Raw genomic sequence first — 256538 nt, 5'->3', positions numbered from 1 at the left:
GTAGCTTCAGAAATTCTCTCATACATATTTAGGTAGTCCTGTGAGGAGCAGGGACTTGAGGATGCTTTTGGGTCACTTCAAGTTGAGATGGTTTATGATTCTGTGATTCCATCCTCACCTGAGACCCTGACCCATTCTGGTCAGTATCAAAAAAGGTAACAGATACATCAAGGGGTTCATCAGTGACAGGGTCAGCACAGAGATAAAAGAAGAAATAAGCAGATGATTTGGGAATTATCTTCAAAAGGAAAGAAATACAAGCTAACAAGACAAAGATTTTAAATAACATGAATTGTAACTCAGGCACTGTTTTTTACCTCTTTATTTAAACAAAAAACATTGTCTCACCCAATAAGATGAAAAGCAATATACCTAAATCTTCCAAAGGCCATATTATTTCCAGGCATTTCTTCCACAATAATGAATTGGTCAGTACTTACCTCTGACAGTGAGAAAACCGAAACTTGGAACCAAAGACAGTAACATTACTTCATAGAAGTAAATGTCATTATTTTCAGTACCACTGTAGCAACCACATATTATGATTTCAGTTATCAAAGAGCTTTAATTTTTTGTACCTTTTTTAACTGTCCCCAAAACCTTACACCCTTTAGACACATTCCTAATACAATCTCTGCAATCATGCCCAACACTGCTCTAAATTGGTTAGTTTGGGAGCAGATAATCTACTAGCACAAAGCACAGTACAAGTTAATCCTGAAAATATTTACCTAAAACCTCAGCAAGTTCTACAGCTTCCCGAAAGTTCTGTGAGGGAATTGATGTCCCAAGACAGTCAATTTGGACATACCCACAATGCACTAAAGTCCCTGCATATAAATCATTATAAAAGTAAATGACAACTGTATATCACTGCCTCATGCCTAATAATACTTTTGTCATTATTAGAAAAGAGCTGTTGCCATAATTTTAAAGATTTGAATGAATAAAATTTTTAGAAGTTTACAGGGCATAAATATCTCCTAATCAAAAGTAGCTTGGAAGAAAACATAAAGATTACCTGATATTTACTTAGTCTCCTTTTTAATGAAAACTTGGTTGATGAAGGTGGGAGGCACAGACAAAGCACTTCAATTGCTGTAGATTTTTGATGAATAACTGTCCTTAATTCCAATTAACAATTAGAACTAAACAGACAAACAAAAGCAAATTTAAAACTGAGTCATTATTAAGATGAGATGAGATGAATCTTTGGTCAGTGGTTTTTCATGTTTTCAACACTGACAAAGAAGAAAATACATAAATACTGATAAAGTTTGCAGGTAGCAATACATGGAGAACTGAATCATAACAAGAGCCAGTCATTTATAATAAAAGAACAGATATAAAGAAAGCCAAAACACAGATCTTGAGCACCTCCTTTTTGACAGGATTAAATACTGTCTTGTGTCACACTTGTCTCTCTTCCTCCAGAGGATATCTGAATGTCCTTCTTTTGAAGCAAAAAAGTGGAAACTCAATAGAAAAGAAAAACACTTCATAAAAGAGAAATACATGTGTTTACACTCCCAAAAGGATTGTGGAATTCTGTCTTTTTGACAGTTTCTTAAAAACAGAGAAACAAACATGCTTCTACAAGTAAAATTAGTAAAGTAGAATGTGGGATACGCTTTCCTTAAATAACAGCAAAACAATTGAACCAGCTTATTTTTCACATCTTCAGTGCAGAACAAAGAAGTGTGACAGTTTGCTGGAGGTCACAGAACACCTGATATACTCATCTATATAGGATACTGTTGGGCAGAGTGATTACTACTATATACAGATCTAGAGGGCTCCCTGTTGTCAGGCAGATTGCTGTTGAGAATTTTAGGATGCTTAGAGTAGTTAATTAAAGAGAAGCACTGGGAGCATTGCGAGGCCATAAATTCCTCCCTCATAGCTTATGGGGCTCAGTGCTGGAACTTTCCATATGGCTGTTTTTAACTGGCATAAACTTGTTTTGACCTTAACCAGCATTTTAGACTAACACTACACAGGGCAAAGAGAGAAAAGGCAGGGAGAAGTTACTAGTCAAAGAGCAATTATATATGTATATATATATATATATATATATATGGGAAAATCAGCACTCCTGATTTATCCACTGGTATGTTAAAAAATTCAAAGCAAAGACAACATGGCATTTTATAATCTAACTGTTCCACAAGAACATAAATTAACACACATTTTGCAATCAAACCAGCAAGCACTTGAAGAACAGGTTTGTTGTATCTGTAGGTATCAAATATCATAAAACATAAATTAACGAGTCTGTAGATTATTAAATGACAGTTGAGATGCCAGCCTTCCTTTTTTTATCATGGAAGATATTCCCAGGATCTGTGACATCTGTGGTGGCTAATCCCCCATAGAGAAACTGACATTAAAAGGAATTCACACTGTGGTAAAGCCATACACCATTACAATGTTAGCTGTGGGTTTCCAAAGCTCTCCTGGATTCTACGCTGCAGAGCAGAACTGGAGTGAAAACTGACAAGGTTGGTTTGCACATTTGCATTGCAAACAATAGCTTTATAAACCGGGACTTTGAACTACCCCACTGTGGTGAAGATTTCCAACATCTTTCACAGGAAAAAAGAAAGATTGCTGCACACCACTGTTCTCATCTGGTGTCCTGAATGTCTTGCATCTTTCAAGAAATATTTCTTTTCAATTGCTACTTGCTTCATTTTTAGCATTAAATGTGATTTTTTAGAAGTTTGATAAAAATAGGGAGATATCACTATGAAATATCACTGTAATCTCTCCAAACAAATTCTGTAATTGACAAATGTATAGTTATTCACAACTGTTTCTCAGAGAAAAAAAAAAAAAGCACTAAGAATAAGGAATGATCAAGTCAATTTTCTGTACCACCTCATCTCAGGTAGTTAAGCTTTGTCTTGCTTCCAGTCCGAAGTCACACTCCACTGATCTTCTATTCCTAACTTCATTCCTGTTCTTGCTTTCTCTCATAAAACCCTCCAATTCAACTACTTCTTTAATTTCATTTCTGCTAATGACATTGTCATTATCTTTTGTTTTCTATCTTGTGCTTTTGGATTGCAAATTTTTTATCTCTGCATCACTCCATTACGATTTCACCAGAACCTTGCTGCACTAAAAGCCTTCCAGTACAAACTAGCCCCAAGTGTGACCCTATCCTTTTGGATAGAAGGTTAATCTTCAATGATTTTATCATTTTTCCCAGGAGGAAGAAACCCAGAAACCAGCAGATCACTTCAGAAAATGCCACTGTTTAAACCGAAACTTCATTTGTCATTTCTCCACATCATCTGTACACTTACAAGCCACCTGCTTGTAAGTAGTTGGGCAGGAGTTGTAAACCAGCAACTAAACAAGGCAGGAATCAGGAAGAAAACAGGCAAGTCCCCCAGAGCAAACTGTGTCAGTGAAAACAGAACTGCCATGGAACCCAGCTGCATCTGCATCCAGCATTTGCCTCTGCTAGAAAGATTTGAAATAGAAAGCTATTTCTGCTTCATTACTTTTAGAAACAAAACTTCTAAAAGGGACATGACCTTTAAGGATTTCATACAAGGAACTGTAGAGCTCAAGCTCATTTACAACCCAGGACTAAGTCTTTATAGTGGTATGGCAGTAACTCCACACATAAAAACATCAAAATACTTCATTTCTACAGCATTAATCATACTTTCCGCTAGCCTTGAAACACAGCATTCTTTCATCCAAAACAGCATCCCCAAAGTAATACTACATATTTTAACTTTGCTGCTATGATGAGAATAGCAATTACTGACTATGCACATACTTTCCACTTATTTAGTTAAAAATTACCCACTCTTTTTAAAGCTAGTATTTTTTACTGGCTTATATGACAGCAAATATATAAATGAGATCATATTCACTTCTCATGTACATTAAATCACCCATTATGTTTATCTGAATTGCAACACTCTCCCTTCATTAAATATTCATATCTCACTAGAGCTTCATTCTCTTCTTCATTACATGAAATAGTTTTTCAATGACTACTTCACCGGGCAGTGTATAATAGCTAGGAATAAAGCATCAATAATTAGCACTGGGGAGAGAGAAGAAATTGCCACACAAACTCTGAAATAATTAAATAAATAAAATAAAGGTTCAAATTACCTCAGAGGAATCACATCCAAAAAAAGGCTGATATATGATATTCTAAAAGAATATAAACAATGTAAATAAAACACTGACACAATTTTGCTCTCCCAGAAGCATCTAAGAAAGGAGACTCCAAGTAATTGGCTGGTAAACTCTGTAACAGGACCAGAATTACAGCTCGATCCTAGTCCACCTCATGAAGGTTCTGCCTCATCACTCTAAACCCTTTAATCTGTGTAAGCACAAAATGAACACATTAATTGCTCCTCAGAAATACTGGATCTGCTGGGCAGTGAGAGTCTCAGGATACTGGTGGTCCCTGAAAACACCTGTCTCACTGCACATAAACACAACAGTAAACCCATGCAGGGCTGAACTTTCTATTTGCTCTGTATTTCATTTATTTTTAACCCAGGCACATGACAGATCACACAAGCACAAATCTATGGAAAAACAAAGCCATCTAAGTGTTAAAAGCTTTAGATGTCTACTGGGAGCTGATGTAAATCACATTTTGAATAACTGAAAATAAAATTAGGTAAAGGTACAGGAAAATATTCTGAGCAATAATGATTCAAAATATAACAAGTTGTAGCTGCACACTGATTTGCATTTAGATGACAGGATATTTTGGATAAGGACCATCTTTCTGTGGGTAATTATAACACCTAGCACAATGAGCCTTTGACTTATATAGCAACAAAGCAGCTACCAGAACACACATCAAACAGACAACTTTTTAATTGTTATATTCTAATGTTAACTGAAGCAAAACAATAGAACTAAGGATCTCAAAATCCATTAAAAATATCTGAGAGTTGTCACATGAAGATGAGATCCAACACACTGCCCATTTGACATGATAATCACAAAGAATAAGAAACTGAGTTCTAGATGTTAGTGTGTGAATACAGATCCACAAAGTATATTCTCCCAATTACTATGAAAATGTGCATCTGACTGTGAATGAAGAAAATGAAATATGGAACTTCAGTTCCACTAAGAAGTAGTTGTTCTTATCAAATTTGAAATCATATCAGATATCCTTGAATTTACATCCAAATCTCAGCATTGCTGGAGAACCAATGCTGACCTAAATTCTGAATATTATTTTCAAACAAAATGAGTCAAAAAGGGGATAGCACAGCCCTGACATTCCCTGTACACAAAACCCTCCCAGTCATCTTCCCAAGGTCCTTAGGTGCATGAACAGGCCTTTGAGCCCTTCAATGGTCTCATGGATAAACTGATGTTATACTGAAGATCAGGCAGCTCTCTAGGAGAGGGAATTGACCTAGTGATGGTCTTCTAAACTGTCTGCAGGCTGGCAGGTAGTGAAGACAAATGACATTTTTAGAGCAGCTCAATGGCCTTTATTAAAGGCAACAGCCAAGAGTGGCAGCGACCTTTCCCAACAGCCCTAAAGTTCTAGGAGTTGGGCCAGGTGGGCTGAGGTTTTCCTTCACGTTTCAATGCTACAATCAGCCTGAAGATTTTTGGCAGTCACATCCAACTATATAAAGGCAATTTGAAGCAGCCAGAGGCAAGAAAAAGTAGGCGGCTGGAAAGTCAAGGGCACAGGAAGAAAGGCATGGTAATACATCCCTGCGAGAAAGTAGGAGAGCAAGTGCACTCTCTGAAACAAAGGACTAGGAAGTACAAGCCAAGAAATTATTTGCTGTAGTTTGATCCCAGCCATGTTTAGATAAGCAGTACTATAGATATTTTCCATGAATAAGGAACAGCTTTTATGTATCTTCCCACATGAAAATTTCTTCTCTTAGTAGAAACAGTCCGTAAAACTCTGAACAAGTAATAAAGCTCATTGGCTATTAATAGCCTACATTTATAAAGTACCAGTTGTCATCAAGAATACTCAGTGTGCCAGTCACTCCCAGAGCCACAGACCCATCGTTAAATATCCAGCAAGTGGTGGTGTGAATAGTAAAGGACAGTGAAACATTTGGCTAAAAATAAATAAGGAAGAAGGAATATGATCAAATTCATTGTGGATACAAGAAATCTCTACATCTCTGGTTTAGAATATGTTCTTCCTAAGTACACATGTAAATTGTCAACAATGTCTAAATGTTCTAATACATTTAGGCTATTTATTTTAAAAGAGTAATGTGATTTGCCATAGCAACTGCAGTAGATGTGACGCAAAATTCACACTGAGAGGTCACTTTCGCATTTTCCTTCAGGAAAACTCTTTTATCCAAAAGATATAAATCATTCATTCTTAGTCATGTATTTCAGGTCCTACTCACTGGCAGCCGAACTAACCAGAATTTCCCTTTTCTCCAAACACTGCCCGATCTTCCTGCCTGTGGCTTCACAGCACATTGAGCTCTAACGCAAGGGCCTCCTGACAAAAATCCTTGTTTGGAGAATATTCTTATAGCCTCTGCATCCTGAAACATTGGGAGCACCCAAACTTTTAAACTGAAGTGTTGCATTTAGATAAATTGTGAGTCTTTTCTATTCTTAGGGAACCACATTCCCCTGGTCAAACAAACAAGATCCATCACTTCCAGTTACATTAACCAGCAGAGTTCTTCATAACCAGTCTCCACTAATAAATATCCTTCTACTCAAAAGGATCATCAGTGATGATCCTAACCTGAGAAGGAAAGCTGATGTTATTCAAAAGTATTAACTAGAATCTGTGCTAAAATGAAAAGGAACACAATCCAGAAGTCCAATATAGCTGCCAACATTTTTCTCTTTTGTGTGTCCTCTAGAGAACGACCCAAAACTGAACCAGGAAACCAATGTAATAGCATGAGCTGAAGTTTCTTTCATCTAAAACGACCCAAAATGCCCTCCTGGAAAAAAGAAAAAGGAAAAAAAAAAAAAAAAGGTGGGGGGAGGAACTTGTCTTCCCACACTACTGCTAAATCTCTGGGTTAAAAATCCATGCAAATCTAATGCAATGAAGAAATGTGATGAAAATGAAATTAATGTACTTTTGTACATTTGAGGATTTGGAAGAATCCCCCTTTCTTTTGAACATATAAAATGAAAAGATCCACAACACCCAGAAGGCTGTGAATAATTATTTTTACTAACAGGACTGCCAGAAATTTTTAAACACTTACTAAGCACAAGATTTCAAGATTAAAAAAAATTAACTTTTAAGTTTTTTCCCCAGATTCCTTTCCTCAACAGACTTCACATAAAGAACTTATTTCAATTTTCCCCTCTATTAAAAATAAATGACATTAATAAAGCCAAAGAGGAGGCATTTCTATTCATCTAAATTCTGCAAGGAAGCATATTTATGTAGATGGATTTGGAAGTGAAGAGTACAAATCATTTATAAGTGTGGCTGCAGTGCCTCAGGTTTGGCCTTCCTTGTGACATAAACACTAAACTCTATTCTGCTGTTAACTTACTGATTTCACAGGTGCCATTCTAACAGCATATTCTCACAGCTGATACAAAATACATCTTCATCTTTTTTCTTGTGAACTTTCAGCAGCTGAAGCTCTGCATCAGTGGCAAATGAAGGGTACAGCACAGAACTCAGAATTATTTATAATGAAAGCCAACAGAGAGCTCAAATTCTTCTGTTGTTTGCACATAAGTAATCCTAAAGTAACTTGATTTCTAGCACAAAATTGAGTTTTGATTGAATTTTGTCTAAAATACTCCAGGAGTTGTGTTAACAATTAACTGTAAAAGAGTGAAATAGTCTTTTTCCCCTTGTGGGCTAAGCTTCCAATGAGGAACTATTTAACTGCTTATGAAGTATAGCATTCCCGAGGAGAAGCAATCTATCCTGCCTTGCTCTTCTCACTTGCTTATCAGCAAGTATTTCAATCAACTTGTGATCTCTAGAACATGTTGGTGTGAGCTAGAAAATCCCCAACCACCAAGACTGAAAAGGATTCAAGTAAATTTACCCTTTGTAAAACCTGATCTCAGTTCTCTTATATGGTAGCCAAGATGGTGAGGTAACAAAAACAGAAGCTCATCCTGGCTGCAAAGTGCCTGGAATCTCATATTCACAGAAGAAGCTTCCTCAGTATAAGGAAAATAAGAGAAAGGCTATGGTCAATGGTGTTTATAAAACAAAGAGGTTTGTAATCTATTAGCAGAGTCTTTCTGACTCTAACTGAACAGGTTTAATCAGCTCTCTGTTGGAAAAGAAGTTATCACACTTACACCTTTGGACCCTAATTTAGCCAAAATAAGTCAGGTGCTTTTTTCTTTGGTTATAATTGTAAAAACAGTGGGTATGTAACAGGCAGATGGGATAACAGGCAGAACTCTGTCAGTGAATAGCTGCCAAGGAATTTAAGAAATAAATGTTTTCAATATTTAAGAACAGCCCATACAACTTCGTTACTAAAAAATTAAATGTACTTGAAGCATATTCAAGGCAATTATTCACCTCTGTAAACCAGGTGAAAATACTGGGACTGCCATCTGGATTTTAATTCCAAATTTACTCTAGAAAAACAACTACTCTGGTTTATTAAATCAGTTTGTGAGGTGTATAAATAAGCATCCTTGATAGAATGATAAAGTTCTGACAGTCTGCAATAGCCTGGGGAGACTATTCGATTGATTGTGCTAAGGAAGTGCTGTACTTTTGTGAAATGCTTTAATGCAGTGATATTGACAGGACCAAGAGAGCCTAAGGTAAATAAATGTTGTTTCCCTTTTGAGAAAGCTGTTTACTTCATGGTATCTTCATCCTTAATAAATGCTTAGACTCACTTTATGAATTACAGTTTTTTCACAGAATAAGGATTATTTTAATCACTTCAGTGAAATACACCATGACACCTCCAGGCAGGTAAAAAGGTGCTCAGGCATTGTTGAGTCAGGCATCAACAAGCAGCTATAGAACATCTGCATGTTAGTTTTGAAGACCAGAGCCTTACATAATCTTTATATATCCAAAGAACAGGATAAACCGAGAAATGGTGATTTATCTACCTAGCAGGTTTTTCTGTATTATTTCTGTATTTGCCTACATGGGAAACTGTAGTAGAAGAAAATAATTTCAAATCAAGTAGAATAAGCTGTTCTACTTCACATCTTTCAGTTTTCAGCAGATATTATCATTTCACAGAACAGGCTGTTACTTTTTTGTTTATATTTAGTGTTATACGTCTTTCAAGATCATGTACTGAGCAACAATCTAAAATAAATTAATACACTCAGCAAGAGATGAAAGAAAACAAAAATAATGAAGAGGCAACATGGTGTAATACTTCTTATAAAATAAAGAGTTTGTGAGATCAGAGGGAGGAAAAAAAGCAGTGTAACTAAAGGTTTAGGTGAGATTTGGGGTCAGATTCTACCTCTCCTTTGATTGTTTTTTCCCAACAGACCTGTAGCCCCAGCATACAATGTGTGCTTTAGTGTGCTTTAGACAAGGCACCTGTATAATTGGAGATGTTCTACTCTGCCCTGGCTCCCTGTCCACAGTGAGCCTCTGTGCCTTAGCTCTAACAGTAACTCCTCATTCCACCACTCCTTGGCAAAACTGATCAAATATGGAGCATCTTAATGGACTTAATGGACTACTGCATATATTAACTTCATCTTTATTGCACGACATATAAAAATACAAATTAAAATAGCTAAACCATATGTAGGAAGTACCATTGAATATTCTAGTATATTAAAACCATTAAGAATTTCATGGAAGAAATCTCAAAAATTGCACAACAAAATTGCACATACTCCTTTCCCTTCCTACCCCAGCAAAGTAAGAGCAAATATCACAGCCAAGATTGCATATACAATTCTGCATTTGAATTCTGAACTGTGACTCTTAAAGTCAGGCTTAACTGCTATCTTGAGCTGAGAGTAGAGTTTCTAAATTAACTATTATTACTTTTGTCTGTACTCCTCTCACTGTTTACCCCAAGGCACTATGGCAGTTTGTAGTTGACCACCAGGGGACAAGGCAGAAAGCTGCTAAAACAAAAGCTTCGGTAAATCTTATGTTGAGTGGCTCCCACTGCTGCTGTGGTAATAGAGCAAACCAAAACTGTGACTGCAACACAGACCAAAAAGTTCTGCAGAGACTGTAGGTTAATAGTGCCCACATCATTTCTGTCTCCATTGCTGCTCTGTTAGATGGACCAATACAGAACCAAAACATCACTTTGGTACAGATATTTACAGATACTGAATACCCTTCAACTTGTCTCATCTATGTGTACTCACATCAAGCACAAAGCTCCTGATTTCTGCTCCTTCTTGGCCATGAGGTTGGGTTAGCAATACACCTCAGGAAAATGTTCTAGTTTTCACCATATTACCTGCTGCTGTACCAGCATTATTACCTTCCCATGTTTTACATCACAAATTATGTCAGAATAATAATGAATCAAACCAAAACACAGAATGACAGTGTTTACCTGATGTGAACATGCTCTGAGAGCAAAATTAGACTTGCTAAAATGCACATGCATAAAACTCTCATCTTTTATATACATCATCTAGTGCTCTTAAAAATATATAAATACATATTATGAACACAGTGTAGTTCAGCACAAAATGAAACCAACCTGCTACAAGTTCAGTGTCCAACAAAAATTAGCTTTTACCTGTTGTGGGAACACCTTTTGCATCATAGTTTAAGCCTTACGGATATTTTTTTCTATTTTGTCATATTGTACCTCATCAAGCTTTTCTCAACGGTTTTCTCACAACAGTTAACAGCACTCCAAAATTTTCCAATTATCTGTGAGTTTTGTCCCTATTTGCTCCATGTACCAGGACATGCTTAGTTATGGCCTTCTTCCTAAGCAATGTTTTCTTAAAACCTTTCTATTATCATCCATTTCTTGCCAGAATAAAGTAAGTTTGTGAAAGAAGGTCATTTTAAGCATATATAAGTCAAGTTTCAGTCATTACTATGTAAACATGTATTTGTCTTCTTATAGTTGCTCAAATGAGTGGTAAATTGAGTCAGCTAGAGCTGAGATCCTAGCACTTTCTAAAAACTACAATTAGACTGATAAGAATTTAATGATCTTGCAACCCACTGGTGAAAACTCTCATTTAAATTACAGTTTTGTCAACCTTTCTGCCTTCACTCTGGTAAAAGCCAAACATAAAAATGCAAGGAAGGAAATTAAGTGATACAAATTATACAGAAATATGTTTAAATGGTATTCACCAGTACTTCACTTAAATATCCCCAAACATTCATTCAGAGTGTTTTTTATTTTAACATCTTTAATCATTTTGCACATCCAGAATAGATTCTATGACATTTTGACTTCAGTATTTTGTTAAAAACAAACCATAAAAAGCAACAAGCCATAAAAAAAAGTTTCAGTAAATATATGAAATAGTGATTTGAATTAAACAAAGAATAAGCAACCTGACTGGCAATCAAAACATTAAGAAAAACACTGTAAAGCTTATCTTATTTCATCCTGCAATTCTTCTCAATAATATTTGTTTAGAGCAATAAAAATAAGTATTACAATGTGCTAGATAAGAACATTTTAGGATGATTAAATAAACCTCGTGCTATTTTATCTTTAAAAGGAGATCAGACTTGCAAAGAAATACTCATTAGTAATTTGAAAACCATGTTATGCTACACTTGCATTTAATAAGGTAACGATTTACATTTATGCAGTACCTTTTATCCCAAAGCAATTTACAATTTACAGCCAGAGATTATCACTTCATCTCCAGTGGAACTCAGCAACTGTGAAGTGTTGCTCTGTACAAATTCTGGTAGGTAACAATAAATATAAGGTTTCAGTTGAATAACTGTGACTCTTATATTTATGCCTCCAATTGAATCAAACAAAAAATATTAAATTATTTTTCTGAAGTTGCATAGCCCTGTTTACCTACCATCCACTTACAAAATGAGAAACAGGTTCTATAAGAAGCTGAGAAACATTCACCCGTTACAGATTATCTAAAATACAGCAACATTGCTCATCCAGCAAGGATTCTGAAAGTGCCATCTAAGATACGAGAACTTCTTCCTGAACTGCTTCCTATGAACAACAGTATTTAGGAGTAGCTTGGGATCAGAAATCACATTTAGAAATACCTCTGATGTTCATACAGGTCAATATAGACAATGTTTAAGAGAAAAAAAAGATAAATATACAAAGCATTCAAAATGTAGAATAATCACATTACCTTGAAACAAGTTGTATACTTCCATTTTCTGTGAATTTATTCTCTGGAATGCACATTTCACCCTATAGCCTGTATCATGGATGAAAAAATTCTCCATTAAAAAACAAAGAAACAAAACAAAAAGCATTGAAAGCAAGAAGTTATATGACTAAAAATACTCTGGTTTTAGGGTAAAAACACTGTGTAGTTGCTCTGAGGTTAAACAAAATCAGTTTTGGTTTCCCAAGAAAAGTTGGCATGGGCATAACTATGACTGAAATTCAGGCTTTCCTGTATAGAAAAATAAGGATGTGAATGAAAGTGAGAGAAAGTATAAAACACGGATAAATGTGAAACACCTTCTTGTCCAAATCAGCTTGTGAAAGCACGTGACATGGGATATGGTGAAAAACAAAACATGAGCTTAAAATTTCAGACATAAATGGATCATTCCATCCTCAGCACGCAAGGCAAAGTCCTTCAAGAAATAACTGCCCGACATTGGGATGTAACATCCAGACCTTACCACACCACCACACATTTAAACTGTCTAACGCAATTCTACATAAGCTTTCATAAAATGTTAAGCAATTTTTAGAATTTGTAATCTCCTTTGGAGACACAATGACCACAGAAGGGAAAGAAGCATTTACAAAAACCTACATAAGTCTATTCCAGTCCCAGGACAATTCTGACTATTGCCCTGGGGCCTCCAGAGGGCTATGGTTCAGCTGACCTTCCACCAGAGTGAGGAGAAGGAAGACACTGCAAGAAGAGGCAGCTCTCTAAGAACCTATTGGTGACAGAACCAGGCAGATCACTGACCTGATTGATTTCATTTCACGGTATACACAAAAGTCCTACAAGAAGTGGCCATATTGTCATTTCCATGTTTTAAATTAATAGAAAGAACAAGTAAAGCACTAATTGATCATCTGCTGTGAAAAGATCTGGAGAAATACTTAAAGCAGCAACGTGAATACCCTGTCAGAATAAATTATAAAACATGCATTTCCATATATATCTCAGAGTGAATACTTCATGCAGTCTGACAAGGCCATTTTGAATTGATCACACCCAGTTCTTCTCAGACACTCATGCATAAATACTTGCTACAACAATATTAATGAACAATGACATAAGGAATTTTGGTCTAACCAAACAGACTCCATCTGAACAGTTCCCTGCTTAAACCCTTAAACTCCTTCCCCATCTCCCTTAGGCAAATGATGGGTTTTTTCTTTAAAAGTGAAAAAAATTGATCATATAGCTGTCATTTCATACACTCTTTTCAGCAAACCCTCTCAGTAGAAGAGCAGTATAATAAACAGAAACATAACTAGGCTACAGCGGAACCATGTTCTTCCTCACAGATTGTATCCACCTCCCCTCTTGTTCCACATCAGGCTAGTTATTTGCAAAGACTCTGAAAGAACTAAAATTGCTTCAGAGTTTTAGTAAATCAACCCAGCCAGAAAAATCTCTCACGGTTTTAATTTAATTTCATTTTCTCCACAACTGTCACTTTCTGACCTCGGCCAATCTTTTCTGAAGACCGTATTCTACCACGGTCTAGAATACGGTCTTTAGAATGAAAAACAACATTGTTTAGAATGAAAAACAACAACAAAAAAAGCAGATGCTTAAACCAGAAGTTTTTAGTAATTTCTAAGAGATTTATGGTTTACACCAGGTCCTAAACATCTGAATATTGAAATAAGATTATTTTGGTTACATATAATCAGTAATCTAAAGGGTTAAGTGACCATACAGTACATTCTTTTTATGCTGCTCTCCTCCAAGCTTTCACTCAGAGAACAAAATTGAGGAGCATATCACAGGAGGTACAGGAGCATTTTGTAAATTGTGAGTTCCCATCCTCACTACATCTTTGGGTGTCAGTACCACTATGAAGTTTCAGGAGACAGTATGTGTAGCATAAGAAGATCAATTATCTGCCACCTGGCTTGTGGTCGGAAAGTTAAAAATATTCCAGCTCTAATTTATGCAAAAATTTGTGGAGTGCAGAAGGTATTCCAGGAGAATGTAATCCAGGATGTCATTACCCTTAAGAACAAGCACTATAAGAAGTAGATAACCATCACTGGTGTTGTCTGTCTTCTGAAGCACCAGAGTACACCCTCTACCAATTTTAAGTCAGCCCCTCCTTACAGACAACATGTGAAGGTCTCACTTCTACTACACATTCTGGGTTGCCAGGGAAATGGAGCAAAACTTAAGACAAGGTCCCAAGTATGTTAGAACCTACTAGGATATGACGCTGGTTGCTTGTCCTTGACATGAGCAAATACTACTACTTAACATGAAAACTGCTACTTCTTTTAGTACTTAAATATGGTACAGCCATCAAGGAGAAAGTTACATCAAACCTTCAGTTTATTCAGCCCAAGCTGAAGTTGTTCTTAATTTTTATTTCTTTCTAGGCTGTAGACTAAAAAGCCAAACCAAACTCAAGCCAAGTACGAGTCAAAACATCTTTATTTTTTCCTTCCTCAATCTGAAAATAACACTTAACTATTAGTTTGAAGTTTCTGTCAAACAGGAATGGAAACTTCTTCCTTTTTCCCTCTTTTTACTTTTTTCTCCAGAAAAGAAAATTTTGATAACCACTTCAGAACAATAGTTTCACTAACACTGATATTCCTTGGTGGACCACATTTAGGACACTGTTTACTTCTGCTAGAATTTGCAGAGCAGACATGAATATCAGTGCATACAATATAAAATTTAGTCTCTGCACACTGTGTTCTGCAGACCCTGTGGCATCCTGCTGAGCTCAAACACCTTATTTAAAGAAGTTTGAACCAAAGGTGACAGAAGGCTGGACCTTTAATTCTTCTTCTTGCATGAAGAAATAGAAAGAGCCCCACCAATGTCCCCTTGCACACGTCACCCTCCACTTTGGTGCTCTCTGCACAAGTGTCCATATGTTTCACCTGCATTTGCACGAGGCTCTTGGTGGCCATTCCCTCTGCTCTCTGGTCACAGCCTGTGCAGCTCAAGCCACCTCCAAAGCACTGCAATGCCATGACTCCTCCCAGCTCCTCAGTCAGTGAATAAAATACAAATACCTGGAGAGAAGCCACTGTACCTGTTGGGAATGTGAAGGACACCAGACTCCAGCAGATGAAAACCAAAGCTGTTACACAGTGGAGGGACACTGCAGATCCCACTGGCCCTCTCCATTTTTAAATTATACATTTCCCATAGGGAACTGTATCAGGATTTCTGAACCAACTAACAGACCATTAATAGCTTGAATGCAAACACCTTCAGAAAGAGCTGAGCTAAACACAGAATTTATCCTACAAAATCTGCTTTACTACTTGCATGAAATTAAAGGTCTTTAAAAAGTAACCATTCATGTAATGTCTTGTACTATGCTTAATCAGATAATAAGCAAACAAAAATGGTCTATTATGTAAATTTCCTTCTCTTGAACGTGACAAGTTCCTTTTCCTTTGCATATTACACCACCAAGTGGCCTAATGCTCTTATTTTTGATCAATGTGTTTCCTCTAGAGATACCACTACACAAAACAAAATTTAATTTAAAAAGATGAATTGCTACCTAAACAAAAAAACAAAAAAAAAACCAAAAAAAACAAACAAACAAAAAAAAAAAATTAACTGGAGTATCATCTAAGAGATTCAGTTAAACACTTGTTTTAAACTTTCTTCTATTATAGCTTACAAGTGCAAACTTAATATAAGTACAAATTTCATCTTCTTTTTTCCTCTTACAGCAACTTAAAACTTCCTAGGAAAAGGTTTCTGTCCACTTTATTTGGGTAATACACATATCTAAGGGAGCATTGTGTTGTGCCTGCTATGAGCACAGGCATTTTCAGATATTTTATTCAATTTAAAACACAATAAAAGTAATTAAAATACATACTCAGGGAAAACAAATGTTTAGAACTTTAGCTAAAGTCTAGACAAGTATGTGAATCAAGGAAGTTCAGAACTGGCTGGTAATATCTTAATTGAACAAGCAATCATGAGTAAATATATTTTGGTTACATCTCAAAAATTATTAGATTGGACCCATCAGTTCAACCTGGAGTTCAAACTTTTCATCCTCAATTCCAATGCTCAGTCTTATGCTGCTACAAGATGGTGTGGTTTTATCTGGAAATCCACTCCATATTTTGACCAAAAAAAAAAAAAAATTATACATATAATCTACTGGTCTCTGCTAGTAACATCTTTCCTCCCCAAGGTAATTACCTGCTGCAATTGCTAAGACAGGCTTCAGTTCCAACTTGCTTGCTGTTCAGGTTTCTCCCTTCTTTTGCCCCAAATCCTCCATTTGACTAGGGAAAAGCAGAGATGATGGATAAATCCCATTTGTCCATCAATCTCCTCTCATGAGGATCCAGCTGAATCCTGTTTAATTTTCCCAACCAGTGCAGCAATAGCAGCCAAGAACCAAGGTCATAAATGTTTAAATTTCATGCAATTTCATGCATGTCTAGCAAAAATTTGCTATTTTAGTTCAGAGGTGTGCAACAAGGTATTTCTTCAGGTGCACAAAATCACTTTGAAAGAGAGTTATTAAAAGAGTTGCCAGCAGGATTTGGACAAGGTCACAGGAAAGATATTTACAAAGCACAGACTTGTACAAATATACACACACACACAGATCTTAGAGCATGATCCATATGAGTGCACTATGGACAGTTAGATGATCATCCCTATAACTGAATTACAACCTTATTATAAAGTTTATTACAATCATAAGGATCTTGGGGTAGAAACAGATAATTGTCTATTTTCATGAGTAAATAAATTAGACACTTCAGTGCTAAACTGAAAAAAGAGAAAATACATCATAATGATGAGACTGTCCATTCAAATTAAGGGAAAAAAATCAATCTGTCACAGTGGATTTTGTGAGGACATGGAAAATGACAATGTCCCCTTGATATTCACAGAATCAAGAAAATAGTCATATTGATCACATTTTCAGCTAATGAGTAACTGATTTAAAAGTCATATTAATAACTCAACAATCAATAAAATATTGACTACATTCTTTACTTCAATCATATGTGTTCAGGTATTTTTAGAAAGATGTGTTGGGATAAAATACCGGTTTAAAATTAATGCCTATCACAAAAACTTTATTCCAATGTTTCCATGTGTCACAGACTACAAACCGAACTCACTTACAAAAAGCTCCCGTCGACTGTAGCATCCTAGGTTTCTATATGCTTATGCATTTACAGAAAACTGATTCCAAAGACTTTGGCACATTCTCCTCCTGTGCCTTGCAGCAGCCTCTGAACCTTTCTCTGTTACCAGGATCTTCCTTCTGAAGCAGTGATTAAAGCAACAAGTTTTCACCAAGTTTTTTATATCTCTGTTAACACAGTAAATTATAATGCTTATGCTATTTACTCAGTGAGCGAACTGAAACCCACAAATGACTCTGCTTATTGCATCTTTCTTTTTTCTTTTTGGGGAAAAATTACCAATTTAAATAATTATGGTATTTGCTGTCTAGCTAAATGAGTATCCACTAATATGATCTTATGCTATGCATGGGTGTCAATTAAAGTTCATTATGAGATGGAAAAGGTATATGTGAAAACACTTGAACATCTTGGAAGTGTTGAAGGCTAGACTGCATCCAGCTCCAGCTCTGAATAACCTGGTCTACTGAAAGGTGTCCCTGTCCATGGCAGAGGGGTTGGAACTAAGGTGGTCTTTAAGGTCCTTTCCAACCCAAGCCAATCATGACTCAATGATCTATTTTCAAACATCTTCTCTGTTAGTGAGAACATCTTCTCACAGTGATAACACCACACATTATTGTCTCTTACTCTTAAATGCTAGTTGCTTTAGAAACTTGACACAGATTAAGAACATGACCCTCAAGAAAATATGCAGTGAATTGAAACCATTAATTCTGCACATTCAACCAACAAGAATGATACCTTGCCTTTATAACATCAAACAGTGATAACTCTTCATAGGCTTACAAATGGTGTTTCAGGCACTATGCCCAGCTAGGGTATGAGGGGTTTGGAGGGGGAAGGAATACTGATCTTCTAATGGGAAAGCAGAGCTAGAGACAAGGATGGCAAAGTCAGTGTGCATTCTAAGTGTGTAGATCCTTCTAACTGCTCAGAAGGATCCTTCTCTGACACAGAGGAGGCTATTGAAGGACAAACCTAGCAGCTCTCAATATTGGCCAGATCTCACATTACTTGCCTGTGTGTTATTTGCTGAGATTTTATTAAATTCAGGACAGATTAGTCAGGAAATTTCAGAATAACAATTGAACAAATGATCTTACCATATGACATCTGAAAGAAAAAACTTTAGAAAGTCTGCCAATCTTCTTGTGGGAACAGAGGATATAGCAACATTTTTTTCATTCTATAAAACATGTCCTTTAAATATTTACTAGTCTTGTATTTTCTGCATGTGGCCACATCCCAAGCAAAAGCCCTCTACCTCTCACTAAAGTATGCTTAAGAACATTCACTGCATATGTAATAAGAGTTTTAAAGGATCCAGATGTGAATTAGAAAAACAACTGCGTCCATTATAACTGAATTTCAAACTACTGGAGTAAGATCAAGCAGGAAAGCTGTGGTTTATTCCAGAGCACCACCCACACAATTCTCTGAGTAGGACACCAAATGACAGTAATGTAACCAGCAAAATGCAAAACAAAGCTGTCACGTCTGATTACACTCCCAGTGACTGAATGGACAACAGACAAGAGATTTTCTCGATCTTCACAAGCTCTCAAAATAAACCTTGTATCGCTGTACAGCCATACATATCATAAATTTCTAATTAACAATTTTTTTTTTCTTTTTGGCTATAAAGCATCACATATGATTCAACAAACTTGAGGAATGTTTATAGGACTATTGTGTGGGAATAAATTAAACCTTCTCTTTTGAAATAGAAACAGTTTATTTTTGCACTTCAAACTTCAGAGAAGTGAAATTTTGAGATGCACTATTGAAGAGGTCTTGGCAGAAAACAACAGCTACACAGTGCTGTTGAACCATCAATGACTGCAGCTTAAGTAATAGCAACAAATACACTATTAACTTTGAAAGAGTATACAAACAGTGTTGCATTTATTTTAAAAAATGTTGCTTGCTTTGGGAGAACTCCCAGGCAAGGCAAATGGGCAACTTGCAACATTTCTAGGAGGTCAGAATTTCTAAGTTTTTTTTGACCTATAATTGGCAATATATATACTTTCTTTAGAGTTTTAACCTGATAATAAAGTATGTGCTTTCAAAACTAGTGAGCAGGTTTAGGCACTCAGTCAGCAAGGCTGAGCCTGCCCTGAGCTGTGCAGGACAGGCACAACCATCGCTGCCGTTTGCCAGGGCACAGGAGAGACACGTCCTTTGGATGGGTACAGACTCAACCCTTCCTCGGGCAGACACATCCTCTGCTCGTCTCACTGGTACAGGTTCAGGCACAGGTTCTCAGGCTGGAAGAACAGCGAGCCTTTGTCCCGGGCTGAGGGTCTGTGGTGATCCGGAGCTCTTCCCCGACAGCAGCGGCCAGGCCGCGGCCACATCCCGGCCGAGGAGCCGCAAACCCCGCAGGGCCCCGGCACCCAAACTCTGCTGTGGGAAGGACAGGCTGCCACAGCATCCCTCCTGGGCTGTCACCCTCGGGCCCTGGCACACACAGTCACGGCAGGGATCACCGTGTGCTGCGAACAGAGCAGGACTCAGGCTGAGCACTCGGCTGCTGGGGTCACCGTCCCTGGGGCTGTTTAAGGACAGGCTGGACGTGGCGCTCAGTGCCAGGCTCTGGTTGACACGGTGCTGATCGGTGACAGCTGTGACTCGATGGCTGCACAGGTCTTTTCCAGCCTCAATGACTCCGTGAATCCTGGCGAAATCTCTGTAAGGCTGCACTGCCCCGGGTTCCCAGGGCGGGTAAGAGGAGGCACAGCCCGCCTCAGGCCGGGAGCCAGCGGCACCGCCGGGGGGGCAGCAGGAGCTGCGGGCGGTGCCTGAGGGGAGAGGGCGCGGGAGGCTGCGGGCAGGAGCAAGGACAGGCGAGATTCAGATTAGATATTTTTAAAAAAGAAAATCACTATTCGGGTGGTGGAACAGGCCCAGGGAGGTGGTGGAATCACAATCACCACCCCTAGAAGAGTTTAAGAGGTGCGTGGATCTTGCTGAGGGTGATGTGGTTTAAGAGGTTACAGTGGTAGTGCTGACTCGACAGCGGGACTTGGTGATTTTAAAGGTCTCTTCCAGCCTTGAACACTCTGATTCTGCAGGAAGCCGTGACGGTTCTGGAGAGGTGCGGTGCCCGGGGAGCGGAGCGGGCTGCTCACAGGGGGAAATGCCCATAGCTCGCCTCTTAGAGGTGCGGGGCGGCTCCCGGCCCGGGGGTCGCGGGGCGGATCGCAGCTCGGGGATCGCGGCCCGGGGATCGCAGCCCGAGGGTCGCAGCCCGGGGACCGCAGACCCCGCTCCAGCCGCTGCCCGGCCAGGCCGCCGCTCACCCGCCCCCACTGCGCCTGCGCGGGACCTCCAGCACGCCAGGGGGCGCTGCCGGCCGCCACCGCCTGCTGCCGGGCCGCGCAGGGCCGGGCCGGGTCCGCCTCAACAGCGCGGCCTCTCCCGGGCGGGCCGGGCCGGGCCGGGGCCATGGGGAAGAAGCACAAGAAACACAAGTCGGACAAACATCCCTACGAGGGTGGGTCCCGACGGGGGTGAGCGGGCAGAGGCCGACGGGCAGCGGAGGCGGGCCCTGGAGCCCCCGGCGGCGCCCGCCCCGCTCGGCCGGGCCCAGCGCCGGGACGGTTGGAACGCTCCGGGCTGGGGCTGCGGGAGCGGGGCCCGCGCTGTGCCCGCCGGCCCGGGGTCGGGACATGGGCGGCGGGCTCGGCTCGGCGCGGGGGAGAAGCGGCTGCAGGGACTGGAAAATGAGGAAATGGTGCGGTGAAGACGAGGTGTGATCGCGCGGGGTTGTTGAGGACCGGAGTGTGTTTTATTGGGTACTCACACAGCTTGTTTCTCTGCTGGTTTAAGAATACGTAGAAAAGCCGCTGAAGCTGGTGCTGAAAGTTGGAGGAAATGAAGTTGCTGAGCTCTCCACTGGAAATGCAGGACTTGATTCCAGCCACTACGAAGACAAATCTGAGCATGAAAAACACAAGGACAGAAAAAGGAAAAAGAGAAAGAAAGGAGAAAAACAAGTCCCTGGAGAAGAAAAGGAGAAAAGAAAGAGAAAAGTTAAGGTATGTTCGTGTTACTGCATTTTAGCAAAAAAAATGTTTTGACTTTCTCTAGGTTTCACATCAAAAGGTGATACAGATATGACTGTAACTTGTATCCTTAAACGGGAATATATTCAGACTCGGTGTGTGAGACGTTCCTGTCTCATTTTTAAAGGATACACACCAGATAGCTGTCACATTTTCTAAGAAACTGATTCAGTAATACATTGCATTATGTGGCTGAATTATTTCAGTGTCCAGCAGATGGAGACAGTACATAAAGAATACAGAATTTTTAAACACTAACTACTCTTATTTTTTAAACTTTGTGAATTTGTTTTGAAAAATCTAGAGAGTATTATGTACAGTAATAATGCAGGGTTTGCAGGTGCTCTTACATTTCCATGAACAATCTTTCCAGGAGGATAAAAGGAGACGAGATCGAGACCATGGAGACAGTGAGGGAGAACAGGAAATGAAATGTCAGACCCCCATCAGAATGGAACTGTCACCAGAGAAACCACTGACGAGCACTTTATCAAAGCAGGAGGGTAGGGGGAAAAAAGAAATTTCTTTTGCTAATTCACGCTTTCTGTAATTGACTTAGGTTTTGTTGTTCTTTGTTTCTGTAGCACGTGACTTGACATTCTGTGCCATCTCAGTGTTTTTCTCCATCTCGTAGAAAAGTTTGGAATTAGGTTGCTGTACACTTCTTTTGCAGAGTGGTATCAGGTACTGCTGTCAGAGTGAGCAGAATGTCAAGTAAGGGCAATAACAAAAGCAAATCCCCTGTGGGTCTTGTGGGGTTTGCAGTCGTATTCGTTTCCTGATACTGCAGTCGTATTCTTTTCCTGATACTGAATTCTCAAGGTTGATTAGTTGATTTCTAGTATCTTGAAAGTTTCATACCGTGTGCAGTCAGTTCTGCCTCACACCCTGTTCCCCCCCTTTGTTTTTGGTCTAGAGGTGGAGCAGACACCCCTTCAGGAGGCTCTGAATCAACTCATGAGACAGCTGCAGAGGTAATGTCTGTGCTACAGGCTGGCAGAGCTGTGCAGTGAAAATAACATCCAGAGAGGGAAGGGGCACACACAAAGCTGAGTGAAAATATTATTGCTAAGAGGACTATTTTAGGAATTTAAATGCTAGTGTAAGAAAATGTTCTTAGAACTTCAGCTTAGATTTCTTGTGAACACCTACAGTTTCAGGTTCATAGTAATTTTTAAAAGCTTTCAAAACCAGGAAAATTTTCCAATGATGTGATGCTTTCTTTTGGGGAACCTTTTGAAAGGAAGGCACAAGAGATTATAATTAACTTGCCAAAGTTTCTTTAACCTTAATTTTAGCATTATTTACTATAAAAAGGAAGTATGCACTTGAAGAGTTCAACCATGTTCTCTTACTGTTTTACTAACCAAAAGTCTTTTGGTTAAAACAATCAAGTCTGCAGTTTTTTCAAGTAGTCTCTTATTTAAGATAGTCTTTCTTGACTTTAAGAGTATCTGCATCTTGTGCAAGAGTGGTTGAAAGATCTTTCCCTTCAGCTGTCTCACCAGACTGAGCTGGAAACTTTATTTGCAAGTTTTCTCTTATCCATAAATTTTCAAGACCTAGGTGTGGTGTCAGTTTCAAGAAACTTAAACTCTTGAAAAATGCCTGTGTTAGTTTTGGCTCCCTTTCTGTGCATACAGAAAGCAGCACTTTTGATTTTGAACCCTGTGTTTTCCCTTCTGATAATTTCTGAGTAAGCAGAGAATGACAAGAATATTCTTGTGATACATATTTCTTTCTTTTTTAAAATTAATTCTAATATGGTATAAAATGCCTTTGTTAAAATCTAAAACCTTCAAGAAAAAATTGGGCTTTTTTTCATCTTGAGAACACAGGTAGTTACCAAAATATAGAAATAACTTCTAAAATACATTAGTGTAGTTTTTGGTATATGGGTTTGCATATGAGATCTTTTCCAACTTGAAAGGGAAAGATTATGCTGAGACAAGCTGTTTCTCTCTTTATAGTTCTGACTTCTTTTTAGCTTAGTTATTTCCTTTCTATTTAATTCCAAACTCAGTGTGTTCTTTGTTATAAGTTCAAACATAAAAAAAAATGTCTTTCGTTTCTTAACAGAAAGGATCCAAGTTCTTTCTTTTCATTTCCTGTGACTGACTTTATTGCCCCTGGCTATTCCATGATCATTAAAAACCCAATGGATTTTAGTACCATGAAAGAGAAGATCAAGAACAATGGGTACCAGTCCATAGAAGAATTAAAGGTAGTGCTTTGAATTTTGTTTTGACTACGAAGATGTATTATGCTGAATTGACTTGAAGGCTAGTATTTTGTGGGAATAGAAAGATGCCAAAAAAACCCAGTACTTCTGCCTCAAGAAATGTTTCTTCTTGAATTTTTGTAAGCAAGTAAGTTCTGACAGTAAAAGAGAAAACACTTCTGGTTTGTAAATGTGCATCTCAGAAAGATGCAGATAGTTCCAGGTTTTGTGCAGGATTGCATGGAATCTGTCAGTTTGTCCTTCAGCTTGTTTTAGGTCTGTTACTTTTTCCAGGCTAGTCTGGTCATGGTGATCAACCACCGAAGGCACCATGTGCTTGTTCCTCTTCGCAGCAACCCTTGTCCTGGTGCTGTAGTGTGCCTTATGGATTCAAGGCCTGTTTTGAAAGCCTCATAAAGCTTTTAAAAGATGTGGGGCCTCGTTTTGTTTCACTTTCTTTGTCAGAAATACTCTAGTTCTTTACTGAACTAGATGAGGACCTTACAGGTGTAATTTGTGTGCAATTAACAATTAGGTAGATGTTAGTTAATAGTATTGGTTGTATTTTCTTGCACATTCTTCTTTATATCTCCAAAACTTAAGAAGGACATTCCCTGTTGCAACAGCTGTTTCTGGTTAGTTTTAATTTTAACTTTGTAAATAGATGAGAATGTGATAAAACATATTCACCTGTAGAGACTGCAGTGAGTATAGGAGTGCAGTTTCTGTGAAATTCAGTTTCACTTGAATTTCAAACAAGCATACATTTATTCATTGTAACTAAAACTTTGGGATAGTCTTTGTAATAATTTAACTTTGAACTGCAGCTTTTCATTATCTTTGTTATGTTGCTTCACTTTGTTTTAATGACTGCTGAATGCCCAGGAGGTGGGTAGTTGTAGCTAAGAGGGCTTCCCTTAAAACTTTAAAAACTACAAACAATACTGAATATTTTAGAATACTTTAAAGATGTTTGTTGGATTGATAGATTCAAGTCTTAAAACCAAGTTACATACTTTGTAACTTTGTTACCCTGTTTACTTTTTTAATAGATTTCTTAAATTCATTCATTAAAAGTATTCTTCTAAGTCTTTTCCCCTAAAGCTCAAGACACTACATTTGCAACAAGAATATCAGTATAGTACACTGTAAAATTAACTTTCATTTCAAAATTATTAATGTTTGAACAGGATAACTTCAAACTGATGTGTAATAATGCCATGATTTACAACAAACCAGACACCGTTTACTACAAAGCTGCAAAAAAACTGCTGCACTCAGGGATGAAGATACTTAGCCAGGTAAAAAAAAAAACTCCAACCAAAATATTAAAAAGTATACTGCTTCTTTATTTGATCTCTGTTTATTCCCTTTTACAGGGATCTCTTGAAAATTAATAAAACCTTGCTTGGTATTGGTCAAATGCTTGTATAATTGAATATAAATAGAACATTGTTTTAGTACTGTTGCCAGATCAGTCATTGTAGAAATAATTGTATTTAGTATTTCACCTTCTAGAATCTGTTTATGCTTGCTAGTGTAAGAAAGAAAGAGCTGAAATAAGTCTGTATGGGTAGGTTACAAAAAGATTCATTGAAGCAGCAAATAAAAGTATTTTGATGTTATTTAGGAGAGAATTCAGAGCCTGAAACAAAGTATAGAATTCATGGCTGACCTGCAGAAGACAAGGAAGCAGAAGGACAAGACAGAACTGCAACAAACTGGGGAAGAGGAAAATGGTCCTGGGAAAGACAGAGGAGAGCCTATGGATGGGGACACCAAAGCATTCAAAACACCTAGCAAAGAGCACAAAAAGTGAAGTATTATCTGAGTCATTATAGGCCACACCTTTTAAATGCTACAGAAAAAAGATGACTTAGGGTTCAGTGGATGTGGATTTCTCTCTTTCTGGTACTGCTTAGACATTTTTATCTCTAGGGATCAACACTTACATAAAGCATCCTCATCTAGTAAAAGCAAATAAGTTTAGAATCATTTATGATACAGTCATTTTTGCATGTAGGTAACCTTGTGCTGCTCATCAGCTCCATTCCTTCAGTTTTTTTCTCTTTTAGTGTCCATTTCACAAACTTGTGTAGTTTTGGAGAAAGCTTGCAAACACATGCTTTGAAACATTTTGGTACAAAAAGCTACATAGGCCATTTTGATTACTTTTTGTTTGTTTGTTTACATAGTAGTTGTATTTGAAACATGCAGCTGCCTAGCTACTGAAAGTCTACTTTCTGAAATAGCTTTTCATATCTAGAAATACCAGATGGAAGATGGTAAATATTTAAGTAGATAAATACTTGGTACTAAAATTAAGAGTATCTAATACACCAAGAGTATCTTAGTTTTGTGGGAGACCTTTACAGAGATCTTTACAGTTCCTGACACAGCATTTGCTGATGTAAACCTTTGTCGTGGGTCTTCCCCAGCTGTATTAAATACAGTCATAGTTAATAGCACTTTGTTGTTAGTTGTTTTGTCTACAAAACCAGGTGCAGAGTTGGCTAAAACAATATTGTCACAGTGTCCTGTTGTGTTAATTAGCCAGTTGGTGTTCCAGCTAGTCCCTAAGTTGTGTGGGTTTATTCACAGGAAGGATAAAGACCTGCTTGAAGACAAATTACGGAGCAATAGCTTGGAAAGGGAACAAGAGCAGATTGATCGGATTGTCAGGGAGTCAGGAGGAAAGTTAACCAGGCGCCTTGCAAACAGCCAGGTAAGCACTGGAGGATTTGGTAGCTCCTTTCACTTTTCCGCAAACCAGGTTTCCTTGGCCTCTTTTACCACTTGAGACCTCGCATCTGCTTTTACTGCATCTTAGACCGTTTTACACCCTTGATCATCTGTGTAACATCATAAGGTTAAAAAAATGTACTGTTTGAATGCATGCTGAATTTCATCAGCAGAGCAAGCTGAGCTAAAATTTTCAATAAAGTAATAGAAGAGGATGAATAGTAGAAAGCTCAAGAAAATCAATCTGACCTGCAAAAATCTCATAGTTCTGAAAAAGACACATACCTGATCAAAGATTATTAATGTTACAGGAAAAGTAACTCAGTTTGGTAATACTATGCCTGTTTCATTTTCTACAATTTTTGTCCCTTGGCCTCTGCAGAAACAATATTTATCATAATGTCTTAATTCTTTGTACCTGTGCCAATAATAAAATTATCTAGTGAAAGTAAAAATTTAGACCAGCACTCACTTATGAGTGACTGAGTTCTGTTCTTGCTCCTGCAGATAGGGGAGTTTCATTAAATGTTTTCATTAGTTTAAGGACCAGGAATTTCAAGTACTAGGTAAATTAAAATAGTCTAATCTTATTTCAGTGTGAATTTGAAAGAAGAAAACCAGATGGTACAACAACTCTGGGCCTTCTTAATCCAGTTGACCTTGCTGCAGGAGGTAAGTTGGCACAGTTCAGGTAGCAAGCCACTGCCACATACCTGACCCTCTGCATCTTTGCAGGGGCAGATGAGCAAATCCTGGCCAAGAACTGAATGTCTCTTTCCAGTCTGATAAAGATCTGGATTGGAAAAGCTGCAGCTGAAGGATCACGTAGATCAGCTGTGGCTGAGGAGCAGCTGGTGCAGGAGCAGCTGGTGGGAGCTCTAAGTACTGTTGCTTCACTGGTTTGTGCCAGCTGTTTGTGGAAGTTGCAAAGGAACACTTTTGCTGCTGGAGAATTTCCCAGGATCCTCTTATTTCTAGTCTGTGTACAGAGTGCAATGGCTGCTGACCCAGAAGGTCACAGATGTTTTAAAATTGGGAACTGTCTGGGTCCCAGATCATTAGTATGAAGCATTTGGATAGGAAAGCCCACTTTGAGAGCCATGTCCTGTTTACTTTGAGTTTTTAGCTGTGGGTATTAGATGAGCTTATTCATCTTCCTATGCCTTCTCTGTATTTTGATATGTCCTATTGCAGAACCAGGTTACTGCCCTGTAAAGCTGGGAATGACAGCAGGAAGGCTTCAGTCAGGAGTTAATACCTTACAGGGATTCAAAGAAGATAAAAGAAACAAGGTTACTCCAGGTAAGTGCTGATTTTTTTCAAAAAAAGCAGATCCTTCTTCTTAAATAAACAAAGCATGTTGATCTTGTTACTAGCACACAAATTTGGAACTAAGGATTTCTAAAGATAAGACACATTATAATGTGTCCCTGCCCACAGCAGGGGCGTTGGAATTAGATGATCTTTAAGGTCCCTTCCAACCTAAAACATTCTATGATTCTTTGTGTCTATTACGCAGCTAAACAGCACATCACAGTGTCCAGTTTAAGTTACACGTACAGAAGGGGCAAGATACTTACTTTTTATCTACACTGAGAAGAGAAACTACTAGATAGAGAAAGGCTTTTGGTAGCTTTAAAAGAGCAGGGAGGAGCCTGAAAACCTCTTTCCACCATCAGACTGTTGATGTTGTGCTAAGGCACACAGTGGTGGTAATGACATATTTGCAAGTACTAATGCATTTGATTTAGATCTTAGTAAAAGTTGTTACATTCTGAACAGATGGTGTTCTGTAAAGGCTTGTTTTCACCTTTAAGAAATACATTCCTTTGAAGTTTTTTCTTGGGGGTTGTTTTACATCCCCTTGTCATTTCTATCTGATGCAAAGCAGAGTAATAATTAATACAATTGTTATTCATTAGTGACATACTTGAATTACGGACCCTTCAGTTCCTATGCACCAACATATGATTCGACGTTTGCCAACATAAGCAAAGAAGATTCTGATTTAATCTACTCAACATATGGGGAAGACTCTAATCAAGGCTCTTCCAGGTAATCCAGCAAGAAGGATGCACAGTACAGCTCCCATGGATAGGAGCAGTTATGTGCAGCTCTCTGCAGGATGGGCTAGCTTTGCTGTGGAGTGGTGGCCCCACTGTATTCATAGCTCACAGGGGTTTGTTTGTGTAAGAAATAAATACTTCAGTAGAACCTGCTTCTAAAGTGAAATGAGTCAAGATGGAAGAATTTTGATGCTGCTGATTCCTAGGAGTACATTATCTAAACTTAGATGTATTTATAACTGAAGGACTCATGATTATGGCAGAAAAATACTGAGTTGTACAAATGTTTATACAAACTGGGTTTTTTCACATTAATTAGTGCCTTGAATGAGATACAGCTTTGTAAAAACAATTCTATTGGTTTATTATTCTTGATTATAAAAATTTCAAAGCTCTTTTGTTTTATGAGAATTTCACAAGGAGCAGGCACAGTGATACAAATTTTTAGGAAAGGGAGGAATACTTTAGTACAGTGTAAATGTGAAGAGCCTGTGGAAGTTTGCTTTCGTGTCAATGCAGCTGCCCGAGGCACTACACGTTTCCAGTGTCCCATTCAGAATGGATTCCTCAGCTACAGAAGACAGGCATGATTAAACTCAAGCAATCCATTTTGATCAGATCCTGTGCTACTTTTTGTGTTTTCTGTGCCGTACATATTGGTTTGACCTTACATAACTTTTTTACGTTAAATGTTGGATATGAAAGTAGTTACCTTAACTATCTTTATTCTTTCAGCATTCAAGATTTTTTTATGAAATCCCAGGATTATCCTCTCTTAATGGCTGATAGTTTGCTTGATGTTCTGACTAAAGGAGGACATTCTAGAGCTCTCAGAGAACTAGAAATGGTAAGAGTGGATTTGTGTACTATCTGGTCTTTGTTTTAACACACGAGAGAAAGTTGATGCTGGTCCTATTCATGGGCTTGTTTTTAACTGATAGAACTGGAAAGGAAAGGCTAATCTTTGCCTCCACTGGCAGGATTTTCTGGAAAGGAATTATTTTATTGTTAATTTGCGAATATTAATATATTGTACATAGAAATATAATTACTTATTCTTTGTCCATTATCTCATTCCCATTATCACTATCTCCTGTTTCAAGAACAATAAGCAGTTGTTTAAAAATGAGGTGATCATTGACAGGCTTTTTTTTCTGTGAAAATTTTATCACATTCCTAGCTGCCACTGTTTAGTTCAGGTGAATTAATATGTTGTTTACTTGATACTGTGCTTTTAAACTCAAACGTGTGCTGTGTAAAAATACTGAACAGCTACTCTTCAAATTCTTAGGAGATTCCAGTCTTGTCCATGCTGAACATAACTGGAATCAAAGGGACTCATTCAATAACTTAATTGACAATCCAATAATTATTTGAGAATCTCCTCAGAACAGTTCCTGTTAACTAAAAAGTCTTGCTCCAAGTTTCAAATCAATGCCAACTATTGAAATAAGCAGACTGTAGCCTATTACTAATGGGTCACATATTACCTAAATTAATGCCAGAAATAGTTTGTGGACCTTTTTGCCTCAGTTCACACCTTTTTTTAGCATTACACATTTAGCTCTTTTCTTGTATCCAGTAGTGGCACTGACTGTCAGGGTTTGGCCGCTTCCTCTTGGCAGTATTAAGAGAAATACAATTACATATGTAAAGAGACAACATTTCAGCCTCTAATAACCACCCTTCCTCTTCTTCCTGCACCCCAGTAAATAGTCTCTGATGTGACATCACTGTGAACTTTGCAAAGAGAAATCAAACCTGAGCTGAAAAAATATATTTTAGTAAACATTAAAAGCCCAAGAAAAGCCCTAAAAAGTAGCTGCATTATAACTTGCTTTACAGTGAAAGCACATTATGACATTGCATACTTACCTTCCTTTAAAAATACTGCATCTTGTAATATTTTACTTTGAATTTAAAAAATGAATTTTAATGCCTTCTTTAAAAATCCTTTCTTTATTCAGCCATTGGAGGAAGCTGAGGGCCCACAGGAAAGAAGTGATGCAATGAAAGATGTAAAGGTAAAATTTTTCTATATTAATTAACCTCTCCAACCAGCCTATCCAAGCTCACAGGTATAAAACAGCCTAAAACTTTCAGGCCTGTAGAACAACAGTGAGACTGTGACAAGTTGTAAGTCTTGTAAAATCGGTGTGTCCCTTTGTAGGCATGAGGAGAGTAAGGTTCTCCAAAACATTAAGTCTTAACTATATGTTAAGAGGACTGGGAGAAAGTGCTTACGTGTTTTTATTTGTGATTGTTCAGAGCTATAGTTTTGTTTCTGTCTTAATCTGGTTTCATTTAGAGTGAATTTGTAATGTAAATATAAGGTGCTGCATGATACGTAGCAGTCTTTGAGAAGTTCTCACTTGTGCCCAGGCAATACATTATAGATCTCAAATCATTCCACCCAAACTTTGCTCAATTAGAGAATGCAGTTCTAGGGCCAGGGCTGCTCTCTTGAAGCATCTCTTCATCTGCAGCCAGTGCCCAGATTCTTTCTGAATTTTGGCCTCAGATCTTTGATAAAATCTCCTTTAGGTGAGCAGAAGGAATTTTTAAACTGTTTTTTTAATGGGCATGCTGGTCTTGAGTTACAACATCATTTGTGCATATCCCCAGTGGTTTTGGCAGATGCCATTTTCTATTTGCATATGAAATAGAATAGTAAACAGTAACTGTGGAACAGTAAGTTTTACAGGGTGTCTTTTCAGCTTTCCCCCCTGTATGTTCACTTATTTTTGTAGAGCAGACTAACCTTACCTTTGTGTTCTGATCTTCCCTGGGCAGTTTTGTTGCTTCAAGGCTGAGCTAAGTATTATCTAAATTATTACTTGCTGATTTATTTATTTTTTTTCAGATTATGGAAATGGATATTGCTGCCAGGTTGGATGCTGCTAATAGTGACAGACTTACAGCTCTAAAAGCAGTTACCAACTTTGGCATGCCTATAGAAGAGTTTGATTCTGAGGGTGAGTCTTGGTAGTCATAGTTCTGGTATGTCTGTAACTCCTTTAGTTTCTCAGTCCCTTACAATATTTTATATCATAAAGTAAGTAAACAGACTTTACTTAGATCTTACTAGTCAGGACTTCCTTTTTCTCTTTTAACAGAGGCTGAAATCTTCCAGAGGAAACTTGATGAAACAACAAAGCTGCTCAGAGAACTCCAGGATGCTCAAAATGAACGTCTGAGTACAAAACCACCCCCTAATATGATTTGTCTTCTGGGTCCATCCTACAGAGAAATGCACTTGGGTAAATACACTTTTTCTGATTATTTTTGCAGAATTGATGAAGTCCCAGCTAGTCTCAACTCCAAGAAAAGAAAAATCTCAAGGGCTGTAGTGTAGATTATGTGCCCTGTTAGGCCTAGAGGATTAAACTTTTTCGGATGCAAAGTCTGATGAAAATTTTGAAAAGTAATTCCAAGTATTTCCTCTTTATTCCTGAATGTCTCTCGAGTTGACTGGAGCTTCTGTATGCCATGGGGCAGCCAATAGCCAAATACCAGTAACTCCATGAGTTTTGCAGCGTCTTTGAATAGGGGTTGCTGAAGTATTACCAAGTTCTTATTGCAAGGCCAGCTTTGGTCCAGGATGGATCTGGTTATCAGTCTATTGAGTTACACTAATAAATACCAGTCATACATTCTTCAGTTATTTGAGCTGCTTGTCTCAGATCAACTACAAACCTTGTGTTCATGGCAGCCCTCTAAGATAGGACTGTGTGCAGAGTGCCTGTTTGGCAAGTAAAACTGACTTGTGCTACACTATTCATGGTCTGAACTAAACCACATTGATGTGATTAGATAAATTCCCCATTACTGAAGAAATATGACCAAGTTGGTACCACACCAAATCTAAACCAGATCAATTACTATATTTTTTTAAGTTTCACTGCTTACAGCTTCCTTCTGGAGGGAAAACCACATTTGTAGCAACAAGAACAGTCTCTCTTTATATCCAAAGCTTTGTGCTGAATCCCAAAATCCAGCTATTACTAACACCAGTGCTGTATGGTGTCACAGCACCAGCTGCTGTGAGTGTGGCCCAAGTTTCATTAACTTGCTCTTCAACTTCTGGTGTTTCCTGATGGCAGCAAGCCTTGGGCAGCAGCTGTTTCATTCCTCCAGTTCTTCTTAACCATCTCTTGGTTCCCAGGATGTCTTGCATGGCTGCACGCAGCACAACACAGCTCTTCTGGTCAAGAAACATTATTTAACATAGTTCCCTTTGTACCAAATAATTAAACTGTTTGCAGGGTGATTCAGCAATTTGGTGTATATATATAGCATATAAACACATCCTCTTATCTTTTCCAGCGGAGAGAGTAACCAATAACCTGAAAGAACTTGCCCAGCAAGTGACTCCAGGTGACATTGTCAGTACCTACGGAATCCGGAAAGCAATGGGAATCTCGCTTCCTCTACCTGAGACAGAAGACAGCTGGGTGGATTTGACAGAGGGTGAGTATACAACAACATCTTGTAGCATCTGTTCAGCTGGAACCAAACCACATCTGCAAATCCTTACACTGGCTTATGGTAGAACTTGCAGTAGTGTGGTTCCAATTTTCAGTTCTTTTCTCCTTTTTAAATTCTGTTGCAAAGGGAAAGTTGCTGCCTTTGGTCTCAGTCCAAAATGAATCTTTTGTGTGTATGGAACTTTGGTTGAGCTCAATGGTTACTTTACAATCCATCTTACAGCACTGCCAGATTTTAAAGCTCAGTAATTCATTCAATTTTAGTTTTTCCATTTTGTGTAAAGTTGCAAGAGAGGAGCTAAAATTCCTCACTTGCTAAAATGAGAACGTTGTGATTCCTTCTTCTTCAGGCTTTTGGCTGTGCACTCCTTTTGCTTAGTTTGGCCAGCTGTACTGCTTTGGAAGTTGACAGCATGAGTTCAGCTCACCTCATCCAGCCAAAAGTAGTGACTGTTTTTGCTGGATTAGAGAGTCTGGTCAGTGGAATCTCAGTGCCAGACCCTGTCCTCCCCAATTTAGAACATGCACAGCATAAGAGTACCCAGAACAAACAGCTAACACAGGGCTGTCTGCATAAATATCAAATGACCTGAGGCATGCTCTGCTGTATATGCATGTCTTCACTTGAGCATTCTGTCATCAGTGACCTACCTGTTGTAAACTTTCAGACTTTGAACAGCCTAAAAAGACCATCATTGTCCCTGAAAACGAGTGTGGTGCAGTTACAGGCTGAAGATTCTGCTCAGCTTACAGCTGTTTGTTTGATTCTGTTTAAGAACCAGGTAAACGTCCTTCAGGTGCATTCACCATAAGTGTATATTGTGTGTTAAACTACTTTTGTTTATTAAATTTGGAACTGATGGCTTTTGAAGGGTTTGTATTAGTTACTTCTGCTACATAAATGCACTAAATTATTCTTTTTGCATTCTTTATTATTTTTAAGCTCCTCTGCTGCATTTGTTTTCCTAAATTACCAAGTGTCTGGAAAAGTCAAAGCATAATGAAAATGTGCCTAGATACGGTGCAGGGACTCAACCAAAACTTTCTAGAAGCAATGTAAAGACTTGTCTCTGAGTCTGGTTAGTGCAAACATCATTAGTGTCTGAACTTGCAACTTCCCCTTTTTAAAATTACTGTGCAACTCTCATGGACATGAGGAAGAGAAATAAACTTTTTATATAAAACTGATGCAGTGTGATGAATCAACAAAAGCTCAGCTTTGTGAGACTTTGAACGTAGATGAAACTCCTCTTAGAGAAACCTTGCTGTGTACTTACACTACCCTAGAAAGGGAGGGCAAGCTCAGGCCCATGACCAGAAGTTAAGACTAACAAACCCACCTACTGTCAGCAAGAAAAAGTATCCACTGGATGTGGTAGAATCATCCCTGAAACACTCAAGCAGACAGTTGTTCATATTATGCAGGGGTCTTAGCAGACACTGTCTGGATAATGATTCCAGGCTTGTTTATCAGAAAGGAACATACATTTCAAAGCCTTCTCAGATGAAAAGACAGTTCCCTGTTCACCAGAGGTGCAGACCAACAACACAGCTGTAAGGCACAGAGACCTCAGGCAGTGCAGGGGTGCAGGTGCAGCCAGTGGCACTCCCAAGGAGGCTTTTCCCTGTGCTCCCCACTTACTCTCACACCATCACACAGTACTGTGTATGGCTCCTACCACAGGCATCCCTAATTGTTCTCAAATGTTGCTTTTCTTTAATCTGTGATTCCAGTATAACCCTGGGGTCAAGAGGAATGGGCTGTAAGGTTCCAGCAATCCCTGATGTGTGCAGTGGCAGGGAACTGAACCAAGAGGTAACTTACAGACCAGACAGCATTGTGAATTCCACCCTCAGTCTTATGGCCAACAGCATCCTTGCTTCCTTCCTCTCTTCCTTCCTTTTTAAAAATGCTGCAGAAAGATTTGTTTTTTAAACTTTCACAATTATACGTTGCAAAATCTTTAACTGTCAGCCTGAGTTCTCTCCAGTAGTTTCAATTGTCCCAGAAGAGTTGACACCACTGGAATTTTTTCATTCTAGATAATAGCAACTGAATTACTACTGCAGGGAATGAATTTTTCCATGAATATATAAATCATGTATTTTCATGCTACAAGAAGAAGACAAAATTCAGGGCAAATGTGCCAGCCAAATCCTTACTGGCTCCTTCCATTGCATCTCATTGCCCATCACTCACCTGTTAGATGGTGGCTGCCAGTGACACAAGCATTGACATTTCTCATCAGCTCTTGAACACATGGATGTCACTAAGCTTTTTCTACTAGCAGCATTTTTTAAAAATATAAACACCAAGTTTAGTTTACAAGTAAAAACAGTCCCATTAAGTCTGCAGCACTAGAAAAAATATGCCTCCTTTTCATGGGTATCTCCATCAGAATAACTGCAAAACCAGACATGTTTCAAGAAGTTTTTTATTCCATAGTAAAAACAAAAGTTTGTTCTTTAAAACAGATTCCTAGTTCCAGATGTTATTAGCTCTTCAAATTAGATACAGTGCCATTTTTTCCATTTAAGAAATGAAAAATAATCCTGCAAGGAAGATTTTTCCACCAAGATTGTTTCCTCAATGTCAAGTTTCACAGTTCACTCAGAAGGATTGCTGAAAACAATTATTTCAATACAGATGCTTGTTAAATTGAATTCTTTCTGTGGTTGAATATAGCTCTCATACAGTTCCAGTTCTGGTGAGAAATTAGTCATCCTCTTTTTCATTACACACAGTTTCTAACTTCCTCAAGAAGGCTGTGCACAGCACACCAAGAGAGCATTCTTTTTAAACCTGCAACCAAACCCAACTCCTTCCCCTTTGGAAGCTGCAGCTATTCTGCCACTTCTGCAAATGAGGTTGAGTTGAAGTTACACCCAAAGAAGTTACCAGCCTGACAGGCAACATCATGTAAACAAAAGCATTTCAAAATGCTGTTACAGACAGCAAATGTTCTTTCATAGATAACTTACATCTACAGTCTACTAGTTCTGTGAACAGGAGCACTTCAGAGCCAGCTCTATTTATAGGCATAATGCACTTTTCAAAATAGATTCATGAGACAAATGGTCACTTTACCTAGCATGACATCAAAGACTGCTGAAAGGAGCCTTTGACACATGACATGGTCCTGTAAAACAATAAATATCTCAAAACAAATGCTTGCTGAGCACCTGTGACTACAAATATACAACATACAAGAGTAGCAAAAGCTGTTTGAAGGTTTATTCAACTACAACACTGACTTGCACTAACACGACAGAGAGTATGACACTTCCTTCTTCAGCAGAGCCCATGTGTGAACTAGACAACCTCAAATTCAGGTTTCCTTACATGCTGTTTTCTGTTGGAGACCTACTGCACACAGAGATTTGATCTACAGAATTGACAAAAAATACAAGCATGATTTTTAATCCACAGTTGGACAATATTTAGGTTTGTTCCTGTCTTGAAACATAGTCACTTCCTCTTCTAAAGAAATTACACAGTAATTAGAAAGCAGCAGTGAGGCACAGACTGCTTAAACACTTGTCCAGGATGGGTTGGTACTAAACCCAGAAACATTAGGAGAAGTACAGCTCAGCCAAACAGGTGTTGTACTCGCTAATCACTGCGCTGTCCAGCCTAACATGGTCTATGGGGAAAGGGGAAATCTGTCCTTAGTTACAGACATAATTGGGCACAAGATGTTAGCCTTACAAACTACTGTCATCTCCACCAACAGCAAACAGATTAAGAGACTGCAATGAGTAAAAATGCCAGTGTAGAAATTAGCAAAGGCTATTAACAATTTGAAAACACTTACAGACTGAACTAATTTACACCACATCCACAATGATCTTATGAATGCTCTACTCATACTTCCAGTATTGGGGCTCTGCTGAAACATTTCCATTATGAATACTTTTTTCCATACATCCTTTTGTAACCTTCAAAACCAGTTTATGAAAAAAACTGTGTTGCCTTTGAAAGGCACAGAAACCAGCCAGTGGCTAGACAAATTGTAGAAATAAGAACAGAAAAAAAAAATCAAAACAGAAACAACCAAACCCCACCGCAGACACAGTTCTGTTTATACAGTATCTGCTACTGTTTCTAACACTATCTTAGTAATTCTGTTCTTCAGCTTCCCAGCAATTCAGAACAGATAATTCTTCCCTAAGTGCCCTCAAGAATGCAGCACAGAATCAGAATTCCTGCTGGGATCAGCAACAGCAGCTGCTGTCAGAGTCTGTCCCCCATGCACCTCACCATTACTTGTACTTTCTGAAATTTAAAGTTAAATATTTAAGACTTACCATGACAGAACAAAATGCACATGCAGATACTAATTACAGAGAAATACAAAGGATAACATGTAATATAATGTAAACATGCTGAACTAGATGGAAGTTACTTCTGAACAGCTCTTGGTCATGAAAACATCTGCACAGCACAAGGTACTGCTGTGGAGGAGGCGAGGATGGTGAAGTGACCCCATACTGTGCAATTCAGGGTTTTTTCCCAAAAGAGCTCAGCACAGTTATCATGTGATACACTTGAGTTTCCTTGCATTCCTCTTCCCATTATTCAGCTGTCTTCTGCTGTGCAGTCTGTTCAGCATTAAAAGCAGGATATGCAGTGCCCTCAGTGTCACTGCACATGTCAGGACAAACACAATACTGTAAGCAGGTGTGTGTCAAGCAGGCAATGGAATGTTATAACATGGGAATGAGTTCTACAGTGCATCCACACTGTTGTCACTGGAGCTGTTAACACTCCCAGTGTGGGTAAGGAAAGCAACTAACTGAAAGTGCTTCATGGCAATTCCAGGTAAATCTTCAAATTACTTCAGGAAAAAGTAGTCTTTTTCTGACTGACGGTTGTGTATCTTCTAGAAACTTCTCAGAATTCTTCTTTATTAAAAAAAAAAATCTCTTATCTTGAGATGTAGAAGAGATAGGAACAGTATATACACGTTTTTAGAATAAAGTCCTTCACATAAGGAGGGAAATTCTACGTCTTCACAGAAGGGAGGCAGATCTAAGTCTATCTTGATTAACTTCATTGTAGCCTCAGTTCAGTCCCATGCCTTGGAATTTGGCTGTCTCAGTGCAAACAAAGTAAGTCCTCAGTTCTCCCTTGCCTTTGACATTAATGAGTCCCCTACATTCACATGAGTATCCCAGCTCTTGTAGTATTTTGCTTGTTTCTTCTGTGACCTTTGTGTGAAAAGAATTAGAAACTCTTGTGAAATTCTTCTGGTTATTCACATTAAAGCAAAATTCCCCAACCAATTAGAAATAATGCCGTCGACATTGCAAGGCTCACAGGTTTACCTGGATCTTGCCAAGTTCCCCGGTGCTCTCCATTCTGCTGGCAACATTAACAGTGTTGCCCCAAATGTCATACTGAGGCTTCCGGGCACCAATGACACCGGCAATCACTGGGCCATGATTGATCCCTGCAGAAACACAAGCAGGTGTCATCACAAAGGGATGGGACTTCCAGCTTCAGTGGTAGCTGTAGCTTCAGGGGAAAAAAGGATCCCAAAACTTAACTCTGCAACACCTTTCTAGCAATCAGTATGAGTACTGTTCTATAAATATTCATACTGAGGCTCAGGAGATGTGAAGTGACTCACTCTTTGCAAAATGGGAAGTCTAGGGCACAAAGCAAAATTCTTCCTCTCCTACTTTTAATATACAGAAATGAGCATTGTACTGTACTACTGTCTTCAGTCAACAGTCACTAACAGGGTACTTCACTCCTCATCTGTATTTTTCATTTCCTCCAAAGTCATCCAGCTGCACTCTTCCTGCTGCTCCCTCCAGTGATGAGAAACAGCCCATCCACGGAGGAGCTTGGCCTGTCTGAAAAACTTACCAGACAATACTGCCTTTGGCTATTCAGCACTTGACCTACATCATCCTACCTCATTTCTCACTTGTCTGAGCTCTGGAGTTCCCCACAAACAACACTTACCGACACGTAGGCGGAAATTGTTAAAGGAATGTCGGTTGATGCCATCCAGTTTACTCATCAGGGCAATCCCATACTCCACCATAATCCCAATGTGAGCATTCTGCCTTTCCCTATCCTGTGCAAGTCATAACATGAATTAATGATCAAATTGCAACATGAAATGAAAGGCTTTATCAGCTGCTACCCCAAAGCAGTACTAGAAGTGACTGGAGTGTTTATGAGACCACTCATCCTTGTAACTGCAGAACTGCAGAATTTCAAAACTCCATTAAATTCAGCTGGGATGGCTATGAGGCAACAAGCGTGATGTGATTAAATTTTATAACAAATTAATGTCTGTCCTTTAGGGTTTCAGCTTTAATTTTACATAGTTTAGGTATATTATTACATGCATCTTAATGTTATACACAAACCTGCTATACTGAAAATGAGCTAGAGAAATTGGTGTTAATTCTGGGTGACACTTTCAGACCTAATCTGGCACTTGAGGATTCTCTTTCTGTGCCAGTTCTCAGGTATCACAAAAAGCCTCCTGTGCAGTTCTGAGATGGCCTTTACTTTGGCTCCCATTCTTTGACTCCCCTATTATTAGAGCCCTTCTATTATGCATCTAGGAATGTTAAACTACTGGAATCAAAGATGAAAGATGTAAAAAGTGTGCTGGGATTACAGACTGAACACCTTAATTCAGAAACAAAATGGAACTAGGAGATAAATAATGAATTCAACAGGAGACAATACAATTTTGTAATCTTTTTCCACATTACCCTTCCTGATTTACTTTTTTGTATCACATTACATTTTTTACTTTGAACACACCTATGCACCCACAGAATACTAAAGGCAGATTCAGAGCCAACATACCTGGTTATTCTCCTGGCCTGGTGTAACACTGAGACCAGCTGCTGCCATGTAAGTGCTTCCAATTGTTTTTATTTTTTCAACACCACTAAATTTAGGTTTTAACAAGAGCTGTTTGAGTGGAAAGAAAACAAAAACTTTAGACTTTAATACCATATTTCAGTGTAGTATTTAACCAGAAATCTTATACTGCCTACCATAAGTGTTAAACTTAGCAATACTAGCAATACTATCACTCATATGAAGATTAGATAAAATCCTGAGGATTAGTTTCACAGTTTTGCTCTACCCACTCACATGGGTAAATAAAATAAAATGAAAGCACTGAAGTACTGAAATAAAGTCCTTAAATTCAGGACTTTCAAACCATACTTCTAATAGATTAGATGATTTACTTGAAAATCCCAACCAGATGGGAAAGTATCTTTCAAAATTGCAAGGCTGAAGTCAGAATACTAGTGCAGCATAAAAATGGTTTTTCCCCCTCTAATGCTCACAGGTCTAGTGAAACATTTATATTGCAGTAAATATGTAATCCAGTGTATTTTTGACAGAAGCTTAATTACCTCATCAAAATCAGCAATGATTTCATTTAATAGCCTCAAGCATTCCAAGCCTTCTTTATTGACATCACATTCAGTGTAAAACACCTTAAAATCTGGTACTGATGCAAACATGACACAGACACAGTCGTAGGATTGATGGTACCAGTCCTAAAGGAAAGCAATAAACCCACATTGTCAGCAGCCACATTCCCCCACAGGTACTCAGACTCATGATAATTGTTTCTAACCAGTAATCAAATTACAGCTTTCCTATGAAGTCAACCACATCTGTTATTCTATCAGAAACATTAACAAAGTGGATTTGCCTAAGGAAAAACTGAGATTCCTTAAAGATATCTTAAACATTTTCATCTACTTGGACATTGTCACTCTTCTGAGACAGCATTTGTTCTCTCTGATGACATGCTGGCAGAATGAGATTTCTTTTTAAAAAAAAATCATTATAAATGAACTTCTCTCTGGGAGAAACTCTCTGCTCTTCAACTCATTTCCCTAAAAACTATGACCTATCCTCCCTGGTAAAATACAGTCTTTGGAAAGCAGTAAAACTCATTCAAATACTTGTCAAACTTTAACTGCGTCCTGACTAATTCTGAGAACAGATTTCAGGGACTGACACAAAAAGTTTTCCTTTTTTTTTTTGATGCCATCTGGTTAACAGGTTCTTGGGTTTACAAAGGAATACAAACAAGTGGCAAAGATTGCAAAAGTTTACAGTTCATTCTTTTTCACATCATGTGTAATATATATCACAGAAATCCAATTTGCTGTCCTTCACACAGGAGAGACTCAACACACCTCATTTCGTTTTTCTCCAATGAAATATGCAGCAACGTGTGCTGGAAGTACATTTTCCAGCAAAAGCCTGTTAACATTCTCCATAGTTTCAAATTGTTCATGTTCTTTTTTAAACTTATTCTTCCACAGACAATCCAGTCGACAGTAATAGTCAATCTGCAAAGAGATCAAATATGATAAATTAAATCCATAAAATAACTCACTGAAAAACATTAGGCAATTTTCTCAAGATGCGTAGTAGCAATAGTTTTTTCAAGGCCTTTTGAATCTATATAGTTATGAAAAATGTGCTTTGAGAGCAAAGGTCAGAAAAACATGAAGCAGCCACTAAGACCAAATGTCATTTGGTACCATCAGGTGTATCTACCAAAATGACACTGTAGTGACATGATTATTTTTATCTTGAATTGCTATGTTGATTTAGAATGAATACTGATATATAAATACAGATAAATCAAAACTGGAAGAACCAGGAAGTTCTCACATCTGTGATGCAAACACAGTTGAAAACTAGAAAAATGTTCCCATCCTTTTACAGTAAAAATTTTTTCATTACCAAAAACTATTTATGAGTATGTTATCCACAAGACCAGGATATTTAAAAAGGATAAAATTATAGACTAATTTAGAGCACAATTTCAAGAAACAACACTTCTGCATTTTATTTAAATCAACTTGCTGCAAGTAATGGAACTACACAATTGCATTTTAAATACATACCTGTTTTGCAAGTAAAACTAGGGTTATGTAAAACAGAACCAGATATAAATTAGTCATTATCCTTGGCTCTTTGATGAAAAACCTGAAAGTAAGAAAGCAATAAAAAGTCACCTGTTTGCTTTAAGAAAATCTGCATAACGGGGGGTTGGGGTGGGAGGTGAGGGGAAGAGGGTATCTGTCCAGACTTGCACCACAGTGTCATCATTCATTGGTGCCAGTGGCTGGCTGGGGACAGGTCCTGTCCTAACAGTGAGAAAGGATTATCAGCCAGCCCACCACATGGAATGGTGCATTTCACATCAGGACACACTGGGTGTTGAAACCGTGTTCAGTAGCTGTTGTAGTGAGATGCCCAAGTAAACATGGCTTTATCTTAATGAAGCCATCTTAATTTCCACCAGACTGAGTTCCAGCTCTCATCCCACACCACCCTACAAAAACACAGCCAACAAAACCTTGAGGTAGGATAAGAAAATTTCTTATTTGTGGAAGGAAAGACAATAACAAATTAAAAACCTGAATTCCTAAGACAAAGACAGCAGTTAAATCATACCTGTATCTTAATCATCACTCATATTTCATAGTAAGATAAGTCTTACCACATCTATTAGTTTTTACAAATGCAAATTAAATTCTCATCATATGAATGAGTAAGTTCACTCAAGCTTTTTTAAGGTGTGCTGACAGGTTACAGCCCCTGCAAAATAAATTTATTCTAATCTTCAGCTATGAGACTATGCTGAGGAATCTTACGACTTAAAAACCAACAGTAAAGCCTTTGCATGTGATTTCTCTTCAGTATTTTCAATTTCTGCAATTAGATCAGGTACACTGATCAAGTAAATAGTTAGTTTTCAAAATATCTGCACTTAGGTTAGTACATGAAGAGTTCACCATCCTATTGACCACCAAGGTCTCACAAGCACAGCTTGAGCCTCAGACTTTTAGCAAGGCTTTTCTTCATAACCTAACAGAAGATCAACCTTCCTATGACATTAATATTCTACTCTTTAGTCCTTAATGTAATCCAAGGCTTCTAGTGATCTCAGAAGCCACATTACAGAATTTTTTCAGAGAACATACATTTTGTTCAAAAAGAAAAAGAAAAACAAAAAAAGGTGACATGGTCTAATAGGATTTCCATGTTGTTAACTTTACAGAAAGGTTTGCAGTGTCTGGCTTACGTGATTTTGATATTTCAATATTCCAGTAAGTGCACAAAAATCTAACACCTCCTTAAATTAAACATTAAAGGATGAAAAATATTTACAGTGCACCTGGTACTGTTGCCATAGTTGTCTTTGTGCTGAAGGGTATTAAAAATGATGAGGTAGACAGTCACAGCAATGGACAGGAGGAGAACTTTGAGTTCGAAGCTCATTTGAAGAAATACCGAGCAGGCAATGAACCCCAATATACAGCAGTAAGCATAATACTGTAAAAGAGGAATGTAAAGAGCTTTTGCATTATTCAGAACTTATGTCTAAGAGATGGTCAAACCACAGCAAATGCCCTGAGTTCATGGTCACTGCAATTTAAAACAAAGAAATTACAATCACTTAAACTTTATTTTTAATGGCACTAAAAGGGCAAACTTAATATTGATTTCAGTTTACTTTTTTAATTTGTTATGGGTAAACAAAAATATTTAAACAAATAAATCAACGTAAGTAAGCAATGCCAGATAAAAACTGCATTCAAAGATCAAGCTTAAGATGCATTCACTACTTACAGTTTCCTCTGCACAGGAATGGGTTGTGTTTTCAAAATTCTGATTTACAAACATGCAAGAACAAAAAATTACTAGGTGAGTACAGAGTGTATTTCTTATGTGTAACTTTTCATTTGTCATAAGGCACCTAAATGAAACGCTCCTCACATAACCTGCTCCCCATAATATGTCCATCATGTAAAGGGGTGGCCAGGTGACAAAAGAGCATCCAAAACCTTTGGATGAACTCAAAATAGAACACTACTTTGGCATTAAAGACATAAAAAGTTAAATCCCCAGAAATAATACTTTTATGTCACTAGTAAGTGTTGAATTTGCCCTTACAGAAATGCTAGAGAACACCTTTCAAATATGCTGAAAGGCCAAAATAAACTAAAACTTCAGTTTTATACATGAATACTCCAGACTTCTGAAAATCACTAAAGGATGCACAAGAAAGCTATATGTGAAAATACAGAATAGCCCTTAAAACTGCCTTGTGTCATGAGCAAGTCTGCATGCTCAACAATTAAGAAAAAAAAAAAAAAACAAAAAAAACACCTATCATTATAAATAAATTTTAAAAAATTAAAACGCTACCATCCATCTACACTATAGGAGTCGGACTTGGACTTCTATGATCCTTGTGGTCCATTCCAATTCAGTTCTATGTTCTATGATTCTATATCCACCATCCAAGACTCATTTCATTTAATCCTAGAAATTAAGATGGTACTCTACTCACATAGGTGGTTGCACCCAGGTCATTTGATCCAGTGAAGTTGGCAGGTTTGTTCCTTTCAGTAGTCTCGATTTATTGGAGGGGAGGAAAAAAAATCACAAAACAAAACACATTGATAAAACCACCATACAAACTTATTAGCAGGTAATCACTGATTTTTCTTCTCCATGTATTTTACACAGAGTGCTGATCTGGTTGTCTTTTCAGTGCTACTGAATAACTGTTGAAATACAATGGCATCCCATGTAGTTGTATTAAACATACACGCACACACAAGCTGCAAGAAGGTTAAAATTTAGTTATTTTCTAATTGCGGGTAAAGTCTTACATTATGGCTGTGTTAATTTAGCAGCTATCTGGCACAAACATGTGGTTTTGTCTCACCACTCAGTTTCACAGCTGCTGTTCCTGTTTTCTTTCACTCTGTCTCTGGTGGTGTTCACATGACACCACTGTGAGTCAATTCAAGGACCTAAGCCAGCAAAAAAAACACCCTACGAAAGAAAATTAGGCATTTTCTGCAGTATTTCTTTCAGAATGAGCTCCCCATGGAATCAGAAGAATGGCAAGGCAAACAAACACATGGGATCAGGAGGACATCAGTTCTAGTAGTTAACTATCAGTTAGGTGGAACTATTAATGCACAGAGCTTGTTTAAATAAAAAACACAGCACAGTTATTCAAATGCACATACCCCAGGTGCAATATAATATTCAAACTAAATTTAAAAGTCAGATGCCATTTCCATCTTACTCCAGCAGTACCTATCCTCAATGCCTTTGCTTTTAAAAGAGAGCCAATTCTTCCCTCCCTCATTCACATGACTACCAGTGAGTGCAAATACCACAGTGAACTGCTTAAAGTGCTGCCTGCCACTGCCAAACATTTAAAGCCACATTAAAAAACAGAAATCATGTTAGTGATGAGAGTTACAACCTGGAGTTGTTGTAAGTGCCATCTTGAAAACAAGAAAAGGTGGTGTAAACTAGAACTGAAGTCCATCACGTGTACTTTCAGTTCCACAAACCAGAAGCTTTTATTTTTAATGTTTTTAATTGCCATCATGCACTATCCCTGTGCAGTTCAACTCATGTTGCAAATCAGGCATTAGAACAAGCAGCAAAAACTGTTACTTGATGAAAAGAATACAGGAAGTTACTTGGATTTTACAATAAGTTCATCAATTAATATGATTACTTACCAAATTAAAAATGGCTATAATCAGCAAGGCAGCTATAGTGACGACTGCTAAAGGCAGCCTAAGTAAAGGCATTGTTTCCACCTTTTCTGAGACAGCACACAGATGGCGCAGGAGAGGCCACTGATCTGAGCAGCACTTCTGTAAACACAATTAATTAGTTTCAGTAACAGGGATAACACTTTGATACAGGGGAAGAAATATTTCTAAATATAAAGTTGACCTTTTTTCTGAACGAGAGTGTCAAGAGCCTTCACTGGAATTCTAATTTAGAACTTTCAATCTCGTCATTCAGAGTCAACGTCTAACACCTTTCCCCAACTGAAAATAGAGACAATGCTTCCTTTCTTCAAAAGGGCTGGGTGCTAAAATTTTCTGAATTTATGCTTTAAAAATACAGAATTATGATCTGTTTGAAAGTTCTAGAGAAAAGTTAATAAAAATGTAGTAAAAAAATTGTATTTTTTTTAGTTATGAGCTATAATATTATATTCGGAACTACATTTTCAGATTAATAAATCAAATCCTAGACAGTCCCCATTCCTGCCTCCCTATATGCTCCAATTGTTTCTATAGGCAAAATCATCCAGTAAAGCATATAATTTTAATGACTGCAATCATTATTCCATGATGGTACAGCAAAACACTCCCAGCATCAGACTCAAGTCTGATGCAACTGCATTGGAATTTTCTGGTTTCTACGTGTATTTCTACACACATAGAAAAAACACATGAATGCATATACACACACCCCTCTCTCTCTACAGACATATATGCAAAAATCCATCTATGTACATATATAAATACCATGCATACATAAAATCCATAAATCTAACCATACAATTCAATGAGTTAAATCTTTATCCCAGAGTGCAATTTTCTCTTTTTCTTTTCTTTCCCCTTTACACAGCTTGACCACCACTCTGTAAGAGACTCTTTCTTTCCCTGGAGAGCTCCATCCCTCAGGATTCCTTCTCTGCCACAGTGCAGGTTTGATAAGTGCAAGGAACATTCTAAAATCCCTTCTCTAAAATCCCTTCCCTCTCCCCACCCTGTCCCCAGGCTGTTCTTGAACTGAGAAGGATTTTTTTTTTTACTCTGTATCATTGATCTCACCGTCACTATGGGCTCTCTCTGTCACTATATATTTTTAAACAGTAATTGCATGTGTTTAATAATGCAAAGAAAAAGGAACTACAAGTGCAAAGTGTCCTAATGGATGTAATGGTGAATTTGGAATTCTAGCTGCCATGAAATTGTTGCCAATAAATTATTCATGTGTTTGTAATTTTCATTACACTTCATACATTATTATGAAAACTGATCTAATGTTCCAACTTATTTCAATATTGTTTCCTGCACAGAGAATAACAGTATTTACAACCAAAATTACTATTAATGACAAACATAAAAATAGAAATACATTTTAAAAAAACAACCCCAAGTCCTCCCTCCTATCCATGTATTCTTGCACCCAAATAATTCTCAATTACTGTGAGAATTTTCAGACATGAAAATCTATTTCAGGAAATGGAATCTTCAAGTAACCTGAGGTTCAAGGCTTCTGTAACTCCTGTTGAGATTACTATAATTTCATCAGGCTAATAGACAGACCAAGCTGCTGAAATATATCCATCCACTTTTGAAAACAGGCAGTGTTTTTTAGAAGTAAACTTACCAGACATTTCTCAGCAAAGCATACAAACAAAACAAGCACAATGATGACTGCAACAACTCCAAAGGAAATTCCCAGATTTGCAGTTCTAAAAAGAAGAAGAAAGCACTAAAACCACCAAGTTTAAATATGATTTTTCTTCAAATAGCAGTGAATGACCATAACATCACACAGGTTATGGTTGCTCTGTTGTACAATCACCGCTTTGATTCTGCTCCTGATGGCCTGAGCCATAAACCACGTGGAAACTGCAGTGCAACAGCCACGAGAAACAAACGTGCCATAAACTTCTGAATTATCCATCATCTGCTTTATCAGAGGTGGGACAAGCAGCTCAAGGTTGCCTCCTTGTAGCTCTACAGAAAAGGATCACTGAGCACAGTTTAACCAGCTAAATCCCATTTTCCTACTGCTCAATGTCCTTACAACCAACTCTTCTTATAAAATCAAATTTCTTACTTAACTGACCACCTCCCTGTGTGTACTAAGCAAACAAAATATTAAAGAAATATTTCTATTTTATTGTCATACTGATATCTTGGCTCTTATGCCAACAACGGGAACGCACTCCTTGATCATGGGGTAAATTAATATATGCTTCTTACATTTAACCCCTCAGGAACTCCAGAAAGTTCCATACACACGAGGTTCACTTTAGGTGTTGGTTAATTTGAATTATAAATAATGAAAATACCAGCACTTACTTGGGCATGATAAACATCTGGATCACAAATATACAGAGGAACACAAAACTGGCACACGCGAAGTAACTCTTGAGTTTTAGAATAGGAATGTTGCGATACTGAAACACAGAGAGAATAAACCATCAGGGTAATTTCAGGACTGTTTTCTCTTAATTTTATTACATTCTTGTGATTACATATAGATACAAGTTTATACTGTATTATTAAAAATATACCCAGGAGTAAAACAGAACAAAAGAAGACCACCACAAAAACAAACAAACAAACAAAATAATAATAAAAAAATCACTTGAACATGTTTCAAGAAAAACAGCCCAGTCACAATATGTAAATCAGCGCCCATGGTCAAAATCCTTATCAAGAAAGGACATACACAGAAATAAACCTGAAGTGTATGTACAGACCCAGGCCAGGAACATCCACAGCACAGTAAATTTAACAGCAGTTATTCAAACAGAAAAACTATACTGCACCTAACAAATACCAGCACTATATCTGCAATGAAACAGCCACAGAAAACAAAGTGTTTTCATTATGGATGCAGAAATCTCTTTTTTTTTTTTCTTTCCTTCTTTAAATCTCATTACCTTTGAGGAAAGTCATTTCTATAGAAAAAATATCAAACTCACTAACACCCTTATGGCATGAATTTGACCACAGATTAGAGACAATCTCGTTTAAGTCAGAATTTGCATTCTCAAGGAAGAATGATTAGTTCAAACAACTCCTGAAATATGCTTTCCATTAGTTACCAGAAACCTCTTAGGATGTGCAATCACCTCCAGAATCCAGTTTCAGAATGAAAAGTTTCAAACATTCTTACGCTGCTCCGAAGGGCAAATCAAAGACCAAAAAGCATTATTTTGCTCTTACCAACCTCTTTTTCAAGACCAGGTTCTGCAAAGATCAGTGAGAGTCCACAGAAGTCGTCTGATTTCCCACACCAGGGACTGCAGGCAGAGAGAGACAAGGGTTATCAGGAGCACACAGAGGCCAAGGACAGGACACAAAATCACCACTGCACCTGAGATCCCACAGCCACTCTCAACACACATCTGATGCTTCTGCAAGGTCTTTATGTTTCACAGCAGATCAAACCAGTGGTTATGTTTTTACTCATCTGACAGGCAGATCCACAACACTCAGACAGAAACATCTGCTAGCTACATGAAAAATGTAGCTCCAAACCTTCCTGAAGGCTTATGAATAGAAAAGTATAATAGCAGATGTTAGAGAGGGCTCACAGCCTCCAAAAACTTCCCCTAAATAATATCAGACTCCTATCAGAAATACCTGAGGTACAGCCTTCTGAGAATTTAGATGAAAGAGTTTTGCTTCTTGAATTCATTCTTTTAGGAATTTGTTAGGAATTTAAATATTGTATTTTAAATTAAAACAAAACAAAACCAAAGAAAACACAAACTACCACCACTGCCTGTGTTTGTCTGCTTTTAAATGCAGATGTACTGCCAAAGGAATTACCTGCCCCTGACAGACTGTCTGCCTTCAGTAGACATACACTAAAGCAACTTTATTACCTACAAAACTGTTTTGATTTTATACGTAGTTTTTTGTTCAGGATGGCATCCTATTTCATGAAACTTCTTGTTTTAATAAAGAAAACATTGAACAGCAAGACTGATCACTGGGTTCTTGATAAATAATGCAGTAACACTCTCATAGTCAAATTAAATCCACAAAGAAACTAAATAAAAAACAAAGATCAAAAAAAGGGCAAGGCAAAAATCCTGATAACTTTATACATAAATTTTATATCTAGGTTTAAATTGAGAATGCAGGTTAATCTCAAAGAAAAGATGAAGAACAAATTAAAGGACTGCATACGTAGTTGAACTGAGGCCTTCAATGGTTGACATCATTTCATCATAAATATCTTCCTCCATCCTTCCCTTCTGAGATGAATTTCTGAGGATGAAATGAAGTCTGTGTGACAAATGCTACTCAGAAACAAGTAATGTGTACAGAGCACTTTCTCAGCACACAGTGGGGCAAGCTTCCAGGGAAAAGGTAAACCAGAATGCTCCAAACTGATTAATAAAATACACCCGTAAGCACTCTACTAAGCATTTCTCTAGTTACACAAATCATGCATTTTTCAAGACAGCGTTTTGACAAACTGAGGGAAGTGAAACACAAGTGAAAATCAGCTCCTCATTTAACTGAGTGCTACAGGTGCCATTGTACTCGGCAATTCTTTACCACATTGTAACGGCAAACATTAACAACAATAACCAAACCCAAACTTTCCGCTGCGCTTTAGGCTCTCCCTCCCCAATTCCCTCCCATCCTGCTGCAGCCCAGCAAGCAAAATGGAATCTGAATGACTGCAGGGCCGGTAAGACAAGCAGCTCCTTTTAGAGTCTGCTGACAATAACAAACAGGAGTTGAGAAATCTTCTAAAGGCCAAAGATTTAGCTTAACCTTTCTAAGGCAGGACTACAATACACACAGTGATTAATCAACCAAATGATCACATCCTTACAGCACACTGAACTGCAAGAGGAGCACAGGAGCACCAAAAAAAAAAAAAAAAAAAAAAAGAAGGTATTTGACAAACCTATCAGAAGTTCTCTGGCGCCCAGTAATACTCAATGGTATTTCCTAAATAAAATAGGAATTAAGAATAAGTTAAACACTCTTTGAATAGCAAACAACTATGGGAAACAAACATCAAGAAACTGCCAAAATCATTTTTATTCAGAAATTTAAAAAAATCAAGAACCATTCTCAAACAGAAACGTTTCTAAAAATCAAGCCTTTCCAGCAATGTTTTCTACTTTAACAAGTGAGAAGTGAATATTTTCTGACAAAAAAAATGTTAGAAAATAATTAAACAGACCTTCCTTCTCATCTTTCTCTACACACTAAAATACCTAAGCAACCACCAACAGAGGCAAGCAGACTGGAAACCATTTCCACACACCTAAATGGATGGATGGATGCTTAAATTAAAATTTACTACAGCTGTGGCTCCAGGACCATGCCTGAAAGCATGCACATCTACTTCCAGCTTTCAGGAAGGGGAGATGGAAGGGAAAATTAGTTTCCTTATATTTTAAAATCTTTTAAAAAATTAAGAATTCTTGAACCTAAAGATTCTTTATTGATAAAAATCCAATTTCAGGGAGAACATGTGGAGGGACTATTTACTTTCTACGCATTTCAATTAAGTATTGAGTGCATCTATCTTTTTTTTTTTTTTTTTTTTTTTACAAAACCAGGCAGGATCTCAAGATGGAAAACCAACAGGAAAATTAGATAGCTTTGCTTTGAAGATATATTATGTTTAAGGTGTGGTAGAGAGATTGGCAGTCTGAATATGGTTAAGTTCTGATGGAAAGAGGATCCAGGCAGGATCTCAAGATGGAAACACAACAGGAAAAATAGATAGTTCTGCTTTGAAGATATACCACGATTATAGTATGGTAGAGAGATTGGCAGTGTGAATATGGTTATGTTCTGACAGAAAGAGGTGCTGCAGAGACACCCTCCCAGCTCTGCGTGCGCACTGAACACCCAGGGCGAGAGCAGACATTCAGCCACCAAAGTAACTCCAGATTTCGAGTTTCACAGGGCAGGCACAGGAGCAGTTTGTAGGTAATCCATGGCTGCCAATCCTTGCTGGAGACCGACCTTTCTCCGGCGGCCCTGGGAGCCGGAGCAGTCGCTGCTGACGCTGTCGCGGTGGCTGAGGTGCGCAAAGGGCCGCGCCGCACCCCACGACTCCAGGTACCGCGTCATCCGCACTGAGGCGCGCATCTTCAGCCCGTCATTCACCCGCGTCTTGGGCAGGTGGCTGTTCGACAGGCACTGCTTGGACTAACAGAAAGGAAACATTGGTTTAGAAATATAGGTATAGAAATTCCGACAGATTACAAAATACTGAATTTCTGTGTATTGAGTAGTTTATACGGATCTCGCCGTTTCGTAGGGCTCTGAACACATCAGCAACATGTCAGCCAACCTCGATTCCTTTATCTCGTTTAATTAATGTGAGCAAAAGCAAATCACAGCACACACAATTAACAGCTTTGGCTGCTTTTACAAGACTTCGCTTGCAACACTGCAACAAACTCCCAGGTTTATTTACAGTGATGCAAGGGCTCAAAGGATCTTATGAACAGATACAGTTTCCTTGCAGTCAGCACTACAGCAGGGGAAAAAGGTGCCAAATTCCTGAGCTGGGGTGTATCAAAACAGTGGTTAGAACATCCCACAAATTACAGACTCCACATTAGATTCTATCTGTGTCACAGGTGCTGAGTCAGGCCATACAGACAGGGTGTACAGCAATACCCTTGCAGAACTACAGGGAAGATAAAACTACAGAATAAACAAAGACATCAATGACTGACAATTCTCTAATGTCTTGTAAGTATCTTCAAGGGAGCAGAGACCATTTTAAATAGACACAGTCCTCATTCTGAGAATATGTGCTGTGTGCAGCTGGGGAGGGTTGCAGTATTGAAAAATGTAACCAAGATAAGATTGAGTTCTTGCTAATTAAAAGCAGTTCTATACTGTTCCTTCCTGCAGAGATCAGGAAGGAAAGAAGTTTCTCATCTGCATTCTTTTTTCATTTGAAACATTTTACTCATCAACCACAAACCAATTCAAAATAGCAATGCTCCAAGTGTTTGTAGTTACTAAGCTCTGAAGGAGCAGTTCTTAACTTCACACCCTGAAAAGAAGGTGAATCTTACTTTTCAGATAGTGAGGAAGGTGTCTGATGCTATTTTACAGAGAAAATTTTAGCAGAAAGTGGCCACATAGTACAGGTATTCTTTCATTCCTTCATCCTCACCTTTTGCCGCGAGTTTTTGAGACACTTCACACAAATCCATAGTCAAATACGTGGTTTTACTCTAAGTGGGTCACATAAGAAGTTTCAGCATAACACTTATTACCTTCAGTGTAATAGGCATATAATAAAAAAGCAAGATATGCTTTCAGATCTGAACTCCCAAATCCAAGCTACTCAGGTGACTCATACCATGCTTTAATTCTGTTCCTGAATGACAGAACCTGTATGCACCAAGGAAACCTATGTACTTATAATGTGTGTATATACTTGAATAAATATATATGTTTAAAAACAAACACATACCCTTGGATCGACCACTAAGTAGGTTTTGATATTCATGGATTCAAGGTAAGGATCCCTCAGGTGTCCGTTCCCTTCTTCTACTTCATAAGCTTTGCCTAGGTGATTTAATGTTGCTTCAGTGATGTGCACACGGCTGAGAACGGGAGAAAGAACAAGAGACCCAAACACTCACAGAAAGGTCACATTAAGCATTTCATTTACATTTCAATGGCCACTGCTGACATTTCTGCTTTTCAGACATCCCCTGCTTTGGCAGCCAACTGAAAAATCCTGCCAGTACTTTAAAATATATTTGCAATCTTTTACTATAGTACATCATTCATAGCAAGCATACTAAAAAAACCACTTCCCATAACGAGACAGTATTGGTATAAAATTAAATTGAAATAAGCAGGGAAATAAACGAAACACGAAGAAATGTGATCAAAGGCGACCTGATGACTCACAAGACAGGCAGGCTCACATGCAGGTTGTGAGAGCGGCAGGGAAAACCCCCGAACAAAACACAAGCAAGGACTGCTTTGTGCTAGAAATACACGAGAGTGGGGGGAGACACACACAAACTCTGGGAAAAGAAAGCTGGGGAAGGTTTTTTGTTAACTCTGAGAATTCTGAAAGTCTGCCTTTACTGACTGAAACAGTCTGAGAAAAAGGCAACACAACAACAAGAACACACTTCTGAGGAGAGCAGCCAGGATTTTTCTGTACCTATTCACACTTTCCCTTAAATGTTATTTCACTTAGTATCCCAAATCATGTATTTCCACATAAGTTATGAGTAATATCTTTCCATATAATTTCTCAACAAGAGACTGAAGAGAGTTCATAAAATAGCATTTCTTAAGTTCTACTTTCTCATTGTTCATCTTCCCATGCTTTTCTCACTTTTCTTTGGCACGGAGGGGTTAGACACTCTCCTACAGTCCAATAGCTCAGGGCTGGGAAAAGCACAGTTCCACAATGAAACTGGGAGTGTGCAGCACTGCTGCCTAACCACAGAGAGCAAGGGAATCGCTGTCCATTCCAACCTCCTTCCTAAAGCTGGACATAGGTTTGCATGAAGGCAATGTGTCCAACACCTGAAAACTACTGGCTTTAGCTTCTAAGAAGGAAGAATAAAAACTTCCTCAGCACTTTTTAAGCCAACAGTAAGAGCTGAATTGCAGAGGGTGGGTACTTTTATTTGTTTACTGGTAATTTTCTCAAAAAAAAAAAAAAAAAAAAAAAAAAAAAAAAAAAAAAGTTACTTTGACTACACACTTGTAATTAGGGAGAACCTTCAAATCTGAAATTTTAAAGTTTGCTCTAAAACAGTATTTTCCTCCACAGAGACTGGGACATTCTGTGTGATGTCTGTGCCCTGAGCCTTAAAACACAGCCATGTACTGCAGCAACCTTGCTGTGCTCTTCCACTTACTCCAAAAAGCAGTACATTTGTTCACTACCCACCATTCTGCATTTTACCAAGCTTCCTCTCCCCTCTCCCTCAAATCACACCCTGCTGTAGGACATTTCTGATTTTACTGCAAACTTCTCTTCAAATTAGATGCCAGTGATCTCTCAGCAGTTACTAAGTGCTTACTGGATTCCAGGATAAGCACATCACCAGGAGCTGCTCTCAGAGGCAAGCTGGAGCACGCACTGCTGCCCTTGCCATGCCAGGACAGGACACTCAGCACACTGCGCCCAGTTTCCTATGCTGACAGGAGAATAACACATGCTGAGCTTTCATGCACTTACACATTAGATAGAAATAGTCATAAATGCAGGTTTTTTAGTTTTGGTTTTATGCTACTCCTTTCTGCTTTAGTAGTGCATTACGCTGTTGTGAATGGAAGTAATTTTTAAAATCACAAGGAAGATGGAAGGAAAGATCTGTCAGTGGAAGGAAAATACTTATAAAGCAAGAAGTTTTCCTGCACCCTTTCAAAAGTCTTTAGAAACTCAAAATAAGTATGCTTTCTATTTTAAACAAAACCTCTAGCTGGCTCCTAATGACAAAACTGCTTCCAAAGGAGCAGGACTAGCTAACATTGGAATGAGGAATCTCCAACAAATCATCTCCCTGAGGAGCAGGAAACAAATAGAACATAACATTTGGATAGTGAATAATACCCTTTCCACCCTGTCACGCTCAGTCTTCCACAAGTGGAAGGTGTTTCCTCTGGCCATATTTGAAACACAAGATGAGTGACTACACAGCTATAGGTAGAAGAAGTAATAAGGATGTTTCTGAATCAGCATGACAAATCAGCTTGATTTTACCAGTTTATCAACTATAAACCTGACAACCGTAAGGGAATAATCAGTTTTCAAAATTAGGCAAAGGTTCTAAACGTGACTAACAAATATTTTTGTGCCATGTTCAGAGTCATGGTGTTTGCTTTACCAACAAAAGAAACTTTACAACTCTGTATTCTTGTTTAATCACGCTGAATCAACACACTAAACCCTTCAGCCTGGCTGGAGGTACTGTTAACCAAGCTCCAAGTAGTTTTCTTTCTGTTTCAGTCACCAATGCAACAAAGTATTTTGATATTCATAACCCCTTATCATTTGATGAATCACTTTAAATTTTAAATTATAACATATACCTAAAAGCTGTCTGAGGTAAAGAAATAATAATGTCACTAGTTAGAACCACTTACTAAAAGAAACCAATTTGCACAGACTACTAGGACAAAAAATAATCAAGGTCCTATTTGGTAATGAAAAAAGGAGAAGTCTTATAATGGCCTTTTTTAGTGCAAACTACCAAAATAAGAAAGAAAAAAAGAAAGGTTTTCTTTGATGAATTCTAATCCTTAAATATAATTTAGAAAACAGGAAAAGCATATACTTCTTTCCTAAACAAGGAAAATGCAAATGCTGGTGGTTTTGAACAACATTTATATTTGTTCTGTTCAACGAGCATCTTAAAAAGGCTACAAGAGACCAACTTCAGACCCAATCCTTGTCTCACTGAGCAGCACATGGCCAATTATACTGTTCTGCCTCAATCCTCCCATTCAGCACCACTCCCTTCCCTTCCTTCTGCCCATGGCAAATGCACAACAAACCACAGCTCCACACTCTCCTTGCTGGGATACTCCCCATCAGGGTGCATTTCAATTTCTGAGTTGTCTGTGGGGTTTGAGTGGTGGGGGTGGTGAATATAGAGCTGAAATAAATCAAGTGGAACTGATCAATACATTAGCAGAAGCACTGGGTAAAGACACAGCTTGGCCTTGTTGACCTAAGGAGCACAACTGTTCCTTAGCTAAACTCACAAATGTAGAATTATCCCTGTGTACAGCACGGATTAACTAAGTCAACACAACACTCTGCTGAAGACGCACGTTTCTCCCACGAGGGGAAGGTCGAGAAGCAGTCACTCACCTAAGAATAGAATTTTATAGCTCATTGAAAAGGCAATCAGAAAGTATGAACAGTTTACAGCTCTGCTGAGCACACATCAGCCCTGTTTCCAGCCTGCCTGGTGAGGATGTGCCATGGCAGGGAGGCTCACCCCGGCACGCCGGCGGACTCCATGCGGTTGGCCAGGGACACGTCGTGCGACCACACGTCGTACTGCCACTTCCTGAGGCCGATCACCCCGCACAGCACGTTCCCAGAGTGGATCCCGACCCTCATGTTGATGTCCACGCCCGTGGCTTCTCTCACCTGCCTGGGGAGGCAGCAGGGGATTAGAGCAGGGCACTTGGCATTTTCCCTCCTCCTTTCGTTACGGTTTAGTCTCATCACGCACTTGGTGCAAAGACGAGACAAACTTATGATCAAAACTGTGCAATGACAGCTAATAAATACACTTGGAATGTTGACAAGAAAACTGATTACCTAATTCAATATCTGCATTTTAAACAGCCTTCTGTGTAACACTTACTTTATTGCTTCACACATGTCGAGCCCCATTTTAACGCAGTTCCTGGCGTGAACTGGTAAGGACACAGGCAGGCCCGAGACACAGTAGTAACAGTCTCCCAGGATTTTTATCCTCATGCATTCATTCTCCTGCAAAATTATACCAAGAAATTTTAACAGGAAAAAAATCAGCTGCAAGTAGGCTAACAGCTCCAAAGGCTCTGGTTTGAGAAAGTCAGGCTTTGTTCAATCCTTGTTGAAACAAAGCTTACTTCTTTTTCCCCACATCTGAATGCCTGGACATTGCTCACTGGAGAGAACAAAACTGACCACTTAAAGCAGTTCTGAAATAAAACCATCTTGGTAGTTTCCCACCTTTTTCTTGGAACTGTGCAATTGAAAAAACTATAAATAAAACTGTCACAGAATTTACCATCTAAAGGATGGTAATCTACTTAGCTATCTTTTAATCTTCATCTGAATTATAGGCAGTTTTCCCTCTATTTTTACATATCAGCCTCATAAATAATGGTGTGAGATGTCAGAAAACCTCCCAGCACTGAGGGAAAACTTGGAAATTCAGATGCCCAACCTGGTAGCTGTGCAGATGCAAAATGGGGTTTTTTTTTGTTATTTCAAACATGACTGAAGAGGAAACTGGCATACACTACAGTTTGCTATTGCTAATAAAAAGCCCACAATACTAAATGGCAGCAAAATAATTTTCCTAACTGTGCAACAGAGGATACTGCTGCCAATGACTGGCAGGAGGGAGAAAAAAGCCTCTGATATTGTCTTTTGTTAACACTTTACTGAATAATTTTAACTACAAAGGCTGCAAGCAAGCCAGGGCTAATTCTGCAAGGCTCTGTGGTGTTTGACTGACGAGCAGAGATGGTTTAATTTGGGCCAGCCAATACCTCCAGCTGTTCAACCCTACCTGCTGTGGGAACACAGTTCCTAAATCAACTCCAAAATCAGCCCAAATGTGTGGCAATTTCCCAAACTAAGCTGTTCTCCCTCATCAGTTAAAGCCTTTAGGGAACATCCATCACTCTCCACATCTTAATCCATCCCAGTGGGTTCTGAGCAGTTCCACAAGTGACAAGCTCAGAAGGATCAGCAGGGAAACCCAGCCCTGGATTAGAGCTGCTGCACTTCAGCATCCAGCTCAGTGTCCAGCTTAGCCATCAATTTTTATTAGGTAAATTGGAGCTTGCAACATTTGTACATTATGGAAAAGATGACAGAATACTCTCTGGCAGAACAAAAATAGCACAAAAAGCAGGAACCTCTTCTCACAGCTCAACCACAGAGTTGCAAAAGACCTTGACTCATTAAATCCAGACATTAGGGTGCAATTTGCAGACAGCAGTGAGAAATTAAAATGCATCACTCAAAATCTAGAATTTTTTCTATTTTTGTATCAGCAAAACAGTTATAAAACTTGACCAGATGTGTTTAGCCTCAGCTTCTACTTCAGCATTAAAAGAAATTTTGCCATTTGGCAACTAAGATGACATAACTTATTCTGTCTTTGTAGCTGCTTCACATCAATACAGTTGCAATAGATATAGAACAACTTTTATTTCTCAGTACTTAAACACTTAACAGCAACTGAATTCAGATCAATGAAAAGATTAGCCATGTCATTTAGCCAAAAATGTTACTAGCATCTTAGTCAGGTTTTAATCAGGTATATTTAAGAATTTATTCAATGATATCCATAAGTGTTTAATTACAGCCATTTCCCTCCTCTGCTATATTAATACTTTTAGAGTTTTCCACCTTTTTCTGACAAATTTTTAGGATTTCACTAACACGACACACAAACATGTAGGTGATACAGTCCCTGTGATGTGAGAAATAAAAACCTGAGTTAGTGATTACAGCTGCAAAAGATTAACCTCAAGCAGCACCTGGAAGTGGTAACAATTCCTGCCACGCTGAAGGGTCAGTGTAGAGGGTATGTCTTAATAGGAACCATTTTAAACTACTCCCCATTCTTACACTTTTCTGTAAGTATCCATTAGTAACAGGAAGCTTTCTTTAGCTCACTCCTGAGCTAAAGAACTCTCTGCCTGATGCTTCTGAGTTAATGAATTTAAATGTGTGCCTGAGACTTCTCCATTTGTGGAGTCAAACAAACCTTCCAGCTGAACACAGCAAAGCTCTCAGTGGAGTTTGTACACAGAATTTCCTACAGGCCTGCTGCAATCCCTTATCACCATCAGACAATTTCCTACATCACACAGATAAACCTCCACACCCAAGAACTGGAACTACAGTAGCAACTTGCTAAGTTTCCCATTTTTGTATCGCATCTTCTTTTAATGTGATTTTGCCAGTTACCTTTAAAGCAAAAGCAGTCTTGCCTTCCTGACTTCAGGACTAACACCCAGCTGCCTCCTGTTGTGCAAAAAGACTTCTTTTTCCAAAGGCCTTTATTCTGCAGCACAAACTGTAAACCTACCTTTGCAATCTGATCAAACTTTCCAAAGAGCTCATTCAGCATCACTACAAGTTCCTTAGGAGAGCAATCACTGGCAAGGCGAGTGAATCCTACGATGTCTGCATAAAGAATGCTAGACAAGAGCAAAAGGGAAAAGCAGGAAAAGGGAAAGATGAAGATACATCAATTCCACAGTCAGCATAACTATTGAAATGCATTTAACAGAAAACACCTCCAACTCCAGCAAAAAGGGTTCAAGTATCTGCCCTGATTTAAAAGACAGCACACCAGTTCAATACACATTATCTTCCCATAACAGGAAAGCAGCTCACTTCAGCCTGAAAGTCTGCCTTCAAATTTTAACTTCACTGAACTGTACGCACTGATAAGAATCAGAAGTTTACATTAATACAATTATTTCTAGGGTTTCCACTTACCTAACATTTTGGTGCCTTTTTACATATAGGCTGTGGAAGTTGTTGTCATGCATTTGCCTGTTATCATTTGTTTCCTTCAGCCGCTCAATGATTGCCAGTTTCATTTCCATAGAGATATGAGCAGGCAGGATGGATAAAAGCAAATTTTCCTAAAAAGGGGGGGAGGAATAATTATGCAAAGTTATTAACACAGCAACTTTGAAGCTGCAGAATTCTACTGACTGCAAGAAGGCATTAAAAACAAATGCTTTTATTCAAATAGAATTTGAGTAATGCATTTCTGGTTTTCCAGAAGATATTTTTACACTGCTCTTCTCCAAATTACTGCTTTCACAATTACGTTGCATATTTCTTCTTTTTTTCCTTGTGGCCCAGGTGTGACATCCCTTTGTAACCGTGAAACACGCACACACAAAAATGTCAGTATCCAGTACTACATTTTCTGGATAAATTACATTTTCTTTTGTCCACTAATGTCAGTGTTATGTTGGCATTGTCCATAAAGCTTCTGTAAAAAGTTATGTTTTGTACATAACAATCTATTCAGTATTAAAAATATTTGTGAACTCTCAAATGCTGGAAAAACAGCAACAGATACCAAAGTGTCAGCTGCATGCTGCTATAGCTAAACTGAAGCAATGCCACTGAAATAAAATCTTTTGAGCTGAACGAGAAACAAATTCCCCCAAAACGACTTCCATTGTTTGACTACTCAGGGCACCGTTTTACTCTGGCTCTCACTCAAAAGCCCATTCTTCAAAGAAGACCCTGGTCAGTTGTTGGGCAGAAGAAGATGACAAAAAGAGAATGCTTTGAGCGAGAAAGGGGCTCTCCCACTGCAGACATGGAAGAAGAAATGTGTGGAGCACCTACAAGCAGGAACTTCTTCAGACAACATCAACAGCAAGATTAACACATTGTGCAGCCAAGTAAAATGCTAAATGCTGTCCCCTGGGACCAAGTCCTTGTCCCCTTTCCCTGAATTCCCAACGCAGCCATGTGCAGGCAGCAGGGAGCTGCCCGGGTTATTTAACCAGCGCCTGCACCCGGGGAAGAAATACCCTGGGATCACAGTGGGAGAGACAGTCCTTGAGCAGCAAGTACTTGTCTACACAAGGTATAGGCAGCAGTTTAGTTTGAGGCTGATCCCAGAAATAGAAAAACCTCCTTCCCTCAGCTACTCTTTTGGTACCAGGAGAGTCAACCCTGGGAAAACCTTAAATCGACAGCCAAATCCCAGGGAATATAACAGGGCCATTGGGAGGCTGACATAGCACAGCTTTCAGGGAAGCAGTGAGGAACCCTGAACTGCAGTTCTCATCTTTTTACAGAGAAAAAGTGGGTGGCAGAGACGATACTCAGAATTGACTGACAACATGGATGAAAACAAAGCTCTCCATAGACTTAAGCACATTTACACTTCAAACAAGCAACAATTAAAAAAAAAAATCCCAAAACCAAAATCCTGAACACCCATGGAAGTGAGCACATTGCCCAGGAAATGAGAGCACCCTGCCTGCCTTAGGTGATCAGAGGCTTCCCTGGCTTCCTGCGTGGGGAAATTCTGCCAGGCTTTCGTGCAGATTTGTCATCTCATCTCACAAGATAAGCATCAGAGAACAGATCACACCAGCAGTGTGGCATTTTCTTCTTTCCAGTTTGATCAGCTCAGTCACTTTTCAGCCCTTTCTTTTTATCTAATAACTGGTGAGCAGAGAACACGATAGAGCCCTGTAGAGCTCTTCTTAACTCTATTTATACCAGGAAAGGTGCCTCAGCTTCAGCTTTGGTATCTCTCTACAATCCTTCCTCAGTAAGAAATTCATGTTCCTTGCCAATTCTTTGAATACCACTGCAGTTTATGGAAATAAACATTTAATCTATTATATGGGGTTTTTTTCTCCCTTCACATCCAATTTTTTCCTTCTAGTAAAGGAAAAATAGTTTGTGAGACAATAAAATATAAGAACAAATAACACTTTTGAATACAATGCAAAAAAAGGTGACCAAGGGAAGCATAAAACTAACTGCTAAATTTACCTTACAAGAAATTTCAGGGCATTAAGGATATGTCGTCTTAAGTTACCTTAGGCCAGTCCCAGGAACAGTTTATTCTAGGAAAAAAGGAACTAAAATGACTGGCAATTACATCGCTGTTTCAAATACTGTGATTTTCACGTAGACAAGCCCCAGAAAACAGCTTCCTCCCTTTAACTTCCTTCTTTTGTTACAAATGGCACAACTTTTATTTTTGACACTAGGTGGGTATCTCAAAGATTGGCCCAAGCTTTTCAACATGGATTAGTCACCAACCTTATGAATTTATACAGACTTTGGAAATGAAAACAGAAATTCATAACATGAACTAGCTCACTCACTTGTTGCCTCTTCTCAATCTTCAGTTTCATTCGGACCTGGATGCACTTTAAGGTGTATCTGTACAAATCCCAAGAAGCAACCTGCATCTGGCGTTTGTGAAATGCACCCATGAAGTTGCCACAAAGGAAAATTACAGCATTGGCAAGGAGCTGCACAAGAAGAAAAATATTTACCTACTGCAGGGCAGTCATTGATACTTCACTAACACACATATTAGTCCCATAAAAAACAATCAATTCCAGACCATGTCTCATTTCCTCTTACCCCATCCCATAACAAATCACTGTTGCTATTACCCAGGATGGACCTGGCAGATTTAACCTAACTTTCACAGTCACAGGCAGAAAAATGAAACAGAAAATCCTGTGACATCATTTAACATGTATTTGCAGGCAGCAGTGTTTGATTTGTGGGAAAGCAGTGCACAAACTCCTGCATCAGCAGGCTGTGTGGAGCCTGGCACACGCCTGCATGGAATGAGTTGAGGTGCTCCTTGGAACACACCCTGCTGAGGAGTGTTGGGAGCCCTGAATGCAGCAAGAGGCACTGCCAGGCCCTTTTGATCCACCCTGTGGAGGTGGGGAGACCCACCTGGAAGAGCACAGATTGGGGAGAGTGACTGTGACTAAGCTAAGCATATTTTTAACAACTTAGTTTAAAAGTTAATATAACAACCCTGCTTTTGTTTTTCCACTGAGGTCAGAAAAACAAAATGCACTACAGATCTAAAAATCTGAAATTTTACAAAAAGCCCAAGGGTTTTTGGGCCCAAGTTCCAAACCCATGAACTTGAAACATCAATGTGGAAGTCTGGAATTTTTCTAAACAGAATAGTTATGCCAAAAACAAAGGGTATCATGACTAGGGTATTTCATTGTGCAACCAAGTTATTTCCTTACCTGAAACAGAAAGGATTCCTTATTTTCTTGAGAAGTCACACTTACCACGGTGCTTAGAACAATAATATGGGAGAGAGCAGAAACAACACTGATTATGACAGCACCTCTCATCCCAAAGGGTAGCATGGTATAAACTGTGAAGATGATGAACAGGAAGAATGGCACCTTTGGAAAGAAAAAGAAAAAATAAAAAAGAATCACACAGACATTTTATTTGGTGAATCTCAAAAATCACTACAGAAACTAGAGCAAAGTAGTAGGATTCTTGCTCAGTTTCAGGCTGAACAACTAGATATTGACATTTCAAACAGTTAAAACCATAAGGAGAGTTGTGGTTCTAAGAGTTTTGAGGGATTAACAGCTACAGGTTCACAGACAAGATGGGTTAACATGACATATCGCCTATAATTTTTTCACTTGTCCTTGCCCTTTATGCTGAACTTATCCTTTACAGTTGGAGACACACTTTGGATACACTTTGTACTCACACATCAGGAACAGTGTGTTGCAAGGGTAGGAATACTGAATAGAATCAGATTTCTCACCTGCTGGAAGACATTTTTCTAATTTTAACATCACCCAGTCACACGTGTATGTTTGCTTCATGTTTGATAAAAACCAAAAATCCAACCAATACTTCCTGGTCCTCCCACAAGAGAATAGCCTTTATTACCACTAACCATGGATTTCGCTCCACAGATTTTACAAAAATGCAGAACTAAACTGCTCCAGATCAGTGGGAAGGTCTGTAAAACTTAAATCCATATTTATAGACTTGTTACAAATATTAGCTTATATATACAGATGGAAACTAACAAGCCTGATCAGAGGAACATATTGCAGCATTCCTGGCTCAGTTCCATCTCACCACAGCAACTAAACTTGTGCCATTCCAGACAAGAGCTTCCTTCGAGGAAGTCTCAAGGTCCAGTCTGCCATTAAATATTTTCCCAGAATAGATAGTTTGACTGGGACAACAACAATCAGACAAACAGGCAAATAAAAGTTTTAGTTGGATGAAAATATTTTTCTGTGTATGTCTTACTATTTTAGCTGGAGTAAAAACATTTTTTTCTGCCATATTTGCAACCCCCATCACACAATGTTCTGAATGCTGTGCGATAGTTTCATAAGCACAAGCACAGGATGGACAAGCAAAGGCCGTACCTGCATTTAAACAGTAGCTTTAATTAGTGATAAATTCATAACTTGAGATGAAGGTCTGAAATAAATCTATTCACTTTTCAGAGTAGGGCGTCCTTATATTTTAGACTTAAAATCAATATGAATGAATTATGACCACATAACGACACCACATTGGCTTGCAGCACTGAAAGCAGCAAAACCAAATCTCGCTTTGTTACATATTTGCATTTGTAGTTAGGAACAATGCATTTTGGGGGGGTTCCCAAGGTAATAGGTACTTCCTTAAGTTAAAAAATACTGAAACAGCAACTCTAAATGTACAGTGCTGGATCCAGGCCATAAGGAAAATCAGATTTTGCTTGTTTAACTGATAATTTATATGTTTCTTTTTTCAAATAAAGAAGGGAAGGGGCAGAGTTCATAAAACAAGATAAAAAGTCATTTTTATTTAATTAAAACTCTTCTACAGGCATTATTGGATCTTAGGAGGAGTTTCCTACAAATTATGATATTTCTGGCTTCATGAAATCACCCATCTTCTGGTCAGAGATAGCAAGTAATGAAGCTTAGCCACACCCAGCAATGCCAGGATGTGTCATTAATCCTTATTGTTCACTTCACCTCTACCACTGACTTAAAAACCTGCTCCCTAGGGCACACCCAGCTCTGGAGTCTTTTATACATTTCTTGAACACCACTTTGACCCAAATAAATTAACAAAGCAAGTATTATTAACAAAATGTTACTCACTGACAAATTCCTAATATTTAAGATTTAGTAAAATTCCTAAACAAAAATCCAATTTGATCACAATTTAAAGATGCAATTCCCACATAGGTTTATGCAATCATCCATTTTTTTTTCACTGAAATGTATTTTCCCTATAATACAGAATGTCAACTAAAATTTACTGCAATAAATCAGTAAAGCCAATGTTGAAAAGTTAACCCAAATCTCAGAGGAGTTATTATGTATTTATAACATCCTGAAAGACTAAAGCACACAAACACATTCATCCAAATACATCCACAGCTCTGTGTCAGTACACACAACACACATACCTGTTCCCACAGCTGATAATCACTGCCTTTTTCAAAAAGGGACATATATCCCACGGTGAGGAAGCAGATCCAGATCATGGCTCCAAACCAGGTGAGGCACCTGCGGAACAGGGACTCCATGCACAGCAGCAGGTACATGACGGCAAACACGGCCAGGGCCGCGCACACCGCGATGATGAAGGCCAGGTGGGAATGTGCCTCCTGCAAAAGCACAACTAAGGGTCACAGCTGGTACAAATGTCCCCCTTGGAAAAATGAAAAATGCGTCTATAATGCCCTGGAATCAGCTTGGATAGCTTTGAAGTAAGTTAACCTGGGTTTTTAAGTGGACTAGATGTGGCAGCATGAACACTTTCTGATATTCACATACACAGAGATAATATAATAAATACTATTATAGATACTCATTCTACTCCAGTTCCACCATTATTATTTTCCAAACTAGCTTAAAAGGCAACTCCCAAACCACCAAGTTCTAATTATAATGTATCTATAATGCACACATACTCAAAGAAATGTATTTAGAGTTCAAACTTCGCTAAAGAGGAGTGTAACAGTGCTCTAAGTTTTAAAGAAGATAAATTGTTAAAAACAGTGTTGCTATTTTTTTCACTTCCTAAGAAATAAAAGGTAAAGGGACACAAGTGCAATTGGTAAGATTTGATTTGCTGCTAAAGAGAGACTTGAAGACCCTTTATCATGAAGCACAGTGTTTAGAAAGCACTGTTAAAAGGCAATGAAGGATTATTACAGCTACTTCTTGCTTTACTACCTTAGCCACCTTTAAATCAGCTCCTCTTCTTACCAGCTGTCAGCTGGGCTTGTACAACACCAAATTTCTTTACAGAAAATCAAATTACACTGCCTAACGAAAAAAATCTTTAAGCTGCATCTTTTCTGTGCCTTTGCTAACTAGACATTGGTCCAACCAACCATCCATTGTACTGGGAGGTGCCTGCTGTGTTTTTATTACCAAAAAAAAAAAAAAATTAAAGAGAGAAAAATAAAGGAAATAAACATCTACAAATCTTTTAAGAAAAAATCACCTCAGGAATACCTTGATGAAAACCAACTAGTCACCATAATATTTTATATTTCTTAGATTACTCTTTAAAAAAATATGAGAAATGCAGGATATTTTAACTTATATTCTTGTTCCTTCCTTGGCCCCCTTAATACTTACTATCATAGCTAGCATTCAATACAGATTAGGATTTGTTCCTAATATATAGAAAGGAAAAACAATCCTTACAGTAACTGTGTATGTGCCTGACAACCGTCTCCTCTTTCCCCATCCTTTTGAAAACATCCACACTATTACATACAGAGTTACTTGGTATCTTTCAGCCCTGCAACTTTGATACCATGTGGCTCAAAAAGTTATATAGCCAAAAACATTTAATGTGCCATCAAGGCAACTCCTTATCATCTGTGAAAACACTGAACACACACACACACACAAGAGAAGTTTACTCACAGCAGTGACAAAAAAGATAATAATCAGAGTGGTCCAGAAGAGGATTGCGATGAAGAGCAGCAGCAGCAGGAGGGGATGCTGCTGGCTGGTGTAGCGGTACTTCTCATAGAGCGGGTCTGATATCCTGCAGTCATCGCTCTCATTGAAGAAGTATTTCCCTTTAGCTGGCATCTTCTCCCAGGCTGGCTGCTATTTCTCTCAATTCCCAGGGCACACAATGACACAGCTGAAGCCACCGCTTCAAAGAGAAGTTTTGTCGTTGCACCGCTGCCTCTGTGATCTTCAGGCACACCGAGTAACTCACGTCCTCTGATTTTACTTCTCATGAGCGTTAACTTCACATTTCCAATGCAATCAAAAGCAGGAATTAGCCTCCCCAAAACCACAGGCAATTCATCATCAGGTCTAAGCATGAAGCTCCAGATCAACTCGCATTGGTGCTGATAGGTGTTTTTGTCATGAGGGTTTTTTTTAATTATTACTTTGCAAGTCTCTTAACTCCTTTCTATAAGCTTAGATCTCACCCCCTGGGATGAATCCTGCAGAGAGACAGGATAAGTAAATTCATAGTTAATCATACACAATGTTCCCCAAGGGAGAGGGAATAAAAATAGTTGATTCCTTAAACTTTCCTTGAACTTTCTACCTGCATGCTCTGACCAGTGAGCAAAAGCTGCGTGTGCTGCTGGTGGGTGGGAGCCCAGGAGCCTCGTGCGTGGGCTGCTTTGCTCACCTTGCTCTGGCAACTCCAACACTTTCATGTACAAATGTACTGCATGGGCTTTTTCTCCTTTTGAGCAAATGACACAGCTCCTGTGAGCCTGTCGTGTAACTGAATGCTCACGACTCTTTGGAAGTTGTGTGCATCTGTGTGTGTGGATACATAATCTTTAATCACATTACACTTGGCATTCTTTCTCAAAATGTGAGTCTTAAAAATTAGGAAATCCTCTTTTATTCATTTCATACTTTAATTAAGGCATAGAAAAATTGAGAAAAGAATACAGCTCTCCAACCCAAAATTCATTAAACTTTATTTTAAAGATACTTAACATCCAGTTCTGTGTATTTAATTCCACTCTAAGTAATGCTGTTTCCAAGGCAATACATGTTTTCTGCTAACAATGAACATTAAGGAATAAACTGTATTGTTAATTTCTAACGACCAGTGTTTTTCAAATAGGTTCATAAATACAGTTTATTCAATGCCAAGAGCCATAAAAAAGCACAGGGATGTGATGGAGGGAAGCATGAAAAACAGGATCTTGTAAGTCTTATTAAAACTTGATAACAGGACCACTGCTTCTTTGCCACTTGACTGCCGTCACCATGGTGCCCAAGGCCACTGCTCCAGGGAGAAAGAACCCACTAAAACCCACTTTTTTCCTCAGAAAAGCCAAACCCCAGCCAGTTACTTTCAAAAACCAAATGCTTAACTGCACACACTCAGACTGCTTTCACACTAAAAGCAGGAAAAAGTTTCAGAAACCATACTGAGCAATTCCATCTCTGGTAAATAGAGCCAAACACTAACATACTATCCAATTATTAATGAGCAAGCAGGCAAAACCAGATATATCAACAGTGAGACTTGACCAAAAAAAACCAAAACAAAACCAAAACAAAACCCAAAAAAAAAAAAAAAAAAAAAAAAAAAAAAAAAAAAAAAAAAACTTTTGCAAAATAAGAAACTGGAATTTCTTTCTCAGAGTATACCACAAACCTGGATTAATCATTAAAAATACCATATGCATCACTGTTATTCAGTAATAGAATAGACTGACATACATATTAACATAATAATATGTATAGATGTATAATAAGCAAATAAAATTGAATTTTTCCCATTTAGAGTAAATGGTATACCTAATGTCTCACCTGTATAGGTTATTACTTTCAGGTTATTATTTTCAAAAAAACACTATTAATTGCTAAGCCAAAAATACATTCACAATTATGTGGAGTAAATTATCCTGTCTACTTAATATTAATACTTAATATTATCCTGGGCTACTTAATATTAAAATTCAGGAAAAATTACTTCACAGCTTGCTTTCTGTGACTTCTCCTGACTGTGTCAATGAAAAAACAGTACAAGGACAATGTCTATCCTACAGGATTATACCGTGTGGCTGTGGTTCAATGAAAAACGGGTGCAGTGTCAGCTTGGAATTATCTCTGAATATTATTGAAGAGTTTTACAGGACATGAAATTGAAGAAACACGTCTTTTCAATAGTCTAACCCATTTTAATAAAAAGAGATAGCTATCTCATTGATTTGTTTCTTCCTGGCTGATGTTCAGAGATATGCACCGCAAGTAATCATGAATGACCCCTGGGTCATACAATTTTCTCCTCAAAACTCTTCTAGGTAAAGAAACTCCCCAACAGTACTTCATTGATTTACCAAGAATCCATAATGCATTGCAGAAATGCTACTTTGAGATGAATAACTCAACTCCGAATTAGTTTCAATTTGCATCCCATGTCCCACTGCCACTACCACCTCCCATTTTAAAGGTCCCCACTTTTTGTGTCTTTCCTCCTTTGAATTTTTTCCAACAGCCTTCTGGAAATGCAGAAGGTAGATTTGAGAGAGAGAAAAAGATTCTGCCATGGATGATATCAGACACTGGAAGAAGGATCAACCCAACATGCTCCTGTTTATACGTTTAAGGATCATGTGATCACTGTGCACCACGGCAGCCCTTTTACTCTTTTTGGTCATTGCTTCTTGAAGGTTTGTTGTTATGACACACCAAGAGAGGTGTAACCCTGAAACAGCAACAGGCCACAAAAACCAAAGAACACTCCCAGAAGCAACTAGGGGCAAACACACTGAGCCAAATGGGGAAGGGATCTGAGCTGTTGCCATAAAGCCATGGAGCTCTGATCAGCAGCAGCTTATCAAGAAAAAACCTCATTTCCTCAGAAGCCTTCATTGTTTTTGGATGAAAAAGAGGAGGAATTGTCATCCGGGTCAGGATATTTAAGAAACAACCCCGGCAGTGTGGGTTAGAAACTGCACTGAGAACCTATGGGAACAGCCACCAAACACAGTAAAACATGATTTAGTCAAATCTGTGTGAGCTTCATAGCCATTTGCAAGCCAATTAACATGAAGAATTTTTGTCCAGTGAATATGGACATGTGCACATGTGGACATGTGAGAGGTATAAAAAAACCTGGACAACAGAATTACCTTCCAGAACTTGAATCCAAACACCTATTACCTTCCAAATCTACTGTGTTTCAAGCCAATCAGAACAAGGATGTGCTCAGATTCAGCACCAGAATCTCTTCTAGGTAAGTACTGGGCAAGACCTGACAAAAACACAGCCACCTTTCACCTGCAAGCAAAAAAGACTATGTTCCTATCTCCCACAAATCTGGGTATTGCTCTATGCTTTCCTTTCCATAGATGGGAGTTTTCAAGCACTGCTAAACTCTTCGGTCTCCTATTGACACATCAATAGAATTCTGTCACAAAAAATATGAAAGCAAATATTTCATTACTCTACCAGGCTTGGATTGAAGCTCTTTTGTTCTCCTAGGCTAGTTAAAACTGTCCACCATGCTTTGTGTCAATCCACCACATTTTCTTAAGACCTTGCTTGGACTCAACAGCTGCAGAATAGCTGTGGCCTGTGCAGAGCCTGTAGAGCCCAAGTGTTTTAAAGAAACTCACACCAGCCCAGGGGTGTTGATGCATGGGGTAACTTCAGCCCCTTCTTCCCCAGAAATTGTCTGCATGGAGCAGTGTGAGAGCAGATGGGGAAGGGAGAAAGGGGAAAGCATGCAAGACATGGAGAGAGCAGAGCACAAAGTCACTCAGCCCAAGGAGCCTCCTCTGGAGCTCTGGCACAAAGAGCAGTCTCCCCTCAGCAATGCAAGGTGGAACAACAGAAAGAATGATGTACTCTATGACAGAGAAGTCAGACTGATGACAACAGAACAGCTCTTGGGATGGCCTCCTTTACGCTCTGCATCTGCAGAGCATGAGCAGTTTCCAGGTGCTAGTCAGTCACAGGCAGGGGAGTGGGTCTGGAAAACCTGCACCCTCCTGGCCAGCCTCTCACTCACACACCAGCCAGTGATCACACCCTATTCTCCCTCTCTTGGGAGAATTATTCACTGCAGATCCTGACCAAGTTAAAGCCTTTCCAAAGAGAATCCAAGTGTTTTGTGGTTCTGTTTTTAATTTCAAAGCTCTGATATATTCACAAGCGAACACAGCCACAGTAACCACCTGGATAATTTATAAAGTATTTTTTCTCTTAGTTGTTCATTTGCCAAGGACTCAAGACTTGATCACTCAGAGCTGCCTGGTTACCAAAGAGCAGGGCCTGAAATATTAAAACAAACCCTAATAGCAAGAACCAAATGAATCGATATAAATTGTCTTATTCCTCTCAATAACTTCTGTTTAAAAGCAAGCAGAACCACTTTCTTCATTTTTAACTACTACAGCACCAGACAGACAGTACAGTTTTGATTTCCATTCCATCTTTTGTTTCACACAAATAACAACAGTGTTTCTGAAATTGCTTTAGCAATTTCCATGACAAGAATGATTGCTGACTGTAATTACCCATTAGCAGGTATTAAAAGGGAATCAGGAATCTATAAACATGCAATAGAATAATTGAAGGAGATTCGTGGATGAATTATGAATCTCAAGCAAAAATAATCTCCAGTCTAGTGGACTCCACAACTAATTCAGTCTAGGAAATGAACTTTAGCAATCCAAACATACACCACAGGAAATACCATTCATGTAAAAGACAACACTTCTTCCTTTTAGACTTTGCTTTCAAATGCTAGTCTGCAGCCACCTTAGCTTCTTCTACTCATACAAAAGTATTGACTGGAGAATGGGTGTGTTTTTTATGATCTGTCTGCTAGCAGTGAGTTTCTTTACAAAGACAAACTTTTTTAATCTATATTTTGAAGTTCTTCATGTGAAATTTCACCTTCCTTAATTGCATTAAATTGCTGACAGGCTCCTTCTGCAATACAGAAAAAAAAAAAATCTTACTTATATTCACCTTTATTTTCTCACAAAAAGTGAGCATACCCACTTCAACACATCAGCACTCAGAACTATACTTATATTAAAGAGCCAAATCAATAAAAAAAAGTAATCTGTCATTTGACTGTCATCAGTGACACTACATCACTTAGGGTTTGCCCTCGAACACTGAAAGCCACTGCAATGATAGTGCTAAAGAAAGCGTTGAAACTGAACTTTTCAAACACACATTCTTATTTCAGTAGGTTGCTTCTTCTCATAATGTTTGTTTTCCAATACTTTTTAAAGTCGGAATACGTAACGAGTTGTTTTATTTGGAAACAGTTTTTCAGTCTCTTGTACAAGTGGAAGATGTGAAATAACAGAGGCTGTGGTTTCATAAGCACCAACAGCTGGCTTTGACCAGCCAAAGGAGAAGGTCTCACCCACTCAGAGCCCCCATCCTGTAGCAGGTACCTGCACCAAGCTCCTGCTGGGCTCTCTGCAGGGTCCATTCACAATATGCAGCACAGAAAGCCACTTTTGGCAGGTCACTTCCCTGTCAGCCTGGGGGAAGGCAGCAGGTAGCAGAGGCACAGACCAGCTCCGGAGCTGGCCCGGGGTTTGGAAAGGAAAAGCAAACCACAAGTAGGAAAGCAAGCACAGCAGTGAGCTCTTAAACTGACTCATCACTTCTCACAGGTCCACAGCCTGAGGAAAAGAATATCAAGAATACCACTGCTAAAGCTGGGGGCAGGGGGAGGGTGTTTGTTGCTCATTTTTAAATGCTACTATTATTACAGGATGTGCTTTGAAGAAAAAGATTGCAGTCACAGAAAGAAATCTCTGCACTACTGATCCAGGTATGACAGAAAATGGTGACAGAATATGGTTCAGAAAACCAAATGGTAATTTAAGACAGGCTCAAAAAATAAGTCAGTAAAAAAGAAAGAAAAAGAGAGTCCATTTAACCAGACTGATGCAACTGAACTACACAGGAGAGTTTACTACTGTTCTAAGGTACTTTTTATTGTGAAAACACGTAATGGTTCAACCAACAAATCTATTAAGCCTTATAATTAAGTGCTGGGTCTGGCTCAGCAGGGCAGGGGAGGAAGCAGTCCTTTTATAATACTGGTTTTCATAAGCAGCAAACTCCAGGGTGTAAAAAGATACATCACACCAGAAGGGAATTGAGCTGTGCTTTGCATCTTTTAAAACCAAGGTGTGTGATTATTTCTTTACTTCCTGACCCCCTGTCATATCTTACAGATAGATTTTCTGATTTTAGCTGATTTAAAATTGAACTTACCACTGCAAAAGTCAATATTCCCCTTACACTTTCAGTTTTCAGACCTACTTAAAATTCATGTCTTTGAACACAGTGTCCTCAGAAGCCAGGATAGCTTTTCACTGAGTAATCTCAGTTTAATTATATCAAAAGCAGAGTGCTTATGCCGTTTCTGAAAGTACTAAAACCTGCAATACTGAGCTATACAAACTGCAGAAAAAAACCCTGAAACATAGAACATTAAACTTCAACACCATGGGGAAAAACATTTTCAGCTAAGACAGGAATAGGGACAAAGTCTCTGTGTGTCTAAGCCTCAACAATTTCTACAAGAATATCCCTGATCTTCACAGAAAGTAAAATTCCTGACATTTTCAGAGCATTTCTTTTTTAAGGGAAAAAAAAAAAAGTATGACACCAGGTAATACTGAGCCTTTACTGAAATCAGCAATAAAACAAAAATTCAAGTGTGTTTGAACAAATTTTTTTTCAGGCATTACCTCATTTAGGTTACAGGATTACAGCAAATAGCAAAGAAAAAGTTCAATCTGACAAGTTTTCTAAGCTCAATATAAATAATTATACCTAGAATAAATTCTCTGTCACCTGTGTTGCAATATTTTGAATATGCCTCAGATAACCTATTTCAATAAAGCAGTCAAGAAGCCCAGATGTGGCAGAGTCAAAGTATCAGGGTGTAACTGGACTCTTCTATGGCTAGATATAACAGATATGCAAAAAAGTAAAAAAAATTACAAAAAAATTAAAAATCACTGTGAATGAGAATGTAATGGGCACCACATATTGCTCTCATTTTTTCCTGTCTCATATAGTTATTTAAGGGGAATGTACAGCTCAACATGGAAATGAGTCTTGCCCACCTCTAGGGTAAATAGTGTATTTGCACAGAGCAGGTGCAACGACTACATGGCACGGGACAGGGCAGGAAAAAGATAACACCTGCTCTGAGTAAGATAAGAAATCACTTCCCATTTCAGTCAAGTCCATCTAAAACCACCAAAACAGAGGAGGAGGCTCCTCTCTCTCCTACCTACAATATCCCCATCCCGCTGAAGTGAATAGAAATACAAACTGGCAGCTGAAATTCAAACAATGCATTCATATCAAAACCAACTTCGGTTTCCTTGATTTTTTTTTATCCCGCTCTCTAATTTTTACAGACTCAAAATTATTTTTTTTTTAATGATTTTGTCAAACATAGTTGTTTCTGGCTGAATTTCTGCTAACTCAACTCTTCCCTAAGCAATCTGACTTTGGAAGTAAAACTCAGCCCAAGGCTGAGAGATGGACACAGAAAGAATGTGACTGTGCATCAGCACCTGGAGCAGTGCACTCCAGGGTGGTATTGCAGCACAAATATTTTTGTTAATGTAGAAAATGCTCTTTACGAAAGCAAAGTCTTTATACTATTTAAGGAAGAAGGGGGAAGGTAAGGAGACAGATTAATTCCAATCCTCCTTTATTTAATGACTAGTACTTCAAGACTAAGTTCTATCAAATACCTGCTTTAAAATGTTATTTCTCTATACTATTCATTACAAAGGAATTTTAAAGTTCCCCAAACGAACCATGCAACATTTGTTACACCACCACATCCGTACTTCACAGCCAAAACACTAAAACTAACACTTTCAATAAGGAAGTTCCCTCCCTTGGAGGTTCAATACTAAAAACACCACCAAAGAGACAGATATTTCTGATGGAGGCATTGTTTTCAGAGTCATACCCTACCCCAGGACACAAACCTGCCAAACACCCACAACTCTTATTTTAAAGTTTTCCAAAATTTAACACCAGGTTTCAGAAAGGTCCTTTGTGGAGTCATTCTGAAATAAAACAATGATAAAGGACTGAAAACCATAGAAATCTTCTGTTTTCAGTCTCACTTGATAGCAACACACAAAAATCATTAGCAGTTGTATACATATTTTTCATTGATGCAGACAAGGGGCCACAGGAGCCAAACATTCACAAGGGACTAGGTGAGCTGTTTTGGATCACCAAGAGGGAGCTATGCAGGAGCAGTGAGAGCTTTCCAGTGATAACCAACAAGCCTCATGGAATTTTGTTTGCACACTAAGTTTTGATTGCCTGCTAAGATACTAAAATACCTGAACACAGATCTAATCACTATCACTCTTCTTGTTTCATCTTATCTATCATCTTATCTTTTCCAAAGCTTTGTTTGACAGCCAGCCCTGTCAAACTGTTCCCAATGCCAACAGGCCACTGAAAACTTGCACCATGCAAAGCACTGACTCACCAGGGGAAACGTGGGTATCTCACCTGGCACAGCTAAAACAGAGCAGACATTTAATTTAAATTCTCCTGAAGCAGCTTTATCCTTTGGATTTGCTGATCCTAAAGCCAGTTAACAAGTATTAAAGCAGAACTAGTTAATTCCAAACCTCAAATAATACAACAGACGCAGCGAATCTTCAGGATGTGGCAAAAGTCACTTCTCAAAACAGCCTGCACTTACTGCCTCACAGCCACACGAAGTTTACAAAGAACCTCCCAAACTGAGGCATCACTAACACCCAAGTGAAGGTGACACTGCTCAGCACCCACCCAGGGCTGGGGGCTCACCCATCACAGAACACTGAGGAGGAAACACTTTCTACCTGGACTGCAGTGCTGAGCTGTGCACAGCAGATTGCTCCAGGCTTTTATTTCCTGAGACCACTGATAAGAAACATGTGCTTGTTGCTTGCTTACCATCACAGGCTGAAAGATTCATTGGCAAAATCCATATTTCTCCACTCCACCATGGTCTGTTCAGTCATTCTGATATTCCTGCAGGAGAGTGAGTGCAGCCCACTCAGGTTAAGTCCTTGACACTAAATCTTTTGATGTACCACTCACAGGAACCTGCAACAAGACAGGGAATCTTTACTCCAAGGACCACTGTAGGCATTAACAATGCTTCTTTCTTCCCCTTATAGTTCAAGGCAGAAAAATCTACTCAGTCTCCATCATACATTTGATGAACCTTTACTCAGACAATCAGTAGAAGAAAAAGTATTTAACTGTATTGTGACATGGTGCAGCATGAATCTAACCTGACTGAAACAATCACAGATGGAAATGTCTGAGAAGAAGGCTCAAGACTGATGAGAGGCATCGTCTTTATGTTAACTGACCCCAAAGTTTTCTGAGCAAGGCCTGCATGACAGCAAAGGGGACTCTGCTAAAAATAGGATAAGAAGGTTTTACTAACTTTCACAGCATTGTAGACAAAGCCCTACTTTTTCAGTAAGTTTTGTTATATGTAAGACCAAATAGCAGCAATTAAAAAAAAAAAAAAAAAAAACAAAAAAAAAAAAAAAAAAAAAAAAACCACCAAACCCACCACACTCCAAGAAGTGTAACTTAATTTTAAAAATATATCATTCAAAACAACTTAAAATATTGGAGATCTGCAAGTATGACAATATGGCTGGAAAACAGCTGAGAAAAAACCCCAAAAGCACACCAACAAAACATTCATTCCCTGGATCTTGTAACTCTGGATAAAGACTTATCTACTTCTAGTGTGGAAACGAAGAGATTCTGCCACCAAGTTTGCTTGTCTTGGAGTACAAAAGGGTACAAGTGCATGTTCCTGGGATGTTGTGAACAGAAAATAGTTTCTCCAGTTAGGCAGATGATGACAAGACATGGTTAAGTATCATCCTTGAACCCAGTGCAGTGGGTATCTACTAGGGGAATTCATATCACACATAACAGCTCCTGGCTTTGTCTCTCTCTCTTCCTGCTTTACCCTCTCCATACACATCCTGGGAAGAGCTCTTCAGATGTCAGAAGATGCCAAAGAAGTTCAACAGCTCAGCACAGTACCAGGCACTAGCAGGAGCCCTGGTTCCTCACTGCTCCTTGTCTGAATCCAGTGCACTTTCACCAGGGGCAGGAACCAAGAAGAGGAGTAAACACAGCAGTGTTGAAACAGTGACCCAGAGAGAAGCCCAGAGCAGGAAATCAGAATTAAGATGGCACTGAGGAACCTGATTGAAGTTAAAGAGCTGTGCTGGGAAGAGATCCCATCAACATCTCCTTTGGTGCTCACCCCAAAGCTCCGTCACCAGGGACCACTTTGGAAAGCAGAAGGAAAGGGAAACTGCCAAATAATCTGGCACAAAATCAGAGTGGATGTGAAGTATTTTATCACAACAAGAATTGAAGTAAATCTATTGCCATTTTCTGTTGTTTTGGTGGTTTTTTTTGTTTTTTTTTGTTTTTTGTTTTTTTTTTGCTAAAATATACAAACTACTTGAACCACCACTCAAAGTAGGCACTCCACTCTGTCACAGTGGGTAAAATGTCCAGCTCATACCTAAGGTCCTGGGACAGCTGTGGCCATTTCCATTAGATTTTGGCCAGGAGTTAACTGTACCTTGCCAAACCCTATATGCATCAGCATTCATAAAAGTTGTGTGAAAGCTGGAAAAGGTTCTTATGAAGAAGGTCAAAACTCTGACAAAGGCTTTTGGCATCCTTGGAGAGAGATGAGAGGAAAAGCCACAAGATATCTCAGAGAGTTCATCTGAAGAGGCAGATACAAATCTGCTGTGTTTGTGCATGCATAAAAGCAGATAAAAATAAGACTTTGTTAAACCTGTTACACGTGCAATTTGGAATGCCTAAATAAGCTGCTGCTTCACTTTCACTGTGTTATGTATCCAATGTTAAGGATGAGTCTCTGATGATTATGAGAGATGTCTCATGTTCCTTTGAAATGGACCAGTGTCACCTGGAGAGCAGCACACGGAGGATTCTGAATAGTTAAAGCATCCCAGAAACACCATAATGCCTTTCACAAAAATAAACTGTGACAGTTTTTTAAAATCATCCCTTGTTTATGAAGGTGCTTAGTTAGTAATTCATACGTATAACACACCTTAGAGAATTACAATGAGATTTAGAGAATTAATGTAATAACTACACCAAGCTGACAGTTTCACTGACTTTTACTTTATTATTTTTAAAAGCTATGCCTAAAAACAATTTTGTCTTCATAAAGAGTTGTAGGCAAGATTCCTTTTAATTACAGAGGGATGAAGGTGCTGCTCCCTAGAAGTGTCCTTGGGATCAGGTTGTGGGGACAGTATATTCCTGTCCCATACAGACATTATAAACAAAGATAATGCACAGGAGAAATACTTCACATCAAAATGTGAAGGGAAGAGAGTTGAAAAAGAAAAAGGTTCTCTCTGTATTTGTAACTGAAGTTCCTCAGAGGCACAGAGACCAGGCTGCTGATAAGCAGCAAGTTTCCGGCAGTAAAGTGATACACAAAGTACTTGGAGCCAATTTTTGATCTGCAAGACAGACAAGCCTCTCTGCATTCAACACTAACCACAGGCGCCTATTTCCCTAGCAACAGCTTGTGGGGCGCTTTCATTCTGACTGAAGAACATTTAACCAGTTACATTATGAGCCCTGCACCTTGCTGCTACAGCAGCAGCTGCTTTTCACACCCACCAAATTGTTATTTGCGTGGTATTGAGCTGCTGGATCAATGCTGCACCTGCAGCACAGATTTGCTTTATCGTGTTTTGGTGGTTTGGGGTTTTTTTGTTTCTTAAACTATCTGAACTTTATCAAGCTGAAACAGGTCAAAAGGGAAAAAGCCTAAAACCTTACAGTATTAAAAAAAAAGGTAACTTAGTTACTTAGTAACACCCCTATTATTTCCCAGGTGTTTCCTTTGTTTTAAGTTTGGAGTATTAGAGCACAGAGAAGTACACAACAACAGAGATATATGTAGCAAATACAGTCCTTGATTAATTTTAGGGACACTTAATTCAAATAAAAGATACAGAAAATGTAACAAATTAATAATGCAACATCAACTAGTTACCATCAGGTCATCAAATGGCACAATGAGATTTAAAAAAAAATAAAAGTGACAAAAATTGATAAATTACAGTCTAGGGAGTAACCATTCAAAACTGAGAAAAAGCAACATCCTGCAATGAAAATGTAATTGAACTATACAACTCATCCATTTCAAGTTTATCTTCAGATGTTGAGGATGAAATAACAAATTTTCATGAATACTATGTGCCAACAATATGCGAAGTACTAACGGACATAAGCCATAGCCTAAAGACCCAACCTGCTGGTAGTTTCTTAAAGATCTTAATGATTCAAAGAGCTCACATTCTGCACAGAACCCTAAGGAGAAAGCCAGCAGTTACACTCAAGGAAAGTGCTCAATCAAAATCCATGTTGTGAAGCACCTCAGGAGCAGATCTGGGAAGAGCAACCAAACTTGAGAATTCACTGGGAAATTCTTCCCTGGTAGATCAGGGAGCTCCTGCAGAAGCACAAATCACCCATTTAATTAGTGTCAGCTGTTCAAAATTCTGGTTACTTCTAACTCTCACTGAAGTTGTTCAGCACAATTTAAGAGCAGGCCCAAGAGTCAACTATTTGCAAAAGCCCAAGAACATTATTTCAATAACCACATCCTGTAGTTAAAGCACAATAAATTCCAGAGCTATTTTTCTCCCTTGTAATCCCCTATTTCCATCTTGTGAACATACAAATTCTCAAAACCTCCTGAAGCCCTTAGTCCCTGTACGAGGACAACTAATGTGTTCAGAGGAAAGAACTCAAATCCATTTCTTTCGTCCCTCCTATGGATTTTGACAGACTCCAAGTGTGTGGTATCCCCTTTCTTCTCTCCTAAAGGAGCTGACCTAATACCAATACCCACCCACAAAAGGTGCCAACAAAATAAATGAATACTCACAAGACATTTTAGGAATACAGTCGCCTCAAGCTTATAAGACACGAATAATTCTGAACTATAACAATTCATTACAGTAAACATCTTTGCTGGCACTTAAATCTTTTGCTGGACTTTATTCTCATACTCCCAGAAACATATAATTCCTGGAGGAGAATGTCTGTTCAGCTGTGGCAGGAAGCACAATGCTGGGCTTTAAATATCACATAAAATAATAATTAAGTTATTGTGTAATAGGATTATATTTTCAAAAATAAATATATAATTAGATAAGAATGCATGATGTTAAGGATAGCAGAATGCCCGTGCTTCAGCTCCCACTGACAGCCATGGTGGTTACAAAAACAACACAGCAATCAGTGCTGTAAATTCACTTATAGAAACGAGGGGGGATCTTTTAACGCCAGTTTTTCAGCAGCAAATGGAATCAGCATCTCTGAGCAATGGTGTGACAGACCAGGGGATGAAATCCCGAGGTTCCTTTTGCTCCTTTCACATGGCTGAACAGCCAGCACTGTTCCTGAGGTGCAGCTGAAGCTGGCACCATTGCCATCACTGTGAGGGACAGCTCTGTACCTGCCCAGCAGCAAACCTGGCACAACAGGGGAGGGCCCACGTGGGGAACCCATGGGAGGTGTCTGGGATGTGACCAACTGCAAACAGTTCCAGCAGCAGTGCACGCTTGTTCAGAAATCACCATCCTCCCCACACACAGAGCCTAGGTCACTTTAATGAACACAAACAGAGAGGGAGTTATGATGTTCATTTGAAAGAAATAAACCCACAGATCCTGGCTCTGCCTCCACAACAGGGGGGTCTACAGCAATATTTGCTCAACAAGTTTCTCCTCCTCTTCCTCCCCACCATTTATTCCTATCTTGTTGCCACACTGTTCTTTCAGTATGTGCATGTCACTGCTTCTAGAACTACAGACCAACTCAAAAATACCCATTTGTCTCCTCCAGGTTTTGTTTCTTTTTGCCCAAGAGGCAGACAGGATCAATGAGGTTGAGATGAAGCTTTGAAGGCAGCTCAGCCAGCACAGCTGAGAGCAGTTGGCTGCAGAACAGAGGCAGAACAACGAGGTGACAGCAGGAATGTGCTCCTTAAACTAAAAATGCTGTTGCAGCCATCACAGGGAGGAACTGTGCTCCCACATGTGCCCCACGATGAGGAACAGCCCAGAGAGATGCTCAGCAAGAGCCAGGAACAGAAGAAGAGATCAGCTTCTCAGGGGAAAATAGACTTCTCAACACCTTTAGCACCAAGCAAGTTGCCAGCGTGGTCTGAAATTCTCTATTTTAACATATGAAAAAAGCCACTAACTGTTCAGTTATGCACAGTCTGTGACCTGCAGGAAATATTCAAGATTGTACAGAAGAGGGACAGAAAAATAGATGCAAGCAGGGAAGACTCACCCCATCAGACTGGCTCACCCCACCTCTGAAAACTGAATGAGGAGATCCAAGATGCTTTCCCAGAGCGGGAGGAGAGTTGTAATTGCATCACTTTTCTAGATGAGCAGTGTCAACTGCTTCGGCTCTGAGTCAGTCCTGAGCCCGGCAGTGCCCTGTGGAGGTCCCTGGGGCACTGTGCTATTAGAAGTGATGACTTTCACAACAGGCTGCTGAGCAGGATCCAGACACAAATACGCTTATGAGAGAAAGAAGAACTGCCACTTTATTTTTCAGTAAGAGCAAGAACACACTGCCAGTACTTTGGGCAACTTCCAGCAGCCAAATTACTGTTAATGTCCAGAACACTTTCCACTTTTGTCTGGGAGCTTCCAGGATGAGTAAATAAGAGCTTATGTACTCTTACTCCTATCAACATTTCACAGAATGAAAAAGCCAGAAATAAATCAGACTTTCTAGAATCACCCTGGGAGCACCACTCACATCCTTTGACTGCCAGGTTTATGCTTCCACCAGTAAACACACTTCAAGTTTGCTTCCTAAAAATCCAGTCATTTCACACAGAGAAGAAAAAAAAGGTGCTCTTCCCTTCCAACTTAAAATTTTTGCATGGAAAGATGTACACCAAAAGGATCTGTATTCAAGAGCAGGAAACAGGGGAGGAAGAATTAAGGGACTTTGCAGATAAAAAGAATGATTTGAAAAGTTTAGCTCACTCTTTTAGACAGAGGAGAGTTAAGCACACAAACTGAAAAAATATCAATGATTTGTGACTTATTTGCAGCTTCTAATATGTTTTTATCTTGCACACCTTCCAGAGGCTAATCTCCAAACTCAGTAGTTTTTGCATTTGATTAGCAGCCTCAAAAGACATGAGCTCACAGTGAGAAAGAAAAAGCCAAACTTTTATATCTGTAAAGTGTTTCTGATGTAGCACAATCTGCAAATATTTACAAATCCAAACCCCTAACACTTCATCCATTTTGTTGGTTTTAAATTAATTTAAACATATGAAGAAGAAACCACTGAAATACAATATAATGCACAACATGACAAACCCCATATTCATATTTATCACTGTCAGCCCACATCATCCAGAAACTAACATCCAAGTGTTTCAGGGCAAGGAAAATCATAAGCCGTATGCAACCCTTCAGTGACCTTACCTGTTGCATAAAACAGGCAAATCTACATTTCTAGGTACTCTATGTATTACACATAGACATAAAAATGCTGTAACATTTATTTAAATCATGAAACACTGGTTTACACCTGAACTCCTATTTATCACCATCCTAAGCCTAAGCCTACAGACCTAGAACAAGGAAGTAAGGGTTAAAATGGAAGTGAAAAAGTCTGGTAGGTATTTTTGTTTAATTCCACTCCTTAAAATGACTCTCAGCAATTACTATATTCAGGCACATATACATTGGACTATACCAATAATTTCATCAATGTCTATTTGCTAAATATACTTATAAGCACAAAGAAATCGCAGGTAAAATAAGTTGAAATTAATTATAAGTAAACAGTCAAAACTTACGTCTCAAAACACTCAAATTGCTCCACAGCATTTTTACAAAAAGAGACTGAAAGTGTTCAGAGACAAGCATAGAAAAAGGCTTTCTATGTCTTTCACACAAGCTCCCAGCTTTAGGTGGAGTTTAAAAAAAGGTGTGTGGGGGAGACAAGAGATCTGCAAGAACTGTGCAAAAGTTCAAGTGACGTTCAAAGAAAATCAGTGGGGTAAAAGAAAAAAGTGTCCCAGTGGGAAACATGATGCACACTGACAGTTGCAGACGTCAAGCACAAATTAAGAAAGCATTAAGACAAGTTTTTATATTTAGATACTAGCTAGTGTCTAAATAGGATGAACATGGAAACCAACATTCACTGAACTCTCCACCCAAACCACTGACTTATGAAATCCTGATTTCCTAGATAGGATGACAAAAAAAAAAAAAAAAAAAAAAAAAAAAAAAAAAAAAAAAGTAAAACAAAGTAAAATCAAAGCTGCATATCAAACAATCTACATATTAGAGAGATTCTACATGTACTACAAATACTAGATGTCCACTTTATCAACATCATGGCTGGAAATAAATCCATACTGAGAACATAAAGCAAGGACTCAAATCAGCCACAATAAACAAAACTTAAGATTTTGCAGAAAAATGCATTCATGACAGCAAATATAATAAGTAATACATCAATCTTTCTAAGTTGTGTTAGATATTATCAATTTCCTTTAACATTTCCTCCTTTGGCTGAGATGGATCTGGACAGTAGCACACAACTGTGTTTCCCAGGGGATGCTGACAGGGCTGTGTGTGAGTGACTTCCCCAGAGCTGATACTGACCAGAGACAAGTGGGGCTCCCCCCTGGCAGCCAGGGAGCAGCACTCAGCTCTTCCTTGAGCCCTTGAGTGATTCTCCCAGTCTGCCCTGGTTTCATGACCCTACAGGAAGGATCGAGAGGAGGTCAGTCTGAGGAACAGGGATGATTCACTAAATGACGCATCAAGGAACTCAGACTGCAGGTCAAGAAATCCCAAAGAAGAAAAGGCAGATTCTCAGTCTGGCAGAAGTCAAACAAAAGAACAGCCAGGAAGCTCATCAATAAAGGCAGATATTTGTGTCAGTGACTTTGAGCAGGCAGTATGTCTAGTTCTGGCCAGAAATTAGTCTCTTGCAAAAACAAGGTACAGTACAAACCCAAGGCAACTGCATCAATACAAAACCCTATAGCACAGTCCAGAAACAGAGCAAATAATCTTCACCACATATTTCTTCAACTAGTATGCTTGAAATTATTGGGAAATATATGTAAAAACTAAAGGTCCTAAGAAAGCGTTTAAAAGTTTGCTGACTTCTCCATTAAGACAGGAAGGAAGTTAAAAGAATGTTTAATCCCACTGACACAGCATTAATGTTTTATTAGAATATTAATGTTAGCAGACATCTTTAGTAGACCCTAAATCACGAAATTGTATTTTAAACAGAGCTTTTAGAATTTGACTGCAGAGAAAAACTCACCTTAGGCCAGAAGGTGATAAAAATTCATAAGAGAAGTGAGAAATCAGCCTACAGTTCTGAAAGGCTTTTTTCTTTTTGTAAACAATTCATAACCAAAAGCTATATTTGGCAATACCGCAAGGAAGGTGCAGTAACCCCTCAGGTTACTATCATGTTATTAAAAAAAGGCTTTTTTAAAAAGAGAAAGGGCAGGTGAATGAAACTCACTGTTGCCCATGTTCCATGCTGTTAGCTATATAGCAACATATAAAGGAATTAACAATTAATAGTTTATAGGAATAACAAGCAATCATCCCAAGAAGGTTAGAACTAGAGAAAACTACATCTTGAGATGATGCTGACTCGGGCTTTACTTCCAATAAAAGGCACACAATATGGTTTGCGTGCTACAAATTGTCTGTCCAAACTACCAAATTATCCAGTTTTAAAGACTTTTTAAAAGGCTACCATAGCAAAGAAAACTACCTACCTAGTTACACAAACAAATTATCAGCAGATCAATTAAAACATGAGAATTAATAGTGTGTAAAATTTCCCACAGTAACTGCCAATGTACAAACTCACAGCCTCATGTAGAGAAAAGCAGAATAATTTGTCTCACATTTACCTTATGTTGGATAACAGTGTACACAGGTAACAACTAAGACATTTTAACTTGCCCCCTGACAACATTTTGTGCAGCCACCCTCTTAGGTTATTGTCCAAAAACTAGTGTGGCCATAATTACCACGTTGCTCCCCTGGTGTAAGGATCTACATTTATGTTAAAAGGTGTCTGTGCAGTCTGTGTGCACTGCTGGGGGACGTGAGGAATCTCTGCCATCATAAGCAGCTCTGCTCTGTAACCACAAATTCCTTGTGGCTGTCACAGGGGCCATCTGAAGTTTGCCTGGACATTACTAAAGCTCTTTAAGCGTAACAGTTCTTCGTGTGACAAGGGGACAGGCAGGGCTGGCTGGATGGCACTGCACTGAGGAAGGAGAAGCACCCAGCTGAACAAGACACTAACAAAGATCATCCACAATCACCTGGCTGTTCCCCAGCAGAACAGGTGGCTGCTGCATTTAAAAACCAGTTTTTCAGGTCTGAACTCAAATTGTATGGTAACCATGCAACAGACCACCCAAGGGTCTGTGGCTGGCTAGGGGGTCACCACAGCAGCACAGGGAACAGGAATCAAAGGCTGTTTGGATCCTTCTCAAAGAGCAAAGAAAAGCCCATGCTGGGGGTGACAAGCACAGGAGCAGGGATATGGGAACCCTGGGAAGCACTGACCAAATCCTAAAGAACACCTCAAAGAAGGAAGATTCGGGGAACAGCATGCTGTATAGATTGTTTTGCACTGACCAGCAATTGCTAGCATCACCTGGAAAACTTCTTTTAAAATTCCACCCACTAGCAGCTCTGTCTTTGTGACTGTCAGCTATCTCATGCCTCCAAGAGTTAAGTATTTCTAGCTCATGGAACTCCAGAAAAGTTTGTTCACTTCAAAAAGACAGAGTCAGAACTGATTTTAATGTCCAGGGCCTTTGTTCCCAAGGTCCAGGCTCAGTGAATGGGTGCAGAGAGGCTGCACCCAGAACCCTGAGGTGCTTAAAGCACTTGCATATGGGATGGACACAAATACAGCTGGCTGGTGTCTTGCAAAGAAGGCACAAATCAGGGTGATACCATCCCTAAACTGAATACAAAAAGAGAACTTATTAAAATTCAACCACGAGGCTGGAAAGAGCACTGGAATTGTTCCCCACTCAGAACTGGCACACTTCCCCTGCCCACTGCCAGGCCACTGCTCTGACAGCACAGTTCAGGTTACAGCAATTGAAAAGTAGCTCTGGACAATCTGATTTCCAATGTGTTAGGCAGCTGCCTTCAGAAGGTGTGCTGTTAAAGCACACCAGGTTTCCAGGAGATTTACACTTCCTTCTCTCTTCTGGTATCTCCAGAGTCCCCCCTCCCACCAATGGCACTAACCTAAGCCTGACTCTGGATCAGGGCAAGTTCTTCCCCAGTCCACTGCAGTATCATTATGCAATAATCATACAATATAATTAGGTCTCCTCTTGCCTGCAACCCATCCCATTTCTGTGAGGGCAGTGCACAGTTAAAGAAATCCTTCCTCCTGCCCCCTAATCTCACTTTTTTCACCTTTTGAAAACCCTTCAGTTTCTAATGAGAACATTTATACAGCATGTGAAAACTGCAACAACTGATTCGTGGCTTTCCAGTTCTCAGAGTTCCCATACTTTCTACAACCAACATTCCTCAGACTTCCCAGCAAGTAGTAAGTTTGGTTGTTCAGGGCTTTTTTTTGCCCACTGCTTCTTTAAAAATTGGCTGTTTGTAAATGCATAAGCCCAAAGAATGATGCCTGGGAGACTGATACACAGAATATGAAGCTGCCATTCAGAAAGATAAAAAGAAACAAGAACAATATTTCAGATTCTGTGGCCTCCAGAACTGATGCTTTAGTCAGTTCTCTTTATACCAATAGATGTTCATGTATCTTTACATACACACATTTTTACTGGCAGCAAAGAATCCAGGAAAAGCCTAACCATGAACCAGTTTAAAACAAGTACAGGAGAATCTATTTCCACATACAGCTGCCTGCATAAAAGTAGGACAGAAATTAATTCAACATGTAAAACAAGTGTTTAATGCTACTCTGAATAAACCAGTTTAGCTACAACTACATCCAAATTCCCTGTGTAAACACGCCTGATAAATGGCTATGGAATACAGAGTTAATATAAGAAAAGAGCAACTCTTATTTCTTGCTTAAATGTGTCCAGAATTTTGAAAAGCAAAACTTCCCTCTTTATACTCCCAATATACTATTCATGAATTGCAGTTTAATCTCCTTTATCTAACAAGATCTTTAAATAATTGGTCTGCACCTGACCAGAAGCAATTAACACCCACATGCAGCTCTGCTCAGACTGACAACCTGTGTCACTGAATCGTGTTCTACAACTCCACAAGTGAGCTCTGAACATGCAAGCAGTCAACACATCAGCTCACTGGGGAAAATAAAACAGCCTGTGTGGAATTTCACCATTCGTGGCACTGTAAAAACTGCACCAAACTGTTTTTCCCAGTAACTTCACTGGGTTTTTCCTGTTTCTTTGAGAGCTAAACATGATGTTTGTACAGTTATCAAATCAAGTTCTCACTTTTTCAGGGCAACTCCTAGCCTTGAGTACTTTCCAACGTAAATTTTGTGTTATTATCTAACATGCAACAACACTCCACAGTCTCAAGCAAACCACAATATACAACAACTCCACTGCTGTAGAGTGTGGAGTTTGCTACTACTTTGCTGTAGTGCTGCAAAGCATCTTCTGCCTTATTTTGAAAGTGCAGCATGCTGAGGGAGGAGGGAGTGGGGGGCTCGAAATTGTTACAATTAACAATCTAAAAATAAAAAGTAAAAAACTACTAAATTCAAAACAGGATACCCCTCAGGAACCTGACCAAAAAAATAGATGATTTTTTAAAAGTACTACAGTGAAATATTTTTATATTCATTTCCTGCTGTTCAAGTACAACAGAGGAACAGAAATCACTCTTAAAAAATACCAAAATTGGGATAACAATTCAACTGGCAATACCTCCAAACCAAAACAGAGTCCAGGTCACTTTTCCAGCATGTTCTAGAAGTATGACTTACTACTTGGATAACTAGGAGCCCAATTTTACACTACAGCCACCACTGCTAAGGAGGGAATTGCCCCTGCCTGTCTCTCTTCTGTCACAGAAGTTCAACAGTACATTCTGACCACTTCCTCTAGCCTGGTTGTTCTGTTCCTACAGAGGGGAAAAAAAAAAATTATACTTAAAAAATGCCTATCCTATGAAAAAAAACTGTGTTTTGTCCATTTAGCTTCATGAATCATCTCTGCAGCAGGTCAGATGAGCACCAGGGCTGACTTCAGGGCGGGGTGGAAGCACAGGGGCAGGAAGTGAACAGAGCTGCTGCCTTTTAGTGACAGCTGCTCCTTGAGCCAGCTTAGCTGCACCATAAAAATCACAGCCTTCAGTGTGCTTACTTCTGTGTTCATATTCAAAGTCATATATTTCTAGAAAAAGCCACTTTTTTTACCTAAACATCATTAGTGATTGCTAGATAACAAGTGAGCAGAAAGGGATTTAAAGCTCCCAGGATGTTCCCAAAAGAGGCTGCGCCCTCCTGTATATACACAAGACCTTGCTGGAAAAAAAAAGAAAGATGCTTATGAATTTTGAACAGACCAAAATTAGGCCCAGAAGCCCCAAAACTCAATCTGCTCACAAGAATACAAAGTGACTGGTAGTTATGTCAAATCTAGAGGAAGATAAATTTTAACCTCAAAACCGAGTTCCTGACTGAAATGTATTAGCAATGCCTACATACATCTAACAGATTTTTTTGCTGTATTACATGTTATTCCAACAAACATGTAACTCACAAATATATCTATATAAGTGTTTGTTTCCTTGGCATTGAAATGCCTGTCATCTTCATAGCTGAGCCAGCAAAGGAGCAGCAGAAGGTCAGGCAAAGGGTGTCAAGAGTGACAAAGTTCTGACAGCAGTACCCCAACTTCCTTTCAAATGAGAAAACTGAAACCAAAATACTCTTCTGCTACTGGGACTTACTTTTTTGATTTATTCCCTCATGTGCTCAGTAGCAATAACAGCGAAAAAGAGAAAGACACCCAGAAAAGCTCCAGTACAAAGTTCATCCTCTCTCAACTTGACCCAGTCTGGGTTTTTCCCCACAGTCCGAGCTTGTTTGAGCAAGCAGATCCTGCCTGAAATACCACAGCAGATGGGCTCAGGTTGACATGAGCCAGGTGCTAACAATATCTGGCATTTAAGTGATCAGGGCTTTATCACCCATTTCCACTAATTTCAGCTGAGTTTGAATAAACCTCAGTGAGCTCAGTCTGTCCCAATCCACCTCTGTGAGCTCCTTCCCAGCTGCACTCCTTGCCCAGCCCCTCCATGTGCTCTGTCATCCTGCTGGAACGTTCCCTCACCATTTTGGTTACCTGGATGGAAAACAGTATTCAAGTAAGAATTAGTCACTGCTGGGTGGTTTGGTCATCAACTAGTTCTTTCAAAGAACCTCCAGAATTAATGTATATTTTCATATAAATTAAGCAGAAAATGTCCCAAACTGGACATGAAGTAAATAAGTAAATATTGACTAAAACCCAGGCTATTTTACAAATGAAGAGCATCTTACTGCAATATTTTATTTGACTCATTGAAATGCCAAGTTATCATTATTAATCATTACGAAAATTCATGGAGTGAAAAGTAACAACATAAACCCAACATTATACAGCCACAGGTAAACTATTTCTACATTTGTCTATCTATAAAACACTCACTGTGTTGTCTCCTTCCTTGAAATAAAGCACACAGCCTCAAGACCTGACAACTTTATTAAAGCCCTTTAAAGCATTTTTGTATTGATTCTGAGACTATGCCTGTGGCTTTATAACAAGCCATTTACAAGGCAGCATTATTAAAAAAAAAAAAAAAATTACTGCTAGTCTTGCTGAACACCTAAAAAAAAAATACATTCCCTTTGTTTTGGGCTGAATAACAACTTGCATGACAAACAGGACTTTTGCATGGCGCAGAACAGAAGGGGGACAAAGCCTTGTCACTGCCCCTAAGCGATGCAGGACCCTGGAGAATGAGCCTGAAAATTGCCTGCTGCACTCCACTTTCCAGAAGGGAGCAACCTGAGCAGAGCAAACACACAGACAGTGCAGTGAACACAGCACACATGGAGCACTTGAGGGAGAAGCTGCCAGAAACAGCCAGCTCTGCTCAAAGAAACTTGTCCCCTTTCTCTGATTTACACCAGTTGCAGCCTTGGCAATCTTTGTTAGTTCTGTTTTTGACTAGGATCATCACTTATTCACTTTAGTTTCGTGCCCCGAGACAGAAGTTAAACACACCCTGTTGGTTCCTTCTCTCTAATTACAGACCAGAAGCTACTTTTAATGCTGAAAAGAGGATTACAGAAGAGCTGTTAAGAGAGGGACCATTAGATGTGAAGGAAGCTCTTAGGAAAAGCAGTGAACACAGCCCTGCTGTCACAGGAGAGCCAGCTTTGACTTTATTTCTTTTCTAAAGCACCCACAGACCTGAAGCCTCTAAACTGTAGGGTTTCTGCTGTAGAAATCAAACCAGCAGTTTGGCTGCTACAGGAGAGAAGGTTTGTTTATTTTTTATAAAAGTGCTACTGAAAAGAGACTGTACAAAACAAAGCTGTTTGAAGGGCACATTTTGACACATGTCATAATTCCAAGGTACTGAGGTAGAGCAAATGCTTTGGTTAGAAAAGGGACAGCAGCCCCAGGTTCTACTTAAATTCTGCTGTTTGTCTTTGTGTAACCTACACAAAATCATTCCACCTTTTACACCCTCATTTTATTAACTGAAGAGGTAACATCCAGCAGTAGCAACTGACACATGGTGTGCAGAAAATATCATTACAGCACAATTATGCTATCATTTAGCAAAGAAAAACACTTCTAAATGAAAGATCCGATGTATGGCTTGCCCCCCTGCCTGCACAGAGGGACTACCCTGCTGCTCAGCACCACAAGACAGAGCCTGGATCCTATTTGAGGGGCCTCAGGAAGACAGGTTGGTGTTAAGAGGTGAAAGACCAACAACAGCTATTTAAAGTGATTTCCAAGTCTCTGGAGATAACAATGATTTTTATTATGAGATAAGAGTGTTGTAAAACTCCTAATTTTTTAAGATAGCGTTTTCTTCCTGATGAAAATGTTCTGGTTTTGTAAGAGTAGGAGCTCCAAGATTGATGTCTTTACTGTTGTCAAAATGTAAAATACAAAACTCTTTTATTCTTTTTTGCAAACACAAGACAGAACCTTTGTGAAGTCCTCTGTAATGCCCTGGGGAAGAAGTTGCACTTCCTTGTTGTAACACAAGATGAACTAACTACACAGTGCTTACAAACTATTTCACACCATAACATCCTGTCAGTTTAGCAAATAATCATCTTGAAACTTTGCAGATGTTAGTTCAATAGACCATCTCCCCCTTTATGTGGTGTTCAGCCTTTGAAAGAACCAGTCACCTCCTTAAATTGCCCTTTAGAGAGACTGCACTTCACAATTCGAATATTGAGCGGGTTTTATTGGGGAAGGAAGGAGAGATCTTTGGCTCAGGCAGGTCCCGGTAGGTTTCAGGAAGGTCTGTAACTCCCTGACAGCGCCAGTCTCCGCTGCTGGGCTCAGCTGTTTGTCACAGGGAGCGCAGGAACAGGGAGGCAGCGGCTCATGGACAGCACATCCCATCCCTGCAGCTGCTCCTGCACACCTCAGCCCCCAGCCTGACTCCTGAGGACAGTAAGATACTCCTCGGTTTACACAGAAGTGTATTTCTATGCAGAAAAATCCCAAATGACACTTGCAGTGCAGAAACTTTGCAGATGCTGAGTGCATTGTATTGATCTGAAACAAATCCAGGTAGTCTGGATCCTTTTTCAGAAAGATAAAATGTAGCTTCAACACAAACTATAAGACTGAAGGAACGATAACTGGGTGAATTATTTCACCCTATATTTTACAGACTTCATAAGTTATTAAAATCAGAACAAGTAATTTTGATAAATTCTGTAGCGCTAAATCCAAGTCAAAGGTGTAACACAAGAATAAATCTAAAATTTCAATTTAGAGATTCTATTATAATTCCATGGGGAATACTGTCTTTTTCTATTTTTTTTTAATCTAAGAGCAACTGGCAATTACACAAACACCCATGTTAACAGAAAACAGTGATCATCATCCCTGGGCTTACACCTTAAACTAATTAGCTCTCGACCAGCACCTGCTCTTTCACTTAGCACAAGCCATGAGGACATAAATACCCACATACATTAGGGAATGAAGTGTCTCCCTTGTTTACCCTTAATGGTGTTGACATTAGCTTCATTAAGAAAAATTTAAGAAGTTTAATGGCTGCTTTCCAAGAACCCCCAATGACCCTAATTGTTGTTACTAATGGCTTCTGGAAGCAAAACTAACACGCCATAATGGCCATTAAAAAATCCGTATTGGCTTACTGTTTTCAGAGAGGTATTCCACTTACCCCTTCCACACTTCAGGATAGGGAGAAACTGTCAAGGTGTCGTGACTTTGGCAAATACTGTTTTTTATGTCATCCACTGCAAGGAAGGCTTTTCTCAGAAATACTTAATTCACTACAAACACAAACATACCATGAGTGCACGGTATCACAGATTGTACCATACACCTCAACACATTTTTTTTCCACCTACAGGGGATCATAAAACTCCTTCCAGATCAGGACTTAAGCATTTGAAAGATCAGAATACCCAAACAAACAAAAAAAATTTTTTTTTTAGGTGAGTTCATTTTAGAAGTTCCCAGGTCCCTCTTTTCTATTAAAAACAAACAAACAAAACAACAAAAACCCACCACACCTCGAGCCCCTTCATCATTAAATCTCAGCAGAAAGCAGTAAGGTCACTAATGCAGGAACACTTACAGCCTATTTCCCACTATGAAGAAATTTTCATATTGCAGTGCCCAGATGCTTTATTTCCTATAATAAATCTCAACCACTTCAGAATCAAATCCAAAGTTTTTAGGTACATTTGTGTGGATTTTCCCCACCCTGTATTTGCACAGCACTTGTCACAGCATGGGCTTGGGCCACAACCAAGCGTGTCAGGCTCTCAGTAATACAGATAAAATATAACACATCAGGAGAAAAGCAGACTTTTATCTGAACCAAATTCAAACATTGCACTTTGCATGTCCAAAAAGGGTTTTGAAGCGTCTCTGCCCAGTTCTCAGCACTTGTGCTGACCACATCCTCCCTGCTCATGACAGAAGTCTCAGGCTGAACAGACTCGAGTGCAGTCCTGTGTCACTGGTGATGCCCCATCCCAGTCCTGGGACATCCTCACCTGCCACTGGCAAACATCAGATCCCAGCAACAGTGATCCAACACTGTGCTATAGGTTTTAAAGGGGTTTAACCCCTTTATTAACACCTGTTATACAAATGCCATAACACATCCCATGGAGATTAGAAATAACTTACCTATTCAGCACTAAAACAAGGCATAACCCAAACTTCTGCAAAAAGACACAAACCAAACTTCTGCTGATATTTCAAGCTCACACTGGTATTTAAGTACCTCTTTCAGCACTTGAAAGCCCTACTGTGTTAAAAAAGTGCAATCCAAAAAGTATCTGAGATACCCTCTACTAAAAACAAGCCAACTTTTGGCTTTGGAGAGCCAAAACAACCCCCAACCTCTCCACTCCTGTGCCAACACTCAGGCCTCGCAGCTTCACCAAATCCTCCTTTTCTGAGCAAAATAAACTTGGAGAAAATATTTACGGGGCCTCAACATTTGTTGGCTGCTCCCAGGTGCACCAAGCGGTGTCATACGAGGTAGTAAATAACCATTATAGGGGAAACCCATCGAGCCTTCCCCTCCCGGTGCCCCGCGCCCCCCGCGCCCCGCCCTGGGGCATCTCCCATCTCCCTCCCGGGGCGCCTCACCTGCGGCCGGCGGCACAGCAGCGGCTCGGGGCTGGGGCTGGGGCTGGGACCCGGCTCTGCTCCTCCTCCTCCTCCTCCTCCTCCTCCTGCCGCCGCCGCCCGAGGTGTCTCTGGGGCCCGCGGAGCCTCCCCGGCGCGGCGGGGGCGGGACCGCGGCGGCATCGCCCCTCCTGCCTCGCTGTGCCTGAGCCTGAACCTGTGCCCGGCCTCTGCTCCGCCCGGGGACCGCACCGGGACTGCTCCTGGGGCTCCTTCCCCCCCTGAGGGGCTCCTTCCCCCCCTGAGGGGCTCCCCCTCAGCTCTGCCCCGCTCGGGCTCTGCCGCGCCCCGTCCCGCACAGTTCGGGGGGTCCGTGTGTCCCCCCTCCCCATCAGCGTTCACTCTGTGCAGCGGTGGAAATAAATTTCTGCCCGGCGCTCTGAGAAATACAAAAGTTTTCAGGCAGCTCTTTTACACCTGGCCGGTGCTGCGGTGGTTCTGGCGGGGCTCCCAGCCCGGTGACAGCCATAGCCGGGGACAGGGGAGATGACCAGGATAAACACGGGGGGCTGGAGTGTGTTTGCAGCCCCCCCAGACACTGAGATCCCTTTGGTCCCCGGGCTCGGGTGCCCCGGACTGTCCCGAGCGAGTTTCACTGGCCTGGCAGTGATTCATTCCCCAGAGCATCCAGCCTCCAACATATGGCCGCTAATTCAGACAGAGCCTGGCGCTGCCGCACGTCGAGTCCAAAGCAAAGCTCACTGAGGCAGCAGAAGGAAACGCTGATTTCCATGGATTTTTAGATTAAGCTTGTCTGGTGAGCTGTTAGTCACTGGCAACCGCACACAGCCCATGGCAGGCAGGTGTGTGCCCGGCTACCTGCAGCCACAGCCACGTGTTAGTCATCCCTGCAGGTACCATTACTGCAATAATACCTTAGTAACTAAATACAATCTGTGTCTGTGTCCTGCCAGCCAGCTGGTGCTTTCCCCTCTCCGCAGGCCCGAGTGATGTGCTTCAATTGACTCTGGGAGGGAGCAGCAGCGCAGTGCACACATCACAGGCACGACAGCTTTCTGTGACTCTCTAAGATCCTGTTCCAGTTTTGATGGGGAAATAGGCCAGGCTGTGTTGTCTGAGACTGCCGGGCCATTAGGATGGTTTCAGGTTGAAGGAACTATTAGGATAGTTTCAGGTTATGTACCTGAGACACAGGACTGTGCAGCAGGTGAGCTGAACTCTGCTCCTCTGAACAGCCTCCCTGCAGCACTTTTATGTGCTGTCTTGGGCAAGGTACCTAATCATACCTTGGTCTTCCCGTTCCTGTTTTGGACACAGTGTCCAAAAGCACTTGGAAATTATAGGAGCATTCAGATGGAAGCAGTGCACAGGCTGTTCAGACCATTTCTTAGGGGAGAGGAGAAGGATCTTCCAGTAAAATGCTTGTTAGAAAGAACTGTCTTCACTGGAAGTTGGATTAGATAACGAGACTTAAAAAACTGCAGGAAATGGAAAATACATTGTTCTGCTGAGATCATAAATGGAGTAGTTTCAGAACAGATGGACTCAATTTATCACTTCATCAAACTTTTGCGGACCTTCCGAGTACACAGATTGCTTAACATCATTTCTGTAGACCCACAAAAAGTATTTGCTATCCCAGAGTCAGATCGAGAATTCCTGCATGATTCAACACGACTGATGTTGTAGGGGTTTTTTATGGCAGCACCTCCAAAGCATTCAAAGCATTCCAAGTGCTTTATGCACACTGTTGTGCAGATTACTCTTAAACTGTCAGCAATTACTGGAACACATTTTAACCAAAAAAAAAAAAAAAAAAAAAAAAAAAAAAAAAAAAAAAAGAGAGAGAGAAAGAAAAAAACTGCCCCAAGAAATGGAAATTAATATTCAGTTAACTGCATATGTTCCATACAGACTTCCCCATTCGTTTTCCTGCTGCTGAGGTTTCTCTCAGCGCTGGCAGCCGAGGCACAGCCGGGGCTGGTTCTCACAAGGAGGTGCTACCACCCCTTACTGGAGAGCAGCCGGCACTGCTGGGAGCTGCTCATCGCCACCAGCCGAGCACAAGCTTCTGTCCTGGGTGAGGAAAGTCACAGCATCCCACCCGTGCTTTTACTGGCTTGTCTTTTTGCCCTTGTAATTTAATCCAAAATAAATTTCCTGTGCCTATGTGGTAGCTGCAAATGTTGGATACTGTGAAAATGTAGCCCTTCATTGGAGGTCCATCTGAAATGTCCAAATTTGAACACAGCAATCCCTAGGGTTGTGTTTCCTTCTGTGAAAGTTTTCTTATAAGACAAGCAACCATTACTATTTTCAAGCTCTGACATAGAAAACTATCCAACAGCTCTACAGTGATATGTACATATTGAGTGTATAAAGTCAGAGTATTAAACACAATACAAACCTAATCTTTCTCAAGATTAAACTGGATATCATGAATAGTTTTAGAGATTTTGTAAAAATGCAACATATTTACTGATAAAAATATAATAAAATAAAATTCTTAATTTTCTGTGTAAGTTATTTGTAGATAGGATGTTTAAAACAAATGTAGTTGCAAAGTGAGTTATAGAGCTTTTCAGGAGCCTGTTTTATACAATTCAGATGTGTGCTTCAATGCAAATTGCCACAGTACCCAGGACCATGAATCATTATGAGACAGAGAAAGATCACTATTTTTAAAAGAAGCAGAGATAGAAAAACATAGTAAACTTCAAGTATAGTTCCCATGTGAGGGTTTTTTTTCACTTAGTAAGTCACCGTGGGTTGAACCTGCCTCCAGTTTGTGTGTGCTTGTACTATTCATAGTAGTAAAGGGGATGACAGCATTTGGTTCTAAATAATTTTATTTGCAAAACATTTCAACACTCAGATTTTCAGTGGCTCCCATAAATGAGTCAGGACTCATAGAGTGGTTGCTGACCAAATAAATATGTGACAAAAGCAAGTCAGAAATATATTTATCACCTCAAAAATATTCTTTTAAACCTTTAGGAAAAAATTGAAAATATATATAAAGCAGACTCTTTTGTGGTTATATAAAGTATCACAATATATTAAGTTGCACTTGTAAAATTAGCAGGTAGACTTTTAATATATTCACTCCTTTTAAATATTCCTTTGACATCCTGGAACACCACAGCATGTAGGATAGGTAGCATCCCTTACCACGCTGCCTTTTTGTAGTTCCTCAAATACCCAGAAACAGTGACCAAGACAACCGTAATTTCTGCTTTTCGTCACTAGTTTCATGATTCTGATTCAGAATGACAGAAATAAGATGTTGTTTTTAATGAACTCTACAATAGGAAGTATTAATTAGAATATTGTTTGTTTGTTTGTTTTGGATGAGATTTAGCATCCATTTACCAGTGTGCATCCGCACACACTCCACTCTCTTTGGCCACTGATCAATTTAGAGAATGAGACAAACAACTCGAGTAAGTTATTTGCTATTTCCTGTAAAGATATCTAATAATAGAACAATCCCAACGTGCTAGGCACGACATGCTTAGGAAGGATGTAGTAAGACATTATTTTGAGCTGCTACATTGCTGTCACCCTCATTTACAGGGCAATATTAGAATCAATTGCTGAAGACCATTAGGTTTATGCTGCTAAATGCAGGAGCATCTCACTGCATCAGCCTGGCCAAAGAGAAGGCAGAATTTCACTGCTGTTACCTGGTTTGCATTTTTGGCTCTTGGATCAATTGAACAAACTTTGGGCAGTAATTTGCTGCCTTCTGTAAACAGAGCAATAGATGTCCTACATGTTTCTTGGGGGACATGAAAAGTTATTCAGGTCTCTTGTTCTATTTGTTATTTGTTATAAAGACGATCCTGCTTTCCATCATTCCAGACTTCATTAAAGTTAGTGGAAAAACAAAAAATTTTCCAAAGAAAACTTCAAACTCACAGCACTAGGAAATGATATTTAGGGAAGGCACTAAGAGTGCAAAAAAGTGTGTGACTGAGGAGCTTATGCAGAGTTTCCTGAAGGAACTGAAGGACTTAGGAATACAAATTCCACCCCTTGCAGCTCCAGAACCTGGGCTAGGAAGCTTTGTATGAATTCTTGGATTAACAACCAAAAAACCACCTGCATCTCCTCTCCTGTTCATGCTAAAGATTTTATCTCCAGAACAAGAAAATGCATTATTCCTTAAAAAATCACTGCTTGGTTAATTGCTTAAACCTTTTTACCTGTATTTACAGGTGTGATTTGTACTGAACCAAGGGCTATAGATCAGCCTGGGCTTTAATTCTGTATATTCAAGTTGACCTGTAAAAAAATGGAACATTTTCTTCTAGAAATAAAATTACTCTTAACAATGACAGATGATCTGGTCTTTGGCTTCCTAGAAAACTGTTAGATGGTCTTTATTGAGGAGTCACTCTTTTTATTAATTGGTAAGTTACACAAGAAAGGAAAATAAATGAAAAAAATGCCATTTTCCTATTAGGTGGCCTAACGCTGCAGGTGGAGTTTGTCATAAAATGGAAGATGTTATTGATTGAAAGAACAGAGAAAAGAACAGATCGTTTTATGTTCACAGTAAATGATGAAACTATTTAGCTAACTGTTTTCAATTTACACTTTCAGTATCTCTGCATTAGAAACCTGTATTAGTATAGCTTCTATACTAGAAATAAAACAAGAATACCTTGGAAAAATCAGTAAGGAACAAATGGACCATGCATATTATTAGGAGAAAACACTCTTTGTAAATTGGAACAAAATTGTAGAGCACAAAATTCTAAAAAAGTCCACTAGGAAACATGGATTTACTGGGAAAAAAAACCAAACAAAAAAAACCCCAACAAAACACCAAACCAAAACCCACCCATCTCTGTTACAAATCAATTTTAAAAGTGTGTGGACAAACTTCATCTGATTAAATCAATGTAGCCCTATTATAGCGAAACCAATGAAGTAAAAATTATTTCTATTACCTGAGGATGAAGCCTTTCATGTTACCTCACTGAGCTTACAGAAGTATCTTACTTCTTGAAGATCAGTTTATTTAGATCACAATGGGATTTTAAAAGAGAGAATACAAAGCAAAAGTATAACCCTCACTTGATTTTCCTTTTTGCTGAGAAATGGAGTGTGTTTTCCTCCAAGTAGCTGGTATTTTCAAACAAACCAATATAATAACTGCTCCAAACCTGAGAGGGACTAAGGTGGAAAATACTTACTTACTATCCTGAAATGGCAGAGTCCTGCTTGCTATCAGTGAAATCAGTGGAAGAATTCCCCTTAAATTCAAAAAAACCCAGGCTGTGGTAATTTTTAGAGAAAGGCAAAAGAGTAACCTCAATTTTCCAACAGCAAAGGTTTCTCTCCTCTGCAATAAAAATCTTAGAATTTATTCATGTAGTAACATGAAAATTATGTTCATACTCCATCTTCACTACATTTGTTTGCAGTACAACACATTATTAACTGAAATCAGCTGGGCAGTGATTAATTTCATGAGGTAAGGATTGTCTGGTGCTTTAGCTTGTCCGCATGACAGTTGGGTGTATTGGCATTACAATGAATTTTTTCATTATGTGGATAGACTACTGAACTGGGAAAAAACCTGGCTAGCTTCTAACAGGACTGTATCCAATATGGATACTCTCTGTTCTTTAAAATTGATCCATCCAGCTCGTAAAGTTTATTTCAAGCAAGGCCAGCAGCCAGTTTGGGATACAGGACAGCTGTGATGTGCTGTGCAGGCCAGATGAGGCACAATGGTAGGAAAAGCCTGTAAAAACTGAGACACTGATGAAGACGCTAAAGAAAAAATGGAAATAAGTAAGTTTTCAATAATGAGATCTGAGAAATAAACATCAATCCTTATTTATGTCCTTTTAGTGTTTCACCAGCTCATCACAATTGTTTATTATATTTTTCTCTCCCTAAGCAGCACCAGAACATTAAGTCTCTCACAAATGTACAAATACCATTATTATAGTTCACAACCACTGGGTTTTTGTGGACAGATTTTTATGTCTAAGTGTGATAATTATAAAAATAACTATATAATAGAAACTACAGAACTGCATTATTTCATTACGTGTTATTGTTTTCTATAGCTTTTACTTTAAAAATTCTCCTCTAAAATTGTAATGTAATAGAAATAATAGAAATAAAGCAAAGTAATGCATTTGAAGATTTGGGTGTTCTTTTTGGTTTGCCTTTTAAAAATCACACTGTCCATGCAAGGTAAAGTTACCAAGCCAATGCTCTCTGTAACTGCAAAGGTTGGATTCCTTCTTTTCCACATTAATGCCTCAGCTTCCAGCTTCCCAACGCCTGTATTTGCCTGTACTCTCCAAGGAGTTTGTTCTGCTTCTGACAAACCCTCCTGTGACTTTGTTCTGAGGAGCTCAGAAGTGCTGACTTGTTACAGAGCCCTTGGTGTAGGGGAGCAGGTCCAGGGCAGTGCAGTCTCTGCCCAAGCCAGAGCTGCCCCTGTGCACAAGAGACCAGGGCAGCCACTTTCTTAGAGCCAGTATTGCCCTTACCCCCTTGGCTTTTCACCCTACTAACATTGTGCCAATGTGTTTTTTTTGCAACAAATTTCAGTTTTCTCAGTTCTACCCTTAGATTAGTGGGATTCTGTGGGAAATTACCACTACCTGAAGGTACTGTGTGCATAAAAAAAATTATAAAGCAGAAGCCTTCAAACTACCTTTTGTAGTTGGAGTTGGTGGATTAGACACTGCACAGAAGCGATTCAGTAGGTGGTTACACACTGCAGGTCAGACACACTTGAAATTGTCAGCAATTATGCTTTATGACATTATCTTGATGGATAAAAGTTGATATCAAGACTGGGTTAGTAAGACACTTTGGGATGAAAAAAATGTTATAGAAATTAGTACATTATTTTTTATAAGTTATTCCTCCCATGTACTGTGAAAAATTTTGAAAAGGAAAAACAAATATGCATTGAAACATGAAAGATTTCTACCTGCTGTTGGGTTAGCCATTGATTTTTCTAACTGAGAATGTCTTTTCCTAGTTACTGATTACCAGGCTACCACAAAGGAGCTTGATTCAAGGTCCACTATAGTGAAAAGGGAAAAAACCCCAACCCAGCTCTAATCAGTCTCCTACTTATTGTAAGAATGAACAACAGTCCTGTTTGGAAATAGGTCACAAGAGGAGAGATATGCAAACAGCAACCATTAATGCACATTTCACCTAAACCACATCATGTTATTTTTGTAAGAAAGCTATTTCTTCACACTCCTGGTGCAATATTCTGTTGTGTACAGACCAGCAAGATGTATTTGTTTGGGGATTTTGGGGGTTTTTTTAAGATGGGAGCTTCAAGTTCAGAACAGGTATTTTTGTGTTACATTGCCAGGCAGCATAAATGAGCAATCTGAACCAGGATTATTTTCAGATTTTGCTGTCACCAAATCTAGCACAACAAATGAACTTTAGACCTGGGAAAATGCAGCCGAGAGTGCAGATTAGTTTCACTAACAGCTATTCAGAAGCATTTGATTGCTTAATGATCTTTAAGCTCAAGAGTCAAACATTGCTTCATACAGAAGCAAAAGTCGTTTTATATACCCGCACAAGAGCATTTTATTTATTTTAAACAAGCAAAGCACTCACCAAATCTGCACTCATGGTTCCTCGGATTTCTCTGCCACCACACAAACACATTCTTTACAAGCCAGCTCTTGCATAGAGTCAAGTGGTTTTTTCTGGCAGAGTTTTGCACTATGGGAAAGTAGGACTTCATTACACAGAAAGACTAAAAAAAATCAGCCTCACATCCCAACATTAGATTGTTGAATAATTTACACAGAAACTAGCTTCAAATATGGGTATGTGAGGGCTAAAGGGACATATTCTTACTTCAGCCTGCTCAATCAAAGGGGTTTTGGTCTATTTTGCTTTAAAGAGCTGCTGTAGCAGCAGGGAATATCCCTCTTAAAGCACTAATGATCTGCATCCCCTTTTGTGCTTCACTATAACCTGTTGGACAGCATTTGATAAATGCCACTGCACCAAAAAACAGAGTGAGCTCAGAGTTGAAAAAGGATTAGGAAACTCAATGCAGCAAGTTTCAAATGTCAAGAGCTATTCAGACCTGCTACAGAGAAGAGACACCTTCAAGAGATTCACTGCTGAGGTCATTTGGTATCCCACAGGTAATGCCTGAGCAAAGGGACCCACCAGAACCCCACAGCACCTCACTTCCATGCATCCTGGAAGCAGGAAGATGATATTCCTCCAAATGGCTTTTATGCAGAGAATACTCAAGATTTTTCATCTTCCCCTACTTGTAGGTGTACTGAAATGATTTTTAGGATCCCATCAGCTTTTAACAATTAACTTACAGCAAAATAAAATTCACATTCTTTTCTTGCCCAGTTTTATTCATATCCTGCATTACTACAGGAAGGAGCAAATGGGAACAGGCCATCTCTGAGCTGGCTCTTGCCAAGAGGAAGGCCCATTGAACAGCATGGCCAAGATGCCCAACAAAGGCACCACGCTTTTCTCTTACAAGTTTTTGGAGTCCACAGATTAATAAAATGATCAGGGTGGGCCAACCACTAAATACAGACAGAATTAAAATCAAAAGCTTTTCAAAAATAACTGATCTAAATTTAAGAGTTATCTATAATGCATGTTAATTTGATCTAACACTATCATGCCCAAGTAAACAGCCACTTTCTGGCCTCTTCCTTTCTATTTTCTTTTCAAGCAGGTATTTGATAGAAACTTTAGGCTTGTAAAGACTCAATAAAGCCATTTCAATTTTAATTCCTGTGTTACTCAGGATATTAAGTAACTTGCAAAGGCTTCTTGGTGTTGGATATTTCTTTCCCTGGGATCATCTCAAACATCCTAACAATCAACTCTGAAGATTAGTTCATTAGGCTGCAGAACAAATTACTACAGGGAAGAGCCTAAGAGTACTTTGGCACAAAAAAATCTACAACCATGAAGAAATTAAGCACCATGAGAACAGCAAAGCTGTTTTCAACCTGTGGATGAAATAATGAATAATGTATCTGTCAAAATTGCTACTAAATAACTCCTGGAAATACAGTCAAGATACACATTTAGGTCACTGCACCTAGAAAACACGTTTGAGGAAAAAATTTGAAACCACTACAAATTAGGTAGAACATAAAGCTCTCAAAATCTGCACTTTCAAGACAAACAGTTTTAAGACATACTAAACTTGATTCTTAGAAAATTATTTTGCATTGATAAGCAAAAGAATCAAATTCTAGGAATCAGCAGAATAATCACTTTTTGCCCTTTAACAGTAGATGGAATAATTAATTTTTTGTTACAGCCTCTAAATAGGTAAATATACTACCTTCTTGAGTAATTACACTTTCTCTCCTATAGCTTTTACTCTTTAGGAAATAATGTTGGAGTCAAGCATTCAGTTTTAAGATCTATCACAAGTTTTAACATCCATCAAGATGTCAAATGGCTGGCTGCATTTATTTACAATACATTTTCCAGGTAAGACTATTTTCTAACCTTCTACTCACTTTATATTTAGGATATACTCATGATGACTCCAGACATAAAACAGAAAAGGTCAATTTTGAAAGTATATAAAATAAGTTGCCACCAGCCACTGGACTACAAGTATTTTTTAAAGATTTAGTTCCAGGAGAACAAGTTTTAGTATTTAAAAACCAAACCAGAATCAAGTCATGTCTCACAAACAGGAAGATTTACTCACATTTCAGCTTCTTTTCTGCCACAAGGGAGATGACTGTTAAGTAACAAATACATCGATTTTAACTATAAACACAATTTGATCAATTTTCCTTTCAGTTAAAAGATTCTCAGCAAACCAATTTACTGCCAAACAGGAAGATACATGAACATTTCAGCTTATCTATGTATTTCCAATGGTCTGTAGTGGACTACAAGAAGGAAAACTACCAGAACTTGCAATATGTGCACGTCTCACAACAAGAACACACTTCAGTAATATCAGCCATGCTTCAGGAACTGCTGAACATGGATTTTAGCTGGAAGTAAATCCAATTAACTCTTGCATAATCCTAAACAACCCCCCTCAGCATGGCAGCTTTGAGCAGCTGCTGCCCTGCAGCTGCAACACCACCCCAAAGCCAATTTCAGAAGACAAAGAAAATGGATCCTTCCATAAATTTCCTGTGTATTTGAAGATGAAAATTAGACAAAAAAAAATCATACATTAAAAAAATCTTTACACATGTATTATCTTCCATTTATTGTCAGGAATAGAGTTTTCCTGAAAGGAAAACCAGCAGACCAGGGCCACCTGAACAAAATCAGCTTGCAAACTCCAGACAGAGGGGCCCAGGACTCAGCTGGGGAAGGTCCCCGATAATACAAAAAATGTTCTTTGAGTAACTCTGTCCACAGTGCTGTGAAGGGGGAGACAGGGTGGCAAGAATGGTGATAAACTGCAGTAGTTAGATTAAACATTTATTTTTTTTTTTCATATATTCACAAAATCTTCACAAAAGTATTGAAACTCAAAAAGGAATTAGACTTGAGTCAAATACAGAGATGAAATGTACAAGACAAATGAGCAGGCAAACTAAAAGGTCTTGAAAGTATTTTACTTCAGATTGAAAAACGAACAGTTCAACTGTTCCGTTTAAATAAAGTTTTGCAAGATATACAGTATTTTATGAATACAATGCTGGTCATTTGAGGCAATGTAAAATACCTCAATTTTTCCTTCATGCTTTTTTTTTTTCGCTTTTTTTCTTTTTTTTTTTTTTTCTTTTTTCTTTTTTTTTCTTTTAGAAAGATACTGTTTACCAAAAAGAAACTTGAGCAGTCCAGGAAAAGCTATTTTCCATTAAATTTATGAAAACCATAAATTGAGGCAAACCTAAGATTCCCAATGGAATCAAGATTATCTTCCCGCTACCACCACCTTAAAATTATCACATGCTTATTGGAACACTAATATCTGCACCCTAGGAGTACATTTGCTTTCAACAATGAGGGTGATTCTTTTAAAAACACTTCAGTGTGGTAAATGCGATACAGATCTTTGCAAGTATTAAGTTTTGGAACAGTTTTGCTAATAGCAGCTAACAATACTGGATTAATATAATTTATAAATAATTGTTCCCTAAGCGGTGAACATAAGTCTACACATTCACAATAATCTAAAACAAAATAAATAGTGACTATGCATAATGTGGTACAACTTTTACTAGTTTCTATGAAGAAAAGCTGAACATCTTGATAAAATTATCTGATCAAATTAAAATATGACTCTAAAAATTAACAAAAAATCGTCAAATTAACATCTCTTAAGCTTAGTGTTGGAGTAAATGTTATGACTTTCTGTATTTTCAGAATATATATATTTTCCTTTTTGAAGTAAAACACTTTAACACATTGAAAATGTTTATTAATTTAAGTGATGACATCAGTTCTGGTCTCATTTTACTTTAAAAATCATTGCACTCATTAGTGCCCAGGTTGGTCTGTAGTATTCTGTAAATGTATATAAAAAAAGATTCTCAAAGCTAACAGTACTTTTTATAAAAGCATCATCTCAGAACTGCTGCATTTAATACAGCCACATATGCCAAGTACAGACTCTCCTCTTTACAGAAATATGTGAAAGTAAATGCCACTTAACTCTCCACCACTGAAGTGTCCCAACTCCTGTTCCAAACTATGCCTGTGAGTGCAATTCTCCATTTCATTCACATTCATGGCATCAAAGGTACTGCAACCTAGACTTGTGATGTGACTGAACCACACACATGTGGAGTTTCAATGAAATGACAACTAGGTCAATGAAGAAATATTATGAGATATGAAAGGTTTGGGTCTTTAAGGCAATATAAAGTATATTTCATTATTTGAAATTGTTTTGTTTTTAATATTTAAGTGTAAATATAAAAATGCCTAAGAGGGGAGTGAGAAAAAAATACTTTAATTGTAAAATTTACTTAAAGCTTCAACAGTTATCATCTCCTACAGGAGTTAGCAAAAATATAAAAGACAAAAAAACCCAGACCTGGAAGGGAGAGGAAAGGCACAAACAAGGAGGCATGGGATTAAAGCAGCCCAGGAATGCAAACATCTGTAACAAACTGAGTTTTGTTGTTTTGCTTCTTTAAAAAAAAAAAAAAAAAAAAAAAAAAAAAAAAAAAAAAAAAAAAAAAAAAAAAAAAAAGGAAAACAATCACCATCATCAATCAATCAATCAATCAAACAAACAAACAAACAAACAAACAAACAAACAAAAAAAAAAAAAAAAAAAAAAAAAAAAAAAAAAAAAAAAAAAAAAAAGGAAAAAAACCCAAACAAACCCCAAGTGGCCTTTTGCTGTTTCTTTAAAGAAAAAGAAGGAAGAATGGAGGAGAGACCACTAAGGGGAGGAAGAGAAGGATGCAACTAGAAAACCCCATTGCCTGAAATGATGGCACTCTAGAAAACAAGGTGAAGGTTACTTCTCAGAGATGACAAGCTCAGTGTCTACACAAAGTACATGTACACTTTATACAAATGAAAATCTTCATTTGCCACCATAAACCTTTCTTTCAGAGAAACAGCTTTTGCAGATCAAAAGTTCTATGAGATCTTCCAAATGCCAAGAAAAGAAATTCTGAGCAATATAACTAGTAATGTCTCTTTATATGGATGTTAAGATGACAATTCAGATAATTTCCCAAACTAATCCTGAGAAAAATTTATGTTTACAATTTAAACAGTAATGTTATGTAAAAAGTATTAACAAATCCACTATTACAAATGTCAGTTTTCCTATATGGTCATCTATATATACACAATAAAATGGTAAGTATATGCAAAAATAATTAAAAAATCATGCACAAATTACTTTCACCTTTAAAGGCTGGGTTTCCCTCAAAATACAATTTTTTGCCTTTTTTTTCCTATTTTTTGTGTTTTATTTGTTTGTTACCACCCCCTAGACACACTGAGTACTATCTCTACAGGTCAGCATGAGCTGATGGGAAATACATTTATTTTACATTCAAGCTTTTATATCCTAAATGACCCTGTTGTAGCATATGACTTATCAAATGAGCAGCCTTTTTTCCTCTTTTAAAAAAATTATTTTTTCCTTTTTTTTTTCCTTTTTTTTCTTTTTTTTCTTTTTTTTTTTTTTCTTTTTTTTTTCCTTTTTTTTTTTGCAGTGATCAATCTTCATGTTCCGTTCCGTGGCGAGCTGGGAAAAAAAAATGCAGTTGCTAATCTATGTCTGAACAGTCTGAAGCTCCAGAAGAGATCCAAGGAGTCACTATCAAACTATCCTGTAGCATGAGATCATTGCACACAGAAGAACAGTCATAAAGTAGGCAACTATCTACAAAGGTCTGACAGGGCTGCATCCCTCTTGTGTTTCCTCTTTTTGCCGTGGAAAAACTGATGGTGTGATTTGCTGCCTTGGTGTTGTTTGTTTGTGACTGAGGTACCGTGGCTTGAGTTTGTTGGACCTTGGAAGCCTTTGTTAGAAGAGCGAAATAACCGCGCGGATCCGTGCTGTGGAGGAAAGAGAACATGGTAAATCTGTGTTACTGGGAACAGAGCACGGCAATCACACAGCCCTGCTTCTGCACAATGAGCACAGGGATTTATGAAAACTTGCTGTGGCAGAAGAAACCTGGTCAGTACTGAGACAGCAGCACAGCACTGCCAATCTCCCACCTGAGTGGTTGCAAACGAATGTTCATCTCTAGCCCCAAACAGATCCAGAGAGAGGAGCAGAGCACTTGGAATTTTGGAAAGTACACAGGTTTTTTACAGAAAAATTCATAATCCAAGACAGCTCAAACATGATCCAGGACTAATCTTATGTCACATCTTTTCAGAGATGGGGTATGTCAGATCATAGATGTGCACATTCCAGCCTGGAATTAGTTCTGCCCAGTAACACAAACACACGCTCACAGCATAGATGTGTGAACTGTCTTCTTAGAAGACAAATCATCAGCAAGTAAGAGGCATGTCTTCAGAATTATTTTCAAGAAAAGTACTCCAGAAGGTTCTGGACTATATTTCAAACATAAAAGATCTAATTCCTGAAAAACTGTAAGAACTTAAACTGTGTATTTCCAGGGTATACTGTATATGGATGCATAGAATATTTCCTGAATACTGAGTTGCCATAGAAGCATTCCTCAGCGTGGGAAATCTCCTAAATGCATAAACTGTGATAGGTGTCATAATAAGGATGTTTGTCTGCAGGGGAAAATGAAGGGGAATGTCATATATCAGCAAAGAATCTTCACCTCCCTTAGTGGAAGACAAATCAACAAGTAGCACCAGCTAAAAGAGCAGCGAGTCAGAGTTTTAAACACATTTTTGCTAACTGCTTTCACTGAGTGTAGGCACACCTCATTTCTCAAATTTCACAATCAAAACTGGACTGACATGCTTTTTTGCAAAGGAGGAAATGGGTGCAACACAGCTGTGGTGTACAATTTGGTCAAATTGGTTAATACAATGAGGCAAATTTGGTGTCCCAAAATAAAGTCAGGCCAATTTCATCTGTTTTAAAGCTGGGAAAGACACAGTTGCAAATTCATCTGTGCAAGCTTTAAAGAGAACCAAGTGGCTTTAGGTACAACCAGTGCTGGAAGTTTTCTAAGGGGACAAAAGGGAGGTGAAAAATGCAGTGTTCCCTTTCCAGAACAAGTTACCCTTCCTTGGGGGATATGTGTAATATTCAAATAATCTGCACAGTTGTTGTTTTCAAACATTTCACAAACCTGAGATTTGTTTGTGTTGCTGGATGTATTGGCTGTTTGGCTATTTTGTGTTTTCCCACTTGACTGGGAGGATTCCAGTGACACTTCTTGTGACCCCACTCTGTTTGTGGTAGACTGACGACAACTCAACTGTTTAGAGGTTTTGCAAGGTGTTCCATCAGAATCCTTAAGGAAAATGTAAAGGATTAGTGAGTTTTTCTTAAGAATGAGTATTTCTAAAAGTGAATTTTCCTTTAAAAATAAACGGTGAACAAAAATGAAATTTCTTTATTTTACTAGATATTAAAATTCTTTCAATCCAGAATTCTTATCGAGTAAAACAGATTTAAAGATGTATTGATATGTGATTTGGATTTTAAGATTTGCCTTTTATTTTTTAAATAGAATTCCCACACAGATTTTTTTCCAAAACTTTTGGCCTGTTTGTTTTTTAAAGCATGTGGCTTAGGACTACCAGACTGTTTTACTTTTGAAATACAGTTTTCCAGAGAAAAGAGGGCTGTGGAACTTTTTATCTACTATATTCACTTTCTGCATGTATTGTGTCAAAAACACACTGCAACTTATATCTGTATAAATTGCATAAGAGTTAATATCTTATGCAAGTTAGGATTCTGGATGAATTAATTGACTAGGATTGTGAGCTCCCAAATGTATTTTGTGGCAATATAAATCAGAGGAACCAAAACAAAGAAATTTTAAAAAGCAAGTCAGAAAACCTCCAGTACTTACTACATCACTAGAGCTGGACAGTGTGGATGATGATGATGATAAAGGACCTGATGAAGAATTTGAAGAATGTTTACTAAGTGTTTCTGAAGTTTTATTTCTAGGTTTTCCCAGTGCTTCATTCTCTTCAGCAAGATTATTGTTGCATTTGTCCAGCTGCTGAGTATCTACTATCAAGGTTACTCCATTACCTAGTAAAAACAAAACAGAAGCATCACCACACATTGAAATGCAAAAAATATGTTGCCTTGGGGTTTTTTAATATAGCTACTAAGGTACAAAATAGGTGTTACATCCCACAGGACATGCACAGACACACCCACACCCTAAATCCATGCAGACACATGTGAGTGCATCCCTGTGTATGCACTGCAGGCCAGCACCTCCCAGAGGGCTGGTGGCTTCCTAGCAGGATCCATTAATGCACTGCCCATGGTTTGAGATGGAAATTAGGGACAGAAGAAGGCAGTAACAAAATTCAGATGTGCTGCTGTAGATTGTTTCATACCACGCTTCAACAGCACTCAAATACATTGGTTTAAATACTATTCCAGTTTTTCTTCTGCTGGAGCTGCTAGGATCAGAATTCCAAATGAGCCTCATTGCTTTGTAGGATTTCCTAAACTGAAAATTCAAGGTACAGAACTTTCATATCTCACTAAGCTCTGCCTTTAAAAAAAAAATAATTGGAACTTAAATCTGAACTAAATCAGCAGGACAACCACTCTTACTGTCCCTAATATGGGGTTATTTGTCTTTTTTTGATTGCTGTTTTATCTCCAGTAAGACACTTATGAGGTAGAGATTTACATAATGCCCATGCACATAGGCAGCTGAAAGGGAGGTGATGGGAGCTCCTGGGACTGAGCAGTGGCTGTCTGCCACTCCTGGGGACAGCAGAGCCACCAGGGCCTGCAGGCTGACAGCTCCAATGGCACACAGCACATTCTGCTGACAAATCATTCACACAAGCTCTAAAAACAAGTAAACAAAATCCCAGCCTAGCCAAAAGAATGGGTCCTTGCAACATCATCTCTGATTAACTGCTAACAAGAGAACACTTCTGACAGGGAACATTCTAAAATTAACTGGAGACTATTAATTTTAGTTTGAAAACTTCCAGACAGCAGATCCATCTGCACCAAAAGAAGACAACTGGCTGCTGCATAATAAAAATTAAAAATGCAGAATTTAAGGATTCAGATTTAAACTAGCATGCTCATAACTAAAAAGGTTTGTTAAAACCTTGTTTTAACATCTAAAGGACAAAGGAAGTGTGACACTGACAACGTGCTAATTTAAATTTGAAGTTTTTCCAAAGTCTCTTTTTGGAAGGTAGCAGTCTTTACAGACCTCTCTACTGACCAAATCTATTGTAGTACAATAAAGATGGGGACATTTTACTCATTTACAAATCTGACTTTCCTGGATGAAAAGACAGGAATACTGAACTAAAAAAGGAAATTGCTATTAAGACACACACGTTGACTTATGTGAGGCAAAAGCAACAACAAAATCAATACAAGCAGAATGTGCAGGAAGTTTCCCCCCTCAGCCCTGCTGAGTCAAAACTCACCATTACATGAAGATTCTGTTCTGCTTTGCATTCCCCACTGCTTGGATATCCAGTCTCTGTATGTGGCCACTTCTTGTGTTACTCTAATTATTCTCCCTAATATACTGCAAACCAGGAAAAAAAAAAAAAACAAACAACAAAACCAGCAGACAATTAATTTTTAGACACAGAGAAATATAAGCAATGAATGTCTGAGATTCAGACAAGGAGACTTTACCTTTCTGTTTCGTTGTTGGGATAGTATTTCGCTATTGGGGAAACCGCATGGCTCAGAACAACATAGGCATAATCAAAGGCCTGCTTCACCTGCATGGCACCATAGGAACTCCTCCCAACATCATTACCTTAAAATAAGAATAGAAATAAGTGAGTGAGATTGAAACTGTGTTTATCACCTTTCAGGCAAGAGATAGTAATCTGTTTTAAAAATTACCCTTAAGTCCCAACTAACTGCAGCCGCCTCTTGCAGAGCAGGATTAGCATAAAGCATAAATATTCGAAAGAGCTTAAAATATCTACAGATATTTAGATGTAAAGAAGTCCAAACCAGCAATTCACTGGGTAAAAGTATAATACATGCAGAAAAAAAAAAATCCTGCAGTGCATCCATTAAACATCCAACAGTACTGTTAATCCATTTGGTTTCTGAGGATACCTGGCTGTAATGGATCCTCGATGTACAGCATTGATGGTCTGTAGCCATCCAACATGCTTTTCTGCACTTCATCCTTGGCAACATAAGAACCACCATCCTTTATTCGGATTCCAGTCTTCAGATAATTGAAGTGACGTCCATATAATTCAAAAAACTCTATTAAAAGAACACCATAGTTGGCATTGGGCATACAGGCATCTTCCCTGGGATGCAGCTATTAAGAAGAGAGAAAAAAAATTCATTCTTTTAAGACTTCAAGTTCTTCTCTTTTTCACAGAAAAGATGTCTAAATACAGTAATAAATAATAATAATAAAACAGATGTCTAAATAGAGTATTTTCCCTTGATAAAGCAGTTTTGCATCTTTAAAATAAGATGCCATGACAACTTTTATAAAATAATTACATCTTAAAAAAAAGCTATCAAGCACTAATCTTTTTGCATTTGAACTTTTACTCCAATAAGTGAACTTCCAGCACTAATGTCAGGGTTCTTGTGAAAAAGCAGATATTTGCACCTCACAGACCTGGGTCTCCAACACAGACATCTCATGTGCACAGCTATATACAGGATCCTCTCTGCTGTTAAGTAAGCAGCCTGAGAGACTAAACAAAACCAGCTCAGAATTGTAACAGATATGAAACCTGTCTCTTTTTTTGAATTATTTTCTTAATGAACAAACAGAAGTGCTGTTACTCAACATAAGAAAAAAAGGGGTTTGGAGAGATTTTGGTTTTAAACTATATCCATGTTGCCCTTGTTTCTTTTGTGTTCAGCAGGGAACTGCAAAGGCACTTGGCAAACACCGAGCTCCAGTTCCAGGCTAAGGTTTTAGAGTAATTACAGTCTGGAAAAGTATGGACATACACTTGCAAACACAGTTATACATAACATTTAGTTCAGGAAAAAGAACAGAGCTGATACAACCAGAAATCGGCTACTTCATATTTGTCCAGTATTTCCCTCTCCCAGGCACAACAATATAGATTTATCTTGTGCATTACATTTAAGAGAAAATTGTAAAACATGTTTGATATCAGTTTAGAAACCCAGAGAACCAAGACTACACTGCATTTGTGAAAGCACATACAGAGTGTATGACCTGGAGACCAAGTGTTACAAAGGACAGCTGCAGCTAACACCAACCTTATGGAACTTGTTCCAAGCAAGTTATACAACATTCAAGTTGTTTTACCCTGAATGACACATGTCATATCATGTGTATCAAAATCATATGTATCAGTGCCTGGCACTGCTACACCAACAGATGTTCCAAATATCTTTCCTACCCTAAGTATCAGCGTCAGAGAAGGAACAGAAGACAGGTGGGGTATGTCTAATTTAAATGAAAAGAGAGTGCAATCCCCAAAAACTGATAGCTTAAATGATTAAATTTAAGGGTTGATCAAATTCCTTGTTAAATTGATGTCCTTATGCACTAATGGCATTGATAGATTCTATTGAACTTACCTGAAGGAAACTGACAGCCATTAAAAAGAGACTATAAGAACCAATTCCACCTGTAAATACTTCATTAAGGTCCCTCTGCAACAGGAACTGTTTCAATACTAAAACTAGAAATGGTAACACAGGATATTTCTGAAAGAGAAAAACAAAGCTGTTACAATACTGTGATGCATGCATCCAGTGGATGCTAAGAGAGCATACTGAAACTATCTGTTTTACTGTATTTTTTCTTAAAGCTAACTATAAATCTAACCTATCACTTTTAAAAATGATGGAGAAGCCAATGCCCTGTCTGTGACCAACACAGGTATTTTACCTGTTTGACTCTGGTGGCAAATATTAACAACAGAAAAAAGTTACTACATCATAAAATTTCAAGTATTTGGGTTGAAAATATATATATATTCACACTTGCTTTTCTCATACGAGTGAAAAGTATAGCAAAGGAAGAACTGTGGAGATATTGACATCTGTGACAAAAACATCTTGCAATTGAGAGGTAGCTCAAAGTGCACTGAGATTTCAAAGTGTCCTTGCAAGTACTTTGGATGCCCAGAGTTAAAGAAAGCCCTTCAAAATTACTACACTCAGGTAACATTTTCAAACAAGTTAAATATCTTTGAGTAACTGATCCTTTAATGAGTTTATCTGCATGGATTCCTCTAAGAGGTGTGGAGAACACAGACCTTTGGGACAGCAGTGGAGGCTGGACTCTGTACATCCCCCAGCAAAAGAGGCTCAATAATATCACTGCTTTTATCAACAGAGCCAAAAAGTTCCTTAGTGTCACAGATGAAATGTGGGTCATGATGTCTGTGACTGCAAAAAGATTAAAGGGAAAGAAGAATTTTGCTAAGAACTTCTCTGCATGAGCCTTACAGTGAGTATTGGGAGCCGTATTTAACTGAAGATCCCTAACTATCTAACTGAAGAATCTAAACAATTAAGAACTTCCAGTCAGGAGATGAAGTGTTGAATATCAGTATATACAAAAACTTAAAGATGCCATTTTTCTCAGTAAACTGCATATTCTTAATCAAGGCTCCAACTCCTCAGACTTCCTAAATAACCTGGATGAAGAGAATGAGGCATTTTAAAGCCTAATGCCAAATGGGACATCTCACTCAGGTATTGAAGTTATGCGGGACAAAATAAGACCCAAGAGAATGCCCTACAAGTGTTTTACAGAGAGTGCCTCAAGAACACCAATGAAGTCACTTGGCAAGAGCACACCAAGTTTTCTCCAAGTCAAACAAAGGACCCTGCACAGCAGCACAGCCCCCTGTGCCACCCCTTCCCCAGCTGCCCGTGCTCAAGGCCAGCTGTGGTGTGGCACAGCTGCACAGCCTTGGCTCAGCCTGCTGGGAAAATAGCCCTGTGGGAAAGCACTGTGGGGAAAACCTTGCTGGAAGTGCCTCCACTCTGCTTGAGAGCTGTTTCCCATCTCAGCTCTTCCCTGCACTGTCAGCCTGAGCCACACTGCCCTGCACAGCTGCTGATCCTGACCCTAATCCTTACCCTACAGCCTCGACATCCTCACTGGCCACTTGTCTGCCAGGCACTGGCCAGTCTGGGAGCTGACTCCAGCTACTGGCACCAGATTTGCTCTGCTCTTTGGGCTGGGGGTACCACGGGGCTGCAGCCTTGCCCCTGCTGCCTCACACAGCTCCTGCTCCATCCCCAGGGGCACAGACCCCTCTCACCCCCTGACCCAAGGCCAAAGGGTCACAAGTAACCCAGGCAACTTGATTTTCTATGCTTTCACACACAAAAACACCTTCAGGCTTTCATGAGAAGACAATCTTCCCCCTTGAAATTAGTGCATATTTTAATTAACTGCAGTTAGAAGAGGAGAACACTTAAAACAGGGATTAATGCATTTTCCTTAATTGTTGTACCATTAAAACTATTCCACATTTTATTCTTGTACTTTAGTATCTTCATGTCTTTTAAGGCAATAGATCTAAAACTTAAAAACATCCCTCAGCATTATCAGACAACAAAAAACAAGAGTAGAAGTATATCTCTAGTGAAGATGCACTTGAAGTAAAACAGAAAATAAAATTAAGTTATCAAATACTCAGGGTGTAGTTCCATGAGAGTGTTGCCTAACCTTGATAAAATCTTTGATGAGCTGGGCTGCTTTAACCCCATTCTGTACATTAAAGCTTATATCAACTTTTACTTCAGTGAAGGAATCTGTCAGTTTAATAATAGGTACCTGCAAAAGAAAGATACAATAAGTCAATACAGATTTCCAAGACACACTTGGTTTCATTTATAACTTCTATGCACCAGTAAACCTGAAAGTTTTCATGAATTTATAGAGAAGAGATCGGCAGAGAAATCAGGACTCCTATTCATTAACTCAGTTGCCTTGCCAATCTGTTAGCATAAACTTTGCTTTTCTAGCTCATAAACACTATTTTCAATTTACTGTCCTGCTGAACAGAACTTAATGCTTCACCCTCCAGGTGATTTATTTTGGATTGGTTTGGGTGAGTTGCTGTTGCAGCAGCTCAACTCTGGTGGGGACCACAGACACCAGAGGGAGACAAACACTGGAGAAACACAGAGAAATGGTCCTGGAGACATCAGAAATGACACAACTCATGTCACTGAGGTCATCACTTCCTCACCAAAATGAACTTCAACCATGAAGAACAAGATATGGAGAGTACTCTGATATATGTTCACCTGAGTGATTACCAAATCACCTCTCTCTACTGATAATAGCTGATAATAAGTCATCTCAGATACCCCAATACTCTTACATACTTACAATTAACAAAAGCTGGGAAATTATAATGGAATTAATCTATTTTTTTAAAGACATACCACTACCTATTTAGACAAGGCTGTACTTAGCACTTCTATCTGAAAACTGATTATTCCTGCTTACTTGCAAAAAGAAAAAAGAAATTACTTACTTATGTAAAAACTCAGCCCAGAAATGCACTAGTATAAACACATCAATGCACAAAACTGACTAGTCCAATCACTCTTAAAAGCAACAAGTTGTGCATATGCAGTATCAGATAATTTCCACAACTGAAAAAATGGGTTTGTTATTGCACTATCAATTATTTTGTCAGCAATAAAAATCATACTAAATAAAAAATTCTATATGTTCTATTTGAAATTTAATATACAAAGTAGTCTCTGTTTACAAAATAGTTTCTGCTTATGAAAATTCATTCTTTTAACTAACATCTTTCTTTGATTAGAAATTTAGCTTAGAACAAGGAAATACCCTCTTCCCCCAAACTTACAGTTGCTTTATCTAAAACCTTTACTGAGTTTTCATCTGCTACATTGTGCTTTCTAAGAGCTTCTTCCAGGGTCCAAAGAGGTAATGTCTCCCATTTTCCAAACACAACTAAATCAATATCACTGAAATGGAAAAAAATATATTAATTCAAATTAAAGGACCAATACACTTAAAATACAAACAACTGACATCTATACATAACTCAAATAAAGCTGACAGAACATAGCTTAACCAAATTATTAATTCTGATTTTTCCATGGAAATGGTTGGAGATGAACCCTTACACTTGGGGAAATACAGACCATTTCAGGTTACCTAGAGGAGGGGACAGATAAACATAAATCAATTAGGCTGCAAAGCCTAAGATTAGTCTCCTCAGGCCACACTGTGAGCAGAGAAGGATCAGCTTCTCTGGAGTGATTCAGAGCAAGAAATTAACTTGTTGTGAATCACCACCTTTGGGCTATATTCATCAGGAATGTCGATTTAACAGCCTGACACCAAAATGAAAAGTCCTGTTTCCCATCCTCTGGCCCAAATGCATAACCCTTGTCTCCTCCTTTGCCTAATCCACAGCAAATCAGTTCAACCTATGAATGGGTCTGGCAGAAACCTTCTTCACTCCCCCTTTAAATAACCCACAGGATATTCTGGGGTAATTTCCTGCCTCTTTGTATCTCTAAGTTGGTTTTCTGGGTAATCAGAGCACCAGAGGGCACAGGGTAAACTGCTGGCCTGCAGTGCCAAGAACAGGAAGCAAGGAAATGGAGAAGAAAACATGGCAACTTGGACTTCAGGAAGCAACAAGCTATTAAATAAGATCAAGCCACCTAATTAATTTCACTCATTAACTCAGCTCCTTGAAAGAGTGTCTCCACCCCACTTCACTTCCTCCCTATGCACACACATAGTCATTTCACTACACAGGGAGCTGACATCCTAATTCAATCCCTAAACTCAAATTCAAAAGGTGGCTGGTGTCACATCTGAAGCCAGTGAAGGCTACTGTGAGATCCTGAGCTTCTCCCTCTTTGCTCTTCAAGTCCCTTGATGTCCCTGCTTGGCCAGGAACACAAAGGGGATGAGTGTGTAACCCTACAGTTATGCTAGCAGGATGCTTCAGTGATATAGAAACTGTGTAACACAAAACACAAAAAACTTTAGGAAGTTTTATATATAAATACTTCCCCCTGCAACATATTCTATAGATTTGCTGGCTGACAAACAACTCTGCTTTAACAATCCCAAAGAAACTACATCTGCATTAGATGAGCTGTCTCCTGCCAAGCAGCACTTCAGCCACAGACCACTGGGCTGACAAGGATAGGCAGCTCCTGGCTGCTTTCAGAAATGTGTTCAAAACTGGCTTAGAGAGCAGGAAATGCTGCTGGACATTTCTCTTTTAAACTAAATTAGTGTTAAACCCATTGCTGACAGTTAAAAAAAAAAACAGGTCGAGACGTTTTTCTGATGTACACCAAGAGAGAAAAAGCAGCTCTGTTGCCACCTTGAGCACAGACACTGCCTGCAAAGAGATCCAGCAGCAAACAGCTGTGAGCCCAAACCTTCAACAGCAGCTTAAGTTAATGGATATAGAGCAAATCCCAACAGAGACACAGCATTAAAAACACACTTCAGGCCTTTTGTGAATCCCAGAGCCTGAAATCTAAACAAACTACTACTGAGGGGTAGGGAAAACTAGGGCAAAGGGTAGCTTTGATAGAAGGCAACAGTGAATTAATGACCAACACAGAAATGATGACTATTTTGAAAGTCTGGCAAGCACTGCCACAGGAAGGTTTTTTGTGGGTTTATGTCCTGTATTTGAAGTATCTGCATTTGTTCTCCCCCAAAACCTCACCTGAAACAAACACTCAAGAAAGGCAGTATATGACAACAGAAAAGCATTTTTTGTTACATCTGTTTCAAAACAATCAAGCAAAGATAGTACAGTATCTATCAACTGGCCAGGAATATCTATCTGGCATTACCACCATCAAATCAATTTAATTAAGCCTATTTAAAATAAATTTTTAAAAAACCGGGAATGAGGCCAAATGTGAAAACAATGAGTATTTGTACAAACAAACAAAACCCAAGCAATTAGACTTCCTTCCCACTCCTGAAACTAAACCAGCTACTAAAGTATCTGTCGGGTTCTTTCTTTCACAAACAGAGATAAAACAATGATGAGGATATCCCTCACCTGCAGTCAGTCTCCTGTTCCCAAAGTATGGAACTCAATTCAAAAGTTATCCTCAGATTTATGCTATTTAAAGGTGTTTATCTCCTGCAGTCATTCAAGCCTTTCACTCAATTTCTATTTAGTTGCCATAAATACTCACAATTTCTACACAGAAGATACCAGTCGCACTGATTAAAGACTATTTATGAAAACTAGCAATAAATTTGGAAAAAGTAGATGTTGACTATTTTACAGATTTCACATAAGAAGACTGAAAGAAAAAACCCAATTCTTCATGTAAAGTTTTCTCTTCAGCAGTAACATTAACAATGCCATGTTAAAGGTTTCAATTTAGTAATCTGGGGAGATAAAATTTTGCTTTTCTATCCAGGCCAACATCTTCTTCTGGTATTAATGTAAGCCTTTATGACCACATGGTAACTCAAATCCTTCTAATGATACATGCAAGATCTCTACAGATGTGTTACAGTCAATACTCTTATTTATTGTATTTCTATACACTTTGAAGAGAACTAATAGCTTAACACTTTCTTAGCATAACAAGTATTGACACAAGTAACCCAGATCCTGGGAGAGTAGACAAATAACCACAAGGTTACAGGTCCAACAAGTTAATTTCCTCTTGTGTGGAATTTACACTGAAAAATTACTAACCTTGTAGGTAAATATAAACCAGTTTTAAAACTTCCAAATATCTGCACCTGAAACACAAGAAAAGGATATATGAGAAAACATACAGGAAGAAATAAGAAATTTTTTAGGCTTCAGAAGACAAAGAAGTCTATTAAGCTGCTTGTAAAGGCTGGCTATTGCTACCCTCCACTGGTAGATTTTGGTATTGCTAACAGGCACTCCTGTTAAAGCACACACATCTCCAGTGTACTACAAACAGCCGATCCACATTGGTTTTACTCATAAAACATTAATAACTTTGACTTTTCTAATAAAATTGCTGAGCAATGTAAAAATTCTTCTCATGACCAAATTTGTCAAAAATCCAGAATCCAAGATTTTGAAATCCTGAACGATGACAAAACACTTAAGAAAAACAGTGTCAGTTAAATTTGCTTTTTGTTTTCACATTTCAAAGTATAGCTCTCAGTATTTAAGCATTTTCGAAGTTTAATGTATTTCCATTGCTTTGCATACTTAAAAAAAACCACAATTCTATCATGACCTATTTATTTTTCTGCATTACAAAGCAAGTAGCACAACCCTGTCTATTTCTGCTTAAACAACAAACCAAAGTTTCATAAAGCTTCACTTCCCACAGAATTCCTTTATTATGCTGGATTTTTACTAGCACTGGAGGTGTAAATCATCAGGTTTCCCCTGTAAGCTCTCATTACTTAGCCAAGCCTTGCAGGGAGGTCGGACTCGTGTGCTGAGTCTCAAAGGGGGGTTGGGGAGACTTCAAAGTAAAAAATATCTACACATTTGGGCTAATTTTCAGCCATTCTTCTGATGTGTTTCCTGGAGCCACCTTATACAGACTTGAGTATTCTGCTTTAATGAGTCTCATACACCAGGCTTGATTGCCACCTATTCGTATGTCGAGTGACCCACTTTTTATGTTTTTCCCCTTCAGGATAAGAAAAAGGTGGAGACAGGAAAAGATGATGTTTTGCAAGTGCCTTAATACTTAAGTGGACTAAGAAGCAGTTTGAGTCTTCTTCCTGATTATTTTTTATCACTTCACTCCTCTTAGCCCCTTACCCCACGCCCAATAGAAAGTACATACACAATTTTAATAGTGAAAGTTCATAGCTTCTGAAACTGGCAAAGTCTATGGGAGCACAAGCATCAACATTGTACAGAAGTATAAAGGCATCAAAAAGCTAAGAATGCAATAAAAATAATTATCACTATTTTTAATCCAGGATAGTAATAAAAGTACCCTCTATGAAAAGGGGTTCAGTCAAACTAGGATCCATTTGGTCACCAAAAAACCCAGAAAAGTGCTTTTGCACAATACAACAGCCACCGATGGGTTCGGAAAAAACTGAATGTGCTTTCGCATTATCAAACAAAATAGTGTGTTCAGCTGAACGAGCAGCAAAGAGAGCCTTTACTGAATAAACAACCCTGAAAGTATTCATAAACTTACTGATACAACATATATGACCTTTAGCAAAAGGAATGAGACAACATCTGCTCTTGTACAATAATTTGGAGTATAAGAAACACTGAACTATTAAAAAAGAAACCCACACCCACACTCTCTCACAAAAACTGGAAAGACAAAAGAGGAAGAGTGGGGGAATCAGAAGACATATTTTAAAAGATTTTTGGTTTTTTATCAATTTGGAATTTAAACTGTTGAAGCTCTGTAGCCACACATGTATTTAAAGTATCCCAAACACAGAACACTATTGTGGCTTGAGATGTGAGTATCAGTTTTTGTGGTGTGCCAATGCTGCCAATCATGTTTTTATTGTTTGTGGACAGAGATCTGTATTTGCACTCGTAAGATAACTTCAGTCTTCACAGTACTGTAATGACTCCTACTCCTCTATGCTATTGTTACTGTTTATCCCACATTTCTGTGAACTTGTTCATATTAAATTCCACAGTTCCTGAAGCAGCTTTAATTACAGTATGTGTCCAAATACATGCTCACTAAGTACAACAGAACCTGGAAACTCACAAAGGCTTGGTAAATTTCTAGTACTGAAATCCCTCTGTCAAAACAACATAAAAATCCATCCTCAGTCAATTTAATTTCCCTTTCTTCTACATCTTTCTGAAGTTTGTTGAACTAAACAGAGTTCGTCTTTCTGTTTTCATTCCCAATCATAGTATTTTCATAACTGAAGTATGTGAAGTGTGCAACATTCCCTCTTTTCAGATCTATGTGGTCACATGGACATGAAGCTGAGGATATTATGACAAAATGTATCCTAAATTCAACTGCGTAAGTACTTATTTGTTTAGTAGCCAAATTTTCCTACTGACCTGGGCAAAAAATCTTTGTCTTAAAAAGTTTTAATTTCAATGTTTTGGGTTGTTTGGTTTCAGCGTAATTAAAGTGTTTCTTATGGTCAGAGCCTGGCTGATGCCAAGAACAGTTCTCACTTACTAGGAATGTTTCCTTCTAAGCACATTCCCTTGAGTAAGAGAGCAAATGACACAATTGCTAACTTCTATAAATAAAGTAACAGTTTAGGATACCTAGTTTTAGCCCCCCTCCATCTGCTTTTTCAGCCTTTTCCTAAGTGGAACAGGAGAGGGGAAAAAAAAAGGACGTGTTCAAGTACATTCCACATGTACATTCTCTGTACATTTAAATTCACAGAGATTTATTTTCCTTTCCTTGGTATCTGATTTTTATGTATTTATTTATTTATTATGTCTTACCTACGTGCTTAGTGAGAAACAACAAGCTAAATGCGTATGTTTAACTTCCAAGTTTATTTTAGCTGATTTGGCTGCATCAACGACTCAAAATGAACAGCTTAAACATTAACTCATCACTTTACACGACAGCTAGAGCTGAGGACATTGGACCAGATAACACTCCACCTTCTCAGAGCATGTACTCAAAACCTGAGTCTTAGAAGTAGCTAAACCAACACAGATTTTCAAAATGTTAGTGATTAACTCAAAGGACTGAAAAAATACAAGAGACTGTCCAAGTTGAACACAGTTGAGTCCAGCAGTTCAGCTCCCAAGCTCATCTGGCAAAATAAATTTTAGAAAAATAACATCACAGTAATGCTGTTGTCACCATTCAGTCCCCTTTTAGCCTCCAGAAAATGGAAGAACATACAAAAGGAGAATTCTTCCTCAACGTAACAACTGCAGACAAAATGCAGTTGGGCTTTGAAAAACAGTTACTGACTTGGGAAAAAGGAACTGGCACGCTCTCACTCTCTAACATTTTCAAGCACAGTGGAGAAAGACAGTCCTGGCAGTTTTAACTGGCACTAATTGAAAAGTGAACTTCAGTTTTTCAACTACACAGTGTGTGCTTCCTCTCAGTCATGTTACAGCTAAGCCCAGTGGTCAGCTGTCACTTGTGGTAGGGTCTGTAATTTGCTTCCCCTCCTTAAATACCTTGTGGCTACAACAAACTTTCAGCAGCCTAAAGAAAAAGTATTTTCTCAAGGATGTAAAGTTGTATACATATACAAACACACACACATATATGTATGTTATATACATATGTAAAAAGTTATTTTTAATACAGATCAAGCCTGTCCTACAGAGTATCTCTGGAAGCTCTATGTTCTTGTTCTAGCCCCATTCAAAGTGCTAGTGGTAACAAAGAGAGATCCCCTGGTAATAAATCCATTCACCCCATTAGACTAATTAAATTTGCAGCACACAAACCTGCCTAGGAAATAGTAACATCTCTAGGCTGAAGCAATCAGTGGTTTTGGTGAAATCCTCTCCCCCAAGGCACTGGCAGGGTATATCACAGTATACACTCTTCCATACCCACGCTGTTCCCTACACTATTGCCTGCCAGGCCACTACTCCTGCCCTCAGTTAGGACCCACCTGACTGTTTCACTGGGTTAGAGGAGAGCTGTGCAACACCTGTGACACATGCTGCTCTCTTCCACAGTTCCCACAGAAAGGTTACTGCGTTTGCTCAAAGAGAAAATTGCCAGATATGAGGAGTAATGAATGACTCAACCACCTCCCTCCAGCTGTGCAAAGGCAGCAATCACTGAGTGGAGAGTGCTCCTTCCACACTGTGCTCACTGATACATTGTCCGTAACAAGAACCACTCTGAAAATGTAGTGTATTTTACACACAAACCCACACACCACATACATAGAGCTTATACAGAATTCACATTCAGTCATATTCTGCAAATGTCTAAAAAGGCACTCCAAAAAAACAGGTTAAGAAGATTTGAAATGAACAGTGGATTTAAGTCACTCATGTCAAAACACTGTCTTTTACTGTGGCAGGATCAAAGAGCATTCCTTATACTAGAGATTCTGCTGTCTGAATCTGGTTTGCTATTCTGGCTAACAAGCCCTTATTTTCAACTACTGTTGTCTACAAATAGATGACTACAACTAGAAATTTACATTCTGGAAATGAACACAATATTAGTAGAAGAATACAATTAAACTAGATTCAATTATGCCAGAAACCCAACTGTGTCCCCATAAAACCATACTGACTTACAAATGCAACTTCTCTGTCTTCTTTTTAATCTAACCTTTATCAAAAAAACCCCACAGTTCTGTATAGGAGAAACTCTTGTTTTGAATGACTATATGCTAACAAAACCCCATCTTCAATGGAAAGAGGCATTACAGATTTTAAGCTCAGCACACAGATCTACAGATTTGTTTCTTCCTAAACACAGACTCCTGAGCTTTTTCAGGTTGGAAAATACACCAACTTAGTATAACTGCCCATTAAAAATATATAATATGGTCTATGTAATGTGACATTGCTGGTACACTTAAGGTACAATAAATCTGTACCTTAACAGATTTATTCAAGATCACAGGTCTTTGGACTAAAAGCCCTACTGCTAAAGATACGAGTTTCAGAAGATATTTTTAACATAATACATGCATACATGTCTGATATGTTCTGATATCTTATCAAATGAGTATTCTTGAGACTGAACATTGCCACACCTTATGCCTTTTCTTTGACTGCACCAGGAGTAACTTGTCTTTGGTCCTATGTGTGATAGGAAATGTTACCTTGTGTTATTTGAGAAAGAAAAAACATCTCTCTCATTTCACCACAAGTCTTTTTATGTTTAACATGGAAAAACAAACAGCATTTGCAATATTCAATATTCCATAGAGTAAACAGGCACAAAATGTTGCTTTTACATATTAACAAATAAAACAATGTCCTACTCACGTCTGCATTAGGCCAGAGCTCTTTGATAACATTTTCTATTCTGGTCACCACTTCCATCCGCATTCTCTCTTCTTCAGGTCTGGGAGACATATACTTATAAAAGTCAATGATTTCTTCATGAAGACTAAGAAAAAAAAAAATAGAACAAAAAGTCAGAATAAAACACCCGCATGTGAATAAAATATCAACTATTCTAACCAAAACTGATTTTTAAGCTCCTAGTTCCCAATTCCGTTAAGAGACAATTTTAGAGCAGCATGCAAATAAAAAAAATCCACATTCACAACACTTTTTACCATTTAGTTCCATGTTAGCTTCTTATGCCAACAGGTCAATACTGCACTTGATTTGCTAAAAGCATGGAAGGAAATCTAAATGCAAGTGCCTTCAGTTCACATTGAAAGTCACACTCTATTTTAATGCCAAGAGAACATAGAAATGGTCCAGTCTTCAACTATGAACGCAGCTGTAGCTCTGAGTACACACTTCACAGAAATTTAAACAGGAGGTTTTTAGCCAACACTTCCTAGTCAGCCCCTTGGCACCAGGCACAGAGTTTCAGGCAGCAGTCTGTATTCAGTACCACACTTGCAAAAGTTGACAGTAACTGTGCCAGTACTAGAGCTAGAAAAACTGCTTCTTTTACTGCTTATAGAAGTCACATAAACTAAAAATGTACTTTCTCCCATAACCCCAGAAAATACATACTACACATGCAGCAGCAGTGTAATAAGAATAAGTGATTGACACAGTTAACTCATATATAATTTACCATATTACATGTGGTTTTCATTGTCAGTAAGTTACGCTTAGCTTGCCTATAATGAGAGCTGAAATAAAAATGTCTTCATACAGTGCTACAAATTTCTGTGCTTCTGTAGTACCAGAAACACATCATCAACTTGACTAATAATGTAATTCCAGCCACAGGGTAACAAAATTAATTTCATTTGTTTCCTGCAATGACCATTATAGTAATAGCTAGTTATCTTTTAAGAATATATCATTTCTAGTTACCAAGTACAACTGCATCTTTCATTAAAGCTCTGAGAGACCACCAGAAGAGCACAATTTATTAAAACCAAGCCCTTAGCTGAGATGGGGAATCTAATAGTTCCCTACTGCACACATAAATAAATGTTAATAACTGGAAGCTGTATACAGGTGTCAACAAAACTGATTAAAATATCCAACAGTTGTGTTTAACAGAGCAGGGAAAGAACTCAAACCACCTGTGTTAAGTTCTTCCAATACTACAGAGTTATGAACAACACAAGCTTCTCTTCCTCCACCCCCAAGTTAGGGGAGCAGTCACAAAAGCCTGGCAGCTTGCGGTGGCCACCACCACAACTCTCCATATAGAAAAGGCTAAGAGAAAAACTCCTCTGACAGAGGAAATCTCTTACCACCTCCTACAACTGTTTCTTTGCTTTTCCTTGGAAGCTTACATCCTGGAGTTCACGTGCACATTCCAAACCACCACTTACACCAGACTACTCTGTCTTCAGCTTTTCAGCCAGCTCCTGTTCCTCTACCCTTCACTGCTATTCAATGTGTTGGCATTTAAACTTCCTTACAGTTATCTTCCCAGTGCAGGTACTGGACTCAGGTGAGAATTATGTGATAAAGGACAAGCTGAGCGCTCCAGTGACCAAGTTCACGCTCTGTCCTCGCTGCCAGTCACATGTACTGAATCACTAATTTAGTTTCCACATGCTTGACCATTAATCTAGCTTTCAAAACCAGAAGCAACAAGGAAAATGGGCAAACCCCCAGTAATTAAACTCCTGAATATAGAAATTATTTTTCAACTGTAATTTGGCAAACCAGCTTACAGGAAGACATGGGAGTCAGGTGTGTCTTTAGGGGGTACACTGTTGGGAACTGATCAAGAATCACAGCCCCATTTCTGCCTCTGCTCCTCTGGACTAGCTGGAGCAGACTGGTTACACCCACAAGGCACACGATTTGCCCCAGAGCAGTGTTCTCAGCAAGGACTGAATGCCCACACGCACTTTGAGCCATGAGGAACAACACCACATTGCCTGAGGGCACTGAATGGCGTGAGACATGCTGGGATGATACCCCGGGAGTATCCCTGGGGAGAAATTCATGCATGGCACAGCACAAATCCATACTGTCCATCATTAGAGGGCCCAGCTGCTCCCAGGATCGCGCTTTATGGGAGTTAATTGTTGCCCTGTCCCATCAGGGAACTTTGAAAGAACAAGACAATGAGAAAAGAGGTCCCCAAAGTGCACAGGGAGCCAAGCCATACAGATACTGCAGTTCTCAGGGCACTGCTCTTTATTAACTCCACAGGCACTCTTAATCCAGATAATTAGATCAATTGGTGCATTCTTTAGAAACACATAAAATAATGATGTGTTGTCAGAACCAGATGCACTTCTGTTTCTAAACATAAATAACAGATGTCTGCATTTCTTTGAATGGGATCCTTCTTATTCTTAGCTAGTCATGAAAAGCTTCGTGGCAAAACAAAAAATTAAATACCTGCAAACACAGACTTAGATTACACATGCACAGAATGTTAGTAAACACTGCACATGTAGGAAAAAAAAGTGAAATTTGAACTTTTTCAATGATAGAAGAAAGGCTTAAAGACTACTAGAGAGAGTTCTCATAGGCACTCCAGTTGGAAGTAGTACAGACATATCTGTGTTTCATCTGCTGCAAGAGTGCCTGCTGCCAGGACCTCCTGTGCTGCACAGAGCCATGGTGTGCGGAAGGCAGGCAGAAGCTACAGGGGCTCAAGACTACACCTGGATCCATATTTCCCTGCCCAAAAGCAGCCTGCTGCCAAGAAAGAAGGGAATGATTAATTAAAGCCAAGACAAACAGAAGTAGGCACACGTGGATTTCAGAGCAGTACAACATGACTTAGAGGCGTGACTCCAATTAATGTGGAGTTAACTCACACTCTATTGAAAATGAGAACTCAAGGTTATTTACTGTCTTAATCAACATCTATTATAGTCGCTGTTTTTCAAACCAATTTGTTAGGATTAATGGAGTCTGTTTACAAAAGTCTCTAGTGAAATTTTCTATATTTAGCCAAAATGAAGATCAAAGAGACTGTGATGTTCTTTTTGGCACCATAACAGTATTTTATTATTTAATACCATTACATTCATCAGTAATTTAAGATTAAAGTCCTTAAAAGGAGACTTGTTTATAGAAGGAAATTACACTGTAATAAACCTGATTTCACTATTGAAAGATATTTCATTTGGCTCTATAGTCATACTGAAGCATACCCAAAACATACTTAGGATGCATGGAGAGAATTCTCTGCCATGCATAAGAATATTAGTTTGCTGGTTTTGCTACAGCAAATAGGAGTAAACAAGTGGGTCTTTGTCCTGTACTTCAAGAAATCTTAATACATGGGGAAAAGTAAAATAAAAAGTTCTTACACTTTCTCTAAACGGATTTTAAAATTAAGTTCTACCTACACCACCCTGTTTTCGAGTCTGGTGAGCTGATTCCATCAGAATTTCACAGAGAGAACAGCATTATAGAGAAGCCACTCAATTTAATTTGATGTTTGCCTGAGAGGGACAGTAATGCATCATTAAAAAATAAACTGGCTGCAGAAGTTGTAATCACAAGAATGATCTCCCATGGTAACATCACTGAATAGCTCCATGAAGAACACAGGAGTGTGAGACTCAAGCCTTTTAGGTGAAAAGTCGCAGCTTTTGTGAGGTGCAAGTACCATGGAACACAGTGCATTACATTACTTTCTCAGTCTGATCACAACTGACTTTATTTTGTACCACAACTGGTAGGCTATAAATGTACAACTCAGGAATCTCAAGCTCCTTTACATAAGATGTTGTTCTGGAGTATGAATCTTACTGCACATCTGACAATCAATTAAAAATAATAACGTATGAACAAAATGTCATTTCTGTTTGATATGCAGAGCACACAGATGATGTGGCCAAGCACAACACTTGATGTGTGTACTTCAGCTGCCTGACACCAAACCAGCACAACTCTCTCCTGCTGCAAGTCCAGAACTGCAACCAAGAATGACACTAAGAGGGACATCACACTATGAAACACAACTGGAGATACTACAAGTGTCACTTCCCTGCACTCAGATCTGGATGCATAATAACTGAGCAGCCCACAGTCCTCACAGATTTTGGCAGCTTGGAGGAAGCCAGGCTGACTGAATCAGTACCCAGGGCTCGACAGCCACACACCAGTGACTGCCCCGGGTGGGACCATTCCCTCAGCCCCCACTGTCCTGAGCAGCAGAGCCCAGTCCTGCTAGGCAGAGCCCAGTCCTGGTAAGCAGAGCTCAGTCCTGCTAAAGCAGAGCTCACTCCTTCTAAAGCAGAGCTCAGTCCTGCTAAAGCAGAGCCCAGTCCTGGTAAGCAGAGCTCAGTCCTTCTAAAGCAGAGCCCAGCCTGCTAAAGCAAAGCAGCCAGCGAGGTCAAGATCATTCTGAGCAGTTTTGCTTAATCACAGGATAGCAGTTAAGTGTTGCTTTGTCTGTCAACACACTGTATTATACTAACCAGAATAATTGGTTTTAATTGAAAAAATTCCTACTTTGGTCACTCTAGAATTGTGCTATACTTCCACTCTCCTCTGGTTCTTCTTTATTCTTCATTTCACAGGAGAAATTACTCAGACATGCATGTTCTAATTTCTCTCATCAGGGCGTTACCCATGGCTTCTGCTCCAACTGTTCAAAATTCTGCTCATCCATCCCAAAGAGCTTCTCTGCCTTGGGCTTATATATTCCTTTGCACACAAAAGGCTATTTGCAACGTCACTGAAGATAATTTAAAACAGTGGATATCAACTATACTCAAAAAAATCGTCCAGTGCTTGTGCACTACAGTTTCGCTTTGGCAGGATTTCTAAAGGAAGTTGCATTTGCAGAATGATAAAAATCTAAATTATTTAGAAACTCTGTGGATGGTGGGCTGAAGCAAGCAATGAACACACAGGTGACTTTCGTCTTCCTGAACTCTATGCTTTAAACTTTAAGAGTTTAAGGGATATTTGCAACATAGTCCTGTAGCACTAAATAAGCCTTTTGTATCTGAGTTTTCTTTGGATAAATAGTTCCTAAAGGGCAGTGTTTAATTGCCCCTATCATTTGAAGTCTCCTCCGGAGTGAAAAAAAATATTGAAAGAAATAAGGAGAAATACCGTAGAATTTCAGGATTATAATTGTCTTTGGAGAAGAATGTGAAGGAGGAACCTGAGGTATTTTAGCCACCGAAAGCATCAATACTTAAGAATCCAAACTGCATCCATCTCTTCACTCCCAAAAGGAAATCTAGCATTGCACAGGAGAGAGAGTGACTTCAGTTTGAAGCCTCCAAAAGTGTTTTACTAAGAAAAAGATGGTACTGGTAAATTCTGCCAAAACTTGCTAAGTTTCATGAAGTAAACAAAGCTTTTACCCCTACCATTGTTGACCTACTTGGTTCTGAAATAGTTTTTAACAACTATTGTACTAAGGTAAAGGAAAGACACAGAGAGCCCAATCCTCACTCTCCCCATCACAATTGTATTGCAGAATTAAACACCTTCCTAAGTTAACATTCAATTTTAACACTGATCTTCCACAAGCCTAATAAAATATTTTCTAGATTATTATTGCCACCTACATGTGTTGAATAATGAAGTAGGAACAACAGCAGACACTGTAAAGATCACAAATTATTTTCCCACCTACAAACTCAGGTAAAATCAAACAGTCCTGAAGGGAACTGTAAATATGAAGCATCTGCTGAGGTCCTTTCCCTACCACCTCGGCCTCCATAGCAGACAAATCCTTTTAATATGTGCTGGGTTAAGCTACTGGAAAAAAAAACACTTAACTGCATTTGCAGGTGATTTAATAGGCACTTAAGTTTCATGGTGACTGACACATCAGTCCTCATAAGAAAATAAAATTATGCATAATAAAGGAAACAATTTTCAAAAGCCTCAGAGACTTTGACCATCAATTTTTATATCCTTAGTTACTGAACCATATCAATATATTATAGGTCACATAGTAACCATATTTTGAGACACATATCCCCTACAGGAGCTTTAAAATCAAACGCCCCAAAACATGTCCATAACAGCAACTTGACAAAACCAGGAAAGCTTAAGGACCTGAGTTTTTGACATGGCACTTTTTTTTCTTCAGTTCACCCATTTGAATTACAGCTTCACAGACCATCTTTTCACAGTTTACCTAAAAACAGAAATGCAGAAAAAAACAAGTATTCCACTGCTACATGATTGCTAAATATCACTAAAAATCAGGATATCCACTGTATAAACAGCTTTTTAAGGTGCAAATGGAGAATTTCCCTTTGCAGACAGGTAGGCAAATGAGATCTGCTCCCATCCATTACAGCCCAGGTGTTTGTACCACTGCCTGTCTTTCCAGACACAGGGTCTGTTATAACAGGATTACACAAACCACCCTAATCCATCCAGGGCAAAGTTAGCCAAGCTAAATCCCACCACCTTTATCAGTTCAGGTAAAGCAGCCACTTCTTCTCAGAGCTGTGGGGAGCCCAAGTAGAGCCCTCAGCCCGTGAGCCCCCCAAGATGGCAAAGAGTGAAAAGATGCAAGCAGAACTCCTTCAAAGGGCAGAGTTACACCCAAAAAAACACCTCTGGCAGCTTTCAAGGTTTACCCAAGAACAGTTTGCCCTTTCTAACTAATATTGGTTGTCTGCTGAGTAATTCACAGAATTGCCTTTTAGGATCAAGGGAGAGCAAAATTTCCACCAATATGTAAATTATTTAGGAACCCTGATCTTGTTTTCAGGACTAAAGTCTTTTGGGATTAATCTGATCACACTGATACTGAGTTTTGAAAACATGGAGATAGTTCTGTTCACTTCCACCAACTATGCTGGACTGATTATGCCTGTTTCTCCAAAAGCTGTGGAGGAAAAAAAAAGAAAGCCACTAAATTTACACTACAAGACCTACACTATCTATCCCATGCAAATACTTGAAAGCTTATTTCTTCCTCCCAATCAACACCCACTGCCCCCAAATCCCTCAAAATAATGTTGTTTTTTTTTCACTTATGTTCTGTATTTTACATTAACTTATGGGTTTAACTGCATCATAAAAGGCACTAAAATAGCACTGCTTTATGGAAACAGCATAGTGCAGTAGAGACATTAAAACACTGGACAAAGAAGAAATGTAGAGAGCTCATTTTAATTATTTAAACTGGTATCTTTATCTTTCCAGGGTTTTTTTATTTATTTTATAGACCCTTTGTTTCAATCAGCATGAGTGCTCTCTTCTTTAAACTGATTTGAGCTACTTGTAACTAAAATTCCCAAGATATTCTTTAGTCAGGAAGTAATGTAACAGACTCTTTTCCTGTCAAGGTAATCACAAATTTCTTTGTGTGCTTTGCCTTCCTAAAACACACTTGGATGTACTAGTATTTTTCCTACAGAAATTTGTCTTTCAAGAGAGGGAAAAGTCCTCCTGAACTTTAATTATAAATCAGATGCTTGAATTAGTCCTACCAGTAAGTGATTTGAAGTGTAACTCGGCAACTAATCCACTGGCTTTTAAATACATGCCATATGCATGCTCAGTCTTGCTCTTTATTTTTGCAGCATTTCCAGCAAAAACATCAAATGCCAACTGGAAAGACTGTTTTGAGAAATACCCTTACTTCCCACTGCCTTTTTTTTTTTTCTTTTTTTTAATCACACTGTACATAAAAACAATCTAGCTGAATCACTGCATGTGTGGGAATAACCTTCTATTTCTTCCCTGGAAAGTATCTACATATCATCCCTCCTTCCCATTTCTGTGAGCAAGTGCTGCGAGAGTCTGTTGCTTCTCTTCCCTCAGGTGATGGAAGATGCATTTTGCTAACAGAGGAGCAAAAAAAAAGAAAAAAAGGGAAATGCTACCTCAACTGATCTGAAAGAAAAAGCACTTACAAAACAAAAAGATGAAGCAGGAGAAAAAGATTTCATGCAGGAAAAACCAAGTGGGAAGAGCAGCAATGGGAAAAAGCTGATTTATTTCATAATGACAGAGAGTTCAACTCCAGTAATATCTAATTATCTTGAAACACACCAGTAATTCTAACATCTCCTATAAAAGACAGCCACACCATTTTTCTTTAGCTCACTTGCTAAACAGTGTTAATCTGCTGGAACAGTTGCACATACAGACTACACAGTTTGCAAGCTCATCATTTAAAATACATATATATATATATTCAAAGCCTTAAAAGTGCAACTACTAGCATGCTGTTTTTATATTCTGGAATTACAGCTTCAGGTAAATTTCCAAGCATTTAAAACCACAGAGAAGTTGAAGCTTTCCTTTTCCTACAGTAGGGAATTAGTAATCCCTCATCCTGCCAATTCCCTTTGCTTTAAAAAGCACTCAAAAAACACCAGACAACAGTTTGCAAATTTCCTTTAAAACACGAGCTTAACAAGTAAAAGTAACTATCAGTATCAACAGTAGTTCAATTAATATTAGCTAAACTTCCTCAGTAAAACAGCAACATTTGGGTTTGTGTTAGAGCTGTAACAAAAACTACACCTACTGAATTACTGTAACACAGGAATACCTCTGACCCCCTCTGAACCAGCACAACAGGTATGAGCAGAGTTTTAAAACAAATAAAGGTCCATTACATCAGTTCTACAAATCACACCAGTGGTGTTACTATTAAACCAAACCAGAAGGAAACAGCAGGTAGGTAATCTGCCTTTCTGTCTGTCTCCATAAAGCCAGGCCACATAGATCTTTATACAGCTCTAGTATATTGCTCCTATTTTGTTAGTGTAGTAAATATTATCACATAAACAAATAATCTGTGACCTTCAGATAATTGGCAGCACATGCCATCTGGGCAGAGGTGTGACTAACACACTCCCAGCAGACTGATGAGCACTGCTGGTGGATAACAGACTTGAGAAAAAATCTCCACCTGAAAACTCTGATGGAAGCAAAAAACCTGCAGCACAGACCTTTGCCATCACATGCACAACAGCAGGTCACCCAACAGGAAGCCTGGCAAGCCTTGCATGGGGTTTTCTCACACAGAACAGAGTGGAGAAAACTCTACTTTCACAAACACAGTGGGTTCTGCCTGGCAAATATTCTTGTTTATGACTTGATTAATTATTTGACTTGAAAGATTAGTTGAATGAAACAATGAAAAACAATGTAATCATTAACTCCTGTCTCCTTCCATCAGAATAGATTTACATTTTCAAATGTCCACTCCAAACAAGCCCACAGCAGTCCCTAAGAAGGAAGGGACCCTGCTCACCCCAAAGCCCAGACACAGGGCAGTTTGAGGTTTACCCTGCTCACCCCAAAGCCCAGACATAGAGCAGTTTGAGGTTTACCCTGCTCACCCCAAAGCCCAGACAAGAGGCAGTTTGAGGTTTACCCTGCTCACCCCAAAGCTCAGACACAGGGCAGTTCAAGGTTACCCTGCTCACCCCAAAGCCCAGACATAGAGCAGTTTGAGGTTACCCTGCTCACCCCAAAGCCCAGACACAGGGCAGTCTGAGGTTTACCCTGCTCACCCCAAAGCCCAGACACAGGGCAGTCTGAGGTTTACCCTGCTCACCCCAAAGCCCAGACATAGGGCAGTTTGAGGTTTACCCTGCTCACCCCAAAGCCCAGACACTGGGCAGTTTGAGGTTTACCCTGCTCACCCCAAAGCCCAGACACAGGGCAGTTTGAGGTGTGGGTTTCCCCCGGTGCCTGGAGCTGCTGCCACCCTTGGCCGCACAGATGGGTAACGCACCCCGAGCGCGCTGCGCTCACCTCAGGAACCCTCTGCACGTCCATCTGTGCAGCAAACCTGCCTTCTAACTGCTCAGTAGGCAAGGGAACCAAGAACAGAATAAAACTCTGAACACCTCTCCTTCAGGAACATGGGATCAAACTGAAAATAATTTAATATAAAAATATTAAGTCCAATGACTAGCCACAGTTGCGGTTCGTTAATAACTTTTCAGCTACAGAATAAGAACATTTTCAAATTAAATCTGAAGTGCCAGTATGCCATCTGGAAAGTCAATGCAGATTTCCAAGCCTTTCCAGCATCTTCTTATATTCACAGTCTTTTGGATGCTGGGGGTTTTTTTGGTTGTCTTTTTTTTTTTTTTTTTTTAGAGGAGGGATTTTTGCACAGCATTTTGGAACATTCAAGGAATAGAAAACTGAGCCCCAAGTTACTCTGCTAAATTTGCTATATCAGAAGTATTCAAAACTTCTTACGAAAATATTTGAAGCTGGCAATTACAATTAAAACCACAAGGTTGAGTTTGTAGGTTAAATTTCTATTCCCTGAGCAAAATGGAGAGTGACCCCAAGTTACTTGTTTTGAAACAAGTTTATCACCCATTTATTACTGGTTACTGTGGTGACACTCTGCTACAGTATTAATACCTGTTCAGGTGCACCACTGTCATATCCAGGCAAAATTAAAATCACAGATGTAGCTCCTCCTCTCACTTCCAAATGCTTAAAAGCAACTGCAGTGGGTGCACTTTGAAGGAGGAGGAACAATCACACCTACTATGTATGGCAAAGGTACAAGGAACATTTCAGGTAACTTTTTACTTTGATGAACTATTACCTTTACAGTAGGGGTGTGAACAGTGAACTATGTTCAGATTAAACAATGCAGTATTCATTTTGGGACTCATGATGTAGTATTAGACTCCCTTAAAGGTTTATATTAGAAAGTATTTATTCATATTCTGATTTGTTCTCTTGTCCCCAGATACTCTTACTTGCAAGGCAGGATGCACAGGTACCAGAAACACCATGGGCTGGGAGCAGTAACACTGCAAAGTATTTTGGAGTCAACGGCCTCCATTTGCTCTGCTTATCATCCCAGGATAGAAAGCTACAAACAGTAACAATCAAAAAAGGACACTGCCTGAGCAGATCACAGAAAAATGTTTCCTGTGGTCACCTCTATCAGCCCAGTGATAAAGATACAGACTTAAGAGCTTCCATGTTATGAACTGCAAAAACTGCTCCTCCCTCTAATGTAGGTGACAGATCTCATCCTTCCAAGTACCTGGAGAAGTTGGTCCCTGTGGATCAAATCATGGGGTTTTATCTTCTTTACCTCCCCTGAAGCTTCAGCTAGTGTATCTGTCACAAAACTACCAATATAAAAACGAGAAGAAAACACTGCACTGAAATACTTCCCATGAGTCCAAAATGTGAAAAGATCAATCCATACTGAAAGATGACTTAGTAAAGATTTCACACAGCTACTCAATTGCTGGGTTTTGCTTGGACATAAAGACAGAAGAATCGGCACATGATGGAAAAAGGGGGACTTCTAATGATCTGACTCAGACCTAGTATCACAAAGGTGACTACTGGAACCCACCCCAGGATGGGGCATCCCTGGCATGGCACACCTGCTCACACCATCCACGTGTGCACTGACACATTTGTGCACAGTCTTCCAACAGAAGTAGCAAATGTAGAGTGAGAGGCTGTGCAGAGCTCTCAGAAACACCCTCAAGATTCATCCAACTCACTTGCTGGAACCAGTTCCTAAAAATAATTTGAAGATTATGTAAAAGTGTCCTGTGAACCTAAAAAATGAGTAGAAGATGCAGCAGTGATCAGTTTTAAGAGAGGTGTAAGACGGTCGCTGTGAGCTCCACAAACTGCAGAATCAACAGCAACTGCAAGAGCATGTTTCAGCATGCCTGGAGCAGGTTTGCTTCAGAGGAGCAAAGGCTGAAGTGAACCATTCCAGCATATAATGTTCAGTGACTTGCTGCCTACAGGCAAATACCACACTGCACAAAAAACAAGGGAGGAAGTTTGTTAATACAGTTATTCTCTTCTTTACTCCTAGGTACTTCTATGCCAGGAGCTGACACTGTTACCTACCGCCATTGAAACTTTATCTTTTACCAACCCTATGTGCCCTGTCACATTTGTCCAGGCTGTAACAACAGCAGCTTCAGAAGACCACTGGTTAGTTCAAATTTAGACAGAAAAACAATGCAAATGATGTACAAGGTAATTACAAGAGAGCAAAAGAAGCAGGACTGTACTGTCCTTCCTGCCTCATCTCAAAAACTATCCCATAAGAAGCAATCTAACAGCTTGATGAGGCAAACTTCTCTTCCACCTGATGTTGGAAGCAGGGGTATACGAAAAGAAGCTACTTACCTCAACAACAAATTAGTTCTTCAAGGCAAAAATCAACATGAAAATTTTCTCATGTGAGTACCTGCCAATTGTGACTACTACAGTAGTCCCTCCCCATGGATGAATGAGAGTAAGATACTGAGTCTGAGGCACAACCAGAAGGCTGAGTATATAGAAGATCCTCAAACATATGAGTTGAATCACTCAACTGGAGAGTGGGACAGAACAAAGCAAAAATTAAATAAAATTAACCTTAGGACCTAATTTCTTTTCAGCCTGACTCAGTACTATGACCTTGCAGACTGTGATCTGCAATCATGACCATTATTCAGATCACGACAGTTCCTTCACCACACTGTGTTTAACTCACTACTTTAACTGGCAGCTGTGGAAAGCTTGCCAACCAGGAATGCCTCTGAATACATAAGAGATAAAGCCAGATGCAAGGCACAGGTCCTTCACACCACTTCCAGAAATGATATGCATAGTTTAGATTAAAGCCAAAATCTTACTGAGGGATAAGGGGGAGGAATGCAAATGCAGAGAAAGGAGTATACTTTTTATAACAACCCTGTTGAAATGAAACAAACAAACAAAAAAACCTCAAAACCAGAACAAAAACGACTTGCTTTTTGTAGCACATGGGAAAATATAGCTGTTCCTGAAGTAACATAGGAAGTGAACAGCTCTAAAATTAACAGTGAGAATTAAGAAAGCTTAAGAAAGTAAGTTATCACACTTCCTTAGTCTAGCTTAAACACAGCATCAAGAGGTCAGGCAGGGTCAACAAGCTTTGATTAAGGACTCCCTGTCTTCAGACTATACACACTGACTCATAAGAGAAAGATCAACACCTTAGTCATCACTCAAACTACAGCACAACATTCCTGCATGCTGTATTTTAGAGGACATTGAAAGAAGGGCTTATCTATACTTAATATTTGTGACAGGTTAATGCAAGTTCTTTCAGGTGTTACTGCATCCATAAACAAAGTCATTGTAAGAAATCACATGGTACTTTCAATGGGTGTACTGAAATGTAACTGAAAGTAAATCTACACTGAGTGAAGGTGATGAGCCAATGTTGCTACTCTTCTATACACCTCTCACTTATCATAGAATACTTCCCTCATTTCCCTGATTTCGAAGTTTCTAGAGGACTTTAATGTTTGAATCTGTCCCTTGTTATATTCTATTACTTGCAGAATCACAATACTATTTCCTCCACACTGTCTTAACATCTTCAACATAGTGCTGGCTACTTCTCCCATAAGAGATGACACCAATAGAAGAGTGGAGGTGCACAAACATTGACTGATTTTATGCCTCTGCTACTATTGCTGTCCAGTAAAAATCCTAAAAAATGCAATGCAAAACAAAAAAATTGCACAGTGCAAGCAATACAGTATGGTGATACAGAATACCATACCATAAAGCCTTCTCAAGCAATTGTAGCAAGACTGTGCCTCTTTCACTGAACTCACTGGAATAATTCAGATGTGGATGTCATACCATGAAGGATGTTATGAGACCATCAGAGAGGCTGATCTGGAAGGAGAGCTGCCAAATAATCTTAATTGTCATCATGGGAGGAAGAAAATTAACAGATGCTGTTGCATCCCAGCATAAGACAACCCCAGCCTCAGTCAGGCAGCCAGTTCATCCTCACTCTGAGCTGCTGTGCTGAGCTGCCCTCCCACCTGTGACCCACCCTGAGAGCTTGGCAGCCCCAAGGGACACAGGATCAGTGTGGCTCAGTCTCGCACAGATTTTGTGACACAGCTTTAAGGGTCAGAAAGACAACCATCAGGGACAGGCAGTATCAGAAGACCTGTACTGAATGCAGCAATATTGATACCTTAACTGCACAACCATGATACAACACATCAGTATCACCAATACAAAGTTACTGGGAAGATTTGTACCAGCTCTGGTGATCTGTAGGAGAGAGTTTTGTACCAACCTATAAACAAGAGTTCTGCTCCCTTGATTCATGTCTGCCTCTTGTTTTGATATCCTAAGTTCGTAGTATTGCCAGAAAAAATTCCTGCTGTGTTATCTATTGCCTAAAGTTACAAAATGATTAAAGTTCAAATTGCTCCTGCTACAGCTATTTGCAGCCTAGGAAAGACATCTGAAACTCGTATCGCATTCACCAGTTTTCCTCTTGTTTTCTTGCTTATAGAAATATTTCCTTTAGCCCCCATTTCTAGGCAAAGGCACAGAAAGTAATACTCAAATACTCATGACATTTTGAGCACTCTTTGGCAGTTCATCCAGAAAGATAATTCAAAAAGACTAACACTCATAATTTAAGAATTCCCAGCATGTTCAAATGAAGATTCTAACTGCCCACTAAGAACAGCAATAACACTTATTTGTTTATAATATGCATTACACAAAATTTTCACTGGTTGTGTTGCTCTAGCACTACCAGCACAACTCCCTCCCTCAACACAACACCTAAGCTGGCTCTGGGCTGCATTCTGCTCCTGCTGTCAGCTCCAGCATCCAGCAAGGAGAGCACAGGAACCACTGCTTTACATCACATACAACATAAACAAAAAGCTTTGAAGCAACAGTCATCTCTGCAATTTTGGCATATGCATGATTTTGGGAGCACGTGTACCATATTGAAAGATGTGTTTAGATCAACAAAAAAGAAATATTAAGTATTCCTATTATTGCCTAGTCTATAATTTTAATAGACTAGACAATAATATGTTATTAAAAAGTGTTGTTAAAGTTATGCACACAACTTCTGAAAACCACATTTAAATTTTCCAAAGTGAATTCCCAAAGTGAAAAACAGACTTTACATTTTAATTTTAAATAAATTATTAGAAATGGCCCAGGCAAAAAGTATAATATGGAGATAGTAAAAAAAAATTGAAGGGGAGAAAAAAGATGGATACAGGTCTCCATCTATCCATGTCTCCTAGGACTGACAATATGATACCAGGCTTCCTAAAACTGACCATATGCTAATAGTTTGACAATTAAAACATAAGACCTACAACCCCAACACTGTTTAATATAATACTAATAAAGATTCAGGGTGAACAGATCCTCCTTCTTTAATGCAAGTGCTGTGTAAAATACACAGTGGCTCTTGGGAATCAGCAAGCACACAAGAGGGAATGACACACTCTTCCTATTACTTAATATAGACATCTCCATCTACCAAAAAAAGTCTGCCAAACTTCTGTTCCTTATATAGCCACTCCAAGGTAAATAGGTATCCAAGTCCCAAACAGAAGATATGAATTGGAGAAAACAGAACCATCCACAAGAATACATCCACATGCTGTTTCCTTGCACATGCACAAATCAGCACCTCTGAAGTCCTCCTTAAACTGTTTAAACAAAACACGCCAAAATGTTGGCCCCATTCCAAAATCCTGCAACTTCAAATAATACTGTTGTATAATATTCATCATATATTTCTCAAAAGGTTTCATCAAACTGCCTTTAGTCTGCATCTTCATCCCTAGTAAGCCTGTTTCTCTCTCCCAGTCCTTCCAAAAGAAGTCATTTCTTACTACAGGAGGCTGTGGGGAAATATCCGGTTTCACTTCCATAAAACCCAGCTGACTGCCTCCAAGAGCTGCACAAGCTGTCACAAGGGGAGTGCCAGGACGGTGCTGTGGCATGACTCAGGACGAGACAGAGAGTGACAGTGGATCTCCTCAGATGGGAACAAGGGAAGGATCTGCACTCCAGTCACATCCCTGCACTTCCACCTCATAGCCGGCACACACAGCCACAGAGTGAGCACACAGTCCAGCTCTAGGGGGCTTTTTCACCCAGCAGGCGTCTATGTGTCTATGGATTCTTCCAAATAACTCCTTTTTACATGTGATGTACACAGTGAATTCACCTGCAGTCTATGTTGTAATGTACCTGAGTTCACCAAATCCAAAACACACACAACTATTCTAAGAGAGGAAGTCATGCACACACCTTGTTGTTTCACCAGAAGTCTGTGCAAAAAGGTGTTTGTTTCACCTATATTAAGCTTTTGTGTCAAGTAATGTAACAGTAAATCAGGCAACACCCTGCATTTGATTTAAGCACTTAAGAGTATGTGACGAAAACCAACACAAATAATTAGGATTTTAACAGATTTCCTTAAGTCAGGCATTCCAGCTGGTTTTATATTTTGCTGGAGGTTCACAGATTTGCTCTGCTCACCCTATACTCAGCTCTTTCTGGTTTTGCTCCAGCCCACATGGAAATCATGCTCCCGTGGCTGATACCATGCAAGGGCCTAAACAAACAGAGGTAAGTCATCACTGGCAGACCTTAACGTGGCTCCATGTCCTCTGGTCAGCTCACACCTGGGGCAATGGGCTTGTGTCTGCCTTAATGCACTTTGCTTCTTTTAAAAATCAGACTAAAAAAACCCGAGAAGCTGACAAACTTCACATGAAAAACTCATAATGGAATTTCTGTAGCAAAGACTTATGGCTTCAAGCTATTTTCTTCCCTAAAGTAGTTATGGTTTTATTTCATGGTACCCTCTGTAATCCTGGGCAACATGCTGGGAACCCCTATATTAAATAAGCAGAAGTCTGCTCAAGTCTGTGCCAGCCAGTTGAGCAGCATGGGGGTGTGTGCATGTCTGTGTGCAACCCCCTCCTCTGGGGGTCACAGGATTCTCTCTCTTTCATGGCAAAGTTTCCATCAGCACTTCAAAACATGCATTCAGTATTTCAAAATGCAATCTTCTATCTAATCCATGTTTCTTCTCAGCAGTACACACCACAAATTTACCTCCTTAAACTCACACACTAACTGGCTTTTTGCCTTCAGCTGCAGATTACTGTGAAAACAGCTCCCTACAGTGTCCCAAATCCACATCTCCTTCCTGGGAACTGTGTAGCACTGGGCTCTTTCCTTTGGCACAAGAATCACAGAAATCTAAAATAAATAGGCCAAACTTAAATGCAACTATTTATTTTTGGGTTTTGTTGCATTTAAAGCTTCTTGTTTCAGCAGTTCTTTTGTCACATTTTAGTCAGGCTTAATCTAAACATGGTGAAAGCTGTAAAATAGCCATTTCAGTATCCCAAATACTTTTTCTTCCTTTCTGATTGTGACACTACTAACATTATTTACTGCTGCCCTTAGGACACACACACACAGAATCCTGTCCAAAACCCCCAACCCACACATCCTCCCATGTCCTGGAGTTTTGCTATTAACTACCCTGCCAAGGCAAACCAAATTTAACTCTTTAAAGGTATGTATTAAATCAACAGTAACACCATTCTCACGCTGTGAAACTTCTCATTCATATTCTGCATTATCTGTTCTTTTCAGAACTGCTGTCTGATGACAGTCCCCAGAGGATGGAAGACATGGAAACTGACTCTGACTACTGCAAAGCAACTTGCAGGCAGCACTACACAATTGATTTACAGTGATATTTCACAATCCACCACGTTAAGAGTGCCACAACAAAGTGGAGTACCTGTCATGAAAACACCTGCATTATTAACAGAACTGGTAGTCTGAGAAAATAGACTAAGGAAAAATATTAAAGATAGACCAGAATACAATGTACACAACAGCACCATTAACTCCAAGAGAGCAAAAACTCTTTTGCGTTGAATGTATTTCAACACAGGTAAATGTTAGGAAATATTGTGCATACTTTGTAAAAAATCTATCTTAAAACCAAACCAAATACTGTGAGTTATTTTTAAATTATTTTATTATCTCTTTATATGTGCACATAGCATTAACTAAGAGAGTATATCTCTCGATAATAATTTAAAAAAAAAAAAAAAAACCACCAAAAAAAAACAATTTAGGAGACAAAAAAATCAAGATTTTGATTGACTGGACAGCTACTTAGCTTTTAACCAAAATCTCTATTTCAACATGTTTACCTTACCTAAATCTTTAGACAGCTAGTTACACACTGTTACGTGTTTACACAATCTGTTCAACTTGCTAAAAATTATTGGACTGGTTTTTCAAACAGCTGATCAATAGAATTGCAAATTCAGTGCTGGTTTTGCACAGCCATCCACACAAGTGACATCCTTGCACTGGAAATATGAACACCACATGTCAGCTTTCAACTGTGTTTGCCAGCAAATCTGCTCTCATCTTTCTGAAAGTGGGACCATTCCATGACGCTGTTGTATTCCAGAGAGTCAAAGTTTAAAGTGATCAATTTAACAAAATTACAGGATAGTATATCGGGAAAAGCACTGAGAGTCGCTACTACTTCTTTACAATTTGCACAGTAACAATCAGGGAAGAAAAAGATACCTGTTAACACACAAGTAATGATATAATAGCAACACTGGTATCTTTTCTTTCCCAGTAACTGCTAGAACTACTGAACACAATTTTGGAAATTTACATTGGAAACAACAAATTTAAAATATTTACTCTAGCAACGAGCTCATTTGCTAGGTTACAAACCTCTCTACCATCCTCACTGCCCAGTGTGTCAAGGTGCAGACAGATGCCTTAGAACAGACACTTGTTAAAGAGAAACTTGCAGCTGGGAGAGAAGGCAGCACCTCAGGTCACACCACGGGCACAGGAGGCTTCACCCAGCCTTGCCAGCAGCCAGTCGGTCACACTGCAGCCTTCCCAGGACACAGGCATTGTCTAGGCTTTCCTAGAAGCTTCATCTCCTTTCAGAAATTATTTCCACAATTTTTCATTCAAGATTGTCAGCTAACAGCCTCTAAAACTTTTTATAGCTTTTTAAAAAGGAAGCTTCCGTGATTTAGGAAAAGCAATGTAGGTGTGTATTTGAGACATTCTACCTTGGTCTGCTTTGAATAAAGGAAACAGCTGAAACAGAAGCTCAGCATCATGCAAATATATGCCACAAACAAGACAGTCAACACACATGCAGACTAAGATACTTGACTGTGTCTTGACATTGTTTAAAAAAACTCCACAAGAGCCTACACCACTTGGAGTTTGAAACTGATTTCACCGAAATTTAACCATAGCAACCCTTTGAATAGTTCAGCAAAGTTGTTGTTGTTATTATTGCTACTAATCTCTTGCTGAAGCTCACTCTTTTTTCACCCCATTATTATTGCTATTACTATCTTGTAGAAACTTACCCTTTTCCACCCTGTATCTTCAATATAGAAAAAAAATTTACGAATTTACAAGACAGAGGGAGAGCAAAGCACTTCTAAAAATGTTCCTCAGCCTCCAAGTAAATAAGTTACAAGGCAGAACACAACCAGGTCCAAAAACTAACTTACAAAAAATCAGGACTTAGTATGTTCTGCACACATTACTTTTAAGCTGTGTGAAGAAAGTTGCAGAAAGTTCTGAGGTACTGTGAGACTAAAACACTTAAAATAGCACACTTCTGCCATGTCATTTTACGAATTACTATAACCCCAGCAGTAAAGGTAACACAGGAGCTGGCAAGGAAACAGGGAGCCAGGTGCTAAGAACTTGACTTCCAAAACGACCAGCAAATTGGAATTGTCATTTTGACAAATTGTACAGAACAGCAATTTCAGAAGGCAAAGAGGTCGTGGCTCTCCTGCATGAGAAGGCTGAAGGACCCTTAGGTACAAGCTGAGCACACAAAAACTCATGCAACTAAATCACTACTGATTTCTAAAGTGAGCTCTGCCAGGCCTTCAACTCTTACCATACACCTCCGTCATCTAGACCCTGGAGGGTTCAAGGCAAAGGTTATGTTTTGAAAAGCGTGAACTTTACAAAAAAAAAAAAAAAATCCACAGAAGTTACCAAATGGCCTTTATCCAGGGCATCACCCATATCAAAAGCCATCACTGTGTTCAAAAAAAGGGGAGGGCTCAGACCAGCTTTCAGGTAAACAGAAGATAGGTGACTTCATGCCCTCCATCTCTGTGGGCTCGAGCAATGCCAACTGCTGAGACCTAAGCTAACACAAAAACACTAATGACAAAATATTCAGATCAGCATACACATTCCATATTCAGAGATCCATGACAACCATTAATAACCCCACACTAAACCCCACTGCACACTACACACGCATGGAAGTTTATTCCTGAGAGCAGGTGCCTGCCTGCATGCATACCTTCTGTCAGGTGTCAGAAAACACACTCCCCAGGAAATTACCTGGTCTGTGAGCTTTCTTTTGACACCTGCAGATGATTATTGTTTTTTTTAAGTTCTAGTCCCTACAACGCATTTGTTCCACAAGCAGCACAAAGCATTCGAGGTGAGCTTGACAGGACTGCGGAGGGCAGGCGTGCCGGCCCTGTGCCTGCTCCTGCCATGGCCCTGTGCCTGCTCCTGCCCTGTGCCTGCCCCGGCCCTGTGCCTACTCCTGTCCCTGCCCTGCGCCTGCCCGCCCCGGCTCTGTGTCTGCCCCTGCCCTGTGCCTGCCCCAGTCCCAGCTCTGTGCCTGCCCCAGTCCCAGCTCTGTGCCTGCCCCGGTCCCGGCCCTGCCCCTGCCCTGCGCCTGCCCCGATCCCTGTGCCTGTCCCGGCCCTGCCCCTGCCCCGTCCCCGCCGCACGTGTGTGAGCAGCGCCCGGCGCTGGAGCAGCGACAGCACGGAGCAGAGCGCGAAGCGCCGCTGACAGCGGAACGCCGTGTCCGAGGCGCCCGGCGGCACCGGCAGGCAGCGCGAAACACGTGCACGGGCGGCGAGCACGGGCGGTGACAGCCCAGGGCCGGCGGGGCTCTCCGGTCCCTGCGGATAGGCGTGCCCGCCCCATCAGCGTGCACACACACACACACACGGGCACCGCCGCCGCACGCCCGTGGCCCCGGCCCCGCCGAGCCGCCGCCCCGGCGGGCGGGACGCTGGGGCTGCCCCGGACAGGCCGCTCGAGCAGCGGCGGGGCGTAGCTGTCACCGCGGCCGGGCAGGGCCGGCCCGACACCCACCGCCCGCCGCCCCTGCCCGACCCCGCGGAGCCCCGGCCGGGCTCCCTGCGCCACCCGCCGGGCCCGCGCCGCGCCCCGAGAGCCGCGGCCCAGGGCCCCACCGTGCGGCCCCGGGGCGGGGAAGGTCCTCGGCCCCCGCCTCCTCCTCCTCCTCCTTCTCCGGAGGCCGAGCGCGGCCGGGCCCGGCGCCCCCCTGGCCCGCCCCGCGGACGCTCACCCCACGACTCCCTGGCTGTAGTTCCTTTTCTTCCAGGGGGTGCCGGTGTAGAGCGGCTCGGCCAGGCCGGGCTGGGCGCGGGCGGCCGGCTCGTCGGCCGGGGCGGGGGCGCGGCCCAGCAGCAGGCTGTAGTTGAGCCCGAAGGTGCTGGCCTTGTTGTCGCGCTTCCTCTTGTTGCTGGCGGCGGCGGCGGCGGCGGGCGGCGCCCCCCGCGCGGGCCGGGCCCAGGCGGCGGCCCCCGGGGGCGGCGAGGCCTGGCGGTGCCCGCGGCTGTGCGGGTTGTTGGCGCTCTCGAGCGGCAGGAAGTCGGGCGGGGGGTCGGCGCGGGGGGCGCGGTACATGCCGGGCGGGGAGGCCGGGCCGGCCGCGGCGGGGGCGCTCTGCTGCTGCTGCTGCTGCTGTTGCTGCTGCTGCTGCTCCTGCTGCTGCTGCTGCTGCTGGAAGTAGAGGTTGCGGACCCCCTGCGTGGTCTCCCAGATCTGCATCCACAGGCGGTTCGAGGGGCCGAGCTGCTCTGGCTGGAACCAGGCTATCCGGGGATCCATCAAACGGGGACCCACCCCGGCTGATCCGCTCCCCGCGCCGCGCCGGCCGCCGCCGCCGAGACCCTGTCAGCGGGTCCCAGCGCTAATGGCGGCTCCTATGGAAGGGCAGCTCCGCGCCTGCCTGCTCGCTGCTGCCGCCGTCGCTCCACAGCCCCCGCCCCTCCTGGCGAGCGCGGCGAGGCGGGGCCGGGCCGGGAGAGCCGGCGGCACGCGGGCCGCGCGCAGCTCGGGGGGCGGCGGCGCCCCGGCCGCTCCCCCGGCACCCCCGCGCTGCCCCCGGGCCGGGCCGGGCCGCCCAGCGGAGCGGGGCCCCGGGATCCTGTCCCGGCACGGCAGCGGCCCCGCGCCCCTCGGGGCGACAGCCGAGAGCCCAGCGCTCGTTCCGGCCCCGCCAGCCCCGAGCTCCGGCCCCGCCGCCGCCACAGCCCCGGGCCGCGGGTCGGGCACAGCCGGGCCGGCGTGCCCCTGTCCGCACACCGACAGCGCCGCTGCCCGCCCCCAAAACTCCCCTTTTGGACGCCTATGGATAGTTCGGGGTCTTGCTGCCTTTCATTCCGCACCAAAAGAGGGGAAAAGGCAGCCTAGGTGCAGCCTTTTTTGTAGATGGAAAAATACCCCAAACAGCAACACTGAGTAGTACCAGTTCTTGTCAGACTCGGTTTTATTTTTAGTGTTTTCATACTACAGTCTTAAAACGTCTTTAATATCAGCAACAAAGTTTCCAGCGTTTTGCACGAAGGGCCTGGTGCTTCCCCCACTTTCAGAATTGCATGGGAGAGGATTGCTCTTGAGGAAGCTGGAGGTGGAGGGTTTAGAATTAAGAAGTCACATCCCAATTTCAAGCATTCCATGAAGTGAACAGTTTGCAAAGAAGACTTAGCACCGTTTCCTGGTGACAACCAAAGACTGAAGTTCTGGCTTCTCCTCACCATCCCAGAGCAGAACACACTGTCCTCAGCACTGCTCTGCTGTGTCATAGCATGTCTGATCTGCATTGCCCCAGAGAAAATCAACCCCAGCAAGAGGGTGAAATTTGGAGCTTGAGTTGACAAACTTAATTGCTTTGAAAATTAGGACCTGTACCTAAAACTACTACTGAAAGCCAAATGGAAACTGGTGGGACTCAAAATGTCTTGGATTTGGGAAATAACTACTATGAATAACTTATTTTCCAAACATTATTCAGTTATTCTGGGAATTATAAGTGTAGCAGGAAAATATAACAAGAAGAGTCTAAATGATGTTCCCTGAACATCAAAAATTCAAATAAAAAAGTTTCAATTAACAAACTTTTTTAAAAATGTAACAAAGAATGTGTAAATCAAATAAAAGATTTCACATTACCCTTAAGAAGGTTACAGTAACAGGAAAAATAACTGATTTTTTTTCCTTTTCTTTTAAAATAAAGCTCATTCCCCAAAATTCCGCTATTTAGTCTACACTGATAGCACATAAATGCCAACAAGTTTTGTTATAGGGCTGAGGTCTATTAATTTACAGGATTCCTCAGTCCTGAGCAAATATAGCCAAGACACAATACAGGTGGTATAGTAACAAAAATGCTTTAAATTAGCAAGTATGCCATGGGGGGCATAAAAAACAAAACCCACACTTTAATATGATCAGATTGTTTTTAACTCTTTTATTTATAAAAAGGAAGACTTTATTAAAAAGATTATTTGGAAACATCATGTATTTACTAGCTGAATCAGCCATTCTTCCACTAAGTTCTGGAAGTGCTTTTCACTCTCCATTTGAAGGGGAGGAGAGGAGGGAAGAGGCTAATGCAATATTCCTTAAAAGTTAAAAAAAATTTCACACCAGAGGAGAAAGAAAACAAGTCTCAATGGGATTTTTATCATAGCAGGAACACAAAACCAGAAGTTTTACTGAAAGCCCAACACATCTTTCAGCATGGTGCAGGGATTTATGTGAGCACCTCACAACACCAGGGCTGCATCAGGACCCTCATTGTGCTGAGAACACACAGCAGCCACAATCAACCCAACAGATTATTACAGAGGGATCTTACTTCAGTTCCCAAGTAGTTTAGTTTAAATCCATAATGTAACAGCAATGCAAGGAGCTCCTGACACCAAGTTTCAAAAGAAAAAAGCATCTTTCTATATCCTCCTTTGTGCAGGCTTCAAACTACACTTCATGTGGTCACTGAATTATGTTTGTATGTTTGACAAAATGCTTCCCATAAAAACAAGAAACTTACAAAAATTATACAGAAACAAAATGAAATTTAAGTGAATTGACTTGAATGCCTTCAATTTTTTCCTGGAAGGTACAAAAATAAACAGTTTTAAATTATCTGAAAATTAGACCAAAAAACCCCCCCTACGAACTCAAGTAAAAGCTTCTTCAAACAGAAAGGTTCACCATGTGTCAGCCCTGGTAGAAAAACTTCAAGTTCCTTAATCTGCTGTCTGTCAGAGACCTCAGATTTTGCCAATTATTTTAAAGTTATATATCTTAACAGCTTGTCCAGAACAAACTATATATAGATTGTTTGCTCAAGTCGCTTGTGCCAGAAAGGAACAATTACATTATTTTCAATTACCACTATCACTGCCTGAATTGGAATTTGCAACAGTAAATGTAAGGCTAGATGTTTCTATCTAATCCTTGGGAATGTTTTTATTGAAAATCCCTCACTAAGGAAGCAGAACTTGAGTTTATAGGCATTTTTGGTTGGTTGTTTTATGTAAATATTCCACAAGATATGGATTTCATTCATGATACTTAAACTACAAACTAATTTCAAATTTATTTGTTCTCCAATGCAGTTCTCATTTTGTATTTTACTGTGCTCTCATTTTTTTCATATTTGTCTCTCAAAATACAAACATCAAGCCAAGCCAAGCAGTACTGGTTGAAGTTATTCTTGTTCCTCTAAGAAGACAATCTTAAAAAAAAAAGCCCACACTGTGCAAAAAATTACCTTCAACACACACCATAACTCCAAAAAAGTTAAACTGTTGACTTGACTGTGGTATACAACCACCTTCTGCTTCTGAATGTCAAGGCACGACGTAAAAACAACAAATGCACATTTAAATCTTGCACTTGTTTCTTTTCATGGAGAGCAAGAATAAAACCACACAAGTGATAATTTCTTATTTCCACAACTGGGAATTTGACATTTTGGAAGCTGCAGAGACCAAGGCAGCAGAAAATGCCAGTGGTCCTGATGCTTCCAAACAGGGCAGAGAACCTACAGCCTCCTTTACACTCTTTACTTGATATCACAGACCAGGTAAAATCAGCTCTATTTTGGTATTACAGCTCACTCAGAGCCAGTCTGTTGTGCTCAGCATCAGAGACACAAGTAGAGCAGCAATCCATACTTTCTGAGGACTGTGGTTTTTAACTGAAGCAGACAGATAATGCCTTAGGGACCAGAATAAACAACCCAATTCAGATACCTGTTTTGATACCAGTCTTATCTGTGTGATTAGATTAACTGATGAAGATCACTTACATCTATTTAGTATCTATTTACTTATGCTACACACTGTCTACATCAGTCCAATTCCTGCCAACCTCAAAGTATCAAGATCTGTCTTCCCCTTTGTAGGCTGTAAAGGATCTTGTCTTTGTCTGAAGCTTACCTTAGACATGTTAAATACACCAGTGTTCAAAGAGCCCCCAAAACATTTAATTTGCACATTATCATCACTTCTGCTGCTGTCTTAATTCTCCTTAATTGTCTCAGAACAACTTTTGCAGCTTAGTTCTTCTGTGCCAGTGGTTCTCATCTGGTTTTAGCCTCTGATTTGACACTTCTTTGAATCACTCAAAATTTGCCTTGTCTTCCATAGATGCATTAATATTCTTCTTTAAGTGATATGGTTTGTACTATGCACCAATCTCATTATGAAAATATTTTTTTCAAGACATTCAGCTGATCAGTGCATAGCAAAAAAATAATCTGTGCATTCCTATTGTCAGAATAGTTTAAGATCTAAATGTCAGTCAGTCAGAAATATTTCTTGTCATTATCAACCTAAAAGAAAAACCCAAAACAAAAATAACGTATTTTGGTTTTCTAACAGTCCCCGGGAAAGAGATTCTGGCTGCTACGTTTGTAAAATGCAAACTCCTACACTTGGGACAGTGCTCTTGACTGAATGACCAAAGGACAGCTCGAGAGAAGAACCAAAGGGTTCTGGTGGACAGCAAGTTGAAGCCAACACCTTTGCAACAATTCACAAATAACAGGCTGCACTGGCAGGACCATGGGCAGCAGGACAAGAAAACCAATTACTTCCCTCTGTTCAGCACCTAGGAGATCACATCTGGTGTAGTGTGTCCAGTTTTGGGCCCTCAGTCCAAGACACAGTGGAGCAGGTCAAGCAGAAGGCCACTAAGATGGTTGGAGGGTGAGAGGGAGTACAAGGAACAGCTGAGGGAGCAGGGTTTATTTGGCCTGGAGAAGAGGGAAATACAATTGCTGTTTTCAGCTCCCAAGTGGGGGTTAGGAGATGGAGCCAGGCTCTTCTTGGTGGTGTGCAGTCAAAGGACAAGAGACAGATTTTGCAGCAGGGGTAAGTCCTACAAGGCACAAGGGGAAAATATGTTTCCAGTGAGAGCAGCCAAGCCTGGAAAAGGCTGTCCAGTTGTAGAATCTCTATTCTAGGAGATGCTCAAGGCCTACCACAACCTGTCTCCCAAGTCAGCCCTGCTTTGATCAGAGGACTAGACTAAGAGACCTCCAGAGATCAATTCCAATCTAGAACATCCTGTAATTCAATGTAGCACCCAGAAAACGAGAGCAGAACTTTCCACATGGAAGTCCTTTAAGTGTTCCAAACAAATACTAATACCTTTCATCAGGCTAACAGTATCCTATCCTCAGTGTACAGCAAGTATAACTAACCCCAGGATTAAAATCCACACACTGCAGGTATTATGCCATAATCCACCTTCCCTCAGCTGTTACACTCCAGACTCTTCACTGCCTGCCCTGCCAGATCCCTGGATAACCTCTCAACCACAGTACGCTCTTGACTTCTCCTGGTTTTCTCTAGTCCAGCCTCAGTGCCCCATGAGCCCTCCCAGTGCCACCCTCTCACTCCTTTGACTAGCAGGCATCACATCACACATTTCATCTGACTCCTGTAAAGTAACAGCAGGAACAGCACTTCAGGCAGTGCAGCTGCTTGAACTCATCTTTTGCTTCCACTTGCATTTAACAAAACACCTTGTCAGGATTTCAGAAAGTCAGTCATCTGCAAGTTACCAGTCAGTTCTCAAGTCTACTTTCCAATCTTAGAGACTGAAATCTAACAATCTGAGCAAATTTGGTCTTTTTAAGTTCCATGCTTTTAACATGGGAAAAAATTTGCCAAAAAGTGGATGCCTGAGCTAAGGTAGCACATTGAGAGAGAGGAGAAAAAACCCTCCCATTTCAAAAAAGCCAGCAAAACAAAATGCTTTTGTGTTCAGTTGCAGGGTTATTTCTTGAAAAATGTGTATGAGAGGACCTCATTCACAGAACCAAAACCAAAGCTTTTGATATATGAAGTTCACATACAATTTTCATGAATCAATGATATTTTTAAAAAATACTTTCTGTATTTTACAACTCAAAAATCTCCATCACAAATATTTACAAAAGGTATTTTAAGCAAATATAAATTGACTTCAGGTAATACCTCAGTACAAAAAATGTTGTTAGGTTTACTACTTCCCTGAATTCAAACTCATCCTGATAGAATTACAAGGAAGACTGTAAAATAGGAGATAATTTTCAGAAAAAAAAAAAAAAAAAGACAGGGAGTTGTGTCTAAGTGTAGGACTTGCTTACCTTGATTTTCAGGGCAAAAAGCTATCATACTGAATTTATCAGAAATGAATCTGAAAATTTTCTCCTCACGAACCTCATGAAATAACAGATCCAAGTGCTGACAGGAATCTACACATTTGTCACACACTTCTTTTGGGAGGTCTGTCATAAGTGTCTGTGCAATTGTAGGAACAGATAAGAGCAAATAGCAAATATCTGAATATTCAGAAAAATAATAATATTCTCCCAGTGTTCAATTCCCTGAAATAGATCTTTAGCCTTTACTCTTTTTTTTTTTTGTTTTGTTTTCCAATCTGTCCCATGACCAGGAATATTTTTGGAATTACTTTTTCACACAAGTGTAGTTTTCTGCCAGGATACATGAAGATATCCAGGCAATGACAGTGGTGCTTTGTGCAGACCTCAGGATCTAAAGAGCACCTTCTTACCACTCCAGCAATCTCAGGATACGCTACAGGGGTTTTTGATGCTGATATGTCTTTCATATTGCATCAACCCCAAAGTATAAAAATACTGAATGTCATAAAATGTAGCATTAACATCAAAGCAAAACTGCTCTGCTCAGTAAAGTTTGGAAGTTCAAAACAGTTATATTTTAAAAAACATTTCTTAACAAAGAAAACCTTAAAAGTTCCTCGATGTTTCAAGTTGGGTTTTTCCCTAGTGTCTCCTGATATGCAATGAATCTTCTCAAATTCATCTTCACATTGTCAAGAACACACAGCTGATCTGTACTATATTGTCCTTTGCCTTCTTTTCGCATCTGTAAAACCAAGAGAATACATTGTTTACTAATGGAGAAGTTTCTCCTCTTAGATCACCTCAAGTTTACAGTTATTCTGTACATAGGTGTTCTATCAAGATATGCTACCCTTGGCTTGGAGTTCCTACGTGCACGTGTGAAGCTTAGCATTTATTTCTGCAAGTCAATTTACTATAACACATTTCTGCCTAAAACTAGACTAATGGCACATTATTTCATCCAAAAATCTGAGACACATACTTCTTTTCTGTGGCTTTTTATATGGAAAAACCTTGCACATTTAACCTAACAATTGAAGCACCATCAGGTATGTATTTTGTGTGTACCGTGCTTAGCTTTTAGACTTTGCAAGTCACTCCTCTGGCTGCACCTGACCAAAGAAACAATGTGTGGAGGGTCATTCTTTGTTTAAGTCTAGGATGTATCTAAAATTACAGTTTAGAATGGTAGCCTTGTTATTCTTGAAAATACAGGATACATGAACTGTTTTAATTTATCAAGAGTGGAACAAAAACATCCAACTGCAACTAGAAGTTAAAAACCAAAGATACATGTGTAACTTCAGAAAGGACTTTTCTCTCAGCTCCAGAGACATCTGCAGGATATTTTGTACAACTGTTTCAGAACAATACAGTGATTTGGACATCAGTAATACTGATGGTGTAATGCAGATGTTGCAATGCAATGCTGCACTGTTACCTCGACACTTCCATGAACTTTAAGGTAAGTGTATTTGCTTTCCTTTGAAGTGGAGTATCAGAAAAATCAAACACTTTTTTTCTGTCACCTTATAAATGAATTATCTCTTCTAGGAGCCCAGAACTCCACCTTTAACCCAGATTGTGTGCTGAGACCCTGAGCTGGCTGCCCTTGATGCCTACCCTCATTCTGAACACTGGCTGAAATTCCTTCAGTGTTGGAAGCAACTTGATCTGTAACGCTGCCTCTTCTGCTTCTTTACCATCTGCAAACACATCAAAAAGTGCATCCAAGGCTTCCCCTGCTACCACAAGAGAAGATTCCTTCATAGCAACCTCAAGAAGAAATTTTCCAATCATCTGTAATAAGAAAGAATAATTGATTTTTCCAGCAATGCTACAGAAAATTGAAAGAAACATCAAAATTCTTTTAAGCTTGCAATGCAAAGTTTGCTTTTTTACCTTCAATGTCTCAGCTGTATCTTGTTCTTTTGCCAGGACACTGCCAGAAATTCCAAGGATGCTCACCACGTTCACTCTAACACTGGCATTGCTGCTTTGAATACCAGCCTCACACAAAGCCAAGAGCTGCTCAGGAGTCATACACTGGCCAGCAAGGGGAAAGGAGGGCAAGAAGGAACACAGATACAGTTACATTTTCATGGAAATTTTAAAATATGACATTTAGACACTGTAGTTTTACAGAACACAGGCAAATTCTTCACAGAGAAACAGAGTCCTAGATTATGAAAACTACATGAATTCTGAAAATGCAGTTACTATGAAATTTCAATTCCCTTTCAACTTGTTTCTTCCAGAACATAACCAAGGCTGACATGAAGTTGAAGGAAAAGTTCTGAGATTTTCACAAGTTTATCTAGCTCAATAGCTGCTTCCCACTCATTACAACTTACAGTACAGAAGCTCAGTTTTCAGTTTAACGCCAGAAAGGACTAGCAGACTGTCTAGTATTATGTCTTGTTTAACAAACCATTCTGTTTTATTCCTGTATTCAACTCACTAATTCATATCCAACCAAGATTCAAGGACCACCAGCTTCAACTAGGTGACATCAGGAAATAAAGAATCCACATTTCTAGGTGCTAATTTTCTAAATATTTGTCATTATAACTACCTTCTAAAGATACCTGTGGCTTATTGCTATTCTGGTTTTGAAATACCTTTCATCTGTTTACATGTTGAGGAGGAGATATATAAAAAAATATTTCTATAAGGTCCATGAAAAACAGTTAATGCTATTAAATCTGTACTTCAGTGTTCACAACTGCTGAAATTTTGAACTAAATGTATATTGTTTTGTTTCAAAACTTTCCAGCCCAATCTCTCAGGAATTTGAACCTACCAGAGCATTTGAGTTTGAAAGCTTTTACCTGGGAGATGTTCTTTGATGCCATTGTTTGTAGGAGAGCCCTCAAAGCACTGGTTACTGCTTCCAGGAATTCTGTGTCTGTAGGGAGTTCTGTCAAAGAATAGAACCCAGAGCCAGAAGTTATAACAGTAATATGAGGGACAGAGGAAGCAAAGAAATACAAATTCCTTAATCTCTTAATTGTTCCTCCAGGTACTACCACAACAGGAAAAGCCAGATTTTCAGAGACTGGTCTCTGTAGGTTGTAACCATAGTGATTTGTTTGAATTCAGCATTGACTGATTCTGGAGGGTAGAACACAGCTGGGCCTCCTTTCCAGGCACATCCCTGGTTGAGACACTTGTGTGACCTAATGGACAGTGCCAGCCACTGTCACCAGAACAGCAGCTGAAAACTGGTATCACATGGAGGCCATGATACAGGAACTGAGAAAACTACAGAAGCTGACTGCATACTTTACCTCCTTTCTTCTGCCTTCTTAAGCAAGCTTTTCAGACACCCGGAACACTGGACTCTTTCCAATTCATATAAAGAGCATGTTTTCCGGTGGTTTAATAACATTTCAGGAATGTATGACTCAAACACTGCATTATTCTTGTTTAACTACAAACTCATCAGTAGCAGCCATCACCTTCAATCTATGTTCTGCATTTCCTGAGGCTTTTCATTTTCCTCTAGTGTGTTTATTTTCTGGACCACTCCAGATGCAGAACTTCTTGATTTATGTGCATCTCCTCCCTTCTCATGTAAACAATCAGATCTTTATGCCTCTTTCTTACCCTGTAAACCACAGAATTCCTTCTAACCACATGTTGGTATGTTATCAGCTCTATCTGGCAGTTTTCATTACACAGCATTTATGCATTAAAAAATGGGCCTATGCCATTAAATTAATTTTAGCATCCTTAGCTGTCTTCAGATAGCAACTTCTCCAACTTCATCTGACAATTTGCTATTACAAAGCATAACATGTAGACTCAAAATCTTGGAAGTCCTCTCTTCAAGCATGAGACATATTTTATGGGAACTTCCTTGCATATGTTTTCATAGGTATTTTCATTTCTGCATTTTAGTTTTCCACACACTGCACTCTCAGTAATAATGTTCCCATAGACCAATCACATGTCTTTAAAGACATTGAGAAAAAAGTGTATTTTGCAGGCAGATGCATTTTCAAGCACTAATGCAATGTCATTTTATACACAGCAGAGCACTACATAAGCTACATCTGTGGCTACAAATGGAGACACTTGAAGGAAGGGAAGGAAACTGAGCTTCTAAGAGATGAGAAATGACAAAGCCACACATATGCCAGACTTCAACAGAACTGTCTTAGGAAAAATGTTTTCTGACAGTTTGGAGAATTGGCAGCTTTTCCAGGCTCTAAGAATATAGCTTATTCTTTGAAAATCCATCACCACTGACCTTAAAACAAAGATTATCAGAATAGTCTGAAGGAAACAGCCTGGCAGGGACCCACATCCTCAGTTTGGAAACAGGTGGGGTTTTCTTAAACCTTTTTTTTTTTGCAATCTTGGTTCAGCTTCTCTTATGTCAGTAACAGAGATCATAGCACAAATGATCCAACAGGATTATGGAAATGATGCTGCTCTTATAGGATCACAGAAAGCAGCTGGAAATGCTACCTGCTGTACAGATGATCCAATAACACTGTACTAGCAGATGCATGGGGAAACCTTCACAGTATGTCCATGAAATAATGCACCGTGGAGGAACTACACTGAAGACATTCTAGTGTTTACCAGGATGTATCACAGAATCTGTGAGGCTGGGAAAGAAAGACCTCTGAGATCAGTCCAACCTGTGACCAATCACTGCCATGTCAACCAGACCCATGTCCAGTCTGTCCTTAAACATCTCCAGGGATGGTGACTCTACAGCCTCCCTGTAGAGTCACCATTTAGCCCATTCCAATGGCTAAATACAGATCTAATATCCCTCTCATATTTATACACACACACATACATACATTCTAAAATAGTATTTTTAGAAGAATTAAATATATTATGTTCTCTGTTGAAATTGAAGCACAACCAGAACAGGAAGCTGAGAAGCTTACACATTTAGTCATAACAACTTTGCACACTTTCTTACTAGAAATATAATTCCAATAAAGCTAAGCCATCATAAGCATAAAGCACGTCCTGGGGAAAAGGTGGCCACTCTCTTTCCTGCTGTAATAAGCATGGACATTCTTGAGATTTTTGCACCAACCACTTTTGCCATAATTTGGTAAGATTACCCAGAAAAAAAGGGATGTGAAAGCCATGTGCTAGACATGTTTTGTTTTCACGTCTCCTTAGGCTAGTTAGGACATTTAAAAAGAAAATGTCCCATTTTCTTCATGCTTGTCTGATTGCTGAAAAACTTTATTACCACAAATATGATCAAGCAAACAGTTCTGGTCTCCCAACAAGGCAGTGCTAATCCAGTAGGAAACTTTCTAAGTAGACCCAAATGTGATGCAGATTCTTGCATTAAGAGCAGATTTGCTCAAGGTGCAGTTTGGATAAACACATACACTGTTATGTCAGTACATTGCCGACATTCAGTATCCTAATTTTGAAGGACCAGAGGGATAAAATCAGTAATAAATAGCATTGGAACATAACATCCATGGCTACCTTATATCTAGATGATCAGCAAAGGGAGTCAGCAAGTCCCCTTTAGGAAACATCTTACCTGATTTAGAAAAGATCAGCTGTGAGAGATGCTGTGCAAGGGACTGAAGTGCTGAAGCTCCCCCAAGACAATCCACATCTGAGACCAACAAAATGCTCTGAAGACATGTTAAAGCTCTACACTGCACTGCATTCAGTCTGAAATAAACAAAAAACACCCTGAGCAGGTATATTTGAAAACACCTGTTGAAATATAAAAAGGAATCTTGAATTTAATAAGGCTGTGATCCAGTATGCAGTTCACAAAAACATTTGTATCTCTTTATTCAAAATCATATATCAGATCCGCCAGTTTCCAGATCTTAAGAGCAGCCCAAATATGGACAATCCTTCTAAGAGCTCTCAAACAACTGAATATACATGAAAAACAGTAAGACAGACAACGAAATGCCTACTTTTTAATTAATGGTTTCCAAGACGGATTGTGCATACAGATGTCTAGAGCAACACTGTTCGGAAAAGCAGTTTTTTCAAGAATCTGAGGAGGGGAAAAAGAAACGTTTAGCAATAAAGCCCTTTGCCCTTTTTTCCTTTTTCTTTTTTTTTTCTATTTTATTTTTTCTATTTTTTTGTTATACTGTGTTCAGAGGGAAGACTGAAATTTTACCCTAATGTCAAACAGATACTTCAAACTACGTATTTCAAAGTTTTCTCAATAGCAAATATCTCACCTGCTAAAAATGCCAGAATTTTCCTCTATCACTTAAATGGTGCAATTATACACTGGGTTTAGCATAGCATAACAACAAGTGATTTTTCTAGATCTCTGCTATTCTTTGTTATTTAGCTCTTTCTTCTTTTAGACTCTGTTACAGGATTTTGAGATAGCTGCAAGTCTGGAAGGCCTTGCCATGAAACTCTGGCTATTAAGTACAAAAAGCCTTCAAAGTTTTCACCTTGCACCTTGACATCTTAGCTCAGAATTCTACAATGCTGCTGAACTAGCACAGTAACTGATTCAAATAACAAACTTCACCTTTAAAACCCCAAATAAAAGTGAGCAAAACAACTCTGAAGCAAAAACATCTAATGTCCTGTCAGTGCCAAATACTGTATTTCAGATACTTTGTATAAAACAGGGGGAGAGGAACTCGCACTTTTTCAGTGCTGACTGTTGCCATTCATTAATGTGACTTCCACCTCATTTAGCTAATACAGAAATCTGGCAGTCACACTTCAGCCAAGTTTCCTTTCTTTTTCATGTCCAAATCAAGGAATAACAACCTTTGTATTTTGGGAAAAATAAAAAAATTAAAACTCCTACAGATTTCTGAAACACATGACCCTTCTGTTCTCACTCACATGAGGGAATTATTTAGGCCATGCAATGATGCACCACCTCTAGGCCAAACACGTGAGGCCAAACTCACTTAAAAAATACTCCTTTCCTCCAGGTGGATTGGGATAATTTGTTTGCCTAACATGGGAAACAAAGCAGGAACAAGGGAAAGGCTGTACCATGTGTTGGAAATAATATAGAAGACAATACCTTCTTTGGAATGAGGTTGTTCAGAAATGCTGAGTTAACCTCATCAGAGAGGCACAGGGGTGACAGCAGCAGCCCACTCCCCTCGTTGTACGAGTTTTCCATGAACAAGTCACTCTCATCACTGCTGGAGAGTTCTTCCCACTCATCATCAGAGGGATCTGAGAACACAAGATAGAGTTGTAAATGTAACAGTCCTCATGCAACACATATCCCATCTCCCAACTGAAATTGGCTCCTTCAAACTTCTTGGTTTAGGAGTCTTTAAGCTCTTGGCCTCTTAAACTCCACACAAATCAAGTGCCATTAGGCTACAGTTCTAAATATTTTATTTAAAAATATTCTATACTCACTGAGGCACAAATATTCTTATAAGAGAGGTTCTTCATACATGGGCATGTTAATCACTGATATTAACAATGTGTTGTTTAAAAATATAAAAAAAGGTATAGAAGAAACATTAAAGACTTACTAAGATTTTAACTTGGATTGTACCACTTTACTTTCTGAGATTGATCCAAACATGCAAATACACCAGTTCAACTTAACTTGTCTACTAATTGCAGTCAGTTTTAGGCAATTGTTTCCTCTGGCAATACTGAAGCCACAGACAGATGCCCTCTGCCTGGGCAGTAATTGGGCTGGAGGAAGATGTTACTGTCTCCACAGCAAGGTCATTTTAAATTAAATGATGACAGCAAAGAAAGCCAAATAATCTCTGATAGTCATTTCAGGAAATATATTTCAATAAATTAAACTAAGTTTATAATCTTAAAACCTGAACTAGGCCATACTTACATTACTTATTCTACTAGCAGATCTTTAAGGGCAGATATGATGAGAGGAGTCAAAGTCCCATTACCAACAGGCTACTGTGTGAACAATCTGTCCACAGCTGAAGGGGAACTTGGGCTGACAAGCACAAACTAAGATCATCCTAATTTATATTTAAACTCATATATCTACAGCCATAGAGTTCACACTCATTTAGCTGAAGTTTCTTTAAATCTGGTTACATTTTAACTAATGTTTACCCAAGTCCCAAGTCTACAGGTTGGACTGATCCTCCTTTCCAACAGATGAAAGCTCTGTGTACATAGGTCAGGATACTTAACTATTGTGACCAAAAAAATCATATTCACTCCCAAGTAATTTTGTTTGATTACACAGATTCTTCATGAGACGTAGGTCATGTAGTAACTACAGGAACAGCCATGCACTTCTGTAGTAAAAGGTAAATTCACTAAAAATACAGCAAGAAAGATCAAAATGAATGCATTTTACTTGTACTGTGCAAGTTTAAGAATTTATTGTAATGTGACCGTTATGGTTTATCTGATGTAAAGTAACTCATAAAGGTGTGGCAACTTGACCACACAGGCATCTCATGGTAACATCCTACAGCCATAATGTGCTGGTGTTAAAAGCCTTTGCATGAGAAAATGGTTGTCTTTCATGCTTTACCAAACCATGCAGCAAGAAACATGAAAACAAAGCAGACACCCCCCTTTCACCCTCTTGCTTCTTCTAAAAAATTCCTTTTGCATCTTTAGAAAATAAAGCAAGCAAAAAATATCCCTTGAAAACTAATTGTAACAATACAAGCTGACAGCGCACCTCAGCGATCACAAAAACAGCAGTTGTCATAGGTTAACAGCAAGTGACCAGGGCAGAACAGGAACTGGGATCTAGAACACTGGCCCATGCAATGCTCTGGGAAACACAAGGCATTTCCAGCAGCAATCCCATCTTACCTAGCACTGGTAACCCAAGAACTACAGACTGGACAACAGTGCTGGACTCTTGGCTTCTTGCCCAGGTGCCCATCAAAAGGGAAATTTTTGCCTGGGGAGCACTCTTGCTTCTTCCAAACACTGGCCAGTGCTCAGTAAAACACATCCCTCGCCAGCCTGGTTATTTCTCTCAGTTCTGTTGCAAGCTGAGTGTTTTTATGAACTCAGCATAATGGCTAAAGCTATTTTAGTCCTCAAATAATTTGAAAATTAAATGAACAGCTGCCTCTGGATTCCTCTTAATTTCTAGAAACTGTCTGCCCATGAATGGGTAAAATACTGTAGCAAAATACAACACAATCAATCTTACATTACACTGAGTGAATGGCAGAATATGCAGCTTATCCACAAGAGATTTTCCAATTAAAGGGGAAAGCTTATGAATTACATCTAATTAGATGAGAAAGGCAGTTATGAAAGGAGCTTCATATACTAGGTGCAGAATTTCCTTTGCTGTAACAGAAAAAAAAGTCACCACTGGGAATAACTGCGTATTACTGTGGATTTCATTAGAACCTGAAAGTTTTACTCACTTACTTTCTACACAATTACTCTTGCATCAGGCTAAAACTACAATAGCAGTCAAAGTTTTCAGGTTTTGGAGGGTTTAGGGGATTAGTTTTGTTTGTTTGTTGGCTTTTTAAAATAGAATTTCATAATCTCTCATTTGTTTTCCTGAAGATCAGAAGAAAAGCTATCAAAACCGAGTTTCAGAGTTCATAAAAGATACAGAATATCTATATCCCACTTCCTTCCAAATAACAGCCCCTCTTTCTCCTCCTCAAGGCTGGCAAAAGCAGAACTCTGGAAGTCAAGATCTACATTGTTGCCAGAGTTGCAAGCAAAAGCTGTCCCTACTCCTAATTTTGTAACAATTGTAGTATCAAAACTAATCAAAGGGACAAGATTTATCTGCCTTAAAAAAATTGATGTCCCCATCCTGCAATCAGATTCACACATCTTTCATCAAAAGAACAGTCAGACCACACTCTAATTGAACAAAGGTTTTGCTGTAACACTTTAGGAGATCTCTTTGTCATGAGTGCTTGTTTGTTATTAAATGTTGGCACATGTAGAATCACGCAAAAAAAAAAGGCAACGTAAGTCACTTAAATAAAGAAAAAACATTTAAATTAGCAATAGAAATGACACCCTACTTTGCCCCCAGATGAGGATATCAGGGACAATATGCCCATGAGCATTTGCCCTTAAAAACCCAGATGACCAAATAAACTAAATATGACCTATTCAGAAACAGAACACACCACAACACTTGCAATGAACGAGACTCCTACAAACCTTCACTGCAGCACATATTAACAATGATTTCCAGAGCAGTCTGCTGAGCCGTCAGTAAAGCTGTCACTTCTTTCAGTTCCCACTTATCAGACTAAAAAATTAAAAACATGAACCAAATTTCATTTTGGAAAACAACATTTTAGGTGCCATTTAAAGTATCCAAGCTGTCAGTTAAAAATACAATCCAGCCATTTCTTCTTCTCAGTCTACACCCAAACTCGAAGAAACCCCCGAAACACAAACGCAAGCAATGTTATCTACCATCTTTTTGTTGGAGGTTCCAGAGAAAATTTTATTCTCAAGGAATGCCATTTACACTAAAGCTGTCCAAAAGCCCAGCCGGTCACACTTACTGGAAGTAAATCTGAAACATCATTTTCTCTTCCGAGTTTCCCTTTTGGTATTTCTTCCATGTTATCATCTTCACTCAAAACACAGTTTTCTGTAGTATCACTCATGTTCTCCTCAGTTTCTGCTTCTACAGCAGGTTTTAACCTGTTTTTTTCAGCTTCGTTCATACGAATAATTGTTTCACCAGCATCAATTGCCAATGATTCTGAAAATATCTTCAGGATTGCATTAACTGTGCTTCCCAGGCTGCCTGCTGGAATGGTATCCTTTATATTCCAGATAGTGCCTAAATATGAGGTAACCAAATTATATAATTATTAAAGCACTCAATTCCCAGCTCTGTAATATCCCTTTTGTAAGGACACAGCCTCCACTACTTAAAATACTCAGTGTTTATATTCACTACAAATGTTCAAGTCTTTTCTCTACAGATTTCTATTTTTTTTTGTATAACATTTCATACACTCATCTGTAATTATTGTCATACCCACATCTTAAGCTCAAGTAAATTTCAGCATGTAAGTATTTACAGAATATTTACGTGGATTAACTTTGGTGTCACTCTGTACCTGAGATAACAAATCCACACATGAGAATCATTTTCTAAGGAGGCTCAAAATTAACTTATTACACTCCAGTATCCAAAATCATCATGGTTAAGCATTTGAGGTAACAAGAATTCAAGCTAGAGAATCTGAAAAAGATCTATAGCTAGTAAGACCAAAACAACTCCAGTACCACCTATTATTGACTCACTTAACTGTTAAAAACTAATGAGCAATTAAAGTGGGCTATCACACTGAGCAGGAGCTGAATTCAGAATCAAGCATCTAAGCCAGTTTTAAAACTAGCTGCAAATATCTACCTGCAGTTCCAAAAGGCACATATAACTTGACAAACTATCTGTAGAGGCCTTGACAATCAGGTATCCAGACCACAGCAAAGACCAGGCTTTCTGTCCTTCCCGGCCTCCTTTACCTGCCATGCTCCCATCCCAAAGCAGTGAGCCCTGAGCACTGTACCTGCTATCAGGGTTCTCAGAAGGATGTGCTTCATGGTGCTCTCTGGACACAACATCACTGTTTCCAGTATTTGTTGGGCAGAAGCATTAAATGAAGAAAGAAGATCTGGATTATCTTCCGTCACTGCCTGCAAGCAGTTTGCTGCAGCAAACAACAAGAGCAAACATAATTAACAAACCCAGTAGAAGCTTTTGCTCTGCTAATGAGAAAGCAGTATCTTTCTGAAAGCTGGAGGAATGAAATGCTGACACAAGGCAAAAAAATCATGCAGCATCACGTTGTAATAGTCTGACACTGTCCTTCACAAGCTGTGTTTTGGATTAAAATACTTTCTGTGGCAAACCCATACATAAAACATGTGAGGACAACACCACAACAGCCAGAGAATTGGTTGTATTAATTTCAGCTACTCAAAATTAAATTTATCTATTGCATACTGACAATGGACAACAAGAAATGCTGGAAGCACACACACCTATATGACCATTATAAAACTATAATAACAATAATGATAAAACCAAATTGAAGGCGATTGGAATTGTTTGGGGTTTTCTTAGAAGGACTATCTCCTCTGCCCAACAAATTAAACCCTCCATTACCAAAACACAAAAATAAAATGAAAAACACAGCCTCCCTCAAAAGCCCCCTTCCCACAAAATTTTTCTTCCCATGTAACCACCAATAAGCCATTCTCTTTTGGACTGAAAACAAGCACAACAGATGTCAACTTCTTTATTATGTGCTGTTCAAAAGTGAATTTAAAGTCTTATACTCAGTGCAAACTTAAGCAATGCTAAAGTGGGTCCATTATGCAATGAATGTAATATCAGAGTTACAGTCATATAGTTTAAAAAAAAAATCTTTAAACCCTTATCTTCCCTTCTTACCACTTACCTACTGAAATAGCCAGATCCACATTTGTGGCAAATTTCTTCATGTAATGTAACACGGCCTCCAGACATCCTTCTTTATTGAATATGTATAGGGCAGTATTGTTGCATTCACTAATGTATGGAAAAGATCAGTCAAACAGTTTTCCAGGAAAAAAAAAAAAAAAATACTGTAGCAACATCTTTAGCACCCCGTACTTGTTATTACTCACATTTTTAAAAGACAGCTCAGAATTATGCATTGGTCAAAGAGTTATCCTTCATAATTGAGGTTATGATCAACTCTACACAAGATGCTGAAAGAGAAGCTGCAAATTCGTGGACACTTTTGAGGAAAGCTGTCCTGTGCCAGCTGCTTCCTTACACAGTTGGAGTTTATTTGGGAGCCTAACTACAGGCTCCTGCTGGAGTGGGGAAGGCAGCTCAGGGCTGTGGGCTGCAAGCCAGCCCAGGGCTTCCTGCAGCCACAGGACACTTCACCCACAAACCCACTGCCAGCAGAGCAGGCTGCTGCCTCTCACATCAACACTCACTCCCTCCATAAAATGACTCTTACCATTCAGAAATGCATTTACTTTTATTATTTAGCAGTGGGATTTGTGTTTGTTGAAGTTATCACAGCTACTCTCTCTTTTAAATTGATATATTGATACCAGACTAATTTAAACTAAAAAAAAAGCACATGAGCTAACTAGCTACAAGAGTCTTCCAAAATTTAATTTTGAAAATATTATGTCTCAGCATCTATTCCAGCCCTAATTTTATCAGTATCAAACTTAGCAATGAAATGAGCAGTTCAGATTCATTGCCACAAAGTTCAAAATACAGAAGTGATTTACATAACACTTAATCATACTTCCTGTTCTCAAGCACTGACTAAAAAGAAGAAAAAAAAATGGACACACAACATTGCTGAGTCAGAGTTACAAAAGGTCATGTATTCTGTGCAAGATGCTGAACAAGGAGTTTATCTACTGTTCTAGATTCCAATCTCTAAAAAAATAAATATCCTAGTTTAGATATAAGGCCTCAAGCCAGCAGCCATATCACACAGACAGGCATAAAGGCAGTTCCACTGAGGCACTGCACAGTGCTAAGCAAAATCCTGTATGCAAAGTGTATAATGTGAGAAAAAATTAAGCGACACATGAAAAGAGAAAAAAGAAAAAATTCTGTATGCAAAGTGCAAGGAGAACCTTTGGAACAGGTTTGTATCACTTCAATGTTTATAGTAATTTCTGTCTTAATAGTGTTACCATTTCTCTTCCTTCACCTGATGTTTCCAATGTAAACTACTAATAGAACAATTTACATTATTTTCTTATATAGTAAGTAAATTTTTATCAGTGTTTCAGTAACTAAGGGATAGTTGCCCTAAACAGTTAATATTAATTTTTGGGATGACCTGCAGAGGGAGGAAGTAGTATAAAAACTCCTCATATTCCTAGAGCACTGATTGAAATTTCATTTTCTCCATTTCTTGTATCATGATTGGACCTACAGGAAATACATGCAAGAAGCCACAACCCAAACCATACAACAGACTACAACAGAACACATTCACAAAACAGGATCAGAACTCAGGATGAAGAACCAGTAGAGAAAGAATTTGTTACTCTTTTAAAACTAAAGATCAATTTTAGGCACTTTTAGAATCCTTTGCTTAAAAAAAATAATCTATACTAGAAGATAAACTTTCATTTCAGATGAGATGAGGGCTCATAATAATTAATCATTATTAAAGCAAGCTACATGTAGGAGCAACACAATCAGAATTAGCAAATGAATGCATCTGCCCATGCCAGCACAGTCATTTCTTTCCTGCCTCAATTACCACACTCTTTTTCAGGAACAATTTAATTTCACTAAAATACCAGTGTTTACACAGTACTCACCATATATTCCACAGCAAATTAATAGCCTCGTTGGCTATGTCTTCAATATAATTTTTGTTTACCCCTCTGCACTTCTTTGGAGAGAGCTGGTTAACATCCAGTCCAGTGCTGCACTAAAACCAAACAAAAGAACCAGGGTTGGGAAACAATCAAGCCACAAAGAGAAGCAAAACTTTACTACCAGTGTTGAGGGGAGAGATCCTCTCATGAAGAGTTTATTACCAGAAAACCTGACTAGTTTCCTTTCTTTATGAAAACTTGAATCATTGATAACCTTCCTCTTGTAAACTCTCACAGTACTTATTTTGCAGTTAGTCCTTAGAAGCACTTTCTAATTAAAAAAAAAAAAAAAAAACAAAAAAAAAAAAAAAGAAAAAAAAAAAAAAAAAACCAAAAAAAAAAAAAAAAAAAAAAAAAAACACTTGGGAATTTTAGAACCTGAAGTGCTGGTTCTTGCTAATAGTCTGTATGCTGCTGTCAACAGTTGTTTCTAACCACAAAAATCCACTCAACTAATACCTTACTGTGCTTTATAGAAATGCTATTACTCATATTTTAAAATGGGGAAGAAACATACAGAAAATGATGGTATTGCTCAAGGTTGCTCATACAAAGACAGCAGGTAAGAGAAATCAATGCAATTTCCAAACTGCAGTGCAACACCTGGACCAAACAAAGAATACAAATTCAGTACAAGTTATTCTACAGTAACTACCCAGCTATACATCCAAACATCCATTTAGACAAAACCACTCACCAGAAAAACCTCACTAGAATAATGCTGCAACATAAATGAAGGACCTGGATTCTCACTGACAGGATAAACTCATATTAACTGACATTACAGACCCAAAAGCTCCAGACCTTTCACTCAGAAATCATCTTAGGCAGCAAACCTCACCATGAACACAAGTTAGCTGGCCAGGAGCCAGAAGGTAGTGATGAGAAATCTCTGGAATAACTTTTGTATCACTAAACTTATCAAAACACTCTTTTAAAAGATCTTTCAAGTATTTTATTGTAATAATAGCTATAAAAATAGAACTGGTTTTGTATATGGGACAACTCAATGCCTAAGATCAGGTTTAAAATCAAAATAAAAAAATAAACACACCTCTTTCAGAAGTGCAACCAGGGGTGTCATGATGTCATTTGTCACCATGTCATCACAGACATCAAATCCTCCACAAGCACTCAGATTTCTGGGGAAAACAAAAATTAATGCTTTGGATGAGATACAATACTTTCCAAGAATGTTTCAAAATCCCCATGCCTCTGATATTCTCTAAAGGTTATGGTACTTTTTGTTTTAAATTCTATTTGCTTAAACGGTAGCTTTAGTCTTCTACCTCAGTAACACAAGAGAATAACTTTGGTGTTAGAAAAAAAAAATATTCATCAAGCATAATTAGAAAGCTTATCTGTACTAAAACATCACAGCACAAAATGCCATACAAACTGCACTCAAGTTCTCTCTATCTCCTCATGAAGCCATACATTTCTAGCATAAAGCCTGCTCCTGACATTAAAGTCTCACAGCACATGAAAAGCCCCTCTCTCACAGACAAACTATGATGTGGGCATAGCTCCTCAGACCAGAATTAAAGCAAGAGAGGCTGGCATTCATGCTCCCAGCTGTCAGCAGCAGAGCCCCAGAGTCTCCCCTCACTCCACCTGTGCAGCACCAAGTCCTCACCGGAGAGCACCGGCAGCTGTTTCCCGCACAGCCAGACTGTGATCCATCAGCAAGGGCCCCAGACAGCGCACCACGTCCCTCTGCACAAAGGCTGGGATCACCTGCTTCTGCTGCAACAGCTTGGAAATGCTGGCACAGGCATACTCCCTCATTTCTGCACTTGGATGCTGCAGCTGCGGAGACACAGACAGGGCACATCATAGTAAAGGAAAAAGGGACCTGGAAGGTTTTACTGAGTGAAAAGATTGACTGGGGCCAGCACTGTGGCCCCCGTTTTGCTACTCCTGAATGGAAGCAGGAGCTTTTAACTTCCATGAAAACTTATGAATTCTTGCCTGGGTTAGGTGTGTTAATTTTATGACTAGATAAATGCTATTCTGGATACCTGACAAGACAGCTATAGCCCAGACACAAATTTGACACTAGCTGGCACTGGTGAGACCTCAATCACCACATACTGAATAAAGGACTGAAGGAGGGGGGGGAAATAACGTCAGTGATGTATAACAGACATAATACATGCCACCATAAAGAAAAGCTGAATAAAACCCAAAAAAACCCTATAGCCTTTAAATTAAAAGCATCTGCCTAAGAGCAGGAAACAAATGTTCCCTACATTCCCCAAGACAATATTGACTTGTGCTGTAACAGAATTTTAGGTGAGATACAAGAACTGCAAATTGCAAAAATAACACAGTAGAAGTGCGTATCCCGGAAGGCCACAGAGCTTGTTTCAAACGGAGCAGATAAACATCTGCTGAAGAGCAGAACAGAAGAGTGGTAACATCAGATCCTGCCTCCATTGAAAAAGGTGTCTTAGCTCATCCTCACCTGTGCCTTTATTCCCTCTCTTCCCCTCTCCATCCTAAACAGAAGGATAATCAACCAATGATCTGGTCAATGAATTATGTTGGGTGAAGTCAACCAAGGGGATTTAATTACTTAAAGGAGAAAACAGCTATTTGCTTCTGATTCTAAAGCCACAGCTGCATAAGGAGATTTACATCAGTTTTCATCTGCAATGCTTAAGCCAGGACTATGGCCCACAAGTGGCCAAACCTAGTCTTTTTCAGCATTTTCTATCCGGTTTTCTTTACATGTGGCTCTTGGACTGTTGGCTCTGGCCACCTGTAGAAGTGTCCGGGCGGGGGGACGGAAGGCCAGCCCCGCAGAGCCCCGCGGCAGCCCCGGCAGGGATGGAGGAGGGCACGGATCTCCCCGGCCCGGCGCGGCGGCGCGCACGGGAGCGCGGGCGGTGCCGGTGCCGGTGCGGCCCCGCCCGGCCGTGACGCCGGGGAACGACGCGGCGGCGGGAGGGGACGGGAGGGGACGGGAGAGGCGGCCCCGCGCGGCCGCTCGGCTCCTTCCCGCCGGGGGCGGGACCGTGCCTGTGCCCGAGCCCGGCACCGCCGCGGGGGAACCGGCGGCCTCGCCCCCCACGCCCGGCCCCCGCCGCCGCCCCGCTCCGGAACGGGGATCGCGCCGCGCCCGCCCCCTCCCGCACCTTCTCCAGCAGCTCCGCCGCCGCCTCCTCCTCGGGGCCGCGCTGGCCGTGGGGCTGCTCGGCGGGGCCGGCGGGGGCTCGGGGCGCCCTGCGGAACAGCCGCGCCCGGCTCTTGCCCATGGCTGCGCTCGGCGCCGGCGCGCACACGTGTGCGGCCCCGCGCAGGCGCCGCGCCCGCCCCGCTCCGCACAGCCCGCCCCGCCCGGCACCGCCAGGGCACCGCGCCGGCTGCGCTCCGAGAACATCAGCAATACAAACAGTTTCCTCTGAGGGCACTTACAGAGCCGGGATTGACCTGGAGGATGGAAACCTGGAAGGGGTTTCCTCTCTGATGTCGGTATCTTAGATTATAAGAACCACATCAAATACAGGAAATGTTGGTCCGGTATGAAAGTTACAGAGTGCAGCTATAAATTTTCTGAAGTTCTTCTGTGTTCAGTGGAGATCTGTATTTGCACAGTACAAAAGAAGATAACACCTGTTTATACAAAGATTTTATTTTATACACATTTACCTACAAAATATACAGCAGTTAAAAATAATGGATGGGCAGAATACTTACTGGAAAAAAATCCAGAAGACAATTCTTAAAGTTACAACTGACAAAATTACATCAATAGGCTGCCTTTAAAAGCCAGTCTACCCTGTAGTAGGGGTTACTGAAGTAGCAAGAGCTTTGCAGTTAGAGTCAATTTAAAGAGTTCAAAACATTTAAAAAGGCACCTTGAACAACTTAAACTCTTAAAACTTTACAGTTTTAGCTATTCAAAAGTTACACTTTATGCATATATCATCCACACCTTGTTGTTAACACTTTGAATAACAAATTTTGTTATTTTATTGTGGCACTCTAGATTTTCTTCACCAAATCTGAAGTTATACATCTGCAAAACAAGTTTCATATTCTGACTATGACAGCATCAAAATCCACTCAGAATGGTCAGGTGGATTTAGATGCAGTACAACCTTACAACTGGGAAGATACAAGCATATTTAAGACAATTTTTAAAAAATTAAAATCTTAAAATAAGTGTTTTGAACCAGATCAAACAAGGAGCTACGTATGACCACAAGGAAAGTGGCTGGTGCGCTATATACACAACTTGACAAGTGTGATCCTTGATATATTTGCGAAGTTCTTAAACAGTAAGACCAGTTTTCTCCAGCACAAACAGTCAAGTCTTCCTGCGAGCCTTTAAACCAGTTCCAAAAAGAGTGACCAGGAGACAAGGACAGCTGTAATGAGGAAGTGTGCTAATAAAACATCAGGAGAATGGCAAACGTTCCTTTCAATACTCCTCGTGAGAACAAGAAAATCCATACACCAGATGTTTTTTTCCTGAACATTGGCATCGATCTGCTATTTACAATAGCTTACAAAGACACGTAACACAAATGAGGTTTCGTTTTCAAGTTCAACTTCATTGCCGATTAACATACTTCACCTGTATGTTCTGTTCTAGCTGAAGTAAAAAAGTGACACTAATACTGAAAAAGAGGTAATCAGAAGTAGCAAAAGCACTGATAATGTGATAACAAAGAATTTGGATAAATATTCAAGAAAGTAATATTGCACACTTTCACTGTCAACTGTGTTAAGACTTTTACTCCCAGGCAGTGACAACCAGTCCCATTTGATTTTTTGCTGTCATACTACCTTAAAAAAAAGGTCATTTTTGGTTTCCATGGCAGTGGAAATAATGAAGGAAGACAGCCCTTATTGAACATGAGGCCTAGGTTTCAAAATTAATTTTCCAGTCTGCAAGACAGAAAACAAAATAAAGTTTAAACACTGAAAGTTGAACCCAACAATTACACTTCAAGTTCAATGTCACAGGGAGAGTTTAAAACAAAACAAAATTATATTAAGTATTCCACATTCCAGTTTTACAGACACTCAGAATTTGCTAAGGTATATAAATATACAAGTGCAGCTCAGAAAAACAAACTATGTGTCTTTTTGAATTATTCCCTTTTTTTTTTTTTTAAACAAACAAAGTTTAGGCAATGAAGCACTAACACTTACATCATCACAGGACATATTATATTCTGCCAAAACAGTTCGACATCGGGCTGCTATACTGTGTGGATGGTGTCAAGGAAAGCAGCTAATACGTGTACACACAGTAAGCAAAAACTAAAAAAGCAATATTAGCACAGGCTTCAACAACTGCAGTAGGTACACTTTTAACGTGACAAACATTATCAAAGGATACATTGATGGTGCCACCACTCTTTTATGTATTCCAGCAAAGAACAAACCTATTAGGGTGATACAGCTAATTGTGAAAAACGGGTGATTCCAAAGTGACGTGAAAAATGATACCTAGGAAAGAAATCACGTTAGTGTCCAACTGCACACTTTCTAACACACACAGAAAGCCTCTGCCTAGATCACTTAACTAAAAATAAAATATGCTCCTAGCCATTTCCAAGTACTTGTGAACAATTCTTTAGATAAGGCATTCAGGGTACAGTATTTTGGCAGGCATTGTCCAAAACACTTTCCACAACAATTCCAGACATCTTGACAGCTTTACTAAGAAACACCTCCCAGTTTCATGTGAGAACGTGTTCAGCCTTTCAGTTTTCAATACACCACCTGACTGCAGCACCAAGCTATGGAACACAGCACATTTGGCATTAGCCTGGCCTTACCTTTTGTGTCTCTGGGTCTATCAACCAGTTCCAAGCCCCAGTTGCTGTGCAGACTGACACCACTATCAAAATCACTGATGAAGAAAAGAACGAGAGTCACAAACACTATATCTCACTCATATTTAAATGCATTTATTTTTCAGCAGCAACTCTTAAACATTTATTTATTTTCTCACTTCTGAGAGAGGAAAAGCTCCTAATTGGAAAGCAGAAATGAAAATATGCAAAGAAACTTCTAACACGTGAAACCCTAAGGATTCTGTACCAACTTCCTGGACAGAACAAGTACATCTGAAAATCTAAATTCTGTCAAGTAAAAACATCCTGGTACTTTGGAGGAACCAAAGTTTTATTTTCAAAAGGAAGTTGAAAAAGATCTATCAAAAGCATAGAGCTTCCTCTCTACATCATATAAATACTTTTTTTTCCCAAGATAACAGCAAGAAAAGTTAACACTGATTACGCATCCTATTATAATTAAAACAGAAAGTCTCTCTTACATGAATTACAAAACAAGCAATTTGGGAAAAACATGAGACACTGAACACAATACCAGTTATACAAACCTCATTTAAATATGCTTACAAGTTTTCAGTATTTTTTTAAATTATAACTGACAGAAAATAGAGATTTTGGAAGCCAAATGCATTCCTAAAGCAGGTGTGTGCAAACTCAGAACTACATGTAAATATCTGATTGCTCTGAAACAACAGGGTTTGAGGTGGTGGTTAGTGGTGTTTGGTTTCGCTTTCTACCTACTCCTCCCTTCAGTTCCTTCATTCAAAATTGACCTCCTAGGAGAAAAAATACTATTTTACATGTTCTAAAAAAAGTCTGCATTCTTTGAGTAAGAAAACTTCAGCTGAGTCTCAAAAACAAAACAAAACAAAAAGTTGTGTGTTTCCACCACAGGCCATTGATCTCAAAGCTGGCAGAATATCTGTGGAATTTTTTGCCTCCCCCCCGTCCTTCAAACCTTTCTGTCATCACAAAGCTGCCTTTATGGCACCCTGCTTTAATTTTTTCATCTTCAATTTCATAGGGACTATCTCACCTGATTATATTTAGTTTAAGCAACTACAGCAACTGTCTGGGAAGTCTGAGTATTGAAGAAAAAAACTTCAGTAACATAATAAAAACTGAGTAAACCAGAAACAAACACAACTTATTGTTTCAGGCATTTCCAGAATAATTCAGCCTTAAGCCAATTCAATCTTAACCTCATTTTTCTAACTCTGGCTAAAATATTAGCTTATTATTCTGTATTAACTTGTTGCAGAGTGTTTGAATGTATGCCACGAATTTTAAAGCAAGTCTAAATACAAATTATATTAAGTTCTAATCACCCTTTGGGCAAACTTAAATGAAAGATACACACTGGTAAATCTAACAACCTTGAAAGACAGACTCCTATTTATTCCTCAGAACATCAAACTTACTTCTCCAACGTCCTGTAGCTGGTTGCAAACATGCAATGTATTCAGTAAGTCTTCTTTCAAAAGCTTTGAGATCTGAGGAAGATGTGTATCAAGCATAATTAGATCTTCATCTAATATTTTATAGTCATATTTTAAAGTAGAAGATAAAAAGAATTCACTGTTCCCTCATGCACACCCCATACTTAAACATATAGAGAAAATCAATGCAATGATCCTTTATATGCAGTAAAAGTCCAGTCATAGTAGCTTTACTCAAGTTCAGATAAAAAGTACAGTTATTCTAAAAGTAAAACACATTCTTACTTTAAAAAAAAAGAAAAATCAATACAGTTGAGAAATCACACTATTTCAGACATCTTTGGAAATAGTGACTTACATTACTTACATTATAGTGACTTAGATTGCCTCTCAAAACAAACAAAAAAAAGGTATCACATTTTGAAGTACTAAGTATATCACAAAAACATCATGTTTTACCACCAATATCATGGTAATTAAAAAAAATGGCCATTTGACACTATTCAAGGGATTATTTGTGGCAGTGTGGCTTTGATAACTTTGTTTTTTTGAACCTTGGAGTGTCATAATATATATACACACACATATGCAAAAAATCCCACAGCAAACACTACTCCAATGATCTTATTCCAATCATTACTTTTTAAAAATAGATCTTTCTTCTTATTGCTATCATTCTCCCACTGAAATTGCTGTTAAATCCATTTCAAGCTGATACTCCTAATTGTCTCCATGGAGCTGTTTCACCTTAAGTCCAGGTTAGATTTACACTTCTGTTCAGCAAGGTCAATATTTGACAACATTCCAGTCAAAGCTAGAATTCTACCTGGAGTTAAGTTTTAATTAGGAACAACTTAACTTTCACCTAAAGTCTCTGTCTGCATCAATGTGGAACTTCAACTTCCAACTCTTGCTACATTAGTTATCACAATAAAGCAATTAAAGAAGAAGCTTATAGAAAATAAATATGTTGTGATCACTATGAAAGCAGTTTTATACACTGCAGTTTTATACATTGTGAATTCATTCCTAAGTGGTTAGCAGGTGAATTTATGGGGGAAGATTATAGTACCTTGACTTCAGCCACAGAACAGCTAACTAGTCTTAATTACTGCCAAGAACACGGTAGTTAATGGCCTGTCCTTCACTTCCCTTCTGGGAAGTGTTAAACCACTGCCGGCAATTACAGCTAATTAACTGTTCCCTGACTAGCACAAACCCCCCGAACTAGTCACTGAAGCGAGAGGGGGAACACAAGGCACCACACGAAAACCTGCTCTTTGAGAAACAGCACCCCGAAGCCATAAAAACAGCCGAGTGACAACAAAGTTCTCCAGGAAACACTCGCCTAATGCAGACATCACTGAAATAAAACATGAAAAACACTTCTTCAAAAAAAAAAAAAGAAAATGGGAATTTTAACTTATTTTCAACTTTGAACGTTCTAAGAACCTTCTGTGAGCTGATCAGAGCTGTGACTGGCAGGGCACAGTTCTGGGAAGCCTCAGCTTGCACGGGCATAGCAACAAAGCCCTGACAACGCCGGACTATCGGTTTCCGTCGGCACTGCCTTCTTCTAGTGCCAGCTACAAAACACCTGCTAATTCCGAAACACTGGTCCGTTTTGAAATTCTCTATACCGGTCTTTGGACACTAAAAAAATTCCTTTCAGGGCTTTGACACCCTGTAAGCTGTAACTTCAAAGAACCTGTAACCCAAACCACCAAGCGTCCCCAGACAAGAAGGGGCTATTTGAGGTCGCGTTCTCCGAATGCAAAAGGAGCCCTTCAGGCTCAGTGTAACGCCTAGTGGGGCTCAAGAGCTGTGAGAAACACAAAAAAGCCGTGAGCGGGCAAGCAGCTCCCACAGCACAAGAGGATTTTCATCAGCTACATCCGAGCAGCGGCACCGAACGGGAAGGGCGGGCACTCCCTCCTCCTCCCGGGGCAGGAGCAGCCCCTCAGCACAGGCCCTCCCGCGGGCCCTGCTCTGCGGGCCGGCCGGGAGAGCACAGCACAGCCCACCCCGAGCGCAGGACGCCCAGGAGGCCCCGGAACCCCGCCCTAGCTCGCCTGTCTGGGCCGAGGAGGAGCGCCGGGAGCGCGGTGCAGAGGGAGCCGAGGCCTCCCGCGGCCGCTTCGTCCCGCTCCGCAGGGACGGTGCAGCGCGCTCGGGCAGCCCGGGCGCTGAGCCGGCACCTCCCGGCGCGCCGAAGAAGCAGCTCCGGGCTCGCTCCGAGCGGCCGCACTCACCCTCAGCCTGGTCCAGGGAGTTCATGGCGGGCGGGCGGGCGGAGCGGGGCGCGCACCGGGCGGAGCGCCGAGCACGGGCGGAGCGCCGAGCACGGGCCGTTCCCCGCGGGCCCGCACCGCCCCGCCCCGCCGGCCCGGCCCCGCAACAACGCCCCGCGCCACTCGCCCGCAGCAAGCGCGCCTGCCATTGGCTGCCGCCAGGGAGGGGGCGCGGCCCGGCCGGATCGGCTCGGGGTGGGGTGTGTTGTCCAACAGCGGTGTGGGACTTTATTTATTAAACAGCGGCGTCCCGGTTTTTTGGGGTTTTTTTGGTGGGTTTTTTTTTTTTTTGGTTGGTTGGCTGGTTTTTTGTTTGGGTTTTTTTTTTGTTTTGGTTTGGTTTGGGTTTTTTGGGTTTTTTTTGGTGTTTTTTGGGGTTTTTTGTGTTTGTTTTTTTTTTTTTTTTTTTTTTTTGTTGGCTTTTTGGATTTTTTTGTTTTGGTTTTTTTGAGGTTTTTTTTGGGGGGTGGGGAGGTGTTGTTTTTTTTTTTGCGCCTCCTAACATCCTCACATGACTTGAGATGGCTGTTTAATCTGTGTCTCGGCAGAAAATAAAAGTTAGAAAAGAAGATACAATATTCTTCCTTCAAGGCAGCCCAGGGTCAATCAAGCTCTACACTTGTTCATTCTGGGGCTTTTCTACCCCCCTCCCACTGGCAGTCAGCAGCCAGGGCTCCGACACGCCCAGGCACTGGCCAGAGCCATCATAGTGCACAGGTTTAAAGGCTGCTTTGAAAACAAGTCCAGAAACACTGACCTGTGATCTCCTCAGTAGGGCCAGGCGAAGCTCCTTTTTACAAGCTACAGGCACGAGCAGTAGGCTGAATATCCTCCACACTCAATTTCAGTCCATCAGGGTTTCTGTGCAGGAGGACGGCGCTGGGGCACGAAGAGCATCTGTCTCTATGTGTGGGGCCTGTATCTCTGTTAAAGGCTGTGTGAGGTGTTTCCACACACAACCCCTCACCCCATCCCTTGGGGTTATCGCTGCAGGAGCCGTGTGGCCCAGAGGGATGTCCTTTGTAGCGGGGACAGCAGCAATATTGCTGTCCCTGCCGTGCTGCCAGACCAGGCCCGGCCGTGCTCCAGCGGCAGCAATCACACACTGGATGGCAACAGCCGAAATAATGGTCATGCAAAGGTACTGCCGAAAGGTCGGGGCTCTTTGCCGGGTGTAAGTGTCCCGTGGGACATGCAGGGATCAGCCATCCTGATCCCACGGCCCTGCCTGCTGCCGGCCCAGCTGGGCCGCAGAGGTAACCGAGCTGGTCTGTTTGCTAAATGAAAGCTTTCGGAGTTTCTGAGTGACTCGATTAGTGAGCTCCCCGGGGAGCCGGGCTCTCTGCACTGCCATCTGTTTTCAGCTGGCTGGTACTGGAGCCTGGATTGTGTTGTGTAGTCCAGTAAGAATTTTGTGTTGCGTAAAGCAGAGGCGGTGCAGTGCTATTGGAATTGGGATGTGGTGTAATTTTTCTCCTTCTGTTTCTTAAAAGGAACCTAGAAAATCATGAAAATATGATTTATAGTAACTTTGCTCTCGTTGTTTTCAGCATAATTACAAAAAGTAGAAATTCATATTTTACTTTTGCTTTGGTGATGGCTCACTGAATGTAAACGATGGCCTATTATTTTCTTAAGAGTGTTTGAGTGCAGCTAACTATAGTTTTGCCTATTTATTTTACACCAGTTTTACCAGTGTAAAAACCAGAAGAAACGTGATATTGGTGGTGGTTGGAATTACATCTGCTATGTGGAAAGGCAGAACACCTCAGTGGTGTTTTTCTGGCTGTTGACAAAGACTATAGCAGATACTAGCACTGGAGTTTCACTGAATCAAAGACTGGAGTAAGTAGATGTTTTCTTCCTTTCTACAAACTGTATTCTTGCAGTTTATAGAACCTTAAATTAATCAGACCCCAGGAAACTGGATGCTGCTCTGAAAAAGTGAGTTCTTTGCATAGCCCTTGGAGATTTCCAGCATCCTGAAAGGATCAGAAAGTTGTCATTTGCATTAAGCTGTTAATATTTACCTGAGCTTGCTGATGTGCAGCTCTCCTCTGGTCTTTTAGGTTGCTCCAGCTATTAGGTTTATGTCTGAACAGATACAGCTATCATAGAGCTGTTTTTTTATTCAAACTTCAATGATTTGTGACACTTAGAGGCTGAACCTACATCAGGAAAAAAATTCTAAGAGCAATAACCCTTGAGATACCTATGTAAATTATAGTTTCTTTATTGTTTCTAATGTAAAACTTCTTGGACTGCTAAAAATGTTTTGGGAGGTCCCCCCCGCCCCCCAATAACTTTTACTGTCTAGTGCACAAATATGTTGACTAGCCAAGATAAATGAGGCAAGGCAATGTAGCTGTCATCACGCTATAGCTAAGACTTAAATAAACTGTTTCTTAGGGTTAGTGCATCTGTTAATAACCCTTGATATCTTTTTCTGCCAACACCTGTGAAGCCTAAAAATTGACAGCCTAAGCAAAAGGGCTTGGTGTACACTTGGATTGCCTGACAAGGCAGAGGTGGTTGGAAGAACCACACTTTGCCAGTTTAGAGTGCTGTCTCAAGTATCTCTTCTCAAGGTGCAAGGGATGCATCTTTCTGAGTTTAGCATCTTTGGTGTCTATTTCTGGTTCTCACAGCTGTACTTGGAGCATAATGTGAGAGCATCTGTTGGCAGCATCTGCTATCAGAGATAATTAGGATGGGTCACTTGTTTCTTAGTTTGATTGCTTTTCCAGCCTTCTGCATTTTTTAGTCTACATATCCTTTCTCCTACTCATTTTCCTCTGAACAATCCCTCCCTCTTGAGGCAACATGTTACTTCAGGGATACTGTGGTAATGTTTAAGACTGTTACATATTCAGTCTTTTTGAATTTACTAATCCTGTATTTTTATAAATCTGTTTACTGTAGTAAGTTTGAAGAGTATAATCCTAACTTGCATTTAGTGATACAAGGATAGTGTTTACATGCTTTATATTCCTTTTTAAAGTAGATTTTGGAAGCTTAAAGCTTAAATCTTATCGAGAGACTGCCTTTTTTTTCTTCATTTTATCTCATTTCCCCTGAAAAGTCTTTTACTTATCTACAGTGCTGCTGGGGTTTTTCTGTAAGAGGATCCATACTCAGGACTTCTTGGTTTAGACAACAACAACAATAACAAAATTGCATCAGAAAACTCCAAAACTTTTTTTTTTCTTGGTAGCAGGCCTATAGAAAATATTTTAAAGTTTATCCTGGAAGATGAATTTCATCAAATAGATGCATATTCTGTAGAAAAAAGAATGCCTTTTGTTAGACATATGAACAAAGTCCAGAGGATCATCTCTACACAATGTAATAGTGTAGAAATATGGATTTTGTGTGCATGGCTTGATGTGATGGAAGATTCATTTTCACATCTTAGAAGTGCAGTATGAAAGTTGTTCTGACATATTGAACATGATAAGTTATGGTTGAGATGCTATAAATGGTTTGAATTTTGGTAGACTGTAAAGCTAATTTGTGTTCCTCTGCTCCTTTTCTGCAACTGGAATGAGATTTTTTTATAATTTTTGATACTTACAGCAAATGGTAAAACTTCACCATCATATTCCATATAACACTTCAGAAGAAAGGCTTCTTTTATTGGATAACTTAATCCCTTATTTAGCGTATTGTTCTTCTTTACACATCTGTTACACAAGAGGCACATCAGTTTCTGAGCAAGAAATCAAATCACTGCCTGCAATCCAATAAGAATCTGCATTTCTGCTGCTTCAATAATTTGCTGTTTGGGAATCAGGTTGTATAGTTCCTATGGAAAGTGAGAACTACTTCGGAACTTGTAGTGCTGAACTGGCTCTGCATTTACTTACTGTGCTGAACTGGCTTTTACTCAGAAATTAGGCCCAGCCACCTCCAGCCCCTCTGATAACTGAGGACCAGCTGAAATGTGAGGGGATTAATTTTCTGCCAAATTTACTTACAAGAAACTCCCTCTTCAACTTCTTGTTCACCTTTTTGTCACTTCTTATATATAGGATATGGATTCTTGCTTAGTCTTGAACCATTTGTATTCAGCTTTTCCATTTTCTATTGCTTTCTATTTAATTGCCTAGTAGAGTCTTCTCAGCCTCTTAATCTGCATGTTCTCCTACACATTGTATTTGGTTTTCTAAAAGCTGTCAGGGAACAGATGTATTCATCTGATTTTGCCTTGTTTTCAAGGCTGCTTTAGTCCTTCAGATGTTACTCCTGGTATGATAATAGAGCGACAGTGTTGTCTTCTTTTACTGACTTTCAGGTTGCAAGTTAAGTGTTTAGAACAAGGACATTTTTGCTTGAAATCTTAGATTTATGCCAAAGACATTACACCATAACAATACAGGCCCATGGGAAAACCAAACTGTTTGTTACTGACAATGTAGAGAAGCCACGACTGGAAGCTGTATTTATTTAATTTCTTTTGGAGGTGGTGGTGTGGAATCTGTGCTGGGGCAGACAGACCTTGAGAGGTGATGGGGCCACAGTTCTTGTGTGCCTGGTCTGTGACCCTGTGGGTCTGTCCCCATGTCCCTCCCCGGCTGGCAGCTGCCACCCCTCAGTGGGACAGCCCGTGGGTGTCCTCACAGCTGCTATGGTGGGTGCAGAGCACAGTGGGGCAGGTGGTGGTGCTGAAACAGCTGCATTCCTGTGGCAGCTTCCTGAGAGCTGGCATCTCATCCCTTGTTTGAACTGCTCTGCTCACAGCCTGCTTTGTGCCAGACATGGGAGTAGGAGGTTTGTTGGCTTTTGAGATGATGAGCCATGTACACTGCTGGCTTGCCAGGATATGCTGTATTTCTTGCTGTATTTCTTGTTGTTTCCAGCTATCGTTTTGGGCATTTGTTTGTTCAGTCTGAGATCCTATTCACAGCAGCTGCTGTGAGGGTTCTTTGCATTCAGTTTTCTGCTTGTCCTGTAGGGTTAAAGTTGATACTACTTTTGCAGAACAAGGATTCCTTCCAGCCCAATAAGTGCTTCTCATGAAAAACAAACAAAATGACCACAAGCACACAAATCTGGTTATAGTTTTTTTTCTCACATAGCTCCAGCCTATACCTGCTTCCAGAAGGGCATATCCTGAAATAACATGGCAATTCCTCTGTTAAGTAAACTTCCCTTGCTTTTCTCTCTGTAGTATTGCAGCTACACCAGAGAAGTGGGAGATAATTTCTCTTGAGGTTTTTGGTTAATCGTCTTCTGAGGAAAAGCACTAGATATTTATTTCTAGATAAATACAGAATTTAAATGGATTCTTTATATTTAATTATTTGTACTTGGGTTATCAGTACCTTTAAAAAACAAAATCCATTGTTAATGCCCTTATAACTGGCAATCCTGAACCTGCTTTCCTGTTGCTTCAATAAACTGTACTATTTATGAACCTGTAATCATGGAAATTCTTATTGAATTGGACCAGACCTATAGTGCTGAATTGAAAAATCAAGCCTGGTCACACCCAACCTCTCTGACCTCTGAGGCTGGAATGCAGTTGGAATCCAAAGGGGGTGTTTTTTTCTGCTAAATTTCTATTCCCTTGAAGCAAAAGTGGCCTCTAGCTGCTGATGTTTAATGAAGGCACTTGCTGCTGTGCACTTTTCAGTACCTCTTTACTTAAGGGAAAAATGGATGTAGCAAAAGCTTTAGAAGCATCTTGTGTAAGCAGAAAGTTTGGCTTAAAATGTCCCACTGTGGCTGCAAATTTTTGCTGTGACTGTTGTGATGTCAGTGTACTTCTTTAGGTTTTAGTTAAGCAATGTCAGGAGGAGCTGACTGAGCTGCTCTAAGTGTGTTATAAGGCATTCAGTAATTTAGGCAAGCCCAAAGAAGGAAATCTGACCTTTTCACATCTCCCTAGAGTTTGTTAATGAAGAGTGGTGAAGAAAAAATAGTACATCACTTCTAGTTGATATGGCACTCTTTACAAAACAAGTATAGTGTGAAAATCTATTAAATATGCTTATTTAATCTGTTTAACACTTTGGATTAGTCTGGCTTTTAAAAGTCTTTTCTGGTAACATATACCTAAACTCATATTCTTACCTTTTCCAGTAGAAATCTTTACAAAATGCACCATACCTTTAAATCAAGGTGAGAGAAACTTAAGCAAAAAATAGTATTTAATAATATCTAATAATATTAGTAGTAGCTTAGCCAAGTAGTGATATAGATTCATTATGCAAATATTGCCTGAATAGAACTGTATAAATATGCTTGTACTTTTGGCCTTTGGTATGCTGTGTGTATATTTTGGAAATCTCAAAAAAAATTGGAAGGTGGCTTCTGTTGGAGACAGGCAAGCAAGCTCATTTGTGATGACACCTACATTGGTGTATGTCTATTGTGGGTATTTTTTCAACATGGCTTTAAAAATATTTAGGAAAGATGCTTTGAAAAAATGGTGGGAAATGTTCCTGGTTAATCTCTAGTGTCTGGCTGTAGTCTGGTGGCTTTTCTTACTCACACTGCCTTCCCTTGGGGTGAGATTTGAGTCCCAACATCAAAATGGAAGAAAGTTCAGGAGGGAATGCTACAAAAGTAATGCTCTGTGGGTTGGAATAGATGAATGGGCTGCTCTTAGTGGAATAATTCTGAGAAGTCTGCAGCCCAGTTTAATCAGCCATGTTTCTTTATGCATTTTTTACGTGTCTAAAAAATATCCTTAGGGAAAATGGAAACGTGGCGGGGGGGCACCCCTTGCTTTAAGAGACTGTTTTTATCATTTTTAGTAGTATTGTTAAGCAGTAAAATAGTGAAACTTGGTGATGTTCTAGTACAGTTTTGCAGTCTGTGCTGTTCCTTAATTGATTTTCCAGTTGGTTGCAGATGAGTACACCAGCGGTGATTGTAGAGGGGAGCAACACACACAGTTTTACCAACAGATGCAGAAAGAATGAGACACCTTTTGACTGTCATTGCTGCCACCAGCAAGGAGGAAAAGTAGGTTTCTATTAAAGGGGTTGGGTGGTTGGTTTTTTTGGCTAATTTTTTTACAGAGATGGTAATTACATAGGTAGGTGTAACCCAGTTCAGAAATGTGACCCTGCAAATATGTAGATAATGTTTGAAGATCATGCCTATTTAATGTTTCTGGATCACCTTAAACTTCTGGTTAGTTTTAAAATTTCTTATGCATCTAGGCAATATTTTTTGCAATATTTATTTCCTTTCCTTCTCACTGATTTTCAAATTTGACATATGTCCTTCTGATAGTCATATGACTGGAACTACACCAGAGATTCTCTCTTTTGGTTCATAGAATGTTGCACATGTGTAGCAGTACATAATCTCTTCAAATGAGAGTTAGAAATTCTCTGCCACTGGTTTAGTGATCTATTGCAGTGTTTAGGCACAGGAATCCAGATAGAACTACAGCTGTTTCAGCTGGATTGGCTAATGTGTCTAAAATGCAAAGATCATCTGGGATAATTGGAGCAGGCTGTAAATCTACTTATAATTTTTTAATAAACTATTAAATAGAGAAACTGAGAAATTAATTTGTTTTCAGTTGTTTTAAATCACATATGTAGCTTTACATAGATTACATATTTTAATCTAATTACATAGATTAAACACTTTTGGAACTGCTTTAAATAGTAGGTGTATTCCAATATATAAAAAATAGTTTTTCCTTGGCTGTTCCACTCCTAATTTCAGGATCAGTGTTAACAAACATTTTTGTTGGTGAAGCAAATGACTTTCATCATGTGACATGTGACTTTCATCTCTCCACATTGCTAAGAAATGTAATCTTCCAAGTTAAATGACTCAAATCAGTTTTTCAGTAAAATTCTTCAAGGTTAATGTTCAGCATCAATCATCAGAACAAATGTATTGCTAGTCTTAATTTTTGTGCTATCGTCAGTATTTTTGCAAAAAAAACCAGGCTTCTAACAAAATTACAGTAACATCAGTGTAATAGTTCATAATAGACAATATTCTTTTCAGCTGAATAATTCTCAGTATGCTAGGACGATGACATAAAATCAGATTATAAATATATTTTTAATTGTAATTTTTTCACTCTGGCACTAAAATGTGATCAAGGAGGAATCATTAACTAAAAATCTTCCTCTGATGTATATTACAGCTTCCTGCTATAACAAATACTTTCAAAATTTTCTGCATAGCTTAAAATAGACAACACAGATACTTCCCATTTTAGTAGGTGTTTCTGATCAAAGAACACATTGTTCTGTGGGTTTCTCACAGCTCAGCATTGGACTTGGTACTTGTGGCTTCTGGCACATACAAGATAGCAACAGCACAGCAGTGGGAAACAGTGACACAGACTTTTAGTTTTATATAACCAACTTCTCTTTTCTTCAGGGGATTATTCTAGAATTATAGGCAATCACATACAAGAGCCTGAACATGAGGTGAAAATCATATACCTCACGTAAGTCAGAACTCACACCTGCACTCCAAGAAATAAAAGACTGTTTTGTATTCTTGAACAGCTCAACATAGCATTTTCCTCTTGCCCTGTAATCAGACTTCATTATTCTGTCTAGAGGAAGTTTAGGTTGTTTGAGAGATGTTGCTTAAAATATTCTTCATTCAGAACTGCAGTTTAAATTTCTTTCAACCCATTTAAATTTTAAACACAGATTCATTGCACTTCTGGGTAACAAAATTTGACCTAGTTAAAATAAGACAGCTTTGAAATAGTTTGCTGAATTAATTTCTAATAATGCATAATACATGTAGTGATTAAATGTCTGTCCTGGATTGCTGCTTACATGACATAAACTGCACTTAACAAACTCACATATAATAATTAAATTGTAGGAAGTTATATAGCAATTGCCTAATTATAATTTCAGTTTCTCATGTTGATTCTATCTAAATAAATAAAAATGCTTTTTAAGATTCATCTCTATTTGTTTTAGAACTTTTATTGTAAAATTACAAATTTCATATATTTTCATGTATCAGGAACACAGTAACAAAAATGCAGTTTCTCCTGGAGCAAGGATAACTGGCCTGTTCTTCAGTTAAAAATATTCTGAAATTAAGAAGAAAACTGTACAAATGCTATTATTTTGGGTGTATACATTTGTAAGTCTTTGTGTAGATTGGGGAATCTTTATCTTCTTCATGATCTAAAGTTAAAACTGACCAATAATGATTCGACAGAGGGAAGGAGAACTTACAGCTTTTCATTTATATTTCAAATTAAGTTCATATACTGGTTCTAAATCAAAACTAACCTCTGCAGCTACAGGAGGGCTGTGTCAATACTGAACTGAGGGCTTAAAACATCTCACTCTGTTATATTGCACATACTTAACAGCTGTATTTTTCTATCTGTCTGGAGAAGTGCAAAGTCGATGAAAACACCAGTTTGATAAAGCCATCTCTCTCTTCTCTGTAGTATATCATAATGTGCCTGTGTAGGATGCACTGGCTCTCATAGTTAAAGCTCTTGGGAACAGATTTGCTGAGTGTACTAGGGTTTCACACAAGACAGCTGGTCTGGTAGGTGACTGCCTAGCATGGGAGCTGTGAGATGTGCAGTGTGCCCCTGGACACAAGACTTATTTCTGTTACAAGCAGAGGAATACTTACATTGGTTGGAGTTGAACTCAGTAAGTGACCCTGCAACTACCAGAAGATAGATAATCGAAGGTATTAATTTATTTTTCCCTCTGAAATACAACTTCAAGCATCTTTTAAGTCTGATATAAGCTTGCTTATACATAAGAAATAATCTGTAAATAAATGGCAGGCACTAGAGATGAAAAGTTTGTGTATAAAATGCTGGTGTATTAATGGGCATGTGCTTCCTGCAGTATGTGCAGATATTCTTCACGGAATTAGACATGTTCTAAGGACATATACATGTGTCCCTAATAGGGAATTGCTCTCTCACAGGTTACAGTTGCAAAGTGTTTGATCATCTGCTGATGCTGTAGAGGATTTAAGTTGTAATAGCACTGTACACAGAAATGCATTTGAGTTAGTGATATCCATCAAAATAAAATGCAAATCTTGGTTTAACAGGATTCAGTAATATAATGGTGTATAAACTTACTTTAATTAAAAAGTTCATGATTCAGCAGAATACCTCAAAAAAAGTCACCACCTAACCACATATGTAAATTAGAGACTTGGAATATCAGTGTCATTTTGTCTGTAGAATTACTCTACAGAAAATTCTTGGATACCCTTGTGATAAGAGAATAGTGAGATTCTCACAGGGTTCTACTTGTGCTCCTACTTTCTTTTGAAGAGTTCACCACTCTCACCACGTCTGTTTATTTAGACTCAGACTTATTGAACAAACTCATCCTTCACCTGAAGTTGAAGAGACAGTCTCATGAGGATGTAAGGACATGGACAGGCACTGCCATCCACACCTTCACCTCCTCTGCTGCCAAGCAGTATTCTTGTCTTAGGATAGTCATCCTTTCCTAAGCTTAAACCTTGATTTGGGTGAAAGGCTGTCAGGGGCTCTTCTTCCAGCACTCTTTCAGTTTCGTATTTCAAAGTAATTCATTCTGTTTCTGTGACTGGCTTGATCACTTGCCACAGTACATTTGTTCATAGAGGTAGAACAAAACATAGTAGATACTACATGAACTGCAATCAAGTAGATGGGTGAGATGTAGAAAAATCTGAACTTGCAAATATTTGGCAGTGATCAAATAATAGTTGAAAGAGTGGAACTCAGCCATGCTATTTTCAGAGCAAATTTTATGTGAAAGAATTGGAGCGTAGGGGAGTATACTATTCTTTATCTAAAGATGAATTCATTCTAACGTTATAAAAGCATAAGAACATAAAACTCATCTTTCATGTCCTTAGTCTGAAATCAGATTCAGCTACTGTCCTTGCATCTGTTTGAAGTTGGTATGGGTTGAGGTGAACACCTGGCTATTTTAGAAAGGCTTTTTTTCCTCCCCTGTTGTGAACTTTTCCCATTCCACAAAGGTTTCTTTTTTAGTTACCAAGTTGGTTGCAATTCTTTTGAGTTACTGAAGCTCATGGGAAACCAGAAGGGCAGCAGAAACGGTGAGGGCGGTTCAGGTTTTAAACATGAATATTCTTGGATGCATAGGATTAGAGTATAGTGTTTTGTTGTAAATTAAATACTGCTTTAATGAGTGAAAATGATGGGGAAATCAGCAAAAAATTATTGTGACCTCTGCTTAATTGGATTATTTTCTTTTATTAAATGCTGGTGTAAAAAGAAACTACATGTACACTCTTGACAGCTATTGATGTGCTGAGTCTGATTCCTTGGATGAATACTAGGCACAAACTATCAAAACTAGTGACCTACATTATGGTCATGGATTAAATTCTTGCTTAGAACCAGCCTCAGATGACATCTGCTTGTCATGAAATAAAATCTGGCTTTAAATTTTCATACCAATACTTCATTTGTCTGTTTGTTTTAACTCGTGTGCAGGTTAACATTAATATCAGAGAGTTTGACTTTGTAGAGTGCTCATGCTATGATTAGCAGCACTGCAGGTCAGTATGCTCTGTTGTTAATACCTATGGGACTGGTAGCTCAGTGCCTGTACATCTTTTAAAGTAGGACACTGAATGAGGCAGGCCAAGGCGTTTGTGGCTGTTGGGGTGTGGTGCCACTGCTTTGGCTGCAGTGCTCATTGCTGTACCCACTTTCAGTTTCCTGTTTGCAGGCATTTCTTCAGCCTGGTGGTTTTAGACCTTCACAGTTAAAGGAGTGTCCTGTACAAACAAAGGTAGATTTTACTGTTTGTTTTAAAACAGTTGACAATAAACCACAAAAATTATTTCCAGACAGGATTCTGTTACTGTTAGGGACATGAAAGAACTACACACTCACCAGTCAGGTTGAAGTGAGGAAAGAAGGGCAGTTTATTATGATTTGGGGTTTAAATAGGATTTGGAATTTGATCAAGGATTGGAGGACAGGAGGAACACCTCTCTGACCCCAGTGGTCAATTTAGAAGTCTATCACAGAGAAATATGAAAGCAATCTACTTTATTTTGAGAAACTCCAGAAGAAAAATGTAAACAATCATCAGAATACTAAAGTTCAGAGCAACAGGATTCTCAGATGCAAAAGATAATCCGCAACCTCTTCTTTTAGCACCTGTTAGAAGGTTTGAAGTTCTGGGATGTTCTTGATATCAACCTACAAAATGGCCACAGCTTGGAGGGACACTTGGCCTTTTACCACCAGGTGAGTGACAAAGCCCTGTAGCTGTTTGGTTTAATAACTGTAAATCATTGCTGGTTAGAACCTGATGCTGACAACTACACATCTATTCTAGCTGGAGAACTTAATATCATTTAAATAATGAAAACAGCAGCCATTTTTCTTCAAGCCCATGTCAGCCTGAAAGGTACTGTTTCTATATTGAAAATAATTAGATACTCCCTTCCTTCCTTCCTTCCTTCCTTCCTTCCTTCCTTCCTTCCTTCCTTCCTTCCTTCCTTCCTTCCTTCCTTCCTTCCTTCCTTCCTTCCTTCCTTCCTTCCTTCCTTCCTTCCCTCCTTCCTTCCCTCCTTCCTTCCTTCCTTCCTTCCCTCCCTCCCATCTCCTTCCTTTCACTCTACCCCTTACTCAAAAATCCACCACTGTGTCCTTATACTAGAAGGGACTAAAAAAACAGTTTGCCAAGTGTTTAATTTACTAATAAGACTGTGTGAGTTTTTATGGCCTCTCTGATTTCTGTCATTCCTATCCAGCCATGGGCATCTATGCAACTGCCTGATTCTTTCCCTTTCAGGGTGGGACACCACAAGGACATGGAATACACAAAAGTGTATATCAAATCATTAGGTTTGATAAGATAAGAAAACCCACAGGTGGCAATTAACCTTTCACTGATAAAAGAGGGGATTGATTTTTAGATGTCAGCAGATGTGGGGAGGATGACCAAATACAGAAACTACAACTGTCTTACAGTATTTGTTATATTTTGTCACAGCCATTCATGTTAAACCAGTGCAGCACCCACGGGGAGCTTTAGCTTTAGCTAAGAAGACACTGCTGACAGCACTGAGAATAGTAGAAGTCCTGTAACCACTATCACACCCTCTATCACCTGATTGCCACCTCTTTAAAAATGTGAAGTAGCTTTTGCTTTATATTTCAGATGTGTCACACCTGTTTTTCATAATAGTAGGAGAAAATTTCCACTGGTAGTGAATAGCAAAGAACATGACTAGTGTGTGTTCTTATCAGTATATCACAGTAATTAAATAATTTTGTTCTTTTTGCAAGACAGACTGTCTAATATCATCACAGTGCATTGTGTAGTGCAGCACTTCACTGTCTAGAAGGTTACACAGTGGCTTCAGTATTATGTTTTTCTTATAGTGCTTGCTGAATTTTCTCTATCACAACTCATTGCCAGATGTTTTTTCATTATTAAATTAATTCATCCTGTGAAATAGATCAATTCATAAATTTATTTTTTTGCCAAGAGACAATACCAGCTATAAATCTTAATGGAACAAAATTTCTCTGTAGTGCAAACCACAGAAAATAGTCCTGTGCTTGAGAACTAAGTGGTGTCTTACAGAAAGACCTGCCAATTTATTTTTATCTTGCAGCTTTTTTCATTCATTCATTCATTCGTCATTTTCATTAATACATTAACTAAACCCTTAGGAGCTGCCTGTCAGCCTAGGAGTAAGTAATAATGTAGCTTACTATTTTTCAAGGATCTAATACCAATTTTTAAGAATGATTTGTGGTAAGTGATAGTGTAATGGTAGTGCCCTCATTGAATAGCTAACTAGCCCTCAAAATTATTGAACCTCACCTAAGTCATAACTATGAATTTATTTAGCTGTTGGTACTACAATGTCTGAGGGCTGCACACACTTACAAATTGCCCTGCTGGTGTCCATGGGAGATAGGAGATTGCATAGGCTTTCCCAGGGGAACCGGGAAGCTTGTTTCAGACTCTGGAATTGAACTAATTCTCTTGAGCCCCACAGTAGGTCCTTAATCACAAAATCATTCCCCACTTCCCCCAAAGGGATTAAATGTAATAACTTGTATCATTTAAGGCCTTTTCTTTTTTAACACTTGAGGTTGAGGCTTTGAGGTGAACTTTGCTAAAGAGTGAGCTGTCATGGCGTAGAATTTTTCTTTCCAGAGGCAGGGAGTGGGAAGTTGAGATGCTGCTCTGGCACACAGGGATTGATTGGGCTCTGCAGTGGCCTCCAGCTCTGAGTGGCACCTTGGTAAACACTAATCCCTCTGTGTCCTGAGGAAGGTGCTAAAAGCAAGTATCCCAAGGAAACAGAGTGAAAGATGGACATACCTGCACTGTGAAGAATGGAAATGAAGCATATAAAAGGGAAAAGGAATAATATGTTGCCATTTTTGGAGTCAGCTTGGGCCTCTGATTTCACATAGGAACAGGAATTTTAAGGGAGCTAAAAACCACAAAACCAGTTTATACATGTATTTGGACGCACGTGGAGCACTTCTGTGGATGCTTTCGTTTCAAGTGAATTAGATTAAAGTTAGTAAATGTTTTGATATGAAATTACCATAAAACTGAATTCAGCACACCTGTGCACAAAGGAAATAATGTTTGAAACTTCAGTCATTTAAATACAGTGAAAAAAACCCACACAAACCAACGAAGCCAAACAAACCAACCCAAGCCTGGCAGAATGTTGTCATCTAAGTGAATTGTAATTTATTTTTCTGAGAAAACCTTTGAGCAGCATATGTACTTCTTTCCTTGTCCTGCTATTTTCAGATTCTCACAAGTGGTCTTAATCCCTGTTAGGCAAATAAAAATGCTTGTTTCTCCTTCAATTGGGTGTTTGGGTGAGGTATGCTCTTAAAATTGGTTTAAAACGTCCTTAAACATTCACAGTGCTGAGCAGTGTGGAAGAAGAAAGTATGAAGCACTGTACAGGTGAGTAAAGAGAAAGAGACAGTAAACTGAACTGTGGACAGTTCCTAAATCCTCCTGCATTTTGGAAGAGCTGGCAATGCTTCCCTTAGGGGAGAAGTGCCCCAGGAGTTGGGGCATGGGGTGAGGAAGATGGGCACACAGCACTGTCCAGCACAGGAGCCTCTGCCCAGGAGTGTGAGGGCTCCAGCACAACCCGCCTTTGACCCTTGCTTGTGGAAAATGAAGTGGAGGGATCAAATTCCCACTTGGCTGCTTTTTCTGCTCATTCTTGAGTCACCTGGGAGCTCCTGGAGGTGCCTGTGCTCCCTTCAGAGCCACCAGCTCTGTGTGGAGTTGGGGTTGTCTCAGTGGGGCTGAGGCCAGGCTGGAGCATACAGACTTTCTCCATTGTCTGTCTTAAAACCCTTATGTTACACCTGACAATGGGAATAAACCCCAAGTTTGACCAGCAACAGGGCCCATAGGAGGGCTACTGGGGACAGAAAATGGCTCTCAACACGTCCTTTGATCAATCTGCTGTTTGTTTTCCTGGCTTAGATGGGCAGGAGCCATTTGAGGCCTCATTGCCTTTTACCAAAACGAAAATGTATCAGATGAGATTTTAATCAGAGCCCTGCTCCAGTGATCAAGTAGAAAAAGGAATGATAACTTTCATCTATAGTTAAGGCTGACATATCGCCCAGAGTGCTTGAATGATTGACTGCTCTTCATATCACCAGTACTGCCATTGATTTCTACTTCCTCAGGTCTCATGTGGTGATATATGTTAAAGGCACTGTATTTCTCATCTTGCCCTCTTACATCTTTAGCTGGATTTATTTTTCTGACAGAAAACTTGTATTTAAAATATTTGTCAAGCACCAATGCTATTCTGGCCTGCTTCTGAACTCAAATACTGTACTTGCAGTGAAAATGTTGAACTGTAGGCCCTCTGCAGAGGCCTGGTAAAATTTGAGTAACCAAGGCAGCAGAAATTGTTTAAAATGTGTATTTTGGGGCATAGAACTTTCCTGCAGAGTACCAACATCCTGGCTGCATCTCAGCCTGATGCTTGCCCTGGTGCTGTGCACCTGACATGACAGAGGCAGGACAAGGAGAGAAGGGAGAGGGAGGCTGCCCATCTCCCCAGCCAGCGGCTCTGCTGCACCTCTATGGTCAGAGCTGCCAAGGAGGAAAACAGCTGTCACTGCTGGCCCTTCACCGGGAGCCTGGGAATTGAGCACGAATCAGGGAGGGCAAAGAGGCATCTGAAGCTGGTCTCCTGCTGGAGCAGATCAAAGTGACACAGAGAGCCTTGTAGCTGCTGCAACCCAACCAAGAGGGAGGAACCAGTGCCCTCGCTTTGCCTTTTATTTCCATAGACAAAATGCAGGTGGCATGCTCTCTACCCACTGCAGGCTGGGGAGGTGAGTGCACTGCTCTCTTTGCCTGTCTTCCCTTTTATCCTGTTGCTTCACAAGCTGGCATCTAGTGACAGGCAGGTAAGTGTTGTGCCAGGGGTGGGCAGCTCTCCCACTCCACCTTGAAGGCTGCCTGCTGCTGCAGTGTGTCAGGAGAAGGACCCTGCTGCAGGTAAGAACTTCTTCATCATATATTTGTCTGTAGTGATCTGTAGGCTGCAAAAGAAAGCTTCAGTTAATGCAGTTTTGTTTATGCTTGTTGGAAAGCTGCATGTAAAACCTCAGCACAGTTGGTTTATCTGTTTCTGTGCCTCGTGGTGCCCCGGCACAGTATGAATCCTGAGTGGGCTGTTGGAAAACCTGTCAGTCCCTCTCAAACACTCACATGAGCTGTGGGATTGAGAAAGAAGAGTTATTATTTTATGAAGGTGATTTCTCATATTTTCCAGCTGCAGAGCACAAGTAGGGACACTGTGGTAGGGTGGCAGTAAACTGTCTTTACTGTCTTTTGGTCTTTGCAACAGATGTGTTGAAAAATATAAATAGTGGTTGGCTTGTTAATTGCTGAGTGATGAGGGCTGTTGCTTTAGTCTGAATGCACTGATGATTAAAATAATTAATCATCAAGCTTCCATCATCTTGCACTGTCTGAGTGCATGATGATGGAAACTTGATGAATTATTATTTTAATGCCTTTAGATACTGTTCTTTTAAGCATTTCCTAATTCTTCACTCTTTCTCACACTGTTTTTTTTTCATAGTTACCTGTGCTACATAGGGCTGGGCATAAGTTCTTTATTGTGTTTTTAGTTTGCTTTTTTGTTTTAATGAGTTTTACTGAAGATGAAAGTGTTCTGTGGGTACCAGGCAGGATGCTGTTTCCTCTTGTGTTAAGAAATTTTCACGTGTACTTGGTTTTTCTTGGTTTGTGGGCTGAATAAATGGTGTGAGCCTAAGGCTCTTATCCTTTCTTTTGGGCTCATTTGTGTGTTGTAAACTTCCTACTGATGTTTGTAAAAGTACATTTTTATTGGGTATTTCCCTCTTTGGTACTTTTTCCTTATAATCCTTTTATAGTGTTTAATGGGGTGTAACACTGTTGGGGAGGTAAGTGGAATGTGTAGAGGGAAGAAAAATTACATTCTCAAGTCTGTTTTGAATGAAATTATATACAGTGTTGGCTTGACAGTACTTAAGCTACTTTGATGTCTTAGCAGCTTCTTAATATCCCTTCAGTGAGAACTAATTGTTCAGAAATGTTCCCTGGCAAATTCTGGCATCCGTAATTATAATTCCCGATTTCCTGGGTAGATCTTAGACTTGAGTCTAAGTCAGAAACTGAAAACTGTGGAGTTCTGATTCATTTTAGGTATGTTCAGTCCTGGTTTATTTATCAGGGCTACATTAACAACACTACTGCTGCAATAACAAGTGTCTAGAAGATGATGAACTGAGTCTCCAGTTCAGTCCTGTCCCAGATGTGAATGATGTTCTTGCTGCATTCCCTAGTTATGGTTGTCCTCTGTCATGTGCGACTATTGTTCAATTATTTATGCGGGATGTTTGTCTCAATATATTTGGGGTATTTTAAAATCAAAGCTGCCTTATGTAATAAAGGCAGAGGGCGTTGCCAAAATTGGAAGGTTCCTCATAGATAAAAGTCAGCAACACACTGAGGCTGAGCAACACACTAAGGCTGAGAGCTGACATATCACAAAAAATCAGCATGTTCTTCCTGGAGTTTCTTGCCTATCACAGCATTTCCGTGGATCTTTGGGCAAATCAAGCAAAGTGTCTGTAACTGGATCCTGGTTTTGTAAGGATTTCTTTATTTTGAGTACCCAGGATGGTGTGCTGTCAGTGGATATCCCAAACCCTCTGACTCTTGTCCTTAGTGACAACGGACAAAGAAAAGTTAAGGGAAACAGGATACTGCATCCAGTCTGTGTTAAATGCTGGGTGATAACAGAAGGCACTCCTCTAGTTGTACTCCCTATAGTAAAAAGACCTCAAACTTGATGATAAATAAAATGATGCTTTGTTCCTTATCAAATAGACACTCAATTAATGAAGTGGTGCATCTTTATTTAAATATGTAATCTTGTAATCAGAGCATGTGCCATATCTTACATGGGTATTGGAAACGCCTTCAACTTGAACACATTCTAACAACTGAGCACTTTGTTCTGCATCTGTAAAGCTTCATGAGGCTTCCTAGGGTATGAAAAGCAAACAGAAGCATCACTGTATCACTTTATTTAGAGTCAGTACTGCTTAACTGGTATGGCTTTGCTTTATTTAGCAGCAATTTCCTACACATTTCAATGCAAACCAGCTGTGGAACATTTTGGAGATGTCTGCTTGGGTCCTTCTTCTCTCTGACTTTTGGAGGGAAGAGTGCTGGATTGTGTAATTTGTGTAAACTAATGAGCTGTACCGAAATAAGACACATATCACAGATGGCATGAATGGAAGCAGAAACTTCTTGGAAATGGATCTGCTGCCTCTTGTGAGCTACTCTGAAATTGCAACAGGAGATGTACTTGTATCTCCTGAAATCTGTGAGGCTTCAAGCCTCTTCATCCTTCACTGTGAGTGTTTAGGCTCTTGGGTAAATCTTTCTGAAAGTCCAGCTGTTGACAGCTGTGTGGAAAGGCTGGAGGCAGAGATAGGCTGGGGACAGGCTGAGTTGGTTTGTCAAGCCAAGCACAGCCTCTGTATCATAGATTGGGCTTTTCTCAGTGATGGGGAACCTTTTGCTTTCAAACAGCAAAGCAGGAGGTAGTAAATAAGCAAGATTTTGTTTCTGGGTGACTCAGTTGGCTAAGTGGACTCAATCAGTGAACACAGGCACAGGCCAGAGCTGGCTCTGGCACATCTGGGCACAAAGAAAGCAAGTTGTGTTTCAGCTGGTGCTTTGGAGCTGCAGCTGTAAGACAGAGTGCTGGACTGCACTGAAATACATGCCTGAATCCTTGCATCGCTTTTCTCTCTTTTGGCTCCATTAGCAGAAGGGAGAACGCTTTTATGAGTGCTGTTTTCAGAGGAAAAATACTGAAATTGCCTGGTTTGAGTCCATATTTTAGGGAGGTTTTGGAGATACACTGGTATTCTATTAGAGACCATAGAAATGAGGCATGGCTGTGAAAACAAACCTGATGCTGTTAAAGTGTTAAGAGATTGATTTTTCTTATTTAAAAAAAAAAAAAAAAAAAAAAAAAGGAAAAAGAAGAAAAAAAAAGAAGAAAAAAAGAAAAAGAAAAAAAGAAAAAAGAAGGAAAAAGAAAAAGAGAAAAAAGAAGAAGGAAAAAGAAAAAGGAAAAAGAAAAAGAAAAAGAAAAAAGAAAAGAAAAGAAAAAGAAGGAAAAGAAAAAGAATAAGTTAAAGAAAAAGAAAAAGTTTTTGGATCTGATAAGAGTGTTCAGGTACCTCGGCAGAGAAAACACATGAAATAACTGGGAAGATTTATTACTCTTACTGACAATGAAACAAAGTGCCTCAAGTTCCAGGGCCAGACCCATTAAACCAAGGACTTCTCTTTTTACTGTTGGTTGTTTTTGTTTTGTTTTCTTCTTGTTGTCCTTGTTAGGTCTTGCCGAAGCCATTGTTGATACACGGTGTTTCTCTGATGCTTTTTCCACAGTTTTTAACTCCAGGGGGTTAAGTTCTTTCGAGCAGTCACCTGGCTGAACGGGCAGAGTGTGTAATGGGATAATCCAACGCTGCAGGGCTCAGGGCCCGGCAGTAGCCGAGGGGTTATCGGTGCCTCCCGCCTGTCCAGGGGTTGTCTCTCGTTTCCTGAGCTCGCGGAACGGTTCATTCAGTGCTTTTGTCTTCTCCAGCGCCCAGTCTTTCCCTCAAAGGGATGCCATATGCCTGGAGTCCTCAGGCAGTGACGTGAGGGGGGCGGGAAGGGGAAAACAGCTCTTTACATCAACTGCAACGCGACTTTTTAAGTTGTTCGCACACGAATAAACCTGCTCTGCCTCCTCTGGCCCTTGCTCGCAGGGCCCCGGTACCGGCTCTCCAGCTCTGCGGGAAAGGGCCCTGAGGGTTAGGGAAGTTGGGATTTAAAGCCAGTGGAAGATGCGAGTGGATCCTTAGAGCAAGCGGGAAGCTGGAGGGCTGTTTGGAAAGTTTTTGATGGGCGTTGCCAGTGGGGAGCAGCGCTCGGTGGGCCCCGCTTTATTTCAGGGCTTTGGCAGAGCCCGGGGATGTGCAGCTGCGGGTCAGGACCAGACCTACAGGACACCCACAGCCCGCCCGTGCCCGCGGGGCGCAATGGCTCTGCAGAGCACAGGGGGACCGCCCCGGGACGGGGGAGAGCTCCTGCAGCCGGGCCGGGAGGAGAACGCGGCTCCGGGAGCTCCTGCAGTAGGACCAGGATCAGAACCCGGCCCCCGGAGCTCCTGCCCGGGGCGGGGCCGGCCGGCGCACGGCCCTGCGCTGCTCCCCGCGCCCGCCAGGGGGCACCGGCGCACCGGGCAGCGGGCGGGGCGGGGGTGCCCCGGGCCGGGCTGGAACCGCCCCGGAGCCGCAGGGAGCCCGGGCCTTTCCCGGCCGGAATGTTCGCTGGGGGCCCGGGCCTTTTCCGGCCGGAATGCACACAGAGCCCCGTCCTTTCCTGGCTGGAATGCCCGCAGAGGGCCCGGGCCGTGGGATGGCCAGGGCGGGCTCTGCAGGGCCCAGCCGGGGGCGGACAGCGGAATCCCAGCTCTGCAGGACACGTTTGGCTCCTGGGAGCCATCGGGGAAGAAAGGAGCGGGGGGAAAAGCGGGAAGGGGAATTAAAATAATGTGTCCGAGCATTGTTCGGCTCGGTTGGGATGTTCTCATATAGGTCGGCATGCTTGTGTCAGTAAAACATGATGGAAGGGCCGTATTGTTTCCCTGCCATCCATCTGTACCAGTACCGTATCCTTTGGTACTTTTACCCATTCAGCACGGAGCCTGCTCTGGCTGATGATTACAGAAAGAACAGAAAGGAAAAACAGAGCTGCATGACGGAGGACTTCCTTCCCCGGGCGGAGGGGTGTCCCGCACAGCCCCCTTCCTGTATCCCGAGAGCATCAATGGCACAGCCGGGGCTGGGGGGGTGTGGCGGCTCCGGGGGCGATGGGCACAGGGACCCGCAGCCCCGGGCCGGGCACAGGAGCCGCAGGAAAGCTCAGCAGGACCACCAGGCTGAGGACATCACCCGCCCTCACTTGATTCAACTGGAATTTTGATTTAAAGTTGTTTTATTTGGGGGGAAAAAAATCAAAGGTGGTCTTCTGTTCCTGCATCTGTGCTCCAACTGTTCTGCCACTGAGATGAACTTGGAAGAACAGGGGTAGAAAGTTGTTTCTGGGTTGCAGTTTCTTTGTTCTTCCTACCTGCAGCATTTGTATAAGAGCATGTAACAAAATTAAAAACTTGGTTTAAAAGATGGAAATTTGTGTTTAAACATTGAGTTATGTTTGGGTCAGAAATGGATACTCTTTGTTAGTTACCCCTGAGTTTTAAAAACAAGAAAAGAAAACTGCCCCAAAATTAGAAACAACCCCACTAGCCCAGCCTGTCCCAGAGAGGTGACTTCAGTGTCTGGGGGCAGTGGGAGTGACAGGCAGGTAACCAGGAGCACCCCACCTTCTGTGCAGGAAACACTGCACCCACCTCAATGATACAGATCATGTACAAAATTGTGTGTTGCTTTGATTTTCTATGATAACACATAGCAAATGCAGACTGGCTCATACATTAACAATTTCCTCAATATGCTATTGAAAGATTTGATAAATGTAACAGCATTTAAACAGCTGTTTTTCTCCAAAATTCCCCAAGTTAGAACCCCCCCACGTTGGCACACTGGGTTCTCTCCTGTCTTCCCACAGTGGCAAAGCAGGCTTGAAAACTCTTTGCTCAAAGGCCTCAAATGAGACTCTGAAGGAAAGAGTTTAATTTCATTTTTTGATGTGGGAAGTTAACAGAATTAGCATAATTGTGCTCTGCAGGACGAGTGCTGTGCAGGCCAGGCAGCCACACAGTGCTAAGCTCTGTGCAGCAGAGCAAGATGCCCTGGCTGCTGCTATTCTGTACACCTCTCCAATCATTCTTGCTGATTTCTAGAATGAAACTGATCCCCTTTAGTATCTTATTGGAGAACTGAGAAGTATTTGGAGAAACATACTTGCCTCTTTCTCCACAGGGTGGAGCATGGCTGTGTCAAGGAGGTCACCTGGCTCAGGGGTGCACCAGGGCTGCTGGGGACATTAACACATCCAGCAGCCCCTTAGCAAAGGGCCTGGAGCTGCACCACAGTCCCATGTGCTGCTGATGTACCATGTGCTGGCCTGGGGAGGGTGGCTCATGCCAATGTCCTGGGCCTGTCTGCCCTGGAAAAACTCATCCCCTCAGAAATGGAATAGTTTTTCACCGTGGAAAACAATCCTTCATCACACTGGTGTGCAAAATCACCTCCTATGCTTAGGCACAAACTGAATTATCTGATTAATGTTAGTCTTCATCTATACTTTCAGCCTGGGCTAATTTTAGAGCTTGGAATAAGGTTGTTAATGGATTTGGTTGGTCAAAAATAGCTATTCTGCTTTGAATACACTGAGCTGGATGAATTTCCCCACAGAGGCAAGTTGTTGAAGCCTAAGTGGGTTTTGCCCATGCAGTGTGTCATCTGCAATTAGCCATCAGGGCAGGGCCCCTCTCAGAGGTTGGCACTGGGCTCAGCTGGGCTCCTCAGCACACAAGGGCCCCATCCCATCCAGAAAGAGACAGGGGGCTCTGGCAGTCATCCTAACCTGCCTTTCCCTGTGGGAATGGGGTACCTTGGCCCCCTGATGGCTGAACTGCAGGGTCCCTGGAGGCACAGGCTGGTTTGGGTACTGTTTTTTATGGTACCTTGCAGGTGACACTTCTCTGTTTTGCTGCTTTCTGTTTGAAAATAAACTGGTGTGTCAACGAATTGATGCAGATACCTGGAATGTTTTGGAGAATTACGAGGTTTGGGAGGCACATTTGTCTATGAATAAAAGTGGATAGAAGTTCCCTTACAATCTCTCTGTATTGCATTTGCATATGTGAGCCCCTTCCACATCTGCCTGTCCGCACTGCAATGCTGTGGGTCGTAGTTTGGCTGCCATCACATGGGTCTGGGACAGTGCACTGTCACTGGGAAGTTCCTCAGGCACCCGAGCCAGCAGCCAGGGCTGTATGGAGACATTGCTATTTCTTAAAAATAATTAAAATAATTTTTAATAAAATAATTACCCCCACCACACAGTGTGCCCCTTCCCCATGCCCAACTCTGACTCCCAGGCTGATGGAAACGTTGGAGGTGAGATTTCAATATTGAGGTTCGATGTGAATGAAGCATGGCAGGGATGTTGTTTCATGAAGAAATTGTTTGAGAGCAAATTGCTATGGATCAATGTAATCTAATTCCTTTGCTTCTGTGATCTAAATACCTGCTTTAATAATTTATTAAGGGGAAGTGTCTAACGGGCAGGAGGGAAATTATAAAGGGTGGTTTAACAGAAAGTGGTATAGAGCAATAAAATATGTAAGTCAGTCATTAAAAGGTGGATGAGTCGAAGTAGTTAAAGGTAGGAGGGGAGAGAGAAAGTAAAACAGGGTTTGAGTGTTGGGTAAGAAGCCCTGCAGAACCATTAGAAAGTCCAGTGGATGTGGCGTTTGTTCTGTGCCTTTCCATAGAGATCCTAAAGGCATGGGCTAGACTAAAGGATCTTTCATCTCTGAATTAGATTTAAACTTAAAACTGAAGAGATACAACAGGAGGTTTCTGGTTCTCAAAATTCACTGTTCTTTTCTCTTCTGCTTTTAGCTTAGTTCACAGAAAGGGTTTGTTATGGCTTGAGCTGCTGGATTTGGGGCAAAGCACCCCTAAAGCAGTCTTGCAGGTAGCTCAGTGCTGTTGGGGGGCTCAGGTGCACAGAGCCATCCAGGTGCCACTCTGCCAGCCATCATCCCTTTCCTCTTGTTTTATGGCCCATTTGTGGAAGAAAGTAAAAGCAGACAAAAGCTGTTCTGAGGTGCTTTTAAAGGGAAACATCCCCACTGCTGACATTGTCTGTCCACACAGAGAGAGAGGACTGAAGCTGCACAGCAGTGACAGTATTTGGGGCAAAAATAGCACCAGGAGGTACTGGGAGGATTTAATTGCACTGGAAGTTCAGCAGATCTTATTCAGATGTTTTAATGTAAATATTCAGCTGAGTCTCACCAGGATCGTAGAGAGTGGTACATTCTACTTCTTCCTGGACCTTATTTTCTGTCCTTGTGGGGGTCCTCACACAAACTGACACACAGGGAATGTGGGTCCTCTTCACACCGTGACTTTGCATTTGCTTGTGCAAAAGCTTTTAGCATGGACATCACACAGACATCATCTGGTAAACAGCAAGAGTGAAGGCTTGGGAAGAGGTTGGATTTTTTTTGCCTTACTATGTCTTTAAATACCTTATTATATGCTATTTAGGTTCCTGGACATAATTCTGCATTAAATAGAATGCATTAGGAAGGACTTGCTCTGCCTTTCAGGCAAGGACTTGTCCACAACATCAGTTTGATTTTTCTGCCACGTTGAAAATTCTTCCTTATAGCTCTGAAGATGTTTCTGAACTGCAGGGTCCTGGTGATGGGACAGTCTTCAGGCTTGTGAGGGCTTAGACAGGCTGATCATGGAAGATAAAGAAATGCTATGAAGAATTAATTATTGGCTCCATGTATCCTTGATTTTGCACCCAATAACAGTAATTGTAGAAAATTGTAATTTGCATTGATTTTCTATATATTTAATGTTTTTTAAAGTTTACTCTGCAGAAAAGCATCATTGATCTCTTATACAATTCTGGATCCTGCCTGTACTCTGTGATCTCTTCATGTATTTCTTTTGCTATTAATAGTACTTACTGATTTGTATGTAGTAAGTGATTTAGTCAAAACTATTTGAAGGCCAAATTTTCTAGGGACTTCTTGTGGTTTTACAATATCATTACTAATGGGATGGATTTCAAATACATTCAAATTTGTTTAATATTTAACAATCTGAAGTCTATGTAAGCATTTCTTCTGGCATTCCTGCTCTAAATGGCCAGTGTGCATTAGGAAATGTTTGTATCCACGACATTGCTTCAACAGAAAAGCACCGAAATAAATAAATGCAACGGTAACACTTTGCCAAACTGTGCTCCAGACAAAATCCTTCCCCCCACTTTCATTCACCTCTAATTATGACTGGCCCCCTCCCCTCTTCCCCCCTCTTGCCAGGCTTTCATTCCTGCATTTATGTGGTGCTCCGGAGCTGTTGGTTGGAGGAGCTCCACAATGGGGACAGGAGTTGGGACAGAGCGGCTGACAGGAGTAATGGCTTTGCTTTGTACGTCTGTCATCTAATGCTTAACTAATGAAGAATTACTGTCAGCCTCCCGCGGAGCTCACTTTCCTCTCCACCTGAATGCCTAATGACTCCGTGGCAAGGAATTTGAAATAAACACTTAATGGCTGGACATTTAGACAATTAGGAAAGTAGCCGAATTTTGCCAGGTTATTGTCTCTCTGCCCCGTGCCAGCTGTGAGACAGGAGGTACCGCCAACCTGCCGTGCCAAGCCCCTCTATGGCTCAGGTGCTCCCTGGGCAGCCTCTGCCCAACCTCACTGGGATGCTGCACTGCCTGGGGACTCCAGCAACACTGGTGCCTGGGGCTTTCTGCTCCAGTCGGGGCTGATTTCCCCTGGAGGGGTGCTCTGCATGCAGGAATGTGTCCCCGGTGCCAAGGCCTTGCTGGCAGCCCCGTCCCACTGCAGGGCTGGTGCGTGGGACTTCTCCTGGGCTGCAGTGCACCCTGGAGCCGCCGAGATGCTTCGCCCCAGAGAGCAGAGCAGTCCCCGCTGAGCTCTTGTCGCTCAGTTTGCAAACCCCTCTGGAACCATGTGGGAGGAAATATGTTTTCTAAATGGCAGTCATTACCAGCTAATGGGAATGTTAGCAAACGGGGAGAGCTTGGAGACGCGGGGGTGGCCGAGTGGGGGACAGCAGGAGGGCTGTGCCACCACAGGGGCTTGGCACGATGTGGGGGCTTGCTATGGGCAGGCCCAAGGCAGCCAGTGCCTCCAAAAATGACTGCTGGACCTGGTGAACTACGGCTTGGTAGGATGGAGGCAAACCCCGGTGACATTTCCTTGTAGTCAGGATTATGTTCCCACTCCTCAATGTCTGTTCCCTCCCCCAGAGGGGCCCAGTGGTGTATGGGAACATATGAGTGTTTCCATGCTGCTTTCAGACAAAGTGGTCTGGGTTTGTTTTCATCAATTTTGGCTTGCCCTGCAGCCTGCCCCAGTGACAGTGACAGCTGAAGCTACCTGTGCTTCCTAGAGATACTGCTGGGACCAGAGGCAGTTCTTTGTACAAGGTCCACTCCTCCTGAAGTCTCCCTGGAATTTGCACCAAAATCATTCTCCTGTTCCCAGCAGTGCCCTGGGGGTCAGGCAGAACTGCCCACTGGCTTGTTAATAACCAGACGTGGAGCAAGTCCTTGGTGCTGGGATTTAATATGGGCTGTAGTTATCAATGCATCTGAAAAATGGAAACCACAGGTGAGATGCCATCTCCAAGTGGCACTAATGAAAAGATTGTTCCATTTTGCTTAGCACAAGCCATTAAAACAGCTTTCAACAAATAGCCTGTGCATAAAGGAATCTAGGAAGCAACTGGTCACTGAATCTTGGTGTTTGTGCACTCCCTTGTTTGCTAAGATAATAAAAAATATGCTTAAATAATTAGAATCATTAGTTTAATAAGGACTTACTGCTTTTAAAAACAGATTTGAAAGTTATTTCTGAAAGCTGTGTCTTTTGAGAATGTGTTTCACATGTTATCTGCCCAGAGTGCCCTGAGGCTGGTACCAGACAGCCTGGTCTGCATACCTGAACTCACACCATTGCTGTAGTGACAAATTACAAAGCCATTGATTTGTCATGCACTTCTGGTTTGCTTCTCTCCACTGTGTCTAATCCAGGCTCTCTGATGTGAGCTGATGTCTCAGGGCTCCTTTGCAGATCATGGCACCTCCAGCAACTGCTTGCTGTGCCCAGGCCTGTTAATGTATCCAAAGCAGGGTGAGCACTTTGGGTTGGACTGAGTGCAGTTGGTGTATTTTTATTCCTTGTGCCACACCAATGTTTTTACTACTGATGAGCTTAAAAGAAAAAAAAGTCAGGTGATAAAGAAGGGGTTAGGCAAGAGTTCTGTGTATCCATAACTGTCCCACAAACTGGCTCAGCTGCTGGAAATCAGCATATTTGCCACCCTGTTCCCCAGGGCCTATGGAATGCTTTGCCGTGCGGGATATTTTTGTCTTCATGTGTTTCCAAAGAAGGTAATTCACATTGCTTTGGGAAAGCATCCTAGGTCCCAATGCAGACAAACTTGCACAAAGTTCCCAGGACCCAACTACTTTGAAATCATGGGTCCAAACTACCAAATTTCTCAGCTTTTGAGCCTTGTCTCCTGTAACCTGCCAGTGCAGCATGAACAGGAAGTCTCACCCAGCACATTCCTCCGGCCATGTGAGATGCTTGCTTTTTTGCCCTGGAAATTCTCAAAGTACCATAGAAACAGTATTTTGGGAATCCAGGTTATTGTGTTTTGATTCCAAATCCAGATTACCCCTTTACTGGCAAAAGATTGTTTTTCCTAACTGCAGCAGTTGTGAGTCAGCCTGACAGTCAGGCTGAAGCAGTTCCTTTTCAGGGTTTCCACTGGTAGCTGAGATTTTGCAAATGAAACTGGGCCTTCAGAGGCAGCAATGCAGCTGAGACATGTGCATGTCTGCAGCCAAGGTCAGTGTAGGCACAGACCTTGCCTACACTCATACATTTCTGCATGACTAACTCACTCGTGTCACTGGGTTGAGTTACACAGGGTCTGTTGATGGGTAGGACAAGTGCACAGTTGTTATGTAGTGATCAGTCACACCTTGTACCAGATTCTACCATTTCCAAACAAAGGGACAGTGTCCTTGGAAAAACTTATTTCCATCTCATAGCAACCACAGTGACCCCCCAGCCTTCCACTCCTGGGTCTTCTGGAGTTGTACAAAATGAAGAAGTGTTTGCTCAGCTCTTCCAGGGCTCCTGCACTTCTGCCAAGTGACAAACACGGTATGATTATCTAGATCCATGTTGGCCAAATATTAGCTACAGCCATGTCCAGCTGTCAAATGACTTAATTGGACTGGACACCCCCATCCTTTACAGGGTTTAGATCTCTCCCTCGAACAGCCATTTCCACATTCCATTGATGTGTTCCCCACAGCACCATCACCTGTCTCCTAACAGGCACAGCTCTAATTGTTTTGTTAAATTTGATGCACAGTTTGTAGAATCCATTATCTCTTTTACATGGTCCCTTTTGAAGGGGAGGCTCCACACAGGCTCATTCGTGTGGTTCCAGCAGACCTAAAAAGTGAATCTTCACCTCTTCTTGGTACAGCTCCATCTGCAGAAATCAGAGCATAAACGCAGAGTGAGAAAGGGCAGCAACAACAAGAGCAGAAGAAAGCAGCGTGCCTGGGAGAGGGATATGAGGAGTAAAAGAGAGACTTTTCTTTGATGTATTCGTTTCCTCTTATTAGTATCCATCTAGTGGTGCTCAGGCTGAGATAGCTGACCTGTCCAAAAGTTAGTGATCCACACACAATCCACTCCCAATAGTGCAAAAGTACAGACATCACAGAATGAAAATAGCAGAAGTCAAGATGAAGGAGGAAACCACGGGCTGCCAGATATGAGTGGGAATAACCTAAGTTCACCCAAGTGGCAGAAGTACTATCTTAGTTTGTGGAGAGTGAGGGGAAAAAATGTCTTAACAATCTCATTCTCCCACCTATAAGCACATCTCTTCTGTTTTCTATGCTGCTACTGATAAAGACTGCCCACGCTTGAAAGGACCTGGCAGGGTACAAGGTCAACCTTACACAATTTCCTCTAATTGTGTGGGTCTGGCTGACCTCCTTATTCCAGTGCAAGGAGGGATAACGGCAGGCAGAGATGACAAGGGAAAAAAACAGCCAAAACTTTTCCTGTCCCTGTGTCAGGAGACTTCCTACCACCACAGAGTGCAATATCCATAAAACAGGCTCTGGGTGTGGGGGTGGCTGGCTCCTCCCACGGCCTGCCAGGGACAGCAGCCTGTCCACACTGCCCACGCAAAGCACACAGCAGGAGGCACAGGGCATTGCACACCCAAATTTGCCCAGCCTGCCTGGAGCACATGGCAAGATTAGGTTTGCCCCACTCTCGGCTTTCTGTTCCTCTGCCAAGGCATTGGGCTGTTCTGCAGAATAGAAAATAGGGGGAACTACACCTGTGTGTCTTTACCTGTGTGCTGTGAGCCAGCCCTGCGCTCTGCTGCGTTCAGCTGCAGGTCCTGGACATGCTACATGCTCTTTTCTTAATTCAGAGGATGGAGTGTTGCAGAGTGTTTTGCTATTTGCAGGAGATCTGCATCATCTGCATGGGCAAAAGTGATAACTCATCCCCTGGGTGACCCACCACCCAGACATTGTGTGTGGCCTCCAGAGCATCGGCCACACCAAATCAGAGAGAAGTGCATCTCACAGCTCCCCACAGCAGCACTTGTACAGCTCTTCTCAGTGGGTTTCTGTAAGTCTTGCCAGCCCTGAAAGGAGGTGTGTTGGGCATTGGTACTGCCTTAAAAGTTTATTTGAATTGCTCCCGGGGGACATGGCCAGCTTTGTGTTCAGCTCTGCTGGAAAGAGTTGAGAAGAAATTTCACAGAGACAGTAAGTCAATAGGTTTTGCTTACGAGCTCACAGGTATCACTTCATAATAATATCTTTTGACAAATGAATGTCACTTCTCCAAAAACTTAGCTCAAGAAAGCAGAAAATGAAAACTTGCTGCAAGTTTTTATTACCAATGCTTCATGCCCAGCCACAGGGAGCCTGCACCGTCTCCTTTCTCAGCACTTGTGCTCCTGAGGAAATGAAAATCTAATAGGTGGACAGCAGTAAAATATATCACTGGCTCCTAAAACTATGGGAAATAGTATCACAGGGAATAATTATTCAGAACCACTAAAGAGTTCTGTAAAGAGGAAATGTGTTTTTAGAACAGATCTGTCACTGCTGGAAGAAGCTGCAGGGTGTGCCCAGTAGCTCTGTGGCTGTGCTGGCCCAGGGCTGGGTTGCTAACAGCAGCAGCCTGATGTACCAGACATACTGGGGCAAGAGGGAGCATGCCCTCCCCTCCTACAACAGGACTGCTGGCAGTGACAGCTGTGGCACCTCCTCTGCTGGCACTTGGTGGCTGGAGGCACTCTGGTACAGGGTGTTCTCTCTGTCTGCTACCTGCCTAGGTTGCAAAATGCACTTTGGAGGGTGTAAGGACTATTGTCTTGGTTTTCCTGTTAGTATCTTGTCATTATGAGAGAAATGGTAAAACACTGTTGATTGTCAGAGAAGCCATGTGCCTGCAACTGTCATAGACTCTTACATGACCCTCAGATGCTCAGCTCATTTACAGTGATTCTCCCCAAAACACAGGCTCATTTAAACTCTGTGTGCTCATGGTTTTCCCTGTGCTCTTCAGGAGTTTCTGCAGCTCATGGTGGGTGGCCACTTGAGCTGGTGCCTGGAGTTGCTGCTGCTGATGGCTGAACCACACTGCTGACTTCTCCACTGGCATTGCTTAGCAGAGATGGGGCAATGTCTGGAGTTTTCTTCACCTCCTTCAAGCTCATTTTCAAAGGTCTCACCTCACTCCTGCTGAAGGAAACACCAGCAGTTGAGCCAAGAGTGTGGCTGGCCCTGGACCTACACCCAGCTGCTCCCTTGGCATTTGCTGCTGCCACCCTGCACTGCTGGGGGCCAAGAAACCCAGTCTTGTCTGTGGCTGGTGTTAATGCCATCAGTGCTGACCTCCCAGAGCTGCTGGAGGTGAAATGAATCCAGTCTCCCACACAGGGAATGAGTGTGGCTAAAAAGCCTGGGAGCTGCATCCACCGGCTCCTGCGCTCTTCGTGCCCCAGCACCATCCTCCTGCACAGAAACCCTGATGAACTGAAATTGAGTGTGGAGGATATTCAGCCTACTGCTCGTGCCTGTAGCTTGCAAGAAGAGCTTTGCCTGGCCCTACTGGAGATCACAGGTCAGTGTTGCCGGACCCGTTTTCAAAGCAGCCTTTAAATCTGTGCACTGCAATGGCTCTCGCAATTGCCGGAGCCCCGGCTGCTGACTGCCAGTGGGAGGGGGGTAGAAAATCCCCCGAATGAACAAGTGTAGAGCTTGATTGACCCTGAGATGCCTTGAAGGAAGAATATTGTATCTTTTTTTTTAACTTCTATTTTCTGCCGAGACACAGATTAAACAGCCATCTCAAGTCATGTGAGGATGTTAGGAGGCATGAAACAGAAAAAAAAATGGGAAGATGCTGTTTAATAAATAAAGTTATGGGTTGGCATGCCAACATGGTGATGATACAGCAACTCTGTGCCCAAGACACCACATGACCAGATCCCTTGGGGGTGATATACTAGGGCCAGACCTGCACCCTTCAACTCTGCTCCCCTCCAGTGCTTGCAAGCCACCCCAAATAAGCACAATCCCCTGGTTTTTACTCCAAAGGCTCAGTGCTCATCTTCTGTAAGCTGCAGCTAATGACTCATGGTCCGTGGAGAGCTTTCCAGTTGCACTGTTAAACCCTTAGATATGCACTTAATTCTTATGTTAACAATAAAATGTGAAAATGTGCATATCCAGGTAAAAGTCTTCATGGAGAACGGAAGCATGAGGCTCAAAAATATCTTGACTATATAAATATTTTGTTTATTAAAAGGGTAATGTTACCAAGGAATTTCTAGCTGCCTGTTTTCCTGAGTGTCATAGTAATATCTAGGTAGACGGACAGACAGATTTAGCCTTTAATGTAACAGAGATTTTTAAAGCTGGATGTGGTTTGTTACTCCCCATGCAGTGCAATCATACTTGGCTGCCCATCATGTAGAGCTTCCTGAGGCACTGGGATCAGATGATGGTATGGCACTTTGAAGGTCTATCCATGGTATGGGTACCATTAAATAGTCTTCCCTCAGGCTTTGCAGGATTCAGGAGTGTGAAATTGTAGAGAATGGTGGGTGTAACTGTATGAGAAAAAAGAAGAACTAATGCTGTGGGATAAATGTATACCCAAATATTTTTAATGTTTGTTGTTTAAAAACCACCTTACGCCCAAAAATGTTCAAGATGGGAGCCAGCATCCTTTTACCTTTTTGGCCAAAAAGGATGCAGGCTGCAGGAACCAGCAGCCCATGGCAAATAGAATCTAACTCAAAGACTGCATAAAACTACAGCTGGCTATAAATCACACAATTTAACCTCACATCCCAACTGTCCTACATTTTCCAGGGGTGCATTATTTTTCAGTCTTACATTTACCATTCTGAAGGTTACCAGAAATTAACATGAAGCTGATTTATCCCAATGTAGTCATTTTAGCTTCTATGTGTGTACTGCCTGAAACAGCACATCCGTGATTGTTCTAACCTCTATAACCACAATTTACCAGCTGACACTAAAGTTATGGTGACACGGAAAGTGATTTTATTTAATACTGAGTGTACCTGAGGACTGAAACTTTGCTCCCTGTTTTGGGGAGAACAAGCCAGGAGTGAAGCAAGGCCTCATTTGGGATGGGGCTCCAGAAGGAGAGATGGATGCTGAAGCAGTCACCCTTGTCCTACCATTTGGGCAGTCTGTTGTGCCACAGAGACACTGGGTTTGCTTGACGTAGAAATTACAGATCACACCGGTTTACATCTGTGCCACAGGAAGCATCTCATGCTTTTTTTGGGGGTGGGTAGCCACTATGGCAAGTACTATTTTCTCCAGTGAATTTTAGACATGAAGAAAACCTAATTCCTTGGGGTTGCTTCTGGTGCTGCAGCCTGAGAAAGCGCAGCAGTGTCGGTGATTTGTTTTCCACTGGGGCTGCCGCGATGCGCTGCTCCACACCGCGCCAAAAGAACTGGGGCTGCTGTAATTAACAGAGCAAAACCTTGCTTCTGGTGCCAGTTAATTCCTTATGTTTACATGGCGAAGAGTGATGAAGAATGGAACTAAAATATTCAATGGTGGGAAGAGGGAAGAAAAAAAAGGCAAAACCGAAAAAATGTTGCAGAGATGAAACCAACTCCTGTGCTGGAGGAATAGGCTGAATTGGCAGCTCTGAGGTGTGGGGCAGTGGGTGGGAAGGGCTTGGAGAGGGCAGAGTGTGCACTCTGGCTGTGGAGACCTCCTGTCATCCATTTTCCTTGAAACAAATACAACCATGGCAAAAATCTTGCAGTACATTTGCAGGGTGATGGAGGGCAAGAAATCTGCTCACTGCAGCAGGACCTCCAACAGTCTCACCTCCCAGTTAGTTAACTGGTGTCTAATCGAGACGTGCAGATGTAAAAAGCAGGGAGCAAGAAGGGCTGGTGCTCTTCTAAACTGGTTGGTTTTAAAATACACATTTCACTTCATACACAGACAGAAGTGAACAATTTGCATATTTTACCTAGAATATTGTGAGTACAGTGCAGCTCCTGCTGCTAGACTTTTGCTGGCTGCTGGTATAAGGTTTCAGGCTGAATATTTCTGGATTTTCACATTCCTCTCCACATGGAGCTACACTTTTTCAGAATTCCCCAGTAACAGCACTGATGTTTTTACACTTGTATTTAATTCATCAGGACCTTCAGGTCTCAAAACTGGACCTGAAAAAAATTTTAATTGAAGGTTAGCTAATTGCTGTCAGAAGCAACATCTACTATTTGTGTTTGAGGAACATGAAGACTGGGACTCTGTGAAACTCAAGCAGGAGAGGCAGCTTGGCCCCAGTGTCACAGGAAGGTTATCAAGAGAGGAGTAATTGCAGATTTCTCTTTGTGGGGATAAAGCAAGGAGTCAGTTACACTTAAATATGAGCATATGCTTAAGTTAATTTGATTTTCATACTAGATAAAGCATGATGATCATTAACCAAAGCACTTGAGCTCAGAAGAAAGCTCTTTGCGGCCTGAGAAAGGCATGCACTTGAGACCATTTAAGCTCTAGCTTCCCCTGTCCATGGACAGCATCCTCCCCTGGAGCCAGCTGGGGTTTTGGGGAGACTGTGCCTCCCTTCCCCGGGGATTGGTCCCACCCACATGGATATTTTCTACTTCTCTTCAGTGCAAATGGGTCTCATTAGGGCAGATCAGCATGAACCCATCTGCCTGCGAGGTGGTGCAGGGACCCAGAGGGGTGCCTGGCAGCCATGTGAAGGGGGAGTATGCTGGACATTGGTGTGTTCAGCAGATGATGCCCTAATTCAGTTCCCAAACAGCGTTTTGCATTTAGGTTATGCTGACAGGGAGTACCCTGCAGCTAAGGAGGAAAAAAATCCCCAGATTTGCATGCTTGGGGGTTTGCACCAGTTTCTCTTCAGCCGTGTATAAGCAGTGCAAGTGAAACTGGGCTGCAGGTTCTGCAGGCAGGCAGAGCTCGAATGATCTGCCAGGCCAGCAGAGCCATAGCTGAACCCTGGCATCCCCTGCCCCGTGGGCAGCTGGCAGCCACAGCCTGGCTCTGTGCAAACAGTCCTTGTGCTGTGCTCCCCACTGATGGGTGCTCGGCTTCTTCACTGCCAGGGCCAGCTCGCTTTCCTGGGAAGGAGGCAGTGCTGCAGCCAGCAGAGCTGCTCTCCTGTGTGCTACTTAGGAGGACCTCCCATGCCCCAGATACATCAAAGTGCATAACGTTATCTCCTCATGGAAGCGCGGGGATTCTGCGCCAGGAGTTTGCAGTGTTGGGGCGGTTTCTCTCTGGGAGAGCAGGACCCACGGGTGCTGGTGGTGTGGGCAGTGGCAGCAGGCAGCTCAAGGATGTGGCACCTGCAGGAAGCAGAGAACTGGCAGGAGTTTAAAATGGATATCCCTGCCAGGAGCCCCATGGCACCGGGAGGTCTCCGCTGGTGTTAATCTCACTCACATCTTCCTGCTGCCCTCTCTCCAGGGATGTGTTTGTAATGGGATTGGAGGGTGCCAGCAAAGCATAAGAGTGACAGACAAGCTGTTACATTGTTATATTTTGCTACCTATCATTTTAATGTCACTTTTAATGTATGAATTATACCCCATTGTGTGTAATTATATTTCTCCTCCCAACCCTGCTCAAGGAACAATGAAAAGATGGAGCTGTTAATATTAAAAACAGCACATCTCTCTCAAAAAAAGTTAGAGGTCACACCTTAATTCCTAGTGCATGAGGATAGTTAATCAAAAGATGATGGGACTAGAATGAGTATGGGGACAAAAATATCCTGCACAATTTCTTGTGGAATTTAATTAGAAAGGAAGTATTAATAGCACCTGTATGTGCAACTCTATTTTGCCTTGTAATATGAGTAGCCTTACCTGAAGCCAGACTGATGAAAAGCCCATTGAACTTCTTTTTCTTCCCTCTTCTTTTGTTTCTGAGTTTTTTTTCTTCCTGTAATAAAGGAAAATAATGAGCCCAAATCAATAATAAAAATAGCAATATTTATAATAATAATACTTAATAGCAATAAACCCCAGTAGGAATCAACTTCCTATCAGCTCTCTTTAGAATTTCTCTTTTAGGTCAAGAGATGATGCTAATCGATGAGGCATTTTGCAAAAGTTCGTGCTCTACTTGTCCCAGTAATGAACCTTCAACCTTTAATTCTCTTAGTAGCACGTAGTTCCTCGATGGGAAAGTCACTGTGGGGGCCTTCATGTTGAAAAGCCAATTATTTATGCTAACTGGGGGCTTGGTACTGTTTGCCTTTGGTCCCTGGTTGCTTGGGCAGGGCTGTTCCGGGGCCACCCCGACACGGCGGGATGAGCGCTGGCTGCAGATCAGAGCTTCCAGGCCGCTTTCTTCCCAAATGAGGGGCTGTGCTCCCAGGGCAGGGACCTCATTCTGCCTTCACATTCACAGAGTATGCCTGCTGGATGGCATGACTGCAGAATGCTTTAGCAGAAATATAGAGAGCTCATTATAACAAAGAAGTGGGTTTCCTTCCCTTCCCACTCAGAACAGACTCAGGTTTTTAATACTGTTTTTCATTAATTTTCTCACAAAATGAGAAAAAGTTGGTTTTAGTCAGTGTCTTGCAACTTGATTTTAATTATGAGATCATAAAGCAGACTGTTTTTTTAATGAATTAAGAAATTAAGGCTTTGTTAATTGAATTCACCATGACTTGTAAAATGCTTTGTTCAGATGAAAACTGCAACTAAAATGCGAAACATTTTCGTATGTTTATTTTGTTTGCTTTCCCTTTGTGGTTGCCACACAGGTGGGCAGGAGGCTGGCTGGAGGCAGCAGTGGCCTAGCATGTGCCTGGTGCTGGAGTGCAGGTTTGCAGGTCTGCTGGGATGTAATGGGTGATGTGGACCACAGGGAGGTGAGACAGTGTGAAGAGGAAGCCAACACTAGGATGGGTCATCCCTTGTGGTTGTACATCTGTTCCCAGGTGTGCTTCAATGAATGCTATGTATGAGGCAAATAGTCCATTCTTCAAGTGCCTCTTTCTTTTTTATATTTTTTTTTCTGTTTAGCAATCTTGATGCTAAAGGAGATCAGGCACATAAACCAAATTAAATTTCATCCTTAGCCCCCAAGCACAGTGGTTGCTGGTGCCAGAGACCTGAGTGAAGCCAATCCCACTGTGCCATTTCCTTTGGTTGGGGCCACGAACTTTTCCAATGGTTTCAAAACAACAGAAAGGCTGCTCAGGTGTCCCCTAGGACCCCTGTGCCTAACACAAAGGCTTTAAATTGTCCTCTGCTCCTTCAGGTCATTGTTGTATTTTCAGAAATACTCTTTTCCTTAAAGCTTGGATTTCTACTTCCCTAGGCAAAAGAGTGTGTTATGCAAGGGAGGTTTGCATTGACCTTTAAAGACAATCTCTGCTAAGCATTCAGACTGTTATTTTGTAGTAGCACCCTGTTTTCCTGAAGATTCTTCAGTGTGGGCTTCCGAAGAAAACTGAGATCTTATTTTATATATTACATATATAGAATGATCTCTCATTATGTCTGGAAAAGATCTAAAAAGTATATGTGGGCGCAAGTGTCATCTGGGCATGAATGTTTAAACACAGACCTTCTGGGATAATTTGAGTCCCTGGGTGAGGGCCTACACTTAGATCACTGACTCAGCTGAGTGATTTTTATGATTACATGGAGCCAGGCAACATGGTAAGGGCTGAACACCTATGTGAATAATAAATAATCCCACCATTTGCATTCCTCCAGCATGCCTGCTTTTCCAACCAATGGCCCCGTTTACCTTTTGCAGGTGGTGGGAGTCAGTGCTTGGTTTATGTCCCATCAGATGGTGGTACAAAACCAGTGAGCTCATCGACCTGAGATGCTGTGCCACAGGGGGAGCTGTGCCTGCCATGGGGCCACTGTGCTCATACAGACACAGTAGGCTTGTCCATACAGACACAGGAGGCTTGTCCAGCCAGCCAGGCACTGGAGAAGGGGATCACAGCTCACTGGAGTGAGAATCCACTGCCAGCACTGCAGCAGAGAGACATTTTTGTGACAAGGAGCATATGTTCCCAAAAGATTGTGATAGGATGAACTGGGATATTCTTGTGGCTTCTTGTCCTGCTGTGAGTGTCACTGCAGAGGAACTGGAAACCTGGATGGGCCTGGGCATTCTTCATTGGAAAAACTCTTTATTTCTGGAAGGGAACCAGTGGCTGCAGCATGAATGGAGAAGAGGAAGGGCATTGTCTCTGTGCAGGGGCACAGGCATGTTCAGGCACTGGTGCCACTGACAACTGTCGAGGATTTCCAGCAGCTCCTAGCTCTCAGGCTCATGCAGGCACTTGGGCTCCAATTATAGTGATATCTTGCTCTCACTCCAATTAAAATTTCATAATCTCTCCACCAGCTGAGGTGGACAGAGTGTACACCAGGTCAAGAAATATCTTCTAGCTACAGTACTTCTCTGGGAAGTTTTTGGCTCCATGAGGAATAGTACCTATACAGATCTGATGGAGAAGGGCTGTAAAACCGCAGAACTTGCAGCTTCCTTGCAGCCCTTTTTGCAAGCTGTTTTATTCTACGTTTGGGGGCAGGAAAATTAGGCTTTGAAATATGAGTTGTAGATAAGGCTGTGAGGAAGCTTAGGATCACAGCCTTAGGTGAAAATAAAACTGTAATACATAAAGCATTAAAAAGGTGAAGTATAATGGCAGCCTCCAAAGACTTGTGAACAGCTGCAAGGCAGTCTGCCTTATTGCTGCGATTTTAACATGAATTATATGACACTAGGAAAGACCTGCTCCTGATCACAGAAATGGCTACATGGCTGTTTGCTGCAATACACCGAGGGCTCTATTTTAATCAGAGGTAGCTGCCATTCGGCCACCTTTTTGTTAATGGTATTATTGATTATTCGGAGCCGCTCACAAGCCTCAAAGCACTTTACAGAATTAGGGGAAGCCTCTGGAGCAGAGTTGTTGTTTGTTAGTTTGTTTTTCTTCTGCAGAGCACTTTCGCTGCAGACCAAACCCTGAGCTCTGTAGTTAGCTCCATCTTAGGGAGACCTTGCTTAGCCAAAGCTTCTGCTGCTTTTGGTGCTCACCCAGCAAAGGCAGTGAGTGGCTCAGACCCTGTCCAGTGCCAGTGGCCAGTGCAACCAGTGGCAGAAAATGTTTGGAATTTTGTCTAAGAGTGCCTAAGAATTAAATTTGTAAATAATGCAGGAATTAATTAATTTGGGTCTTGTAGAGGCCCATCTTTGAGCTGAGTGTTTGTTGCAATTTGGAGATTGCTTGCTGTGGGCAGGGCCAGGTAGGATGCACTGCTGCAGCCCCATGCAGAACAGGAGGTTTGAGGCATTCAGCCCAGGCATTGCTGGTGCACTTGAGCATATTTTGATTCACCAGCCTCAGTGAACAGAGATCCAACCCCAACAACCGCCCATGTCCCTCCCTAGAGCTTTGAATTGAGAATATGATGTGCTGGGAGATAATTTGTTCTCTGAGCTTGAGCTAGAGATGGAGCTATTGAGGGGCAAGGAGATGGGCAAGCATGACTTTTCATCAAGCAGGAAAAGTTTCAGAGCAGAAGTGATCACCTGCTGTGAGCAGCTTTGGGCCTGGCATGACAGCAGCAGTGCTACTACCATCTGTTGGTGAACAGCAGAAAAGGAGCAACAATAAACCCTCAATAAATCACATCCCAGACACGCAGGTACGTGTGGCACCACGTTGGCCGCCATCCCTCAGCGAACACAGGGGGGTGGCTGTGCTGCGAAGACTCCTCAGGGAAGTTGGGTCAGGAGCTGCCCTGGGGACAGTGCTGGCTGTGCTGGCACTGGTGAGCAGCAGGTGACATTCACCGGTGAGCAGCAGGTGACACTCACTGGTGAGCAGAGGGTGGCTCTCAGCTCGGGGTGGGGAGGAAGGTGGGCAGTGAGAATGCAGGCAGAGCACTGCAGCAGGCTGGCGAGCAGCAGTGACCTCACACCTTGTTTTCCTCCAAAATCCCATCCCTGTTGGCTCTCCTTCAGTGGCAGGGATGGCAATGTCAGGGGGACAGCACAGCTTCTGGCTGCAGCTTTGCCAAGGCCACCCCACGTGCTGTGAAGCAGAGTCTCTGCAGGCACAGCAGGTGTTGGGGCCAGCGAGCCCTGCAGGCTGTCTTCTCCAGGGCACAGCAGCTGTGTGGAGCAGCCCTGGCACAGTGGGAATCTCTGGTGAGTTAATTCTGTATTCCCAGGTCCCTTTAAGCAGAACATCCTGGTGTGGAGGGCTGACTCAAGCTGCAAACAATGGCTTTAAGGAAGTGATGGTATGTCTTAACATCCAAAAAATGCTTGTAGAGATCATTTGCCCTTGAAGGTGCTGCTAACCCCTGGTAGAAGGGTTATGGCTCCAGAGGATTATTTTTTGTTTTAGAGGACACTCTATTTATCATTTAAAAGTGTTCTCTAAGATGGCAACCAGCCTTGACCACAGCTCATCTTCCCAACTCCCTGTGGAGCAGGGCTCCCGAGGCTCCCACAGAGGTTTTCTGTAAATGTTGTAAAGCTCTTTTTGTATTTTTAATAACAAGGTGGACAATAACTCTATTTACAGGGAAATCTTCCTTTTGCAGGAGTATCATGTATACCTCTTTCTTATTTGTTGCTCTCTGTTCCTACAGACCTCTTGCAAATGGGTAATCCTTGTTCTGATTTTTTTTTCTAGCAGGGATGTTTTGTTTTCCTGTTGGCTGATGCTGTCTGTTCAGTCTGTGGAGGATTAACCTATGTGCTGTTGCTAGGTGGCCTTAAGCAAAGAAATAACGCAGATCACAGACTCCTGCATTCCTACAGTATGTAACTCCCTTGTTCAGCAAGATTTTTCTTTCTCTGTCCCTCTCATGTTTTGTGTTTATGATTTCAGAGATATTTATTAGAAGATGCACATAAAATTTGAACAAAAATAACGGACCAGAGCCCTCTAAAATGTCAGGTTTATTTGATCTTAAAATATTTAGTAGCACTCTTTGCCAGCTCTTTCCATGGCTTGCCTTCTGACAGTGTCTAAGCCTCTTCCATAATTTTTAGATTTTTTTCTTCCTCATGTGAAGTCTTGGGCTCCTGAGGGATACTCAGCCCATCATCACAGCCCACAGGCACTGGGAGAAGGGGATTCCAGTGAGGCTGGGGATCACACTCCTCTGAGACCACGCAGGTGTATCAGGGCATCATCAGGATCAGAGCATGATGGGTCTGGGCATCTCATTTTGTACAAAAAAAATAGCTAGAGCAAGGAAGAGTTCAAGGAAGAGCTGCAAAAGTGATTCCAGGACTGATAGAATTATCTGGGGAGGGAAGATTAGAATTCTGTAGCTCGGGCATGCCTTACTGCCAGGCTACTGTATACCAGTGCCTGTCATATTTTGCAGTGCTTTAATGCTTTTGCTCAAAGGACCTTTGAAGTCTCTTATGACCCAAATACAGTCTAAATCATAGAACATTCCCCAGAGAGACATAGCAGTTATTGGCTTGGTTTGCTCCTGGTGAAACTGAGGCAGAGTGATTCAAGAACATTGTTTTCCTCATGGCATATGCTCAAATGTGCAGTTCTCAGAGGTAACTGCACTTCTCATGGACACAGAGTCAGAGAGGCACTGCCCCAAGGCCATAGAATACTCACCAAAAACACAGCCACTCTTCTGTTGACTCCAGAGCCTAACTTCTGTCTCTCCTCCAGCTCCTGTCTCTGCCAGTATTGCTCTGGTCTTCTGTGCCCTGCCTTCACAGACATATTTTCTGCTAACAAAAATAGTAAAAGGGATTTGTGGTGTGGTTTGATAGTGAACCAGGACTCTGCAGCCTTTTTTTGTGTGTACATATCTGTACCAACTTCTGACAGCATTAGAGAGGCAGTGAAATCAAAGGTACCCTATTTCTTCAGGTGGATGGTGTAAAAGAAGACCCTGTGAGGGCAGATGGATGCTCTTTGCTGTGTGTCCCTGGAGAGAGCACCTGGAGTTCTGGCTCTTCATGGGAGATTGGTGTCTGCACCTCCAGAGATAGCCATTGGAATGAGCCCATTGTATTTATCTGGATTTATCTAACCTTTTTTTTTTTTTTTTAATCCTGTTGTTAGACAAGTAATTCCCTCTACTGACTGCTAATATCCTGGGATTTAACTTTCTCTTTTACTTTAACCTATCCTGCTATTTGAACTGCTCATAAGCAGCATTTATCAGCCTTCTTCAGAAGCTGATTAGAGCTGAGCAAATACATAACCGTGAATATTTAAAGACTTGGGGTTTAAATTTTTCACATCTTTTCTTGAGAGCTCATTTTATAGACATCTTCTGATATGCAGTTATTCTTAAATCATTTGAAATCTCCTGAAATTTCACATTGGACTCCTAAATGAGTATTTCACACTGATGCCACACAGGAGAGTTCACAACTGGCTGTGTAAAGCCCACAGTGCTGCAGACAGGTCCAGCCAGCCCCATCCATGGCCCCATGCAGCTGTGTTCTGAGTCTGCACACTCAGGTGTGCAAATGTAGGCAGCAGCTGGCACAAATATTTTCCATATCCAAAACATGTTTGCTGTTTCTGTTTTGAACATGAATGCTCGGGTCATTTGACAGTAAGGAAAAAGCAGGTAAAGTACAGCTCCAGGCAGAGTTGGCAAAACCCACTCCAAATGACAGAGATCTTTGTTTTGCATCACTATCAGTTGCCTGTTCTCTTTCTGATTCCCAGCTAGGAGCAATGTGACTGACGGGCCTGCCGAGTGCTTATCATGGATACATTCCTCCTCCCCAGCCTCTTGTTTTCCAGGCTGGCTCGCATGTTGAATCTGGCAGTTTGCATTAATAAAATAGGTTGGTCTGAAATGCCCACAGGAGTTTTTTTTCTCCTAGCACAGCAGGGTGGGGTTTTTTTGTATATACAAAGGACTCTGATGTAAAAATACATATTTCTACAAAGCTCTTCTGTTCCTCCTCCTGTGGCTCTTTAGTTTGGCAGCCCCAGCCTGGCCCTGGTGCTCAGTGCTGGGCTGGCCATCTGCACCCTCAGTGAGCTCAGCACTGCACAGGGTGGGCTCATGTGGGTACAGCTGCACTGGGGGCCTCACACACACTGCTGGAGCCCACTGCAGTGGGGAGGGGTGGGCTGGAAGCAGAGCAATGGCCTGTGGTTTAGGAGCAGTCTAGGCCATGGCTAGCTCTGACCCTTGGCAAGCCTTGGTTTGTCACCAAGTGTCACAGTGTCTCAGTGACCTGCTCTCATCCAGCTAGGCTGCCTTTATCCTGTGCTCATTGGGCAGGAGACTGCTAAAAATAACCCTGAAGAGGCAAACTTCCTTGTTCACACTGATGTTAGTGGCTCCCAGGAACTGGAGGAGCTGCAGACAGTGCCTGGGAACAATTCCTGTCCCGATGCCACCCTGACTGTGACAGGAGCCCTGTGGTGGTGCTGGACAGGGGGCACCTGAACACACAGAACTGCCAGGGCAGAGCAGGGGGATGAGGACCCACAGGCAGGACCCGTCCCAGGGCTGCTGCCATGACCCATGGAAGTACAAGCCATCTTTTTCCTCCTGCCATGGCAGTGCCTGAGACAGCCAGCAGCTGACATTGCTTCCTCCAAGGGACTGGCTCCAGCCTCTGCATGCATGTGGCCACCCAGGGCAGTGAGGCAAGTGGCCACCCAGGGCAGTGAGGCAAGCGGCCTGGAAGCAGCACCAACCCCCCACACCATGTCTCATCCTGTGGGGGACAAACCTCCCTCTCCAAATTGCTGGACCAGAAGCAAACTGCTGTGTGTTGGGAACTATTTTAACTCCTGAGGAAATCAGGACAGTTGTTGCTACCTCCTGAAATGACTCAGCCCTGCGGTAGCCTCCAGCTGAGAGCTCTGCCAGGTGCAGATGTCTGCAAATGCCAGAAGAGAAATTGTGATGGTTTTGTAAACTTTATATACAAACTTTTGTAAACTTTGTATGAATAAGCAATCTTCTGCAAGTTGTCTTTTTTTCCTCTTTCTTATATAGGAGAGGACCCTGTTCCCTGTTTCAGCTAAAATTAGGTAAAACTGGTAAAAACCTTGCACTATTGATGTGTAACTTGCAAAATATGAAAGCTAAGGTTTTGAAAAGGCCTGAACTTACTTGCTGGGAATTTATTTCCACTGAAAGTGAAGAGAAGCTTTGCCTTTAGCCTCCCTAAATTCATTGGGAAAGCCCAGCCTACACGCCTGTTAAATATGCTGGACACTTCAGGAGCACTTCACAAACTAAAAGCAGAATCGTTGATATAATCGAAACTTCCTGAAGTTTTTGCTGGCCTGAGGTATCAGGAGTGCTCAGCTGTTGGTTATTAATGATCACACAGCAAAGAGAAGGCTCATACAAATGTTATGTCTTATTGCTATTGATTGAATGTAAGGGTATTACTTGACCAGAGTATGGCAAAATTGATCACCTTTATTAATTATTTACTGCCTAGTAACTAGATATTTAATGTATCCATACAGCTATTGTGTCTCCGCATTTTGATTAACATTTTCTTCATGCAGAAGAACAAAACCATGCAGTAAAACATCCCTATTGACATGAAATCCAGCGCTGGCTTTGCAGCGCCTGCCCCCGGCCAGGCTGGCTCCCCTGGGGAGCTGCACCCGGTGCTGAGCAGCCGCCCCGGGGCCCGGCACTTCAAACGGCGCCCGCAGCCCAAGGAGATGCTGTTCCGCAGCCCAAGGAGATGCTGTTCCGCAGCCGGGCCGGGCCAGCGGCGCTGGGAGGGGCCGGTGCCAGAGGGGGGCACTCGGTGTGAGCCCCGCCGGCAGCGCTGGGGAGGCGGCAGCGCCTCGGGGGCTCTGGGGCCGAGCCCGGGGCAGCCGGCACCAACCCACAGACCGCTTTAGGTGGCGCACGGCCGTCCCGGAGAGGAGCCGTGCCCGGCGGGAGAGCCCGACCCGCCTCCTCCTCCTCCTGCTCCGCGCCCCCGCTCCGGCCCCCGCCTCGCCCCGCGGCGCCGCTCGCTTTCTTCGCTTTCTCACAGCTCCCGCTGCTTCCCGTTCCTCCCCCGGCTCCCGTTGCTATGCCCCGCCGGGCCGGCCGCCGGCAGGAATTCGTGGCCTGTCCAGCTGCTCCCAGCGTGGCCCCTGGCCCGGCTGTGCCGCCGGGACCCCTGCGAGCTGCCGGCCCTGGGCTGGGCACGGCCCCAGCGCCGCGGGCTCCCCGGGCTGCACCGGGCTCCTTTCCCACGGCTGCCACACCGAGCCGGCCTTTTCTCCCGAGGAGACGTGTCAGGACCTGACATCATGTTGTCGCCCATGAGTGGCGATGGCTCCCGAGAAAGGCCATCGCTTTGTTGGGGTCACATTCCCCCGGGGATCTGCGGGCAGGAACATTCAGCCCTGCAGCCGTCACTGCGGCCGGCCAGAGCCGTGCCCGGTGGCGGCGTGCGATGTTCGAGCTGCCCCGGTGCTCCGGTGGTGATGTTTGAACTGCCCCGGTGCTCCAGTGCCGGTGTTGGAGCTGCCCCGGTGCTCCGGTGGCGATGCTCTAACTGCCCCGGTGCTCCGGTGGCGGTGTTGGAGCTGCCCCGGTGCTCCAGTGCTGATGTTCTAACTGCCCCCGTGCTCCGGTGGCGATGCTCGAGCTGCCCCGGTGTTGGAGCTGCCCCGGTGTTGGAGCTGCCCCGGTGCTCCGGTGCCGAGCTGTGCCCTCCCAGCAGAACCTTCACAGCAGTGCCCACCTGGGACATCCCCTGGCAGTGCTCGGGAGTCTGGTGGCCCAGACAGCAGCGGTGGTTGCCCAGAGAAGTGTGCAAGCTTCTGGAGCAGGAGTTTTCCATGTGCTGCCCTCGTGGATGTTTGTGCCCGCCTCTGGGAATGCCGCACCCCGGGCATTCGGTGCCTCATTGGAGGACATGACAATAGTACCGGGCAACGTGGCAAGATAACCGAATAAACAGCAGGGCAAATTTTTAAAGTTGATATTGTTATAAGTATTTTAAGAATTTGCACTGATGCATTTAAAAATGTGCTTTTGGATTTAAAAATAAAACCCTAAAAAGAAATAAATCCATTTCTCTTTAAACCCTATGGCCTCTCCTATTTTGCCCAGCTGGCTGCAAGCTTATTGCTGATAAGACTTATTCCTTTCTATCTACGAAAGGAGTCCTAATAAGAGAAAAATAAACACTGCCAATCATAGGATTTAAACAGAACATCAGTTGGGCTGATAACAGGGAAATATTTTATGACCCTTCCAAAACCCTCCAGAGAGATGAAATTGAGAGAGGTCTGAAGAAACCTATGCACATTCTGTAGAAGCTACTTGACAAATCGTACTGAATTTAATAGAGAATGAGATCTTTTCCCTGGGTTTTGGCATCATAATTCAATAGCAACGAGATAATTTTCTATTCAATAATTTTCTATTCAATAGCCAAGAGATAACTTTCTTGTGAAATTTTTTAGAGGAATAAAAACTGCATGTTCTCACACTGCCACCTGCTCCCCACCACAAACTCATCCATGTTATCACACCAAATCAGAAGAGGGACCATAAATATCTTCGTATTGAAAAACAAACTTTCTTTAAAGTGCCTCTTTCAAAACTGCCTGGGGTCTGCCTGTGCAGCTGTGGGGTTTGCTAATCAATAGCACCATGCAGTACGTTGTGTCTTTTTGCATAATTACAGAATGAAAGCAGGCACAGAAAAGAACCAAGTGGAAACTATTAATTTTTTTAGAATGGGATTTGATTTGTGTTACAGTTTTCCTTTCTTCAGTTCAGTGGGAAGGAGCTGGAAGAGGAGGTGACAGTTTGGCTGCCTGTTCTCAAGCTACTTGGTTTAATGTGAAGCCACTGTTTGGACTTTGCATTTCTGGACCTGTGGACAGCTCTGAGGGCAGAGAGGCAGCATCCCCTGGGACAGGGATGCCAGGCAGGGACAGACTGAGCTGAGACATGCTGTACTGCACTTGTGAGCACTGGTTTCTTACCACTACTCGCCAAAGTGGCCAGTGATGTTTTCATGGCAGAGACAATCTCGAGGGGGAGAAGGTTTTGGTGCAAAGCATTTTACTTGGTGCACACTTTTTAAACACACAGCTGCAGTAGTAGATGGCTGGGTAATGCTGGCAGGATTGGAAATGTGCCCAAGGACTATTATTTTTGTTTGGTTTATGAGGAAACAGAGGTGGGGAGAGATCACTTCTCCCTGTTATTTTATTGGGAAAATACCAGTGGAGAGGAAGCCTTTGGAAACAGAAATTTTTAGACAAGCTATGCCTACCCATGTAAAATGCTTCTAAAAGTCCAGACCCTGGCGACAGGTTGTTCTGTGACTTCTGATAGGAGCCGATCCAGATTGCAGCTGCCTGGTTGTGTTTGGCAGTCTTTGATACCCCGTTTTGAGAGTTCCCATGGTGTGGGTGCCTCCAGGTCCAGTTCCCGGGGTGAGTTTGCCCCGAGGCCTCCCAGCACTTCCTAACTCCTGCTGGAACAGGGCTTAATGGCTGAGAAAATCCAGCATCCACCTCGAGAGATGATCCCGGACTAGTCTGAATGGGACTTTTTGACTGCAAGGTGGAAGGAAAAGTGATGTGCCCACTCTTAGTTATTACCATTGCTAAACCTTTTCTCTGGGTCGAGAAATCTTCTGTCTCTGGAGTGAAATTCTGAACATCTCATAAACATGACACAGATACATGGCACGGAAATTTATAATGAAAAAAAGAAACAAGGATGCCTGAATATAGGGGGGACGTGAATCACTCCTAATGCTGGAGGTCGATCCATAATACCTTAAACAAGTACTCAGAGTCCAAGTGCTAATTATCTGCTAATGTGGTATTTGTTCTCCTTCAGTTATGTAAAAGTACACAGCATTCAACTTAAAGAGTGCACTTAAATGGCTTTGTACTGCTGGAGGAGGAACAGCTTTGAAGGCTGCTGCCATGCTTTGCCCTGGAGCTCCTGGAGCCCCTTGCTGAGCTCCTGGTGCTGCCCTTGCTGTGCCTCTCCTCTGCCTTTTTCACTTGTCATTCGTTCTCCGTATCTCAACATTATCCGAGTCAGCAATGCTGGCAAAGATGTGAATAAAATTATAAATCCTAAATCGTGGCTTTTGCCACCGCTGCTGGCCAGAGAGCAGTGGAGAAGCCTGTTGAGCACAAGGGGAGCCTCCACCCGAGTAACAAAGCCCGGTAAAGTGAATGAGCTCTTTGATCGCAACCCTGGTAAGAAAGGGTCTCAGTGGGCACAGTGAACTACTCTCATGGGGAAAGAGATGCAGTGACCCATCCTCATTGCAGAAATGCCTTGTCGGAGCTTGCAGAGCTGAGCTGACATCAAGGAGAGGGTGAGGGAGGCCGGTGCTGGAGCCAGCAGCTGGAGAGCCTGTGACATACCTCCACTGGCCAGCTCAACCCAGAGCACCGAGCCTTCCTACACCAGGGCTTCACCTGCCTTTAACTAATGCAAATGAATAATGTATTTTTAATTCTTTATGTCCTTTGAGCAGCAGTACAGACCCACGACCACCGGGAATGGAAAGAACACAGAATATGTGGATCACGGAGAGAGACTTTTCTCTGAGCTGTGATAAAAATATGGAAACATGATACTTTTTTATACCAAACATACTTAAGTTATTAAGTAACATTATAATGCTCGAAGTTATCATTATAGGAATATTCAAAAGGCAGATGTAGAGCCTGGAAAATTCTTTGTGCTAAAGGTGGTTTTGTCATGAAGTGCTGATCCTCTGCCTGACTCCCTCACCTAATTGGAACAGAGGCCAAAATGAATACTTTGCTTGATCAGCTATGGAATACCTGTGTGTATTTGTAGGGCATTGCATGATCTGTGTCTTTAGCACTATTATCAGTAATGACTTTTACTGTAACTGTGGAGGGGGGTGTGTATGTGATTCATCTACAGATGGGTATTTTGTGATATTTGAGCTAAATTCAGCTCTAGTGTAAGATAGTATTTTTTAAAAATATCACTAATAGCACCACTTACTCTATCTTGATTTCAGACTATTGTATCTTCTTTAACTAAAAGAAATATATATAGATAGATATATATACTGATAGAGGTAAAAGCCATACACAAGTGAAAAAGAATTTAAAATTACTGTGCTTATTAGAGATGTATGAATACTAATATTGGTGCACATGGCATGTGCACATGAAACAAGCTCCTAATCCTGTTTATACTAAAATGTGTTTCACAGTGAAACTTCCCCTTTGTTTTTCAATGCTCTTGATAACATCTCAGTCCCTTTTCACTGTAACTTCCCAAAGTGTGAACTCAGGCGCTCTGGCTGGATGCTGCCTGCAGACACGCCGCCGATTCTTCACGGGAAGCCTTTCCTTTCTGTTCACATCCTCACCCTGGAGCACCTCTACTTTCCGCTGCTCTGTAGCCCAAATTTAAGGCTATGTCAGTCCTTGCTTATGACTAAAATGTGGGATGCCAGTTATTTATTTATGTAAAGTGTTTGGAGGCTTTAACTCAAGAGCACCATAGAAACTGGGCTGGTATTGTAGTCGGGGCTTTTATTCAGGTTGCCTGATGCGCTGCGGATGCCGCCTGCCTTTGTGTGCTCCAGCCCCATGTTTATCCCGACGCTGCCTTTGTGTTCCCTATTTGACATATTTTACTGTAAATAAAGAGAGACACTGTCTTGCAGCTGTATCCACTGTGACATTTGACTCTCTGCTGAATGATTGCATTGTGCTGTGTGCTTTGAAAACATTATCTCTTTTAAGAAATAATCTAGTCCTTTAATAGTTTCCTGCATGTGCCCGTATTCCTTTGCACATCCAGAGAGCTCAGGTGTTCTCCCACCTCTGTCAAACCTCAGCCAGAGCAGCTCCTGCCATGTTGAGGGCTGGTGAGGGTACAGGTGCCTTGGATACCAGGTCTTGGCACTGCTCAATTCCCATTTTGCCTGGTCTTTTTACTTGCATCCTCTGGTCAGATTGTGCAGTATGGCTTTTTCTGGGGCAAGAGCCTTTTGCCACATTTCTTAGATATTATGCAGCATCTCTTAATTAGGTCTACACATATCATGCATTCTTTATAGGTTGACTTACTGGCTGCTCTACAATTATGGTGATCTTCCTTCTGCTGCCTGGTAATGGGTGATCACTCTCTCAGTCCTTTTATGTGTTAGATACTCCTCTTTTTGACTTTAGAAAGTTCAAATCCTTGCTGAGGCTGGCTTTCTCAAAGCAGGCCTGATTCATTTGGTGCCTAACTCCAATAGTCGTTGTTTAACATCCCTTTTATGAAGTTTTGTATTTTTGCCTTTACACAGCTGTGCCATTTTTATGAAACTTGTACTTGCAAACTGATTCTGAAGGACTTTCAAAATATTTCTCCATAATTAGAAATATATAGGGGTTTGCTCTAAGTATTGAATGCAAATAAATCTATAACGATAGAGAGGCTGGTAGTCCCACCAGAGAAAGGCCAACCAGTTCCATATAAGGCTGCCAGGATGGGACTATCTCAGATGTCACTATTGTTATTGATAGGATCTTTCTGAAAGTCATCAAACTTTAAAAACTATGTTCACTGTGCATGCACGTGGCAGAAGAGAGCAGAGCAAAATGAAATCAACATTTTGAGTTAGCTGTCATGAAAAGCAAGTGTGTCGGCTTCCCCTGGAAAAGGAGCACATTGAAACCAGCACTGGTGTCTTTGAGGAGAAGCATGGCAGTGAGTGGAGGGGCAGGGACCACCACGGCCCCACAGATCAGGGCTCTGTGCCTCCGTGTCAGCCTCGTGGGGCTTGGATGGCAAATCTGATGGAGGAGGTGGCGGATGCCTCCACCAGCAAATCCTGTTTTCAGACCAGCCATGCTGAGCTCGGGGGGCTCCTCTGCATCTCACAACTGGTTCCCTCTCACCAGCAGCTGCGTTGTGTATAGTATAGGATCTGTGTCATGCATAATATAGAACAATGACATTCCCAAAAGGGGTTACAAGCAGAGAATCCGGCATCCAAATTGTCCCAGCGACCTGATGAGACATGGACGTCATTCGGAGCTGCAGGAGGGCTCTTGGTTCTCTCCCGGAGAGAACAGCTCTGCACTCTGGCAGCCTTGGCTTTGTGCTTTTATTAAAATTCCCCAGAATAAAAAGAAAAAGCATTTGTGAGAGAGCAAGATTGATAAGAGATTCAAAAAAATATTTTTATTGCATTCTTAAATTACCATAATTAAATTAAATTATTAAATGTATTTTTATTAAATTAGCACACAGGCTGGTGTCACTTGCCTTAAATATTTTAATAAAGCCTGTGAAGTCTTCCCTTGTTATTAGCGCTCTTGGAATGTATCTGTTTTAATGACAATATGAGTTTAAGTTCTGGTGTTGAGAAGAGAGCCTGGATGGGTGAACTCTGCATTTCTCTGGGGGGCCCAGCAGGGTTATGGGGTTTTCTTTGCTCAAGAGTGGCTGTGGGACCACATAAACTCCATGTACATATATCTGGAGGAGATGCACAAATGATGTGTTGTGACAATAGAGCAGCAAAGCATTTAGGCACATGTTGGAAAACTCTGTGGAGCAGAGATGTAGTTACAGAGCAGGGCCTGGAGGAAATCTGTGTATTGCTGGGTTTGAAGATAATAGAGAGGGATGAATTAATAATTATATATGTATGTGCTACATTTAAAAACAGATTTATGTATGTGATTCATTCTTTTCTGTCAAACCTACCTTCCCACTTTCTTTAGCTATAAACCGGATATTTCTCAACAGATGCCACCATGGAAGACAGTGGTTTTAAGGTGCTGCTGCTTTTGCTGTAGGTGTGGACTTGAACTACTTTCATGGGAGGGGCTGGGGATGCTCAGACCAGGGCTCCTCACCTTGCTCTGAACCAGGTAGGGCCTGCAAATAACCTTCACACTGGCTCTCTGGCAACAGAAAAGGTTAAAAAAAAAAAAGAAAAAAAATTATAGATTTCCTGATGAATTTAAGACATGGAGAAAAGTTGGTTTATTTGTTCATTTTAATTGTGTGATTTAAAGTTATTTTTAAAAAACGTAGCAAATGTGGGAACAGAGTGCTGGATGGCAAAGGGGCTTGGGGTGGCAATGGGGCTTGGGAATTACTTGCCAAGTGGAATGTGTAAAACTAAGATTGAAATCCCCTCTTTGCTTGATTGCACGGGGATTTGAATTTGGGTCTCTGAACTCCTCTGAGAGTGCCCAACCGCCAGCACATTCTGGGATGAGAATCTGTCCTGCTGAAGCTGTTCTGCTTTGTAAGAATAATTAAATATTCATTGGGCCAGTGAGAGAACAGAAACAAGTTGATAGCCTGGGGATTAAGCCTCTCCAATAAGACAAGGATACAGAAGTAATTCAGTTCCTGATCCAACTCTGATGCTGAATGGATATGAATCTTGGGTCACGCTGACCAAATTTACCATGATCCTGTGTTTTTCAGTATCTGTATCACAACATTTTTTTCTTCTTGTCAACCTTCTTTATTTCTTTACAGAAACTGCTACTGCATTGGCTTTTATAGTGGTGAATCTGTGTCAACTAGACTTATCCCCATTTTTATTGGAATAAGAATTGGGGCCATGGGCTCTTTAGCAATCTGTCCTTGTTCCAGGATGCCTTTTTGAACCCCCAATTTGCGACTCAGTGCAGTAGGGTGGAGGGAGTAAACCTTGATTATAGGGGTGTTACAGGGAACATTTTTTTACTGTATGTCCAGTCTGTGGTGGTAATGTAGAATCACACAGTAGGAGGGAACTGTAAGCCTTTAATATGACATTAATAAACCCAGTAGTTTCTGTCAAATCTTAAGAAAACAGAAAATCAGCACTAAACATCTATTCAAATGTGATGCTGCACTAAGAAAAATTTTTACAGTTCTATACTGAACTCACACGATTAAATGACAAACTCATTCCTGAGTGGCTTCGGTTTCTTTTGGTGTGGGGAAAAAAGAAAAAAGGAAGATGTTTTCCAGATGGAGCTCAGTAGCAATAAAGTAGTGCCTATACCAGCCCCCTGCACCCCCGTTTGATGCGAGCCCGCAGGCTGGGCAGAGTGCTGGTCCTCACCACTGCCCTGGGGCCTGGCTTCAGCACCTTCCTCTGACAGGGCTGCTTTCACAGGATCTTAGCAAAACCCATTCCTTTCATTCAGGACACCTTATCTTTTGATGTCCAGATATACAACTGGACTCCACACGTGCCGGGGTCAGGATGCTCAGAGTCCCAATTCCTCATGTGCTGCTTGTTCCTCATGCGCTGCTTGGGGCACAGCAAAGTGCTGGATGCACCTTCTTCTTACACAGCAGTAAAGGCTCCGTGGAACGAACAAACCCCGTCTAAATGAGAGAGGAAACTGATGGAGTGTTTATCTTGAGTAATTTCATTCATAACTCGGCACCAAGTGCTCCGCGAGATGACAAGTTCGGATTTTTCTAGAAGCTGCCCTCCCAGCGGAGAGGCGCGGGCCACTCCAGGTCCTGCTAAATATAACACCTTGGGAGAGGCAGAGAAAAGTACCTCTCCCTCCCAGCTCTGCACAAGCAGGCGGCAGAGGGGTGTGTGTGTGTGTGTGTGTGTGTGTGTGCGCGCGTTAAAAACCGCCCGCGACTTTTCCCGCGGCCGCCGAGCCCCTTCTCGCTCGGGGGGGATTTCGGTGCCCCCGCCCCGGAGCAGAGCAAGGACAGCCCGGCCGGTCTGGCGGGGGCTGCGCTCTGCGGGCCGGGCTGGGCACTCAGCAGCGGCCGGACCGAACCGGGCCGGGCCGGACCCGACGGGGCGGGGGTGGGGGGTGTGTGTGGGGGGGGGGGCGGCGGCTCGGCGCGGCCGCGAGTCCGGTCCGCGGCGGCGGTCCGCGTTTTGCGGGCGGCCGCTGTATTTCCCGGGCCGTCCATGGCTCGGTGCTGTTGGCTCTCTCTCCGTCTGATCGGCGCAGGCTGCGCGGGGCTCCCTACGGGATCAGAGCGCTCCCCCGCCGGGACTCCACTCCTCACATCCTCCTGCTGGGACTCAGCTACATTTCCAGCCAAGCCTGGCTTTATTATGTGTGTCTGCACTGCAGCCCCAGCAGCAAGATCAGGAGGAGGAAAAGGAGCCAGGACAAAGAAAAGAGAGGGAGGCTGGCGAGAGCTAAAGAAAATAAAAACCCAGGGCAGCAGCGGCAGCAGCGGCAGCAATGAAGGCAGGAGCGGTGCCACCTTCCAGCGAATAACCCATGGAGGCAGCTAGCGGCCCCGGCATCGATGCAAAGAAGCGCTTACCTTGTTCCGCGAAGTGCGTGCGTGCAGGGGAAGGCGGCGGCGAGCGCGGCCGGCCGCGGGGAGCCCACCCAGCCCGCCCAGCTCCAGCTCCAGCTCCGGCCCCGGCCCCGGCTCCGGCTCCGGCTCCGGCTCCGGCTCCGGCTCCGGCTCCGCGCCGCGCACGGCCGCCCGCGCCGCGCCGGGGACACCGGGCGGCCGCCCCTCGGGCCCCGCCGCCAGCATAAAACAGGACTCGTCGCCCTCCCCGGTCAGCGGCGGGGGCGAGGAAGGGAGAGGCAGCCGGGGGCGAGCGGACAGAGAGGGAGGGAGGGGGCCGAGCGCGGCCGAGGGAGGATTTAGGAAAATCGCACCAAGGTCGCACCCCCGGAGCGCCCCGGATTGCGGGGCCGCAGCTCCTCGTGGGGTCACACACTGAGGGCTCGCCGCGCCCTCCCCCACCCCGCGGCCAGGACCCCGCACGGGGCCCGCCTGATTTTTTTTTTTTTCTTTTCCTTTTTTTAAAAAAATTTATTATTCCGAAAGTGCGAGCCGGACTGAGCCGCAGGGCGCCTGCAAACTTTAAAGAGAACAAAAAGGCGGGTGGGGGCGCGGGCCGGGCTCGCTTTGCGTCGGTAGAATTTGCACATCCAAGGGGGGGGAGGGAAGGAAGGGACAAAAAAAGCCCACCAAAAACCCAAACAAAAAAACAACAACAAAAAAACAAAACAAGAAGGAAAAAAATATTGCAACTGTTGCGCCCGTGATTTTTTTTCTTTTTTTCTTTTTTTTTTCTTTCTTGTTTTTTTTTTTTTAATTTTTTTTTTTTTTTCCCCGGGGGAAGGTGCCCGAGGGGGTGGAAAGAGGAGTTGAACTTGCCGCATTGCAACAGGCGAAAGAAGTGAGAAAAATCAAATAATCGATCCCGCTGCTGCCGCTTCGCCTCGCAAAGTTTGGAGGTGCGGGGGGCGGGGGGGCGAGAGAGAGAAGGCAGGGAGAGGAAGAGAAGGAAGGGACAGCAGGAACACGAGGAGGAGGAGGACGAGCCGCGGCGCCCGGACATGTCCAGGAGGAAGCAAGCCAAGCCCCGCTCGGTGAAAGGTAAGGCATCCTCCGCCGGCCCCGGGCAGCCGCCGCCGCCTCCGCCGCCGCGACGCGGCCAATCAGGGCCGGGGCCCGGCTTGGCGGGGATTGCGAATCCCCCCCCGGTACGGGCCGGCGGCGGCGGGGACCCCCCCGGAGCCGAGGGCGTTCTCCCCAGGCGGGGCACGGCCCGCCCGCCGCCCGTTCGGGTGTGCGGTGCCGGCCCGAGCCCCCGCACGCGTGTCGCGATAAGGGATGGAGGAATCCGGGGGCACCGCTGGGGCGGGGAGCGAGGAAAGTTTGGCGGTGATGCTCGGGGCTCGGGTGCGGTGGCGCATCGGCGGGCCGGGGAAGGGAGCAATGAGCTCGCTCGTGTTTTTAGCCCGAAATTAATGTTCCTTTATGATTGGGAATAGTCGCGCCGTCTGTTTGCTCCTTCTGTCCAATGCGCGCGAGGGTGGTGGAAGAAGGGGAGAATTAAAGCCGATTTGATAGTTAGGGGTTGAGGATTTGCTTGAGCTTGAAGAAACAATGGCCAAATTTAGTAAGGGCTTTATGAGTAAAGGTTAGACATTAAACTACTCGTGTTCTCCTCCCTGCCCGGCGGAGCGGTGTTTAAAATCTCCTGTTTACCTCCATGAGAAAACAGCTGCTGGAGAAACGTAAAGGGAGGGCCGGGAGCAGCCCCGCGCAGAGCTGCACGCCAGTCCTTGCCAGCTTTTGGACTTTTGAGTGAATGGTGTGAGAGAGAAAGCGAGATTCCCCAAGCCTTTCGCTCCCAGCCACGAGGAGCTTAGCTGATGTTGGGGAAGGTTTTATTGTCCTCTGCACAAAGCACAAGTCGCAAACTCAGTGGACCGGAGGCTTTGTTGTAGAAGCACAAAAGGATCAGAACTTTGGATGCCCAGAAGATGAAACAAAAAGTCCAAAGCTTTTGTAATTAAATAACTCGTGAGTGGACAAAATTAGCGTGCAGTTAATCGACCAGCTAAAGAACAAATTGAAACCCCATCCAGGGCCATTTTATATTATTTGTGAAATATCCATTATTTAATAGATGATTGCAACGTAAGTTGTATGTGCTTCAAATGTTTATCAAGTTTTTGTAAAGTCGGTCCTTCATCTTTTTACAAGCCCCTTATTCATTTTTCCCCAAACTAAGAGCACCTTTTGGCATTGTGCTGTGGGGCAGCTTTGCAGCGTGGCTTTGTGACCCTCGGCAGTCCCGGACAATCTGCTAAAGGAGCTACTCCAGTAATTGGTGGATGAATGTTACAGTCTCTGGGCAAGGAAAGGGCAGAGATAGAGCTATTTCTGGGGGATGCTCTGAAATACATTGTTTGAAACTAAAAGAATCGCAGTTTGAGAACAGTGGAGCAGGCCTTGGGTCATGACTTCTCTCAGATGAGGGGATCACATTTAGTGGCCAGGCCTCTGGAGTTTAAAATATTTTCCTGTGCTAAAGTGTCACATTTAACATTCAGGAAATAGTTCTATTCCAGTGCAAACAGTATTTGCTCTAGAAGCTCAGTTAGTAAACCTTGACATCTTGTGACATACAATGTTAATATAGATATTTACCATTTATTACTCTTTTGTTTTCTTCCTCATTACTTTTAGGCAGCACTATCTCTTGCAAGTGGTTGATAGTTTATAATGAAATTTTGAGTCTAATTCTGATGTAGAACTGATCACTATTTACATGATCACTTTTATGAATTAAAGCAGGTAGCTTACTGGCAAGTCATGGCTGAGAAACACTATCCCTTGTAATGCAGAAATATCTAGAAGGTCTTTGCAACAGTGAGCTGGGTGAAGCCCAGTTTTTAAAGATTCTAAATATTTCTGAGGTCTCTAGGCACAAAAAAATGTTGTTTCCAGCTTCAGCATAAACTGGATGTAAATTACAGCTCCTAGCTTGAGCTGCCTAATGGGGAGTCTAAGAATGAGCTGAATCTGGGTGAAATTCTAGATAATAGGAGGCAGCTCATATGTGCATGTAGGATAAAGAAATTATTCATTTCTTTCTATTTACCCATATCTTCTGCGTGTAAAAAGTCCGTTGTATACATTTTGTGGTCTAGGGAGCTGGCAACCCAGTAGATTGCCACAGTACACGTTTCCATGGAAATAATTGAGATGTAATAAATAAAGGCACTCTGAGGTCATAGGTTTCCCAATTCAACAGAGAAGAAAACAAGCATAAATTACGTGGATATATATGTGGCATTTAGGACTTAAAATAATGTAACATTTTTCTCTTTTCCATCTTTTATTTCACTTTGCATAGCAGCTTTGCTATTTATTAACCACTACGAGATTTGTGTATCCTTTTTCATTCAGAAAGATTATGAACTAAAATAGGATCAGTCTGTGCCTGTGATGAAAGGGATTATTCTGCATGCAAAAAGCAAGTTGCCTGCACTTTAAGTGAGAGCAATGCTGACTTTAAAGGAGTGATTGACTTTGACAGAAGTATCGAATGTTGACAAGTCTTAGATGTATGTTATTGAAAATGAAGTGATAGCAAACCCAAAGTGGATGCCAGCACAGCTGCAGGTCAGGTGGCCCCTGTGCTGTATTATCAGGTCTCAGGTTCAGCCTGGCAGAAACTTACAGCAATTCCTGCAGCTGTAACTCCAGCAGTAGCCCTGGGCTTCCCCCTGACATGGGATTTATGATTTGCAATACAATTCACTGATTTGTTTTGACCATTAGTTTGTGCAAACTTGAAGATACTAACCTTATAGCTGGTGGCTGGGGACAGTGTTGGCTTAAAGGAAGGTGGTTTCACATCAATGAGAAGGGAATAAAAGTGTGAGTATTGAGTCTTTGCTGGTTTATAAAATAAACAGTTAGGGGACAATGTGGTGGTAGCAGCGATGGAGTAAAATACTTTTCTGAAGCTTTACTTCACATCGCAGATGAAGCCCATGAAAGTAATTTTCCTCAGCATAGACTCTTGCCCTGTTGCCAGTAACCTCAACTGCTGAGAGCTTTTCCATTTCTCTGTAAGGAAGAGTTACACCTTACTCAGTGTTGTTAAAACCACGTGGAGCTGAACCCCAGAACATAACACATCTGTCAGTGTCAAAGCACTCTGTCTTCTCCCCCATTACAGCTGATGGACACTGATATTAACACCGATGTCCTTAAAAGTTTGTTTGGTGCTGGCTGCTGCAGGAGGCACCCAGTCCACTCAGGGGGCTGAGGAGGGCAGGTCTTCCTCCTTCTCCTTCCCCTTGGTCAAACTGCAGCTTCTCATGCTTGGGGGTGGTTCTGGAAGGCTGAGATGTGGGTAACAGCAACCCCTGGGTTTCCAGTCCCATGTAATGGTAATTGAGGCATTACTGGACTGCCATTTGTGGGACTGGGCTGGCGTTGGCACAAGGTTTTAAGCATCAGATGCACTTTGGCTGCTGAATTTGACAGTTCTGCAAATTGCTGTCAGCTTGCGGGGGTATTTTGTGCATAAACGTGCTAGTTGGTAATCAAACTGTTTTGCAAAAGAATGCACTAATTAACTCTAGATTTGTTATCCTACTTGAAGTTGCAGAATTGCTGTCATATTTTTTTGCTTTCTGTTGGCAAAAAATGCTGATAGAAACTTTTGATTCACACCCTACCTGCCTCATTTGTGTCAGTCAAGAAGAGAAAAGGGGGGTTGCTCATTACTTCGTTATCTGCAAAGTAAATAAAAATACTTCAACCATTTGCTGAGTTCCAATTAGTTGATTGCTATGAATGATCTTCTTTAAAGGAATGCTGTTTTACCTATCTGCTCATACAAAGGTTTGATTTTGAATGTCTTGTGAAAAGGATTCTCTTTGTCTTGATTGATGTCAAGAATAAAAGCATGATGGTAATATCCCTTTGAAAGCTATTGTATTGTCAGCTCTGGCTGACAGCAGGAGGCCCTCCTAGTGCTATAGATTAGCGCTGTGAAAACACTGACATTTTCTTTGTTATATTGCTGTTGTTCTGCTTGCAAAGTCAATTATACAATGTCGGAGCTCAGTTACAGAGTTGACTGTGGAAGTAACAATGTCTTTCATACTTGTCTTAAAGATATAATTTTCCTTTTTTCCCAGTTGATAAAGAAGAACCTGAAGGTACTGGAACAGTACATTCTACAAATTAAATTTTGACAAGTATAATCATAATTGCCAAATACAAGAGACTTGTGCGATTATCCTTTAATTTTACAGTTCATTCAAGTTTCGGTGGAATTTTATTGATACAGTGAAAGCAGCAGCTAAAATTGATAAAACTCATATCAAATAAGATTACGCTCTTGATTGTTCTTTATCAAGTGTAGCTTTTGGGGGATTAGGAATAATTGGAGATGTTGGTGTTTCATTGTGGGGCTGGTGCCCTGAGAGCGTTTGAATCCATGCAGTATTCCGAGCACTGCCTTCAGGGATTAGCCTGCAGTTTTTAATTTTTGCCTGTGTATTTTGCTACAAGCCTAGCAGCGTTCTCCTCTGAACTCCACAAGTCCCATTTTCCTGCCTTTCTCTCCCTCTGGTATGCTCTCCTGGACGGGATCTGGGTGGTATTTAACTGGTTTTACTGATTGAAACTCCTGCCTGTGTGCAAACACCTTTTAATTGTGGCCTGTTCCCATTGGTCTCAGTGAATATAACGAATAAACGTGGCCAAAAATTGAAGAGTGGGAAAGGTAACACAAAACATTTAAATATAAATGGGAAGAAAATAGAAATCTCATCCTTTTAGTGATGCTATGTCTAAAGCCATTGAAGAATGACTACCATTATGCAGCTCTTGGAGAATTTTTTCCCTCGTTTTTCTTCAATAATATTTGTGTACAATCAGTGCAAGTTAAAGAACATCATTCACTGCTGAATTGCTTCAGATGACACATGCAAAAAAATAATCAGAGACCTCTTGTAGGACGTTAATTGTAGGATTTCTAAATTACTGTTACAAACTAATAGAGTAACAAAAGATTCTACAGTTACCAGTAATTTGTCAGGATTTATTTTGTTTTTCTTCAATAATTGAAAATTAATGTCTTGAAGTGAAAGCAGATGTTCATGCCATCCTCTGAATTGGATATAAAAATGATGTTTTGTAGATGCGTTAAGCTTGTGTAAATACAGATTGTCTTATCATAGATGTGGCTTTGGCTTGGTTTTATCTATTGTTTGGTGCCAAATTAACTTTTAGGTTAAATGTGGGTAAGTGGTTTAAGCTTGGTTAAATTAACTAAATTGAATGCTTGAGGTGGTACCCAGTGATCAATTACTACAGTAAATGTTTTAAAAATCCTACCTCACCTGCTGGCTTTGTGAATGATGAGAGTTTCTCATACTGTAGAATTAATATTTACTTCTATTTGATAAGTGCATTTGCAATTGTTTACTTGGCTATTTTTATTGCATTGATTAATTTCTCTTGCTTTCCAATTCCAATTTGTGAAATCAGTTTTAGATTATTACAAAATTTAAAAAATGCAAACCACTTTTTTTTTTTTTTTGAAAAAGAAATAATCTCCTGGTCTCATGCCTCATGTTTTATAACATTCTCTTACACAAAAGATTATTAATTACCCACAATAATTGAACTGTCTTATAAAATGCCCATATCAAGTCCTCATCACTCCATCAATGTTCTCCGTAAATGCCTCTGAAAAAGCCTGGCTATTATATTCCCTTGTATCCTAGTAAATGTGCTGGAGAAATGAAATACTACTAATATAAAACCTGTTAGAGACTCCTGCTAAATCTTGACTGACAAATGGTGGTGGAAGGGAGGGCCTGGCTTTGGTGTGTGCGTTGGTGGACACGGACTGGGAGAGTGTGGGTGGGAGCTGGAGCCAAGTGAGGACCAGCTCTGAGCTCTGTGTGCATTTATTCCACATACTTTTAGGGCCCAGAAGTGGATTCTCATGCATTTTCTTTCCCAATGTCCATTAGTAAATGGAGAGAAGCTAGTTCCTTTTTCTCTTAGACAAATAAGGTGATGTGAGTTTTAAGTACTACATCTTCCTGACAACACCTAGATGTGTGTATATATATGTGTGCAGCAGTGAATTATGGTGGCTTATTGGAGTCACATTATTCTGGGGAGTAGAAGGATGTGCGGGGACTAAAGGTCTCTTGTGACATTTCTAGCTGCAGAAAGGCTTTGACCTCTTGCAATGGCTTGCTTTCAAAAATGGAAACAAAGGGACCCGATGGTGTTGGAAACTGGTGCTGCCATTTGGAATGGGCTCACAGGTCTCCTTGTGGTGCCGTGGGCTGCTGTATGGCATTAGCTTTCCACAGAACGACTCACTTCAGGTAGCACTGCAATACCCATCTGAATCTAGCCATAAGCACCTTCATTATATTGTTTGCACTTGCTTAGAAAGAAAACCTTTTCCTTTCTAGCTACAGATTAGGCAACAGAAAGACCAATTTGTAGAGCTTGTAAATGCCACTTGTTAATCATATGCAGTACAATTATTAATTTTTTTCCCTCTTCCCCCTTTGGATGTATTAAGTCAACTTTTTAGCTATTTTATGTAATTGAAATTTGCCCTTTTGCTACCTGGGCATGAATTATTTTTGAAATGTTGTCATTACCCGCCCTGCTGTGAGGTTTATCTCTTCTGTTCATCCTAATTAAATAAAACATACTGTTGTTTGCTGGTCTCGTGTTGAAGTGAATTACCTGCCTGAAGGCTTGTGCTGGTGTCGGGCTCACTTCTTGTTGCAGCAGCAGCCGTTGACTAACACATTTACTTTTAGATTTTCATTTCAAAGGGCTCAGTTTGTGCAGTGTGACAGGTGAATGGTGAAATGCTTTACAGGACTTTCAAGAGCTGAACAAACAGTAAAGGACTTATTGCTACTGCAGCCGCATGGCAAGTACAAATGTAAGGCAGCCTTTGTGGCAGAGAAGTGTTTCCTTTGCTGGGTAGAGGCCACTCAGGAGACCTGAAGGGCTCACTTGGGTATGCTGGAGGTGAAATAATCTCAGTCGTGATCTCATTTAAACCCACCCTACCTGTGTGTTCTCCTGGGCAATTTCTAGTAGGGTTGATCTCGTCTCTCTTTGTAGCATCACCCGCAGTCATGTTCTCCTTGAGTCTGGCACTGATAACGAAGGCTGCTTCAGAAGTGTAACAGTTGGAGTTTCTTCACACAGAAGTTATTTCTAGTTCATATTAGAGAACGTAAACAATGCATTCAGGTTTTAAAGTGAAGCAGAGGGAAAGAGCCCTGCTTGTAGAGAAACAGTTTGTTTAAGCCTCTGATAGAGGCAGAAAATGTGTTGCTCACTAGTGAAATTCTGTTATGAGTAAAAGTACAAGAATTAACAAGTCGCTGTACTCCGGTCTCTGTTGGCTCCTGCTAGGCTCTGGAGGTTTGGTCAAATGTGGCCTAATTCTGCTTTCCAAATATTAAAAAAAATTACACAGAGGGCAAAAAGACAAGTTCTTAATATGCATATCCTGGGAAAATCCTAAACCAGTATTTTTACCCCCTCCAGTCCCAAGGCTAATCAAAATTCCTTTGTTTCCACATCTACCATTAAAATATATGCCTCCCTTGGTTGCCTGCTGACTGTACAAGTTTAACCACTCAATCGATTGGACTCACAAAAGCTGTTCCTGGCTTTACGTAGTATTTGCCTACAGGTAATTTAGGGATTGGGGTGAGGGTCCCGGCAACCTTCACCAGGACTGGTATCTAAAGTTGCAACTCTCTTCATTCCCTGATGATCCTCATCTGGCTGGAGGTTTTTCTGGGTTACTACTGAGGCAGGTTAGCCAAGCATCCACCTGCTTATTGCTGGAACTGCATTGCTGGAGCAGCATGGGCAGCTGAGTGGTAATGAGGATAATGGTAATGAAGTCAGACTTGCCTTGTGCTTTAAAAAGGGAGTGGTGTAATGTAGAGATGGAGGCTTTGCTGGGTGTGCATCTCTTGTTGGTGTAATGTAGAGATGGAGGCTTTGCTGGGTGTGCATCTCTTGTTGGTGTAATGTAGAGATGGAGGCTTTGCTGGGTGTGCATCTCTTGTTGGTGTGAGTACATTTTTCCCCCCCTTGACAGCAGTTGGAGCTGGGTTATATGTTGAAGTCTGAGCTCTCTGAGTAGTTCTGTTAATTGAGGTTTTTGTTGGAAGACTGTGAGTAGGCTTTTATCAGCTGTAGGGTGAAGACTCTGTCTTGTTTTTGTGATAGTGTTTCTTACAGGCCTTGATGGGGATTGGATTTTAGTCTCATTCCTTGCACTGCAATTGAAGGAGCAGGAGCAGCAAAGATTTTTGATGGGAATAGTAATTCAGTATCTAATGCTGGAGAGAGTGTCTCGTGCTCCTTCTGCTGACTCTGAGATTGCTGCTGGGAGGATTTCCAGGGGAGCACTGGGAAGGTTCAAGGTGCACAAGCTGCAGCAGGGCTGTGGGAGCTCCTAGATGGCACTGGGGAAACCCAGGAGACCTGGGTTGTGTTTAACACCTGTCACTGTAAGCAGGTACAGATTTAAATGAGAGAAAGTGATTGTGATTCTGCATTTATTCAATTTCCTGGCTGAAAAAATGGAAAACTAAAAGGAGGTAGAGAAAAAAACATGGTAGAAGGTTGAACTTCATACTTTGGGCAGTGGAAATGCTAAAAAGCGAGAGAAATAAAATAGGGAAAGTATTAAAGTAATTTGCCATTTGAGTATGGAGGATGCCTGACGATTAGGTGCAAAGCTTTGGCACAGAGGTTGACTTACCTGGAGCTATATTTATATTATTTGTAAGTTTAAATCTAAAGACTGAGAGAAGGAACAGATCTAAAAAGTGACTCCAGCTCCATGGAAAAGTGTGTGATTATGCATAAGCAGAAAAAAAAAAAACCACTAGACTCCAACAAATGACTCAAACAAAATAGCTTTTCTGCTCTTACTAGACAGTGACAGCACTTTCCTGCCTGGTGGAGTGCATTTGTTGTGGTATATAGTTATTTTCTGTTTAAAATAGAGACGTTGCAGGACAAGTGTGATTGCAGTCATCATTCTTGGTGTTTCAACTATTTTAGGATCATGGCAGTATCTGAACTTGGCCTGTGAGGACTCACAATTGTTCAGGGTTTTGCAAGGAAAGGGAGATCAGGCTGGTAAGTGGAAAAAGTAAGCTTTCAACATTTACTATGTGAATATACACAAATACATATAGTGTGTGATGTGTGTTCATGTGTAAATGGAAGCGAAAGCTTAGAGGAATAGGTAATATCTTTTGTTGGTCCTAACTAACATGGTAGCAAAATGCAGGGAAGTTTTTCTGATGAACAAGCCTGCCTGCTGTACAGAAAAAAAAGCAGCAGCATTCTGGCTATTTTGCTTGATAGGTAAATGTAGCTTTGTTTTAATTTACTTATTCAAGCTATTACTCAGATTTCTGTTGCTTCATTAGATTACTCACATGAGTAAAGGGATACTGGATTACACAGTAATGCCAAGCTTGTGTATTATTTATTGCTGGATTCTGTGGATGCATTTCAGTTGGGTAATTTGCTCACGGCCTCCTTTATTTCTAGGAAAATGGCATGCCTTGCCCTTCATAATTTCTTTGCTTTTACTGACCAGGCTGTTCCCCCAGAGGGCATGTGGGATGTGGCAGAGTGTTGAAAATACTGGGATGGGGAAGCAGAGAAGGAGGGCTGTGTTATTGCACCTTATTTATGTTTATACTAGACCTATATAGAAAAAGATGCTGTGTTTCTGGCACGGATACTCTGTGGAGAATGTAGTAGGTAACTCTGGATGCCAAAGTTGTTGCCACAATGATTTTTTTTTCTTTTTTTTTAAAGACAAGGAAGTACTTTGGTCTGATTCTGAGCATACTTGAAGAGTATGGTACAATGCATTATGAGCCATTTTATAATGAAACTCTGAGTGCTTGTCTTTGGATCTTGTACTGAGTCTTGTCCACCGACCTGATTCCTATCGTTTCAAGGGTGTTTTCTTTCCTGATTTCTTTCCTTCTTGATAACATAATTGAGATTTGTTTTAGAATTCCCATTTTATTTATTTTGATTGCTATTTTTGTTCTCAAACAAACACTTAACAGAGAGCTTCTTTTTTCATTCTTCCCAATATAAGTAAATTCAGTAATAAGCCTGAACTTAAAGGTGAGGGTCTGAAAAAACCCACCCCTGAGAGATGCTTGGCAGGGGCGTGGTGTGCCTGGTTTGCAGTGCCCCGAGGGTGCTGTGGAGGGGGAGCTGCCGGCCCTGCCTGCAGAGCTGCCAGGCTGCACAGCCGGGTGTCCCTGGCTGCAGCAGGAGCTGCTGCTCAGGGGCCTGGGGGGACAAACCCCCTGCAGTTGGCAGAAAGATGCTGTATTGGTGGTGGGGCTGTTGGTGTTATGCAGGCAGATCGCTCACAAATGGGGTTTGCTGGCTGCTCTGACATGCACCAGGAATTCTCCCAAAGACAAAATGCATATTTTCATAAGGAGGTATCCGAGCTATGATTTTCCTCCTTGCCAGTGGGTCTGTATTCAAAACGTGGCTCCAAAGAAAGTGCATAGAAAAATGAGCTTTTAATTTGTCACCTGCTGCTGTACCACCCTGTCCTCCTTGAGATGCCAAGTTGTAAATGAGGTTTTTGTATCCCCACACACGGCCATCCAAGAAATGTTCTGTCTGTCGTAGCAGTCAGTGGCACAGCTGAAGACATCAGACTAGTGGCTTAAAACCTGCTGCTATCTGATTGGCATGAGCAAAGCCAATGTGGTGCAAAACTTGAGCAAACAAAAAGGCAGGTAGAGAAATTGCTGTCTTCAGTGGCTTTGGAGGTCCTGGCTGCCTCCAGAGCAGGGGCTGCTAAAACCTTTCTCTCCTACAGTGTTAAGGTAAAAGGAAGAAAAATTGTTTCTTTATGCCTTCCCTCAGAGCACCCTTGGAAAACTCCTTTTAAATGAACCTTAGAAAATGCAATATTGTTTCTGCAGGCCTTATTTGGGAGAACAGCGTCTTGCCTGGCTGCACGTGGTCTCTTCACTCTGCCTGTTTGTCCAAGCACTGGGGGTGGTGCACACACCAGCTGTAAATTCTTGTCTCCTAGCAAACCTCAAACCACCTAATAAAAACATTTCTTGAGGTAGCCACCAAGAACTTGATTTTTAATTTATGCACAGATGATGATGGTTTCAAGGGAAAATAGCCCAACTGTGGGACAGGCAGGGAAACTGCCATGATGATTCCTATGTATCTGTAGCCTAAGAAAATGTTGGTGAAGTCCCTCTAGCAGCTTTGTGTCCCTTCCCATACCATCTCTCCCACCATGGATCTTGGGAAGCTCAAGAGTGTTTTGCTTTCAGGGAATACTTACAGGTAGGATTTCCTCCCCAGGTTGAAGCCTCTTTACTTGTTTTTCCTCCTTTGAATTTTTGCTGGTTTTGCTCCTTGCAGTTTGGGAGAACATGACCACAATCTGGAGGTGCCTTCAGGGAGGAAAGCAGGCAGGGGAGGATGGGGCAGGGTGGGCCTGGCTGCTGGATAGTGAGCCCAGAGTCTAACCTCAGCCACTGCTCAGCCCATGGTGGGAGCTGCTGAGGCCCTGGCAGGGAGGGCATATGCTAATCATGCTCTTTTTGGGAAGCTGGAGGCAGTTGACTCCTTTATAAGAGGGAATTTATTTGCTTCTCTGTCCTAACTGTCTACTGCTGGCTTGACTTGATTTTCTTTTACTGGCACATCCAGAAAGTTGGTTTTCTTCTGAAGATTTTCTTGATTTGATGTTGCTGTGTTGGAAAAACACACACCAGTCCCTGGAATAAATACAGTCTGCAAAGTGGCATATGTTAAACACACTGCTCTGGAAAGGAGCATGGAGATGGATCCTGGTTGGTTTGAGGCTGCCATTACCTTACGCTCAGACTGTGAAAGTGCTTTTTGTCTCTTGGCTGCTTGGCCCAGTCCCATGGCTGTGCCCACTGCTGCTCCAGGTGAGGGCAGACCTGATGGGCTTAGTGCTCCTCCTGTGTTCTGGATCCTTGTTCTGCTCCTTTCAGACCTGATTTGACCTACCAGTCCACCAGAAAAGTAACCCTGTAGCTCTCTGCTGGCTATGCACAGGTCTGGGGTGTGTTAGGACAGGCCTTCTTACCAGAGTCTGAGCTCCATTGCTTTGGGTCAGACCTCAGCTGGGGAGGCTGGGCTGTGGCCCCTTGTGTGGGAAGTGGGTGTGCATTTATGTCTGCAGTGGGCTGATAATCAGGCAGGTTGTGAGCCCCCTGAAAATGTGTCCCAGAAATGATGGCCATTGAAGCAAGTGCTCAAATCCATAGTGAAGCACAGGGTGCAAAGCTGAGAGTACAGCCCGAAGAAGTTCACTGAAAGTTATGGAGATTAGACTCAAGTTGTACAAGTGCTTGGTGCTCTCTGCCATTCCTGCCACTATTGTATGTCCCAGCAGAGGGGTGAGCTCGGTGCTGTGCCCCTGCAGTGGCTGGATGCTGCTCCTCACCCCTCTCTGGGTGGGGGCTCCCAGCCAAGCAGGCAGCTGTGCTCTGAAAGGAATGCAAAGCAGAGGGAGAGAGCTGAGGAAGGGAGAAAGCACCTGGACCAGAGTTTGGCCAGCCTCTTTCACTGCTCCTGTGCTGGTGGAAGTTGCTGGGAGCAGCCTTGCATGAGGCAGCATTGCTGGAGAGCAATTTTCTTCCCTATTCTAACATAGTAGAAATAATGCCACTAAGAAATTAGGTTATGTATCTCAAGGGAAAGGGAGATTTGTTATTCTGCTTTTAGCTTGCACCATAGACTGTGTCACCATGGGGCCCGCACCACCAAGTGGGTGCTTGTGCTAATCCTGACACTTAAATGTCAGACAGCTCTTTGTCAGAGGCTGGTCTGTCTCCCATGCTTGGGTGACAGGAGATTTGATAAATTCCAGCTCTTTTGGTTACTTTATAGTCTGTTTTCTTAGGGGCAAATCTTAACTATGGTTAACTGAAATAACACCATGTCGCATGAAGTTCCTGCCTGGGCTGGCTCGTGTTCCTGGGCTTATAATGTCACAGTGGCTTTGTGGAGGACAAAACTTCTGCTGCCCAAAGCACTTGGTGTCCTTGGGCCCACAAAGCTGGTGGCCAGCCTGGCCTCTCGAGTTGCACCAGTGTGTTCTTACTGGGATAATTTCTGATGCAGCAAATTTTGATGGCTTTCCCTGTTAGGAAGGGTCCTTCCCCCTCCTTCCCCCCCATTTGCTTATTTTTAGTCACATGAAGTAAAAGAATTGGTTGTTTGCCAAGAAGAAAAATCAACAAACAAAAACCCCAAAGCAACCGCAACACTGTACCTTTCCTGGCTTTTAAAAAACATTTCTTTGTAAGTGTAACTAATGATGTGGGTTTTTAGTAGAAGCCTGTGATTCAGTGTTAAACCAATAGCACATCAATGAATAAAAGAGACTGGTTTCTTGTGTTTTCCTATTCAATATTAATCTTGTTCAGATTTCAGAAAACTTTGTCGTATGAAAATATGAAAAAATGTTGTCTCTTATAAAGGAATACAGGGGAATAAGCTCTTTAACTCAGCATGCTTGTGCAATAGCATTGGTTGGGCTGCAGTCTGGGCTCTCAAACAACCTCACTTAGAAAAAAAAAAAGGTTTAAATTTTATAAATATTTCTGACTCTCTCTTTCTTTTGCAATACCTAACGTACACTGTCTGTTTCTGCTGTTAACTCCCTGATGCAGAATTCCTAAGTTTGGGCTAATAGAAAATTTGGAGGATTCTTCATTATCTGAACCTCTTGAGAAATACCAAATATGTTCCAGTAATTGTGGTGTAGTACAACAGGGAGTCACACTGGCAGTTTGTTGGAAAGGGTTTTTCCTGTAGTTATGAAAACCATACAACTATTAAAATCCCCAAAACTGAAACCGCTGGGATTACTCACATACTTACAGTTAAGCGCATGCCTAAAGGTAGATATATTCAGCATGCCATTTCTGACTGGCGTTTGATTCCTAGCTGGAGAATATGAGGAAAAAAACCCAAACCAATTCCTCAGTTGTTTCAGTCCTGTGCAGCCTTTTCATTCTGTGCTTACATGCTGTAGTACACTGGGCTCTGGTTCATGACAGAAGCACCTGGGTTTGCTATAAAGCAAAATATTGATAATAAAGAAAGAAAAGTTTGCAAAATAGTGAGTTACTCTAGGCTACTAGAAGAGACTTGGAGTCAGATTTTCCCTTCCCTGCCTTCTCTTCTGCCTCTGCCATGGCTCCTGGAAGAATGAGCATGTGTCAATTTATTTTTTTTTTCTCCCTCTCTCAATGTTTTCTATCTCAGTTGTATGCAAGGAGGATATAACATTTGTGCCTTGGAGAGTAGAATGAATTTATTAAACACTGTGAGATGCTAGATAGGTGAAAATAACACCAATGTTATTGTTCAGGTCATAATATTTGGATTTGCTTTGTGGTTGTTTCATTTTCCCTATTATAGATGATGTTCTTCCTGTTAACTCTGTTGTATAAAATGAAAAGTGATGTTTGATTTCTAGTTCCAGTATAAGGGCTTCTTTCCTTGCTGTGCAGTCTCTTACTGAGAAGGTGCTGGTTGCCTTGTTCTTCTCTCCACAAGGCAGTATGAGTACTAGCTCTCTGTATTTCTCAGTTTCTCTCTTAAAACCTTCCTTTTATGAAATATTTCAAATCTTCAGTCTGACTTTCTCTTGGAAAGCACTGGTGCATGTCTACAAGTGTACTGATATATTAATCCAAGCAGTTAGTTATCTCACCTCTTCTTCTTATGAAACAAAATGCATTTGACGCCTATGAAACGAAACAATTTGCTTTGAACCAAAATTTGGAAATATGAAGGTTGTGGAAGGTAACTAATGAAAAAAAATGTTTTTGTTACACTTCTTTAAAGAAGATTCATTTGCACTAGTATCAATATGTGGGGGAATTTAATTTTAAGACCAGCCCCAGCCACTTCGTAGGAAAATATAATGCAGTACATAAACTCATTTTAGACACTACTTATTCTACTGTGTCCCATTAGTTGATGTTTACACAGCGCTTTGAAAATGTAAAGCGCTATATAAGTGCTTATTATTACTACATTATTATTATTCTCCCTCTTGAAAAAAGACCCTCTAGGGAGAGGGAGACTTGCTCTGCATTTCTTCTGTAGTGCAGATCCCACAAGAAGTATACCCACTTGTTTTGGTTTGTACATTCTTCCCTCCCCATTTCCATGCTTTTGGAAAAAAAGTACTGTGTTTTAGAGATTAGAGCTTTTATTTAGTTTATGCTGGGTAGCTACAGCAATGAGAACACTATTTGAAGGCATATAAAAAAATCTTAAAATAGCTTTTTATTACACTCTGTGCAACAAAGTGAATCACCACCCTGGCATTGGCCCCTGTGGTTTGTGGGTGCTGGGGCCTCTTGCCCAGCCTGGGCACTAAGGGATAAGCAGGAGCAGGTGATGATGCTCTTTGCTGGGATCCTCCTGATGTTCCCTCTTCCAGTGCGGGCCCAAGGGGGTGAAAGGAGTGCAGGAGCAGTGCTAACAAAGCCTGAGAAGAATTTCCCTCCTGTGGAGAGGAAGCACTACAAGTTTTTATGCAGTATCAGAACTAAGGCTTTTCCTTGTAACCTGTATCACTACAGGAGGACAAGATTTCAGTTTGTTACCTTAATCCCCTTTATTCCTTGACTCATTATAATGAGAATGGCTTTTAGTGGGCAGAATTAACCATTTGCACCCTGAAACTTGAGAGCAATTTTCTTTGCCACTGTGTTATATATACTGTGCCATCCCATGCTGGAGGCTGCAATCATGACAGATGAAATTCAGTTGGTTTTGCCCAGGTACCCCAGGTTTGCATTGTCATAAGGTGGAGTAGCAGTAACTGTAATCCTCCTTTAAGTACAGTGTGGAGCTTTCCACTCCACCCCTACTTTTACCTTTGTTCCACTGTTGTTGGGTGCTCTGGCCCCTGCCTGGCCTCACCTTGAGTTCCCTGCAGTGCAGGAGCTCTGCTTCCAGCATTCCCAGCCCATCTCTACAGTCAGCTCCATTCTGGGAAAAGGAACAGAGGAAAGGGAAAGAGGCCTTGAAAACATGAAGGAGGGGTTGGTCTGAGGGTATTGTTTATTACACAGCATAACCTGACTAAGGTTTGCCACTGAATTTGAGCCTTGTGTTATGTCACACACATTGGCATTATAAAATGAAATCACATGCAGCATTTCAGCCTGGTTTCCACCAGGAATGGGGTTTTATGCATGTACCCTTTGCTGGTGGTCCAGTCTGAGCTGGTGTCCCCAGGCAGTAGTAGGGGGTGCTGGTCAATGGTCGCTGTGGTCCCAAACCTCTACAAACAACAGCAGGGTGAAGGAAGGAGGGAACCCCCCAAATCTGCTGAGAGACCTTCAGCGAATGGTGAGCAGCTCATACAGGCAAATGCAGTGTGGGAGAGGATGCAGCACATGGGGGTGGGGATGTGGTGACAGGTTGGGCCAGTCCTGGCTGTGTTCAGGACTCCCTTTATTCACTTCAAGAGATAAATAGTTCAGCTGTGACTGACAACAGTTCCAGGCTTTGTCTAAATTAAAGCTGAAGTGTAAGTGTGGTCTGGTAACTCACACCCACATAGTGTGTTAGTACTTTTTAATGGGTTCATCAGCCTTGTCACTGCAGGTCTCCTGCTTTAGCTTTGGAGAGGAAAGCACTAGGCTGCAGGGAGGTGCAGGGATGGGATGGGGCTGGCATTGGCTGCAGGGAGCAAGGGTTGGGGGAAGCACTTTGTCCCTTAGTTTGCATCCCTCCTGAAGCTGCCAGCCCTGAAATAATGGCCCAGGAAATTGGCCATGGGCAAGTTTTGCTGTGCTCAGTGCCCAGGGACTTGTCAGTGTTGGGGAAGTGGTGAGGGATTGGCACAGCCTTGCATCCCTCTCCACTTCATTTCTTTCTGAATAGCAATTAATTTGGGAGTGGAAAAGTATAATTTTTTATAGACTGAAAGCTTAAATTCAGAATGAAACCCACTTGGACAGTGGATTGTTTGTTGAATTGACTGCAGATGAATCATCAGAGCATGAACCTGGGGCAGCAATAGGTGTATGGACTTGATATGGTTAAAAAGGACAAAAAATTCTACATTTCTCTTACCTCTTTCAGTCTGAGCCTGACAAGTTTGTAGAAACCTTTTCAGTGAAAGCAGACTTGTTACTGAAACCTGGCTGCAGGTGAAACCCAGCACAACAACCCCTGGGTGATGCCCCCAGAGTAGATAGGGTGTAACTGGGAACACTCCAGAAAGATGAAATGTACCTGCTGTGCCTTAGCAAAGGGAGTGGGAGTCCTCAGAACACCATTCTCATCAACTTTCCTTGACCGAGCTCATCTCTTTCCCTCTGGGTGTCATTTTCTACTTATGTTTTATTGACAAACATAGAAATGACAAAATACAAATGAAGGTGGCTGTCATCGCCCTCACTGTGGCATAAATCATGGGGTCCATGGTTGGGCCCCAAGCCTGGGGAGCAGCCCTGTGGGATGGGGTGGCTGTCACCGGTTCCTCAGTGTCCCCACAGCTCCCGAAGGACACGACATGTCCCGGTCTCTCCCCCCACGCACACCAGTAAACAGAGGCAGGGACAAAGATGCTCCAGGAACACAGCCGGTTTGTGTGGCGGCATTGGGAGGGCGAGCAAATCCCCCGCACAAAACCCATCCCGGCTGCCCGTTGCGGGCGCTCAGCCCCGGCCAGGCTCGGCCCGGTGTCGGTGCCCGGGGCGGGGGCAGCGGGCAGGGGGCAGCGGGCAGGGCTGGCTCCAGGGCCGGCCCCCGCCGGGAGCAGCACGAACAGCCCGGGGCCGGGCAGATGGCTCCCTCCCGGCCGCGGGGCCCCGCTCTTCTGGGAGCGAGCCCCGCTGAGACTGCAACAACAGCAACCCGGGAGCCGGGCAGATGGTCTACTGCCGGCCGCCAGGATAATTGCATCAGCTGGTTACTCCTGCAGCCAGCCGAGCCTCCTATTTGTACCGCTCTGAAACCATCCTGATTTGTTTTCCTTCCTTTCCCCCCCTCCCTTTCCCTGCCTTGTTTCAATGTGTGTAATGTTTGTGGGGGCCGGGGGGCGGCCATCTGGCAGAGGTGCCGGTGGATGGTGGGCTCGGTGCAGCGGCCGGGGGCGAGCAGAGCCCTGCCCGGGCCGGGGGCACCAGCCGGGTCTCAAAGAGAAGAGCTGGACCAGCACGACCCTTTCTCGCCTCGCTGGTGCACTGCAGTCTCGGTCCGTGTGCAGTACGTCTGCCAGCCTCCACCTAAATCGCTCCACATACCCGGGCTGCCGCTCCCTGGAGCACGCCCGCCCGAGGTCTGGATACTGCAGCGAACCCCCTCGGGCCCGGCTCGCTGCCTCCTCCTCCTCCTCCTCCTCCTCCTCCTCCTCCTCCTCCTCCTCCTCCCTGGGTCGGCACCCGGCGCTGCTGCGGCAGGAGATGCCGAGGTGTCTGTGGCGCTGCCGGGGCTCTGCAGCCCTGCTGCTCGCTCCTCCGCCACCCTCGCTCCTCCTTTTGGGCTCTCGCCTCACAGACAAAAGAGCTGCCTCTTCTAATCGGGGACTCTGCTGTTTACAGGGGTTGCTGGCAGGTGTGGGCTCCGCTGACTTTCTAAGACACAAAATATCCATGGAGGGTAGGCAGAGGGTCCCTGGAGAGGGCTGGTGTCCCTCTGTTGTGTTCCCCAGTGCTTTGGTGGTTCTGTGCCCCTTGCCCTGGGTTCGGTGGGGCAGGGGCCGGGAGCGATGAAGTGGCACCCGCTGTTTGCTCTGGTTTTAGCTCTCAGTGCAGGTAGTTGCAGTAGTGCTGATCTCAAGTTGCTGCTGACCCAGAGGTCCTGTAATCCCTAATAGCAGTAGGATTAGATTTTTGTCCAACCAAGTCCTCTTTTCATTTTTTTCCCTACTTTTACAATACTTTATTGCCCCAGCTGACACAGATTCTGCCTCCTCCACTGACCTTTGCCTGGGCACTCCAGCTCCTAGGAAAGACTTGCCCTTCTTTTGGGAGAAGCCCTCTATGCTGTCCAACCTGCCCCTTTGTCCTTTTTTGTGAGCAAGATTGATTTTTGTTGTTCTGTGCCTGTGTCTGCCCCTCTGCTCTCATTAAGCAGACAAAATCTCTCACTTCACTTTCTGGGTGCACTTTCTGTGGGGGTAATTTTAGGACTTTGGTTTGTACCCATCTGACAGACTTTTCCACTGGCATTAAATGTGTGAAACTCACTGAGTTCAACTGGCTGCTGTGTAACACTGCTAGTGCTGAACTTCCCCTTGGTGTTTCAGAGAGGGATGGCATGTATGGATGCACTAAGGGTTCTTAAAGCACCTGATTAAGTCCATCTTTACAAATGGAGAGGGACTGGCCAAACTACACAGTTTCAGTTGCTGCAGCACTGTGGTGGGTTCAGTTACCAGTGGGGTGGTACCAGTATAAAAACACTATGTTGCCCAATTCTGTAAAAGTCCTTTATCTGCCATGAACTCCAAATATGCAGCTGCTGGTGTTAAACCAAAACTTTGCAAATCTCCTGTTGGGCTCTTCAGGATCAGTTCTTGTTTCTTATTTTTTTCCTTAGAGTCTGTAGGTGTGCATAATTATATGTATATTTGAAAGCTCTAACTATGCCTCATTTAAACTTCTGCAAGCATCTTTGTAAGTTCAATTAAATGACTGCAGAAGAAAATTATCAAAAAATGAAATGAGGGAAATGTGCATTTACCCAGATGGGGCTTGCAAGCCAAGGAAAATGTTGTGTTAGCCCAACAAATGGGTTATTTAAGCAAAGTCCTACCAAGACAAACATAGGAGAGTCGAGGCTAAGTGAGTTTTGAAGTAATACAGGATGTGACCCTCTCAAGTTCAGTTATCAGGATTGCACAGGTTGAGAAGATGGGCCTGATTTTAAGGTCCACTTGAAAATGGCCTTAGAAGGACCCTGGTAAAAGCACTCTGAGCTGAAATTTTCAAGTACTCCCCTCAAAATTCAGTTTGGGGTCTGAACAACTGCACCACTGGATTCTTTTATTTACACAATTTACTTGAGTAGTGCCAACAAAGTCAATAACGATGAGATTGGTACAGCTCTATAAGAGGTAGGATGTGGTGTTGCACCCTGAAGAAGGCACAGGGGAGGGTGTTTTCTCCTATGGTCACAGGTGTCCAGCTCTGGGGGGGGATCCAGGCATGAGTGGCTCTGCCCACCCCTGTGCCTTGCAGGGCTGTGACCTCATTCCCAGCACGGTGTGGAGCAGCATCCGGCCCTGGGACAGGGGACAGGGGACAGTCCTGATGCCGAGCCAGCCACAGGGGCTTGTGGAAGCACAGAGGAAAAGCACAGATGCACTCACAGGCTTAACGCTGTAACTGCCTTTCAAGGAACTGATACTGAATTCAATTCCCATTTAATTTCCATCAAAGTTAAAAGCAAAACTTGTAAGTAACTGGATTGGGCCCAGTGTGCTCACAGTCCCTCTGCTGCTAATCAAAAGCAATACTCTGTTGCTAATTTGAGAAGATTTTTTTTTTTTGAAGTAGCTTAAAACAAGAGGAAACTGTCACATCCTGAGTGATATCCTGTGTGCTACAGCAGTGTTCTTGCTGCTCAGTGATCAGAATTTCAGCCAAGGGAATGAAAGCCAATCCGTGTAAAAATTCATTTTCTTTGTGGAGATCTTGTACTATTGCACAAGGTATTTTCTGATGGCAAAATGCAAATCTAAAATCTATATCCAAGTGAACAAAAAGATTAATTAAATTAGCTGACTGGAGGAAATTCAGAGGACACTGAGTTATTGATTTGATTTTAGTAAATTCATTTTAATATGTGAGATTACATTTTTAATACTTGAAATTATCACAGTGTTTCACAGTGCAGTTAATTATTTCTCTAATTGTATATGTTCAAGACTGCTAATTTGGTATCCAGTGCTGCCTGAGTGCTGATGTGCTCTCTGCCATCGAGTGCCCCCCACTCACAGGGAGCTGCAGGGCCCAGACTGTCCAGTCCTGCCAGGCAGCTTTGAGGGCTGCTACTTTTGATTTACATTTTTTTGCTTGGTGGTGTTACTAGAGAGTTTGGGCAAATGTCTGTCCTGGGCAGCACTGTTCCTGCCTGAGCAGTGGCAGGGGGCTCAACACTGAGCCACAGCAGGAGATCTGAGCATCTTCTAGGGGATGGCAGCAAAATTCCTGCCCGTGCCACCCACAAGCTGGGTGATTTTTTTTTTTTTTTTTTTTTTTTTTTTTTTTTTTTTTTGGCAGCCATCTGCTGTGCCCAGCTTCCTTGGCTTGGGGAGATGAGACTGCTGATTCCCAAAGTGGCCGGGAGGGAGGAAAGTCAACAACTTGGTCCCCTGCCTGCCTGCAGGGGCAGTGGGGCTGGCAGGGTGGCTGGCCCAGGTGGGCGCTGGTGGCACGTGGTGCCTTCTAGCTTTGTACACCACAGGGAGAAAATCTGCCCAGCACTCTCCTTTGCTCATTCTTACATGGTGTGAGCGGCCAAATGACTGAGAGGGAACAAATGGGAGTTTTGGTATCTTGGCAAAATGCTCTGCAACCTACCAAACATGCCCTCCTTGCACACCCAGAGCCAGAGAGAGATGATCAGCCTGCACTGTTCCTGTCCCACGTCCCTTCTGGGTGTAAAGCATAGCAGACCTTGGGATTATTTCTCTAACACAAGTGAGCACATGAAACCAAAGGCGTTGATCAAAAAAATGCTGACCTAGCAGGTTTTAATATGAAAGCAAGTATGTTTCAGCACTCTTGTGTTTTACCCCTTAGTTGTGCTCAGAGCTGCTGGAGCCCACTGTGCTGACTTTGGCTGTGACACTTCTGTGTGACCATGGGCCCTTCAGCATCTCTGAGTGAGCACTGCCTGTGGAAAGAGGCAACAGCTAAAATTAACTTGGCTCTGCCCACAGCATCAGGGGGTGATTTACTCCCATCTTTAGTGTTTGAAGTCAAACTTAATGAAGATAGATATGTTGGCTCCTCTCCTTAGTTATTTTATCAGCTCTTCAACCTGGGTATATCTGTTAAGGCGTATATTTGCATTGCTACCGGAAAGTTGGCAGTATAGTTAATTTTTCTGGTTTATACTTGATGTTAAACTGCCACACAGCTTAAAACACCTGGAGAGCACAAATCAATCTTTTAGAAATATGCTAAATAACATGTTTTATTAAGATAAAAAGAGCATTAACAGGGAAGAGGAAGGTGCTGCCCATGTTAATATAGATGTGGGTGAGTGTTAGCCCACAGTAAACAACACTGTGCACTACCTGGGGTGCAGGCATGGGTAGGTTTGGTGAGTGCTAAGGATCTGGGGAAGGAGGGATGGTGAGTAGCCTGGCTGTCTGGTGGCTGTCCCCTGGCGCCCCTGCCCATGCAGGCAGGGTCATACGGCTGCTCCTGGGCAGCACCACAGCACCAGGCTCTTCTTCCAGCAGTTTGATTTCAGCATAGCAAGGACTACCCGCTGGGGAGCAGGGAAAGGGGATTTCTGTAAGGTTACAAACAGGGCTGTTTGTTTGGGTACTTTGGTACTCTTAAATTTATTATTTATTCCTTTTGTCTATTAAGTTAAAAGCGTAAATGTTTAGCAATGGTAGGGTGGGGAACCACTTGAAATACTGTTCTAACTCTTGAAGGGACAGTATTTCTGGTTTTGAAGCCTTCAGATGTTGAAGCAGGACAATGTAAGAAAATCATCTGCCCAAGGTGACTATCCTGCCTTGCCATCCCAGCTGTAAATCAGCATGAAAATGATCCTTTGTCCATTTCAAATTTCTGCCTGGCAGGGCCAGTTGTGTATCTATAAACCATCTTATTGGAAAAGCTGACTGTAGCCAGGAAATGACTTTTAAGTTTTGAAAAGTATTTGTTGACAGTATAAAACCTGATTGGTAAATAAAAAAAATCTAAATAGATCCCCAAATCAGATGCCTTTGCTAGGAAACAAAAAAGAGGTTGCAGATATGTGTACAAACATACACAAACACCTAAATATATTTATGCTGTGAATCTGTGATACCTCCTAAACCAAACCCCAAATAAGTACATCATGTTACCAGATGCCTGGCTGGAGCACCACTGAGCTGGTGCATTTGAGAAAAATAATGTTCTGGGTGGTTAGCACAAGAAATACCCAAGTTTGGGATAGATTTAGCTGTTTTCTTAAGATAGGGTGAAAATTATTGGTGAAAGCTTTGACATCTGATAATGGTTCACCCTTCCATGCAGGCATATTCACTTTGGCTCTTGAACATCTGTCCTTTTCTCACCTCATGTTGGACACACAAACAAAGGCTGAGTGTTGTCCAGGAGTGATAATGTCCCGTGGGGGTGGGTAGGGGAAGGGATGCTGTGTGTTTAAACACACAATCGGGTTTGTGTGTTTAAACATAGATCACCAAGAGCTCTCTCTAAAATACAATTGTTCTCACTTGTGGTTCTCCCCCTTCATAGTGCTGCCACTGTGCTATGGATGAGTGAGGCTGGGTGGTCAGAAAGTGTATTTATAGCCAGTGCTTCCTATTCTTGTCCAATATGCAAATGTTGGATTTAATTAAATGAGTTATAATTTTTATTCAGAGCTATCTATGCCTCCAGAAACAGAAGGCCTTCAGGATTAAGCTCATGATAAAACATGAATGATGGAGAGATTATTGTATTGGGGCTTTATTTTTTTATTTATTTTCTTTAGAAATTAATCTTACGTTAGACTGAGTAACTCTCAGCGTTGTGTTTTCTGCTTCCCCTGCTCACTGGGATCCCTGGGCAGGACCTACTCCTGCAGAGGAGTTGTTGTCCCCAGGTAGCAGAGATCAGCAGTGTCCTGTGGGGTGGTGGCACCTGCAGTGCCAACACCTGTTGGGAAAGATGAGAGATCCTACAAACACCCTCTGCTCCAGAGACCCCAAACATCACCCCTGCCAAAGATGTGCTTCCTCCTCCTCCTCCTCCTCACAGTTGCTTAGGAGAAGCTGAAATTGGCCTAATGAGGGGGGGGCAACCAGGAACTGCTTCTGGAAGCAGTGGGATGATCCAGACTGATAAATGATTTCAAGAGGATAAACACATCACTTTCTATTAGTCTCTTTTCATCTGGGAGCAGATCCATCTTTTCTTCCCTCAGTTAAGCTCAATTAAGTGTAGAAAGACAAGATCCATCCTTTTCATCTTAAAAGTTGCAGAATAAAAATTAGGCAGATAGGTAAGCTCTTATTTTTCCTGTCTGCTCTGTGGCATGTTTCCAGAAAATGTTCATAATATATGTGTAAGCTGCTTTCCAACTCACTGGTAAATGGTTTTACTTTTCCAGCTCTCAGTTTTTATTAAATTTGAATTTTTGTTCTCATTTCAGTCCATGAAAGTGCAAAAGACTTTTTTGAAACCATAAGCTTTCTGGCATTTGAAATAAATTATTTCCAATTCCTATTAGGTTAAAAATAAAATAATCTGACTTACATATATGAATTGGACTCCAAGGTTTAGGAAAACATAGAGTGGCAGGAGGCAATGGCATAAATTGCTGGAGACTAATTCCATGCTATGTATTTAATGTTAAATATTTTGTGAGCATGTGGATCCTATAGCTTGATCAAAGCTCTACATTATACTCTGTGAATGAAGAGTTAGTGTTAATAGCTGGGGTAAAACATGTTTCTAGCTTTGCTTTTTTTCAACAGTCAAGTAAAAATTCTCCTAATGTTTTATTACAGCAAGAGTTCTATGATATTTTTTTCTTTCGTGTTAAATTTCTGTGCTGTTTCCGCCCTCTCCCCCAGTGGCAATGTTGAATCTTGTTTTATAAGAGAAGGATCATTACATATAATCAAGTAATTTAAACAAACGATCTCTTAGCTCAAGGAGACATATACTGTAATATAAACTTGCTGAAATGAAAAGCTGCTGCTCCAAACCATCACACTGTATTTTTGAGTTATTAAAAGCTCTCTCATTTTGGTTTTGCAAACAGCCCTGGCTGCCAGAAGTTTGGGGGTTTCCACTGATCCTAACCTGTTGGTGGTGCTTTGATGACAGCACAACAGTGATGGAGGTATTAATCTGTCTTGTTCCCATTTAAAGTGTAAAGGATGTTAACTTGCTGTCTTTGGATAATGTGGTACTAAACCCCAGCTATTTGAGCACACTGCAGCTAATGACCCTTCAGAAGGTGCCATTGCCTCCAAAACCCTTTGTGGGTGCTTCTTTTCAGGTGGTACAGACACACAAGGCCTGTGGAAGCTGCACTGC

General features: G+C 41.2%; 6 protein-coding genes across 9 annotated transcripts in view; 2 read left to right on the top strand and 4 right to left on the bottom strand.

Moving 5' to 3' along the window:
* Positions 1-20853: 20853 nt before the first annotated feature.
* On the top strand, positions 20854-34235 carry BRD7 (bromodomain containing 7). Its single transcript, XM_083869927.1, has 17 exons — positions 20854-20967; positions 21303-21511; positions 21912-22041; positions 22455-22512; positions 23618-23762; positions 24950-25060; positions 25390-25574; positions 26361-26484; positions 27098-27173; positions 27696-27803; positions 28424-28556; positions 29303-29414; positions 30535-30591; positions 31431-31542; positions 31684-31827; positions 32894-33037; positions 33723-34235. Exons 1-17 carry the CDS (start codon positions 20919-20921, stop codon positions 33785-33787), a joined length of 1962 nt encoding a protein of 653 aa, XP_083726053.1. The 5' UTR covers positions 20854-20918; the 3' UTR covers positions 33788-34235.
* Positions 34236-35460: 1225 nt separating this feature from the next.
* ADCY7 (adenylate cyclase 7) lies at positions 35461-94151 on the bottom strand. The gene is made up of 28 exons (XM_083870244.1): positions 93944-94151; positions 75886-76038; positions 66844-67382; positions 65367-65567; positions 63160-63324; positions 62260-62409; positions 59882-60030; positions 59466-59577; positions 57015-57142; positions 56640-56798; positions 53132-53264; positions 51658-51843; positions 50582-50625; positions 49849-49929; positions 48881-48953; positions 48004-48101; positions 47303-47387; positions 45628-45765; positions 44430-44492; positions 43706-43744; positions 43251-43408; positions 41974-42055; positions 41254-41409; positions 40456-40602; positions 39893-40000; positions 39029-39143; positions 38383-38507; positions 35461-38265 (listed from the first exon to the last, which is right to left on the bottom strand). The coding sequence occupies exons 3-28, from the start codon at positions 67012-67014 to the stop codon at positions 38119-38121; spliced, it is 3213 nt and encodes a 1070-aa protein (XP_083726370.1). The 5' UTR covers positions 67015-67382; positions 75886-76038; positions 93944-94151; the 3' UTR covers positions 35461-38118.
* An 11938-nt stretch (positions 94152-106089) lies between these two features.
* TENT4B (terminal nucleotidyltransferase 4B) lies at positions 106090-146370 on the bottom strand. Its single transcript, XM_083870243.1, has 12 exons — positions 145740-146370; positions 124442-124565; positions 119252-119298; positions 116393-116513; positions 115234-115341; positions 113124-113252; positions 111654-111867; positions 111216-111342; positions 110999-111102; positions 109426-109613; positions 108694-108858; positions 106090-107464 (listed from the first exon to the last, which is right to left on the bottom strand). The coding sequence occupies exons 1-12, from the start codon at positions 146282-146284 to the stop codon at positions 107285-107287; spliced, it is 2052 nt and encodes a 683-aa protein (XP_083726369.1). The 5' UTR covers positions 146285-146370; the 3' UTR covers positions 106090-107284.
* Positions 146371-146773: 403 nt separating this feature from the next.
* Positions 146774-169987, bottom strand: HEATR3 (HEAT repeat containing 3; the record flags this gene model as incomplete). 2 transcript variants are annotated; one of them, XM_083869925.1, is made up of 15 exons in its annotated part: positions 146774-152865; positions 153747-153923; positions 154026-154169; positions 154955-155043; positions 157657-157793; positions 158051-158133; positions 159145-159302; positions 162234-162324; positions 162587-162870; positions 163607-163747; positions 164501-164610; positions 166392-166504; positions 167506-167593; positions 168088-168260; positions 169872-169987. In XM_083869925.1, the coding sequence occupies 14 exons, from the start codon at positions 168237-168239 to the stop codon at positions 152746-152748; spliced, it is 1887 nt and encodes a 628-aa protein (XP_083726051.1). In that variant the 3' UTR covers positions 146774-152745. The 2 variants fall into 2 exon arrangements, with proteins under 2 accessions (XP_083726051.1, XP_083726050.1); XM_083869924.1 differs by lacking the exon at positions 169872-169987 and adding an exon at positions 169592-169711.
* An 83-nt stretch (positions 169988-170070) lies between these two features.
* CNEP1R1 (CTD nuclear envelope phosphatase 1 regulatory subunit 1) lies at positions 170071-176185 on the bottom strand. Its single transcript, XM_083869926.1, has 6 exons — positions 175959-176185; positions 173689-173760; positions 172250-172323; positions 171808-171917; positions 171618-171672; positions 170071-171350 (listed from the first exon to the last, which is right to left on the bottom strand). Exons 1-6 carry the CDS (start codon positions 175981-175983, stop codon positions 171309-171311), a joined length of 378 nt encoding a protein of 125 aa, XP_083726052.1. The 5' UTR covers positions 175984-176185; the 3' UTR covers positions 170071-171308.
* A 54121-nt stretch (positions 176186-230306) lies between these two features.
* The window catches only part of ZNF423 (zinc finger protein 423), a 227100-nt gene continuing 200868 nt past the window's right edge, over positions 230307-256538 (top strand). For 2 of the 3 annotated variants that reach the window (XM_083870152.1, XM_083870149.1), the window contains exon 1: positions 230307-231264. In XM_083870152.1, coding sequence (XP_083726278.1) covers positions 231225-231264 — 40 coding nt within the window. In that variant the 5' untranslated portion in view covers positions 230307-231224. The remainder of the gene's footprint in view (positions 231265-256538) is intronic. The other variant, XM_083870150.1, reaches the window with a different exon arrangement.

The sequence above is a fragment of the Zosterops lateralis genome (assembly GCF_965231275.1).
Source record: "Zosterops lateralis genome assembly, chromosome: 12".
In the NCBI taxonomy this organism is placed as follows: domain Eukaryota; kingdom Metazoa; phylum Chordata; class Aves; order Passeriformes; family Zosteropidae; genus Zosterops; species Zosterops lateralis.
Note: the sequence above shows the minus strand (reverse complement) of the source record. Positions and strands in the feature narration are given on the sequence as shown.

Coding starts and splice junctions, on each gene's coding strand:
- BRD7 (XM_083869927.1), top strand. CDS start 20,919: ATGGGGAAGAAGCACAAGAAACACAAGTCGGACAAACATCCCTACGAG. Junction 23,763..24,949: donor AGTCCATAGAAGAATTAAAG/GTAGTGCTTTGA, acceptor ATGTTTGAACAG/GATAACTTCAAACTGATGTG. Junction 27,804..28,423: donor AAGAAACAAGGTTACTCCAG/GTAAGTGCTGAT, acceptor GTTATTCATTAG/TGACATACTTGAATTACGGA.
- ADCY7 (XM_083870244.1), bottom strand. CDS start 67,014: ATGCCAGCTAAAGGGAAATACTTCTTCAATGAGAGCGATGACTGCAGG. Junction 60,031..62,259: donor AGATTGAGAAGAGGCAACAA/GTGAGTGAGCTA, acceptor CCCCCTTTTTAG/GAAAATTTGCTTTTATCCAT. Junction 43,745..44,429: donor ACCTGGGTGCAACCACCTAT/GTGAGTAGAGTA, acceptor TTTGTAAATCAG/AATTTTGAAAACACAACCCA.
- TENT4B (XM_083870243.1), bottom strand. CDS start 146,284: ATGGATCCCCGGATAGCCTGGTTCCAGCCAGAGCAGCTCGGCCCCTCG. Junction 119,299..124,441: donor AGCTCTGGCCTAATGCAGAC/GTGAGTAGGACA, acceptor CTTGTGTTTCAG/GTGCAGATATTTGGAAGTTT. Junction 109,614..110,998: donor AACAGAATCTTCATGTAATG/GTGAGTTTTGAC, acceptor TGTTTTTACTAG/GTAATGGAGTAACCTTGATA.
- CNEP1R1 (XM_083869926.1), bottom strand. CDS start 175,983: ATGAACTCCCTGGACCAGGCTGAGG. Junction 172,324..173,688: donor AGCTACAGGACGTTGGAGAA/GTAAGTTTGATG, acceptor TTTCTTCATCAG/TGATTTTGATAGTGGTGTCA. Junction 171,673..171,807: donor AGAGTGGTGGCACCATCAAT/GTATCCTTTGAT, acceptor CCATCCACACAG/TATAGCAGCCCGATGTCGAA.